At 40.5% G+C, this 288,358-nt stretch overlaps 2 protein-coding genes across 14 annotated transcripts in view; one reads left to right on the top strand and one right to left on the bottom strand.

Moving 5' to 3' along the window:
* AIG1 (androgen induced 1) overlaps window positions 1-120,628 on the bottom strand; it is a 131,016-nt gene extending 10,388 nt beyond the window's left edge. Inside the window, exons 1-4 of one of the 2 annotated variants that reach the window (XM_031504347.2) lie at window positions 120,304-120,628; window positions 83,218-83,373; window positions 72,101-72,202; window positions 2,954-3,069 (exon numbers count right to left, since the gene is read on the bottom strand). In XM_031504347.2, the coding sequence (XP_031360207.1) occupies window positions 2,954-3,069; window positions 72,101-72,202; window positions 83,218-83,373; window positions 120,304-120,444 (515 nt within the window). In that variant the 5' untranslated portion in view covers window positions 120,445-120,628. Of the gene's footprint in view, window positions 1-2,953; window positions 3,070-72,100; window positions 72,203-83,217; window positions 83,374-119,907; window positions 120,154-120,303 lie in introns of those variants that run through there. The other variant, XM_031504348.2, reaches the window with a different exon arrangement.
* A 25,917-nt stretch (window positions 120,629-146,545) lies between these two features.
* On the top strand, window positions 146,546-282,962 carry HIVEP2 (HIVEP zinc finger 2). Of its 12 annotated transcripts, XM_021553148.2 has the most exons (12): window positions 146,546-146,978; window positions 178,241-178,346; window positions 207,318-207,379; window positions 208,467-208,528; window positions 230,791-230,888; window positions 256,591-256,635; window positions 257,906-263,525; window positions 264,276-264,430; window positions 269,480-269,655; window positions 272,247-272,348; window positions 272,858-273,768; window positions 280,413-282,962. In XM_021553148.2, exons 7-12 carry the CDS (start codon window positions 258,117-258,119, stop codon window positions 281,229-281,231), a joined length of 7,572 nt encoding a protein of 2,523 aa, XP_021408823.2. In that variant the 5' UTR covers window positions 146,546-146,978; window positions 178,241-178,346; window positions 207,318-207,379; window positions 208,467-208,528; window positions 230,791-230,888; window positions 256,591-256,635; window positions 257,906-258,116; the 3' UTR covers window positions 281,232-282,962. The 12 variants fall into 12 exon arrangements, with proteins under 12 accessions (XP_021408823.2, XP_021408825.2, XP_021408824.2 ...); XM_021553150.2 differs by lacking the exon at window positions 208,467-208,528; XM_021553149.2 differs by lacking the exons at window positions 207,318-207,379; window positions 208,467-208,528 and adding an exon at window positions 184,874-184,938.
* The last annotated feature ends 5,396 nt before the right edge of the window (window positions 282,963-288,358 follow it).

Below are 288,358 nucleotides of genomic sequence, written 5' to 3'. Positions count from 1 at the left end.
ACAATTCAATACAAACTGTGACCTTTTCAAGCCATGCTAAATAAAGCCAATAGGCTTTTCCCATCTTATCCCATGGCCTTGATCCTGAAAGTCCATGTATGGTCTGCAACATGCAATGCAAGTCTGTGGATGCTCTGCCTGGGCACAGTTCCTTGCGAGCTCCCTCTCACAGAGAGTGCATGAGCTAAGCGTGCCTACTCATAAACTCTTTGGCTGAAGGGAGAGAATGCAAAAAAATAGAAAAAAAAACAGAAAAAGCTTTTACTCTTCAAGAAAGGATATTTCTCAGAAAACAAGTCTCTGAATCATGCTCAGGAGATATCAAGTTATTTAGCTATGTTCTTCCAATTTCAGTGATGCTATTCAGAATTGTTTGCCAGATTTCTTATTTACCAATTATACATTAAAAAGCACCTGCTATTCTTCCACTTCTTTCATACATGACAGATTCAGTCACAGACAAAATAAAACAAGCTTTCCTCTACTTGGAGTTGAAAAAAGCATTCACAGAATCAAACCTAAACAACATCCTCCTGTATGTTCCTTTCCTGGAAAAAGTGTAACACAATACATAAAACATGTAGGATGGTAAGAAAGTTTCAGTTGAGATGGGAAGAGAATTCAAAATTCAAGAACAAAACATAGAGAACATCTGATTAGCAACTGTCTTCACTTTATTCTGAGAGTTGCATAAAAACACTTCTGCTGAGGGAAAAATGGAATAGGCAAAAGAACAAATTCTCAAGTGGCAGATCCCTAAATTCATAAAATACATAAACCACAAACTAAACCTCAGAATGGGACCCATCATCAACCCTAGGTAAAAAGGAAGGAAGTTCCACCAGGCTGTATGGAACTAGGTCATTTGCAGGTATAGTTTCATTTTAATACACTATTTTAACCTTGAGGGTGCTGCCAACAAGGACAACAAATCCAAATTCAGCAATTCCAGGCCTTTTGAGTGATTAAGGTCTCTACTGTAATGTGGTCACTTGGCAACAGGAAGACAATGGATTTCAGGTGTGAAAAGAAGGCACACCCTGAATAAGAGGGATGACAAATACCTCACTTTTCATACTTTCTGGTAGATTTTTCCAACCTGTGAATTCAATATATCATATTGATGTAATGGGACCAAGATTTGGCTTGCAGCCTTAAGCACATCTTGGATAGAGTCTTCAATAGCACCTGCAGGCTGAAGACATGCAGAACTTGCAAGTGATGACACAGCATAGCTTTTGTCTGCCTCCACTAACCTGCAAAGGCCTCCTTCCATAACAGTAGAAGGAGAAATGGGTTGTATGTGCATAATTTAGCAGGATGAACTTTTAAGATTGCCTCATCTCATTTAAAGAGAAATTACAGCTTGGAAGAAGGTGAAGAAGAAGAGCAGCCCTGTTTTGAAAATAATATATGTGTAGGCAAATACAATAAACAGCAAAAGCAGAGGTAGATGCCATAGTCTGTGCCTGGGTAATTATTAATGCAGTAATTATTTAATGCAGAATCTGCTTCTCCTGCTTTACTTGTCCTAGGATTTTATTTAACCTTGTAGCTGCAGGATACAGATGCACTGTAGTAGGTAGGATCAAACTAGATGAGCATCACACTGATACTGTAACAGATTCTTAAAAGATTTTAAGACACATCTAGTTTTGTTTCACTTGTAAAGCTGGATTGTTTAAATTTTAAATTCTTATTAAATACTATTGCATGTTTCTACTTAGATGATTTTTAGAAAACAGGAATTGCTAGAGCAGGTCAAGCCATAGATACCTGCCAATCTGTCTCCAGGCACCATTAGAGGAAGGTCAAGAACTATCACAGTTAAGCATTACTATATATGGGTTAAGAACATAATTACTTTTTTCTGAAGGAGTAATCATATGCCTTTTTGCATGAGGCTGTCCTTATCTTATGATTACAAATATTATTATTTTTTAAGAAGGGTATGAATGTTTATAAAAGCAAATGGCAGAATGTGGCTGTTGTCCTGGGACACAACATCCCACTTCAGCTGCATTAATAGCATTGTATGATCACTGAGTGTTGTGTGGATATGTACAAATAATAACCTGCCTTTCACTGGATCAAAGGGACAATTTGCATTGTTGAAGCAGTTGTGATAGTATTGCCTTGAGACCATGTTACTCTCACATTAGTTTTACCAACCTTGGTTGGTGAAATTTTGGAAAATACCTTCTTAGCTGAGAGAAGAATGTTGTGAAGTAAAAAGAAATAATATGAAATGGGGGTCATGAAATGCAGAGAAGATAAAGGATAGATGGCATCAAAGGAGAAATAGAAATAAAACAAAGGTTTAATGAAAAATAAATACTAGGATGACCAAAATATACTAACTCTATCGTGTAAGTCAGGTGCTTGATTAGAAACTGCCTTAAGAAAGACTTAATGTAATGTAGTATAAGAAAAATTATTTCCGTTTTAGTTTAATTTCTCACCAACATTTGCATTTCTTAAAACAACCTTTAGAGTGTTTGTATTACTGACTTATTCTGTAATCAGTTTTACAGAAAGAATTTATGAACCAGTAAAGAAAAAAGACAGTGCTCTATCTTTTCTGCTGCTGCTTAAACACTGATGCAGGAAATCATTTGCCTAGTCTCAACTTTATTTGATAGAACAAAACCCCCAAGCAATAAAACTAAGGTCCAAGAAAAACATTTAGCTTGAAAAAAGGTTGAAAAATGTACCCTTGGAAAAGACCACTGCTTACATGGGATTGTTCAACAAATTCCTGTTGTGTGAGGTTTGGCATATACTTTCTAAAAATATAAGCATCTGGGGAAACCAGACAAAGCCCAGGTCTTGGACCAAACGAGGCATGCAGCGTGAATCTGTTAGTGATTATATCCATAATGAAATATGTGCCCAAATTTAGCAGTACAAAACCCCCAATACAATGTGAAAACACAGCATGTACAGCCCTTACCATAAAATATAGCCAACAGCGAAGGTGCACACTGCAGCCAGTCCACAGCTCCTGCTGGGATACTGATGATGTGTTGTTCTCATCTCGATTAATACAAAAGGCAAAACTGTTGTGTGCTGGAAAAAAAAAACAACAAAATAATGGGGAAAAGCAGGTGATACAAATGTTTCTTTATATTTTCATTTCAATTCTACAATAAGAAACTTAAATCACAGGCACCTGAAGACAATTCTTGATGGTTAGAAAGACAAAGTAAGGTAACAATAAAATTGATCAATAACGCAACCAGTATCATCTCTGTAATGTCCAATTGTTTAAGAGAGCAGAGGAAAACTGAGTAATGAGAATGTGCTTTTGTTCAGGATACAAGGCAGATACTCAGTGAGTAAAAAGTAAATGTGTCGTGAAGGGACACAGGTTCCAGCCCCAGTCTGGCCCTGCAGTTACTCTGTGATCTCTGCCATGTCAGTTCAGTTATTTTGACCATTGTAGTTGAAAGGGAATGCAACTGGTTTTCAGAGACTAAGTACAAACAATGCCAAGTGAATGAATATAAATTGAGGTATTTAAGGCTTCTTAGGATAAGGTTTAAATGTATCTCAATGTGGGGACTTGAAAACAGGGGACATATTTTTAAATGATAGCATCAATACCTCCATCTGCAAGACAGAAGCAATTATATTCAGAAAGGTGTTGTGAATCTTAATTTTTTAGTTACACAAAATAGTTTTAGATTCCCAAAGGAATCATATGAAAGCCAAAGCTGTAAAAAACATTTTCAGCCACTTGTCTTTATTTAGCTGTTCAACTCCTTATTTTCCCATACATATTTCCTACACTGCCCCTTCTGAGAAGGCCTGTTCATCCAATTAATGTCAGCAGCATGAAAAACTGCATCCAGCCTGCCCCAAAACTCAATGTCTACATTTCAGAGTGCTAGAAGGCATGAAAATATACATAAGCAAAGAACAAATGTGCCAGGAAATAAACCCCATAATTTCTGAATATACAGCTCACTTAAGACCAGCATTAGTGGTGACTGCAGAAACATATGCTGCCTTGCCTCTATGGGGCCAATTTTTTGCTGGCATCTAAAGGAAATTATTTCAATTGAGAGCTTAGCTCTAGGGCTTGGTAAGACTGACTGTGAACTCTTCTGCCCTCTCCACAAGAAGGCCTGGAGGTGTAAGGATTTCAAGGGCAGCCTAAGTCCTAATGCAGGTTCAGCCCTTCCCCACGTACTTGATCACCAACTGGAAGGGAAAGTTACGGCATACACTGGCCACATTCTGCCATCATGTAGTTCTGGAGATGCTGGAGGGTAGGATTCCTAAGTTTGCAGTAATTACAATGTAAACCCACACTGATGTTTACCTGCGTGCAGATAGGAGAGGCATGGAGTAGAAATACCTTTGTGTGGATTACAGGTTCAACTGAGAAGAAACACAGTGGGGTTTAAGCCTTTAAAAACTGCAAAGAAGAATGGTTTGAATGGAAAATTTTAAGATAATGGAAATGCTCCTGCTGAGAGATGTAACATAATTGAATTGGATATCTGCTCTGATTTTCAAGGCATTGGTAATTAATAACTAGCATTTGGAGAATGTCAGGTGGATAATACAGCAGTTAGGGGAGCTTTCAATTTCTTTATCTTTTAACAACTTGTTCCACCCTCATCCCTTTAAACAGTACAAATCAGCATCAAGGGAATGCAGAGATTTTACAGCAGTGTGGTCTGCCATAAAGGTGCCCACCATTAGATTAGAGGTCTATGAGCTACAGAGGACTTTCAGAATCCATGATCAGGGACTGACACCAAAGCAAGCCCTGAAGATTCACCTGCACGTCTTGTGTCTGTATGGAAAAGGTCTCCAGGAAGAGAGAGATCAGTGCCTCACTCTGCAGAGCCCCCAAAGCATCTGCAGCTGTGCAGATGTCTCCTGCCCTGCCCCCATAACTTATTCAGAGAAAAAAAAACAGAAGAAAACAGCTATTAGTACCAAACTCCGTCCTTGATACAATGCATTATTGTAATCCTGTCACTTGGTTTTAACTCTACACTCTATGGATGATTTTTACAGAGTTTGTGAGCTCGGTTTCTCCATGTATATGTTTACTGCTTTCAATACTGCTTGTTGATGAGTTCCTCATTGATGATAACAACTCAACAGCTTGCCAATTAAAAAGTAGTTAAAATAATTTCAGCAATCAAGCCTTAATCTTGAACACTCTTCTCCTTTCCCTCCTCCCAATTCTTGTGGTTATATAATAAAATAGATTATTGTTTTCCTACATTCTCACTTCTGCTCTCTTCTTAAGGTAAGGGTGGAGGGAAAATCAGATAATGAGCTGTGCCACTAAAAATTTTGTGCACAAAATCCTGTTAAGAATACAGTGGAATTAAAAGTCTAAGGAGAAAATCAGAGATATGTAACTTTAATCTCAGTCTGTTAGAGTGAATGTCAATGCTGCATGCAAGCACTGCAGTATTACAAATTTGGAGTATGAACTTTGGTTTAAAATGCTTTTGTGAAAGTGCCACTCTAAAAAGCTGCTTCAGATCCTTTACCAAACCACAACCATGATAAAATTTCCTTCTCTACATTTCAGCTCCTCCAAAAAACTTGATTTAAAAACCATGAAATTCTATAATCTGTCTTACCTTCTGTCTAACAGTGTCAATTAAAACTCTAGACTGAAGCATAGTGGAGATGATCAGGGGTCAAATGTGCTTGCAGTGGGATCCATCAGGGCTGGGTATTCTGCAGGGGGCCTAAGATTTCATATCCTCTAATGTTTTTGCTGCCTGATTTCTGAATAAACAGGCCAGTGGGAATCTGAGGCTTAGAGAGAAAATAGCATTGATATTTCCCTGACCTGCCTAAAGATCACGCTGTGCCGATCAAACATACCTGACTGGTAGCTCTGGGAGTGATCCCTTTTACTTACTGGCACACAAGGGGACAAAACCACATTTCTCACCTTGTTTGCCAAAGTATCTCCTGGGGTTTGCTTACTTCAGAGAAGACTGAGGAATGAAGAAGTTCAAACAACAAGGAGGTTTAAACAGTAATGATGATTAGCTGCTCTAACAGCTTTCCAGCAGTTGCCATTTTGCACCGTTAAGTTTTCAAGAAAAACTTAAGAAAAAAAAATTAGAGTATAATGACTAGTATAATATTATAATAGTAGTAAACTATGCTTTCACTACTAAGTAATGCTATATTGATAAGACACTTTTAATATGGACTAAGTAGTTACAAGCAAAACCGTATTTTTATCTGGACATCCTATTCTTCTCCACTGAGACCGGCTGCCCCTGTGAGATGCCTGTATGACTGTGCTGACACAACACATTTGTGCTGAGCACTGCTGTGGCCACACAAGAGAGCACCATTCCCACTGTCCCAGGAAGGCAACCCCTTCTTCACATGTTCCCCGTGGTGATTGCAGGCTCAGGGTAGTCCCCAGGCCCCAGCTTGGCCCAGGCAGCCGTGGGAGAGATATCAAAACCTGAATCATTAGTAGTAGCACTTAAACTGAGCTTTTTCAGGGCTTAGTAACTGCATCTACTTGCAACAAAATTCATCTTGTCAGCTTCTCCACCTGTGACTGTGGTGCTATCTGCAAGGTTTCCTCGCAGCCACAAATCCTTTTTTTCTCTGGAGTGCCAAGACAGCAGCCCTCAGACCCATTACTTACTCTTCTCTGAACTATTCATCTGCCAAGACCACTCTGTGGGCTGAAGACTTGACCATAAGCCCCCTTTCCTCAGCCACATCACTGTCCTGCTCAGACCCCTCACTACCTGCCCCTGTTGCTGTAAAGACAGCTTTGATAAATCTTTTTGCTAGGAAGTGCTGGTCTTAGCAGAGTAAAAAGCTGCAACTTCCACTTATTCTGTGTCTGTCCAAGGACCCATCACCTACAAGTGGTGAAGAAATGTGTTTTGCCAAATCTCCAACTGCTAGAAAACAGGGAAATCAGCATAATGCACAGAGCCTGGATGGAATGTGCAGGAAGGTTATCATATGGAGAATCTGATCCACAAGACACTCTGGAGACTAACTCCAAAGAAGCAACCTCTGAGTGAAGCTGAATTAGCCCACACTATAAAGAAAGCCATCCTGGATCATGCAGGTGGAATAATTCCTAGAGCCACTGTCACAGCTTCCTGAGAGAAACTCTGCTCATTAATAACTTTTTAAAAGATATTACAAAAATATGTACCACCCCCCCACATGGAGGGTGCCTAATGACATTGGAGACCAGAAAATCACATTACAAATATGCACCACAGCTGTAGTGCTGGCTTGAAGCTGATCTTTGATGGAGGACTGTGCTTCCTCGTTGTAGGTATGTTCTACAACAGTTACTTGGAAAAAAATATTTTATGCAAATTAGGTACATTAACAATGTGTTCTGTAACAGTCTTTAGGCAATTAAGTGTTCATTCTCAAAAGCCTGATTATATATTTTATCTTCCAAACAGTAAGTGCTGCCTTTTTTAACACTGGTTCCGACAGGACCTTACTTGGCCTTTTCTCTCTCCCTTAACTGTGTTTTAAATGGAATCTTAAAACTTTTCAAAAGGTGCTAAATTAACTGCTTTATGTATTGTATCATCAGCATAAACATGGTAGTGATGCCTTCCCAAGTAATCTTCCTGATCTGGAGTGACTGTCCAGAACTACCTTTATGACAAGGAGCTCAGTCTACAGAGGCATCTCAGATACCCAGGTAGCTCACAGTTCTGTAGGAATGGTTAAACTGAAGATTACAAAAATTGTGATTATAATTCACTTCAACCAACAGACTGTGACTCATTACTCAATTTGATCAGACTGAAAACTACAAGGTATAGGACATTTTAGCCAAGTGGAAATAATGTGCACCTCTGAGGCCTGCATCATGACATTCAGCCCATAAGAGCAAAACTCCAGTGACAAGAAAGGAGCCTTGCAGTTTTGATGTCCACCAACATTTTAACTGATGGACTGGGAGCCTCCTTGCTGGTGTGCCTGCAACAATGAGGCTGCAGATAGGTTTTCACCCCCAGAACTTGTACAGCCCAGGACCTGGAGGGCTACATCTGCCACCCAAAGCTGTATCTACATCAAAGCCTCTGCCCTGGCAAGGGCAGCTGCTAGGGAAACTACCCTGCAGCACACTGCCACTGTGCCTGAGACTTAAGCTGGGGTAAATTTGGCAGTGCTCCTCTACTTTGCACCCTTCTGTGCAAACTGCTGTGTTTTCTGGCTGCCTCTGCTTTCTTTTAAAATTTGTCTATAAAATATAGTTTCCATCAGCAAGATTTTACCCTTCCCCTTCTTCTTGTGAACTCACAAGATTATGATATTAAACAGCTGCTCCCTGTCAGAATGAGAGGAACAGTCTGTCTGCCACTCTTTCTTCCCTCTCAGGGGTTTGTACAGCACCTTGAGAAAAAGGTTTCACAGAAACCAACAGCAAACTGACCTACTCCTATTCCTCTAAATTTAAAACAACTACTAGTGTGTTCATCCTGAAAACCAATACTAATAGGCCTAAAAATACCTACAGTTGTTGTCAGTGCCATTTGTAGAGTAACAGTAGCAATAAAGCTCATTTTTCTTCATGCTCCTAGCAGAATACCATGGAAAACCAGATCAGGAACTAGTAAAATAGGGGCAATGGTTATGATTTACACCTTGAGAAACTTCTGAGAAAGGAACAGCTGGCAAGAGAGTATTTATGTGTCATCTGAAGGATGATACTTTCTACTAAGGCAGCCTAATCCATAAAGAGAGCAGCAGGATATCAGAGATGGGTGCATAATAAATTGGAATCTCTGAGTGAGTCTGAGCCCTTATGAGACTGAAAGTGCTGGTAGCACTTTTCCTCTTACAAATGAGAAATTATGACTATTAAATGAGACATGCTGGTGCACAGGATGCACTCCAAGGCAGCCACAGACGGTTCACTAATTGTTATGGTAGGTTGGGGGGAGGAAGAAGTATTATATGATCTAAACAAAGACCAATACCTTATAATGCCACAAAACACACAAGAGCCAAAGATAATAATTTTCAATCAATATGAGAGTGAGGAGTTCTTTGAAAAGAAAGTTAATACTTCCTCTTTAATGTTACATCCTCTTTTCCTTTTTTTCTGTAGAAAAACACAGTGGACATGGCATTCCTGACTTAAGAGGATTTGTATCACTTTATCCATGCATACCTGATGTTGACAGCTTTGTTCTTATTTCTTCAGACACATGTGGTATATACTATATATTGAAATAGCAGTGCCAATCTGATCTCACTCTATGACTGTACTAGTGTCAGGGAGGTTATATATAGGTGCTTATCTATAGAATTTCCACAGTGCCAGTCGCTAAAGCACTTCAGCCCCTCAGAAGCGTTACTAAACATACCCTCATGGCAGTCATGATCTGTAGCAGCAGGATATCCTATCCTCATTTTGAAGAAGGGCAAAATGGAGATGACATGCCTCACTCAAGGTCACATAGGGTAGCCATGGAGGAATGAAGAACCACATCACATTCCTCAGTTCCATTCTTGGCTTGTTAGCCTAAGATGAGCAAACATGTATAGAGAAATAACAAAAAATTTCATATGAAAGCCAAACTAATCCTTCAAGTTTACAGCTCTGAGACATCTTGGCCCTTTCAGCATGTATCATCTGTCACCCTGATTGACCCCCTGTCCTGGTTCCCCTCTGCTTTTGGAGGTTTCTTCAATTCCCTCCCTCTGAGCTGTCTGTCTCTCTTCCACCTCAGCTCCTGCTGCCCCAGGCTGCTTTCTTGCAGCTCCCATCCTTAATGCATTAACATGACACACAAAATCATCTTGGTCCTTTAGACTTGAAACAAGATGAGGATAGGGACCAGACATGGTACATACAGTACAGCAAAATTGTGTAAAACTAGTGCTGTGTTGCCAAATGGAGCAGCATTGCTATGTGTTTAATTTTCTTTAACTTTGTTTAATTCAACATAACTACTTTTAATGCTTTTCATGTATGCAGATATCATTAAACACATGCCAAGTGCAATGTCACATCAATCAACTATATCCTTTTGCTGGGATCCCTTAGCCAGGCTTTCTTGTTCATTCTATGCCATGACCATACTCCCCAGTCTGCTCCTGCCAGCAGGCACTGCTTGACCCTTAGCATATTTTTAAAATACAAGACAATCAACAAAGTCCTGGTTCTGTGCACTCAGCCATAGCTGAGCAAACCCTCCAGACCCTAATTTACTTTGAACCTCAAGTCTGTATTTTTGCTATGAAATCCTTAGAAAAAACATGCTACTAACAACTTGGAATATACAGACAGATATATCCAGTGCAAGGAGCACTCATTAATCTCAGTGTTATGCAAAGTCATTTTTCTACATATTTTTCTCAGTTTATTTGCCAGTTGAACCACCTGCCCTAGAATTTCTCAAGCTATTATTTGCAAAAAGGTTTATCTAGGCAAAGAAATATATTGTTGTCTCTTAAAATTATCCTTAAAATCAATGTTTATACACACACACACACACACACACACACACACACACACACACACACACACAGACTTTTACATAGGTTACCAAGATTTAATTTGCATGAATGAATATTTGACTGTTTTTGCAGGTCATGCTGAAAAAGTGCTTGTAAAGTCATTAAGCCTCATGAATTCATAGCAAAAAAAATCACTAAAAGGAACCTGAAGATGTATTTTACCAGTGGTTTAAATGAGATTACTCATATGGAAAATAGTATTCCTCTCCCTGAAAAGTGAACTCTTTCCATAGTAAAAGGCCTCAGAAGGGAAAAAATAATTTGTATCAATATGTTTTCTAAATCTCTTTAACTAACTTGAAAAGTTTATCAGTACATAAAATACTCTATATTAAATTCCAACATCTGGCAATCTCCCAGAACTAGTACTAAGGCTTTCACAGAGGGATATTTTTGGCTTCATGATAGCCAAAGTATCCTTTTTCCAACCTGAAAACATTGGATTCTGAATCTGTCACTGGTCCAGGATCAAATATTGCTTGTCCTGGGCTTTGGGCCAGTATATCTGGGGAAAGAAATTTCACATTTGGGAAAATAAAAAAAAAACCCATTATTTCTCGGTTTCTTTTTCAAGTGGTGACTCTTTGATGCTATTCGGAAATCTAAAACCTTGGAAGTGGTTACTGAGGGACAGGATTTATTGGGTGTTGTGTAGGTGAGGTAGCCAAAGGTCAAACTTTGGTCTATCACATGGTGATTGCAACTATCTGCAATGTGGTTCAAACAATTTATCTCACAGATATCGTTATTATCTTTATTTCATTATTTCTTTATATTGTACATGTAAACCCCTTTAACAAATAGTTCTAGAGGATGTAACCTCCTAAGCTTTTTTGTTGTAGTACAGAAAGCAGTAGCAGACTAAGGTGAGAATAGTCTTACTGCTGCACCCAACACTCCATCTGTCCAGTTTTACTGGACATGCATTGCCCTGAGTCTTCTAAACAGCACATACTCCACTGCAAGGCAGAGGTGCGTGCCTGTGCAACAGGCAAGAGCGCGGGGCGAAGCTGTGTGACAGCAGCTGCACCCAACAGACAGTGACAAGCCATGGCCAGGCACCAAGGCAGCTGCTGGTCTCACACTCTGTGCTCAGGATGCAGAAGGCCAAGGCTGGTTTAGTGGCATCACCAGATTCCTAAGACTAGGACTGACTGAGGCACTAGCATGTGTTAGAGGCACTAGGGTAGAGGGGGTACGTGGTGGGGATGTAGAGAAGCCAAGAAGCATGGGCTAGGTTTGTGCATTGGTTGAAAGGCAGATGGAGTAGTAGGTATGAAAAACTTATTGAGGGTGAGAACGAGTTTGTGCAAGAAGGCAGGGGAAGGACAGAGATGCAGGCAGCTCTGCTTGTGGGTCTCCTAAAGCTTCTTCTCCTCTGCAATGAAGGCACATGAGCAAACAAGCCTGGGGAACATCCTGAATGAACACCTGCCATGAAAACACAGTGACATTCCCTACTTGTTTTACCCACTGTATGACACACTTTATTTAGGAGAGTCATTATGCTTCAAATGCAATTAGCTGTAAATGCAATTGTTCATCTTAAAACACCTGTTATTTTGATCGATAGTAAAAGCCTACACACCATAGTAAAGACAACAATGTCGGGCACAAAGACATTACAAAATCTATAGCCTGACCCTTTAAAACCCAACTTGAACCATCAGATTTGACTTATGAGCCTAGTAACAATAGTGCTTCATGCAAAAAGCATTAGGTTAAGGCTGGATCAGGCTAAGTTGCTGAACACACCCTGGCATAATTAATCAAGAATATTTCAAAAACAGATCGCCTCCAAGAGGTTATTGATCTCCTGTCATGACACGTTTTCCTCATGAGGTGCTACAATGCTATGTATCTGAGATGTGCTGGCATGTATTTTTCAGTGACTAAGCCTTGATCTATCTTCCTGGATTCCTGCCACTGGTGCACTGACATCTGCAACTACTCATGTTTGACAGTCTCATGCATGAGCTATGTGGCTTCCAACTTGGATGGGATTAGTATAGGAGACTCAGAATACTTCAAATGTAATTGAAAGCAGATAAATACAAGGGTCTCAAGAGGGTGGCATGCTTTTTACAAACGAAATCACATTAAATCATGTGTATAAATGCTTGGACTAAGAACGATCTCAGTGCTAACCAGTATAGTATGCAAGAAAGTCTTAGTCCTCGCTCTTAAATATGCATGAACCTTGATAACGTCACTTCTTTCTAAAATCCAAATACAGTGCATGGCTGAAGTGCAGCTTAGACAAGCATGAAAAAGTACACATTTGGGGAGAAGGGCAGGCGAAGAGGAACATATTCAGAGACTGACAGGTGCTCTGCCTTTCACCCATGCCTGCACTAAGGCATTCCAATCTTCTGTGAACCACCCCTGCCAACAGATGAGAGCTGAAAACAACATACATCATGTAACTAAAGGTTATACTGTTATAGTGTCAAATATCAGTGATGTCTTCTTTTAGAGCAAAATCCAACCTTGTTTCTTACACAGAACACATTTCTATTTATCTGTTTTTTCTCAGAAAATGTGGACATTGATATCGTAATCTGCAAATGTATTATGTACGTATTTACTGAATACTATAAAATAGAGGATGTAAATAAAACTGAGGTTAACACTGCTGTAAAGAGTTTATCTTTCACATTTCATTACTTTTTTAGACTCTGAACTCTGTAAATGTAAGTAATCTTGCTTTAACACAGAGCTTGATAAGAAAAAACAAAAAAACCTTTCAGTGGGAAATGGCCTTTCTTGCTGTCAAACACCTTTTTGAAGATTACAGTGACGGGCAATATACAAGCATCACAAAAGGACAGTGATACTGAACATATATAGTATCAAAGGGCTCCAATATGATCAGGTTGCAGTGGAGCTGTGACATCCATAGTATTAAACCTATGGACTTCTCTGGGTTCTCTTGAAGACTCTGGCCTGATTTTTTCCCTTCAGTTTAATGTTGGTGTATGCTTGTCTCTGCTTCCCTCACTTACAGCTCTGTCCCAAGCCAGACTGATCTCATTGAGCTGTCAGTGACCTGCATGGCATTTCTATTTTAAACGCTAAAAAGGAAGGAGAACTGGAAAAAAAATGTGATTCTTCTTAGCACATAGTAGCATTTTTCCTAGCCAAGCAGAGGAGCAGAACAACAGCAGTCACCATGTGTAAGGACAGTTGCTGGACAGCAGTGTGTGCACAGCAGGGCTGCAAAGGGAATAGTTTAATGTCTCATACTCGGGAGAATGCTGAAGGAAGGAGGACTTCTTACTCTGCTTGGTATCACAGCTCCTATCATGGAATAAAGTCCTCAATAACTTCTGCTCCATCCTCCCAGATGAGGTCCAAGGTAGGTAAAGTGAAGTAACCCTTGGTTTCCTTCCAATGATGCTGATAAATGTGGCCTAAAAATGCATTACTTTCGAGATAATTGTAGTATTTTTAATTAATTAAATTAATTAATTTAATTAATGCATTTTTTTGGTACTAGATATTTCATCTGTATTCCTCTATTGCCACAGGAATTCCAGACAGAACTTCCTTTGCAGCACCTGCTCATAAAGCTGTGCTATCAGTCTTCTGTGAAGTTCTCTCATGTATGGTCTGAACTCTTCTGTGATGTGGGATGGATGCCAGCACTGGGACAGAGGTCATCCACACATGCAAATGGTTCATGAAAATTATTCTTTAAACACAAGAAACATATTTTTTCACTCTGAAGGTGATCAAACACAGAAAGTAGCTGCCCAGAGAGGTTGTGGAGTCTCCATCCTTGGTGGTATTCAAAGCCTGACTGGACACTATCCAAGGCCACTGTCTCCAGCTGACTGTGCTTGAACAGGGGGTTTGGACAAAACAATCTCCGTGGGTTCCTTCCCACCTCAGCAACCCTTTGATTCCATGACCCTAATGGCTTGGCTGTTATGGTCACTGGCCTTTACAGCCAGTCTTGTTAGCCCCTCAGTGTCTCTTGTCCATCTCCACTCCCTGGACAACACTGGGTCTGAAAGAATTTGCTGCATCAGAAAAGGAAGGAGAGATGAACCAATCTGACCTGCAGCATTTCTGCCCTCTGCCCTTCTGAAGTCTCTTGAGTATTTTATTTCTTGAAGACTCTTGGTATTTTCTTAATAGAAATTTAACTCACCATTTTTTAACTGGGGACCAGAGAGATGTCAGAAATCCCCAGTTCTACATGTTTGCCTCATTGTTAATGGTCATATTAGTGGTGTGTGAATGTGTGTTTGAAGCAGAAGATTATAGAAATGCCTTTGAGGTGGGAACGGACTAATCAGTCACTAGATGTATTTCATAATGTTAGCTATAACATTGTTCTTTTGCAGTATCCAAATGCAAGAATTGCAGCATAAACCCTTTTAAACAGGGAAGATCACTACAAAAGTGTAACTGAAGAATAACTGTGATCCCAAGTTACCTGAGACTACCTGATTGACCTTATACTGGGGAATGGTGTCTGTTGGGAATAGGAAAAGACACACTTAATTAGGAGCACTTGAACTGCATAGCACTGATATTTTCTACTGTGAAGAAGTGCTAAGGATAACCTCATTGCTAAGAGAAAGATTTGAGAACCATCTCAAGTACATGAGGCTGCAGTGCAGATGTGGGAGCCAGCATGGTGGGCTAGGTTGTACAGAGGAAGCTGGGTGAGACAAGGGAAACCTCTTCTAAACAGCAGGCTAGCTGAGAAAGGCTGCTTAGAGCCTCTCTCTCCAGAACTGGAGCTGCAGCCACCTCAGCTGTGCTGGCTGAAGACTGACTGGCTCAGATTTGGGTCTGTGCCAAGCCAAGCCAAGCCAAGCCAAGAAGGTATAAGGAGCCCATGGTGAAGACTGGAAGGATGGATGCTACTCTCCCAGAACTGAGGAGGACTGACTTAAGAGCATTGCAAAGGCAAGCCAAAAGAAGAGGAGACTTACCTAATACTGTTGGTTGATTGATTACGGGCTTCCCCAGGGCATTTATCACCCGCCTCCCCCCCAAAATAGACTGTATTTGCATTAAGGCCTTGGAGCCACTGCTACTAAGTAGTTAAGCACTGCTGCTCAGGGGTGCCCATGTGTATAATTCACTTCTGCAAGTTTCAAGGCAGGTCTTGTGCCATGTTATTTTCAGCAAGAACACCAAAGTGATTGAAGCCGGCCTGTGTGACTTGCAGCAGCTCTGGGCAGAGAGGGTATATAATGTACACACACCCAGCACTCTTGTTTCTCCTTTGCTGCTGCTGCTGCAGCATGTTCTTAACAGGTTACCAAACTTTGTACTGGCATTTCTGCAGAAGGGATCTGGCAGTAGAGTAATATTTGTATTTTAATTACTTGACCTATCCGACTGCCTTGTTGTGCAGGCTTCTTCAGCCCTATAACCCTTCTTAATGACCTTCACTATTAAACAAAATCAAAATAATAGGAAAAGCTTGCTGCTCTGCTCTACTGTCCATGGGCAGAGGAACTACCAAAAAAAGACTTAATATTACCTTATGGTCCTTACATAAAAAACTTTAAACAGCTATCTCTTACAAATTCTCCAGTGCATGAGACTGCCTTGTCATCTCAGGAATACCAATTACCACTTTGCCATTTTACTGCAAAACAAAGGAATGAAATAAACTAAAATTCCAAACTTTTTAGTGAACTGGGACAAGAAGTTGAATAAAAGATGCTTGACAAGCCTATGGGATCAGCTGTTAGGATTACCAGAGCATAATTCTTTGTAATGATCTTATTAATTAAAATAACTTCTGACTGTCAGCATGCTTTATAAAAATTCCAATTAACCCTTACAATATTTCTGTGAGACAGTGGGGAAGAAAAATAAAAGCACTTTATCAGTGAAGATATGCATACAGAGAAAGAAAAAGCATCTCGACTAAACCAAAGCAAAAGGCAAACAGTGATGGATTTTGAACTGGAATGCAGGAACTGGCAATTACTTCCACTGGGCTCAGTCCACTATAACACTCCTTTGTCAGAAGGTCAAAGGTGAGAAGCACACAGCTACTTAGTGCCATCAATGTACTGACCTCTTACATTCATGGCAGCAGAAGAAAATCATGTGGATAAAATCCAATAGTTTAGGCACCTAATCAAAGCCGATTATCTCAAAACTTTTAATTGAATGTGAGCTCATCTGCCTCTCTAAATGTCAATGTAAACAAGCTAGAGGGAACACAAAAAGGCCAGAGGAATATTTGGGCTGTTGCCTGTTAAATTTATTCTTGTTCTGACCCTTCTCTTCTAGTGAAAGCAGATTAAAAATGGGGGCTTAAACCAATGGACTTCAGCTTCAGGGCAACTTAGGTTCCATGAACCTGAGCCCAGGCTTAGCAGTATGCATCTCAGTGACTCATATGGCTGAGATTCAAGGATTCATGGCAAGTCTTCAGTTAGGCACATCTCATAAAGCAGAAAGGATACAGCTCCCTGACTAGGGAGCCACAAACATCATCACAGTATTTGTGAAGGAGTTGCTGTATGGTTTCCCATCTCCCCATCCCTGGAAAAGTCAACAACACCTTTAGGAATAACCACAAGTCTAAAGAAGCTAATAGAAACAGTATGTTTTAGAAACAGAACTGAGATTTTGTAACTATAAATTATTTACATACAGTGTGTAAGTGGCAGCACTAACACCTATGCCTTGATCCTTCAGGAAACCCCTACTCATCTTTTGTCTCTCCTGGAAGCTGATACACAAGCTCCTCTCTCAGGAAGAAGGACTGAAGGAGATCTCTACTGTAGTTCCCCCAGGGTACTTGACAGATGACGGACTGTTTTGGCCAAAAAGTGGAAAGGCTTTCTCACTCTGCATCTGGGAGAGGTCAACAGCCCTTTTGGCCAGTAAACCCTTTTCTTAGTGTTGAGAATTGTAGAAAATCAACTGCTTACAGCTATTTTTGTGGTGCAAGGGTTAATACAAAAATAGTTTATTTCTGTGGATTTTGCCATTTTTAAAAATTTTCAAGTAAAAACAACTCTACTTTTTCCACTCCAAAATCAAAAAATAATTGAAGTATTTATTTGAGTCAATCAGAAACACCTTTCTACATTAAGAAATACAGAAACATAGAATATCTTGAACTGGAAAGGACCCACAAAGAACACTGAAGTCCAACTCCTAACCCTGCACAGGACACCCCAAGAGTCACACCATGTTCCTAAGAGCCTTTTTCAAACACTCCTTGAACTCTTGGCTTAGTGCTGTGATCAGTTCCCTGGGGGGGCCTGTTCCAGTGTCCAACCACCCTCTGGGTGAAGAACCTTTTCCTAATATCCAACGTAAACCTGCCCTGACACAACTTCATGCCATTCTCTTGGGTCCTGTGACTGGTCACCACAGAGATCAGGGCCTTCTTCTCCTCTTCCCCTCACCAGGGAGCTGTAGAGAAATATGAGGTCTCCCTTCAGGATCCTCCTCCCCAGGCTGATCAAACCAAGTGACCTCAGCTACTCTTCATATGGCTTCCCCTCACTCCATCATCATGGGTGCTCCTGATTAGAAAGGTGTGAAGGCTGAAGGCAGCAATGTTGGTGCCCCGCCATAATTCCTTTGGCATGACTTTTCCAGCCCCTGTGTCCCCTGAGCTGAACTGGCTTTCTGAACTCTAACCCTAGTTCTAACAATAATGGAACCCTGGTGCTAAGGCAAAGGTCCATATCACCAGGGGTGACCCAGATTAGAAAGATGTGAAAGCAGAAATGCTGGTGCTCTGCAGTGATCCCTTTGGCATGATTTCTGCAGTCCCAGTGTCCCTGGACCTTTACGATTTCTGACTCTCTGAACCTTAGCACTAACTGTAATGGAATCTTGGTGCTGCTTCTGAGGTCTCCAGCACAACTGTTGCCCAGATTAGAAAACTGGGGAGGCAAAAAATGATGGTGCCATGCTGTGATTCCCTTGGCATGACTTTTCCAGCCCCAGTATCCACAAAGCAATAGGCTTTCTGTCTCTGTGAACTATAAATTTGTTTAATATGTGACCAGCCCTGGTGGAAATGTAATTAACCAATGATGTTGAAAAATGCCCCAACACATACTAGAGTTCCTTTAAGAAGAACAGATGCATGTAGTAGGAGTGAAATATAGTTGAAATTGGAGGAAGTATTTGGAAGATCTTGCTAAAAGTAATTTTTCATCAAGGCCATTAGCACTCTATTTGTCTCAGCATTCAGAAAGCTCCTTAATTTTGTTGGACTCATTGCTAATGCTGCTGCCTATGTTGGGATAGTAATAATCTCCCATTTAATAGGAAGCCACATTCTTTTATTTTGGGTGAGGATTTGTAAATGGCAGTCTATTCATTCATTTATCAATTCCAGATGTACTAAATAGTCCTTCAAACTGAAAGTGAGAAAACAAAAATTAGATTAATTCTAATATGGCAAAAGTCTTCAGTATCTGATACCATGCTTTCTGCCCTCTAAGGACTCCTAAATCACTTCAACTACTGTTTTGGTGCCTTGGTTGTATTGAGAGCAGGGAAACCTCCAGCCAACTTCATTTGTATGAGCCAGCACAAGCTGAAGTGTTCTTTCTCCTCCCACCTTTCACCTTTTCCTTTATAAAATCCCTTCTCTCCTTTCTACTTCCAGCTTCACATTGCCTGGATGCTGCTGAGCTTCTCCATTCTCTCTCCACCTGTGCTGAACAGTGAATATGGGTGTTAACAAAGTCTTTATCATTAGAAGACCTGTCTGGCTTTTGATAGGAAAGAAATTCCCGTCCTATCTTTCTTCTTTATGCTCTATTCTGGTATCACTCACAGGAGAAAGTGCTGCTTCATTCACAGCCACAGCAACAGGCAGTCTTTATGGAGACAGTGCATCTATGAAGTCCTCCAAGAACGATAGCCTATGGAGGCTGGAGAAAAAGTGTTATTGTTTAAGGATGTTCTAGTTTAAAATGTGGAATGGGAGAAAAGAAATGACCCACATCGTTGGTATTTTTAACACTGTGAAAATCTTTCAAGGACAGGGAAAGAAAAAAAAAGAAAAAAAGAAAGCAGTGGCAAAAACCAAGCCAACTGGACATCCAGAGCTCAGGGAACATAAGGAAGATAGGCAAGGTGCAGAAGTCACTAGAAACATCATAAATGCAAGTTCTTGCTATTAATGTGGCAAAAAATATTCATATTCTCTGTTTACTTCTCAGTGAGAGATGGGTAACTTACCTTGCATCTCAGGCAGATATATGCATGGCAAAAGCACAGATAGGCTGAACAGAGCAGATGGAGAACATGTGAGTCAAAGCACACTCTATAAACAGATATTACAGAAGTAGATAGGTAGAAGACTTTTTTATTAAGTGCTTTTAGCATTTCCTTAGAAACATATTCCTTTAGCATAAGTTTCTTTCTTGTAAGGAACCAAAAAATATTTGCTGTACTGATTGCTTTCATGCAGATAAAAGTTTTGGTAATCAGACCTACAGGATGGAAGCTCAGCACTGCTAATAATGTTTTTGGAGGATGGATGTATCTGCAGCTGGTTGACCTTGGTGGGACATCAGGTGTTCACCAAGCTGCTTTATCATTCCCCTTCCCATTGGGACAGGGGAGAGAAAAAAAGATGCAAAACAACCAGTAGGTTGAGATAAAGCATTTTACTAAAGCAAAAGTTTGCACGTGCATAAATAAAGGAGAAAAAAAGTTTAATCTCTACTTCCTATCGGCAAGTGATGTTCAGCCACTCCCTGGGATGCAGAGCTTCAGCACACACAAGGGTTGCTCTGGAAGGTGAACACTGTAAAATAACAAATGCCTCACATTCCTCCTCCCTCTCTTGGCTTTTATATCTGAGCTGACATCATATGGTATGGAATATCTCTTTGGGTAATTTGGTTCAGCTCGCCTGGTTGTGTCCCCTTCCAGGAACTTGCCCACTCCAGCCCCACAATGGGGGGGGTAAATGTTAAATAGACAGTGCTGATGCTGTGCCAGCACTGCTCAGGGAGATGCTTTGTATTTATAGAATTGCTTCAACTTTCAGCCTAAGACACCAGCAATTTTAAAGTCTCATGCACCTTCAAAATAACACGTTGTTTTCACCCGTCAGTATGTGTCTATGAGAACCTTAAAGAAGAACATGGATCTTCTTTAAATCCTGATGAAGTATTCTGGTTTCTTGAGGCACATTCACCTCTTTGAAATATTTTCAGAGAGAAATCTATTGTAAGTTCTTCCTAAAGCCTACATGCAACTACCCAGTAAGTATATGTCTCCTTGCAGGTCAATTATTTTCAAGGTTTCCACTCAAAGATGAAGTCCTGTAAGAGTCACTAATTTCCCTCCTCCCTCTTTGCCATGTTTGAATTCTGACATTTGCTTGCTGAAAGGATGAATGAAATCAAAAGCAATGCTGCTATATTTTATCTGCCTAAAGAATGACTAGCAAGGAGGCTTGCTTTATTTTCATCAAAGCCACATTGCCATAATATCATATGCATCTGCCCATGTCAGATAGCTCTGAAGAGTCCACACACAAATCAAAATGATATTTCCACTTCTATGTATCAAATAATGTCTTTCACAATTACTGGATTACCTAAAACCACTTAGATAACCTTGGTGCTGTTTAGACATACAGGAGAATTTAGCATAACCAGGGTTTCTTTCCAAATGGTATTTTTTAACACTTCCTCCTATGAATCCAAAACAACTTTTTGTTATTCATCTCACTAACCATTCATGGATGAATGACAATTACTGAATGTCTTAGAAACAACACCTTGAAAATGTCATTCAAATCAATTTTTCAGCAGCATGAGAGGCTAGGAGGTAATTCACACTTCTTTTATAATAATATTCTATAAGAGGTACTGTAGTCATCTGCCTTCCTGCCACCTCCTCCAGAAGTAAAAGATTATAAATTCACTCTGATTTAGTGCAGCCAAATGTACTAGGCAGAGAAAAACACTGCAGAGAATATGCAATTAAGACTGGTACATTATGAAAAAAGTTATCTCCATTGTTGCCCCAAAACTAACTTGTTCCTCCCAGTTGAGCAAAAGCATAGAAAAATTCTGCAAGGCAGCACTGGAAAATGTCTTTCCTTCTTTAAGAGCATTTATCCATGGACAGCAACTCCAGAAGCATCCAAGCCGGTTATCTTGAACTCTGCTTCTTTCTAATGAGAGATGCTCAGAACCCTGCTTTGTCCTCCTAACTATCAGCTGCATATTAAAATCCAGAGTTCCTCTTCCTAAAGTGTGCAATATCCCTTAGGGGCCCACTGAACCATGAATCCTCAAGTATCAAGATATCATTATTCCAGCATTTGCTCATATCCAACTCTGTCATGACTCTAAAACCACCAGCAATTCAAGCCCCAAAGCTGTGACAAAGGAGCTAGAGACCTGTCTAAAAGATTGTTTCATCCTTTCAAAGGGCCACTAAGGAATGAGGAGATGCCACCTAAGAAGTTCATACCACAGTATTTGTCACACATCCAACACTTGAGATCAGTTTCTGCTGTTGGCACAATGTCCCTAGACCCCTAAATCAAAGCAACAACAGACTTGAGCCACAGCTGAGGAATGTGTGAAGCAATGAAACCCAAACCATCTACTTTCAAAGTTTGACTATATTACTGAATCCAGATGTAAAAAAGCACCAGCACTGCTACTGCTAAGCTAATTTCCACAGTATATTCTACATACATACAAAGATTAAGCAGAGGAATCAAAAATAGAGGGAAATATTGCCTATTTCCCCTTATCAGATATGCAGATCAGGCATCTGCCTGTAAGCCAGTTCCTTTCAGGCAAAACCTCTGATAAATCTTACAGTTAAGAAGAGTGTGAATCCACTCTTTAGCATAACACTTGAACCCAAGCTCATTGCTTCTGATGACTTCATATGAAGGATGCTGGCACCACACAGTCAAGGACACTGCAGCTCAAACTCCTGTCAAGGTGGATGCTGCATAATCTCTCTTTCATTTGATGGACAGAACAGCATGTACCTGCCGTGAGTCTCAGCCTTACAGGGCTGCTGGAAAGGCAGCAATTATTCTGCTGCCTTCAGGGTCTTCACCAGTTCTCCTGGTCAAAACAGTTTATCAGTCTGCCAGTCTGACCAGTGCTAGTGCCTCATGCAGGGAATGATCCTTCTTCCTGTCCATCACATCTGGAAGCAACAAAGCTGACTTGCAGGCCAAAAAAAAAAACCAAAAAAAACCAAACCAAACCAAAACAAAACAAACCCCAAAAAACAACAACAAAAAACAACAACAACAAAAAAACCCAACCTGTTTCAATCCTTCTATTTTTCAGCATGTTCCAGAACAATTTCTGATCTCTTTCATGGGGTAAGAAATTTATCATACGCTCACGTGATGTAATATCCTCTTCCCCATAGTTCATCTGCAATCACTGCTGAGCATAATCACCTCTCTGTGCAGCACCTCCCACATGATGGAAGATAGAGAGAATGGACTTGTATGGGGCCTAGTTCCAAGGTTGCTGCAGTGTCAAACAGGCCCCTCAGGCAGATCAGGGGACTTTAGAGACTGCCCACCCTGAGAATAAAGATGTGATGTTTTGGTATAATTTTTGAAGTGACTTCTTCATGTTGTTTACAGGTTTGAACCTTTCCATTATCAAAGCAGCTGAAGATTTAGCCTCCCTGTGGTGCTCCCTAGCAGCACTGCAGCTTTTGAACTGATCACACGTTGTCTGTCTTGTCCCATTGGAGAACATTTCCTGTAAAAAGAATTTTTGGCACGGCTGCTTCATTCTCTGCCAGGAGCAGAAAGTCGATGCAGAGATTAGCAATCGATTTTCTAAGAAGTAGCCCACAAATCAGGTCTCCTCTCTCTGTTTGCCTTCACATTTCTGCTGGAGCCTCTATAATTAATTTAAACTGATACAAGCACTTCTCCTCCTCTCATTTTTGATGCGAGCTGTTTCAACAGACTGTGCAGTGAAGCTGCAGCAATTTCAAAGGCTTCCGCTCCCTGTGCAGAAGGGAGCAGCTGCAGGAATAGCTCTTTGAAGAGGAAATGGCACCCAATGGGACTGGCAGGCAGTTCCGAGCTGAGCTCAGAAAGCCCCCAAAGTCCTTGGGAGCATCTGAGGACATCAAAAGAGGAAAGGACTAGGCTGGGAGAAGCCTGAAGAATGACTTCCCCTCAACCCTGAAGCTTTTTTTCTGTGTAAGCAGCAGGGTCTGAGAGAAAGAGTCTTCCTCATATTTTGATCAGATGATCCTACTTATATTGAAAGACTGGAAGTAAGCACTGGACATGATTTCAGTCCTGGATTCATTAAACTGTAAATGTATAAATATGTGTATAAACACAAACATATAGATACAAACTCTGGACTCCCGTATATTGTTAAAAAAGCCATTATATTTCTATTAAAGTAAGTATGCAACCATATTTCAAAATTACTATAAAGCACTCACAGGGCTTCACGCATGTTTAACTGGTTAACTGATGAACTCATTGATGTGATTTATCTCACTGAAATGGTACTTTTTATGATTGCCAGTATACTCTGTTATTTACAGCATAGAACACACTTTCCTACTGTCCCATTTAAGTTATTTATAGCAAATTCAATAGACAAAACAAATAAACCTTTCTTTGATGTATATGAATTTGTGTACATACATATCTTCTCTGCCCTGAAGTGGGTAACATCACTGACTCACAGCTGATGGAGTTCATAACTGATGGAAATTTCTAGTGCTGATTTAACAGCTTCAGGTCTAACAGGACAGTATTCACTGAAGCCCTTTGGCCTGTGCAGCTCCTGAAGGAGTACTCCAGCTGAGGGGCAGTTCAAACAGCAGCCAGTTTTTAGTGGCATGCCCGCAAAAGCAGTGTTACACCAAATGCATGCTCTTTTATGAAAGCTGCATCCTTCTCTAAGTATTTATGTATAAATAAATGCCACTTTACTACACTGCTATTGCGCGTATCCAACATGTTGTCTAGAAAAAGAACTGACACAACACATCCTGTAAATGCCTCTTCCTTGTCAGATTGCACTAATTATACACTGCATCAAACTTCTCCATCTTTGTCCTCCTAAATGGCAAAATCTGACTTTCTCAATCAATTTCACACTGCTCTTCTCTCTTCACTTTTCAATTTTAATTTTGGAACAACTTAACTTCATGGACATACAAACCTGAGATAAGTGGTGCACAGAGCTACTGCACATATATTTATGCCCACACTTCTGCACATCCTTTGGCACAGATGTGGATAGCCTTTATCTGAGACCATATTGAGCTTGGCAGGACAGCCCTGCATCCTGCCAGGAACTGCCCTCAAACAGTTTTTCTCTAAACAATTTTTCTCTATAAACAGTTTTGCTCTGCTATTAACATTAGGCCTTATTGTTCTGATATCACCCAACAAATTATGACAAAACATTATATTGTGACTATTTTATTATACATTGCAATTAATTGGCTAGTGAACTCCATTAAAAATAATTCTCTTTTCCTTAGCGTATAGGCTGCTTTACTGAGCTATTAGATGATGTGGAAAAATGTAAGGAATTAAGTTAAGATCAGTGGAACAATTATTATTTCCACTTCTTTCTGAAGTGAAAGTTTTGTTGATACTCCTTGACACCTCAGATCTTAGTTATTTTCAATGTCTGACGGGGTCAGTTGTTGTGAGACAAAAACTCCACAGCCAGCTGTTTATACTTCTGACAGCAAAATTAGAATGCAGAACAGGAAATAAACTGAAATGGTCTCATACTTGAATGGAATATAAACATTCTGCTTAATTAGGTCACTAAGCATATGTTTGTTTATTTGGATATTTTCTCTCTGGCAGTTCATCTCTGGGTAACACAACTACCTCACTGGAGAGTGTGGAATTCCCATGGCAGATAACATGAGGTTGGCAATTTGGGGGTCAGAAAAATATGCTTATTAGCATACTCCCACATAATGGAGTTAGAGTGTGAACAATACTTGCTTCACTGCCTTCTGTGGGCTGGTGTTCACACAAAGGATAGCAGGCCATTAGGGTTATAGCTCTCCAAATTTCTGCCTAATCCTGATTTACCTTTTTGGCTGATTATAAAGCAGAGAATGGTATAGATGCTAGTGATGTCTATTTCATAGATATGGAAAATCTTCCCTTCTTGCAAACCAAAGGGCAATATTGCTGCCTACATTCATCTCCATCACTCTGTAATTTTCTTATATTTTATTTTGATAATTTTCTTCTTCTAATTCCATTTATGCACTACATTTCTTTGTTTTAAGACTACTTGGAACATGTACCTAGCCTCTTTGTCTTCAGAAGTACAAGCAGCTTTCTGGTAGTACATATAAAACCCAGCAATTTCTGTTTCTGTTTGCATTACAGGCCCAAGCCACAACTGAGACTAAATGAAATCCTTCAGAGATAGTCCCAGTATAGACAAGTCCACTCAAGCACTGTGGAGAGAGCAGATCCCCCCACTACCACCACCACCTCCTTTTATGGGCCTGTGTTGAAAGCAGGACAGGGCTTACAGAAAACCATGTGTGCTGCTCCCTCCAGAGCACAGTTCCAGGGCATGGTGCTTTATGGACAGGCGTGTTTTACACAATGAGGCAGTATTTTCTGGACGTAGCACCTCAGCAGTTGTTCCTCCACTATCAGTCTCACGTCAGTTCCTGGGATGAGTTCTCCTGATTTCTCGATAGAGGGTACTTGCACCTGGATGGGAATGATGGGGTGTTGGCAGGGACACAGCAGATCAGAGGAGAGGGGAGAAACCTTGCCAGCCTTTGTGTGTACAACTGCTGAGTCAGTTCAACAGAATCAGAAATCCCCACCCCCACAAACACAGGTGCAGATGGCCATGTAAAAGTAATCTGAATTTGGCTGCTGCCCAAATTCCACATTCCTTTTGGCTCCACTGAAGCTTTTTTCCCACATGACCTCATCTCCCATACCCTTACAGCAGACAGCAAGCAAGTAATGTGCAGTTTTCCCCAAAACATCCAGGAGTTTTTGCGGAAGTGGAAAGGAGATGGGAGTCTGATACGGGAAATTGGAAGAGTATATAGGCAAGCTGGGTCTGGGCCTTCGACCCTCAGACCTCCCACACAGCCACTGAAGTCTGAAATCCAGATCCTTGGAGCTACCAGGCTGCCTTTGTGTCCTTCCACTCCAGCAATAATGCACAGGCTGCAGGAAATCCTTCCATGCGAAGGACTCTGCCAGTGTACAGCTGCTCTGCGCAGAGGCTGGCAGTTCCTGCTTTGTCCCCCTCTAGGACAGGATTAGAGGGTATCAGGATGCTCTCGTGGGAGACTCAAGCTGCTGCAAGCCAGCTTCAGCTGGTCTGGCCCCTGCCCCTCTCCAGACACAGCTCCAAGCAGCTGAAGACTGACGTGCAGCTCCGTGAACAACTTCAGTGCCAGCTAGAGGGCTGAGGGCTAGTTCCCACACCCATCTCAATGCCTGAGTTAATACTGAGTACAGGTACAGCACATGGAGCTCACAGACTTAATGAAACACAACCACTGAACAATCAGAAAATTAAGTTTAACCTACATAAGCCTTATTGATCCTCTTAACAACTGTAGAAGCTTTACCTGAAAGTGACAACATTCATCTGCAAAAAAAGAGTAAACTCCTTATTTTAACTTAACTTATACAATTAGCAAATCCAAACATTTGCCATTTGCAAGGGAGACTAATAGAGCCAAAGCCAGTGGCAATAAAATACATGATATCTGACCAAAGACTGCTTCCACGCTGTGTTTCAGTTTCCAGAATGAAGCCACTTTGTGTGCATAGCTAACAAACTTTGTAAATTGTCTGATTTGATTTTGAGGGAGTCCTCAGTAATTTTTCAGAAAAAGTGAAAGAAAATTGGTAAAAGTAAAACAGAGACAAAGCCTGAAGTACTTCAGATAATGAAGGTTTTCAGAATTCACAAGCAGCTTCAAAAAGAAAACTGGACTAGAAATCATGATATAACTTCACTGTAGGGATCAGCGCTTCAGCTGCTACAATTGGTAAAGGAAAATCAAAATCTGTATCACTCAGATATGTATCATATTTCATGATGGATATCTAAGAACCACCCATTCCTTCATCTCATGTTTAGCATATCCCATGTGTTAGGGCAAAAAATAAAAACCTGAGCAGTAGGCATGAGAATGACAACACCATCAGGAGCCTCCTGCTGTTGGAGGCTTTATCGAGGGGAACTTTGACTGTCAGTTTGGCTGAGCTTCAAATCTGCCCTAAATATGGTGCAACTGGCTGAGAAGAGCTGGGACAACAGGGTGAGAACGCTTGCCACCAGAGAACTATCAACATAAGAGGGTGGCTACCTTCCTGTTTGCTGGGTTCTCACACAGACTGATCAGAAAGGGAACACTAATACAAACGTATTAGGTACAGCGTATGCAAGGCTCAAGCAAGGCTGCTAATGCAAGGCAGGGGCTGTGGCTGTGTGCAGAGGGGGCACGGAGCAGCACACAGGTGTTTGCACAGGCACCGTGAAGCTTGTGGTGGGAAGGAAAAAATGAATTGCAAAAGGAATTCTGTTGTTAACAAGTTGTTAGGAGGTGCTATGTGCCTATTTAAATCTGAATTATGTAAACAGTGGAAACAGAAAAGGAATGGTGAGCTAAGTTATGACTGCCCATTAAATTTCCTGGACTGGCAAGGGAAAAGTCCTGTCTGACATCTGAATATGCTGCAGGAAGCATTCTTGATGTTGAGTCTATGTCTTTAGCCTTCTTTAGGGCTATTGCTATATGTCATGGAGCTTCTCATGGTAGCCATGAAGATGCTTCACAAAAGTGGAAAGCTTTATTCTTTCTGTCAGTCTCAATCATGGTCACTGCAACTCCCCGTGGCTGCAAACTGCTCCACACAAGCTCTGGGTTAGGCTCTAGGCTGTAATCCTGCTGTGAACCTGGGAGAAGGGAGGTGTGTGGGAAGGAAGAAACAAGAACAGAAGGAAATGACACTGCAAAAGCTGACAACAGGATGGAAAAATGGAGATACACAAGGAACCTGTCCTTTTAAGAAATACAGAATAGAAAAATGTTAACATGACAACATACACGGAACAGCTACATAAAATACTATTAGCAGCTTTAGAGGTCTGCATGATCAGAGTAGCAAGGAAGAAGAAACATCCTGAATCTGAATCAGAGTATATATGAATTGAATCAGCTGTCCCCAAAACAGACAGCTAATTAATTTCTGGCTTTAAAAGCTGTAAGAGATCACTGATCATTTGAGCCTTTTTCAGCATAATTGAAAACAAGTAAGGAAAAACATAGCTTACAAATACCAGCAAGCCATGTTTGGGATGTTTTGTTTTTGTTAGAATTTGTTTTGGAAAGAGCATTTATGAAAATCCAAATACAGATTTGTGGCTCCATATGTATGGTAAGAAGAACATTTGGTTGCACTGTGGTCATCTCAGTGGTATTAATCTGCAGTCTTGTCATTCATTATTTATAACATCACTGTCTTTATGAAGTACCAGGTCACAATCACCATAAATCCCAGATACTTCACTTAAGTACTAAAATTTTAATCAGTCTTTAAGAGTGAAAAAGAAAGAGAAATTAAATCACCCAAACAGGCAGAATAGTCAGATTCTGTGGGAACATACAACAGGAGCAGAAGACCATGCAAACAAGAATTTTGGCTCTAATATGCTAAAGTGTGAATGAAAGGTCTTGTGCCATGCTTGTCAAAAGACCACATGCAACAGCTTGGCCATGTAGGCAATTACTATAACCTTCTGTGGACCTGTAAAGTATTCCAGAAGTGAACCAACATTACTGCTCTCAGCTGGTAAAATTCAGCCCTGCTCCCACTTCTACAAGTTGTAACAGTCCATACTGTTATTGCATGGCAAGAATTCAGGGCAAGGATCATCCTCTAGTATGTACTTTGTACAGTGCCAAGCACAAAGGGTGGAGGACTCTAGCTGTCACACAATATAAATAACAGTGATTAATCTTTCTGATGCCTCCCTATTAGCTTGATTACCTGGCTTGATTCACTTGAGGTCTGTAACAGCTTCCATGGGCTGTCAGAAATCTTATTTCCTCAAGCTGTTTTTGTTGGTGAACAAGACATCAACACACCTGCCTCCTGAGAGGATGGATTTGAGGCAGAGCACAATACAGTCTCCCCTCTTCATGCCTGAACTCAAGTTGTCCTGAGCTGCTTTTAAGGTGATCATGAAGAATGGGAATCCAGGCTCTGTATCTGCAGCCAAGAATAGCTTATCTGTAGCTCAGGTGAGACATGCTTTGGGGGAAACATAATCCCCCAAATTGTGTAACACCTTCTCACTCACCCCTGGGACTGGGGTTCTTTTTGCTCCCTGAGCACCCAGGGGCATGTGCAGGGAGCAGATCCTCTTGCCCCTACTCAGCACTATACCACGTCCTTGGCACACTTGCTGGTGCAGCAATTTTAGGGAAGCAGGTATTTTTAATTTCAATAAAGGCTTTTCTCTATTAATCAATCCTGTCCACATTCTCATCAAGATCCAGACTTTTGCTCCGTCTGGGACTCCAAATGTCCCAGACATTTGGAACAAGAAGCAAATATGTTCCAGCCGTATTTATCTATTGTTTGTTTTCACAATGACCCATGCCACCTCTTTTGTTTCTTTATAAGCCCTTGTCACAGCTTTATCAACACACTACCTATTTCTACCTGCCCTTTTTTATCATTTGCATTTAGGTATTTGTGCTTTTTTTATTCTAGTACTGGACTAGAATTTAGCAATTTTTAGCTTGGGGCCAGGGTCTTTCCAGGTTTTATTTTTTTAGGCTACAACCTAGCCATATGGTTATTCATCATGTTCCCCTGCAGCTCTTACTTCCAAGAGCTGATGATTGCACCGAAACAGCATCCTTGATCTACGAGGACTGTTCTTTTCAGTAGAATAAACAGGCTGGTGAGGAAAAAGTAAAAATACAAATAATTTGGATTATCTTAATACAGTCTTCATGTATGACTCTTTTACTGAAATGCTAACAAAGTCTCTACCTACCTTTGCAGGTCTAAGTTTTGAAAGAGTTGGTGTTTTTTCAGTAACCAGGATTTCATTGAATTAATCCTTCACACAAAGACAGGATTGCCTTCTAATTCCTACATCACTTCAGTGCATGCTTTTCTCCTCATCCCTTCCTGGCATTGTCCTTTAAACATACTTATGAAAAAATACTTGTGGAAAAATCACACTTGTCTTTGGCCTCCGCTATTTTCCTTCTCTTCTGTCCAAAACCCATGACCAAACCCCTCCTAATCACTGAGAAGGTTTCTAAAAAGAACAAATAATCAAAGAAAGACAGATACCTTTCCAAGAGCATCAAAAAATGTAATTGTAATACACAGTAATTACACACACACTATCAACCTCAGCATATTATTTAGCTGTGAGCTGTTTCAAATTCTTTCTTCTCACCCTTCAGCTAAAGCAGGGGGAAACCTATGAAACTAAATACTTGCTACTTCTAAAAGCAATGTCACATCTCCTCCTGTTGAAATATGATCAGTCACTCAAAATGCAACTCCAAACACCTGCTGAACATTGACAATGTGGGGTAGACATTACATCGTACGCTCTTGAAGAGTAGACTATAAATCTCTCCTACATAGCCACTGAGAAGCAATTCCCTGTCAGCAGGCTCAGAAGAGGAGACATGAAGATAACCTTTCCCTATCTATGTAGCCAAGGCTCCAAAGGCTGTAAATCTCCCCAGAGCAGCCACTACAGTGATGGTTCTGCATATTGTGCTTGAAGAATAGTGACATTTCATCAGCTGCCTACAAGAGATGCAGAATCAATGGAGAAGTATTTTACAGTTTTCCAAGGGCACACAGGGCCAGCAAAACACACTGCTATTGCATCTGCTAAAGCTTTTGCATTACCTACTCACATGTTATTAGGAATTTTTCCATGTGCTTGTAATGGACTTATCCTGACACCTCTGTCAGAGGTACCTTTGCAACTATCTTGCTATGCTGCAGAATCCCTGCTCAAATAAACAGGTCAGCAAATGCACACTTTAGCTTCTTGCTTTCCTGGGCTTGCAATGATGGCTTGCCATGATCTGCTTCCCATACTGGAAAATAGCAAAAGCCAAATGGCAGCATTTTATGCCATATGCAGTAAAAAAAAGGCCACCTGAATCAGGACTGATTATAACTGCTGCTTTGTTCTATGTCTGAAATATTCATTTCCTAAGTTGCTAAGCATAGGATAGACTTTTCCAAAGCTGATGTGTGAAGGGACCTCTGGAGATCTCCTAATCCAAGCTTGCTGTTCAGACAAGGTTTTACCAGAACAAATTACACAGAGCAGCATCCAGTTGAATTTTTATTATCAGTACAGATGGAGACTTCACATCCTCTCTGGGCAACCTGATCTAGTGTTCAGTAACCTTCACAGTAAAAAAGGTTTTTCTTATGTGATCTTAGCTCAATATACCATCTGAATATTTTTTTCTCCCCCCTCCAAGGAACTGCAAAGCTGCATACACATTTGAGGGAAACTGTCTGCAAAACAAAGTATGAGCAGGAAGGGTCGGTTCCCTGTCTTCCATATATCATTCTGAAGTTCTAAGACAAGAATTCCCACCATAGGTTGCTAATTTTGAAAAAGGGTATTTATTATCATATCTATATTCTAACTCACAGGCAATAGAAGTTAAGCAAACATCACGGAGTCAATCTACCTAGAAAGCCTACTTCACAGCAGTCACCTTTTTCTCTTTGCCAGTTTCCTGTTGTGGAAGAAGATATATACAATACTGATGATGCCACCTGTCTCTGAGTTTCTTGAGCAGGATGAAAATTATGTGTTTACTTTACACATTCCTTGGTACTTTAGTTCAGTACTTCAGTTCAGGACATTATACAATGTCTATGTTCTGCACATCTGAAGAGGAACCAGGGCTTTCAAACAGGTATTAGCCACCAGAGGCAGCCTTGCAGCCAACCACCAGGGTCAGTGGGATTTTTTACCAGCTTGTCCATCACATTTTCACCCTTATCCTCTGAAGATATTTTTGCAGCATGATTACTATTATCAGGACTGGATGAACAATCTTCTACACCCTATCTAGCATTTTTTTCCCTAATGGTGTTAACTTAAGGGGCTTGCTCCTCCATTTATGATACTTACCTACCCATTTGTGGGAACCCAGTGTATCCCTCTGGCTGCTCTGGAAGGCCTAGGACCCTGGCAGGGGTCAGGAACCCCCTGTACAGAGCCCCGAGAGACACTGTCTCTGATCTCTGTCCATGGAAAAGAATTTTCAATCTTACAAGATTAATTACAAGCTCTGGGTGTTTGATATAAGTAATAATTAAGTGTGGCATGGGTGCAAAAGTAGAATTTTAGGATTCTAGATAAGGGGTTCAAAAGGGGCAAGATGAAGGAAATTGGGTGTGTCTTGTCCTTTTTCTCCTTCTTCATGCCCTCCATGTTTCACTGTAGTGTTGGTATTTTTCTACTGGTTTAGGCTGGGACACACTGTTCAACATAGATGATAGATATTGGCACATTATTGTAAATACAGCACACATACTTTCTGGTATATAATGTTTGTAACATCCCACTGAGGGGAAGAGCCCCAGTGCTGCCCTGCAGGACAGACCTGTGGCAGGGCAGAAGAACATGTTAGAGATAAACAGAATAAACAACCTTGAAAACCAGCACAGACAAATTATGACTTCTTCTTGGGCAGGGGGGCTGAAAGACAGAGACTTTCTACAATCTCGGGATCATTTAAATATCACAGATTCTGACACCCACTATGGTCTTAGTTATGTTTCAAGGTCAAGTCAAATGAAACCAATCCAAAGAGGTGGGAAAGAAGTCTTCTGAAGTTTGGAAGCAAACCTCACAGCTATGTACAGGATTACTGCTAAAGATCTAACTGTGTGATCTGTACACATATAGGGTTATTTGTTTGAAGTTTTACTACTTGGGCCAACAGTATTCTCTGCACCCTAAAAAATACCTAAGTATGAAGGAAGCATAGGGACTAATGGGCTGACATGAACATAACCAATTGCCAAAGAGTACGTAAGGCCAGGCCATGGTCAGGGAGGGACTTTTTTTGGTAAAACCAAGAAGTAGACATGTTGGATAAGCCATACAGAACAGAAATATTTCTTTCGAAGTAAGTACAAAGCATAATACTGTTTGCAAAGGTTAAAGGCATCTGGGGAAGATAGGATTCTTTTCCCTAAAAGTCAGCTGAAGACAGCCTCATGTGTACCACAAAATTATTGCCTATTAATATGTATAAAATAACTCATCATTGAAAGATTAGGGCAGAGAAAGACTACTACATTTAAAGGAGCTTGATGCTAACCAGAACAACAAATGATGATACGAAGGATGACAGTGCTACATGTCATGTCAAATTTAGCTCCTGTAAACTAACATGATAATTAAAGGATATTCACATATAGTTTCCAGATGGAGGAGGGAAGAAAAGTCAGAAAAAAAATCTAGCTTAAGATGGTTTCAGGTGACTTTTTTTACGAAAGGGCACAATAGCCAGTTAACTCTGTGGTAAACAGAGAATGTAGTGTCTTGCAGGAATATTATCCCATCAAACAAACTTTACCAATATGCACAGACCTGGTGACAGATACTGTGACAGAATGAATATAAATAGAGAAAATTGCCCCATATTTCTACCACTTTTAAAAATTCTGAAAAATGCAACTGAGGGATGGACATAACTGAAGTAAAGCACAACATGCCAGTTTCTTAGTCTAAACAGCAGTTATTTCTGACTTCATGTGCTTTCACTGTTTACTGCTGCTTTTTGGTTAAGATTATGTTCCATACTGCTTTTCAAGTAGAGATTCCAAAAATTTCTAATTGCAATAGATACATTAATGGTGTATCTTAGTAAAATCAAAATTAAAAAAAAAATGAAAACATCTAGCAGTAGGTTATTAACATCTGAGGTACCAAACTCAGTTAAATAGCTGTACTTGTTAATCAATAGATACATGCTTTCATTACAGACAATTATACCTATGTCTGAATCTTAAAGCAGAACTTATTAAATACCTACAGCAATTGATATACAAAAATACCATTGTCAAAATATATTACCAATTAACATATGTATATGAGAAACAGTCTGACTTCCACAGCCTAAGTAAAGCATTCACTCCTTAAGCATGACAAAGGGGTCTTTAAGCACATCAAGCACTGGAAACGGGTATTAGGTAATAATTTCTGTCTTGGAGTATGGTTAGCAGCTTATTTCAGATAACACCTTTTCACTGATAAATACAACCGTACCATTACCCTCATTACAAAGTAGGAATGTAAAGGGAGGGAAAGACCTTTGCTGGAGCAGAAAACAGAAGTATGGGATTGAAACATTGTGGTGCCTGACCTTCTCTTAACAGGAGAGACATGTTTCAAGGCTGTCCATGTTGGGGCCAAGAACCCGTACTGAAGGTGAGAGCAAAACTGCTGTACTGAATTTAAAGGTGACAGTAAGGGCTCAGTTCTTCATCACACCCATGCTCTTGTCAGCATAAATGCAGAGTGAGTGCTGGCCTGAGAACATACCAACCCTTCACCTTTTGCACCACCTGGTCCTAACTAAAGCCACTGGTGTCAGTCTCCCAAAATATAATGCAGACTATGAGATGTGTCTACACAGACACTCCATGTAACCCCAACTCTGCACAGACGGTTTATGTTGGCAGAAAATTCCTTGACCAAAATAGGCTACAGTGACAAAAATACTTCTAGAAGTAAAACCACATCCACTTTGGTATAGAAAGGAAGCAACACTGGGCAACTTAAACCAACACTGCCATAGCATCAAGAGTTTCATAAAGAGCCATCTTTCACGTATGTTAGCTATCACATTTCTTCTAAATCAGTCTCAGACACAAATGATGGAAGGGGCTGGAAAATGGTGGCTGTAGAAGAAGAAGAGGACTTCATTATATTCGGTTGCAAGTGATTTCCTTGCTGCAGAAGAAATGACCCAGCAGCCTTGTCCATGTTCAGATTCTCCCGCTATTTGACCACTACAGGTAAAAATGTGAGATCAAACTGGAGAATGCCATTTACATTCTCTTTTTTTCTCAACAAACTTTAGCTTGGGGCACTAGGGAAAGAATAAATGAAATAAAGGAGTTATAAAAAGCACAATACTAACAGTAGCATTTTCTTAAAACTTGTTATGAGAAAAGGCAAAGGAGAGCATTGATTTTACACTCTTCTTCACATTCCTTTCCCACACACCCCGTCTCCATATACATGACACAGCAGAGCAACATCAGTGAGCTCCAGTTCCCTTCTGGCTGCCACACAGCCCTGTACTGACTCACTTGGAACTCTTGCAGCTTGGTGAATTCCTCGAGGCTCAGAGAGGCAATGCAAGTCCTTAACAAGCACTAGGTATAGGGCATTATAAAGGCAGTGGCTTAAATGTACTATACAGGTATGTTAAGTCACTTTTTTTTTTTTCAGAAGAACTGCAATATTATGATCTTTCCTTGTAGAATTGTATATATTTCTCCTTTTCAGATTCTTACACATTTTCAAAATCCTCTAATGCAGTTGATTTGAGGAAGAACTTGAAACGTGACAATTTTATCAATTAATTTTATCAATAATCAGGAGAAACTGAGAGACAAAGGTTTTTGTTCATTGTGTTTTGATTGGTTTCTCTGTGTGGTTTTGTTTTCACACACAATGGGAATAAAATAACTTATTTCTATAATTAGCCAGTATTTCTCTATCACATCAGAAAATATTTTGAAACCTGGATAAAAAGTGAGGGAGCAAATGACTGAAGGTGCTCCCCCCCACCCCCTGTGTGGGGGTTTCCTGTGCTTTTCCTTAAAAACCTGTATTTTTAAAGAGCTGGCAGAGCCTTGGCCCCACATCTTCCATTAATGTTGAGAAAAAAAGGTGCAGACAAACCTTTTAATGCAATTTTCTGAAAATCTCAACCCTTGATAAAACACTATGCCAAAACAAAAGTAGTAATAATGTGGTTGATGTAGTATGAATGGTTCAGTTGTTTAAGAATTAACTGATTCCATGCTTCCTGAGTATGGATAGTTTGGTTTCTGGGATAATAGCAATTTGGATAGTTATTTCATTATTTCATCTCAACTAGGTTTTTGAGGAAATGTTGGTTGATTTGCGGGTATGTTGTTCTTATTTACCAATGAAATACTATATTCAAATACAGCACAGAGTTTTTCCCATTTGTTTTATATAAAAATAATAACAATTCAGCTGTATCCCTGGAGGAGTAATTGACAAGATCCTTCTAAGGGTTACTTTATCTTCCTTTTTTGTTCATGCTTCTAGTTCGTCAGCAACTGAAATAGTAATTAACTTGGACTGTCATGTTTTCTGTACCATAAATAGAACTTTTATACAACCCTGAAAAGCCCTGTTTTCTTTAGGTTACACAACATCTTAAAAAAAGCAAGAGACTGAAAACCACTATACGCTGGATTTTAATGTTTTGAGTTCCGAGAGAAAGTCAGCTGCAGGACATCCATGTCTGTTTTTCAAGACTCAGGGTGAATGAAAAGTCAGCACTTTTCACAGGTTTTTTAAACAAGTGTATGGCAGTGCTCTTTGCTTTTTCACTGCCTATGGAAGTGGCAGTGTCTAGTCTTAAAAAAATTCCTAGTCTTAAAAACACCTTTGCTGGATCGTTGAGGACCCCACAAAGAATCTACTTTCTTAGGGGCTCAAAAAAGTTTTCAGATAAGTCATCCAAAAAGCCAACCCATGTGATTGCTACTTTTGAAGACAAATGTATAAACTATTAAATAAATAAAGAAAAAATCCTCCCTCCAAATCTCTACAGCTATTATTGTTGTGCCTTGCTGTTTCTTAGAAAGTTGAAATAGCAGATTTCTTATTATTTTAACAAGATAGGAAGAAGAGTAACATGACATCAATAGATATAAATGTGGTTTTAAGAGAAGTTTATTGTAGTTTAAGACTGTCAAAAATATCTTGTTTTATGAAAACATTTCTCCTTAGTTTCAGAAGGGTTGAATTATTATGCCTCATTATATCATATATTTTGCTGGGGGGAAATAACACTGAGAATAAGGAATCTGCCAGAAATATTGACCACAGTGTACTGCATTTAAGTACACTGTGAGATGTGATCTTATTTTGGGACATATCCTGTGCTATTTAGACTAAAACAACCATGTACCACTGTCAAAAAGACAATGGAATATAACTGAGGAGGCTCTTTTGCAAATGATCACATGAAGACAACATAAAAGCACAAACTTATTACTAGAGTTTTGCCACTATGGCCTTTCTTATACTTAATTTAATTTACTGCAATTTTTCTCTCTCCATGATTTTTCAAAACAGTGGGGTGAAACCTGTGAAAGAAACCTTATATTTTCTAGACTAGGAGATGTACAGCACACCACACTACAAAAACTCCAATCTGGTTCTAATAGTTTAATAATTCCTTCCCCAGGGGAAAACTAACACTCTAAAAATACCAAAACAGAAACAACACTCTGATCTAGTTTGGGTTAAAGATTTTTCTGTTCATTTTGAATGTAGAAGATCAGTTTAGGGAAGCCACCTTTTTATGAAGTAAATGTTTAATAAACTGTAAAGAACATTCCCTGCTGGCACTGCCTATACATATATACAGTTAAGACTTCAGTATCTACAATATGCTGTCCTCACTACTGGGGACCTGGCTGGCCTCTCCACTCCCATATCACAAGAAGCAGCTATGCAGCAAGTAATTTCATGAAGCTCTTTCTCATGACATTCTGGAAAATTATTCAACTAATGGCTTGGTGGGCAGGCCCAATTTTTTGCCTCATTGTCTGTGTTCTGACTCCAACTCTGTATAATATTTTGGAGAAAGTTCGCCTTCTTTGCACTGCGCCGAGTAAATATTTTGTCAGTTGTTAAGGATGAGCTACAAAGTAAGTCCCAGCAACATATCCAAATTCAGCAGCAGGATTTGGAACCATATTAGAACTTTTTCCAGATTGTGATTTGTAATATATTTCAGAAGCCAGAAGAAAACCAACCACTTGAACTATTACGGAAAGGCTGAATGAACCCTTTTCAGAGCTGTGAAAATGTTTTTCTCCACAGTTAAAAAAAAAATTTTAGATCATTAGTGCCAGGAGAAATGGCTGGGTAATGAGGGGGAAGTTTCCTTTCAGTGCAGCATATTCTCCAAGGAAGAATCAAACTGTGACACCAAACTGTCCATGTCAAAGACACATCCATTCCACCAGCAGGTGAGCAGAAAAACACTTAAAAGAGGCTGCCCTCCATCCTGCCTTCACAGTGGAGCTATAGAGAAGGAGGTATAAATGAAAACTAAACAAAGGCTTGCTCCAGGAACGTAATTTTTTGATCTCTGCTGAAGCCAGGCAATTAGTAGAAGTGATGATCACCAAAACTGAATTCCACTATTTACGTAAGCAAACATTCAGCTTATAAATTACTAAATAAAGAGAAGCAACATGAACACAACTATAGGGCTCAGCACACATCTATAAAAATGTCATGGTAACCACTTGTTTGTAATTCTAGTGTTATGTCTAACATAAAATGTCTATTGTAATAATCTGTGGGAAAAAAAAACCACAGATAGGTGCTGTTGTTTGGCCCAATTAAAAAGTAAAATAAAAAAAGCACCTTCCTTTCCAATACAACAGTCCTTCTTCATACAGTTTGGATTAAAATCATCTGTATCTTGAGGTTAGTATGCCAGAGATTCTGTCTCTCCTATACTATTATGATTGGTGCCAGAAAAATATCTTTTCTATCTGCAAGGCAAAGTAAAGAAAACCTAAACTGGTGAAAAGAATGAAAAGGATGAAGAGGGTCACAAGAAATGCAGAGATAAAGTGAGAAGACAGAATCTGAAAAGATGATGTTGTATATCTGAATGTTTATCTTGGGAAATTTCTGTCACTACCCCACCTACACAACACTAATATAAATGGAGAGCAGCCCCTTCCCTTCCCTTCCCTTCCCTTCCCTTCCCTTCCCTTCCCTTCCCTTCCCTTCCCTTCCCTTCCCTTCCCTTCCCTTCCCTTCCCTTCCCTTCCCTTCCCTTCCCTTCCCTTCCCTTCCCTTCCCTTCCCTTCCCTTCCCTTCCCTTCCCTTCCCTTCCCTTCCCTTCCCTTCCCTTCCCTGCTTCCTCTGCTTCTCCATTTTTGGTACTTTTTTTGAAGTAAAGACTTTATATAGGAGACATGAGTAGGCTTTTTATAGAGAAGAGAATACTTATTTAAGCAGGATTTTTTTTTTTTGGACAGCATTTACAATCAAGCCCAGCTAATGGTTCTAGTCCCTGACTGACCTCTGCTACTTCTGGCATGCTCACAGCAAGGAACACCAGTCCTTCAGGAAAAAACACGCCAAAAAGCTAGTAGAAGGCCAGAAGGATTTAATTTTTGTTTCAGCTACACTTTGCTATTGGCAGTAGCATCCAAAATGTCTCATTGAATCATGAGGAAATAAATTGAGGCATAAATTGATAACATCTACCAAGTTCAATTTTTAAAAGAGTAATTTTTGACTATATTTACTATTTGCACTGAGAAGAACTCCAGTTTTGTTTCTTTGGCACACTCATAAGCTACTATTTAGCTTCAGGGATATAACATCAGACATAAACACTGGTTTCCCCTCCTCAGACCAACATGTTGTCTATATTGGTTTAGCCCAGAAGTCCTTTATGTGGCATCCTCCCATTTGATTTTAGGACCTTCCTGCCACGCTCTTAGGCCAATGGCTCCTCTGTATCACCACTGTCCTCATCCCCATCTGCTGGGCTGGACATGTCCTCTGCACAGCTCTTCCCTGCCATACCCTGAGCCTTGTCTATCCTTTCCCTGCCATGTCACAGCTCTCTTTTCCCCGCTCCCTTGCCTGTGTTGTCCCCATGCTCTTCTCCCTCACTCGTTTTCCTTTCCTTTTCCTCCAGACAACTGCTCACGTATACGTTCTTTCTAATTTATCAGAAGTGAAGCAGCAGTGACACAACCAGCAGAGGAAGCCAAAACCAGGTGTTTGCTTGTGTCCTGCTTTTCTCATCCACCTTGTGCAATGGTGCCTGCCTGTGACTGGAGCTATGCAGCGTGGCCAAAGTGCAACCAGCCAAGCTTCAGAGAAACCGAGCCACTGGCCAGGCATGGAGGTGTGCGATGCACAGCTCTGTCAGCGCTGCTCAGAAAGGGGGAACAGAAGACTTCTAGGGCAAGACTAGAGAAAAACAGTTGTGTGCCTCTCAGCACATGCTGGTTTCTGGTATAAGAATAGCTTTTTGATCACCTTTCAAAAGCAGTTAAAACTACAGATAAATACAGGAAATAATAAGATTCTGAGCAGACATTCCTTTTTTTTTTACCCTTGTGTCCTTTTCTGGCTCAGTTTTACAACTCCACTACAGACCAACCAGAGACCAGAAAGTTAACAGAGACTGGAAGAACCACCTAGGCCTCATGGTACTTCAGGTCAGGACAAACCCCACTGGGTTCAGGGATAGAACAATGAAACAAGAGGATGAGACACATTTCTGAAAATGCTAACTCAAGTCACAGAATCATAGAATGGTTGGGGTTCAGAGGGATCTCTGGAGATCATGCAGTGAAATACACCTGCTAAAGCAGGTTCATGTACAGCAGGATGCACAGGATCATTTCCAGGCTGTTCTTGAACATCTCCAGAGAAACAGACTTCACAACTTCTCTGGGCAATGTGTCCAAGTGCTCTGTTGCCCTCAAAGTAACTCTATAACCTCCAAAGTGAAAGAGCTTTTCCTCACAATCAGATGGAATTTCCTGTATTTCAGTTTGTGTCTGCTGCCCCTTGTTTTGTTCCTGGACAGCACTGGCTGGTTCCATCATCTTGACATCCACCCTTAAGATACTTGTGTGCATTGATAAGATCCTTCCTCAATTATCTCTTCTCCAAGATAAACAGGCCCAGTTCCCTCAGTCTACTTTATAAAATAGATAATCCAGACACCTAATAAGCTTCACCATCTTCTGATGGATCAGGGAATGAAGTTCTAAGAATGTACTTAAATACTTAAAAAATTATAGCTCACTTATACATATTTATTTTCAGATAAAGTCAGCAATTATTCTTAAAAAGTAAGTACAGTCCAAATAAAAGTCATTGTTTCAACAGCAACAAAAAAAGTTATTGCTCTCCTCAGCAGCCTCTCTCCATAAGGTATCCTATGTGTTTAACAACTATAAAACTTCACTGAGGCCAAGTGAATGAGGGGATAGAGTCAGTAACTTAGTGAGTAGACAGCAGGTAACAGGATCAGGAAATAAGGTATATGCCAGCAGAAGAGTGTAACTATACAGACCCAGTCCTCTGACCTACTCGTTTTGGCACCTGACCCAGAGGAATGCACAGTGCAGTATGCTCACTACCTATGTCCAATTTCTGCTATGTACATGCACTGCCTGTCCCTTCAGTTCTGCCACATTTCTGAAAACTTGTCCTTTTCTTGGCACATGCCACGTTCAAGACACTTGGTTAGAAGCAATACACCACTTTTGGCGTATCTAGCAATTCAGACTGCAGTATTTACTTTTTTAAGCCCAGAAAATGTGACCAAGTTTCTGCAATTTTGTTTACTGCTGTGAAGAAATTCATACTGCATCTTGACAGCATGTAAGATGACATACGATGAGGAAAGGCCTTCATAAGGCAGGCAAATATCAAAAAACAATACAGTTCAACTCCAGAAAAAAATTTTGCTTAGAAAATTTAGTTATATGTAAAGTCTGTGAATGTATTTCCTAAGCAAACCACTGGACAATACCTCACTGCACCGAAAGGAATGGCCTAACTTGTATTGACATCAAAGGGGTAAGGAAAGATGCAAGACAACCTTTAGAAAACCTAACAGCTCCATTGTTTCTCTGTTTTCTGGGACAAGTTGAACCCTTCAGAAGCTCAACACAGAAATTTGCCCATGGCTCTTACACCTGTGAAGTATGTATTTCTTAATCTTTAATTTATAGGTGTCTTTCATATTGCCATCTTCTACCCAAAGACCTAGTCAAGTCTACTTCTCACAGTAATCTGGAAGGACTGGAGTGTTGTGATTCAAGCTTTAGCTATAGCTTTCATATAGATATGCTCTTGATATTGTTAGAAGATCGTATTTTGGAAGGCTGAGAAATAAAAGTTAAGTTAACAACGCCATGGACTTAAAAATTACTTCTATAGCTATTTTCTGCCTTTAATCTTCAAGAATTATACTGAATTTTCAAAATCTATGGAGGGAAACTTATGAATTTTCAATGCTTTTATTCCTTTCAAAGTATAATTTAATATTGTTTCCAAAATTATCTTCCACAGACTGCTACAACACCAGTTCATGTTGATCAGAATATCATCCCACTGGCTGATCTGATCTCACTAAGAAAGGAGGCTTATAAAAATGTTTTAAGACTAAACAGTACAACTAGTGGCAAGTTTCATTTGACTCACACTGTATGGAAGCTGAGGCCCAAATAGCTAATGTTCTTCTCTGCCAGATGCCCACGTTCTCAAATTTAAACAGATTTTATATTTACCAGTAATACTTACAGTAACCACCAAGTTCTACTAAAGAAGACATTTAATACATTGTATGACACCATAGGCTATATTTAATTTTCTCTTTAAAATGCATTAAGAAATATTTTGCAAAAAGTCAAATTCTTTATAAACAAAATGTAATCAGTATGGGTGTGTGTACCCAGATGTCTGTGTGTGAAAGAGATTTTGGAAAATAAAGGCTCTAATTTCTCTTTTCTGAAAGGCCCTAGATTTTACAAGGTCAGAACAGGAACTTTCAAATAAAGAAAAAACCCATGAATGCACAGAAGGAACACACATCTGTTATGCTGCCGTTCATACTGCAATCCAAAAACAACACAAAGAAAGGCATGCAAACATAACAATTTTGGTGTTCTAGTGGGATTTTAAATAACCAGTAAATTTTTGGTTAAGAGAAAACTAGAAAAGGTATGAAAACTCAGCATATTCCAGCTCTAGCTTCTATGTCTACATTGCTCTAAAGAGACTGCTGAAAAAAAAAGACAGAAACTTCTGACATTTCTATTCCTCCTTCAAGAGGGAAGCAGAGACTCTGTGAGTCTTCCTTGTCTCAGTTTGGAAGCTGTACAAGTGCACATTTATGTTTTAAGGCAGAATAGGGATGTACCAGAAGTCAGAAAATCCCTTTCCATGGGCTGTTATAAACAAAGCAGAGCCATGGGACAATGGTGAGGAGAAGTGGTCTCAGGTGGAAGCCCATGGTTTGAGAAGAGTCCAGGTTGCACCTGAGGTGTCCTAGAGCAATGACCAGGACTTGTGCAGGCTACATCTCCACTTGATCTCATCTAGAAGGAATCCTGGAAAATGTAATCCCAGTATCTGCTGGGATTTGCAGACATCCACAGAAAGGCATATTTGGAAAGAGCTCAAGATAGATGCAGCTTCCTTTCTAGTAACTTAGGAAAATGTGAAAGAAGATAAAGATCATGCTCATCTTCCCCAGAAGCAGGGAAAAAACCTCCTTGTTCTACTTGCAATGTCAAAGTCAAGGAGGCAGCCATTAATTTAACTACAGCAACACCTGGTACAGTTTTAGCCCAGTGACCAGGCCTTTTTATTTTGTTAAACCTACTAAAAGTAGTTTTACTTGCCTATTTAGAGTTCACCACTAGAACTCTAGGGAGTTCTCTGAGTTTGTTTGCAAAATAACTTGATAGGCAAAGCCTGTGGGGAAAATTGGCCTCTAACATATACGAAAAGCAAACAAGAGTAGTAATGAATTCAAAGGTTAATGTAGAGACAATGAAAAAATTAATTAGGGGAACACATTCCACTACCCATCCCTTCATTAAAATATAATGGCATAGCTGCACCCCAGCTCTGGGCACATCCTCAAGAGGGATGAGAATCAGATACTGCAAATAGCGTGAGATGCAATACATGGGAACATACATCAGCTCCTGGTGTCACCCAGGACAGGTGACACTTTCACCTGCTAGGCTGCAACAGCAATACCTTGCAGACTGCCTGCCTGCAAGGCAGGGGAGGCCCTGCTCATGGCTCTTTTACTTCCATCTGTGCATAGACCCCAGAACATTTCTCTGCAAGAGAAGGAAATTATTTTAAAACATGTGCATTGTTGTGTCCACTGTGGTATGGCTGAACTACAGACCCGTGTGCACATGCAAGACTTAGCCATTTCCCAACCCATCTTTATAGCTGGATTTTCTCACACTAGCTCCTGAAAAGCTTAAAAGCAGCTAAATTAATTTCCCAGCGCAGCTTAAATTCAGGCGATATTTCTGAAGTGACTCTCCAACCTTCTTTTTCCCCATTTGGGATTTAACAAACTCCACCCAAAATTCCACAACACATCTGGCAAACAAGTTATTGAGACTGGCTTATTTAACATCATCCCTTCTGTACTTCCCTGTTACCTCCATAAACTTCCTTGAAACTGTAAGATGCCATAAAAAGCTGTCTATGCAAATTAAAAAAAGAATAACATTCTGCCAATAAATTCCATAATATGATACCAAAACCAAACCTCAAGGTAATTCAGGTATCCCCAAAGCTAAGGCTGAAAAAAGCATCACACTTAAAATAGTCTCAAAATTGCATGTTGGGGTTAGAAAACGTCTTTCAAAACAATTTTTTTACAGGAAATGTTGTTTGGGTATAGCTGAAATTTTGTCATTTTGTTATTTTAAAAAATTTTCCATGCTTATAAACACTCTAAGAGATCCATCAGGCCACTTCAGTATGGCTGCACTGGTGGCATTCTGCCTTTTCTCAGCAGTTCTCCAGAACAACGTAGCCCTAGAAGAATTTAGTTTTCAAGCACCTGACACAACAGTTCTGGGCTGTGTATTTAGCTTCTGGCTTTCGTAACAGTTTTTCATTCTCTCAATCCAACCAATTTGGAGTGCAACCATGAAGTACACACATGAAGATGCACTTCAGGTTTACACTAACTCAGAGGAAATTATTTTGTGACTTACAGATTTAAAATGTACAAAATAATGGAGAAAACCTCATCCTACAACAACAACAATTAAAAGCAACCAACCAAAGGGAAAAAAAAAACAGAAGAGGACCACCATTATAATTTTTGCCTCCATTAATAATATAAAGAGTAAATACAATCTATAAATTTATGAAAAACTGGTGCATAATGGCTATGCAGACTGCTGGGTGTCTATAGAAGTGGTGTGTTTGGTTTTGTCAGATATGAGACCTATGAAAGCTCTACCTGTTCCACATTTATGAGTAAGTACAATATATTTTTTGTAAGCTCTATCATTCTATCCAAGAGAGAAACAGAGGCTAGCTTATTTCAGGCTGCATAAGAAAAAAAAAAGGAATAATTAATGCAAACTGACAGGTAAACTAAGGTGCAGAGTTTTCTGCATGCAGTTCCCCTCACGTGGGAGATGTTTTTAGCATGCAACAAGAATAATGGACTGGGAGAGCTTTAAAGTTAGTTTAAGGCAAAGGAACTGCATGCAGACATAAAGTGGCATCAACAAGTGACAAACTCACACCTTTCTTAACAGCCCCAGAAGCAACTGAAGCACTACAGCTGGTAGTTAGATCAACCACATGTAAACAGTTTACCATATGTAACTTATTTTCTCTGTCAGGCATTACTCCTAAAATAAACAACGCTGCTTCATTAAAGGTAGGTGGTGACCATCTTACATTATATGTGTACTGTATGTATTTGCTAGGGATGATCAAAATGACCTGTGAGGGGACACCAGACCCATGGATTCATGTAGATCACAGCACAATGACAGCTCAGGTGCCATCCATTAAAAGAGGGTACAGGAACAGAGGTAATAAGAGATATTGGTACCTGGGAGATTGTAGAACATCTCCTGAGATGACCCTTTCAAGGGTCTTAACCTGATCAGCTTCTCCAACAGGAGAAGAGATCTCTCCTCATATGGAGAACCATGATACACGATGAGGAATAAAAGACTCTTAACAGAGCAGTGGAAAGCATAACAAGCTAAAGCTGGTGTCTTGGTTCGACAAGACAGGAGTCTGTGAAAGAGGGCAAAGCCTCCTGTGCAATGGAGAACGGCAAACCCCCCTCCCTCTGAATTACGAGGATCTTTAAATTAAAAGGCTCTCAGGCAAAGATATGGGAGTGGGAGTAACAATTCTTTACTAGGAGAAAACTAGACAACAATTTAAAAAGGCAAATGCAATCGGTACAAACAAAACCAGTGAAAGGAAAAAAAAGTCCAGAACCTGCGGGGTGCCAGTATCAGTTCTACTGGGACAATTTGCTTCCCTTGCAGTGGCTGGTGAATTGTAGCTGCAGTGGTGATCTCTAGAAGGGTATAGTTTCCCTCTGAAGATCTGGTGGCAGTGGGGCCGGTCTTCCTCTGCGCCGGGGTTGCCTCTGAGCTCCGCTGCCGTCGCCTCTGCGCGCCGGCTGCTTCGCTGCGAGTGCCGCCGAAGAGAGAGAGAGCGAGAGCTGCTTTTCTGGGAATCCCGCGAAGAGAGCGAGAGAGAGCTGCTTTCCCCGGGAATCCCGCGCAGAGAGAGAGAGAGAGCTGCTTCTCTCGGAGTCCCGCGAAGAAGAGGGAGAGAGCTGCTTCTCTCGGAGTCCCGCGAAGAAAAGGGAGAGAGCTGCTTCTCCCCTCTGGGTGGGACCCCCTTCATTGAATCAGTCGAAGGTGTATACACAAACCATTGTCTCTGAGAGAGATAACAAAAACCTGTCCAACCGGTTCGCCTTCGACAGATGGCAAATGGAATACAAGCTTATCTTACAACCCAGGACATTATCCACCCCTTATTCTATTTCCATCTGCACACCATGAAATCTTACACCCAGTTCTCTCTTAAGACCAAGTTTCCCTGTGGTACACAGCGGGTCTCCCCATCTTCCTGCATTACCCACCAAGTGTAACCAGGTCCTTGAGCAAAGACAATCCCACGAATGGGTTGGTCTTTGCCTGAGGTGGGATTAATCCAAACAGTTTTCCCTAAAATACCTTTCATATGTACTACAGGGACCTTATCTCCATCTACGGCGTGTAAGGGTTCTGACTGAGCAGGGCCAGCTCGACTGACAGACCCCCGGGTGTTGACCATCCAGGTTGCTTTTGCCAGGTTAATTTCCCAGTTTCTAAATGTTCCCCCACCAAGTGCCTTCAGGGTAGTCTTAAGGAGTCCGTTGCACCGTTCAACTTTGCCGGCAGCTGGAGCATGATAGGGAATATGATATATCCATTCGATACCATGTTCTCTGGCCCAGGTGTTGATAAGGCTGTTCTTGAAATGGGTGCCGTTGTCAGACTCAATTCTCTCAGGGGTGCCGTGTCTCCACAGGACTTGCTTTTCCAAGCCTAAGATGGTGTTCCGGGCAGTGGCATGAGGTACAGGGAAAGTCTCCAGCCATCCAGTGGTGGCTTCCACCATGGTCAGCACGTAGCGCTTGCCTTGGCGTGTCTGGGGCAGTGTGATGTAGTCAATCTGCCAGGCCTCCCCATACTTGTACTTGGACCACCGCCCACCATACCATAGGGGCTTCACTCTCTTGGCCTGTTTGATGGCAGCACACGTCTCACAGTCATGGATAACCTGGGAAACACTGTCCATGGTTAGATCCACCCCTCGGTCTCGTGCCCACTTGTAGGTGGCATCTCTGCCCTGATGACCTGAGGCATCATGAGCCCATCGAGCCAGGAACAACTCCCCCTTATGGTGCCAATCTAAGTCTATCTTTGACACCTCTATTTTTGCTGCCTGATCTACCTGCTCGTTGTTTCGGTGCTCCTCATTAGCCCGACTTTTGGGGACATGGGCATCTACATGACGGACTTTCACCGTCAGCTTTTCCACCCGAGAGGCAATGTCTTTCCATATATCAGCAGCCCAGATTGGCTTTCCTCTACGTTGCCAGTTGGCCTTCCTCCACCTTCCCAGCCAGCCCCACAGAGCATTGGCTACCATCCATGAATCAGTATAAAGGTAGAGCTTTGGCCACTTCTCCCTTTCAGCAATGTCCAGAGCCAGCTGAACGGCCTTGAGTTCGGCGAGTTGGCTCGATCCACCTTCTCCTTCGGTAGCTTGTGCAACTTGGCGTGTGGGGCTCCATACGGCTGCTTTCCACTTCCGGTTCATCCCTACAATGCGACAGGAACCGTCAGTGAAAAGAGCGTAGCAGGTCTCCTCTGCTGGTAGTTGGTTGTATGGTGGAGCTTCTTCAGCCCTTGTCACTTGTACCTGCTCCTCATCATCAGTGAGACCAAAGTTTTCACCTTCTGGCCAGTTCGTAATTATCTCCAAAATCCCAGGGCGATTCAGGTTTCCAATACGGGCGCGTTGAGTGATGAGGGCAATCCATTTGCTCCATGTTGCGTCAGTGGCATGGTGGGTAGTAGGAACCTTTCCTTTAAACATCCACCCCAGCACCGGTAGTCGGGGTGCCAGGAGGAGTTGTGTTTCTGTGCCAATTACCTCCGAGGCGGCTTGAACTCCTTCAAAGGCAGCCAAGATTTCCTTCTCTGTGGGAGTGTAGTTGGCTTCAGACCCTCTGTAACTTCGGCTCCAGAATCCCAGTGGTCGGCCTCGAGTCTCCCCAGGCACTTTCTGCCAAAGGCTCCAGGACAACCCATGGTTCCCGGCTGCAGAGTAGAGCACATTCTTGACCTCTGGTCCCGTTCTGACTGGGCCAAGGGCTACAGCATGAGCGATCTCCTGCTTGATCTGGGTGAAGGCTTGTTGCTGCTCAGGGCCCCAGTGGAAATCATTCTTCTTTCGGGTAACCAGATAAAGAGGGCTCACAATCTGGCTATACTCAGGAATGTGCATTCTCCAGAAACCTATGGCACCCAGGAAAGCTTGTGTTTCCTTTTTGCTGGTTGGTGGGGACATAGCTGTGATCTTGTTGATGACCTCAGTGGGAATCTGGCGCCGTCCATCTTGCCATTTCACTCCCAGGAACTGGATCTCTCGGGCAGGTCCCTTGACTTTGCTCTTCTTGATGGCAAAGCCAGCTTCTAGTAGTATCTGGATGATCCTCTCACCTTTCTCAAACACTTCTGCCGCTGTGCTCCCCCACACAATGATGTCATCAATGTATTGCAGGTGTTCTGGAGCCTCACCCTTTTCCAGTGCAGCCTGGATCAGTCCATGGCAGATGGTGGGGCTGTGTTTCCACCCCTGGGGCAGTCGGTTCCAGGTGTACTGCACGCCCCTCCAGGTGAAAGCAAACTGAGGCCTGCATTCTGCTGCCAGAGGAATGGAGAAAAACGCATTAGCAATATCAATGGTGGCATACCACTTTGCTGCCTTGGTCTCCAGCTCGTACTGGAGTTCCAGCATGTCCGGCACAGCAGCGCTCAGCGGTGGAGTCACTTCATTTAAGCCACGATAGTCCACAGTCAATCTCCATTCTTTGTCAGATTTGCGCACAGGCCAGATGGGGCTGTTGAAGGGTGAGTGGGTTTTGCTGACCACCCCTTGGCTCTCCAGCTCCCGAATCATTTTGTGGATGGGGATCACGGCATCTCGATCCGTCCGATACTGCCGGCGGTGCACTGTCGAGGTCGCAATTGGCACGCGTTGTTCTTCCACCCTTAGGAGTCCTACTGCAGAGGGGTTTTCTGACAGTCCAGGCAAGGTGTTCAATTGCTTAATGTCTTCTGCCTCTACAGCAGCTATTCCAAAAGCCCACCTGAGTCCCTTTGGGTCTTTGTAATATCCGTTCCGGAGGAAGTCTATGCCTAGGATACACGGAGCATCTGGGCCAGTCACTATAGGGTGTTTCTTCCACTCCTTCCCAGTCAGGCTCACCTCAGCTTCCACCAGAGTCAATTGTTGTGATCCCCCTGTCACACCAGCAATGGAAACAGGCTCTGCCCCCACATGTCCCGATGGTATCAGAGTACACTGTGCACCAGTATCAACTAAAGCATCATATTTTTGTGGCTCTGATGTGCCAGGCCATCGGATCCACACTGTCCAGAAGATCCGGTTTTCCCGTGCCTCTCCCTGGCTAGAGACAGGGCCCCTCTAACACTGGTTATCATTCCTTCCCTGGGCATACATACTAGAGGTCCCTTCAAGGGGGTCTGACAGATCGTACCCACAAGCTTGGTCACGGGAGGTTGAGGCTACCTTCACTTTGGTGGAACTCCCCCGGTTAGAGTTTCCCTCCTTGAGTTGACGGACCCGTGCTGCCAGGACAGAAGTGGGTTTCCCATCCCACCTCCCCATGTCTTCCCCATGGTCACGCAGGAAGAACCACAGATTAGCCCTTGGGGTGTACCCTCTCTCTCTAGCTGGGGATTGTTGGGTGCTGATTCTGGGGCCTGTGACTCTCACGGGTGCTGTATTAACCTTCCTTATCTCCTCCCTCATCTCCTCTTTAAACTCCTTAATCACAGCTGAGATATGAGCCTGCATTGGGCCATTAATCATACTCTCATAATTCCTAAGTTTGTTGGCAACAGAACCTATTGTCTCCCGGTGGGTGTCAGCATTGATCGTTGCAATGAAGGTGGCGTATTGAGATGGCCCAAGATTTGCCAGACTCCACAGCATTTGTCCCGTACACCTGACCTTGTCAGGATCATTATTGTGTCGTCCATCCCTCCCAAAGAGTACCTCCAATACTGCCACTTCTCTCAGCTGTTGGATCCCTTCCTCGAGGGTCTTCCAGCGCATTCTATGATGGTGCTCTTGCATTCTCTCTCTGTGGATAAACCTCTCCCTGACACTCATTAAGAGCCGCTCCCAGAGAGAAAGGGACCCTGGTTCCCTTACAAAAACCTGATTTATACCTGAGTCCTGGGTCAAGGGTCCCAAGTTCCTTGCCTCACCACCGTCCAGCTGCACGCCTGTACCCATAAGATCCCAAACCCGGAGTAGCCAGGTAGCATAAGCCTCACGCCCTCGTCGCACAATGTCTTTATGCAGATTACGAAGACTTTCGTACGTCAGGGACTCGGTGATGATAGCAATCTCTGGCTCCCCTGTGGGTTGTGAGGTTCCTCCATTCCTGTCCCTATCTGCAGGGTGCTCTGCTTTCACCTTAGACTTCCTTGTTTCTACCGGGGCCACTGCTGCTGACCGTGACTGCCTTTGTGGTTCAGCTGGAACCTGGACAGTTGTAACATCTGTGGGTTCCACAGCTGTACTATTAGACTGTCCCTCCTCAAGGCAAAGGGCCGGTTTCTCACCAGCTGGGGAAATGCACTCCTTCAGCATCTCTCGTATCTCCTTAACCAGAACCCTCACCCAATCTGGGCGGTTCATTTCTGAGGTGGGGTGTGGGGCAGGGTCAGGCTCTGGAGCAGCAGCATCTCGAGTCTGTGGTGTAGGTGTGAGGGTAGTTATCCAGGTTAATCTTCCCTTATCTCTGAATGCTAAATATAACAGGACTATCAGCAACACCACCCATTGTATGGTATCATTAGCACTTATAAAGGATCTTAACCCTTTGAGAACTGGTGGAGCAGACCCAAAAAGATGGTTAAAAGGTTGAGAGAAAGTTTGCCCAGGTGCTATTTCCTCGCAGTAGGTACCGTTATTAAAGTAACCCCAAAAACATACAGTTAACGTGTGATAGCTATGAATCCATGTACCTGCCTTCCAGAGGAAATTAAAGATCCATGAATTCCTCACCCAATTAACCCAGAAGCCAAACTTGATAACAGACACCGTAGCCTTAGTTATAGGACCCATTTTTAGATAAGGGTCTGCAAATGGGAAAAGTATAGCTACGATCACATGCCACCCAAACCAAGGTAAACTAGACCACATGGTGATGCTGAAGATGTTTTTACACACAACAAAACCAAATTACTTAAGAACTGTTAATCCTTTTTCCCTCTCAATGCCCTCGGGCCTCACGTTGATGCGCCAAATTCTGTCTTGGTTCGACAAGACAGGAGTCTGTGAAAGAGGGCAAAGCCTCCTGTGCAATGGAGAACGGCAAACCCCCCTCCCTCTGAATTACGAGGATCTTTAAATTAAAAGGCTCTCAGGCAAAGATATGGGAGTGGGAGTAACAATTCTTTACTAGGAGAAAACTAGACAACAATTTAAAAAGGCAAATGCAATCGGTACAAACAAAACCAGTGAAAGGAAAAAAAAGTCCAGAACCTGCGGGGTGCCAGTATCAGTTCTACTGGGACAATTTGCTTCCCTTGCAGTGGCTGGTGAATTGTAGCTGCAGTGGTGATCTCTAGAAGGGTATAGTTTCCCTCTGAAGATCTGGTGGCAGTGGGGCCGGTCTTCCTCTGCGCCGGGGTTGCCTCTGAGCTCCGCTGCCGTCGCCTCTGCGCGCCGGCTGCTTCGCTGCGAGTGCCGCCGAAGAGAGAGAGAGCGAGAGCTGCTTTTCTGGGAATCCCGCGAAGAGAGCGAGAGAGAGCTGCTTTCCCCGGGAATCCCGCGCAGAGAGAGAGAGAGAGCTGCTTCTCTCGGAGTCCCGCGAAGAAGAGGGAGAGAGCTGCTTCTCTCGGAGTCCCGCGAAGAAAAGGGAGAGAGCTGCTTCTCCCCTCTGGGTGGGACCCCCTTCATTGAATCAGTCGAAGGTGTATACACAAACCATTGTCTCTGAGAGAGATAACAAAAACCTGTCCAACCGGTTCGCCTTCGACAGATGGCAAATGGAATACAAGCTTATCTTACAACCCAGGACAGCTGGACAAGTTGAAAATTTGGAAAAGAATTAGCAGTGACAGTGAATAATGACAGGAGCAAGCTGCTAAGGAAAATAGAAGATTGCTATATTTTCAGATCATGACCAAATGCCTTTCTGGAAGACAGACTTCAGCCAAATTTAAATTACTGGGCTCACTACAGGTGCAAGTGAAATGTTATGGCTTGTGTTAAGCAGGAGGTCAGACAAAAACACCTAATATTCTTTTCAGACCTTACATGCCATGGATGTCTGAGTTTGTCTATACTTATTTTGTTGGTAGGTGAGGACTTGCTCTCTTTCTGAGTCTGGATGAATCCTGTCCAAAAACGAATTAGGAGTGTGTAGCTGTGGTTAGCATAATGCACAACCAACCTAATAACTTGCTCCTGACTGGGTATCAGCCAGCTCACAACACAGAATCAAGTTGCATCTGTCTGCAAAATACAATCTAGACACACCTACCCCTAAGTCTGACAAGCCAGACAACCTGGTGCATTTTTACAGATAAGGAAACAGGAGGCACATTTGTGCCATGCCCTGGAGTGTGGTGCAAGGATTTCTGAGATAGCACCCATGGTGTTCATGCTGGATCTGGCCGCAGTACAGCCATCTCAGCCACCAAAAATGCCTGGCCAAGGGGAGGCTAGTTTGGATACAGTGCCTTCAAGACCAAGAGCTGTACCCCATGGGGACAGGCCAGGTCACAGCAAACCCCAGTGATTACCCTGCCACAGGGTAGGTGGGTATTAGGTCCTCTTGCTGCATGTGGTACTCAGAGGCAAATTGTGTCATGGATTCTCTTCTTCTGGTGAAAGAATGAGGGCTCAAGATCGGCTCATTGGTCATAACTGGAGTTTACATACTCTTAAAAGACAACCTGCATTCCCTTCCATCCTCAGCACCTGCTTGGTGACTTGTCTCTTTTTCTCAGTGTAAAACAAATGAGAACAACTCCAAGTGCAAAACAAATAATGTAGTCACACTGTTTTCTATGCTTGGCATCTAAAGAGTAGAAAAATGAATAAGGTGCTAAGAATGCACTAGACATGAAAAGAGGGCAAATAAAGTAATAATGGTGATAATATCATTGCCACCACATGATGTATTTTCTGTTTGTCTTTACAGAAAATACAGTGAGCAACATACTGAAAAACCTTGGTTTCTCAGCACAGAGCTCTACACTGACATGTACAACACAGCTTGAGGAAAGAAGACAGAACATGGTCGTGAGGGAAGAATGTTGTCCTAAAGGACTTATGCCATAGGATTGAATCCTGTGAAAAAGTACTGAAGTAAGAGGGCAAACCAAAAGTGAAATTCCGATATTTACTCTGCCCTCCTCTTTAGGGTATCAGATACTCAGTTTACATGATTGTTTGATAATCTCAGGTTTTATTGAATAAAAAAGGTTTTCCAGTCCTTCATGGTGTGAAGAAGAGCTTCAAACTGAGTCTATAAGGATTAACCTATCAAGATAAAATTCACAAACTTGCATATTTCTGGGCCTCTGCTATTTTTACCCCTGACCATTCAGACCTTAATGTTTGCAATCTTACAACTCAAAACTACTGACACCTGGTGAAGAGCCCCAAAATAATGATACCAGTATAGGATGCTCAAGATTAATCTATATATTTCATGGAAGTATGTAAAGAAATGCTCAAGTAGGACTGGTGCATGAGCAGTACAAGCACATATGATGAATTCCACAAGATAGCTCCTGAAAGCATCCTGAGTCACTGGTTTTGTGGGAGGATAGTTCCTTGAAAGAATAATGTCCATCTGGAGGGGCAGAGTAATTGGAAAGAGGCACTGGGGATAGGATTTAAACAGTATCACAGCTACTGGATATCAACTATAAAACCCGGTAAACATTTCAAAAACACTTAATAATTGCAAACCAGAAAACTTTAGCATTATAACAGTGTCCTTAAAGTTGAGATTTTCTGCAATCCTAGAACCTTAAAAGTTGAAAACTCCTCTCTATTGTGTACCAGTATGATTTCCACAAACACATCAGTTGCTGTACTAGGAACAAAAACAGGATGGGTATTAGACATTGGAAACACTCCATCTGTGTTTACCACAAGGGTAGTTTTTCCCATGGATCATAAGAAGGGCAGATGGGCATTCCCTAGAGGCAAACAGAGATGTTTTCAGAACATTGTGCAACAGGAATACTCCCTGACAACGTGTCTATAATATTATGTTCTAAATACAACTTTCTGTACTGCATCTTAGGCTGTTTGGTGGTGGACATATTTTTCTGTCCATTCATGTTCCCTGAACTTGTGTGGAGACCAGCTGAGATAAACAGCTTTTTAAAAGCAGGACATCTCATTTAGCCACAAAGATGTTCCTTACAAGTCAATAGGTCCATAAAATTTTCTGAAAAACTATCCGTGTATCATCATTACCCAGTTTCTCAATCAGCAAGGTGGAAAAGGTTATGATGAAAGAAATGCACTTAGTCACAGAGTATCTTGTGAGCAGACAGATTCCAGCCCACTCCTTGTCCCAGCATCCAGTTTCCTTACAGAGCCTCTATGCGGCCAGTTTGATAAAGATGTGAAAAATGAGACAGTGTCAAATGTCCTCCAAGGCTTCCCTGCAGACAGACTTGCAAAGTAAAGGAAAGAAGATTCTGCATTCATTTCAGTCCCATGAGACTCCACTCAACACATAGCTCATCTAAATGCCACCCCAGGAGGCGTTTCCCCAAGCACTAACAATAGGTAAACATTGATCCCTACCTCAAGGAGTGTGCTAGAGAGCTCAGCTTAGTTCTCCCCGGGTAGCTCACCAGCTCCTTTTCTGCACCTCTATTGGCACAGCAGGTAAATGCCCTGCCATGAAGATAGCAAGTGGAAGAAGATTGCTGACTCTTATGGTCTGAGCAGCTACCTTCCCTTTGCATCTCCATGAATTCCAGCTGCCATAGCCCTCCTCACTGAGAAAGTTTTTCTGTGCTACTGACGGTCCTTTCCATTTCACATCTGGAGATTGTTAACTGTGTCCTATGGGGCCTGAGTTTTAGCAGTAAAAACACTCCAATGAATTCTAGTAAAACTGATTTATTTATATTAACTGGACACTGGATACCCAGATAATACTGTATAAAATCATAGAATATCCTGAGATAGAAGGAACCCATGGGGAACTCTATTTCCCTTCCTTTTCACATTGACATTTCACCTTTACCTGTCTTTTGAAATCAATAGTATGGAAGCCTCACATTTTAGTGGTTGAATGTTCAGAACTGAAAAAGTCAGAAGATGAAAATAATTTAAGTATGACATGTCCTCTGTTTAGGAGAACTTAAGTACATATGAGGGGTGGAAGTTCCAGCTAAAACTCAAACTTGACACTGTAAGGCTGTGACTTTCCCTCAGCTTATAGCAAACTCTCTTTCTTCAAAGTCGTAATTTTCTGCCATGGAAAGAATTATATTAGCAGACACTGAGCACATTGCTTCAAATCTTTGAAGGACAAAACACTGCAAGAGGGAAAAAGATACATATACATATATATACATTATGCAGCTACATAAAATAAGAGATAAATAAAGTGGGGGGTATGCTGACTAGAGCTGTAAAAATGATTTTAGGTTGCTAACATGGAGGAAAAATTACCTAAGTGTTGGATATAAAATTAACTACCTTTCCAGAACGTTATTAATTTGATATCAAAGACTTATTTGGTGCAAGTACATTTCTGCACAAATATCTTTGTTTAACATTCGAGCCATTCTTTGGTGAAAGCCAGAAGGCTAACTTAAATGTTCTTCAAAAGTAAACTACCATAAATAACTAAAGAAACCAAAATATTATTTTAAAAATCACCACTAACAGGGAGAACCAGTTGAATAACTGCAGCATGTTTTCCACTCCCTTCAAACAGGAAGAACTCTCTTGCATTAGATCACCAATATGCCTAAGTTGTGTGGCAGAGAAATAATTGTTAGAACTGAGAATGTGAGAATGAAGAAGATGATGTTTTACATCAAATGATGGTTTACATCAGTCAAATACTTGTTCTGTTATTTTACTTTCTCAGTTTAACTTAGTTTGGAGCCCATCACTGCAAATATACCAGCTATCAGATCTTTTGCTGTCCTCAGTGCTACCTGTGTTGCATGAGGTGGCAGAAGACATAACATGCCCCAAGGCCATCACCTGAGGCTTTCTACCACCACTGCTGCTGCTGCTGCTGCTGCTATGGTAGTGGAGCACGCTCTCACTCAGGCTCTCCCAGAGAGCATGTATCATTTTGGGATCCATGTCATGGGTAAAGGTGGTGTAGTGGAGGATGCAGAAAGCTGTGCTTGGGTGCCTTGTATCTAATTTATGTACGGGTGAATGAAGGCATGAAGTGTTAAGAGAATGCTGCAGACCACATGAGGCTGCAGCCGTGCTGTGGTGCAACAAACTTAAACAATGCCTTTGCTCCAAACAACGACTGGCTCCTGGGGAAAGCATTTATTGCCCAGAATTCAGCATCAGGAAAATGAAAGAGAACAGGCTTTATTTGTACTGTAAATCATGTACAGGACCAGAACATTCCATTGTAGTCAGAAGAAAATTTAATGCTTGTGTGATATCTGACAAAGAGGCGATGTTTCTTTTGTAACTGAGACAAGTTGTATCTTTGAGATAAGGGAAACAATTAGCATTTTTGAAGAGTCTTGATATTCTCACTTCAGAAGGAAAAGGTATTGAAATCATAAGATGATGCAGAGGGTTCAGTACTGGAAGAAACTAGGTTTGAAGAATTTGAAGGCACCACAATTGAGCCTTCTGGCTTGTAGGCCAGCGCAGGAAAGCTGATGCAAGAGCTCTGGCAGGGAGTGAATGCCTGCCAAATTCCTACTAATTGGTAATAAGGATAGCTGAAGAAATTGGTCTCTGAAAGGAAAAATAAAGCTTGAAACTTCAGACCAACTTCTTCAGGAGCAAACTACTGCTAAAGAGAGTAGTAGATCCATGTGTGTGGATAGATATAGGCTAATGCCTATAAATAACTCCAAGCTGGCAGCGCTACGGCAGGAACAGAAGCCAGACTGTGGTAACAGCCGGCTTCACTATAGAAATTTTCATCTTAATGCCATCTTCCTTCTTCCTGTAGGAGATGCATTAAAAACAGGCCTGGATAGTATTTTAAAACTCTATCAGGCTTTTAACAAGGTTTCATAAGGTTACATGAGCAATTTTTAAATTTTGTTTTAGAAATTCAGTTCAATTTCTATGCAACACTTATTAAAATCCTAGGTTTCACTGTTTACATGAAAATGCCAAGGAATATGACCCTGTGTCATATTACCCCTGTGACATCCTGAAATATAACTTTTACATTTAGTCTACTAAGTGTTCTCTACAAAATTAGCAATAGTGGTAAGGAACCTTATACCGAAAGACTTCAGATAAATTTGCCAGATTAAAGAAGCAAACATCCTTTACTCCTTTTGCTGCTGTTAATTTAAACTGATAGGCAATTTTAATCCTCCAGAATTAATGTCACACCTCTCAATTACGAAAAGAATATATAAGCCTAAATAAACTGTCCTTAATATTCTTGTAAAGTTTAATTCATTTGTTTGCAAAGTGATCTGAGATATCTGGAGTACTATTTTCTTTTCCTAGCATAGGTTAGAATATGGTTGGGAATTCTGCTGCAGTAATACACGAGACTAGTTCCCATGAATGTAACGGAAACACTAGATTCTCAAATATATTTTATCTGCATGGAGTGTCTTGAGTTATACTTACAAAAATAAGAGGAAAATCATTGTACTTTTCTACCCTTCTGAGGTTGCTAGGGTTCACATTTCTTGCAAGAGTAAATGAGTAGTCATGCTATTCTGACATGTACTGACAGGAACTGGCAGGTCTGTGTCACCTGTGGAGGGACCAAGCAGGGGCTAGTTCTTTTAAAATGCTGTGCAGCTAAAACACTATCAGAAAATTTTCAATACCAAGGAATTTTACATATTTCTATTTATGTTTTGAAATTGCAGTCACAGAATGTTCAGATTTGCCCTGTTCTGCTTACCTATGTATAGGTGGGATCTTCCATGAACAAGTCAACTTGATAAAATACACTTTCAGATTCACCACAGAATTTTCTTCCTGACACTATAAAACTTACCAAGAGGCTGTACAGTATTATATTACATGGTAATGGTATTTCCAGAAAAAAAAAGGAATTGCACATGAATAAGGCAATGAAAGTATGCAGGTAACCATGGCTACTGTTGTGAACTAAATAACATTTTTTATACAGCTGTGAATATTTGTATTACTGCCAGCGAAGCTGTAGAGTTCAGATTTGAGACAGAAGTGGTAAACACTGAATTCTTGCCTGAAGAAAGGTACTTCCCAAAGTGGATCCAGGCCTTCTACATTGTTCTGCTATTCATTCTCGTGTAACTTTGTCTAGTAAACATACACATTATTACCCCAGTCAAAATAATCAAAATGCAACTCTTCTTGGCCACTTCTTACACTTCATTGTCAGTGACACACTTTTGCACAAGCTATTTTCTGTCTTAGGGGCATTTTTATTTCCTCTTACCCACAATTACAACTATTGACATAACTCCTGAAATAGCTTTGACTCCATAAATGAGTTTCATACTTTTGAAAGATGTTTAAAAATGTGCAATTTCTCAGCTTTCCTTGGTCAGTGTAAACACCCATCCTCCCCCTTCTGCCCCCTGTCCACCACTTTGGTCTCAACGGCATTCCCGAACAACAAAAGAAAAAAAACATTTCCAAAATTATAGGGCAAAGGCACATGAGAGGGAGCTCTTCTCCCTTGACGTATTTTCAGTTTCCAAATTCATCCTTCTTAAATCATCCTTCTGTTTACATATCAACATCTCTCCTCAAATCAATCATCATCTGAGCAGGAATGGAAACCTAAGGGATTTTCCTCCTTACAGAGAAAAGGTACGCCCAAAATCAAATTATTTGGAATAAGTTGTCAATAGTTACTATACTAAAGGAAAACATAAACACAAAAGCAGTTGGTGAGGTGAACCTGTACTTCCAGTGATATAAACAAAATGAAAATAATGAAACGCCTATTGTAACTAAGTGAAGCAGGACTTAGAGCAACATCTCCCTATTCAAAAATTGAGTCACTTGTTCCTTCCAATAGAGCATAAGTTTGAAACCCAAGTGAATGCTCACTCAGACTATGAATTTGTCGTCTTTGCCTGCTTTGTAGAGAGTGAATAATTTCTTAACAAAAGTACTGACTAATGAAGCAAACACAGATCCACTTTGCAGTTCAATCTTTAATAAACTGCCTGTAGCTTCAGGCAAGCCACAAATTCCATGGGTTTGTTTCTCCTCTGTAATACAGGGAAAATACTAACTCTCTTCTGCCAGTCTTTACCTGTCCATTCATTTAGGCTGAGAGAAATTTAAGGACTAAACATCTTTTGTCTGTATCAAAAGAGATCTACTTAGAATTATAGATATTATTTAAAACTGCACTTCTACCAATATAATTATTAGTAGCTGAATGGCACTATATATTAAGTTTTCTCTCTATGTATGGCGTGTGTGAGGGGGTGTGTGTGCATATATATGCATATACACACACTATATATATATATACATGCATGATAAATATATTACTAAAGATTTGCTGTATGTAGTAATCCTACCAAACTAATGTCATGGAGAATAAAACTATGGGAAGCTCAATAGTACAGTAGCACACCTGGGAGATCTAAAGACCCACAAATTCTGGTGACAGTAGAGGCACCAAGTGTGCAAAGCGGGACATTCTTGTGGTTTCTGCATGCGTGAAAATGCTGGAAAAAAAGAGAACTGTTCTGTAAAAACAGTGGTCACAAGAAACCAAATGAAATTCAATTTCTGCATGTTGGTCTAAAATAAACTATGGATGCCATTTTCAATATACACTGGGCACTTTAAACTTTTCTCTCAAGCTGTTTCTCAGTGAAGTACAGTACTCACAATTATCACCTCCACATTCTATGGCTCTCTCCAGCTGACTACTATTAGTACCTCTTTATTTCAGCATTTGGTTTCCCCTACTTTGTTTTCTGTCTTCTCCTTAACAACCTATAAGGCTATCACTTTTTCTTTAGCTTCTTACACTTGATTTTCTTTCTCCTTCAAATTCCCTCTTCTTCTCCATCTTTCATTATTCTGTTTCAGGAGCAGAGACCAAAATACCATCCACCTTTGTCTCTGATCTAAGAATATGTATATTCATCTCTTAACATGATTTGCAGCTGCATGAATTTTTGAACAACTTGCAGCCAACAAAAATAAGTTTGTTAATGGAGACATCAGTAAATCTGTGTGTTAGTAAAAAGACACTTTTAATGGATGTTTCCTTAATAGAAAATTATATAATTCCCCATTATTTTAAAAACTGCCCTAAAATTTGAAGTTCAACAGACTGATGTGCATATTTCCTCTTTCCCACAAATAGTTCACAAAAAAAAGCTACATTACATATTGCATTTGCAAAAGAAGCCACAAAAATGTGCATTGCAGTGACTCAGCAAGTTGGAACCTGTATACTGGCTTTATAGAAAGCTGGTAAAGCTCAAAGTAACAGAATAAAAAGCTAAAAGCGCCAAGAAACACATAAAATTTCTTCCTGTTGGAAATAAACTGAAATATGTGATCTGACCATTACAGTATATTTGACTTTCTATAGCATGATTCACATCAGCCTAGAATTTTTATGATATACAGGAAGCACTAAATTTGTACATCACCATGGTTAATGTTATTACTTGTAGTAGAGACCACTTCTGCAGCAGAAAGGACAATACCGACTCCCTTAGTTGTATTTGCATTCATGAACCTCAGAGGAATCTGCAGCAGGCAATCTCTCCACCTTAACTGAATGAATGGGATGCTGAGGCACATGAATGGGAAATCCCTCAGAGGCCTCAGCATGCCCCAGCATGGTGAGGAGCAGAGGGCAGGCACAAGCAGTCTGGTCTGGCACAGCAGCCCAGCCCCGCCTGGGACACTTCACAGCCAGAATCAGAGACACAGTACCATAAACCCTCTGACAGACAGCAGTGTTTTTCCAGCTACCACCACAAAGCCCCACAAAACACAGGCACTAGCTAATAAAGACATAAAAAATACTTTTGATCAAACACTATATATTTTTCCTCATACTGTTTAGTAAAGCAGATCTAGGAATAAAAATAGAAATATAAAAATGGGGTTTAAAAGCAGCACTTCAAATTTGCAGCATTCCTTGCTTTGAAGAGAATGCAAGCTGTGAAGAGTTGAAGGGTATCAGTTAATAATGCAATGGAAATGAAAGAGCAAATCACGTATTGGCCGCTGGTCTGTCTTTTGCCACTTTGAGACACTTCACACCATCTGCTATTTCTCCATGCTAAGAGTTGTTTCCTGCTCAGATAACTCTGGTGTCAGAGGGAAGGAAAGGGTCACCTCAGTCAGACTTGTGGACTCTGACAGAAACAAGACACCTCTGAAAGGCTATGGCTTTTCCTGAGTACGGCACCAGGATGGAACTTTGGTGCGTTATGTAAAGGTCCGAAGGTAGAAGGGACAATTGCAGAACTGCATGACTAATGGCAGTGGCTTTCACATCTGTCAAAAACATTTGCCGTGTTACCTCCAGTGACTAAAAATGTACATGGTTTTTACTTCTTTGTATCTATGTGGGGAATTTTAAAATATGAGAATTGAACATAACATGTTATGTTCAAGTTTAGTCTTCCACAAACAGAGGTCCCAAGGTTGTCCCCAAATTCTTGATTTCTGCCTATCAGCATGTATAAAACATTACTGCTGTGGCACTATTTCAACATATTAATCATCTGAATATGAAATTACTTCTGCAGAAATGCTGTCTGTTTCCAAATACAAAGACACGTAGAAGATGGCATTTAACAAAGAAAAAAGCTACTTCTAAAAAGTGGTAATTTTTTACAAAAATAATGTCAAAATATTTCCTTGTATTAGTTGAATTAGTTTTCCTGAAGCAATAATGATCTCTGGATACAGGGAGAAGCAATATTTTTTATTCCATCAACTTCAAGGGCTGGAAAAAGCATATAAGCTTTTGGGCTCAGATTCCCTTTCCCAGGTCTGCTGATTTTTCTGGTATTGTGTCCATGTGAAATAACCCACTTTCCAACAATGATAAATAGGTAAAAATCTGGTCACTGAGTTAGTACATATGCCTTCAATTGAAGGAAAATCTGTCTGCCAAGCTTCAATCAAGTAGATCATAGGTCTGTGAAAAAAAGAGTCTAAAAGCATGGAATTCAGTTGCTATAGTGGCACATTAAACAAATAAATGAGATACCATGGAATGCTGCAAAATATTTGTGGTCTGATTAAATCATATTTGCCACATGTGTGAACACTAACAGCACAGTTTAGTAAAGTGGGTACAATATAGTACAGTCCCAGTTTTACTGTATGCAAAGTCTAATTCTTATCTGGGTGCTAATGGTAACTAGTGTGTCCAAGGGTACATAACAGTGCATTTTACTGTAATCATAAGGCAAAACATAGTCCCTTAAATACATATCAAACTATTATGCCTTCAAAGACATATTTGCATCCTTCCTTGTGTTTGTGAGACTTGCTAAGGAGACAAAGCTCTTCATCATGATAGCCTCCAGGATGCTTTCATATGGAGTGTTTGTTTGGAGTACATAACTTGTAGCTGGCAGCTGACTTATTAAACCTTCATCAATATAACCCATCCTCCTCCAATACTTTTATTTTTTCCACTGAAATGTTCTCTTTTCTTAATAAAAGACTTTGAATATACCCATTATTAACCATAACAATCTATCCCGTAATGTTTGACTCTACTATCTGCCTATGCTATCAGGAAAAAAACTCAGGAAGAAACAAGAAATCTATTCTGTTAAAAGATAAACAAGTGTTTGATTTAGCAGAGAGAAGAAATCACATATTTTTTAATTGAAAATTCATACTACTTATTAATGCATTGTGCATTGATTTTAAAGTCGACCATTTATTTACATTTATAACCTGTAACTATATATCTGATAAATGGTGCAGTAGCACCTGAAAATGTACATCTTAGGCATTACGGAAGAGTTGTGCACAGCTCCAGCAGTGTCTACAGCAACCAATATAAGCTACACAAAAAGTCAATGTTAAAACAAAACCAACATTCCTAGTATTGTCAGAATTTTGTGACAGAACCAAATGCATGTCCTTCCCACATCATTTGCTGGTGTAACAACAAACCTAGCAGTCCAGGGCCAAACTCTGCTTCTAGGAAACACAGCTCAGTACTCCACACTCAGAGAAAGGCTAAGGCTCCCTTCATGTGTCCTTTTGGGGCTTTTCTTTGCTTTGTGATCATAGTAATCAGTCTAACAGACAATTGTATGAGCAACTTCAGCTGAAAATCTGGCTTTAAGCTTTCATTATCAGTATTATTACTATCAGCATCATTACTACTTCCAAAGTTACACCTAGCTTTGGCTGTTAAAGCAGGGCAGTTTGAAATACAGAGAGAACACCTCCTTACCTCTGGTATTTCAAACATGTGACCTTCCAGCTCACCTGCAGCCCTCAGCAAACTCTATCTGTTTTAATATGCAATGCATTTCACACTTCATAGCTGATATGGAAAAATAAGGGTCTTCTAAACAAAGGACTCCCATTTTGAGAGTCAAACAGATGATCAAGATTATGTACAATCTTGTCAGATAAAAATATAGACAGATGCAAAGACATCAGTGTCATTCTACAGATGCCACACAGGAAATTTTATCTGAACACAGGCTTCATACTCTTGCATGGTTGCGGATGGTTTTAATCTTAAACATTTTCCAAGGTTTTGAAGTTTCTGGCATGCCACTGTGCAAATATTACTTTACTGACCTGTAAACCTACATCCAACGGCAACAAAAACAATTCTCTGCCTCACAGCAGCACCCATAAGCCATTTCCTTGCTCTCAACTCCTCAAACTAATACATCTCAGGGAAGTCTACCAAGTTAAGAGATGGAAGAAAATATACTCTTCATTTCATCTTTCTTACTGTTTATTTCCTTGCTTCTCTCTTCCTCCTCCTCCTCCTTGAAGTCCTCTTTAGCATTTTGAGTCTCTTCCAACTTGTCTAGATTATTTTGTGGCTCCTTTTTAATTCACTTACCTCATCTGTTATTTTTCTTTTTTTTTTCCCTAGGTAGGAGTTGGAACAGCATCAGCTGTCTATTTAATTAATCTTTTTCCTCCTGCCTGTCTTTTCCTCTCATTCAACCATCTTTCAACCTCCCTTTCTGTGCTTTCTTACTGGCTCTCTCCCCTTCTCGCTTCCTTTGGTTGTAACTCTGCAACTTGGTGCTGACACTAGATGCTCTCATGCTCTCTGCTAGCAGACTGAGTTACGTGACCTTGTCAACAGAAGGTGGTTAAACTTCTTGAAAAAGATTTCATCTGGGGATTTCAACTCTCAGGCCTTTCATTTTCAATGTTCACACCCAGAGCAGGGCTTGCAGGTTTTGCTGTTATTAAGTACTCCAAGGTGTTTTAGAAAAGGTTCCTTGTTACTGAAGTTTAGGGATGTTTATATCAGGAGGAGCCTCTGTGTGGGTTTTCTCCAGATTAGTGGAAATAGAAAACAATCGGAAAAATTCAGCATCTGTGTCCCGTTAAAAAGCTGTCTTCACTTTACCCTGATGAGTGTTCTCTGGCAGATATGTAACATGGTTAAAGCCAGCTTCCCACTTCACAAAAACTGCTGTGCTGTTACTGTGTTAGGTAAAGGGGTTTTCCTAATGCCCCCAGAGAGTGCCATTTAGAAAATGAGGACTTCTTCACCCTAGCAGCCCCTCTCAATTTTCAGGTGCTATACTATCACAGGTTTTGACATACCACCGATTTCCAAGCCCTTCACATAAGTAAGAGAAAATAAAAGAAAATCTTTTAAGCTGCTGCTGTTTTTTTTCCGTAGAGCAGGGAGATAATTGATACCATGGTAGTTACGCTCCAGTGGTGGAACTGGCAGATAATGAGGAGAGATAGCAGATAGAGCCACATTACTGCAGCATGAACATGCAAAAAGTGTACAAATTCAACAACATTATTTTCATGGGTTTTGCAAATATCCTGAGTCCCCAGGCAACCAGCTTCAATTGCTATTCTCTCCATCAGATGTTTAAATAATAGTTGTCTAGGAGTGGTTAGTCTGTTGGAAATTAAATTAAAATTTTCCCTGATTTTTATCAGAAAACCTTGAAACTTATGTAGAAAGTGGAAACGCCTTCCTGGAGCACTGAAAATTTTATTCATACCTAACATATGAAAATATTGTAAATAAATTAAGAAGAGCACTTGAATTGTAATATCCTTGAAACACATTTATTGGATCTAGAAAATAAATCCCAGGAAAATGTAAATATCTTTTAGGCAGAAGCATGAAGTATTATGAAGGTGCACTACAATTCACATGCAGAGCCCATCCAGGGGATGTGGAAAGCATCCCCAGGGAGTAAAATACACTGTTTCAAGCTAACAATTGATGAAAAAGATTTTTAGGTCTACACAGAGAGAAACACCTTGATGAAAAACAGAGTATCTCCTTGTTCATACATCAGAGTGACCACTGTGTACCACCTGACCAGTGAATAATGGAGAGATGAGTTTGTCAAATAACTCACTATTTTTGGACATTACAATCTTTATGTTCAGGTTACTATGGATTTTGATTTTTGCATGCCTTTTCTGTTGTTCTTATTAAATCGTCAACGAAAAAATATTTACACCAGAAAAAACAACTTTCATAAAATTATTTGGATTGGAAGGGACCCTAAAGATCACCTAGTTCAAACCACCCCGCCAAAGGAAGGAACCCCTTCCATTAGATCAGATTGCTCAGAGTTCCATCCAACCCGGCCTTGAACACTTGAAGGGACAAGATAGTCACAGCTTCTCTGAACAACCTGTTCCAGAGCATCACCACCCTCACCGGAAAGAACTTCTTCCTAATGTCTAATTAACTAACCTGCCCTCTTTCAGTTTGAAGCCATTCCTCCTTGTCCTGTCACTATGTATCCTTGTAAAAAGTCCCTTCAGCTGTCTTGAAAGACCATTTCAGGTACTGAAAGATTGGAATAAAGTTACCCTGGAGCCATCACTTCTCCAGGCTAACCAATGTCAATTCTCTTATCCTTTCTTCATAGAAGAGGTGTTACATCTTTCCAACCACTTTTGTGGCCCTCCTCTCGACTCACTCCAATAGGATTGTGCCCTTTCCACCAATAAAACAAAAAGACACACAAGCCATGGGCACTAGGCCTAGGGCAAGGCTGCTAGGACAAACAATTGGAGAGGTGGCTGGTGTGACTTTTTACCACTCTCTGGTGGGCTTAACTTTTCAGCTGAGTAGTCAGCGATAAGAAAAGAGAGACAACTTGTGAAACAGAGATACATCTCTTGGACAGGTTCCTTCCTCTTCCTTCTTTTCTCCTTCTTCCAACTGCCATTTGTCCCAGTTTTTGTGCATTCTCTTGAATACCAGAACAGAGGCTAAGTCTTTCTAGAAATGCCTTTGTTTCCCATTTCTTAAAAGCAGCTTAAAAAAGAACAGAGTACAAAACTGGAAGAGCTTATATAGACTGCAGTGGCACAGAACCCAGACAATAATAATTTTTCCAACTCCACAGATGCAGAGCATATTTCTCTTCCCCCCTTCCTGACCTCTCTAGTGTCTTCATATGAAGACATTACTTTGTTTCCGACCTCCAGAGCATTTCAACTCCTCAGTAAGTCATTTCTATCTCTGTATTTTGCTTCTCTTCCCGCAAACAAAAGATGATTCATATTTTTAAAACAAATTTGAGACAGTGTCTGCAAAAACCAAAGAAGGACTCTCGTTGAAATGGTATGCTAACTTGGACAGATACTGCAGGCAGTCCTGCCATGTAACCTGGCTCAAAATCAGCAATGCTTAAGCTTAAATTAATTCAGTCTACGTATCTGTTTATGTGGGCATTGGTTAGAATAGGGGCAACCTCTAGTTTTACAGCCTGTGCTAATATTGAATAGAATATAGTTTCTGAAAACACCATGCATCAACCTGGCCAGCCCCATCACATAAAGTTGCAAGTAATGAGCTGATAAAAATGCTACTACGACACATCCGTTTTACACACTAAGGGCTAGTCTTCAATTAAGAATTCCTCATACTCATAAAGATCAGATAGCCAGTCATCAGAAAATGGAAAAGAGTATTTCCCATGGAAGATAAGGCTTTGGAATTATGAGTTGATAAGGTTCCAAACTGCAAGACAGTCTCCAGAAAACAAATGACATCTTTGATGAAAGAGTTCAGCAATTTGGCAACTGAAATTATAGCCCACAAAGATGAATTAATCTGCATAACTAATAAATCCAGGAAGTGCACTTGACACTTCAGAAACAGACCTGGGCTGAGACACAGCCCTACTCTCCAACAACTCTCTTTAGACAGATAGTTATATCTGCAGACAGAAGCTTAGCTTCAGCTACTCAAATGTGCTCCTTTGGATAATAAACAGAGATTAAATCCTTGTGTTGGTCAAATCAGCAGCAACCCTGCTATTGATTTCCATGGTCATTTATCCAGTCATAGTGATACCATTGGTTATGGATAAATGAACTGACTATGATGATGCAATATATCAGTTTTATAGCACAGTACAACTCTGTTGGTGATAACTTTCACAGGTGTATGAATCTGCACATATGAGGTACTATCTGGTACCATAATGCACCACTTTATAAACAGATTTTCCCAAATACATTATTTGGGAAATAATTGTAGGAATTATATTTGTAACTATTACAGGGTGTGGGTGTATATATATATATATATATATATATATGTAATAGAAAGATGTTATTGAAACTATATACAATTTTATGCTGAATAGGTTTTACATAGCAACAAGCCTCTCCTCCTTTTCTATGAAAATTTATAAAAATATTAAAATTGAATTGGTAATGAGACTGCATATTTCCAAGGTCCATTTCCCTCATGCTTCCCATTTCTAGCAAGGAAGTTCCTCTGTAATTCTGATTTTTTTAATGTTGAAAAAGTGTTGCTATGAAGGACTGGTACTCTGAGTATTAAGAAGACATTACAGTGTGTTCCAGAAAATACAGGTTTAGATATAGATGGTGTTGTAACTATAAAAAAAGGATAGGAAAGGAGTAAAAAAAAAAGGAGAACTAATTACTATAAGCTTAAAAAGCAGCAGGCACTGCAGCCCAAAACACTTTTTCCTGGGTTAAGGCACTGAACAGGACAAGCTCTTCAAACCATTTCTTCACAGAGCCTTAAAGACAGTTACCTAAAAATGCTTCTAAATTATGAATACTCTCAAATATTTTAATACATGCCCATATTACTAATGGAAATATGACTGCTGTTATTACAGCTAGATTTAATGACTTTTCACTCCTTTTCTATGTATGGATTTTAGAGGTTGATGCTGACACTTGAGCAAGTTTTTACAGCTGATCATAATACAGTAGAAAGTTTTTTTATTTTGTGCAAAACCTTTTTAAAGGTGTTGGGTTTTTTTGTTTGTTTTTTTCTTTGGTCCTAAAAATATTTTGGGGAAACTGCTGTGAAAAAATTCTGGATAGAGTGTTCACAGGTTAAGTAATGTTTGAAGTCAGATCCTTAGGAGCTGTACCAGATATATCGTGGGAAGCTCACACAAAAGTGGGATTAATCAGCAATGTGACAAAAGCTAAACAACCCACCTCTCACTGACAGCTGAGAGTCTCTTGTGTGAGTTTTGTTGTGCAAGGTTCGGCACCAGCATGGCCACCCTTGCTTTTAGAATAGTTACCATTCCATGTGCACAACTGCTGTCAAAATGTGTAGAAATACATGGGAATAAATATTTATCTAAGTATAAAGCAATAGTCAGGGATCGTGACTTTCCTAAATTGCATTCCCAGAGGTCCTACCCTTTCACCAAGTGGGCCTCTATCATAGTCTCTAAAATTTGCCACGTCAAAATTTTAACTACTACTAAGTGAAATGCAAGCATTCTCAAGGTAGTTTAATAACCCTCTCATACTTTGATGAGCAATGCATCAGAATTAATTAGCATGAAAGCTGGAGAGGATAAAATGATGGATATAACATCAGAAAGAATGTACTAAATGTGGTGAAAAGCCCCAGAGCCATAAAATTCCCTTGTGATCTAACTGAAGAACACTTGGATAAATGGAGACTGACACAGAAACCAATTCCTTTACAAAAGTCTTTCAAAAATGCTTTCTACAATATTTTAAGTTGGAAAAAAGAAGTCTAAAATATTCGGACACAATACATTTCAGCAAACTCTATGATGCCCAAAAATCTCAAACAAAAGACCTCTTCACATATTTCATTAAGTATACATTTCTACAAAGCAACATGAGCTTGAAAAGCCTTTTAGTTACGGCACAGAGTAGACTTCCTGAATACCTACGGCCATTTGCTGCCAACTGCTTCACAATGTACATTCACGAGAAATGTTATGGGTTAGGCACTTCCAGGATATGGAATGTCACCTGAAAGAAATATCATCAGAGCTGGGACTGATCTGTTGTGGGGAAAAAATCAAGATGCACATGGTTTAGGAGTGTTTGCAAGTTTTCAGTTTATAACCTCAAAGTTCAAGGGAGGACAGCTGGAACAAACATAGCAGGATTCATCAGACTCTTTCCTCAGCACATATAATATCATGCTGTTCCTTTCAAAACATCATAAAACAGTACAGTATCTAGCAGAAGCTGATGCTCCTCTTGTCAGTAACAACTCTGATACTGGTCCTTTGACACAAAATCTGGGGAACAAATAAACAGCAGTGTCATCTCCTGCACTCCACAGCAGACCAAAATTTATCAAGCACAGGAATGCTGGAAAAATCTTGATCTGCCATGGGGATAAAGTGCACACACGCTGTCGTCTACTGATGAACAGTAGTGCCAAATGGTTTGCAACATCTTGATGAGGAAAACAAAGTAATAATGAAATATTTTGCACAGATGCAACTAGAGAAGCAAATATGACACTTTTCAGCTCCAAATGCTGCATCAACAGTGGAAAGCACCTGATGGCAAATTGTGGCCTTAACTTTCCCTTGGCATTTAAATATGTGGTTAAGAGAAAGAATGTCTGACTTGACATAGCAAAGAGGGATTAAAAGGTCAGATTTCTTCTCAAGAAACTAACTTTATGATTACCAATGCATCAATTTTAAAGCTTTGCATTGATACATATAATTCCACATTATTAAAAATATTCAGTCAGGTTCTGCTACATATGTACAAGGTGTGCTTGAGTTATTTTTCTAAAAACACACAAGTCCAAAAAATAGAGGTTCTTCTAAAAAGGATTTTACCCAAAAGGTTTTCATAATGAATTATTCTTTGGTAGACTGGTAAAGAAACATTAAAATAAGTGTTTCTGTCACCTTAGAGCAAGATTTGTGAAATTCAGAACTTCTGTTTTATGGAACAGTCTCTTCCTCATGACCATGGTGACATTTCTCTGGGAAAGCTAACTTATACAGGAAAGAGCTGACCCCCACAACAAGCCTGGGATGTAGGACACCTAAGTTCAAATCTCCAGTTTCAACCTAATAAGGATTCAAATATGACTCCAGGAGTCAAGGAAGGTAAAATATTACTATTCCTTGAAAATCACGTTCCTTAATCACTTCTGAGCGGATTAGCACCAAGAGTATGCAGAATCAGTGTCTTACACTTTTGTTTATGCAAATAAGTGTTTACATTACTTTACTCACCATTCCGTGATTAAGCCATGCTGGTATAAAATTATCAAGCAGCTTTGGGTAAACCAGTTCCCTGTCATAGATATAGATGCTCCAAAACATCGTCACAACAAACTAAGGAAAAAAAAAAGACAAGACATTTTAAAATATATGCTTCTGAAAAAATTAGTTGCATTCTTTAGACAGCAAAATGGGTCTCTTAGCAAAGGATTTAGGAATAGACATGGGCATTATTCTTTGACCAAATACCATTATAATCAACAGTTTGAATCTGGATTACCCTTTGCATTCACTGAGGTTAGAACTTTTCTTCTCTTTTTTTTTTTTTTCCCTTAAATTTTAGCCAGAAAAAAAAAAATCTAATTTTTTGACTTACGTGCCTGTGGCCAAATTACAAGTGAATATTAGACTTTAGTAGCAGATGTGGCACATAAATAATGTTTCTACAAAAACAGGATAGAAAACAAATGGAAAATCAACTAAAATATCACTTGGAGTTTATGCAACATATCAATGTGAAACATTCACTCCAAAACAGAAGCCTTTAAATTCATATTTGTGCTTTTCTGTGTCAGCCATCAAGGCAGCTTTAAAAAAAAAACCAGGGAACCTTTAATGACTCTCCACACACTTCACGGACTAGGATCCACAGAAAAGAGGTCTAGTATCCTGCTTATTTGTCAATATGAAATTTGGCTTGGTTCTTCTCAAAGACTCTTTACTAGTGGCCCAGAAAAAGACCATTATTTCCTGTAGACTGAGATCAGGACAAATGGATCAGATAAAGTTACAGAAGGCTAAATTTTTACCAAAGTGTTCACATATTCTTTCAAGTTATCCTGATGTCTAAAAAGCAAAGACAATACAAACCCACAAAAACATACAGAAGTAATAGTTTTAGCTTACCTTAGCTGTGGCAAGTAAGAAATTTTCTAATTAAAACACCATTGCTTTCTTACCTTGAATTTGAGTCAGAGTTTTCTAGTAATAAAAAAGGCTTATTGTTCATAGCAGTAAAACCCAATACCTGGGCCAGGAGCTTTTCAATGACCATTTACAGAGGATCTCTAAAAAGTAATGCTAAATCCAAGTTTAAAGTTTGAGAACCAAAAGATAGAACTTTCAGTGAGATAGAAGGGAAGTATTCCATTACATCCAAACTGATGTGGGTCATGATCTTACAGCTCATTTATAGGATCAGCGAAAGAAATATTGGGTGAGCACAGCACATCCTGCAAACTACTAGTATAATAGTGTATAATAGTGTAGGCATATGTTATTTCATTAGCTTCTGACTTTAGGAATCTAAAATTGAGGTTTGCAGTTTATCAATTGGCACCTTGTTCTAACCACAGACATGCAGACTTTGGCCAGCCAGTTAGGTGAATGACCTAAACCAGTACACTGTTCCCTCAGTGTGCATACAGTACATAGTTTCTTGGTTTCCAGCACAGTTGTCCATCTGTTACAACAGCTATCGGTGCCTGCTCAGAATAAGCTTGGACTATTTGACTGGTGCATAGAGGCCAGGAAAAAAAAAATAGGTTATGATGGACAGTCCAAAAAATATTGCCAGTGTAAAGTACCCTACAAGAAATCACTCTTCTGGGGCAGTCTTGGCATTGGCACAGCGCAGCTCTTTACACACCTGCTGACACTTAAGTGCCAAGATATGAATAGCTGAACAGCAGGAAAAATGGAAGCAAAGTATCCTCTTCTCTATAGGCTTCCTAGAAGTCATGTATTATCACAGTGGGTCTCTGAGAACCTGCTAAGATCAACTGGGGCATAAAAACATCTTCTCAGGCATATAAAGACCAAGATTGATAATGCTTTTTTCCAAGGAAGTCTCAAAACAAGAAAAATCAACCAGGATTAGGTTGAACTCTATTACACTGAAAACAACAGAGCTAGTATGTTTTGACCTGAGATTTTTGTGTATAGCAGAATAAAGCAATAGACTTTGTCAAGGAGGTAAAGACAAGAAAAGAGGGGACGTGCCATCTGTCCCTTAACCAAAGTCAGCCAATGGATGGAACAGGATCAGCCTAGCTGGTTGCAACCATCTGGAGCTACAGACGGCAAATGCTGCTTAGCAAAGCACTATCACAAGGCAGACATAAGGTAAAGGAAGTGCGCAAAACCAAACGTTACAGAACTAACCTGTCCCACAGGATGACTTGATATAAGACTTAACACAACACCCTGGGGAAGAGTCTTTCCAGTGTGTGAATGGTTCACCTTACTCTTTTCTACAATTAGTTCATTTGGATAAAATGAACTATAAAAATTAACTATTTTGATATAAAGGAATTATAATGAGGGATTGTGACACAGTTACTTTGGCTGCTTCTGAATTTGTTTACTTTGATTAATGAGCAACTGTTGGTACTTTTAAATCCCCTCTACTATGCTTACATTTTGCCACTGGCAGACTTTTTATTTGGGCTGGGCTTTGCTAAGATCTCACATGATCACGTAGTGCCAGACCATGACACAATTGAGCTGCTTCTGTACACTGCCTCTTGTAAAGTCCTGGACCTGCAGGATGAGCTTCTTATGCTTTCTTAATACCCAAGGCAGCACACAAGATAAACGAGACAACATTCCCAGGAGGTTAAACAACAAACTTTCATTCACAAACTTTAGAAAATAAGAGTACTTGGCAAATTTTAATGCAATGTTCAATCAAAATCAAGCATTTCACAAGGCACTGGCTTAGAGAACTTCAAACCATCCAACTCTGAGTTACCCAGATTTTGAGAAGAAGAAATGGGGGGAGGAAGAGAGAAAGATTAAAACACAATGCTTGAATTCCAGTGTGATCTCAGCTACTGTGGAATCCTAAGAGGGGGCTGTGATCACATGTGCCTATGCAACTGCTTTTATCTGCCCTGATTCCTTGGGGCATTCCCCCTTTGGTGGGACTTTTGCTGTTCCAATGGCTAATAGCCACTGGGGCTGGACTAGAGGCTTCAGGGGGGTGGGAGATGGAGCAGTGCACCATCCCACCTATGCAAGACATGCCCTGCCCCAGTCCCTTTTGTTGTTTTAAGTAGAGGACCCTGAGGCTCAAAACAATGACTGGAACCAAAACAATGGGAAATGGGATCTTCTTCTCCCATGGTGGCAGTAGTGGGACTCCAACCTAGCAGAGAGAGGGAGAAAAAAAAGAGAGGAAAAAGAAGAAACACACAAGAAATCATAGAGCAGACAATTGCTACTTCAATAATCAAAAATAGAAGTCCAGTCAGTATAGGGATTCTACCCTATGCAAGCCATCATTCCTCACCCTGTGAGTTCCAGAGGTGGCAAGAAATATGCAAATCAGGATCTAGGGGGAAGAGTTAATGAAACCAGTCTTTCACCTGCAGTGATTGGAATAGTTCAGCAGACTGGTTGGTAATTTTCTTTACTTTTGCTTGTGCTGCCTAAAACAGCATTTTCCTATTGGTGAGGTTCAGCGTTTCACATATTCCTTGCCCATGTAGCAACAATTTATCCAGGATTAGACAGTCTAATAAAATCATTATTTATGCTTACTGGACTTGCAAGCTGAGCTCCAAAATGGCCTAATGAGTCCAATTTAAGATTCTCTATTTCAATGCAATGTGATTGCACACCTCACCAAAAAATACAAACCTTAAGGATAAGACAAATTTTCAACAGTTAGGCTGCCTTATATTTTGAAGCTGATAATCTTAGAAGTCCAGGTATCATTGTAACCCAAACACATTTCTTGTATTACTACCCTTATCCCTTCCACCAGGTGGTTTCAGGGGGGTCCCCAGGGCCCATATTACAGTCAATTATCATATTACAATGCTAGAGATCCAAATGCCAGGATAAGGGGGAATATCAGGGTGCACCATGGGAAAACTTATACCAAGTCAAAGTTCTGCTACTTAGTAGTCTGGTTACCGCAGGGGGATTAAAAGTATAACAAACACTTGAGCCGTTCCTATCTATTTGGCATACTCTTCTAGGGTCCTGGGCTCAAACCAAATACCTTCCTAACTTACTAAACCCTTCACTGGTTTCCAAACCTGAAATCCTTTCTTCTGACATCTTGACCACTTAGGACTTCTTTGCTTACAGCTGGAGAAAACTTTCCAGTTGCTGCCTTAGTCTCTGTCAATCCCCTTCTCTCCAAGATCATGCTTCATACATTGCTTTCCACTACTACATGTGGTTCCTCTGGCATCAAACTACACTTCTTTCTCAATATGAAGTAATTTTATACCATATTCTGAGGAGGTAGGAAGGAGTATACAAATCTGACTTCATAATCATATGAAATCCTGTCTGAGCTTCCAAGCTAAATTCAGGAAGGAATCTTTTCCACCTGCTGTGGCAACAAGAGAGGAGACAAAAACAGCCTAAAACAATGCTTGTGACATTTATAATCATACTGCAAAACTACTGAGGCAAAACAGATATGAATATAAATATCACAAAACATATTAAAATAAAAACATATACAAACAATCACTGCAGCAAAGAATTGTGTAAATCTTCAGTCCTGTTGCCACTTCAAGTTCTCACAACCACATCTTTGCATGGAATGCTTGTGGAAGGAAAGAGAAAAGAAAACCCAGTCCTACTTCACCCACTTTTTAAAAGAAGAATCTGCTGTTAATTTTGTGTTCTCTGCCATGGGCATCTGTGGTTACTCATGCATGCATGTTCTCCAATAGCTGAGAGGCCTACCAGTACTGGCTGGCCAGGAAAACGTATGGGGTTCCGGGGATCATCAGTCCATTTGTTTCTGGACGGCGTGGTAGGTGTCATGGGACAAAATGCTCTAAGTCATAGACATCCACTTACTCTCCATAGGTCACTGACTTTGGTCACAGTGTCCCACAGGTAATGAGACACCTTTGGATCACGAGGTCTCAAAAACCATTTTAGGAGACTGTTTGCCCTTTCTACTATTCCATTGGCTTGTGGATGTGGTGTAGGGGGTGTGGACCACTCACAGTACCACTTCAGTTTTCGCCCATTCCTGGACTATTCCTGCTGTGAAGTGACTGCTGTTATCTGATCACATTGATTTTGGTTTAGGAAGGAAACTGCATCATAATTTTTAATCCTTTCACAGTACTTTTCCCCTACTTTACCATGCCACTGCTTTAGCCTGCACCTAACTTGATGCTATTTGAATGCCTATCAGCACATATTATTTTGCGTCTGATTTGCTAAAAGGACCAAAGCAGTCTACTTGCCAAATTTCTCACAACCGCTTTCCCATCCTTAGGTGCAGGGGGTGCTTCTCCAGTCTAGATGCAGCACTGGCTGCAGACAGAAATGACTGTTTCACAAGCTCTTCGGGTGACAGGCCATCCTCTCCTTACCACCTCTCTTAACAGGTCTTTCAACCCAGAGTGGCCATACTTCATATGCAGCCATTCCAATAAATATCTCAATTTCTCTTCTTGTTCTGCTTCCCTTTTCTCAGCTAAGACAGCCAACTGAGTGATGGAGTCTACTTAGTCATTTAAGATGTGGGCTGGATGATCCCACTTCTGATGGGCTTCTACCCATTCAACTGACACCATTTTGGATCTTGCACTTTCCAGAATTTCTCCCCATTTCTCTTTTTGTCATACCAGCAGTCTTTATACCTGTGTGTGCTGGTGGCTAATAGCCAGTCTGGGTCTGGATTAGAGGCTTCAGGGGGTGTGGTATGGAGCAGTGCATCATCCCACTTACACAAGACTTGCCCTGCCCCTCTTCCTCCCTTCCTTTAGTTGTTCTGAGCCAGTGCTCATTTTCTCCAGCCTCTCACACCTACGTAAGCCTCAAAGAGAACTCCAGCTCTTGTGATCATGTTGCCTTCCTTGTGGCATAATTCATCACTCTTGTGGAGACAGACATTGTACTATACTCAAATGCCAGGCTGAACAGGCTCAATACTTTATTTTCCTTTGTTGCTAAGGCAAAATGGCACAAATATTACCCTTCCATTTCCTCTGTAGACACACTCAATATTCTGAATTCAAGGAAGCAGAAATTGTTCAAGGCACCAGAAATTGTTTTTTACATTTCTTTGCACAGCAGCCTCCTAAAATAGATTTACAAAGATAGTACTGGGTTAAACACAAAATTAAGCAACATATAGAACAGAAAAGTCCCTCATTTGTGGCTTAAACTATCTAGAATCTGTAATGATTCTATCTGTCTGTAATGATTAGCTATCTAGTGTCCAGTCATTACAGACCAAAAGAAACCTCAGATTTGCCAGAAGACCTTGGAACCTGAAAATGTAGAATAGCTCACTTATTACAGACATCTGAAAGACTGCTGAACAAATACAGAGCAGCAGAAAAAAAAAAATAAGGCTGAAAACAAACTGCTGCCTTCCCACTTAAGGAGGTATTCCTTGAGTGTTTGTCCTCTGTCTCTGAAGCTTCAGGGGACACAAGCACAGCATGTGGCCGTGTCAAAGGAAAAGTTTTAAAGGACAAGTTGGGAAATGGATGGTTATTCAAAAGAGAAATCAAGTGGCTTTGTCAAAACACTACAAATGGAAGCAAAGAGAAACTAAGAAAGTAAAGCCAACAAAAATAATTATACAATTTGCACTTTTACATGAGTCCAACCAAGAAATGTTATGCAAACGAAGAATGAACCCAGTGGAACTTTATTTTCCTACACTATGTGTTTTTGGTTTTGGCTGGGCTGTGCAGTTCAGTCACTTCCTGGATGATAATGAAAAAGAAAAAAAACCCCAACCCTTGTGACCCTGACACAATTTGTTATAAGTACAATTAAAGGTAAGCTTTCTGCCTATCTCCCAAGACACTTGTGGTTAACTGTGAATATAAATATGTTGTTTGTGAACTTCTTTGACAGTTAGAGGTATTACATCTAGAAGAAAAGTGCTGCTAAAGGCAGACCACAGTAGCTACAACTTGGCATAGATGGGATTTAGAGCTAGCACAATACACCACAGGGATTTGAAAAGCACCAGTGACAAGAATCACAAGGAGTGAGGGGAAAAAACCCCAGGGAAAACCCCTCTCAGAGAACAGTTCTCAGGGGGCAATTGTACCACTACTCGCTAATTATCCCATCATAAATCATCCTGTCACAACAGATGAAGGTAAAAATCAAGAAGAGATTTTTGCATAGTTGAGTCAATTATGGAAATAAAATTATGCCATAGTCTGGTCAAGTAACCAGGTAACTAGGAAACTGCAGCAAATGCCTACACATCTTTTCTTGGCTTAAGATCGTAGATCAGCATAACTGATGATCTACAGAAGGGTGATCAGCTTTCCTTTTGACTCTACTAGTACAGAGAGACATGAAATAAGAAAACATGACTGATTTTATCACTTTTGTATCACAGGTTTTTAAACCCATAAAAATATAACAGAAAAAAATGAGGTAATTCTGGTCAGTTTAGACTCAGATTCAAACATAGCTATTGATGCCACATGATATAAAATGTCTGTGGTAGAGTTTGTGATTTTCTAGGCAGCAATCTCTCTTTTAATATGTAACAAGATCAATTTTTGTTCTTCATATTTTTATTAAACACAGTCTTAAACAACCAGAAATGCCTGATTTATCTCTTCTTCCTTTTGTTCAGTACAAATTACAAGAAACATATTGATAAAACCAAAACACTAATTAACCACAGAATCGTAGAAACTTAATGATCTATGTCAAACAAACTGAAAAAAAGTAGGTATAAGCTAAACCACTGGTGTAATGTCTGACTTTAAGCATGTCTCACATCACTTTAGTAGTGTAAATTACTCTCAATATGTATCTCCTTTACACAGATAAAGGGATGGCAAGTACAAGTAATTATAGATGAAAATTAGTAATGAACTTCTAAAATGCCTATGCAAGCAATTTTCTTCAATGGATGTTTCCTAATCTCTTCGGCATTTGAACTGCAGGCTTATAACAAAAGAAAAAAGGCTAGGAAGTGTTGCCCAGAGACTTTTTGTGGCATAAGGGTTTACTGCACAGAAAATTAAAGTGTTCATTTCTGATTTGGTTCTCTGAAGAATCATGCTAAAAAGAGCAACAACAGGCAAATAGTAGGCATTATGTCCTTAGAAGAGGTCCATGTTTATTTCTTAACTCTCCTGTGAAATATATTGGCAATTCAGTTTTAGCAGAGCCCCTGAAGATGCCCAATGAAAATCACAAAACTGGAGAGATGTGATTTGGATTTGTTTGCAAGATTTCATTTGTTGTGAAGCCACAAAAGGAGATTATTTACCCTTTGGCTGTTTTCCCCCTCCTCTGGAAGGTGGGAAGAAGCTGGTGGTCAGACTTCCCAGATGGTTTGCATGTTTAGTTTTTTAGGAAGTCTTAAAAATGAAGAACTTTGTTACATTTTTTTTTTCTCACATCATTGTTTAACTTGGGAGTGAATACCCCTTTTCTCATCTGTTTTTCAGAACAAGTCATCTCAAGGGCTCCAGTAAGCATGAAATACAGAAAAAAATGTGGTGAATTGCTCTTGAAAAGCTGCAGTTATTAGGCTTTGAAATGTTCCCCTAGTATTTGCATTATTGCCTAAACATGCCCTGTGTAAAACACTGAGCAATAAAAATAATTTAGATGTTAAGGTAACTGACAAGTACTTAAGCATGACCACTACTATTACATTAGAAACTCAACAAAGATTTTATTCACATCTGCCCAATTTTTGTATGTGAAGATTCCCTTGTGTCACTACTGGAAACCACTGAGAAGCTCCACAGAGTGCTAGGCGGGTGAGTCTGAAGGAAAGAAAGTTTGCATTTACAATTCTTTTCTTCCTCTCTCTCTCTATTTTTTTTTTTTTTTTTCTGGAGTGAGGAAGCTGTTAAAAGAATATGAGAAACAAGGGAACTTTTAACTTTTTTTTTCCGGAGACACTCCGGTGTTTAATAACTTCCTTCTAATGAGAACCTCCATCATAGCAAACTTTCAATATTTTCTTCCACATAAATAGCTCTTCAGACAACAACATCTGCGTTCAATGTTTGCTCCTTTTGGGCCCTGCACTCTTCTATCTGTAATCTCACCAAAGCAGAGCCTGCAGTGCCTAGCAGTCTCTCAGGCACTGGCCAGGCTTCAGGAAGGAGATGAGACCAGTGTAAAGTTATGAGCTGCTGCTGTTTGTCTCTCAGTAGCCAGGAGAAGAAATGACAACAAAAACAACCTTTTTAGGATTTCTTAGTAAGAGGTAAAGTTTTAAACAATTGTTCCCCCTTGTCACACAAAGGTCACCCTTGGAAATGGAGCATATCTGTACAATAAGCACAGCCATTCCTTACTATGTTTGTTTAAGACATAAGTTGCTCTTGTATGAAACCCTTGGGAAAGCAGCTATCTCCAGGTATGTGACAGATCTCTTGGGAACTGCTAATTTGTCAATGTTGCCACAACACCTGTAGTGCAGGCAGTGGCTAACTAGGAGTCTTTGTGTACTGAGAAACATCGCCTGAAAAGAAATCCTAAGAACTGCCAAGACAAAGAGAAGCTGAAATTCTCCCAGATCTTGAGAAATGTCAAGGTCAGGAGCATTGCAGGAGTGGAGGAGCACACTGACAACAGTATGAGCTAAAACAATGGCAGGAAAGAATCCCTGAATCCTGAAAGGTGTGAGAGACCCAGGGAGGGTATGCTTTGATGCACATGAAGTACACTTCTAGAGTGAAAAAGGCACTTAAAATATTTAAAGACAAATAGTGTGAAGTTGTTCTCCTTTTTCTTCTACTTCTATTATCAACACAGTAGAAAAAGCATCTGTTATTAATCTGTATCACAACTACCTCTAACTCCCTATCCCCTTAAAAACACAAATGCAACATAAATCTCTGCACCCATAAAATGCTTATTTGCAAACTTGTCCATGCACAGGTAAGACCTGTATTACCTGATGCAGTTTCCTCTACCATTGCTGGAAAACTGCAGTCTGCTATCCCAACATGAATTGTGGCAGCTCCCAAAAGGCAGCCCAGCAAGTATAATAAGGGAGTCTACCAGCTTGGTTTTTATTAAAGAAGTACCTGCAGTGTTTCACATATGCTTTGCCTTTTGTAACTTTGCAAAAGCATTCTGTATTTCTTCATGTATTGTGAAATTCCACATAAATGGTGAAATGAAATTCTAATGAAGCATCACTGAATATATGAAATTATAAGTGATAGATTGATATGTTAGCTGCTGTTAACTGACAGAAAGTGATCAGCTGTTGTGAAAGTACAGCTTTAAAGACCTTATACAGCTTTCTAATAGTCCATGAAAAATATCTGCTTCCAGTGAATTTATTTTGAACTACTGTGCAATGAAATAAGAAAACGAGAATTAATGTTTGATCCTGAATTCCAAAAAAAGCAGTAACTGTAACAAAATGTTCACACATTTTTGCATTTCAACCTAAGCTTGGAACTAGACTGACACAGATGACACTTCCATGAAAATCTCATAAAATTTTGGATTTTTAGCAGCTTTATTAGCTATGTAAAGATATTGACCACCTCTTGCCATTGAAAGTGGTGTGCAATGTCCCAGTGGAGCAAGACCTGATCCAAAGAATATTCTTCTTTTGAAAAAAGACATGTCAACCCCACATTTTCACATACCTTCCGTGTCCTTTTTAACATTACTAACAAAAACCCTTTTTTTCTACCTCAATTATTCTGCCAGCTCTGATCTCCTGTGGCATTAACAAGGAGCAACCTGGACTTTTGCTACTCTTCTTGCCCATGCCAAAATGTCTTACAGCCCAGATTTCCTCAGGTCATTATGGTGTAAAACATGCCACAGTCAGCACCTTCACTACTCCTGATGATGCCATGTGGAGCAGAAAAATTCTAAATTGAATCTCAAGATGCTGCTTGTACAATATACATATAAAATTACTTGTACAATCAAATTCTTATTGTAACATGATTTTTTTATAATGAACCAAAAATTATTTCAGCAACCCATTGTATATTCAGCTCCCTTACACCTGTGAAAAACAAAAGAGTAGTAAAATCATCTCTCCCATTTTTCCCTTTCTGTGTAGTATTTTGTATAGTGATGGAAAAATCTTTCAGGAAAAAAACATTCAGTAAGTAACACTGTTCACCCAGTTTGCAAAGACATGTGCAGATTAACACTGTACTTACCACTCCCACAGGGAAAGCTAGAACAGCCATCATCCAGTCACGGAGGGAAATGAGTTTTCTCAGCTGCCTCTCTTGCTCTTGACTGTCATTCCCTCTAGTGAGAAGACTGGACAGGTCAGTCAAGACGCAGATCCCAAAGAAGACAGCCTGGATAACCTGCACGGACGGGAAATACACTCTTGAATGCATCTTAATCTTTCTGTATTCATTCTCCCATTTCTTCTTCTCTTGAACAGAGAAGACTAGCCCTTTGGCAGAGAACAGGTCAGACACAGGGTGAGGAATATTGCCACAGAATGCATGGGGAATACTGCCACAGAATTTACCTGGGGAGTGGGAATACATCAGCCCCTTAAATATGGGTTGAGTTTATTCACATAAAAGCCACGTGTGCTTCAAAGTCCTGCATGCACCTTGCTCCTAATCTATAGAGGAAATCCATGTGAGTGTAAGGACCATTCCAGAGGTGGCTTTCCACCCTCACCTCAGATATGTGCTACCTGCTGAGGACTGAACTGCAGCCACCCCTTCCTGTGTCACTCCATACAGCTCATCACCAAAGCAATTGCCTCTGAGGCAGAAAAGTGAGGAATGCTCCCTGTGAGAAGGAGGGAAAGTGAAACACCTAACCCCCGCAACCCCCTGAGGTCACCAGGCTAGCCCAGATCTGCAAGGCCTTGGGGGGAAGTGTATCAGGAGCTGGGCAAAAATTCCAAAACAGGCTCCAACCCCCGATGTGGTCCAAGATGTTTATCTCATAGGAGGAAGAGGGGAAAAGAGAGAACAAGGAAGGGACAGAGCCTTATCTAGGCTCAGCACAGGAGGGACTACTTGGCTCCCAGCCAACTGAGTCAGGAAAGGAAGGAAGGGTTAAACTAACAGGTCACATCTACAGGGGTCTCTGGGGAGGGAAAAACCATTCCCCAGAGCAATACAACAGGAAAGAAACATAAATGTTTCCTTCCCTTGTTACAGGAGGTCTCTCTTGGAGATTCTGTCTGTCCCAGACCCTCCACCTAAAGGTAAAGGAAGTGCCTGAGACTCCCTGACAGACACATCACATGGCCCAGGCACCAGCAAATCTATCTCTACTTCATCCTAGGTAGTGAATGATAGAACGAGAAAGCTGCAGGAATTAATCACTTTCTTCTCCTGGTGGCAGACTGTAATTTACTTAACTTTTCCTTTTTTGCATTTACGTATTTGTGTGCAATATAAGATTATCTGTTATATTAAATCATTAGTTTAATCACCTGAATACACTGATTAGGTTCAAACTTGACTCGATCTTAATGTACCCACTGAGTTTTTCTCCCTTAATTAGCTTAGTAAAACTGTAATAAGTTAGCCCAGGAATGCTCTTGCCTGAGGACTTGCACATCCTTTCCAGTACAGTTCAGAGGAAGTGCACACAGCTTATTTACTCCACAAACTGGAAGCCCAGGTTACAAACCCACACACATCAGGTAATCTGAAGTAAAAAATTAACAAAACATGGGCTTGGTTCCCAGATTACACAGTGATTAGTCAAAAAACATAAACACATATATGCTTAGAATTCATACTTGATGTATTTCAAAGCAAACATGGAGTCCGAGTTTAGAAGTCTTACTGTAAACCTAAGTGTTCCACTGACTAGGAGTCTCTGACCAAGCAGAAGACTACCCATAAGAAATAAGAATACACCCAGATGCTGCAAAATACATTTTATTATCTGCATACATCTTTGCAGAATTTACACAATAATAAGGCAAGACAGGCAGGCAGGAAGGAAGGATGGACAGAGAGAAATACCAAACATATGTTGGCCACCAGGAAGAAATCCAGATATTATGGATACATCCAATATTGGATAGATTAAAGTACACTTCCTTCCTCAGCCATCTTTATATGACCCAAACACTTGTAAATTCTGTCTGTAAAACTGCGAATGACAAACATTCTTAAATAGCCCCCCTGGATCTGCTTGCAATTCTGTTGCCATTGCTTTCTCCTCTCCAGGCTGTAGCTACATAGAATTTGCTTGATAAATAGATGAAGCAACATTACAAAACATTCCCTGAAGCCATGATATGTGACAGACTACTAGTGCTAGAGCTGTATATTGCGCTAGAAAAAGGTATTACTATTTTAAATGACTGCTTGGAAAAGTTACAATTTTCTACATAACTTTTGAAAAGCCTTTTAAATGTAAGTTGGGGTTTCTTGGAGCTACTAAGAACTCCTAATGCACTGTTTTATATTATTTGTTTGAAACAAGCACTTAGTAGGAAAAAAATCTTCCCATACTCAGCCCTGTTTTCCACCAAACAGATGGCCTCTTTGGAGAGCTGAAACAGAAGAACTAATTATGCATTTGCTTGACTTTTGAGGAGTTATGATACCATCTACTATTCACTCAAGAGTGTGAATGCCAAACAAGACAGGGATGGGAAAAAAAGTATACCTAACGGTAATGAGATCAATCTGAGTGTTAAAAAGTTTAGGCTGAGTACCAGGAAATATTTCCTAACAGTTAGCTCCATCAGACCATGAAATAGTTTCTCAGAGGAAGTGGTGGAAGCCTCATGGCTTGAGTCACTCAAACCGATATTGGACAAAACACTCAATAATGTACTGCAGGGAACAGTATTATGCTGGCAGGGCTTGGAAGAGTGACTAATGAATTGTTTGCAGCTCTAACTACAATTCCCTGAAATGGTCCCTCTCCAAAGAAACACAGACTCAAACAATCACACGCCCACTTTCCAAGGGAATTGAGATTGTACATCCACTAATCAATCACAAACTGAGCAACTTCTCTCCCTATTATCCTGTTATGAACACAGAACTTCAAGAGAAATTTTAATGATACCATTGGGAATGAAATCCCAGTAAGGAGTGACAATTCCTGAAGGGAAATATCCAAATATTTCAGAGGGTAGGTATGAAGCAGGCTACTCTACAAAAACATTAACAAATAAAAATTCATATAGGAAAGAGAAAATTACATCTTTATTGAGAACATTCAGAGCCAATGAAAAAACTGTACAGCATTCAAAGAGGAACAGTTACAGCTTAGTCATACAAATAATGTACATACATTCAATCCATTCATTCTACTTCCTTTCCCTTCTAGAATGCACAAGAAAACTCTTCTGACACCTATCAACACTTGGGGTTAGAATTCGGACCTCCAGATCTGCATGAGTCTCAGCAACATTAATTAAACAGAATCAGTAATGATTTACATCCTTTGTAGGTCTGCCATAGGAAAAGCACAGCATGCAGCTACTGGTGGTTTTTTGTATGAAACAAAGTTTTTAAGTCCGTCCTCCTCGGTGTGAACGCTGTTTAACAGATGTGAAAAATTCACAGCAAGGAAATAGAAACTCCTTCTAAACAATGTTCTCCAAGGTGCACTGGTGCTACCTCAGATTTAGGATCGCATTTTCAAGAGAGACCTTATTTTGAAAATTTGCAGGTGGTAAACCTATACATGAAACATCCTTAAGCTGTTAAACAGCTGACTTTTATTTTCCCTGGGAAATGTAAGCAATTTAGAGGAATTCAGTATTTCAGAGGAAATACTTTGCAGTTTTGCTTCTAACTAGAGCTTGAAGGAAAAGAGTGATTTAGAAAACAACAAATTTGACAGAAAATAGACAGAGCTTCCCTATACTATGTAACAGTATAGATAGATAGTACAGATATAATCAGAAACTTATAAGCTGAGAATGCAATCCCAAGAAAATAACTGAACAGGTATAAAATACTTACTGTTGATCCTTTTTCTCCTAGAAGTCTAAAGGGGCCACTGCCACTAGAGTTGATCCTACAGTACCTTTAAATTATGATTATGTAATGACAAGTAATAACAATGGCCATCTAAAGGATGTCATCAAACAAAAGTCAGAGCAGAGCAAACACTTGTTAAGTTGCTGCAGGAGAAAAACAGCTATAAACTTAAGATGAAACCAAGCAGCACAGAAATCTTCTCACAGAGATTTGTTGAATTACATAGAATAATCTAATTGGATGTGTCTGTCCACCACAAGAAAATAAAACCTTGCTTCAGTAGGACAGTTTTTTCACAAGGACTGCAGCTAAGGACCTCCTCGTACTACTCCTAACTTGACTTCTTAAGAGTCAAACAGAAAACCTATTTCCTCATAAATCTATTGCCAGGGCATGGAAATTGCCTTCTCAACCATGCCATGAAGTTCCATGGTGTGGACAAGATCTCTTGAGATTATGAAAATTCTGTTACTAGTCTTACCAAGGCAGAAAATCCACCATTAAATTCACTGAATCTGGAATTTCATTTTCTTTCAAATTCACTCTCATAATCACAAGCATTCCTTAGAACTCAGGACAGGCAGAACTGGAAAAGCCTTTGCAAGCGTTAATACTATTCAAAGGTAATTTTTCCTCTACCTACCTGAGGGTATGAAAAATATCCTGTTATCAATGTTATGAAAAATTGTCCTCAAGTTATCATTTTCAAGATTAACACCACTTACTTCACGTGGCCCTCTATCAAATAAGGCTTCAGTCTAGTCTGGCAAATAGACAGCACTGCCAAAATAAAATATGGGAGTAATATGCACAAAATCCACAAGAAATAACAAAAAAGCACTAAGTAACCACACATAACCCACATGATAGGGTGACTAATTTACAGAAGGGTGTCAGGGAAGCCTCACTGATCCATGGGGGCAGGGAGTGACAGAGGGGTAGTCAGGGCCCATCCCCAGCCAGGAGCAGGGCAGTCAGTGTGGCAAGGGGCCAGTCCCAGTCTCAGGGCATCTGGTACACCCTGGGGACAGGCCACCAGCTCGAAGGTGGGGGGGGACAGACATAACCTGACCCATCAAACCACTTAGGCTTAAGACACGTTTTCCCCAAGAAGATGGAAGCTCTACCAACATGCAAAATCAAATTGCTGAAAGTTGTAATTTCTCTTGTATTTCAGATTTTACAATCTGTCATATAAAGATCACAGTCTGATTTTCCTCTTCAAACAATAGAAAATTATTTATAACCTTGGAATACCTACTACTGCTCATTGTTACCTTAGCTTTAATTTCTCCAGCCTCTCGACATCATTACTTGCTGTAACAAATAAATGTACTATACTTCAGCAGTTAAGATGACTGTTTCAAGTGGTGCTGTGTATTGGTCTGTTTGCAGGCACCTGTGGACAGCCTGCATCCTGTAACAACAGCTCAGTTATCTGTAGTAGCAACATACCGAGGAAGTCTGGGATGAGAAATGGAGAGTAACAAGGTTTTTTTAATAGAAAATGCTTCTAATTAAGTCATGGGTTGTAGCTGCTTAATAAATATGTTACTGTTCTTGATTGCATGGAACTACTGATTGTTCTTTCCCATTGCCATTCCACCACTACTCAGGCACACTGCTTTTTCTTCTCGCTTCTCCTCTCCTTGATCTTTATTACTTATGATAGCAAGCAGAAGCTGGACAACATTACAGCATATAATCTTTGTATCAGAGAAGCGACAGACTTCAGATAAGAAAAAGGTAGATCTTTGTGTTTACAGACAAATGAAAGAGAGGCATAAAGAAAAAAGTGCAAGAACCAAGAGCCTTTTAAATACTAAAACACAGCATAATACATCTAACCACTAAACCTACAATTAATTAGGGTGCAAGAACCATGAGAAATCACTGTGTGCTACTCAGAATCATTATTTCTGTGCATGGAGTAGGGAATAATACTTGTATTTCAAACGTCAGAAGTAAAAAAGAAGCATCGCCCCATTGACAGTAAGCTGAGGCAAAAAGGCAAAGCTCATACTGCATCTTTTTCCACACCAGCTGCAACTGCCATGGTTGTTTTAGGTTGCTTTGTTTCTTAAGCAAGTTTCAACGTCATAGGTCACTTCAACACAGAAAAGCTTGAGCCCCTGGCCCATCAAAAGTCAGTAGTCTCAGAACACAAATACATCATATAGAGAAAAAAAGTATCAGAAAAGGCAATGAAAACAGAGTAAGCCAAAGGAACAGTTAATGCAAATGCCATCTATTTTACTTTGAGTTGTTTACTGGTTAGGAACCTTGAAATAAGCATTTCTCCTATCCCTCCTTTCTCTTTTACTTACACAAATTAGAATTAAAAACAACACTAGTAAAACAGGACACTTCTATCAGAAGAGACATTAGAATCTCAGTAACTGGATAAAGCAACAACCTTTTAAATGTCCAGCTGTCCTTATCCAAGCTAATGACTCATGTCTCCCTTTGCAGCCTTCAGTGGGGGGACAGCCCTTCTACACAGCATGTTGCACATGAAGACTAGTCCTTAGTAGGAAATTTAACTTCATTTTCATGGTTTAGTCATATGATATGAATCAGCTTATAAAACATGCCTAATCCCTTATCACATGATGTAAGTCCAGGGACTCCTTTAAATATAATTCTTTACATTCTACATAACCCCCTGTGATCTCTTTCTTTGAAGCCCACCAGCATTGTCCAAATATAACCAAGGATGGGGTTTTAAACCACTGAGATTATATAGATATATGAAATAATATAATCTAGTAGGAAATTAATATGCATGAAAGAAAAAATTGTTTGACTCTTGTGTCACCCTGATTCTTAAGACTTCCTAAAGCCTTCTGAGTTTACATTCCTTTGGAGAACTTTCCCATACAATTTCTGTAAACAACATATTGTTTACATTCTTTTATGAGGGTGGAGAACACTTGATGTACTAGTGGTTTGTCCAATGTCTTTGGAGAGGTGGCCCATTCACTCTCCAATCCAATGTCACCCTTGGGAAGGTATAAAAGACAGATAATAAACATTCCTTTTTTACCTTGCAAGCAGCAAGTGGCTCGCGTCGTGCTTTCACGTGTCCTACAGCGACACTCTTGGGTCTAGCTTTTACAGGTACTACACTGTTCAATTCCTAGTGCTTAAGGACTTATTATGAAGGTGTGGAATGGGGACCAAGCTGTGTAAGATAATACAATCTTGTGTTTCCATGACAAGAGATGCCTTTTAAAATTATGCCTGTTGGAATAAAAGATGTGTTTTAATCTGGACAGACAAAAAAACAACTCAACAGGCTCTTCCTTTATTTTTTCATCTTCCCTTCACTTCACCCAGGAAAATCCCTTACTCTGTTACTCTTACTGGAAAGGTTAACTTTCAGACCATTCTGTTTTAGCATGATTCTTGACTGTCTTGTAATGATTTCCAAAAATATGCAGAACAGTTCTTGGAGAGATAATGTATTTGTGCACATAGTTTTTAAAGCAGTTTTTACAATAATTTAAGTACTTCTGTAAGGACAATATTCCTTACTACAGTAAGCTAAACTGAAATTTGGTACACTAGCAAAAATATTTGGAAATGCTTATATTCTTTAACATCAACAGAAATTGTTGATGTTAAATTGTTATTCTTTTTACATGGGTGCAATGTCCCCAGCAAAAAAAAAAAAAAAAAAAATCCATAGTGGACAACTGAGGAATTCATTTTAAAGTGCTACTCTACCTCAGCTGAGTTGCATCGATGACATTTCTAACATGATCTCAGCATGACAGAGTGTATGCCATCTGGCTCAGAAGTGCTAACAGCCTGGAATCCACTGCCACATATTAAATGAAGAGATGGAATGGACAAATGTATAATGTACTAAAAAAATTTTGCAATTATATCAGCTGTGTCATTTCTCTCCAACACCATGTCAGTCTTCTTCTTAGATGTTCATGTATTTTACTTCTTATATGTTCATATATCTTACTTTGATCTTGGTTAATACACACAAAGAAGCATGAAGCTTATTGTTGCAGTACTTAAGAAATTATTATTCTATTTTTATCTTTATCTTTTTAATTGTTTTTACTAAACTAATTTTTAATAATCCCCAGCTTCTTCCTTGCTCTCTTATATTGTGTATAGAAAAGCTGCCATTACTACTTATTGTCTCCTGCTTATAAGACAGTGTAATTGCATTAAATTTATATAACCCATTCAGCAAACATGTATAATACAGTTTATTCAGAATAGATTATGATTTTATTAAATTATATATTTTATGTTTTTCTTTGGTAAAGCTTAATCTTATTACGATTATACACTGCTCAGAAGGTTATGTCATTATTTTGGCTTAAATGATCATTTACACATTTTAGCATGATTGGTACACTCTCTGCAGCAATGCTCTTGCAGTCAAGGCAGGAAAAGCAGCCCCCTAGACAATGTTTGGGATAGCTAGATAAGAAGGTAAGACCTGTTCTACAGCTGTCTATGCTAAAATGAGCTTTAGGATAGGGTTTCCCATGGCTGGAAAGCCCCTAGCAGTTTGTAAGTTAATTACCCAAAAAAGAAACTACATTTTATTAAGTGCAAAACTTTATTTAAAAAATTGTTTGCTTAAAACCCCAGAAACTTCTGCATTGCACTAACTTTTTTATGTTTAGAAATACAGTTTGAATACCACTACAGGGAAGCAATTTTGACTGATCAAAGAGTAAGTGATTTTGCTTTTAATTTCTTCGCTTCTTAACTAATAAGGTAAGAGCTGCCTTCTAAATTGCTGAATTCAGACAAGGCCATTACAAATGTACCTCAGCAACATAGGGACAGAGCTAGAAATGCAAATGAAAAAGTCACTACAATCTTCTGAGACACAGCAACCTCAGTGCTGTCCTAGCATGGCTTAGGAAATAAAAGATGTTGAAGGTCTTTTTCCTTTTTCTTGAGCACTGTGAAAATAGTAATGAATGACTCCACACACCAGTCTTGAAAGACAGGCTTTCACATGATATGCATCTAAGTTGGGCAATTCTCCTTCTCTCCAGGGAAGGTATGGGAAGGAGACACTGAGGGCTTTATCCTACTTTGTCATTCATCCAACAATACACAAATAAATCAGCTGCAAACCCATATTGTGAAAAACAGCTCAAATCTCTGATCAGGCTCATCTTCAGCTTCTGCTTAAACTCTTCTTCCTTTGTCCACTGCTGCAGCAGCTGAAGTATAATTTATGATAGGTAAAGTACATTCATAAATGAAGTTATTACTAAGATAAGGATTTTCTGCAATTTAGACCACAGCAAAGGATGCTGCTATTCAAGCTCCACTTGAAAAAAAAGACAGGACATTATTTTGTACATTAATTATAAAGCACGTGGTTCAATGAAAGGTGATTTAACACCGTCCTCATAAACAAGACTATTCTTTACACAGCACTTCAAGCAAGACACTGTTCTAAAGAGTTGCATTTTGGGAGAACAAAAAAAATCTCATTATCTCATATCTCTAAAGAAACCATGGGAAACCCCCTGATATAAACTAACTGCATTCAAATTAAAAATACAAGTAGGGGTTAAGCGTTCACTAGGTGTGTGGCATTCCAACCACAGATGATAACACTTCTCCTCTTTCATTGTCTTTCTCATGAATCAATCTCAGAGGAAATGAAGGATTTGTTTCCTGATTGTTGTTGGTGAAAGTAAGGCAGGGGGAAATGAGCTGGCCTAGGCAGCAAGGCACCCCAGGGGTAAACTCAGGTGTCCTGACCCCTAGGCAGCTCTCCAGGCATTGTATCAAGGTTATTTTCCACACACCTACACTCACTCCTGTAGAAATAGCCATTTCCAATGCACACACATTTCATTCCCTCCAAATGCAGTCATACTACTGTATGTATGTACTAATAGTGTAAATACAAATATTTCTCCTCTAATGCAGCTCAACAGTGATCAGAGTTTTCAAAGACCTTCTTTAGTACTGTGTCTTTAATAGTTAAAATACTATAATTCTGACCAGCTGATGCATTTCTGCCAATAAACTAGAGTTATCAAGGTCTCTAATACCTTTGGAGATCTTCTTCTCCATTATACCACTCCCATCTTCACTGCTCTTACATCATATTTCATACAGAAAATATTGATTTTGAACAACACCAGTGGTAAATATATATATTTAATTTTCCCCTTGTTTTGCTCTGTATGAGTAAGTTTGATGTGCTGCAACTTTAATGTGGTGTACACTTGGCTTCTCAGCATCCCTGTAGGACAGGTCACAGAGTAGAAGAAGCACAACCACCTCATCTGCTACCTGGAGACTGTCTTTGGAGAGAGTGGTCTGAAAAAGAAAACAGCATGGAACCATATCTTGCCTTACATGCTCATAAACATAGACACAGCTCAAACCTGTTCCACTCTTTCTTACAGTAATCAACTTTAACTGTTTCTTGAGTTTCTAAACTAAGCTTCTAGACATATCTGTTTACTGTACTTCTGGTTTACTCACTACTTTTCATTTCATTTGCAAAAGAAAAAAGATATTAACTATATGTAAGTTTAAATTTACATCCCTTACATACGATGGGAAGCCAATTCATGACAACTACCTGATATCAAACCAGGTTCCAAACCCATGAGATGTAGATATTCTCCATCAGCAATGAACATGCTTTTCAGTCTGTAAGCACTACAAGCTCAATGACAGGCAGCCCTTTCTTCTTGAAGAAACAGAAGGCTCAAACAACATCTGTTGCAGCAGGTAAGAAAATAGCAGATTATTGTCAGCCTGGGGCTATATACAAGTCACGAACGGGACGGGACTGCTGTGGCATGTGTCTCGAGCTGTTTATTTTTTAGCATCAGGCTCATTACAGGGCTATGACAATGGGAAGATGCCAGCAGCTCACATCCAGGCAACAGACCAAGAACTTAATGTTACAACTTACTTTATAAACTTTTTGACCAGTCACACAAAGCAAAAGCATATTGACAGTAGTTCTATCCAATCACTATAAGCACACGTACCTTTGGTTAAAACAATGCTTGCTTATTTCAAATACAATACTTGCTTGTAAGCCTCAAGATACAATGCACAGAGCTCCATTATTAAGCTTAGACCTTCCTAATATCTCATCAGATATACTTTTCTGCAACTTAGGAATTTATTCTACCCAAGCGTTAATACACAGACTATTGTTCTATTTGTCCTTTCTTTCTACATCTTGTATACTTTTTCTGCTGACAAATCTAATAGCTACTGCTTAGCTCTAATCACCATCCTGCTGTCTCTGAGGCCTGCCTTTTGCAATGTGCCCCAAACCCTCTGATTTTAAGGAATCCCACAGCAGATCGCCCTAGTTAAGAGACCTTTGCTGAAGTGCAGTTCTGGTGACAATGAGCATGGTGTTTTTGATTTTCCACAGCAGGAAAAGCACCTTGTAGTAGCTTATAAACATGGCAGCCTGGCATGGAAAAAACAAAAAGCATCTGTGCCTACCAAAGAACACAGCCTACTAGTCAGACGAGCAGGACACACTAGGAAATGCCCAAGTATCAACTGGCCTCTGCAAAACCTCTTGGTCCTCCCAACACTCCTGCCTGCATGCACCAGGTGGGTACTCCGAATTCCCCAGCAGCTGTAATTGTAAAGCAGCCAGGGACAAGGGCTGTGCCCTTGCACATGCTGGGCCTGCTGAGTCACCCCCAGGAACTCCCTGGGCAGACCCGGGAACTCCCCAGCCAGTTTCTGTACAGATGAGATAACTGATTGATGGCTACTGGAACCCGCCCCGGGCAGTCCCAGCTCCACCAGAGGTCTGAGGCATCCATAGAAGAACTCCACAGGCAGTCCCAGGACATGGTAACAAGATAATCAACTGCATGTCAGGGACTGGCGAGGCAGGGACTTCCCAGCAGCCTTGGGAACAAGCCAGGCGGGTCCTGCTTTGCTCATATGAAGTAAATGGTGAACTAATGGACGCTATTTATCATTTCATTAAACTGGACAACTTTTTGCACACAGATGAGATGATTTTAACTAGAAACTCATCAAGCATACACTGGAGTGTTGACAAGAGGCCTCAGGCCAGATGGGGCAAACCAGAGTTTGGGGGGGCTCTCATCCAAATGAGCTGAAAATGTTGCTACAAGGATACTTGTGATGGAGACTCCTATAATCCCTGAACCTGGTCAGAAACTGGCCTTACTGTCACAAGAGGAAGACAAGATTGTTAGCTAACAGGTAAACCAATGTGTGCGTAACACAAACCAGAACAGTCTCTTAAGAAAATGAGTCTACCACCACATATACTGGCCACAATTAAATGCCACACAGATTTAAAACATTATCCTAGAGTATGAGAACATTGGTCCAAGTAAATGTATCTGATGCAATTTCTGATTTTATGTAAGGTACCTCTAATTCCAACTTGCAGAATACATACTCTTTTCCCAAAATACTTGGTAAACAAATACTTTATGGTATTCTGTCCTGTTCTTCACAATACAAAAAAAAAAGCTGGTTACCCAGATAACGTTTAAAAACATTGGAGACTTTTAGGCCATGCCCATTTTTTTATAATCCAGCAGTAGCCCATTGCAGTACCAGGCCCAGACACCCCTGCAACAGAACAAAAACCTCTCCAGTCCAGGACACCTGAAACCACTCAAGAAGAAACTTCCCACCAGAGTCCCAGAGCAGAGCTGCTGAGCAGCCCCCACCAGCATGCCCAGCTTGAGACATTCACTTCTGACTAACAGCGAGACTGGGTCACGTTCAACCTCTAGCTTTGAATCAGCCAAGAATCCTGGCTCAGAGGCATGTTACAAATTTTATATAAAGCCTGACTGGGGCATGGGACCCTTCCACCCCCATGTCATGAAATCAAGGCCAACTACTAAACGCAGAGCTGAGCTGAGTCCACCGGGACTTTGAGCACCACCACAAGGGGTTGTTATGTTTACACTCAGGAAAACTGGGTTTGGATTATGCCAGAACCCACCAGGGGGTTCAGGTGCAGCACTGCACAGGGTTTTTAAGAGACCTGGCTAAAGTGGAAACCACAGCTCTCAGACAAAACTAATTTCCAAGGAGCAGACCATAAAGTGAAATGAAATTAAAGCAAAAATGAACTGGATATAGTCAAGTAAAGTATGTCTGGAATTCCAAGCTCTCCTGCAAGGCACATACATGCAGAATTTAAGTGACCTCAGTCAATTTCTTATGTGAGATGAGCACTCACAGCTTGAAGCCCAAGAAGAAAGAGTTCAGCTTTAAGAGTTCAGCATTTAACTTTTGGGACTGCTTACTGTAACATATGGTGTAAGGAAGAGAAAAATTCTTGGTATCAACTTTTATTCAGTATCAGAGTATATTACTTGCTAACAGATGCACCTTTTACACCCATTTCAACACAAACTGAGCTTAAAGAATAATTCCTGTCTTCAAGAAGATATATGTCAAAGAGTATTATGCCCACATTTCCTGGTATGTTGTGCTAGTGTAAGAGAGAGCCCACAGATGTCTTAGGAGCTTACACAGTTTCCAGCCCTGTGCCTGTATTTCACTATAAAAACTATCTGCTATAATATTTTATCTGGAGCAGGAAATAGGAATCAGAAACAAGGACTATCTCCTCCTGTCCCATCCTTCTCCACACAACATGCAAACTGGACAACCACTATTTTAAGTACAGCTCTTTGTGAATGTTGTCTACCATCTTGCCACTAAAGTAATTGTTTTCTTGGTGCAAAAACCAATATATTTTATAAGTCTCACTGCAGAGCTCATAAATATCACATTTCTTCACGCATTATTGATACCTCAAGGAAAACACATGCTGGAGATGTTTTTCAAGTTCCAGTTAACTCAATCAGTTTACTTTGTTCTTCCCACTCCACTGAAGGAAAGAAGCATGTGTGAACTCTGGCCATATCCAAAGTTTGCTGTCAAGATCAGCCATTTTACTTCTTCATTTCTATTTATACACACATTTAGGTATTACAAGAGCCAGACTATTTATCCATGAAGACTGTCAAAACAGATAATGTATTGTGTCTCACTGAATTACAAACTGGATGGGTGCCTAGCCTATTGACTGCAAAAGTCCACTGCATTACAGCTCTGGCAATGTCTTCTATCTACTTCAAAAAGGTTTTTAAAAGAAAACAACTGTGAAATAACTGTATGGATCATACAAATTATATTTTTTTTACTCCTTCTGCTGGTTACCTGCAATTAATGGTTACTAGTTCTGATACCAACTCAGGAAGAGTAATACTTTACTAGAAAATCTAACTGATGACCTTCAGTATGAGATACCACTCAGCAGTAATCTCCCACAGTATCCACACAGATGTGGGTTAACTTACTCTGCTGGAATTAGTGCTCTGATAAATTGTTTTCCTATGTGTTTAGGGAGCACATCTGCAGCCACAGTATGATCAAAATTAGTATTACATCTCAAGGAACTGAGTCCTTAGTATAGTAGCAGTTACAATACAGTGATAATTGTTATGAGAACCATGACATTTTGTTTGACTCACTGCAGGCATTGCTTGTATCTGCTTCCAAAATATCCAAAATAGATAACTAAAAAACAAAGGTAATAACACCTACAAGTACGGCAAATTGAATATAGGTAGGCAAACATCTTCTTTTGAGTGGAAAACACTGAAACAAAACAATAAACCAGGAAATGCACATTGACTCAAAGTTAGAATACCACAGCTTGCCTTTACATGAAATTGTATTATCTTTCAGAGGAAAATACAATTTAAATACTGGTTTGACTTATAAAATGCTTGACATTCAATCATCAACTTGCATACAGTGAAGTAAAAGTACATTGTGCCTTCCTGCAAAGGGTTTTCTTTTCAAGAACCAGGGTTTATCCAGCTATGAACATAATCAAAACATGTACTTCATCTAAAAGCAAAATATTATATAGTATTGCAATAAAGTAGTATTATAATTAACATAAAACCATTACTTCAGGATTTTACTGTCTATAATTGTAACACCTGTATCAATGCCAAGGTCAGCACATTAATCCATAGTCAATTTGAAAAATAAGCACAAAATATCTACAGCAGAAATGGTCATATTTTAAGCAAGTGTTTATTGACCTTGTATGGTAAACGGATAACTATCATATCATGAGGTCCATATTTGAAATGTATTTAGCTGAAAAAAATTAATCAATCTGCATATCACAGTATTATTACGGCATTATGATTGCTTCTCTACACAAATTTTCCTACCCTTATTTTGGTTTTTTTGCCACTACCACAGGTTTTCAGACTGAAATGAAGAAAATATTAGACAGATTCTTGCCTCTCTGAACAACTCAAGAAATCAGACAAGGAACCTGAAAGGATCTCATGTTCTTCAGTTCTAGGTTTGCTTCCCCTTAATAGCACTCAGTCAATTAGAAATTGTTTTGCTGCTAAATACAGTGACAGCCAGCTTCAGATAAGACTTTCTCTTTGGTATTATCAGACCATTACCATATTTTGAAAAAACTTGAAACTGATAAAAGAGATGATCTGTTTATTTCTTATCCAGATCTTATTTAAATTATTCTAAATGTCATATGGAAAGGGTGCTTTACATGGAACTGTCACAAACCAGCCTAAACATAATGTGTATCAATGCACATTACTCAGCAGTGTAAACTGAGCAAACATACATATATTGTAATATTTCTATTGAGATATGACTTTTTAAAAACCCACAGAAAATCATGAAGCAGAGACCAATAAATTGCCAACTATCTTTAATAAAATCTCAAAAACAACTAAGTCTCCTTTCCCAATTTTAATTTCTTTACTCTTATTAATGGTAATCTTTTTAAAGAACTAATAAAAGATATTTTTTCATATATAATACTTTCATAGATCATCATATGTATTTAGATCAAAAAGAGGAGTAAGATTTACAACAGAGATGTTCCCTATCAGTGTTATTTCATAAGAAGGCAAAATAGTACATCTGTTAATTTTACTGTTGCATAACAGCAGAGGAGGAGCAACCAAGAGCAAAGCAGACAAATTCACAGCAAATTACTGGTTTGTAACCCAAACCAGCGCTTTAAATTCAGCTTGAAAAAAAATACAGGAAACACTACTGTAGCTGGACAAAACAAAACAAAACAAAAAGCAATTTCCTTGTGCTAAGATATACTTAGTAAGCAGACTGCTACATTTGCACTACTTGCCATTTTTGGATAAAGCCTCTGGTGAAGAAAACTGCAGAGAAATAAGGCCTAAGGCATTGATGCCATGTGAGCATTACAAAAACATGACACTGAACACAACCACGTAGTCAACCACAAGCAGAAAAAAGGACTCCAGAGTTCAGGAATGTAACCAGAATTGTAAGGGCCAAAACCAAGTAACAAAATGGCAATCACTTCCCCTAAAAAATGAAATATTGGTTATTGCTATACTCCTTATTTTTTGTTATACTAGAAAACAGTAACTAAAATAATGCATTTATTTTATTTCTGTTAGATAAGTATCATGACTGGTGATAGGCTGCTAAAATATCTCCAAGCAGAATTCTGAATAATTCTGTACTAAATAAATGATCTTAACTTCAGATGTGTTGCAAATGCAAAGAAAAGCTTAAAACAACACATTATGTATTAAATGACATACTAAAGAAATTATATGTTTTCTGTAGTAAGTAAAAGCAGATTTAGTGTTTCTTTTCACTATGCTCTGCAAGATTTTAGAGGTACTATCCTCCCACACCTCATTGTTATTCGCAGGTGAGTAGGAGGAAAACCAGTTTTCCTACTTTCTAACTCCCAGCTGGTTTCTCACTGAATTGATTTCTCTTAATTCTGTGTGAATGAAATAGTTGCTGAACTAACCTAATGAATAACAAGAAATACTTTCTCTGTATCTGCAGAGGAGAGCAGCCATTGTCAAAAAAGCAACTAATACTGAAGGAAATTCTGGTCCTCAATGAGGACCTTCAAATAGTTCTGCGGTGTGGTGCCTGTTAAAAACTTCAATAGCACAGTCTCCATCTAGATTTAACAAGAACTATTGAAAAATCTGGATGTGTATATGCTTATATAAGTACCTGAAAATATGCTGTAGTAGGATATGTGACGGATTATGAGCGTGTTACACTATCACACATCCAGCAAACAGGATCATCACCAGTGAGATCCTTAGCAGACAATATGATTGAGCACTTCTGTACAACACAACAGAAAGAGATGGATGTGTAACTGTAGAAGAGTGGAGGTTTCCAACTTACAAGTCAGAACTTGGGTGGATGAAGTCCTAGGAAACCTGGGTCAGTGTTGAGCATGATCTGACTAAGGGATTGGACTAGATGACCTCATGGCTTACCTTCCATCATAAGTGATCCTATGATTACATTATGTCTGGGGCATCATGTAAGGAAAGTGTTTGGTTGCATCAAGGATTGTGAAATCTCTTTATTGTTTGTGAAATTCATATATCTCTTGAATTACTCCAGCTGATCACAAAATTTTAAACACTTCTGAACTATTTTCACAATCTACTGAAGGAATTTTCCTATGGTTATTAAAGGTTTAAGCTTCACATGAGGATTCTGGTGAACTGACACTGCTCCAATAGTACTTGGTCTTGTGTAAGTGTCTCCCTGTTGATAAGACTTCAAACATGTCACTCAGAGGGCAAAAAAAGTCAGGTGACATAGACCAACTAAAGATTTGAGTGTAAAATTGTATACTAGACTATCATTAACTAGAAGGTACTCAGTAGTACCTAGTTGCTATTTTATATGCTTATATAGAAATAATCAAAAAAATTCAAACCCTATCCAAGTTGTCAGATGTAAATCTGGAAATCATACTGCAATTGCAACATCTGCACTGGACAGGTTCGACTCACCCATTAGAATAAAACAGAGGTATCTGTGCATGTTTAGGCATGTACATTACTGATTCTTTTATTGCCATTTTCTGTCTAAACAGGTCAGGAAGATTTTACATACACACTTACATACCAGAACTGTCTTTTAAGTCTACAGTGACTGTTCAAAACCTGTTTCTATCTCCATGAAACTGAAAGACATTGAAACAAATAGCTTAGTCTTTTCTATGTGGTTTTACAGTCCACTGTTTTTCAGTCATACAAAGAATTCTTACTCATACCTTGTCAAACTTCTGGTTTACATTAAAGGGATGCCAACTTTGGTGAGGTCCTCATTATGGATCCTGGATCCACATTGCTGGTGTCAGCAGCAAACTAACACCAATTCAGCTTTTAACCAAGATGCACAATGTTGATAAAAAAAGTTATCACTTCAGTATCAGCCAGGCAAGTTGCATATGAAATGAAGCACTAATGTAATTTCTTGAAAAAGCTTATTAAAGTTTTGCAGGTAGTCTTTCCAACAGCTAATGGTATGTTATGAAAGGGCTTATCAACTGGGAGAATAATTTAAGGATTTGAATTCTTATAGGTGTGTGCAATATAGACAAGACAATAACAAACTAGGATGAAATTCTCTTTTCATCAACTGAACTTAGTTGACTCTTCTGGCAGTTAAAATATGAGAGGCAAGACATAGATGTAACCAAAGTTATTTTCTCCATTGCTGGTAACAATTGAACTGAAAATTTCAGTTTATCTTGGGATATTGTAGTCTTCGAGTTTAATACCTTGGACATGTACACTCCTTAAAATGAGTCTGACATTCTCCACCATTGATCCTGAAAACTAGAGCTAGAGCCTTGAACCTTAATGCCTGTTTAGGGCACCACAATCACATTTATTTCAACCTGCAGAGATAAATTCACCTAAAAGAGAGAACAAGAACAAAGAGACTGTGATAGGATGACTGTTGCTACCTTTCCCCCTAAAACAAGTTCAGTTCTATATAGCCTAAATAAACTCCACAAATAAGATTCAACCATTCTCATTATATGCCTTGTTGGGGGGTGGGGGGCGTGTCCTTCCCCTTTATTTGGCCCTCTATTACACCCTGAATGGATCTCACACATATGTAGTGTTCTCTGAACTTTCTATTTGTGCTGTATACAGTGGGATAAAGTAAATTTCCTTCAGAGTAGCTAATATGGGACTGTGTTTTAAATTAGCACTGAAAGGGGTTGAAAATTATTGCTGAGCAGTGCTTGCACCAAGTCCAGGCTTTTTCTGCCTCTCACACTGCCCCACCAGTGAGGAAGCTGGGGGTGTACAAGAAGTTGGGAGGAGACACAGCCGGGAGAGATACCAAGAGACCAAAGGGATATTCCATAGCATATGGTATCATGTTCCTTATATAAAGCAGTGGGAAAAAGAAGGAAGAGGTGACTGGAGTGATGGCATTTGTCTTCCAGAGTAACCATGATATGTATGTGACAGAGCCCTGCTTTCCTGAAGATGGCTGAACACCTGCCTGCCCAAGAAAAGTGGCAAACAAACTAGTTTTGCTTTGCTTGTGTGCATAGCTTTTGGTTTTCCTGTTGAATTTATCTCAACCCACGGGTTTTCTCACTTTTACTCTCCTGATTCTCACCCCCATCCCACCACAGGGGGATGAGCGAGGGCTGTGTGTTGTGCTCTATTGCTGGCTGGGGTTAAATCATGACAATACTCTACTACTGCTGGTGGTTACTGAACTTAAACTGCAGCAAAGTTTCTAAGTATTTGGAGCATGAAAGCATAGAAAAAGTCTACATGAATGACTTTCAGATAAGCTGCACTGAAGGGCAGTAATTGATTCCTCTACATTTTGTCCAGTAAAATTAAGCTGCTGTTCTGTTTTTCTTTTATTAATTTTTTCCTTGATGTTTAGAACATTTGATAAACTATCCTCCACATTAAGACAAGAAGTATTCACTACGGTAGTTAAGAAATACTGTATTAGTGATTTATTTGACGAAATTGTGAAGAAGTATTACAGCTAGTATTTCAGGAGAGACTCTACAACCATTTAACATTTACAGGTAAGACTTTAAACTGATAAGGAAACCTACCAGAATTCATAGCCCAAAGCACAAAGCAGTGAGAAATCATATTTTACCTAAAGATGTCATCCAGAGAAATAACAATAGCTACTTTTGTTGTCAGTTTTATAGATGAACTGAAGCCCAGAGAATTTACTCCCCGTGATGACATCTTAAAGCTCAGGACATTCTGGAAGAAGTCAAAACCCTTGACTGACCAAGACTCATTAAATAATCCTCTTGACCTTGATAGAAGTCAGTTGGCAGAAATTCTTCACTATTTGATTATCTCCCTCTCCTATAGACATCTTTTGAATTCTCATACTTAAATATAGACATGCACACTTCTAAATAAACACCACTTACATCTGTCTCTTGCTGATAAAGCAATGTGCAGATGATAATTCTATAATGGAAAAAATATTTTCAGTTACAGACCTTGACAAGGAGCTCAAAAATTTAAATGAGTGCTTCAGTTTGCCTGCTTACCAGATTAAACAGGTATTTCTAAATGGTATCTGCTTCATGGAATAAAGAAAATTAGACTGACTCTAGATAAAGGCTATGTATTGAACTTTCCATTTCTTCTATGTCTACATACAAAGTGAAGACAAGATGCAAGCACTACCAGATGATAATGATGTGTACTTGTATTGCTAAGGTGTACATGGCAACACAAGGTGCAAACTAGAGGCCTTAAAACTGGATGAAGAATGCACAGAAATTCTAGCAGTAAGAAAGTTACATACTCATTGGGAAAAGCGTAGAAAAATAAAATGAGCCTAATTTTCAAAGCAAAATTGTTAGACGCAAATTTGGGCTATGATTAAGAGAATATAAACACCTAAAATCCTTCTGTGCCATGATTGTTTACTACTAATTAAGCAGATAATTTTTTCACACTCCATTTGCAGCAGCATCTTCTGTTTGAAGTGTTGTGAAGATGTTGTGTTTGTCCAACACAAACACTTGTAAATTTCACTTTTTGATGGTTCTACACTTTGATCAATTCAGTGCTTTTCATGACTTCAAGAAAACTGGATTTTAGAGACTTATGCAATTTCCTGAGAACTGGCCATATGAAACATATGATGACCTCTAACTTTGGCTCTTTACACTGTTGTCCATGTCACAGTTGAGGTGAGAAAAATCAAGCTGTGGAAAAGTCATAGCAAGGATAAATACCAATGCTGCTTCCTTTTGTGGCTGTGGTTCTTTATAAAATACTTGGACATACCTCATGAAAGGCAAAGGTCTGAAGCACAGTTTATTCACCAACAAGAAAATGAAGAGGGAAGGAAGGATGCTTATAATAGAAGTCTGATAGTTGTAAGCTTAAAGCTCAGATCAGATTAATGACTTGGGACGTAGACTTTCAACTGATAAAAATTTGGAGATCACTGTCATATGATTACAGATTAAAATGGCAGCCACTCTCAAGATCTGGGGTATCTGGAAGCCATCCACTACATTAACTGGCATTCTGCAGAGGCAGATACACCTTATCTGAGTGTAAGAGCAAAGGCTCTTCGGACAGCACAGGACAAACCAAGCACTAGCACAAAGTAAAGCACCTGACGCTAAAACTGACTCTGATTATAGAAGTTATTGCAGGTCATACCTTCTTGATATTCTTCTAACAGAAAACTCAGATCTTCAGACTTTCTTTTTAGATAATTTGCTTTAAGTCAGAGAGCTTTTTGGGCCACATAGCTCAAAGAGATACTTGGAAATTATTCAGAGAATACTAATTTCAAGCTCTGGGATGGGAACACAAAAAAATGTATACATAATAAAACATGCTCAGAAAATATTCTTGTGAGAAAAAGAAAAAAACATGAACCCTTATTCTCCCCACAGAAAAGTGTTAATTAATGAGATGACTGAAAGCCATAAACAAAAATCTAAAGACAACATAAAACCCAAAGGAGGTTGTGAATTAACACTAGTTGACACTATCCACTTCACTACATAAATGCAATACTTTTTGTTGTCTATGGCACAACTGCCTCTCTTTTATAATTTTAACTACATATAGTTTCTCTTATGAATCACTAATCCTTTTGGCTAGGGTTGGCACTGCTTTTTGTCCTAAAAAGAGGAGGTCCACTCCACAGTTATGAAAGCTGGGTCTCCTTACGGGCTGCTCCAGCTCAGCACCAGAGGTTGCCTTTCTAAGCAGGGAGAGAAGGGCAGGCACCAAGGAAGCAAGCAGCAGGCTGCCTGTAGTCAGGGCTTGGCTGACAGACCTCAGCAATCTGTCCCCGACTGCCTCTGTTTCCCCATGAGGAAGAGGGCGAGCTGCACACCACTGCCTTCAGCCAGGTCTCACCTGCAGCCACCCCGAGCATCACTGCCAGCCAATGACTACGGCAACAACAAACACAGCCCCGACACCCAAATGCCAGTCATACATAGGCTTAACCATTTACATAACCATGGACTATGAAATACACTAATAAATAAGGGCATACATGAAATTCAAGATCAGAAAGGCTGACAGGACAATGCATTCCTCTCCAAAGCATGCACACAGCTGCCTCAGCCCAGATCCATTTCAAGATGGAACCTTCAGGCAGAGGGCCCAGTTCAAGAAATCAGGGACTTGATCCATGGGGATCCAGGACTATCAAATACGGATGATAAGTCTTTGCAGCCTCTCTCACTGCAAATCACTGATCCTTTATGAATTTTAAAACAAGTAATGAATATTGGGAGAAAAAAATTGTCCAGCACAGTGAAGCAATAATCCATGGACGTGAAACACATTCTGCATTTCTCTCCTCATTCAACTCCGCAGCTACAAGAAGACAGTAGCACAGTAAACAAGCCTCCTCCTCCTCAACACACTTCAACTCATTCTTCCCACACACAGCTGCCACTATCATGCATATTTCAAAGCCTCCATCTGGGCTTGACAACTGTACCTTCCTTTCTTCCAGCCAACAGAAATACACGTCCTACTCAAACAGGCATGGATGATACTGCGCTGTTTATTTCAAAAAAGAAGCTGTTCCACAAGTAGGTCATGTGGGTGGAAGCCTCCATGCTAACCTACATGTTCTCTGTGTAGGTTAGAGCTACCCTACATTCATTTTTCCATCTTTCCAACTAGAAATTGTCTTCAGGCAGCATGCGAGGGCTCATGGTACTTGTCCAGGCTGCTGAATGCCTGGTTCTTCTGCATAAACACCTACTGTTCACACAGGGATTAACTTCACAGTATACACCCAGCAGGTTAAACATTTCCCAGAGATTCTTCATTTATGCCACATATGCTACACAGTGCAGGTACACCTCCTTCTGTCCAGAAATATGTCCATAATTCCAACAGCTGTTGCAGACTGAGGATGTCCTGACGTCAGCATGCACACAGGCAGATAGATCTCCAGTCCATGGCCCTCATCTTTTTTCTCTTAAGGTCAACCTGCCCTGCTGGAGCTATGCCTCTTCAAGTGCTGCTGCAGCAATCACCCACACTGCACCCACAGCAGCAGCCTACGTTCTACCCTTTAAATAGCTGTGTCTCTTCCTTCTCCCTCATCAGCAGCCTGTACTCAGATCACCCTTCCTGTTCCATCAAATGCACTCGCCTACATCCAGCATGTAAACATGCACCCTGCCTCTCCTGCCTCTTGCTCTGCAGTGGCTGGGTAGGCATAGGCTGAAGACAGTACCTCTTGCAACACCAAGAAGGGCCAAAGCTATCCCAGGCTGTGGTTCTTATCATGGACAGCAGAAGAAGGTAGGGCCAAAGTGGAGTTAGGTTGCTCCTAATCCACCAAGGGGAAGTACTGGGTTTATTCACACCCAATGGCAATGTCCACACATTTCCCATATCTTAGTGAATAGCAGCAGCAGCACCAAGTGAGTCACCAGGTGAGACAGGGCAGGCTGGAGCTGATGCTTAACAGCCTGGGCAGAGCAGGTTAAATAGCCTCCAGCCCCACCCTGCAAAAAAAACGGAAGGCTCAATAGGGGTAATCTGTGGGCAGCCTCTGCCCCACATCATCTCCTGAACCACCTGAGATTAACAATGTTTTGCATACAGATTACACAACTAAGGTAATTCCTAAAGGATTTTAATGACTATATGTCCAGCCAATTTCAGTGTCTTGTCTGCTGTGTTTGCGTTTGATTCAAATCAGACTTCTCTGCACAGAGATGTGAGGCTTAGTTAGCAAATATTTCTTAAGTGCTTTGAGATCTTGTAATAAAAGGTACAATGGCACTACAAAGTAATTTTAGTAAGACGCTTGCTATCAGAAGATGTTATTTTTTTTTTTTTGGAAGATCTCTATGTGTGTACTGCTTCTTTCTTGGAATAAGGAGAACAAAGGAGATGGTACACATGTAAGCATCCCTAAAGGGAACAGACAAGATTGATCACTTAGAATGGTCAATTAGCTGTTTATATGATTTACCTGTGCTTTCTTTTGGTAAAACCACCAAGGAGAAAAACTGCAAAACAAACTCAGTGGAAAGATACTTTCCACCCAGCATACTCATTCATTTCAGGTCATATGGAAAAAGATGTGACCTAGATCTTCTGCCATTCTGCAGGCACTACCTGTCTTCCTACTTTAACAGCATTTCCAACAAACTGAGATATGGCCTTAATTTTCCTTAAGCTGATCATACAGGTTTAAAATTTTTTCTTTGATATTTATCATAGTGCTTCGGAGGTCACCCAAGCATTTTATGCAGACTGCTGGTACACTTAATCATTTCAGTGTCTTCCTGCAGTAAATCAGAAGACATTATATTAATAAAAGATGGGTCTGTTCCAGGTCTGATTCAGAATGCTGAATCCCCACCTACCTGGTTTAGAAAGAGTTCTTTAAAAAGGTCAGTTTACTCTACGGAATTCTGAATATCAAGGATATGTCTTCTCTCACACAAGATATATACGCTTGAGACCAGCACGAAGACACTGGAGTGATTCAGAATGAGTGCTCAAGGCTGTCTATACCACAGCCTAGCCAAAGAGACCTTGTCTGAAAATACACCACTGAGACACAGGCACACCATGCAAATAAGTATCTCATAAAACATGTTTGCCTCCATCACTACAGTTCTTTTTCTGGCAAATACTGCTCGGTCATATTCACTTAGCACAAGAAACAAGGCTGGCAAAATAAAAGTCTGCAAGGGAAAGACTGGCCAGAAGAGAACTTATCTTGTACCATATTATTATTATTTGGTTTTGTCTTCAAAATACTTACTAATCCTTGTAATCAGGTTATACATACTTCAAATAAATAAAAAATAAAAAGAGAAGGGTTAAACAGTTGTTATTTTCTGGGCTTGGATTTATCACATCCTCTTCTGACTCTCAAATTTAGGTTTGCATTGACTATTCCACACAGCACAGGTGCAATTCCTATGAAATAAGGTAATAGTTATGATTAAGTCACAACTTTCAGTGTTATAGTTCTCTTGTGACTTCAATCTGTCCCTTGCTAAGGGAAATTTAACACATTTTCAATTAACACCACTGACAAAATATTTCTGAATAACAATTTCTCACTACAATGGCTGATTCCTTTGTAATGTTGTTTTGTCCGAGTATTTTAATTAAGACAATCAAATGTCTTGTTTTTACTTGATCAGTTCAACTGCTCTGAAACCATTATTTTGAAATACTTTTTCTAAATCTTTTTCCTTACAAGAAATTGTGAAATTGGTTTTTTCTTCCCATCTGAAACAAATACATAATTTCTAAATTTACAGACCAGAAGAGGCGTTAAAATAATAATAAAAAAAAAACAGAAAAAAGCATCCTCCAATATTTTATGTCTTATCTTACAATGTGTTGAAAAATCACATATTTCTAAGTTGCATACATATGTGGATGCTTTGTATCTCCCAGAACTCAGAGTCTGAACTCAACTCCTGTGCAAACTAGGCAGAACACATGTGAATAATAGAGAGAGAATAATACCTTCTCATCATCTGTCAAAGTAACATCAAAATACCCCTGTAGATCAAGATCTTTGCTACCTTCCCATTACCTGTCGAAGTAATATCAAATATCCCTATGGATCGGGACCTTTGCGAGATGCACTGACTTCCTGGGACATTTTCTCACAAAACAGTTGTGAACAATGGTTCCAGGGATGTGCCACACAGGTAGGGCCTGTGGTAGGGCTGAACTCTCTGACAGAAGTGGTATTGAGACCAAAGTGCTCCCATCATAATACAGCACCCTGACTGTTCACATGAAAAAAAAAAAAAAAAAAAAAAAAAAAGAAGAAGCTGCTTCTATTAACTGCTGAAAAGCTAAGCAATGTTCAAAACCATTTTTGTTCATTTCACTGAAAGTAGTAGATTTCAAACCTCACAATGATTTATAAAGGACAGGTTTTCTTATTAGGAAATATAAAATACAATTTAAACAATTTTGGCATCTCATTTAAAACAAGTACATTACAAAAAAATCAAAGATAGAAAATGTCAGAATAAATACTGATGGCCGATTTTGTACATAATTTTGCTTTTCATGTTAAATGTCAGTTTATATCAAGGACCTGCTTCTGAATTGGAAATTTTATCATTAAAAAATTGAATGGCAAACTACCAAGAAATGACAAGATATTAACACCATAATAAACATTAGGATCATGAGCCATTATGCTTAACACTTACAGGCTTTTTTTTTCCTGTAAACAGGATGCTTAAAAACTTGTTCAAATACAGAAAGCAAAGCTAAGAGTCTTATGTAACAGCATAATTTCCAAACTGGTTTATTTAAGGCCACACCATGCCAAGATCAAGTTTTTCTAATGGAAGATGGCTTATTTTTTATTGGTTTGGGTCTATACAAGATGCTTTAAAAACACAGGAAAATGAATGACACTGAGTAGGTCTGTTATTTGGGAAGGACAAGGTGAGAACACAGAAAAATACATGAATGCACTGGAAGGAAAGACATTCATGTGTGAATGGCAGGGAAGGTGTGTAAGGAGTATGTGGGTAAGAACAGCAGCACTTGGCAGGAAAACACAGGCTTCTGGAAAAGCACTGGGTGTGCAACTGGAACTGCAATACAGAGCTGAAACATCAAGGAGACTGCTGGGTTAGAAAATACTAGAACAGGGGAATAGATATCGAACAGGGCGATTCCTGTAAGACAAAAAAAAAGGCAGAAAATAGACTGATAGCTGACAGCAACTCTAACTGAGGAGCCTGACTGAGCAATGAGGAGCACAAATGGATCAGGGCAATGGGACAGCACTTTCACTGACAAAGCCAGCAGTAGATGAAAAGAGTAATCCCTTGCATAACCTCAAGAACATTCATATTTTGCTTTTATGTTGCAGGTTGAATTTTAAAATCGAGACGTTCAGATCCCACTGGTCCAAATCTTCAAAGTAATAAGAGGTCCCTCTACCCCTTCCTAAAATGCATTGTCATAAAATACATCTCATCATTTGAACTCAGCCTTGTAATTAATAGGGAACAAACCATCTTTGAAGTATTTTAGTAGTATTTGGTAATAATTGTAAGTAGCTTCTGCCCCAAACCATGAAAAAAGAAAATAAAACTTAGCCTGAAATGCAATGTAACTTAAAAGCATATAATAGAATCTATGGAAAACCTGAGGTGTCTAGCTTCTGAAATTAAACTGGCAATGAGTCAAGGAGATTTGTTCGCTAATCTTCTATAATAACACATTAGAATTAGAAAGATCGTTAGCTGCTTAATAAATGCAGGAATATCCCTTTCTAGCCATGGTAGGTCATGAGACAGCTGACCCAAAAGCTGTCTACTCTCTCCTGTCCTCTACAGTCAACACTGAAAAACTTGAAAAGCATCTTGAACCGCTGTAATCTTTGACCCATTATTCATTAATTGCTGACCTAAACTGACTTCAATAGTAGCAGACCAATTTACTGAGATGTGCACAGCATATGAAGAGGCTATGGAACAGAGTAGCTCTTACAAACTTTGTATTTTGTTACAGTAGCTCCTATGAACTTTGTATTTTGGAAGTTTGGTATTTTCAAATTATGTGCAGCATAGGTAAATAACTATTATATCAAATGTACACAAAGATGTGTATTCACACCTAAACACACCGAATCCCTTCCAGTCTCCTGAACGTCCAGTTTAAAAGTACAGTGCTATGCAGTTCCACACAGCAGAGGTTTCCACTGTGACTCATGCATTCTTGGGACTCACTTCCTGGGACCTACTGGAATGCAGACAATTGTGTTTACTGCACAGTCTTTGGAACATAGATAGAACAAGTAAACCCAAGTTAAGAAAGTTTTCACAGCATGGAGTCTCCATTTGTTTGTAAGCCTAAGTGAACAGCAAATGGGGACCTCTGCATCTGTCAGTGCATATGGCTTCTAACTAGGGACAAGCTTTGCAAGCACCCTGCGCTGAGCACAGCATGCTAAACCAAACACGTATGCGCAGGGAAGTGGTACTGTGGCACCAGTGCCCCCAGCCAGGGGGACTATGTGGGGAGACTGTGTGGGTGTGTGGGAAGAAGAAATGACAGAGAGGAAAAGGAAAGGAGGGAAGTCTGAGGAAGCTAACACATGCTGGTTTAACCAAGAAATACCAGCCAACCTGCATCTCCACCCCTTGCCCTCCCTCACTTTGGTCTCATAGCTGGCAGTCAAATAACTAAATACCAGCTTGTCACAACACAACACTGGTCAGCATGGGGCACTCTGTCACCTATGCGCCCCAGGTACAAAGTGCTGTCATGATTCCTTTTCTCTCTCACTTCCCCACTTTCTTTCTTAACAAGCTGAGCCTGAGCAAGCAGTGGCCGTGAACAACTTATGTCTTCCCTATGGGCAAGGGCCCCACTGCCGTGCCTCAGGATCAGCCACTTGCCCCAGCATCAGCTGTCTGAAATGCTTCCACCACTTTCAGGCGCAAGCATGTTAAGCACCTTGCAGGAAAAACATCCCTTTTGTGTTCTTGGCATTTCACCAATTCATATAGCAGCAGTTCAAGTCAGTAGTTTCTTTTTCTTCCTTTTGCATCTGATTGAGTACGTTTAGGAACATATGCCACCTGTACTTTGCATGTGGAGCTCCCACTCCTGCTGAATTCTAATAATAATATCAATAATAATAAATAATGATTTATTACTTATGTGCTGTGAGGACCAGAAGGCTTCAACACACATTATAAAATATACACAAATATAGGGAAGAGAAAAGTAAATTTGCCCTCAGGTTGACAAACCCCTAGCTTTAAAAAAATATACAAATACAGACAGCACTGCCTGAAACCAAAAATGAGACAATCAATCCCTAATAGATTAAAATTTAAATTCTCAGCTAGGTCTCTCCCTGCACAAGGAGCTCAAACAGTCTGAAGAGTCTAGCAGCATTTGGTAGAGTTAAGATTCAGCCTCTCAAATTGTTTAAGTTGGACCAATTAATTGCAAAAATCCACTACCCCTTGTGTGTTGGTTTACAAGTAAGGAAGGAATTAGTGAGGGATTTTACATCCTGCTCTCCTACACGTTCTAGTCTACTTAACCAGAACAACAAATATTCAGCTAGGAAAAATGCAGCAGTACTAGTTTTGTTTTTAGCTACACTGCAGAGTCCTCATGCACTTTAAAACAACTAACCTGACAGACAACTGCAGCAAAAATACCTCTGAACCATGTCAGCTACAAACAGATTAAAGTGGAAATTATTATATATTCCAATTATACAATTGCACCTTTTGGCATATTTGATTGGAAAACCTATTGTAAACTGGATGCTTGTATGGGCAGTGGCAAGACAGGATATTCAGGGAATGCAACTAGAAGCATCCAAATGGTACGCTGAAACTCTCAAGGGAAAATTGGGATTTAGCTATGTTGCCAGAGGAAGCCCTCATACAAATGAAAATCAGGTTCTTATTTTCCCCTAGTATTTCACATAAGATTAGCCTGTTTTCAACCAACAGAATCCCTACATTTTGCAGCATAAATGCAATTTTGCAGTATTAAAAAAAAAAACCAAAAACTTAATCACAGTTCTAATTGGGAGAGGGGCTTTTTTTAAGTCTTACCAAAACATACTCATAAATTTTAACTTAGAGTTTCTTCCTGTCTGAAAAGTCTGGAAGTTTTATTTAAGCTTCCAACAGAATTTTTTTTTTCTTCAGAGTTGGGTTAACTTTTCCATCCACTAAAGTTAAACACAGCTTTTTCAGTGGTAGCATATTTAATATACTGAGTTGCAAAAAATCTTGCATTATACATAGTAAGAGTAATAGAACAAAGCCGGCAAAGCTTTGAAGACTAATAACAAATTCAGAGCCCTGGAAAATACAGTATGGGGAAAATGTAATTATACAAATAAATGCTGGCAAATAAGGCAAAATTTGAAAAAGCTTTCATTGGAAGGATTAAAGCTTTCCATATTCACCCACTTAAACAGCTGGTCTACAAAATAAGTAAATTGTCAAGTTTTTTACCTTATAAGCCATATTTATCCATATATACATACATATAGTGGAACATCAAGATGAGAAGACTAGATTCAAATACTTTAAGAAAATCCCAAAAACCTACACTGGAAGGAGTTTGATGTTTTGCATGAGTGTTTTGCAAGCAGTAACTCCACCTTTATTTCAAACACAGAAATATCCAATGTGAACTTTCTTATACAACAATATTTATTTCACTCTTGAATTCTGCAGAAAACATATGAGCATACTAACCTGTCACTGGTGGTGATCTTTTTTACATTTACTGCCTGGAATTGCATTAGCAATTAGAGCTCCAAATGACAAGAAATTCTCCACCCACACTGAGCTCCTCCCACTATCAGAGACTATATTAAAATAGCACAATTAGAAAAAATATTTCCTAAATACTGCATTAGGATATGCAGACCCTCACAAAACCTATTATTAGATATGGAAGACTGCAGCATAGAAAATACTTCAACTAATAGAAGGAATCGAAGATACTTTTTATTGGTTTGTTTAGGTAAATACACACTCAGCATAATCCTTCACAAGGAATTTCATCTATTGCGTTCAATAGACTGTAGAATTGCCTATTTTTTCTTAATTACATTCTACCATTTTACTTCAAATCTTCAAACCTGTATCTGTGGAATGTGAAGGTTTTGTGATTTCACAAAGGTTTTTTTTTTTACTTACAGGTCAAATTCAGATTTGTTGTACAGTAGCATATTAGCACATACTCTTTTTCAGCCTAAGGCCAAAGCAAGAAATTACTCACATGGATATCTACCCTACAAGTCCTTGTACATCTTAAGGTTCATGTAACTGCAAAGAATCAACCATTATTTGATTTTTATTGCAAATGTATTTAATTTAGAACACTAAGTTTGTAATTTTCTATACTAGTTAAGGGTGTTATTTGATAGGTTATATAGATCTTTACTAAAACTTAAGAAGGTCAATCTTCCAGAATCTATTTCTTGTATTAACTTACATGGCTGCATTAACATAACACAAATATAAAGTCAAAAATACATTGATTAAATATTTTTTAAATACTTATATTCACAATGGATTAGGACAGCTCAGAACCAAATTTACTTCATCGAAGAACACTAATGTAGAACACTAGATGTGTTGTCCTTGTTTAAAGCAATTGTTTAAAACAATTTTGCCATATGAAGGCATATAAGATTATTTTAATTAACCTTACCACGATAATAAAATTTTAAAGAAAATAATTCAACTGTTACACAACTTAAGTAAATAGGATGTTTTTCAAAGGGCAACCAATAGACTACTAAACCAACTTCTTGAAGTTTCAGCATTTGAAACTGTTCTGGCAAAACTCTACAGACTGTACAAGATGGCACTGCTGCATAACACTTATCTACTCTAAGTTCTAAAATAATATTACTGACATTAGTTAAATCTATCATCATGGAAAGTTATCCCAATTTTTCCTCTCTTCTATTCTCCTGCGTTAGGCTGCCAACCCTATTGCCAACACAAATAGTTCAAGATAGCCATAACTTCCATGAGAATTCCCAAATTAAATGTACATCATACTTAAGTACAATTGTAAAATAAAGGCAGACTAATGCAATGTGAAAACAGAACACTCCAGCGTTGTGCTCAAATTCCACTCAATTTGTAATTGCACTACCAACAGCAAATGGAAAACGGCTCTATGAATAAAGAAGGGCGACACTATTACATTTTTATTACTGCATCAACAGCACTATACATTACTCTTCCCCAGACATGTTTACAGCCCACGAGTGAAAAAAATGCTCTGAAACACTTAAAATTCTCTCCTACCTATACTGTTACCTTTTCTTTCAACTACCTTAAATATCATTAGGAAACGTCATCTTGCTATTCCTTAAAACACAATCTTTTCTATGTAAACTGATAAATTCTCCATTGACTGTATTGTCTGCTATAGTAACACCACAGAGATGTTTAGATATGATGAAGAATTACTACTGGAAATAATACATAGTAATATTTAACACTTCTGGAATCTTTTCACTCAAAAGCCATAAAACTCTTGCATATCAGGCTCACTTTACAGATTATGAAAAAGGAAATCATAAGGTGAAATTTATTTTACTAAGGGAAATCCTCTAAAAGGGTCATAGTTATGTTCCATACAGTGTGGAATCAGTTTTCACTTTTGTCCTCTGCTTGTGGCAGTTAGCAATGAAACTTGCTCTATTTCAAATAATACACCAATAGTATAGTTTTTTATTCCTTAATTCTGAAACTTTTGGTCTCTAGTATTTTCTGGTCCTTTTATTTCCTATCAGCTCGACTAAATCCAAATTGGGGAAAAACCACGAAAAAGTTTTAGCTGTGCTTTGTTAAACTGATCTTTTTTGGTTGTCTAGTAACCATATCTCATATGATTTAATAACTAATACACTAAATAAATAAATTTTAAATCTAACAACTTGAATCTCTAGTCCTGTTGATAACATGGCCCTCTTAAAGTTTTCCAAGACAAGGATATAAGTTCTGATCACTTATTTGAACTTAATAAAACTAAATCTAAAGGTGTTTTCTGTAAAAAAAATGCAACATTTACTGGGAAAAAATATGGGCTGGGAACAGAGCACATTCCTATTTTTTGCAGAACTCAATCTGCTAGGCAATGTATAAAAAGTTCACACAGCATCCTGCTATTTCTTTCAAGAGAATAATAAATGTGTAGCATCAGGCAGATATATATGAACAAAATCTGTTCCACTCTAGCTTTGGCTGCCCTGAATCAAATCATAGGAATACCCAGGTTAACATTCTGATATTTGAATTTGGACCATTAATTTTATGATGATTAAGCATAAAACATAACATTTGAGACTGCTTCAAAATATCTAGCCTTGCTTTTTGTCTCTAACTACCCTGTGTTGCCTATCAGGGAGACCTTATAATTATATAAAATACAAAACTAAAAAAAACATAAATTTGTTCCTATATGTGCACTCGTATCTTGGTTTACTCTACTTTCTTTGAGGAGTAAGTTTTCCAGAGAAACTGCACAATGAAAATTAGAAGGTATTTAGACCATCCCTTACTAAGGAGGTACATACTTACAACTCTAAGTTACTTTTCTGCTAATTAGTACACACACTCAAAACCAAAAAGCAGATTCGGTCTTCTTCTGGCAACCCACAGGCTCTCCACTTTATTCCAGAAGACAAATTCTTTTTAATTTTGCCTCCTCTCCCAACAACAGTAAGAGATCCAAGAGAAACTGAAGAATAAAATTCAATAGTAACTTTTAAACAAGTTGGTGCAATGGATTCCTCAATAAATGTGTATTTATAAAGGCAAGTGTGTAATTGCAGTTTATGCAGGATGACCAGGTACTATTATTTTTAATCCAGCTACTTCAAGTACCTACAAAACCGTGTAAGGAACATTTCTGGGGGATTTATGTAAGATGACAAACTTGTTGCAAAGAATATTTGCTGGCATCATTTCCGGCCTAACTTAAATTTCAGCTATGAGGCTCAACAATGTATTTATGGGATGCAGCACAGGACAGTGTTGTCCTGCAGCATTCTACTATTAAAGCACAAAATCGTGAATCTAAGTTAAACAAAGGCAGCTATAGAAGAAATTTTAGGCCCCTTTCTTGAAATATCCCATCTGAATCCAATTCTTTGCTGTTTTCACAGGAACTAACTTCAGGGCTTGGTTTGTGTTTTGAGTTTAAATGAAAGCAATATGTAGTTTTGAACTAGCCTGAATAGTCAGTTCCATAATTCCATCTGCTGGGCCCACTGACTGGTTTTGGCAGCAATTCTTTACCTCTTCATACCTTGGTTTTCCACTCTATACATGACAAAGAAGACACCACTGTCTTTTCTGTGTGGGCTTTGGAATACACAGGTACTAGGCAGGTATCTTTACCATCTTTTGAATAAGCAGGGTAAGTATCTACCACCTCTGTATACCAAGAAGAAAGGCTGAAGTGGAGATATAACTATTAGTAACAACAGACATGAGCATCTTGAATGTAATGTCAAAACATATTGCCTGTGCAATATGTTTTCTTCATAAACCAGAAAAATATTCCACTGTTACAGGTGTTTTAGGGAACGCTGCCACCAGATTTGCAACTGCAAAAAAAAGTAAGTCATCAGAATGAGAGCAGTTAAAAGTCATTGGTTCCTTCCTAATTCAAGGACAGAAGAGATTAGGAATGAACATTGGCATCCAAAACACTACTTAGATATGAACATCCAAAATACTTTGAATGGACATCGACATTACATTTGTATTAAAAGACTTCCTCATAATGCTCAACTTCCGTGAACAGTGTGAGGGCTCAAAGTCTACTGTTCAAATCACTGCATACACTTATAATGTTTTACTGTTCCATGTTTTAGAGTCCAAACGACTAGATTTTCATAATTCAGTTCAAAGGTATAATATCTGCAGATAACTGTAAATCATTTCTCACAGCACCTCTACAAAACTGTCTACTTAAAACTCCAAGAGATTTATGGATGCTGAGACTGGAATGAACATCCCTTTGCAAATGGACAGATGGAAAAAAATCCAAACTACTTTTCAGATTAAAGTAATAAACAGAAGCATGCAGAAGTTCTTTTGAGAAAAGTCAGTTTATTACTTTTCAGATTAAAGTAATAAACTGACTTTTCTCAAAAACTGGTAGCAGTTTTTGGAAGCAGAGAACTTCTACGTGCTTCTGTGATGTCAAAGATGAAATTCTGTTTGTGGAGGTACAATCTGTAGCAAGAACACACGTCTGCCAAGACTCTGGCATTGATGATATTTTGTCTAGACAGCCTTTGAATGTGACTGACACAGGAACAGTGCACATGGCTGAGCAAACTGAAACTTATGGAAGAGCTTTTCAAGACTTAGTCAAGATACAGGATTTTGGAAACGTGCCTAACATCCTCCAACCATGCCTCCTGGTATTCTCCTCAGGAATCTAACTGGTTTTCCTTTGTCAAGTCTCCTAGTCATCCCATGGAACAGAAAGATGGATTTGCTTACATAAGATGCTGGCAGGGCCATTTGTACATAAAGAAGTATCATCAGCAAGTGGAGAGCTCTGCATACTGGCTAGCACTGAGAAAAGCATTCAAGCCATTGAATTGTGTGTTATTTTGAAGGTCTGAACACTGTAAGAATTTGCTAAATCTTTTTTTAACTACTGGGCTTGACTATGAGAAACATATGACAACTATTAGCTAAAGGACAGAAATAACTAGCTGCAGTTGATACCTATTCTAGCTGTTTTAAAAAACACTATGTATCTACCATGACCTTTTGAGCCCTGACAGATGTCACCCGAACCATATACATACTTTGATGGAAAAGTCCACGTGAACTCGCCATCGACAAGGATATAATTTTTGGAAAACTATGACTATCATTTACAGTTAAATTTCCACTGTACGACAACCCTGGTTGACAGTCCTCAAGCAACTGTCAGGGCTAGGAGAAAAGAGAAAAAGGTGAAGGAGACTCAAAGAGATTATCACCTTTTAGATTTGGCTGGTTCACTTCCAGTTCAACTGTCACTGAAGTCAACAGCTACCCCCGTAACTTACTGGGCTTTTATTTTAACTTCTATTAACCAGTATTATAGACAGTACTGTTCAGCAACCCAAAAAGTAAAAAACACAGATTCCAGTTTGTCCTCCAGAGAAACAACAAGCCTTAAGACACTAATTTAGAGTTGCAGCAAAAGCACTAGCTACTGCTGTGGATCCTCAAATCTCCAGCAAATTTTTGCACCTACAAAAAAAATTATCCTAAGTGAAAAATACAGTAGATGCTTCTTCTCTGCAAATAAAATACGGACCTCAGTGAACCTTAACTCAATCCTGATACAGAAATTTGTTCACTTGACCTGCTTGGCTATGAGTGTTTCAGTCTTTGGCCTACAAGCCCACAAATTCAACCTGTTGAGTCAGCACCATGCATGTAGGCAATAGCAGCAGTACTTGTGAATCTACAATGAAGTTCTGAGTGAGGTGTTATTGCTGGGAGGCACTGAAATACCTGCATTTGGGGACTTTTCGGTGAGTTGGAGCTGGAAAAATTTCTCACCTTGTTACACCGTGGATACAAAGAAAAAAAAGTATTTTGATCTAGGTACTAGGTGTAAGTTGGCTATCATATTTCTGAACCAGAAAGGAAGTTTCTCCTCCCATCTCCTCTCTTCCTCCCGCCCCCTCTCCTCCCACCTGCACTAAGGGAACACTTGTTGTGGGGGCAGCAGGCTTAGGAAGTTTAGATTAGAAATAGCCCTGACTAGCACCTGGTGCTCTCCAGCAGGCCAGCATGCTGGTGACTTACAGATCTGGACCCTTATGAAGAAATATGATGAAATGACATGTCTTTTATTTAATACACTCCTTTATGGATTTGCAACCAAAACTAACTGGATCTGGCAAGTTGGAGTTGCCTGGCTCTTTTTGCATCACTGACACACTTGCACCTGTCACGGATGGATTCCTCAGAAGGGCCAAAAGGAGCAAGACATATATTTTATTTTGACAGCACACGGGAGCCAGATGCTGGGCCAGCAGGTTCTGGTGTTCACTGTCGGCCATTAGAAAAGGCGAAACACATCACCAGCACTGGGACGGGTGACAGGCTGTCAGGCGCACCTTCCCCAGGGCCGCTCACACGCAGCAGCCGCTCGGCTTTGTCCGTGCCTCTCTCCGTTCGAACCACCCGGCTCCGCGGTGTCCGGCTGGCTCCTCTCACGGCCGGCCCTGCAGCCCCGACATGTCGCCGCCCCGCTTTAAGGTCACCGCATGGCGAAGCCGTCGAGCGCCGGGGGCCGCGATGCACCCGGGCCGCGGCCGCTCCACGGGCAGCCCGAGGGAGGGGGCAGGGCCACGGCCGCCGCCGGGGGCACTTACCAGGTCTATGAAGGTCAGAAATTTCCAGCTGCCTCCATAGGTCTGATGCGCGGGCATGTCAATGGCCTTGTAATTGCACAGGATGGAGCAATAGGACAGGAGGATGGCGGCGCGCAGCACCTGGCAGGGCACCAGCGCCATGTTTGCGGCGCGGGGTGCGCCTCCGTGTGCCTGTGTCCGTGTCCGTGTCCGTGTCCCAGTGCCCCGTGTGTGTGTGTCCGTGTGTCCCGATGTGTGTCCGTGTGTCCCGGTGTGTGCGCGCCGTGCGGGCGGGACTCCGAGCGCCCCCGCGGCCCGGCCGGGGCGGAGCGCAGGGCCCGCGCGGTGCGGCGGCGGCGGCGGCAGCCGGGCGGGCTCGGCGCGCTCCCGAGCCTCAGCTCCGCGTCCCGGGCGGGCCGGAGGAGGCCGGGCCGTTCGCGGGGGAGCGGAGGGACGCCGGTGTGAGCGCGAGTTAATTGCAGAGCCCGGCTGCGCGCCGGTTCCCAAGCGCGAGCTGCGGTGAGTCAGCAGCTCCGCGCTGCCCGGGCCCGGCTCGCAGGAACGCGCGGCCGCTGTGTGCCCCCGGGCGGGCCCGCGCCCGCGCCGCCACGGCCGGAGCCCTGCCTGCCGCTCCAGGGCCGCCCCTCGGGTGTCCCTGCTCCACGTGTGCCCATACCGCTGGGCAGAGCATTTGTTGTGCCCTCTGCGTTCCTGACGCACCTATGCGTTTCTCAGTGTTTCCACTCGTCCCACACAGACGTTTGCTAGAAGCGGGCTCTCCAATGCTTACAAGCCGCCTCCCCATCTCACAGGACTGAAATGAAGTACCAGCATTGTAAGTCACGGTGCTCTGAGACATCATCACACCAAAGGGCTGGAGCATGTCTCTTAAAAGGAACGGTTCAGGGACATGGCCCTCTTCAGCCTCGAGAAGTGAGGACTGAGAGGGGACCTCATCAATGTCTGGGAGTATCTTAACGGAGGGTGTCGAGGATAATTCAGGCTCTGCTCAGTAGTACCCAGCAGTAAGACAAGACAGACAGAAACTGATGCACAGGAAGTTCCGCCTGAATATGAGGAGGGAATTCTTTACTGTGTGAGTGACTGTGCACTGGAACAGGTTGCCCAGAGAGGTTGTGGAGTCTCCCTGACTAGAGATGTTTGAGAACCATCTGGCACAATCCTGTGCCATGGTGCTCTAGGATAACCCTGCTTGAGCAGGGAGGTTGGACCAGATGACCACTGTGGTCCCTTCTAACCTGACCCGTTCTGTGATTCTGTGATTCTGTCCTGTCAGCAGAGGTTTGATCACCACAGGGATCCTTGGTTCTAGGAGAAATGAAGGGAGGAGCTCATGTTTTGGACTCCTACATCTTAAAAAAAAAAAAAGCTCTTAAGATGCTTTATTGCAGGGTAAATATTAAATTGCTCCATCATCTGGAAAAGTTATTTTAAAGGGGAAAAAACCCTTTAAAATAAGACCAATGGTGTCTGGGCTTGGATAGACAAATCACTTCCATTAAATATAATTTCCATAGATCTGTCTTATGAAATAAATATTTGAACAATAAGGTACTTTATCATAGTGAAGCTACTGGAAGGCAAAAAGAATCAATGATTGTGCAATGCATTTTCTGCTTCTATTCCACTAAGTAAAGTCAAAGCCTTCTCATCTGATATCAACTGTGCTCAAGTTCTGCAAAAATGAAGGGCTTGTAGGAAAACACATGCTAGCAGCTATCCTCAATTAATTCAGCACTTTTCAGGGTCTCTGCTTATGCAGAGGAGTTGTATGTCATATATATGTATGTATAAAGAATCCTCTAGAAGCATGAATTTAGCACCAGATGCTTTAGATAATCTTATCCATCAGTTCACAGACCCAGCAAGCACATTGGGCAATCACATCCTTGTTTCTGGCATGTGTTTTAGTCTTTCAGGCTAAAAGTCTTGCAGTCTCCCTGAAGCCTCAAGGTGCAGTGTAAGAGTCATCTGAGTGTAATTTAATGGTCTGGAGTACAACAGAAGACCAGACTAGTGGCATTATCAGTGTGACCCAACATAAGGGAGTCTGTAAAGCAGCATTCTTGCTAGTGAGGATCTGATATCTGTTCTGTATGCATGCAGGAGGTTTCACTTCTTTCGATCTGTGAATATTCATTTGTGGCTGAGGTGCATTAAGTCATTAAGTGAAATCCTGGAGCACATCTTCTGTTTTGAGTTTATTCAAAAGGAGTCCAGTTTGCTTTCTTAAACTATGTCAAGTTGCAAAAACTCTCAAAGGAAAGTTACGCTATGCAGAACTCTACTGTGTTGTGATCAGGCTCTTGACAACAAGAGTTTGGGGCTGTCTAAGCCTTAGGCAGTCCATCCCCTACTTCCCTCTTGCACCACCTCCTTCAATATATAGGAATGCGCTCCTTTGGTCACCTCTCTGTCAATAATAAGGCACTGCAGACACTAACACTTACTGAACATTACATGACAGGCACCTTTAGCAGTTTGGATTTTAGTTGTGTGTAGGTTAAACAGTCTCCAAGTTTACAGCATTTTCAAAATCTTTTTAAAACTGAAAAGCTATCCAGGCATTTTAGAGACCCATTTGAACGTTCTTCAGTTTTACTCTCCCCTCTTCAATAGACATCTCAGCAAGGCTCACAGAAAATCTTAGCCTCATTAGGAAAGCTTTCACTTAGCCTTGTAAGTCAAGGTGAAAATCTAAATGAGGCAGAATGTTGTACATTATAACACTCTTGTGCACCATTTTTTTTCTTTTAACGAAGAAAATCTCAAGGCAGGCTAACTGTCATGCCAGGCCCAGCCGGGCTTCTTCCTAGTAAAAAATTCATCTTTATTATGCATTTCTAATTCCTACTGTTGAAAGGAAGCATAAATATGTCACGGGTGGGTTCTTTGAGCCTGTGTCCTTTCTAAAGGAGTATCTGTTGGCTCTCTGTACAGTAGTTTCATAAGGACTAGATTAGATTGGAGGCTGCCATTAGCCTGTATGTGCTGCTATGGATTTCATACTCTGTTTATTGAAAGACAAGCATCAAAGTCTTTTGTGACTGTTGTTGAAGTTGGTCTGCAATGGATTTTATTTTCCTTTGGGCATGTTCTTAAATATTTTTCAGCAGAGTAGAATTCAGAATTTTACTACTTTAACCTTTACATTGCTGTATGAATGAAACTTTTTTGTACTTTAGTAAAATGTTTACATTTCAGGTTTTAGATTAAATGCTTAAATCATAGTTAGGTAGACTTTAACCATATAAAGTCAGATATTCAGGGCTACCCTGTTATTTTTTAGATCCCAACGATTAAATCCTTGATTGTATGTAAATTGTAAAAAGACTCAATTTTCACAAGCCACATACTGTAAATTTTCTTGAAAGTGGGATTTTGACACAGGTCATAGTTGTCATTCAGTTGAGATGAGAGATGGCATTAGAAAGGAGAAAGTTCAGAGCACTGGTGTGTCTGGGATGGGAGATGTTAGTAAGGGCTGTCTACTACAGGAGAGGAAGCAAGAGGTCTAAAAATCTGTCAGAGAACTGAGTGGAAAATAATAATAAAGGGTGGGGGTGCATTTTATCCAATTATATAAAATGAGTAGCATGGTGTTCTTGCTACTTGGCACCTTGACAGAATAAAGCATAACATCTTGAAGTCCAAGTTTTGATCATTTCTAGGCAGGCTAGCAGATAAGAATGTTGAAGAAATTTTTGGTGAATTGATTTTTTTTTTTTTTTTTCTGTGGGGGGAGTTTGTTTTGGTTTTTTGTTTTACTTGCTTTTTTTTTTTTAATGGCTTTGGGTTTTGTTTGTTTTCCACTTTTTTAAACAAATGACATTTGAATTTCTGAACAGCATTTTATTTTGTGAATATCAGAAGATATTGATTAATTATCTGTGAGAGAGATTTTGCGATCCACAATGTGCCTTTCCTTAATTGCTTTAAATGCAGATTAGTTGTCTACAAGGAATTATGCCACAAACACTTCCCTCCAAAGCAATGATGATGATGATGTTGATGTTGATGATGATGATGATGATGATGATGATGATAATAATATAGTGGTACTTGTAGGAAATTTGTAATACTGCCTCAACATAATGTGCTCATGGCAATGCCCCTAATATTGCAATTTCTAATATCTGAGTCATAGAGTACAAACTGTGCTAAGGTAAGTACTTGGATGTGTGGGAGTGTGACTCTCACATAAGCAGACATGCAAAAACTAAGTTTTCTTGTGAGGAATAAGTTACTGAAACAATGCAAGTTAAAAATCATCAGGATATTGTTGAAAAACCTTCTCAGTGCCTAAAAGAGGAGTTTTTAGAAATGCTCTCAGTTAATATGTATGTGTTTAATATGTAGCTCTTCTGTCGAATAAAGTACCACTTGGGTAGGAAATGACCTCATGTATCAGGGGAGGATTCAACTCAAAATGTTTGGTAAAGACAGATGTTTTAACTAGGCCTATTGTTAAAAGTACTAATAAGATTTAGGCAATTTTTTATTTCTCCATTTACTTTGAATAGGTATAAAATACCTATATAATAAAGATTGAAGGATGGAGTAAGAAAGATAATAAAAATTAAAAGATTGCATTCATACCTGGTAAAAAGAGTAAAGTTTTTAGATTTATGCAACTACTTCATTTTCCAATGACTGATTATTGCCAATTTACTTTCACATTTAGGTTTAAGAATAACTGTGAAGTTACTAATTTGGCATATTTTGTACTGCAAATCTATATATATATTTAACAGTGGGGAAAAAAGCTGGAGCAAAGATGACCATGAGATTAGTAAAACAAAGCTTGAGGCACGTGGAAATTGAGTTTTCCTCTCTGCAAGTTGAACTTGGCTTTATCCTAAAAAACATGAACTTTCTTGCTATAAAGATGAATTAAGTAAGAAAAACCTCACTATGTTCATCTTCCCTCTTAAATTATAGTGCCCCAAAGGGATGATTTTATAAAGAAAAGCCAAATTGTACAGATCAGGAATTTTGAATATATAAGTGATGCAGGGACTGTGTAAGCAGATTAGTTTTTCTCCACATTTGGATCAAATAGTTTCTGTGTAACAAAGCTGTTTCTTGGTCATGATTTAATATCTCAATTTCATGTACTTTTTGTTGAGTACATCAGACAGTGTTAGGGCAGAAAGGGAAGGCAGGTACCAGGCCCTGAGGCACAGAAGTGTGCTGCTGACTGGAAGTATTCCACCTGCCCACAGATCATATGGCCCTCTGTAAACCAGAGCAAATATTCTTCTGCTGTAGCATGCAGTCTCACAGAAGTATATGGCTTTTGGGAAGCGGTTTAGGAACATACAGTGCACAGTTATAAATTATCTGCTGTCCTGTTTTAAGAGCTTATCCTGTACACTACATCTAGCTATTGTCAAGTTCTTGGAATGAGCTGGATATTAGCACCATGCTCTAACCAAGTGAGCTAATCTTGGGGTCAAAAGAGTCACAGAATATTTTGAGTTGGAAGGGACCACAAGGATCATCAAGTCCATCTCTTAAGTAAATGGCCCATACAGGGGTTGAAACCACAACCTTTGTGTTAATTAACTTTGGTGAATATACATTGTTGTTTAGGAATATCAGTGAACAGTAAAACACCAGAACTGTTTGCCATGGGGAAATATGAGTCAGCTTCTTATTCATTAAAAATGTACAAATGAAGACAAACCAATTTTCCACAAATAATTGTAAAGCCAGAAAAATTAACCCTGTGTGGAGCTGCATACTAAAGATCTGCCTTCTCTTTTTTTGATAGAAGACAATACTGGCACAAGGATTTTTACTAGTTACCATTGAAACACATGAAATCCCATCTGAACATAAGAAAATGCTGTTTACTCTCGGATTGGGTGCACATAGGAACAGGTTGCTTAGATAGACTGTGGATTCTACATCTGTGGCAGTATTCAAAACCCATCTAGACATGGTCCTGGGCAAACTGGTGTAGTTGACCCCACTTGAGCAGGGATATTCAACAATATATTCTCAAAAGGTCCCTTCCAACCTCAACAGGTTGATGTGATGTGTTAGTATAAGTGGAGATACATTTGCATTTACACTTAGTGACTAACGCATGGCTCACCAAGCCTGCCTGAACTTTTTAGATTAAAAGTTTTAATTTGTAATTTTAACAACTAATTTAAATTGCTAACTTTAATAATTAATTAAAATTCTTAGGTTTAATAATTAACAGTAAATTAAATTGTTGATTGTTAAAACAATTTCTCTGATGGCTTTAATCCCCTAAGTACATCACCATGCTACCTCCTCTGAATACCTGGGCGAAGGAGTTAGTAAGATAAGAAGGAATGGGAGTGGTGCTGCACACACGCTGCTTGCATTAAAAAAAGTTATATAATTGCTAAGTTGTGCTGGAGACTTTACATGCATGTTTTATTAATTGAATTGGAACAAATCTCTACCCTGAAATTGCCCATCGGAAGTTGTAGACTTATTTGTTTGCGCCATGTATGTACCCCAAATTCTTATTCATAATTCTGGACTAGTAAAACTTTATGTCTTGTGTCCTGACTGAAAGTTCAACTCAGCTATTCCTTAATTTATTTTGAAATTATAAATATGTAAGTGTACTTCACTCAGTTACATCCTGGACTTCTGAGGAAATATGAAATACTGAAAAATACATAATTTTCTTAAACAAACAAACCTCATAGGCAGTACTGGAAAATAGACTAAACCTAAAATGTATTTTATTGTGAATTACTAATTTTTCTGCTTCAGCTGCAGTAAGATTTATCTGATCATGGGAGAGCAGTAATACACATCTAATACAACAGCCGGGACAGAGAGAGTGTGTTTCATTCAGTAGCAGAGAAACAGCAGTGGCTAGTAAGGACAGGAGTGACTGAATACCCATCTCAAAGATTTGGCATGGCCAGATTTTTTAGCTAGTTTTGCTTTGATGCTTTTGCAGAAGCTTGTAGTGTGTTTGGGCTGCCAAGCAAACCTGGAGGTGCCTCCCATCATCTGCTAGCCCCCTGCAGGGAATGCTGATCGTTGCCAATTCCTCCTCTCTTGGTAGGAATGACTCTCAGCAGAATGCCACACTTCTGGCTTTTTGCTATCTGCCAGACAATACAGCAGCAACCAAGCTCTCTCTGTCACCAGCTGGAAGCTCTTTTTCTAGCTAATTTTTTATTCTAGTGCTCATCCTCAAAATGTCTTTCACACAACTTGTGGAAACTTGTGTCATTTTCAGTGTGTGTCCTTCCCATTGATACAATCTGCTGCTGAAAGCTCACATTTCTCTGGGCTAACAATGGCAGGGGGTCTCCATCTTATTGTGATGATGTTGTATTACAGATGGCTCCATAGGATTGTTTTCCTGGATGCTGATGCTTTCGGTTTGTTTTGTTTTGTTTTGTTTTTCTTGTCTTTGTATCAAAAACATTTAATATTCTGGAAAATAAGAATATGATCAAAAAATCTTCGGGTAAGGTATCTTCATGCCATCCTTTTTCTTCCCCTGCCTTTTTAGTTCAGTCCATGGCTATGCTGATGGATTAAACTCCTTTCCTGATCACTAATTTACACTCTTTCAGCCTGCTTTCAAATCTTGTTCTCGACACACAAAACCACTGTGGAAATGGTAGACAGAAAACTATTCCTGTAATTTCCTTACTTATTAATCTGCCATGTGTCTGTATCTCCATAACTAAAAACCTCTCTTAAAATGAGCTTGAAAAAGAAATCCACAATAGAAGCCTCAAAATGTAAGTAAAAAGGGAAGGAAACACACATATTTATGTGACACAAAAAGCTAATTGCAAACTGGGTTTAGGGAAACAAGCATGAATAACTTTCTCCACTGTTTGTTTAGCTTTGTATGTTTTTATAGTCTGATGGTCATTTGAGATTAATTGAAGAGGATGGAAAGATAATGTGTGTTAAAGGAGAAAAAGAAGAGAGAAACAGGAGGTTGAGACCAACCTGCAGAAAGAAACCAGTTACGCCCTACTGCATATTTGAGCTCTTAGATTAATCATCCCAAATGCAAATGGGAATAAATGAACACACTGAAATTACTTCAGACTTTCTTACAAATACCTTTCTTCATGTTATGATTATTGCTACCCATGTGCTAAAATAAAAATAAAAATTAAAACAGTTTAAAATATTCAAGCTAAATCATGGGAATTTCTCTGCAAGTGAATGAGATAATCATAATTCTTGTTTTCCTGGATGACAGCAGTGTTGCACAATTTTCCTAACCACTGCAGAGGACACACTGGAAAAATGGGTGTTTGCAAAGAAAAACTAGTACTTAATATCCATGGGAAATGTTTGGCTTCCAGAGCTCCTGCCCATGAATCTCAGATTCACTAACTGAATGGACTAGCCACAAGTCACTGCCTTTTTTTTTTTTTTTTTCTGTTTATAGAAGGAACACAATTGTGTCCATGTCACATATGCATCATGAAGAGACAGCAGTTTAAGCAGATGTGGAGCAGCATTACTATAAGTCTTAGCAGTATAGTTACTAGTGAATAAAGTGCAATTGAATGAACCAGAAGAGGCTGAATTAAGATGTCTTTGGTGGAAGTAACCCTGGAGACTGTAAATATGGTTATTACGATACCTTTGCAAGCTTTTAGGTAGCTGTTTGGAGTCTATTAACTGGTAAATCTTACTAGTTAAGCTAGCAATATACAATTGCTAGGGATAATTGAAAATACAATCTTTTTACAAAAATACTAGTGTGAATGAGGGTGGAAGAAATCCTGTTTATGAACATTTTGCAAAAAATATAATCTATTCTCAAGCATCTTCAAGCTTTGAATGAACTTATGCAGCCACTGGCCTAGCAGCTTTATAATTTATGAGCAGCCCAGATGGTACACTATAATTCAGAACACAATCTAAATCTTTGTAAGACTCCATTTAATTTTGGCTGATTTAGATTAATCACAAAACTGTCCTCTATGTTTTCTTAACATACGCAATTCAAGGTTTGAGAGAGTTTTTTATTTTGGTTTTGTTTGTTTGTTTGTTGGTGGCATCTTAACATAACATATATCCTTCTTATCAGAGTAAATGATCTCAAGGATATTTCCAGAAATGATTGGAGATGGGAATTTTTAAAATTTCAGACATTTCTGAAATGTCAGCTGGGGAAATTTTATGTTTGTCACTTTGTCACAGAAAACATATCCATTGTCCTCATAAGGGATTCACTGCAGTACAACGGTTTGGTGCTTAAGAAAGAACTGACTGGCTATGATGGATTCACATGGAAGAAGTACACAGGTTTCTTTCAGGGCCAGCATATCTAGTTTAAATCCTTTTCAACTGCAAGATGTAATGATTTGTCTCTTGAGAATTCCTGGTCTGTGGTGAGGATGGAGTGCAATGCAGATGAATGCAAATAGCTAATATTTAGCAGTAGTATAAATTTTAAGTGGTTACCTAAGTCTCTAGGAACGAAATTTTCTTAATGTAGAAGTCATCTTTTTAAGATGATTAATACAGTGGGAACACCTAAGGGCTTCTTTTTCACTTATTTGATATCATTCTTCTATACTTCATTAATAAATTAGCATGCCTAAAAAACCTTGTGCTCCTTTTATTAGAATTAAAGTCTAAAGTCTCCTGATTCAACTAACCATCTAAATTTTTTGTCCAATTTTAAAACTGTCAGTGGGTCTCAGGTGAAAATTCGATGCTTCTTCTTCTGGATATAATGATCAACTTCCACTGATAATGATACATGATCAAGCCTGAGCTCACGAAACTGACTTACTCATGGCCAGTGTTCTGGTATCATTAAAACATTAAAACCAATGCATAGAGTGAGGTTTCTATGCCACAACTGGAACATAGTACATGGTGAGTAACAGAATTATTTTCTTAGTGTGAGCAGTTATTCTTGGTTTTCACTAATGTGCCAATAAGTTGAAAAGGAAAAGAAATAAATGAGCAGAATATTAAAGCAAAACAAAAAGCATCTCAGAATGAAAAGTATGCATGCAAATGAAGGTATCTGATAGTGGCAGATAGTGATTGCATCTTAAGTCCTCTACCTTTTTTCCATATTTTTCATTATTCTTTAAACTCTAAGTACTCTTAAATTAATGGATCAAATAATTTTCGTAAAAACAAAACAAAACCCACTGTTAATAGTTCGAGCAGATATACCATGTAGAGTTTGTTACCATTTGCTAATTTTCAATTCACTTATTGAGATCATATCTCATTTTTTAATTTTCAGTAATCAGTGTCATTCTAGTTATGAAAGCACCTCTGCAGTCTAGACAGTACAAACTCATTTATGTGATAAATAATGGATAAATACTGAGTGTGCCATTAGCCGTTAATGCAGTAGATTGATTCCCTGCAGCACACACTCTCCATCCTTGTTTTAGCACTTATGCCACCTGTCTCTTGCACTTACTGTATGATGCTTCAATAATGTGAATGGGGTTCCCTGATCATTCTTAATTTAGCTCATTTTGTCATCTCATAAGTAGGTTGGCATTGCTCTGACAGATGTGCAAATCAAAAGGTGCCTCACTACCGCCTTTATGATTGCTGTCATTGCCCTTTCCAATGTTTTTAGCACAATGCAGATTGCACAAGGGTAACTGGATAGAATCAGTAGACCTGTTTTCTTTCCACAAATTACCATTTTAACATATCACAACGGTTTTGGCTATGGGGCTGAGACAAAGACAGTTTACTTCAAGTCCCTGCTCCCATTTCCTTCAGCTATAGAAACATGGATCCAAATGGAATTAAATCAAATAGACAGATATCCGAAAGTCACCAGCGCAGGTTGGCATTCAGCCAAGATTTTGAAGGAACTCAAATGTGAAATTGCAGAACTGCTGGCCAAGTTGTCTCACAAATCTACAGAAATAGCCACTATGCCAGACAGACAGTGAAACTTCCACTTACAGGTGGAAATTTGTGATTGTAATTCATCAGTACATAAGGAAGATTATGCACTTATCAACAGTTTACATTTAGATTTGTTTTCAAATATGTGTCTATAGTTTACATATAGATTTGTTACAAATATATGTCTATAGTACAGTGAAATAAAATTCTTCCGTTATAGGTTCTATCAATCTAATTAATGATTTATTTGTCCTTACATAATGCCTTTGTTTTTACTTTGGTGCTCCTAAGAGCCTTCTTGATAGCCCATTGCATTTAATCTTTGTATGGCTAATACAATATTCAAGTGCTGCTCTCCTGTTTTGCATGGTTCCCTCAGTTCCTAGTGTTCAAAGTGAAAGGTCTGTGCTGCAAGTGGATAGCAAATTGCCATCAGACTTGGTCTGTAAGGGAATATGTAAATAACTTAAATGTGAAAAACCTTTTTTATGTGTACTGAAACACTATACTGTGGGAAAGATGGATGAGAGAACAGAGAAAGAACGGACACAAGAAACTGAAAGGCTAACATTTTTTCCCAAATAATCCAGGAGTTAAAGAAATCATGAAGTACATAAGAAAGTTTATTTTAGTTCTGCCCAGTAGCAGAACAGACTATAATCTGCAACTTCCACTTCTTGTTCTCTCTTACATCTTAGAGGATATGCTTGAGGGGGGAAGGATTCTAATTATTGTTGGTGACTATATATTTTGCTTAAATAATAGAATACTTTACCTTGGAGATTAATGTTCAGGTTTCATCTCTGAAGCAGGACTGAGAGTTTATTGTGACTTTAGCTGCTGACAGTTTATCTTATGCAAAGGAAAATGTGTTATCTGTAGAAAATTTGACTGTTCTATAGCTTAGCCTTTAAGGCACTCATGAGATGATGATGAGGGAGCAAGTTTGATTCTACTCTTTGCCTCATGTCATGTTAGTCATGCTCATCACTTGCATTAAGCCAGGCAGCAAAGATTTGGGTTTCCATTAATAATAATTTTCTTCCTTTGTTAAGAAGAGTTCCCCAGACATGGCCAGGACAATTGATAGTTGACACTATCTTTTCCCTTGGTAACAAAAACCTCCTTCTCCAGAGAAAATTTCTCATGAAAATAGAGACTGGATAAACTGGAAAATATGCCACATCAAGGCTGTTGACAGCACCAAGAGCAAAACTTCTGTCTGTTCAGATGAGCCAGAAGGTCCCTGGTCTGGTTGCAGCAAAGTTCTCTTGCAAAAGATGTTTGCTCACCATCAGGTCGGTCCTGTGTCCAGCTGGCTGTGTCTGCCCCAGCCTAGATTGCTCCTCCATCAACTGTCCCGCATGCCTGGCTGAAAGCCTGGCTTCCTCCAGAGCAGCTCCTCTTCTATGGGAGTCTGGGCTTGGGGTGAGCCTCAGAGTTAGTCACAGGAGCCAAGATCCTGCCTGCAATAAATCAGGAGAAAGCCAGTGGTCCCACTGTCCCCTCAGCTTTCTCTCTTTCAGGAGGGAAGAGATGCAGCTTACAGGATTCCTGCTTAGCCTCACAAAAACCTCACTGAAGGAAACCAGGGAACATATTTAGCTTTGCTGCATAGATCATAAAGCTTATTTAAATAATGTAATTCAGTTGCTCACTGAATATGCTTTTGCTTTAAAAGAAGACTAAAAGAGGAACAGTAAATGAAGTAGGCATGTCTCTGACTTTATAGATGCATAAACTGCTTTGACTGTAGTGAAAAGAGCCCAAAAAGATCAGAATGCAAGCCCGTTCAGTTTAACCTACAGAAACTGTTTCCTCAAAGGACTATCAGAAAAGGATTCACTTCTGTTTAATCTATTAATTTTGTGGGAGAAAGCTACATCACTTATTTTCAAACTGAATTTATTTATCCATGCATGAAGGAAAAACAGTGAGCCTGAGAGATGCCCTGTGATTTAAAATTCAGTAGATTTCGCTTCTGATTCCATTAGGTTATTTTCTTCTTGAATTTCAAAGACTTGTAAGCAACTGAGTCATGCTACGTTGGAAAATCACACAAAACAATATGACTTTGAGAAGAATGATTGTTATGGCTGAGCCTTGGAAAAAGGAGTAAGAAGCCAGCTTAAAATACCAGTCGTATCTTATTGTCAGCTTTATAACACTGAGCTACATTCACTCTACTTTTCTTGACAGGTTTTTGCATTCAGGACAGCAAAGTTGTTTCGGACTGAAAAACAACAACAACTATTCATGTCCTTCAAATAACACATCCCATGTATCTTCACTGTCAACTAATCTGATTCATGTATATAAGTTATTGCCCTGTCAATTTGTCAGAAAAGACCCAGTCATATATTTTCTTACTTCAGGTGAAAATCACAACAGCCTCAAGAAAAAACTTGTGCTGAGTACTAAGATGTGACAGATAATAGACAAATGGAAGCAACAGGAAAACAAAAGCAACATAGTCCTCTTCTTCCTATGCCAGCCCATCAGACTCCTGAGATCCTGTGAACTTGGGTGTTTGTTCTGGTTCCTTGCCCATAATCCCACCAATGGAGTAAGTTACTGGATATAGACTGGAGATCAGTTAAATTTGATGCTGATCCTACCATATTCATTTCCAATGGCATAAAAAAAGTTCAAAGCAGTGACAAAAAATCTACCGTCAGTGGGATTCAAACAATTTATCCCACATTTGTCCTTGTGAAAGCATAGCTCTACTGCATGAGGAAGAACTCTGGGAAATAATTTTTTTAATCTGTATATATCAAAATATATATGGGGTGAAATCACTGACAATGACAGCAATTGCTTAACATCTGACTTCTGATAAATAGAATCAAGTTCTTGATTCTACTTGCTGTCCTCTATACCAACCCCATCAAACTGTTTGGTGGAAACGCATTGTATCCACACAGAAAGCACCAGAGAGGTCTGCTCTTGCTGATTTTCTTGCCTACCAGTGCATAATGAAGTAATCTTTCACCTTCAGCTTCCCATCTATAAGAGGTCTGGTTTGTTGCTTATACAGGAGGCTGGGGAGAATAAATGTTTTAGAAGCACACACATGCTGCAGCAAGAGTAACTGCAGTAAAGAGACAGCCACTATTGGCAAAGCCTTTGGGAGAGCCTAGAGTTCCTTTTAAGTGACCCCTGTATTTTACCATGCATTACATATACATATACGTAATATTTAGCATATGTAGCATTTACAAGAAATAGCAGGTTTTTAAAATAAATATTAAAATAGTTTTAAAATAATTTTAAAATAGTCGGACAAATAAAATTAATGGACAAAAACCCATACCCACGTCATTAACAAGAAAAGTTATGTGTTTCTGTTAAAGAGTTAAAACTCCCTACCTCTCTTCTTAAAATACTTCTTAGCAAATCTGTGACTTTATTCTGTCACTTCTAAATAGCTAAAGTATTTTTTGAGGAGCAGTATTAATCCTAGTCTGTCCCAACAGACTAGCACACTGAGTGTGCTGTGCTCAGCCAGTGCTAACAGGACTCCAGCTCCATGGGAACAATGAGAACACGTTAGTCTTGTCATCTGGAATATCCATTTAGCATCCTGGGGTTTTTTCAAGTATTTTAAGTTTTGTCTTCATTGCTGTTTCCTTTAACGTAAGTCCTGTAAAATCTGAAGGAAAAAATACAGTCAGGTTTCATATTGATCAGGGATTATCTGACTGATGGAATTGTGATATGGTAGGAAATTACTTTTATCCCCTAAAGAGACAAAAAAATATTGATCACAGAGCCTATGAAACCATTCTAACTATTCTAAAATGTTTAGCTGTTATACATGTTATGAAAGTCAGTTTATCAGAGTTATAAATGACAGTACAGCCCACTAAAAGTCAGATTAATGCCTAACAGTCCCAAAAGCATTCCATCAAGGAGTACAGTCATTTGGGTAGATTGCTTTAGTCAGTTTATTACTAACCTGATTGGACACTCAAGATACTTATAATGGATTTAATTTGGTAATAATAAATTATTGCTTATGTTAATGGTGCTATCCAGATTAATAGGTTTTAAATGGTTAGAGCTGTTTTATTGTCTCATCCTGACTAACAAACTAGTCTATATCTGCACTGTACATGGAATGATGGAGACCAATAACTTGAACAGTATCATACTGTGGTATCAGTATCGGACATCAGAACATTTTTTTCTTTATACATTGAAAGGTAAAGTTGAATTTTATGGAAGATTATGAATGATGAATATGTGCAAGAGAAACTGTAAATAGCTGACAGAACACTGGGAAATTGGTTTAAGTGCCTCACCACTCCTCACTCAAACCATCTGTCAGGCATTTTTCCAGTAAAAAAAAACAAAAACAAAACAAAACAAAACAAAAAAACCCACAATTTTTAGAAATGTTTGTTCTGAAAATGCAAATTAATACTTTTTAATTTCTTTCAAATCATGTAGAAGGATATATATCTTACAACATGTCAGCATGGAGATATGGTGCCTATTTAACCACTTCAGAAAAAGGTTGCCAAGGCCCAGGCAGGCCATCCAAGATGATTTTGAATTCTCTGTTAGCTTTGCTAAAAGAGGAGTGGAGTGGCTGAGGACACATAGAGTATGGTTTGACACATGTCTTCAGCTTGTTTCCAGTTCAGCTGCATGTGCAGGAAAAGCCCTCTCCCTACCTGCTCGTTTACTCCAGCCCCCATTGCAAGTGCATTGCTGATGCTGCTGACAGTGCAGCTCCCACAAGTTCTAGCGTCAGGAGAGGAGAGGTGGTGGAACAACACAGCTAGGGACATCGGGAAGGGGAGGTTCACATCTCTCAGTGGCACCACAGATTTATGTCTCTTTAAGCAGCCTGTGAAACTTCACTGCAGAGCTCCAGCTCAGCAAGATGCTCAAATATGTGCCTAACTTGAGGCATACAGGCTATTGGTAAGAAGATACTGAAGCATATGCTTTATTTTTAAACATATTATTAAGAGCTTCCTGAATTGAGATAATTTCCTTCTCAGTATTTCTCTTCCCATCCAGCATAACTTTATTTTTTCACTTCCTGCCAATACGTACTTCATTTCCCTCTGCACATTGCCAGCCAGCCCTCAACTTGCTGGTTGGCATCTTTTCGTTCTCTTAGGTAGAGTGTGTGCATGTGGTGCTGCACTATTTTGGGAAGGCATTAAAGATACAGGGCAATAAAGATACAAATCCTCAGGGATGGGCCCTGGTTCATTGACTACTATAGCTATAGCTTTGTTGTCTTCTGTGTTGTGCAAGTCCTTTAGAAAATGAAAGAGAACCTAATTAAAAAATCTAAACATCTTTAAATAAGTTTGGATTCAGATTTCCATATCAACCTGTTCTGTTATTAGAACTAGGGTATGGAGGAAAAATCTAGTTCTGCACCGTTTTTCATTGCTGTCTTGTCTCCTGTGGCCTTGGAGATACAGATAAGGGTTGTGGGGTTTTTTGCATTTTTTATAATGCTTTTATTAAAAAAGCTTGTGAATACTGCAATATAAGTCAGCTAGTAAGTCTGAGACATTGTTAGCAAAGATCCCAAACTGTAGACAATTTGAGTTCACCAGCTACCTGATTTGTTGGCCCCAAATATTTCTTTAACCAGAAGATTATATTCATTATTTCACTAACAGCATTTCACTGAAGCAAAACTTGAAACTTTCTGTTTTCTCATTACTTACAAGTTTGTCAGGCATTCCACAAACCTTCTTCTTCAGTTGTGGGATCTTGAACAGTGCAGAGTATATAGGTAATATCTTGTTGTATTAATGTAAATGGCTAATACCCAGCAATCTCTGAAGTTTTGTGGGGATTATAATAGATGACCCACACTAAAGACGACTGGCCATTCTGTTAGGTTGATTTCAGTGATTCCCCCCCCTCCCCCCCCCATAAGATCTCTTGCTTCTCGTTGTATCTGGCTGCTAGAATATTTTTACATTGTATCTTTTGACCAAAATTACACTTCAGAACTTCTGTTGCCTACTATCATCAACTATTTTTAGCCATATTTTGGTTTGTACACAGAATCTGAAGATGCAATTTTGATCTTCTGAAAGAAAATTATTTTACCTAAATTATTTAACAGACCTTTACACCTAGCTGCAGCAGAGAAGTTTGTTTTTAATTTGTTATATGTCTGTGAGTGCCTATTGCTGATAACACACAGGCTTATCTGTTGCCAACTTTTCTGCAGTTTCAGAAGTTTCTGGATTGTTGAAATATAATTATAGTTTAAGTGAAGACTAGAACATAACTTTGAATTTGTTCTTTTATTAATTGCTACAATCCAGAGACTTTGAGCCAGGAACACTGCTGGCCATGCTGTAAGCCCAGGAATGAATCTCTTTTTACACATGTTGATATCCACAAACAGACTTTTCCCAGGCTTCATGCTAGTTCCTTGCCAAAATATTGTAATTGCACTGGCAATTTCCATTCTTAGTTTTTAGGTAGATATGCTTCTTAAACATTATGACAATGTTCTTATAGAGCAAGAACACAATTTGATTTTTCCCCCTCCCCGCCCCAGCAGTGATTACACATACTGAGATTACAACTGAAATTAACAAATGACATCCAGTGAATGTAACCTGTTTGAATTTAATAGTGTCCCCCTGCTTGAAAAATCCAAAAATTTTCAAAACATAAGAAAACCATGTACTTGCATACTCATAGTCAGCTAGGGATGGGGCCAAATTGTATGTCTTCTTCTAGAGGTGTGCAAGAAATGTCTATGTCTATGAGTAAGGATGGAGAATTGTGAAGGATTGTGAAACCTAGGACACCTAAGCATTTGCTTAACTTTAAGCCCAAGAGAGCATCACTGATATTCACTAGGTTTATTCTTGCACTTGACTTCAGACTTCTCTGTACTATACTGACTATGCAATTTTACCCAGCTCCCATTGATCAGAATCATTGTACAGTCCTTAGTAGGTCTTAAGTGATATTAGACATTCCATTAGAAAAACATTGTCTCCATTACCATTTACAATTTGAACATTTTAAAACTATCATTAAAATACATAGCTTTAGAACATACTTTATATATATATATATATAGCAGATGGCTACTTACTGGCAACTGGTCATGTATTAATTTTCAGAGACTTGTTTCCTGAATATGATTAATGACTCACATCTCCTTCATATCTTTTTATTTCAGATGAATGCTGTATGGATTCTGAAATGTGAGACATATGCTGAACACCTAATTGGGCTGCCAATGGCTCAAAAATATTTTAAGTTCAGAAACTCAGGTAATACAAAGTTTGCTGCCTGGGTATTTCACATTTACAAACCTGTGATATTCAGGAAATAGAGCTTATATTGTTATTTTAGCTATTAGAATTGGCTACATTATGACAAATCAGTAATTTGTTTGAGATCTTTAATACATTTTGGCTTTTAATGCAGAAAATACAACATGCTCTGCAATGTGTCTTCCATTATGAAGAAGAAAAATAATTCAAGGATGAACTGAAATTTTCATTGAATGTTTCTTCATACAGTCTTTGAAACTGAAAATAATTTTAAAATCCCAAAAGTTGTCAAACATTTGCAGAAAGAGAGGCCAGCTGTGACTGGAAAAAGCATCCCGAAACAACCCACTATAAACTAGTAGGAAGATAAGACCTGCCATTGTTTCAGCCAGATGAGAACTCCATGTAATTTGTTGTCCTCAAAGTGTGGCAGTTACACCACTTAGGGAAAGAATTTCCTCTTTTTGTCTCCTATAGTTTTTCCATGATACACTCACTTCTGCCAGTCAATGAGTTGTTTAGGGACTTACCCTTAAGCATCTGCACATATATAAGCTTTTTTAATTGCCAGTAATAGACTACTTCACACCTAATGAGGCAAATCTTTTTTCAAGATATACACAGTCTGGCACCCCACAGCATTCTTCTGCCTCAGATCTACACTTTTGCTATGTGCTTTTGTTAAGTGGGGGGTTTTGCCTGTTTTAAATCTGCTAAACCTCATGATTTTCTTGATGGTGGAAGGGGAGGGCACCATGTTATTTTTCAGAATGTGCATTAGCAGAAGAGTATTTGGTGTGTGCCACCTGGATCTATACAGGTGTAACACTTTTTTATCCCTTTTGTTTCTGAATTACTCCTGGTAACAGTGCTTTCATTGGTCACTGGGCCGATAGTTTTGCTGGACTGTCTGCAATGTCTTGCAGAACTTTTTAAACTGATAGTAGGTATAGACATGATGCTGAGTCTAGAGTTAGATTTCTCCCTGTTTTGTGCTTGCTGACAATGAATTTTATTTTCCTTCTATGTCCTACACATGTGAAACCTTGAATAGTACAGTTTCAGGTATTATAGAGATTTTAATGTACTGTATGACAAGTTGGTTAAGACTGAGAAAACTGGTAGAAACACTTCAAACTTTTATTTTACAAATCCCCAAACTGTTAATCCATTACGATATTTATTCTAAATCATATTATTTTTATTTCTTACATTCCAGCAGAAGTTTTGATGACGTTCTTACTGAGAATTATTGAGAACAATATTTCTCAGGAACAAATCAGTCCAATACAGAAGTGTGAGAAACTTTAAAGGCATATATTATCTGTTCATTTCAGTGAATCACAATTTTAGAGGTTTTGATCATCTACTGTAATGCACATAACAGAATTTATATTGCTGACTTCAAAGCGAAAGGCTCTGATGAACCTCAATGCTTTTTTAGTTAAGCAGTTTCATAGATATTTATAAAAGAAATTGATCTTAAATTATTTATTTATTATCCACTATTACAACACTTGAAACAACACTGACATCTGTTTCAACTTTTTTGGTAGCCAAAATATTGCATTACTGTGCATGAATAACTCAGTGGCATGAGACTCAGGTAACCAAAGGACACTCTCTAGGTGTGTCAAACATCAAATTATGACAACAGCTGTGTAAAGTTTGCTTTGAGCTTGTTCAACTAAATGATTATTTGAACAAGTGCACCCACCATCAGGAGCAACTACTTCCTAGCAGTGAAGCTGTTCACTCATTTGTTAAAAATGCCCAACACCTAAACTGCAAATACCATGTATGTCAGTACTGCCAACTCATCTGTGTGTTTTACTAATTATTTACAAATCTATTATTTTCTTACATTTCTAGAGATAATTCTTGATATTTATCTCAATTCTGACAAAAAGTGGCTATTTAGGAGTAACTGCTTTCAGATAGATGAGTTACCAAATTATGCTACTTACACATTAATTGGATGGAATCAGCCTGGACTACATTTGCTCTTGTCCATATTCATGACCTTTCAGTTGTTGAGTTTACAAACTTTCATAAACCAAAAACTAATATCTAATTCAAGTCAGTAGTGTTAAGGCCTGGAAAGTTCAGAAATGGGAAAGAACTTTAGAAAATCCAAGACATATAGAAAGCAGCTGTTGTCCTTCAGTAGGTGGCACACTTCCCTCAGTCAGTTGTGCAGGGAAGTATTTGCAGGATGCTTGGGGCGCTTGCCTATGGAAAGATTCCAGTGATGCAAAACCAGGAAGGCAACCAATGTGGTTAGGAAGGTTCCCATGACATGTGCCAGAGGATTTATGGAGATAGGATAATATGGTGAAATTCTAGATAGCTGCAACTTAGTTAATGCAATTTTTTTTTTATCCAAAGTGCCCCTGCCATTTTGAGAGATCTTCTTTACTCTGTTTTCAAGTTGTCACTACTCGCTGTTAAGAGTGGTCTGCCCCTCTGCTCTCTCCAGCTCATACATGAAATTCTCTATGCATGAAGCACTGGAGGTTTCTTTGAATTGGAAGGTGATGCAAAAGAGTTGCCTGTTTGAGAAGAATGCTAAATGAAAGGCTATCAGAGCTAATGGGAATATAAATAGGTAAGCTTTTAGAAAATTAAGTCACTTAATAGTTCAGGTTATATATAACTCAGAAGTTGCTAAATCATGCCATGTTTTTGGCAGGCTCTTACTTCAGTTGTTCCTGTAAAAAATGGGGCAGGGTGAGGGGGAGAACTAAGTCCAGTATACAAAATCTGCAGGAGCTAATACTTTATATTTAAAGATAAATAATCAGGGCTTGGTAACATGTTCCACTTGTCAGCAAGGCAAAATATTTTTTCCAAATGCCTGAAAGTCTTTCAAAAACTTAATTTGGTTGTGATGTTAAGAAGGACAAGCAAAGAGAACCTGTCTATAGAACTTACAAGCTTTATCTCACATGAGAAGTGCACATAATCCCTTGCCTGAGTTTGGAGTCAGCAGTATAGATTTTCCTATTCAGCTAGTCAATTAGCTATGAAAAAAAATTAAAATGAGTAAAAGTAATCAAATTTTATTTAAAAAAAAACATTTTCTCAGGATTCATGTGCTTTAAAAAAATGTTCCCATGAAAGGGCATAATTTCAGAAAATTCTGCCTTTTTTTCATTTTTTTACCCTCTTCCAAGGTCAGGTGATGACATGTTATTATCAAGTTGTTGATGCACACAGCATGTTAGTTCTGCATCTGGAAATACTTTATGTGGAGAAAATAACTTTTTTTTTTTTTTTTAAGGAAATCTCAAGATAGCAGAAAAATATTTTTCCTTCAGGAAATACAGCCATTTGTTCATTACCAGGCAAACAGGACTCCCCTTCCTTTGGGCTCTCTGCCAGAGTTATTTACACACAGGCTTGTTCAAGCTAACCACCTTGGCTTCTAGCTCCTTCACACCATTTGATACTGTATGAGATTGGAGCTGCTGTGGATAAAGAAGTGCTTCACTGTGACTCCTTTGTGTTCTGTGGAGGAGTCATGGGCACACTCCCCTATGAGGAAAGATTACCCTTGTTTACGTAGGAGAGTAGACAAACAAGATACAGCAGCCTGGATTCAAGGAACACATAGGAAAAGATGTTGAGAGGGTGAACTGGCAGTGTCTTTTTCTCTTTTCTCAATTGATAAGATGGCACTTGAGTAAAAGGAAAGCAATGTGTACAAATTACAAAGTGGAATGCTGTGGCTGGAAATGCATTCTATGTTATTAAATGATTAAATGATATGTGAAACTCATAGCTGCTAGTTATCTCTGAGAAGAACTTTAGATGGTCAGTAGAAGGTAGCTACCTCTTAAAGTAAAAAATCAGTCACCCAAATTAGTACTGCTCTTCAAATGGATTTTATGACATATTTGACATCCTAAGTAAAGTCAGAAGCAAATACAGCTCTTTTAGTATCCTCCCCAACTCTTCTGGTCCATCTTGGTTTCCCTTCTCACCCTCCTTGCTGGCCCCAGAGGCTCTCCATGCGTCCTTGGGAAGGCCTAGTGGCTGGGACCCCCACCCTCACAGGCCTTTCATCACCCAGCTCAGGACCCTTCTCTCTCTGATGAGCAGAGAAAAAGCAGGTGCTCCAAAGAGGAGAGCAGAAGCAGGAGTATACCCACCTCTTCCAGCTTTGGAAAGCCAGCCCTGAATATCTTGCATACTTTTCTACTAAGTGCAAAGAGCACTGAGTGTAATGAGGGCACTAGAAAAGGCAGTGGTGTAGGCAATGGCAGCAAGAGACATTGCAGTCCAGGCAGTTGGAAAAATGAGCGAAGGAATATGGGAGGAAGTTCCTGTAAGGACAGTGTGTTTTAAACATCATTGATAGGAAACTTCTAGTATTTATTTATGAGGAAAGCCATTCACAGGTAGTTTCCCATAGATTTTCTAACTTAATCAGACCGTAAGAAATAGGATCTAAACAGCAAAATAAAACCATTAATTTTATTTTGCACTCCTACCCTCTGAGACTTTCAGAAAATTGGATCCATTTGGTCCATTTTGTTTTACACTGCTCACGGTGAAATCAGTGAATAGGTATCAATGCCTTATATAAAGGAATTGTCTGTTTTGCTGCATTTCTATTTGTAGCAACTTTGTGAAGAATAGTTATGAGCTTGTGGGTACAGGTTTGGGGACAAAGTTATTTTTTTCTTAAGAAAGGATGAATTACTTTAAAATCATTAGCTATTTTAGAAATTAATGGTTAACATTTCAATTCAACCACACTATTATAGAAAAATTATGTAATGCTTTCTACTATCTAATTTGAGAACAGCACAGTTTACAAAACTGATGGATTCTGTGTGCTCTGAGATTAAACCAGATTTTCAGAATAATGTATAGTGTTTAATAATCTGTGAACATCATTACTGACTATTATCATTGTATATTGTGTATATATAAATGTTTGCTGTGAGCTGCAGCTGTGAAGGCCAAGGTGCTTTCCAAGCAGTAAGAATTACTTTTTGATGAATCTGCAAAATCTATATTTGAATAACAGCTGTAAATCTTACATCTGACAGCTCCCTTAGTTCTCTTTGTTAGAGTGATAGTTTTATTAAAAGCTGTGTGTAAACATAGAAAAAAAATCTAGAGGGAAATTATAGGATGGTATGAAGCAAGGACATCGTTATTAAATGATGTTGTTGCCACAAGTAGGCAAGAGAAAGTGATTCAGATGTCTGATGCCTCTCTGTGGAGTCACTGGCAGGAGTCTGGGAGGAAAACTACCCTGGTGTCCTAGCTGCAGTCCCCCTGTAGGATAGTGTTCCTGCCTTGGGAGGGGAAAGGGGCATTGGTTGGGGATGAAAATCAGGCTATACTCAGTTACATCCACTCCCCTACAACTCTGCACAAATGGGGAGAGGGCTAAAGGAACCCTGTGAGGAACTCCTTGCCTCTGGCTGGGGAGGTCTCCTCCAACCTAAGGACCCTTGCAGCTGCAAGTTGTGCAGCTTGTCAAAACCTGCTCTGGGGCTTGAGCCAAATGAATTTTGTAGAATAGTGAGGGTCTCTGAGCACAGGTATAGCTTCACTCTCTCCCCTGGAAGCACCAAAGTGCTGAAGAGTTGTAGCTCTAGCACATGCCTTGTAGAGCCACAGTGAAGGAAATGGCTGTGGCTCAGATGGTGCAATTCTAAGAGAATGTGGGAAAGCACACATATATAGCTTCTTGAGGTAACCAACATAATTAGAAAAAGACCCTTATTTTGAAAAGCATTATGGAGAAAAATTTTTTACTTTGCTTTGAGACTGGCTGTAAATAAACTCCTATTTTGAACACTGAACCTTGTTGCAGTACCTTCTGAGCTTCTGAAGTCTTGTGAGAGGGAGGAGAGAGGATGACAATGCTGGGCATATACAAAAAAGTCAAAGGTGCTGGTCAGGAGTCTGCAGCCTCCCAGCAGGGAAGATAACTGGCAGCCATCATTTGGGGGCAGAGAAAAATGCTGCTGTTGTAGAAAACAGCAGATGGGAAAACCTCAATTTGAAACAAATCCTAAGCACTTCCATTTCCCATTGACTTATTCTAACATGACATCAAATAAAGATCACAAGCCCAAAGTCAATATGTTTGCTCAGACAGAATAATTCCAGTCAAACAATACTCAGTGTCAGGAATGACGGTATCACACCAAAATCAGGAAAACAAAGACAGACATGCTCATGGACCTAACAAGGAGCAAACCCCTCTTTGTCCAGCCATTTCAGTATTGAACATGCTTGTAGGAGCAAGTCTTATTTGTAAAAGAAGTCATAATTTATAATGAAATAATGGTCACATGATCTTGTACCTATATAACTTGAGGGAAACCCCAAGAAATCCCTAGACTCTCCTTCCTGCACCTCCTGGACTGAAGCACTAGGAACCTGACTCAGAGATCACCAAAATTAACTGGGGCCAAAGACCACAGTAGAATGAGAAGATTTTATATATAGATTCTATGCTTTTCTATGTCCCTGTATGGCCAGCTCTGAGCACTAAATTGTTATTAGTCCCTAAAAGATTCGGGAACAACTTAAAATTCTTAGCTATTAAAATTATGAAATAATGGTTTTATTTACTCTGGCATAAGAACCATTGCTTTCAGGATTTATGTATAAACTTTTTCCTTTCCATCCATGTGACTGATTTTTTTCTTGATGCCAGTCGAAAGAAAAATCTCAGATGCCAAGTATGACTTTCGATGTCACCGTTACAGTGCTGCGAGTTGGCATCACTTCGAATCAACTTCCAGTAGCCTGTAAACGCGGCTGAACGGATTCCTTAAAAGAAAATTAGCTCTAAAATGTAAGTGAAGACCTGCTGTCAAAAACCCAGCCGATGCCACGGCAAAGCCAAACTAGGCGAGGCCAGGCAAGGGACCCCCGCACTGCCGGAGCGGCCGGGAGAGGGAACCAGCCGGTTGAGCTTCACACTCCGAGCAGCCGTGGCAAATCTCAGGAACACGAACGCTGTTCCCCGGAATCGCGCTCAGCCTTTACTAACTCGAAGACAGTGCGAGCGGCAGAACCCGGAGCGTGTGTCGGCGAAGGTTCCGAAAACCCCTGGGGGGTTCCCGACCACCGCGGAAGGGCGGTGGGACGTCTCAAGGAAGCAGGAGCTCCGCCTCGCCCGGCCGGGAGGATATTTCCCCTGCAGCGCCTCTCTGCTCCGGGGCCGGGGCTGCTCCGGGAGAGCGGCCCCGCTACCGGCCCCGGCCCGGCCGCACCCCGCCCCGGGCGCTGCGGGCCCCCATTGGCCGCGGGCAGCCCCGTGAGCGGCGGCGGAGGGTGCGAGCCCCGTTACCCGGCGCGGCGCGGCGGCCGCCCGCGTCCCCCGCCCGCCCTCCCGGCGGCGCGGCTTGCTCCCGGGGCCGGCGCTGCGCTCCGCTCGGCCGCGGCGCTGGCGGCGGGCGGGTGTTGCAATAAATGCATATGTCTGCGGCACAGCCCGGGGCGGCGCGGCGGGCTCCCTGCCCTCCGGGACGGCGGCGAGCCCGGCCGGGCCGCCCTGATGCGCGCCCCTCCTGCAGGGCCACGTGCTGAGGGGTGAGCGAGGGTCGGGGTGGTCCCCGCCCGGGGCAGACCCGGGCTCGGCTGTGAAGCCGGGGGCCGGCGGCCGGCACGGGGAGCCCCGGCGGTGTATTGTTCTCCTTGACAGATAACGTGATCTCGGCCAGGCGAGAGCGAGGGGGTGGAGGGGCCGGGGGAGGGAGCGAAAGGAAGCGGAGGGAGGGGAGGGGGCAGGAGGATCCCGCGTCCTCGGAGGAAATTCTCAGGCCGGGAGGACGCGCGGCTTGCGCACGGCAAGTCGGGACTGGCTCTCCTGGGAGTTCCCTCGGCGGGAGGGGGAGGGGAGCGGCGATCTCCGCCGGCGGGGAGAGGCCGCGGCTTCGCCCTGCGAGGCCCTGCCTCCTCGGTGCGCGCCCTCCCCGGCGCGGAGCTCCCGCGGCTCCCGCCCCGCGCAGCTCCCAGGGCGGCAGCGCCCAGCACCGCGCCCGGGAGCGCTCCCGCCGCCGCGCGGGGGGACCCGGTGACGTCACGGGCGGCGCGCTCCCCGCGCTCGCTCCGCGCTCGCCCGGTAACTTCTGTTCTGGGAAGTGGTGCCAGGAATAGCCCGGCGGAGCCGCCTGCAGCGCGGAGCGCTCCCTCCCGCCGCGGCCAGGGCGGGCTGCGGCTCCCGGGCCTCCGCCTCTCCCCCGTGCAACACCAGCCCCTCCGCCACTGTCAGGGAGATGGTGATGAGCCTTTCCAAAAAGAGGGAGAGGAATGACCTGCCTTAAGATAAACGCGTGAAGCGGGCGCCCCTTGGCCGCTGGAATATCTCTGTCTGTCTTTATATATAAAGAAGCACCGCGAGCCGCCTCACTCCGGGCGAGCCCTTAGCAAAGGAGCAACACGAGCGCCCGGCGGGATCAGCAGCAGCAGCAGCAGCAACAACAACAAGGGCACCGGGAGGGCTTCCCTCCTTCCTTCTCGGTGATTTCCCAGGTGAGCAGCACCGGCTGCTGCGGGCAGCCCCCTCCTTCCTGCCCGCCGCTCATTCCCTGTCACCGGCACCAGCTGACAGCCGCGCCGGGGCGGCGGGGCTCGGGTGCGGGGCGCCGCGGGGCTGGGGTCGGGCGCGGCAGGCAGGGCGCTCAGCGGAGCGGGGGGTCTGCGGCCGGCGCTCCGAGTGCCGCCCGGGGCTGCGGGGGTAAATGGAGGGCAAGGCGGCGGGAGGGCGCCGGCGGGGGAAGCCGGCGGGGCTGTAAAACCGCCGGACCGGTAAGTCACCTCTGTGGCGGCTCCGGGCGCTGGCAGGCACCGGCACCGTCCCCGGGGCACCACGGCCGGCGGCCCTTCCCGCTGACCCGGCCAGGAGGGGGACACGGCGGGGACAGGCCTTTGTCGGTGACACGCCGTTAGGAAATGTGGGGAATACCCGGCTTGTAAGTGTATGCAGATGAGGAGAAGGCTGCCTTGCGTAATCCCCTCCTGCGGCGGGGAATGGGCATGGTCACCGCCGGGGAGAGGCGCCCGCGGGGGGGCCGGCCCGACGGGGCACTCACCGCGGCCTCCGGCGCCCCGGGAGCGGATGGGGGGGCACCAAGGCGGGGGGGGCCCGGGGCCACCCGGCGCGGCGGAGGGCAGGGCGCTGGAGGTGGCGGAGGGAGGGGATGTGCCGCGGCTGCCAGCGCGGCCCCGCGGGGGTGCCGGACACGGGGGAAGTGCGTGTGTGTGCGGGGACACCCGGCACCGCGCCGGGTGCGTGTGCGAGAGTGCGTGTGCGCGCTGCGCCGCGGTGACTGTTCCCTGAAGTGGGTGGGACGTTGGCCCGTTCCGGGAATGTTCCATGACGTGTAAACGCCACAGGAAGGGGGTTAACGAGGGGCTCGGCCGGGGCCGCCGCCGGGTCCCTCCCTTTCTCCCTCCCTCCGTCCCCCCGCCCGCCGGCGGGGCTGCCGCGGGGGCCGGCGGGGGCACGATCCCTTATGTAATGCGGGGTACGTGTGCGGCCGGCGGGGATTATGTAAGCGGCACATCCGCGCCTGTCGCATAGGATATCGCATAGGATACACCACCGAGCTCCCGCCGGGAGGCGGGCAGGGGCGGCGAGCTGCCCCGCCGTGTCCCCGCCGTGTCCCCGCCGTGTCCCCGCCGTGTCCCCGCCGTGTCCCCGCCGTCGGGGTCAAGCGGCGCGGGGGAGGCGGGGGAAAGCCCCGGGTTATCCCGGGTCATGCCCCGCAGCCCGCCCCGACCTTCCTGCCGGGGGCTGGCGCGCCGCACGGCCTTCCCCTCGTGAGAGGGAGCCCGGGTCGGAGGGGACGGACGGCGGCGATGGCCGGGCTCCGGGGCTGGGTGTCCCCAGGAGCTCCGGCCCGCGGGTGGGGAAGCCGCTGGGAGGCCCCGCCGGCCCAGCACGCGTGGCCCGGGGTCCCGGCCGGCCGCCGGCCAGCACATCTTGTCTCCGTGGGCAGGCGGCCGGGGCTCGCCCCAGGACAAAGATAAACCTTCTCAGAGCTTAATTTCCCGGAAAAGGGTTCTGTTTTTCTTATTAGTTGGCACTAATGGTCAAACTTTTTTTTTTTTTTTTTTGTTTATGATAGTTGCAGAAATGAAACTTCTGCTGAAACACTAAAGAGTTGGGGGATTTTAGGCAATAATTCTTAAAAATATTTTTAAACTAAAGTAGTCGAAATACTAATGAGTTTCAGCAGAAATTTAGCTACAGAGTTTCTCTTGTTTCATTTTAAAGTGAAGCCTACTTTAATATTAAATCTGTCTGGGTTTGTACATTATTAAATAATAGAGGGGGCACTAAACGTTTTATGCTGGCTTAGTCAAGTGTGTCACTTTTTCTTTATTTTTTTCTTCTAATGAATTTATACTGAGAGCTGTTACGAAAGAAGAAAACAAAGTGGTCAGGGTGGCAAGAGAGAAGCATTGCTGGCTAGGTCCCTTATTTTTCTGCTTCCCGGAGCTGCGGGTGCAGGCGTGTGTTCGTGCAGCTCCCAGCGCAAGGGGGCTCCGGTCATCATCATCAGGCGTTCTGGGGACACCGGGTAATTAGAGTAATTACTAGATTAAAGGAACTACTGGTCTAACGAGGTATAAATTCAGTGGGCCCAGTTTTAAGTTCTGTTGTTATTGTGGATTACCACTGACTACCAGAGGAATTTGATCCTCAGGTTATCAGGAAACGGTGTGGAATCCTCAATATTTTGGTAGTGAAGATGATATACAGACATGCTAAAAAAGTGCATCTGTTTTTCAAAGATAGGAGAGTTTCTGCCTGTTAGATTTGCAGCACGTGGGCATATTTAGATAGATGCAGTGTGTCCTGGGGTTTATATTTACTCTTAGATGTTAAATCTTTCTTGATCCTTCCACTCAGGAGATATTTCTGAAACTTCAGGTATGGATTATCTGAAACTTTCTTCATAATTTTTTTTTTGCTTTGTCTCATTTCTCAAAAAAATTAAGTGTTGTAGAATAGGCTGAGAGGGTTTTTTCATGTGAGTTTTAAGAAGTTACTACTGTCATCTGCAAGTGTATTGAAGATTACTGTGGTCTTTAGCTGTGCAAAGATGGCAGTGATACATTAAAAAATCAGTGTGTCATTTATTTTCTTGATTGCACAATCCACATTTTTAATGTTTTGTAGTCTGTTGTGTGGATTTTATTTTCCAATGCAGTTCTACACGTCCTGACTGAGGTGACTTCTTAAAATCTCACTGCTATGGATTAGGATAGAATCAAGCCGCACTTGTCTCAAAGCACGAATGTAGAGGACTTTTAATTGTGTATCTGAGTCCAATTGTGTGGCAACAGTGCAGAATGCTTCTTTATAAAGGCAGATTATTTGATTCTCAAGTGACTAGATTGCTTCATATGTGAGATCTGTTTACAAACCTTCTTGTTACTATGAAGACAAAACAGAGAGCCATATGCATTCATGTGGTCCTTGCTGAATAATGGTACATGTGTCTACTTGAGTGTTTGGCAGTATATCATGTTTAGTTTATGTGGTGGCACCCTACAAGGCTATTCTTTTTTGACTTTTAACTATTTCTAATACCATTGGCTGTACTCAGTTGCGTGAGCAAATTTATGACCCTGGTCTGCATGTTTGTAACTAAGCTGGACGGTTTTAAAGCAGGACATTTATTGTTGAGCATTTTGCCAAACTTCTTTGCTTACTCATTTGTTTAGGTACTTAAAAAAAAAAATAAAGGTGAATTGGATTTAAACGGAAGTGAAAGTAATGAGTACCATTTTGTATGTCCCTCTGCTCATCATTTTTGGTCAACAGCAGGGGAGCAGTTTCTGTTACTGCTTTTGTAATTTAACCATATTGGGTAAGGTAGTGGGAATATAGGAGCTGTGTGCCCAGCAGAAGTGGTTTACTTAGTGAAGTACTGCAATACTTACCCATCAGAGAGAAGAATGCTTGCAATTTAAGAGTATTCCTGTATACAAGTCATAGTAATGTATAAGTCACAGTAATGTGACTTGGATTATGAAATACGGCTTGCCATCCTTCAAATTTGAGTGTGGTGGGGTTTATAATATGCTGTGGTTGGTTATATTGATAGTTATCTGTACAGCTCAGCAAGTACTACCTGCTTGTAGTTGATTCTGCCTAAGGATTGCAGGTAAATTGCCAGAGCTGAGTACTGACTTCCTCTGTCTTGGGTCCCGTCACAAATCAGGCCCATGAAAAGTTGGTTCTTCATGTCAGTGGTCTTCAAACAGGGTAAAAAGAAAATATTTTTATCCATTTTACCTCAGACTGTCAGTAGGTGGTTTTAAATTATTGGTCCTCCAAGCAGCAGGAATGCATAATTATTATTATTCTTACGGGTTAAAGGCTTCAGGAAGAGTTAAGTGTTAATACTTTTGGGAGTTGAACAGGAGTGTTGAGTGCAGAGGCTGCATACCTTTGTTATTTGAAAAAGGTCTGATAAGTTATGAGGAAACTGCTTTAAAAATTCTTTTTTTTTAAAGAGGCAGTTTGTTTTTTTTTAAGATTTCTTAAACAGCATCTCTGAAGAAGTATGTTACAGATTAAATATTTTTTAAGTTATTTGGCTTTCTTCTGTAGTTTAACCATTTGAGTTTTTTTTTTTTTTGGTTGGTTGGGTGTTTTGTTTTTTGTTTTTTTTTTTTTTTCCCTTCAGTAGAATATCTAGCAGTTGCTAAAAAGTGAAGAAACAGCATGGGGAAGTGTAAGCTAGATGGAAAATAGAGAATAGCATTTTTCACATATTCAGTCAGTAATTTGGGAAGCTACATTTAAATAAAGCAGCACAGAATTATGATAGAACAATGAAAGTTTAAAGCTGGTTGTACCATTCTGATAGGAAATAGCAGCTTTGTACAGCCTTGTTTCTCTTCTGAGTGCTTAAAAAAATTATAAGATTTTGCAATGACTCCCCTATTTCAGCAGAAGATATTAAAAAGCAGTTCATTGTGGCCATATTTTAAATTCTCGAGTGAAATTAGGACTTGTGAAAATACTGGTCTGACAGCCTGAGAGAAAAAACCCACTGTAAATAGAAATATTAGAAGTTTTTCCATGACAACCTAATAGCAAGCCCCTGTTTAGACTTCAAGAAATCATTAATGAAATTAAAGAATATGTTAATGTCTGGGAAAATCTGGGGTTTTAAATTTTTTTTTTTTTTTTTTTTTTTTTTTTTTTTTTTTTTTTTTTTACTAAAATAGCAAGAGTGAGGTACCATGGACATCTTATTTCACCATTCTGCTTTGTTCATAGATTAAACAATTGGCTTTACCCTCCCTACTCATTTGTAGTAGATTGTCCCCAGTAAGGTTTGTCCCTGAGTCTCTTTCCCAAAGCTAAGATCATGGAAAAGGTGCAGGAGGATATAGATAGGGGGAACAATCTTACACAGTGTTTCAAAATCCCCAGTGTAGAATAAGAAGACATTAAAGTACCATATGCAATTGTCTGTCTGCATATGGCTCTCTGTTTTGTCTTCATAGTAACAAAAACTTTATAGTCAGCCTTCTTTATTGTCTTGTGATTAAATTCTTGCCATCATTGATACGGTCTAAACCTAAAAGCTTCTTCTTGCTCTGAGGAAGTATTGTGGATTTTGGATACTTGTTTTCATTCGTCTTTCAGGCACGTTCTGTACATCCGCAAAATGGTCACTCTGTTCTCTGTATGCCAGGGTAACAGCAATGGGGTGTGGACCACTGGTTTTGGTCACAGTGTTGCTTATGTTTCCGTATTTCCTTGTTCTGCCTTGGATGTATCTCTTTTATTGTTTTTTAAACCTGGGTATGGCCTTTTACTTGAATAAGCAAAAACGTGTGCATGCTTTTTTCCCCCTTCACTTTCTCTGGATGGGAGTTTCAGGGCATACCTACCCAAAAATGTACCGCTTGAGTGGTTTTCTTAAATAATACAGTGCATAAATATGGATTTAATTATCTGTTGTAAATTCCCCTGGTACATGATTATACTGATATGACCAGTTTGTATAGTGATAATATCCCCTTTTTCTGCATTTGTTTATGCACGTTCTATCGCTGTCAGTGTAAACTTGGTCTCAGCAGAAAAGTTCTTTCTAAATATGACATGGTAACCACAAGTAATGTAATAATGTAGTAGGTAATGAGTTTATGGCCACTTCATGTACACATGGGTTTGTTTTGTTGCACCTCAGTTTGTGTTTTACAGAAAATTATTTTCTTGTTCTGATTTTTTTCCTGTTAGTTGATAGTTCTGCCCTAATACAGTTAGAGTCTGAAAAATGCAACTCGTACAACAAATTTGATCCTGCACACTCCAAAAAGAACAGTAAAAAAATACATTTGTTCTTAAATGTGGAGGTTCACTTAATTGCAGCTTAAGTAAATAGCTATAAACTGCTGCAGCTCCGGCTAAAACATTTTGATTTATGTTAGTTGCAAAAAAGTGGGGGGGGAAGAGGATGTGCAGTATTTTTTGAAAGGCATAGCTTAATTGCTGTTATGTCATACAGGAGAAATTCAAGGTTTGACTGCTACAGAGAGTTGCTTTCTCAGGTAGCAGTTTATTGGAAATTCCATACAAAGAAAAGCAGTTAGGTAATTTGCATGTACAGTTCAGTTTAACAGAGCAGTGAAAAGTAGAGGATTGAAGAGGAATTGAAATTAGTGTCAGGTGACATTTTAAAAGTAATCAATTAGGTAGAATTTGACCCTCTTCATAAGAAAATACTCATTAAAAAATGAAGCATAAAAATTCCAAGTTGTTTTCTGTAATTTATGATGAGGTTTAGACTTTTATGGCTACAAAGAATAGTATTGCTAAGGAAATGCAAAAAGCTAAAGGAAAATTCCAACTGCACCGTGTAAAATATGATAAAACATCACAGGATTTTTTGAAATAATATTATTTATTGAGCAGGTTTTCCATAGACCAACATCTGTGCTTAGGTAGAAAAGAGCTCTAAGTTTAAAGCATCTAATGGTACAGGATCAGGGTTATAAAAATTAGTCTTATTAGACAGTGGGGTATTGTTACATGTCTGTATGGTTTTTTTGTCATTTTTGTTTGTTTAAGTAAGATAAAAGTTCCAGTTAACTGTATTTATGTATTTTGTGTTTGTGGCTTGCATTAAAGCAAAGCATGTGTAGTGTGCAGGAAAGAATAGTATGAAATAATAACTGAGGTTACTGTTCCTTGACAACAAGACATGACACTATTTAGTTAGAGTAAAAACTATTCTAGTTTAGACCAAAATCAATATTCAACAGAGACGTAAGTTGCTGGCATCTATTACCAGTCTTCAGAGGTCAGTGTAGTTCATTTTGTGTGTAGTGTGCTTACAAAAGTTCTAGAAGTATGTGGAGTTTTATGTTGACTGTCTCTCAAAGACAGCTAAAATAAACAGTTCAGTTAGCTGAAAAATAATATCCTTATTAGCTCTTAACTGTTGTCAATTTTACTGAGGACTGGATGTGATTTTCTCTCTTTCTTCACAAGCATCAGCAATGAAAGAGATGCCCTAGAGCATCGTGCAGGCCACTGGTTCACTGACACGTCTGCATGCTGACAGTGTTCAACTGAGTCCTGTGTGACACCTGTGAAACAGATTCATTTTGAGAGTTGAATTTCTAAAATGCTTTGTTAATGTTTTAGAAAAGAAAACAAATCCTATTCATGATCTTCTGTAACAATAGAAATGGACAAATTTTTACTTTTTCCCATTTAAAATCAATTACATTTATGAATGCAATTTCTGAAACTGTTTCTGAAAAGCCTTTAAAGTGTATTTGTCTGAAGTAAAATAGTTCTTTAGTGAAAAAGGCGTTTATCTTTGGCAGGACTTTCATAGACTCCTACAGCCAGATTCCCTGACCTGTGTAGGTCGATAAAAGTTTCTACAGTTTGGTAAAAAGAGGATTAAACTATCAACTATGAGAGTATAAAGTTGGGCATCTTCCTGCTGTCTTGATATGATAATCTGTTTTGGTCACCAGGTGAGGCTATAATACTAGGCTCTTTGAGCAAAGAGATTTTGCTTTAAAATCTCTTCAAAGCTCTGTGAATTTAATTTCTTCCAACATTCTTAGTAAATTTGTGTAAAACAAAACTTTCCATCTGTTCCATTATTTTATGCTTGGTCGTACAAGAGTAACAAAATCCCTTTAAAAGTTAGTGAATATTTTCACAGAGCTGCTTGGCTAGAATATTTGATTTCTTAAGGTTTAAATAATGGATAAGCTACATGTATTTAATTTGTGAGGTACAGCTGAATTTTGATACAGGCTTAGCAAGATGTTACTGATACATCTGAAGAAATTTGTGTTAAGTGTAATGGTAGGAGTAGTTTTTATAATACGCTTAGGAGGAAATGGTGTTAGTGAAATACAAACTGACAGAAAGGTATTTGTTTTAGAGTGATACCAAATACAGTGTTGCTACCTCTGCAGTTGGTTTTTATGGTGGAAAATGTTTGGATTAAGAGGACAGTGAAGTTGGTCCAGTCGGGTTTGATATGTCATATATTTTTAATCTCTGATTTACCTAATTACTAATTAAACACACAAATTGTGCTCATCTTTGACCTAATTCATTGTAGTGAGTAATGTTAATTATTGGTGAAGAACTTTATAGTCAGCCATGCATAAGTAAACCTACTACATGATTTAGAGTAATCAGTAGGGGAATTTTGAGTCAACTGTTTTTTTCTAAACATGTGAGGTTGTAAATTGGAGCTGATATACAGTAGCATGACAGCACCTTTCTTGGGTCTGACAGGACTTTGGTCTGTGAAATGTGGGGAGGCAAAAGTACAACATACAATACATTCATTTTCTCTGCTTTGCTTTTTAGCTCAGCTCATATAGTTGTTCAGTGATTCTATTAAATTAGTGATCTCTTAATAGGAAAAATTCAACGACTCTTTATTTTACCTTTATGAACAGGCATGAAGGAGAGGTTAGAAAGTAATAGAGAAGGGAATGGAAACATATCAGGTCTTCCAAATTCTTCTTTTGGAGTAAGAAGGACAGGATGTGTTTACATGTCAGTTGGAAATGCTTGTTTTGCTTCTGGGTTGTACAGATTTCCTCATGCAGGGGTGATAGACACAAACCCTCCATGGTGGGAGGCTGGACTGGACACATTCACTTGTAAAAGATGAGTGCACAGGAAGAACCTTTGCTTTAGTTTTGGTGTATGTCCTCTGTGTGATGCTTTATAGTAGTGTGTCTGGGGTCTTTGCTCATTCTTCTGTAGGAACAGTGAAGTTACTTGCAGTAGATGTACCCTGACTTCCCTTGCTCCCCAGATCGCCCTGTGCATAGCAGGAAAAAGAAAGACACATGGGATGATGGAGTTCCCTTCTGCACACCTCTTCAAAACTTCAGTATAGCTTGTTTTCCACAAATAGAGTAAATATGAGAGAAACCTTTCAATTTTCTTTCTTTCTCCCTCACAACCTTATTAATTACAGAAGAAAACAGGGATGTTAAATACACAATTTTGGATGTATGCTTATTGAGGATGAGGCTTTGAGGGGAAGATCAATAAGATGGGAATGGGAAGTTTGAATGTGACTGACGATAGATTATAATTGCCTGCAAGAAGTTAATTTTATCAGATTAAGTGTTCCTCTAACCTACAGAATTCTAGTAATATTGTTTTTAGAATCCCTGTCCAGTCTCGAGTCATACGAGCATGTGTTGCTGAGTAACTCAGATTTTATGGAAGGCACATTCAAGGATACAGTGGTAACATCCTCTAACTTCCAACTTTGACGTCTCCACAGGTGGAGTGCACACAGAATATGATGCTTTTTATCTTGCTCAGTGCTTGAAGGTATTTATTTTTACATTTGCTTATGCATGGTTTTGATTTAATTTCTTTGCAGTATAATTTAATCCCAGTCAATAGTTCGACCCACTTAACTACCAAGCAGGGGAATAAATGAAGCTAATTTTGACTCTCTTTTTCTCAGTCAAGTGGGTTGTCTGGTGAGCCAAAAGTGTAATAAATACATTTGATGGCTGTTTACCAATTCACACACTACAAAACAGAGAGCTGTGTTTCAATTTCCTTGCCTAATTCAGACAGTGTCAAATGCAGGTGATGGGGTTGTACTTGTCTTCATCTCAGCCAAAAATGCATTTTTTTGGCTCCTGCTTTGAGACTTTCCTATAAAAATGAACATATTACAGCAGAAAATGGAGAGAGTTTGCCACACTGTGTGAAGAAATATTTAAGAATGCATGTCTAAGTATATACATTTAGACTCATGTATGTATAGGTGATCATAGCTTTTACCTCTAGTCATATCCTGTCTCCTTCATAGAACAATACACCTGGAATAATCTCATGAGATCTTATGGTTGGAGGTCTGGCTTGTTTGTTACTGGGAGGAAGATTTGTCCTGGATTCCATGTAGTTTCAACTTCTGCTGTTGGTTGACTATCAAAGAAAATATTGTAAATAAATAAATTTATTTGAATTATTTATGACTGTTAGCATTTATTTCACAAATGTCTATATACAGATGCATGCACAGCCACATTTTTTTGAAAATGTAAAAAAATCTTAGTTTTCAGTGAGGAACTGCCGTGGTTTCACTTTGGTGAGTATCAGAGTCTACCCAGGGTGTCTTTCTAAAATGTTATCCACTCTTGCTGGTGCTTTGCTGTTAGGAGCATGCAGCAGGATCAGTAAGTGAGCATGGCCCCATTTAGCTGTTTGTGACTGACTTAGTCAAGGTCATGTCTTGTTGGACCCCATAAAGGTGCAGAAGCACTTTGAGTTCCTTTTACATCCCCGTGTTTCTGAAGGACGTAGTCACATCCCTGTGTCTGCTCAGGAGGTGGGAGGGTCATTGCCCAGGCCCTGCCATCGCTGGTGCCTGATGCTTGCCTTGAGCATGATGCTCACTGAGCCTTGCAGCTCTGGTGGGGTGCCCACCTCCACACTGCGGCTGAATTGGTGCTGCCAGCACTCACGCTTGTAGGAGAGTGGCCACAAGGTCAATCCATGAGCAGACTACCTGTGCAAATAGATGGTGGAAATCAAAGCTGTCCTAAAAAGCACTTGTATCATGCCAACATGGATCTTGTTGCTGGAGCTTCACTTTCTCAGGAGCCAACACAAAACTGTCTTGCCCTCATCTCATGGTTTTCTAATCAATGCCCCATATCTGCGAAGATGATATCAAACTCTGCCTGGCACAGGTTGTGACACCATTGAACTGCCTTGTCTCTTGTGAATATAATGAAAATTCTGTCATTTTGGATTGTGTCCTGACTAATAAAAGTGCAGAATGTGAAGTTACTGATTTTGATTTTTTTTCATGAGGCCAGGATTTTGCCATCAGCTGTAGATAGGACTTGTACTGCTGAAGTAGTGCTCCTCGTGACTGTCCCGGCCTATAAATGGAAACCTTCAGCATGCAAGGTTTGCTTTTCATTGAATATAGTAACACTAGGTGAGACTTTATGAAAAACTGTCTACATGGAAACAGCCTCTGGATACTTCAGGCAGAGAAGACTTACAACGAAAGGCACTCTCAGCAGAAATTATCTTTACATTGCCAGATGGTATAAGATATTTAAGAAAAAAAAAAGATATATTATGTACCCTAGGGTGCTTTCATTGTGATTTGAATATAAAGTGCATGGAGTTGAAGGTGAAAGTGTTGCCAGTGACTGGCTTAGACCTGTGGTTTCAGCTTTTTTGCAGTTATTATGTGTAGTTGTAACCCAGCTGAAAAAGAAACTTGCTTGGAGACAGGGCTGTATTTTGTCCTGTGTGCTTCTTTCCCCAGTGCAATCCCATTATCTGTTTTTGGAATGATTAAGGTGTGAGAAACTTGCATTTAATTTCAGTTTGTGTATGATGATCTGTTTTTTTTGTTGTTTTTTTTTTTTTTAATGAGGTCAGATGCCTGCTTATTTCAAGTGGCATAATTCCAAAGGTTTTTTGCTTTTTTTGTCTGTTTCTGGTATGGTTCAGCATAAAAAGAAAGATAAAACACTATATGCAAAAGGTTTGCATGGATCTAGTGCGATGTTTCATTTGGTGTATTTCACGTGCCCTGTGTATCTGCTTGTCCATCTGTAGCCCAGGAGCACCAAACTGAATTAGTTTATCCTGATAATGGAGTTTTTCTTTGCACTTCCCCATTTTTGGATGTAATTTAAAATAAAATCTTGTGCCTCATCTGATGGGTGGATTAGAGGGGAGATGAGGTGCCTTTTTTTTTTTTTTAACAATAAAAACAAGAAAGGAATAGGAAAAAGCCTAGTTCAACGAAAGCTTATGGCATGATTCTAGAATGCATAACCCTGGGCAAAAAGGGCCAGTTATTGGAGTAGTTCTTGAGTAACCTAATTGTTTGATAAGGATCCTTGCCTGTTTAAGTTGTTGGTTGTTGGAAATATTCCACTTCTAAATTTGTGCCTTATTGCATACCCTAAGGTATGTGTACAACCTACTGTAATTGCACAGTTTATTATTTTATTAATGAGAGCTGTGATAATGTGTTGGCTCACAAATTCCCTCCAGTCTGGGTACGGTCTCCTAATTGCCCAGGGTTCTGGGGTTGGTGACAGGGAACACAAGCAGATTCTCTAGAAGCATGGTTTACAAAACTCAGACCTTGCCCTAAAGCCTGTGTTTGGTGTGATAATGCAAACAAAGTCTGGAAAGGCCGGATACATTTTTTAACACGCGCATAATGAATAACAATAGAAGCGGCAGAAGGAAATTCTTACTACATAATCCCGAGTACCTGAGACTTTGCCAGCTGGAAGGAGAGGGCTGCACACCTTACTTGGCCTTCTTAACCATAACAGAGCACCCTTAGCACTTCTTTGATCTGGGTCTCTCCTGCCCGCCTCTTTGCCCAAGTGGCTGGAAGACACTCGCTTTATTTGCTGTAAGGCACACAACAGTGAGCAAGCACCTGGCATGCAGCAGCAGCTCCTGCTTTTCATGTGCCTCAGGGGCAGCAGGCGTACTAGGGTGCCTGTTCCCATGTTCTGGAAGCTATTTCTGTTTGCTGATCCTAGATCCGCTGTACAAGAGAAGGGAGCAGCAGCAGTGGAGGTGTGGTCTGTGGAGCAGACGGGGAAATCCAGTTTACTGTGTCTGTAACTCCGGAGACAAAACTTTCCCGTAAAAACCCATAGCAAAACACCACATCCTCAAACAGCTAGCGCTTGCTCCGCAGCATGGCCCAGCTTTTCTGGTACGCCATGAACCTCTGACCCTGGGTTTGCAACATTCGGGGAGCTCTGTGAAGACCTTGTGGCAGCTCGGGTAACCCCAGCCCACAGCATGGGGGGGTGGCGATTCCCACTGAGCGTATCACAGGCTGCCTCCTTACTGTGGTGGCTGGTACAGTTTTCCACAGCTTCTGAAACTGCTCATTACAGAACTTGGCTCTTCTACAAGGGCTTTTCTTAGCTGTAGCCCCTGTGGCTTGATGCAGCATGCTTTTCTGGAGGAACAGATGGTATATTGCGTAGAAAGTTACTGTATTTTTGTATCACTGGTTTGTATTTATTTATGTTGCTCTTCATCTTCCTCTCCGTTTTTAAAGGTGTACGTATAGATATAGGCCAAGTGCAGAACTTGGAATCAGTACTGGGTTTGTCTTGGGTATATTCATCTTTATATTTGTGTAGGAGTGCAGTGATTTTGCACTGATCTCTGAAGTTTTAGGGAACAGATTTTCATCACTTGGATGGAAATTAGTTCAAAATACTGCAAGGGAAAAAAAAGCATTTTCCCCTTAGAAGTAAGAAGACCTTTAAAAGAAAAAGTCAATATTTTCTTAAACAAGCTTTGTACTCACTGAAGTACCGTTTAGTTTTTAAGTCAGTAGATGTATTTTCTGTATCTAATCTTCTTTTTATAATTACCATCATCTGGTCAATTTGACTGAAAATGCTATTCCCATAAGAAAAATATTTATTATAAATATTATTGTTGCCTAGGATCTTGTTGAATTAATGGGATACAGAAGCAGTCAAGTTGATTTGATATTTTTAAGATTTTTTAAGTGTTCTCTTTGTTTCCATGAAAGCAATTTAAATGAGTATTTTAGCAATTGCTTTTAGTTTCTGGAAATTAGGTTACTTATTGTTGAAAACTTCTGAAACATGGGTTTCAGATCTGCTTTGTTTTCATTAGATATTTGAAATAAAATATAAATACTTGGTACCACAGTATAAGGGTTTGCCTTTTCCCCCACTTAGCTTCCAGGACCTAATGTATTTTGCCCAAAGAATCTCCATAAGCCATTGCTTATAAAAGATAGTTACAACCACAGGGTTTTGCTACCACTTTAGCCGAAGCACTTAATATATTAACTTCTAATGTGAATGTATATATAACGATATATTTAGATGTCTACATATTGTTTTGTATCTATACACTCATATGTGCACAAGTGTAAATGTGTATAGACACACCACAAATACAAATACACGCCCACACTTTGTCTCTACGGACACTCACACACTTTTGTACTATATGGGATCATCCCATTTCAAGTTTAATGTTTTCATCCTAAACCAAATCCTTACCATATAATTGGAACATTCCTCTTGGCAATGTAGCATTTTCCGAGTAGCTTCTGAATGGGAGGGAGGCTGCTTGTCCCTACACCTGAAGATCCTCTCGGGTACCTGGCAGGAGAGACTGGTGCTGGTGGCAGTGTCCTGCTGGGGCAGGAGAGCATGGCATGGGGCAGCTGAGTGCAGTAAATGAGCAGACAAAATGGTGGGGAATACTTTGGGAATTTCTAGTTGCTGCCACTGCATTGGTGATTGGATTGTGCCCTTCAGCAAGGGGCAGACTCTCCTGCATTCTGTACTGCTGTATTTAGGCTGAACACCAGGTTACAGTAAAAAAAAGGCCTCCCTGCCCCCACTTCTGTTTTTTTGCCACACGTATTTTGAAGATAAATAATGACCTGCTATCAGGTATTTTGACAGCTTGGACTTTGTCATCTTTGTTTGCCTTGTTTTCTTTTTAAAATTGGTGCAGGATATTTTAATTATCAGCTTATAAGATTGTTTGAGAGAATTCCCTTAGTGATATGACAATTCAACAAAAAAAAAAATTTCAAGATAATGGCTTTTCTACTTGCACTTCTCTTCAAATGGAAGTGAAGGAATTATAAATACTTTGTACATAATTTGAATTTCCAAGTGATACACTATAGTGTCTTTATTAAAAGTGTTGCATGGATGGGTTGTAAAGCGTAAAAGTGTAACTGAGTTTGTGGGAATCAGTAAAGGTGTTAGATACTTCATAAGTAGGCAACTTTAAGAGTTATTTTCCACATGTATTTGTTCCTACCACAACCAGTATCTGTTCTGGAGTGGAAAGGGAAATGTTTTCATCAGCCTAGCCAGGGCACTGTCAGTGAGACCAGGTCACAGTTTGCATCTGTCTCTTTGCTGTAAGTTTCAACCTTTTAATGAATAAAACTCAGTACAACAGATACAGCCCCTTAAAAAATATTAGGTTCATATTTGGATATTGCAGAGATCATATTCCACTTTCTCACCTCAAACCTGGCAGAGATGGCTTAATACTCTTTGTCAACTAATGGGACAGTAAGATGTAATTACATGAAGATTAACTCTCAGGGCATGGGTGGGTGTGTGACTCCCCTGCTGCTCCTTGTTATATTCTGTGTTCTTTAGCAGACACGGTATTGCAAGAGGCAGCCATAGGTGTGTGGCAAAAGCCTGTTGCGATATGGCACAGTGGTGCCTGGTGGTTACACAGTCTGGCCCTGTGCTGCTGCTGTGCCACATGCCAGCTGTCTCAGTATGGTCAGAAGTACAAATTGTTGGTGCATTTCCTTCATTCTTGGACATGGGTCTAAAAATAGTGGGCCAAGTTTGTTCTGAGTGCGGTACCAAGTGGTTGGATTTCAGAAAGTCGAATGGCTTTTGTATGTGGTGTTTAGGATGCTGTGCACAGTGGGAACTTTCTTACAGTACTTTTGAAGGGTCACCCTGTTTTTTCTTCTCTCAGGAAATTGTCACTGCTTCACCCACTGCTCTGTATAATATGGGCTGGATTCTGTTCCAGCAACCACATTTTTAAGGGCGAGATTCTGATCACTTTACTCTGACTGGGCTAATCCAAACTGTCTTCACTGCAGCTTGATGCCTGTGTATTGCAAATCACTGTCAACACCAAAGACTAATTTCTCTGCTTATTTTTTTTATATTGAAAATATTTTTTTACTTTATACTGATTATTAGTGCCAAGTTGACAACCTTCAGGATTAGGTTTTCAAGCTAATGTCAGAACAAGAAGCAGTAGAGGTTTTTTTCATGCTATCTGGTAATGTATCCTAGAGATGAGTTACCTTTCAAAAATTTACCTCTAAAGGAAAGGGTAGAAAACAACCAAGCCAGTTTGTATCTTTGTAATGGATTTCAAAATATATCCAAAATATTTAGTTTAAAAATAGTTAAAATACTATATCTGACCTTATTTTAGTAAAATGATCGGTTTTGGTTAGCTAGTCCTATGAAAGATATAGTATATCCAAGATACAGTCTGGTGACTCCCTGGTTTCAGCTCTATTATGCTGAATTACTAGGGCCAAAAACTGGCTTCAGTACCCAGTGTGGCCACAGGGTGGTTATTGCAGAAATAAGACAAAAATACTTTCTTCAGCTAGTGATGATGGTATGAGAATTCAGAAGAGCATTTTCCAAACTGTTTCAATGAGGTTTGTTAAGTACCTCTATTTGAAAAACAAGTTCTATCAAGTGGAGCACTGCTACCCAATCTGTCACATTCAATGTATGCCGGGACATGCTCATTGTGGAATGACTGCCTTTATCACTGTGTTTTAAGACGTTCAGAGACTATCAAAAATGGGTCTAGAATGTGTCTCATGAGTGAGAGTGTACTGTAAGTCTGTGCATCCCTCTGCCCCAGGAGAGGATCAGCTATAACCAAAGCATTTCCTACAGGTAGTTCAGACTGCACTTTAAAGCTTCCAGTGGTTGGTGGAGACTCTGAAACCTCCTGAAATCCTGACAAGAATCTCATTTGGATTCTTGTCAATGCTTTCCATTTGAAAAGTCTTTCTAATATTTGTCTTAAGACAGTAGTAATGGTGAGTGGGACTGCAGTCTGGATTCCCCCTGTGCTTGCCAGCTATACTGATTTTCTTACATTTAGATGGACAGCCTGGCTGACAATCAGTTACCAAATGTTTGACATCCACATGCCACTATCCAACTCCTGTATCCTCACTGTTTTCCTTAAGGTGGGACCTTACCTGCTTCAGAAAGAGAGAGGCAAATTTGAAAAGAAGCCTCTGTATTCACTCTGCCAGGATGTTGGCCTTATCTGACAAGGGAATCCTGGAGTTTTACCCACTAGTTGTGCCTCTGATGCATTTACAAAACATGTTTTACTTCATGGGATCCAAAGCAATGTAAGGCTTGATTTCCAGATGCTTGCAAAAGTATGCTGCAAAAAAAACAAACAAACCAACTTAGTTCATTTTGATATTTCATTCTACTTCTATATTGCAGTAATATTCTTACACAAGCTGTACAAGAACAACAAGAGCAGCACGGCTCCTGAGCAAATATTGTTTCTAGTCACATACGATACTTTGCAGCTGACTGCTTAGCTGTTTTGCTATGCAAGTGCAGAGAACACTGTTAGCAATAAAGCCACTGCTGGTTTCTCCTCCCAAACCTCCCTCCTTGCGGTGCATTGGAAATGACTGAACTTTGGCCCTCAATCTGCTGACACCCTGAGGGAGCATAAGTGTAATGACGTCTTTGCTTGTTTCAGCTGCACAACAGGAAACGCTCGTGGCCTCCCCTTCTTCCTGCTCTGAGAAAGTGCTGCTGCCTTTTTTTTTTTTTTTTTTTTTTTCTTCTTTTTTTTTTTTTTTTTTTTTTTTTTTTTTCCTCCCTCCCTTCCCCTGCAGTCGAATGGGCTGAGACCTAGTTTCAGGTCTGGGCTTGGCAGCCAGCTGGTGCTTGCACAGGCCCCCACTGCTGCTGCCTCCTCCCCGGGGCAGCCAGTCGCCTCCCTATTGCTCTGCTGGGGTGGTGATGCCAGAAATATGAGCTTTGTAATTTTCTTTTAATTTTTCCTTTTTTTTTAACCTACTGGAGAAGTGACTGGGAAGAGAATACAGTTATGTGGCAATGGCTTGCTCCACGGAGCGTGTCACTGGACACAGCTGAGCTGCAAAGACCAGGATGGTCAGGTGATGATTTGCCTTGGGGGGGACCATATCACCACCTTAATGCAGAGGACACACTGTCAGGTGGGCTTTGAGGGATCCTGGAATATGGTCCCAGTAGTGCTAAATAATGCTGAATATACTGGGCCTGAACAGATTTCTTTGCCTTGCTGCAGTACAGAGGCTGGCTTCTTGCAGAGCATTGACAGGAAGCCTGTTTAACCCTCTCTGGCTGCTGCTTTTACACTTCATTACCAAAAGCGGGATATGAGTAAAAATGGTTATTTGCAAAACACAAGCATATTACTGCTAACTCAGGGAGGAGGATTTTATCTCAGCATAGTCATCCAGAACATTAAAGCAATGCAGTGTTTTTGTGAGTGAAATTGACTGATTCAGTATTCAGCTGTTATTCTTTAATGATTGGGGAGGGGAGTGGGTCACTTTTAAAAAATAAAACACACAACGCACTAGGGAGTTCACATATAGTGGCGTGAGAGGCGGCACTGAGTATTCTAGAGTACAGGATCCTGAATTTGAAAGATTTTATTAACTTTGAATGTAAACAGTACTGCTGCAGTGGCTTATTCATTTGTTTAAAGTTGCATAGGCATATTATTTAAGGAGCAGCTTTTGTCTGCATTCTGTAATAAGCAACTTCTGGATTTACCTCATTAATCTTTCGTACTACCTAGCTGCATAACTGTTGTTTTTAACAAGCTGGAGTTATGTAACATGAGTCATGCCTGGTGAGATGCTTGCTAGCAGGAAAAAGCAAGATAGGCAAAGAAGTAATGGCATGTAACCTTTTGCAGAATAGGATATGACTGGGTTTTGAGATGACACACTGTGTGTTGGTACTCCCAGCTGTACAGAAAAGGTCCAGCTATTCATTAGGAGGTTGTGTCTTGAAACAAAATCTTGGGATGGGAATGTTTAAGAGACAGAAGAGTGAATTTGCTCAAGCATGAGTAGTTCTTGGAGGGTTTTGTATATGTGCACACCAAATTCCCCCCACCTTCTTTTTCCTCTGGGATAATAAATGAGGAATTTCCCTTAAATGGGCCTTATTTCACGCGTAAAAGAAAATATCTTGATGAGCTGTGATTGCCCGTGTAAAGTGTTATATAAATATTTTTCCTTCCTTTTTAAAATATGTCCTTATAGTATCATTAGGCATGTGTGCAACACAACAGTCTTCTGTCTCAAGAGATTTTACAAACAGTTTATAGAAGGAGAGGCAAGTAATTCTATGAATGCATTAGAATAAGAGCAATTGATTTTAAGTTAATTTTTCCTTTAATAATATTTCCTTGACGATTTTCTCTGCTGTTACTTAGGCTTCATCTTCAAAGTCATGCTGAGTTGTTGAGCCTGGCATGACTTCTTGCTTTAGTGGCATGTATACAGATGTTAAATAATAATATCAGGAGATAAAGGTGTGAGAATATAAGGTCTTTAGGTAAGGAGTAGGAATAGTGACTATTTTGGAAAGGAATGGTTTTGTGCTCCTGAGTTCCCTTTCAAACTGTCATGCTCTCATTTTGACAAAATAATTATGTATTTTTCCTTTGTTTTATCTATAAATGAAACATCTGTAAACTGTGGCATAGGTTTATAAACTCCCTTACTTTTGAACTATTGTTATTAACAGCAGATGGCCAGAAATGATTGCTGATATGGATGGTCTCCTGCACTGCCATGCACATGAACACAGTGGCTGATGGTGCCTTGGCACAGATGGCAGCTGAGATGCTACAGTGACAAGCAGCCTCTGTAAGCTGCTGCTGTAGCCAGCACAGTGCTGATAGCCTCAGCCCGGAGACAAAGGGATGAGCAAGCACAGACGGAAATGAGTATTTTCTCACACTGGAGGCCATCCAGGTCATGGCCAAGGGATGTCAAAAAGGCACTACAAGGAAGTGAACCATGTTGCTCTTGGTATGTCCTTATTTTCCAAACAAATGCAGGATTTCTCTTGGACTGTCAGTGCAACATCCTTCAGAAGAAACTTGCTTTTTTATGAAAACTTAAAAAAAAAATCAATCTTCTGGAGAATTTTCATTCATTGTACTGAATTTACTTAGTTTTGTATAGTCACATTACTGTTAGAGAAGCAGAAGCTTAGAGCTGGGAATCTGAACAGTGGCACATGAGGCCACCGAGACTTTGTAGGTAGAGAAAGACATTTTTCTGAACCTGCATGAAGGAAACCAAAATTGGAGTTCATCAAATGCTGTTTCTGTCAACTCCAGTATTTATTACTTTAGACTCTGTAGTGGGTTTTGTCTGACTAATGGTTATGTCCTTTCTGTAACTCCATGATTTACTTGATACAGATGAACATTGTATAAAATTGTTGAAAGTTTTGGTGGTGCATTTTGCTTTTATGGCTGCTTGGGAGGGTTTGAGAGTCCTTTACTTGAATGTACTTTACTTTCCCTTACTCTTTTAGATGAGAAGTCCTTGTGGCTTTGTTGAGAGCCATGACTTGTAAAGCCAGGTGGGTCAGAGGGAGTATCACGCGGTGTTTTGGTAGGATCCATGAGACGAGCATGGCTGCAGGGGGAGTTGTTGTGGATGTCTGCTGCCTTATCTTGTCCTGTGCCTGCTGGCTTTTGCTGGGGGTCAGCCAGGGGTGGGCTGAGGGCTGATGGGGGGGTGAGCTGGCAGGTGAGCTGGGCTGTGCAGGCACAGGACGGTGCCATAGCAGATGAGCACAGCTGGGATCAGTGAGGAGTGAGGGTTGTTCACCATGTGCTGTGGGAGGTGGGGGCTGGCCTTGGTTTTGGTGCAATTTCTGCTGAAATCTGTGAGTGAGCAGAGTAGGGTAAGCATGTGGCTGCTGGATGGAAGAAAATAAATTGCCGCAAGTGGCACTGATGCACGGACAAGGAGGGGGTGTATTTCTATGCATGAGCAGACAGTGGCTTGCTCAGGAGTAAACTTTCACATTCTGGGGTCTTTGAATAGATCTTCAGAGGTTACTACTCCAGGTCATAAGGCTCTGCACAAAGTGATTTCTTGCCCTTCAGGTTGCTGTACATAATTTCATTTTTCTTGCTTTCGTGTATCTTGTTCTTTCAAACCCTTAAGTGTTGTCAGGTTATCAAGTTGTTTTCATGTTTTGGCAAAACTTGAAATAATTACCAACCCAGTTTCACCATTTTTGTTTGTTAAAAAAGGTGAAATTTAATTTACAGTAATTATTTAACCAAATGAGATGCTCAGCATGAAAATGACCAGGTGCAAATTAAGATGGAATAAGTAAAGGAAAAAAATATGCTGTGCATTATGTTTTTCATATTAAGCATTCTCTGTATTTCATTACCAGTCCATCTGCAAGAAGACTTTTCTTAGCAGATTGAAGCATTTAAAAAAAAACTCAAACAAATTTACAGTAAGTCTGATACAAATAAAGAATTAAGATGGGAAAGTTTTAAACAAATCTTCTCATTATTGCAGACTTATTTTCTTTTAACTCTAGTTGTACTGTGTTCCTTAGTATAGTGTCTGGAGCCATGCAAAGGCCGCCCTTTTGTGTTGCTGCAACACAACCTCTGCAGAGCTGCTGTGTGTGTAAAATTGGACCCTAGGTAATACTGAAATTTTTATAATATGGCCTAAGTGGGTGTGTGGTCTTAGCTCCTTGGCACAGTAATGGATTTGAGAGCATTTCCCTGGTTCTTGAGATTGTGCTTGTTGCAGTCCTGCTACAAGGGAGCTCCCTTGTGAACTCCCTCTGAGTTCACAAGAGGTTCAGCTAGTCTCTTGTGAACCTGCCACTGCTTTGGGAGAGACAGATCACAAGCCATGATGGTTTCACTCTGTGGGGCTGAGAAGCAAAACCTTTTGTTCAGTTTTACCCAAGGCTGGCCATGGGATTGTGTTGATTGCACCATCAGTCTCACCAAGGTGAATTCAACACCTGAGTGGTGTTGCCATGGTGCATGTTTCTTTGGAAGCACCAATACAACACCCTTCTCTATTGTAGAGAACAGGCTTCACCCTGCAAAAATATGTGTGCTATCTTTCTGTACCTTGGCAGGCCCTGGTTTTGAACCTTCCCAAACTTTGGAGATGTTTGTTGCAAGGTTTACTTCAAGAATTGAGCTGTTCTTTTGAGTGCATCATGCAAGATTTGGTTTATCTGCATGGAGCATGCTTCCTTGTGCAGTTGCTTTCCACAGTGCAGTGCTTGTAGATTAAAATCCTTTTTGTTGTGCTTGTGCCAGTTCAGTTCCTCCTGCACCAAGTCCGTTTTCATGGCATACTGCATGCAGTAAGGTGCCTCGTTGCAATAGTGAAAAATAATTTTTTTTGTTTCTGCTGACATGTCATTCGCATAGAAAACTAGAATAACACTCACTGCTTCAATGTATACTTTATTCCACCTGAAGAACTGCTTTAAATGCATGTGTTTGCACTTGGAATTTGAATGCTTTGCATCAAAACTAGAAATGGCAACATCATATGCATGGAGTAGACCTTTGAGTTTATGGTGGTGGCATGCTTTACTGTCTGTGACGTGTGATCACACAAGCTCAGCAGTACACAGCTGACTTGATGTATTTACTGTAATTCTCTACCCAAGGAAGTATGGTCTAGTGACTAGCAGGCTGGGTGGGGACTCAGTAGCCACAGCTTCAGTTCCTGGTTCTGTTACACAGTTCATGAGTTTGGGGCAAGATTCACACCACCTAACACTGGTTTTCATGTGAGTTATATTCATAAATATGAGGCACAGCAGTATCACTGTAGTGCAGTGTTCTCTTCAGGTCAGTTCCACTTCCTTATCTTACAGAGATGTCCTGTAGACAGGTGCTGTGTTCTGCCATTCATCCATAGGGAGCCAGTAGGGGTTTTGTGCTAAAACTGATTGTGGGGTTCGAACCTTATTTTTTTGTTGCTGTTTGTGTCTGTTTTTAAGGGACTGTTCTCAGAGTGACCAATAGTTGTGCCATTTACTATGGGCGCCTCTGCTCAAAATATTTATGGTATTAAACATAGAAGTAATTGCAAAAGTCAGGCTACATGTGGCTTTGGAGTCCAGTTCTATCTCCTTTACTTAAGAGGAAAAATAGCCTAACTAAGGTGCAGTCAGCAGTCAAGGCATGAGAGAAATTCAGCACAAATATCTGCCAGATCAATCTGGTGCTTCATTAGCAAAGCCCCTAAGAGAAACTTAAATTTCAGGCAGATTCCAAAGTTGCAGTGAAATCACTGGGTCCTACACATTCTCCTGAAGTCAAGTATATGGTTATATACTTTGTAAATAGGAATGACTTATTGAGCTGGAGCCAGTGAAGGGAATTTTGGGACTCCTGCTGTTCTGCTTACATTATTTCGCAGGAGAATTTAAGGGTGTAGAATGACACCAACTGGATTCACATAACAATCTGCTCCTGTTCCTGTGAACTCCAAATTATTTTCTTTCTCACATGCAAAGTTGTATTGAGAGCTGCATTTAAAAACCCATCTGTTGTCCATATTATATCAATATGAAGAAAAATTTTAGACTTCTAAAATATTCTGGTTATGTGTTCCATCCTGCTGTCATTTGTCTTTCAACTACAAGCCATTTCTTGTAGTTGTACTTACTTGTAGCTACTCAAATCTTTTTCCTCACACCAACAGATGAAACTCTGAATTACTAAACTGCAGAGTTGGAATCAGGATGCTACAAACTGGTAGTGGAAAGAAATGACCACTTTCAGAATATGATGCTTTTGATAGCCTAAAATAAATAAATCAGTATAATATTTGTTTTCTTATCAAGTATGGGAATGACTAATAAATTACTTCAAAAGGTATTTCATAATATTTTTCATTATACAGTATATTTGAAGTATCGTCAACATTTAGATGTGTTTTTATATAATTAATGACACAAATATGTGCAATAAAATACAGCCTTTTAATTTTATTTTATTTTTTTTTTTTTTTTAGTTTTTACAACAAAGTAAGATTATCATTTCAGTGCTACTGGTTACAATTTTATAATTCACCTGCTTCTGACCTGACTTTACTGTATTGCAGTGGCAGTAGCATGAATGTAATTATTAGGAGGCACTGCTTTGAGCGAGGACAGCAGTGAAGTTCATCGGTGGTGTTTATTTTGGTTTTGATGTTACATTTTGCTGAAACAGCCAATTGTGATAGTATTCTATTATTTCAGGTTTGGAATTTTGTCTTTGCAACTGTAATGTGTACTCAGGGGTATGTGTATTGTATGTGTATTTTCTTCTGCAACAGCTACCAGGCTTTCCTCTCACCATTTTAAAGCAGTATCATCTCACTGAGGGCTTCAGGATTGTTGAAATGCTGCACTGTGTCCTCCCTGGAAAACTCCAAGGCAGATACTTGGGCTCTGGGAACTTTGTAGGCTTTTCCCAGTGGGATACCGACCACAGATACAAACTGTCTATCTCATGCGGTTGGGTAGCTGGGCCAGTGTACTCCAGTGGGTGAAGTTGCTTCCTTTCCCACTTTTATGTAGCCGTATGGGTGCACCTGTAGTTGTGAACTTCAGCTTTTGACACCATTTTGCATCTCAGTACATCTGTGTTATCTGCAAGTTCTGCGCTGTCTGACTCAACATGGAAGATTTTTCCCTTAACATGAATGCTTACCTTCTCTCTCCTGTCTAAGCATAAGGTGGAATTGGAAGGACCTTCTGGCAATTGAGCAATTTTGAGACTGCTGCCTCTTTGTTGAATGTCTTTAGAGGAAATTATTAAGAGTAGACATATACACACAGGCACAACATCACACACGGTTTGTGATTGCAGGGGTTTTTTTTACATAGGAAACAAGGTTACAAAAGAGATGTTGGGAGGAAGGTTGAATTAATTTCTCTGAAAATACTTTCTGAATAGGAAGCTATGTGAAAATGGTAAAATATTAGAATTGTGTGATGTGATTTTTTTATTACCATGACTTTTATTGTCTACGCAGTAATATCTAAAGTCTTCTATGAAGATGTAGGCTTTCTTGTCTTTACATTTTCAAATGCACTGAATTTACAGCATAAATACCTGACAGATGAGGAGAGGAAAGAAATGTTATCACAGGGATCAAAGATGGAGGCAGACTGTGAGATGCCCTCTCTGGTCAGATAAGAAATCACCAGCGGCTAAGAACTCAGTCTGTTTCCCAAGTCCTACATCACTTAGCATCACAGAGGTAAATCTGTGTGCTTTGTGCACTGTGTTAAACCATATTAAACTTTCAGCAACCCTTTTTCCCCTGAAGCTTTTGACATATTTAGTTTATTACATGTATCTTTGCGTTGCAATTCAGTCCTAAACTTGTTTTATTCTTAAGTTTAAAGGTCCCATCTGACATAACGCACATTGATTTCGTGGATGATTTATGGAATAATGTCAGATGCCACTATTTAAAAAAATGTAACTGCCTTGCAAAAGTGAATGTCTTGTTTTCTTTGTTTAGTAACATATTCAAAACACTTGAAAGGAAGTTTTGGAATAGGGAGATTTCTACCCTGGGGGAGTAGTATCCTGTGCTTTCGTTAGGTCATGTCAGGCCATTGTTTTGCTTTTCTTATCATAAAGATCTTGTGTCTTTATTTGTGCTCAGCCATGGACTTGAGTTTCCTGGAAGAGAGTGAAATAATTAAGAAATAATGCTACAAAATCATATGTTCTCTGTAGCTGTGTTTGTTTAGTTGAAGTTCGGATCTGTAGCTATGTAGGTGTGTAGATACTTCCCAGTAATAAGTAGTATCTTGTATCTGTGGTGCTCTTTGTAGCTGAAAAGAAATAGGATTCTTCCATATGAAAAAAAAACATAAAGAAATTCAGAGTCACCTGTCAAAATGGCTAGTAAAACTGGGTCTTTTGACTGGTAAAACTGGGGTTTTCACCCATGACTGCCAGCTGAGACTCTTAGTGGCTTTTTCTCTGCTGGTGGATGACGCAGTGGCAGGGTATGGGAAAGGGCGTGTTTAATTTATTGCTGTAAATGCAGGCACTGGGGAGGATGGCTGGGTACACAGGGTGGTTTATCAGTAGAAGTCATTAAAGTGGGGTGATTAATGTGATGCCAGAGAAGGGCATGCAGTGTGTTGTGCTTGCACTTAAAATCTGTGAGCTGCCACACAAGGTCACGCAGCCTAAATACAGTCCTGGTGAGAGGAGTCGTGGGAGGAGGAAGGGCACTGCCAGCCTAAATTAAGATCTCATATTGCTGTGCCCTTTTGTCAGGGGATGGAAGAACACCTCCTAAATGACTTGCTAATGGGATGGATGAAGCTTGCTTGGTAAATCTGTCTTGCTTGGTAAATCTGGCTTGGTTCTGGTGTGACAGAGCTGAGATACTAGTATAAGTGATGTGAGCAGTAGCTTTCCTGGTCATACCCTGGGTTACATGTGCCTGCTTTGACAATAAGCAGAATTTCTAGCACTGACAGTGAGATGCCTTTCTCTAGAACTAAATTTACCAATATGAGGAGGCATGAGAAGGCAAGGCTTGTTACGTCCCATATTCATAGGACTTTTCCTTTGAAATGTGTTGTTCCATTTCCTCCATGTGTTCCTTGGGGAATCAATTTGGATTTAGTATGTATTTTACAATTGATTCTTCATTTGTCACTATGTGCTGCTAGATTTTTGCCATAGTTTGTGTTTACTTTTATTTGCTGTCAAACATCACCACTCTGCTTGCAGGCTGCACTGTGATGTGCAGGTTCTAGTACACGTAGAGAAGTCCTGGTAGCAGGGGTGCTGTGAGTAACCCCATGAAACACACAGCAGCAGCCAACTGATAGTCAGCCTGCCCGTTTAGTGCAGAAACTGCCCCCTGCACAGACCTCGTTCTTCCAACAGGGACCAACATGCTCGTTAATAAACAAACAAACAAAAATTTCACCTAGGGTATCATAGTCTTTCCTGGGAGAAGCTCTGACAGAGAAACTGGAGGAGAAGCTCCTGGCAGAGCTTATACACTGAGGTTCTCTTGTTTATGTAAGTGGCAACAGCAGAAGGAGGATGAAGATGCACAGCCATATGAATAAATGTGCAGAATCTGAAACTTGCACTTCTGGCTTGTCTATCACATACCATCCTTTTATAGTGTGAGATGAAATGTCCAGCACCAAGTTTCAGCTGCCCTCAGCAGATATGCCATTACCTTCTGTCTCAGTGCATGGCTATAATCTCATCCTGAAAAATAAGATTTTACCTTCCACTTACCCTTCTGGAGACAGCTTGTCAGAGCAACATGGTACTGCAAACTTATCCTGCTTAATGTCAGCTAATTAAATTCATTTTTGAATATAGTACTAAGCCAATTTAATTCTGTCTTTCAGAGCCTGCAGAGACAGTTGTGACTTTCAGATGGGTTTCTGTCTCTGATTAGTGATCAAATCTCTTTGTGCTTTTCTAGACTGACTCTGTCTGTCTTTTTCTGCGTGTCTCACCAGTACTTGGGATGTTATATCTCAGTAGGATATGGGGTGGAATGGGTTGTTTTTCCCTGTGCTTTCATATCTGCAGCATCTTCTGTCTCATTTGTCAGCATTCTCTGTTTAAAGACTTTTGATCTCTGAAATGAGTTTCATTACTGTGGCTGGAATAGAAATAGAAATTACTGTGAAATTCTCCTGGTGTTAGGTCTTGATTTTAGAGATTGTTTTTCAAAAGTGTTGATCTTTGGAGAGATGGGCATTGGAGTGACCTTCTAACTCTGAGCTCATATACCCGCCTCTGGATGATCATTCACATCACAGTCCAAGTCACAGTCCAAGTGCAATAGCCTCCAGTAATGTTTACTGTCTGTCACTCTCAATATATTTTGATCACAAACATTCATGAAAATAAGGGGCAGAATTAAAAAAAAAAAGATTAATCTAAAAGGGAGAAAGGTCAAAGTCATAGAGTGACAAAGTGATAAAGAATAATGTGCCTGATTAATTAAGTAGTGCTGGTAGAATATATCATGTCTGGGACAGTCTAACAAGTATTTCGTAATTTTAGAGGGTTTCTCTACAGGTTATCAAAGAAAGTCAAAGAAAAAGTAAGTTGTCTGGAGATCTCCATGCTTCATTTTCTGTACGCCCCTCATTCCTTTTATGCAGCTTGGTGCCAGGGACTGCTTCCAATTTCCCGTTTCTGAATTCCCCAATGCTTTTGGGCAGCAGATTGCTGTGCATCACTGTGGAACCCCCTACTGCAGTTTACTCCCTGCCTGCAGCTGCATCTTCTTTCTCTCATTCTCTTCCTGCTTGCCCTCCCACTTGTTGATGTGACCTATTTGTGTTCGCACAGATGTTACAAAGGCAGAACTGAATAGTCACTATCAGCAGTGTAATTCCCTGTTACTGAGAAACTACTGCTCCTGTTTTCCTCCCAGAGTGCAGCTGCAGTGTGTGTGGAGATGTGGATTAGGGAAAAGCCTGTGTCATTGTCAAGCACTGTGCCTCTTCTGTATGGAGAAGAGGGCTTCAGTCTGCATGGATGTCAGTCTGATACATTTTACTGTCACTTCATCCTTTCATCCATCCATCCATCCATACATCCATCCATCCATCCATCCATCCAATTTTGTGTTGCATAGTAAAGCATACAAGTGCAGTTTGTGTCTGTAATGCAGCTTCTGATGGCAGAGAGAGCAAAATACCAACTTTCTCACCTTTACTGAAATTATGCTGAAGTTGTAAAACAGAAAACAGGTGCCAGGAAAGTAATACTTGAGCCTTAGATTTATTGAGAGGAAAGGACAGAAAATGTTTTTTCAGATCATTGATTACATATTTTTATTTAACTTTAAACTCTATTTTTCTCAAAGGTTAATACGTGGTATATTTTTTGAAATTAGAAGCTATCATTTTTAATGAAATTAATAATAAAATAAATTCTATGTATCTGGAGAGTTTCTGAGGCTTGATACCCCTCCTGACCTGGATTTAGCAAAGAGTTCGATGGTTGTATATAATCAATCTAAGCATTTGGTTTACCTGCGTTGTTTATTTCTTAAGTCCTCATTCATTCTTCAAATTAGCATGGGGAGAAAGAATTGCTAAAAACTTGGTACGTCATAGAGCACAACAATAGTTTTATAGGGACTTTCTAAATACCTGTGGTTGTTAGGCCTCTGTAGCTCTGTTGGTGTAACTTTGCTGTGTGCATTGATATAAATATTTATATAAATAAATATATACATATAAATATATAAATAAAAAAGATTGCGTATTTGCGTCTTCAGTGATGTACTTTGTTGTAAGAAAGGAGTAACTTTGGGGCAAGGGAGTAACTTATCTATAGCTTAGTATGCATAAGTGCAGTTTTAGGATAGTCTTAAGACATGTAGACTCAGATTTAAGAAGTGATGGCACATAGGTGGAATTAAGTTGGAAACAAAAAATTAATTTCAGCTTCCATTAATTTTTCTAACTGTGCCTAGTATTGTATTTCCTTAAAACATTGATTGTGAAAATGAAGGTTTTAATTGATAGCACTAGAGATTATCACTGTCTAGCTATAGAAAATAAACAGTTTGGATAAGAACTGTATTCATTTTCTTACCAGTCTCTCATTCTGTAGAGACTATATTGATTTGTATGTTTAGTTCCCAGCCTTTCTCCCACTGAGGGTCCCCAATGGATTTCTGTCAACATTATTTCCGTAATTGCTAGAACCATGTACTTAAATACCTTCCATATAATTTCCATTTTCATTTCATTTCACAGTGGATTCCATGCTTCTGCTTCACCTAGAAACACTTTGCTTTTGCCTTTAAGAAGCTTTTCTAGGGCTTGCAATTTTTAGGTGAATTTTTGGGACTTTGGTGCTTGTTTCTCACCACAGGTAAGGAATTAGGAGGCCTCTGACAGAAAGATATTTGTAAAAGATCTTGAAAGTTGTCAGGGTCATGAGTAATTACATCATTTCTTAGCTGTTGCTCGTTAGTGCCTCTGGCTCCACTGGAAGTGGTTTGTTTTAAGCAGTTTTGGCTTTCTTCTACACAGTCTCTGAGATCCCTCCCAACTTGACTATGAGCAGAGAGACAGCAGGCTCTGAAATGAGGCATAACTGGTGGCCTTGAAAATCTGGAATTGGCTAAGCAAGAGGATAAAGACTCAGTGAAGAAATCTGAGCAAAAGGGAATCAAATGGAGAATTACAAACTGATTTCCTACGGACACTAGAGAGCAGGAAGCCAAAGGTAGCTGGTGACAGCTATCAACTTGAGTTAGGTTTGAACTGATTCACTAGAGATGATAGACTGCATTTCACTTCACACTTCCATGTGTGCTGTATATTTCTGTTCATGATGTAGCTATCTGGTGATCATTCTTTTCAATTCATATGGTGATTTAGAACTTTAAAACGAAAGTATTCGTGAGAGTTTTCATTTTCTAACACTACTGTTAACAGACATAAAGAAAAAGAAAGAAAAATGTTTTAAATTATTCATCTGAAAAGTCCTGGTCGTTTGCAAGGTAAATGATCAGGTGCAGTCATTAGGGACAGATTATTAAGTGACTCCAAATTCATCTGCAAGCAGAAGAATGTGTTGCATGTCTTACTATGTTTTTCTGTTGAAAGCAGTTGGCCGTCTATCCTTCTGTGGGGGGTATATAATGAATGATTTCTCTGGGAAGGAGGATTATTTTTAAGGCTTCAACAGGTTGAGAAATTTTGCTTTTGTAGGTAATTTTTGGGAGAATTATTGGGAAAGAAAATTTCAGTAGTTCCATAGAACAGATCTATCTGAGACTCAGATAGATCTCTGCACCATCTGCCAGCCAGCGCTGCCTCAGGGCAGTCACTGCTCCTCTGTTTCCTCTCTGCTGCTGGGTCCCATGCTGTGGCTCAGCAGCTCACCTCAGCATATGGAATTTAAGTGTGCCCGCAAATAGATGCACTACTCTGTGTTAATACTGTTTCAGAGAAGGCAAACTTTAGGTATTGCATTGTAGCATCATACCCATGGGCAGCATACTGCCCTTCACCTATAATTTTTTGTTGTTGTTTTGGACCCATGTTCTTTGCAACTTAGTCTTTACATGGTTTTACACTTGTTATTGGACACCAAGTGCAGAATATAGGAGACACTGACTTGCTTAGGTGGCAGCAAATGAAGGTGTACATGATACTAGCGAACTGTGAGATGTGGAGGCTGCTCACTGAAGTGTAATAAAGGCAAGAGCCAAGCCACTTTGGAGGCATGAAGAGTCAAAGAAGCATTAGAGTACTTGAAAAAATATAAATTATGCCTAGAATCTGAATTCTTGAAAATTCTTTGTTATTTACCAGGCTTTCTTCTTGAAAACCACTTACTCTAGGATGAGATGCAGCTTGTAGAGCCTGAAATATGCTCTGGAACAATTTGGCTACAGCAGGGCACTTTTGCTTGCCATTGTGAATGGCAAAATGTTTTCTGTGAGCCTGGAAAAAGCACAGACCCTGTGAATGCACAGGATGAATGTGTGAAATGCATGAATGTATTGGCAGAGCTTGCTGTAAACCTTTGAATATGAGGAACTTAGTGTCTGGATTTGTTATATTTTCAGGTGGGACCCTCTTCTGACATGTGATCTACCGAGAGCTACTTTGAGTCCTACGATGACAATGTTATCACTGCCACATCTCTGGGAACCAGTTATTCACAGGTACACGGTATGTGAAAGTCTGCAGCTTACATTAACCATTGCTTGTTGGAGCAGCACAGAAACAATAACAAGAAGGTGCTAAAAGTCATTGAAGTAAATGTTAAGCCACATGTACAAACAGTTACATGGAGCTGTTCCAGCAGATGTTTATCTGCTAGGCCTGGCCTGTATGTAGAATAGTGAACCGTGTTAACTTGAACATGTATTTATTCACAGATGTTGGTAGAAGCATTCTACCGGTGTTTCATTTGGACAAGATTATACTGGTACAGTGATGATATGTAGATATACAGATGATTATTCTCTCTGTCTAGAAGGAGGGAGTGGTAGCAATAGCATGAAGGGTTCTGGACTTTAACTATATTGTTCTGTACTTTTAACTGCATTGCTGCACTACTTTTTTTGCATTTAGGAAAGGTCTTTAATTGTTTTCTTCCTTCATTCCAATTTCAATTTCTGGTCAGTCTAAATTAGATTAATTTCACACACCAGTGAGTTCCTAAAGAAGTGTAAATTAACTCCATTTTACCAAACTCAACCAGATGATGGCAGTTATTCCCTTGATGTTCATCTTTACATCACCCACCATCTTTGACCAAGATTTCAATAGGAAGTAAATTCATATTTGAGTGTGTTTTCCTCACCCTGTATAAGGAAATGGAGACTGAGATCCACATCTGGTGAAGGGAGGCTATTCAGTTTATGGCCTAAAAGGTGAAAAATCTAAGGTCACTGACAGCTGACATGCTTTTCTTTTCTATATTTTTAACACACATTCAGGCTCTGTAAGACTGTGGCAAAATGGTTTTATGAGAGTGATTAAATTGTTGGTTTAGGTTCTAAAGCAGTTCAGAGCACGCAATGTAGCTTTTAGCATGGAACATCTTCATCTGACTTATGGCTCCAGTGCAACTTCCATCAAAACTGGCTGAAAAAATTTCTTCATGCTGATGGGAGTGGAAGAGCACTGTATTTAACACCTTCTGTTAAAGTAATATTCCCTGCTTGGATTTTTTTAAAAATTTCTTAGCCATTTCTTAGAGATTAAGTATTAAAGATACAAATGTAAAACAGAATTACAAGGAAATGGGTAGACTAAATAATGAGACGAGAACTCAATTATTAAAATGCTTGTTATATGTGATTAAGGAGAGATGACTGTTTGCTCTGAAAGTATATATCTGGGTTTAATGCACTGTATTTTATGTGTAATTTTGAAGACACTGTCAGAAATACGTATGATCTACTGCTACAGCAGTGATGTGAGAGAGGGAAAGCAAGACAGAAGTCTTATGGGGAGCAAGAAGAGAAAGATTGTTCTTCATTGATCAGTGCAGGGTGTTTTGGGAAAGCAGTTTACAACTTGGGTAGCCTGTGTGTTGGTTGGTGAAGGTTTCCACATCTGGCTGGTCAGTTCAAAGAGAAGCTCTCTGAAGTGACATTGACCACTGAAGTGAGAGGGCATTGCACCTGCTTCTGCTCGCAGGGCTTCTAGTATGCCTTTTTAGCCACTCTCAGCAGCCTCTCCAAACACTGTTAACATGACCCTTTGCAGACTGTATTTGTTCAGATGTCTCTTCTGTTGTCCATACCCAAGCACCTTTTCAGGAAGGATACAGGAGTAAGAATTTCTGTTGCTCATGTTTCTTGTGAGTTGGTTCATTTTCAAACATTCAGAATAATTTGTTGGTATGTGTTTTTGTAAATAAGTTGTTTTGGTGTGTGCGTAAGCATTGGTAATGGAAAACTGGTTTGAAGAAGGTGAGTTTCTTGTCCTGCAGGGGCAGAGGTCTGGAAAGGACCCAGCAGACCATCTGGTCTGCTTTCCTGCCATCACAGGTATCTCATAATGAAAAGCATGAATGCTCTTGGTTGACATTTTCACTTTTCTGTGGAATGTGATTTTTGGGGACCTCTCAGAGTGCCAAGGGCAGGTGGTGGGGAGAGGCATCTGTCAGAGTGGTGACTGCTTGCAGATCTCCATGTTCCCCAGCACAAAGAGCGAGCAGCCATCTCACAGCTGTGCTTTTAATGAGCTGTAGGGCAAGGGAGACTGTGTCTCACACCTCGTGAAGATTCTGATACGCTGCAATAACCTTCATGGATTTGCCATCTACACACATCAAAATGAAATCGGTGAACACAGGAGTCAGAAGGAAGTGAAGGTTTTAATGCTTATTTTTCCTTTTGGGTGTTATTTTGGTTCTCCTCTTTTGCTGGTTCTCATATAGCATTGCAAACATTTCAGGAAGCTAATCTGCAGAAAGCACAGCTCATAAAAGATTGACCTGCCAGAGGACGAAGCTCTGCTTATTACAGAAAAGCTTCTGAGACAGTGACAGCTGAAAAGATTACACACTTCCCCAGGAAATTAAATTTGATGTAATATAGTGAAAGAATGACAAAATGGAAAGGGTATATATAACATATTTGTGATTATTAAGCAATAGAAAAATGAAAACTTGAGATCCAATAAAGTGCATGTAATTTAGATATGGATAGAAAATTCCCAATATTTTTTTAAACTTTGGCCTTCCACTTTGATTTGCCTTTTCTCAGTGTTCTTATTTCAATGTGGAAAATCATTTACTTCTTAAAATCATAGAATAGCTTCAGTTGGAAAGGGCTTTTAAAGACCATCTAGTTCCAACAACCCTGCCATAGACAGGGACACTTTCCACTAGACCAGGTTGCTCAGAGCACCATCCAGCCTGGCCTGGAACACTTCAAGGGATGGGATACCCGCATCTGCTTTGAGCAACTAGTTCCAATGTCTTGTAAAATTATGTTAACTTTTAGGCACATTAGATTATAAAACATTTAAATCAAGTTTCAGGGCAGTCCTATGGTATGCAGGTCAATTACATTCTTCAGCAGAAGGTGCCTATGTGACACCAGACTGGGAGAGGCAAGAGCTTCCTTCTTTGCTTTGTCCTTTTCCCTTGCCAAAAGCAGGGGAAGCTTTTCTTCCCTCATGCTTGTTGCTGAGGTGTGGCATGGTGCTCCATGGTCTGTGGAAGTCCTAGGTCTGTTCCAGCTGCTACCTGCAGAGTGGCAGGTACCAGGGGGGCCCACTGGGGCTGTTCAGGTGACATACATGATTGGTACTGAGGCACACCAAGGCACAGGGCAGGTGATGTATCTCCTTTTCCTCTCTTCCTAGGGGTCAGTGTAGGTGCCACAGTGAACCTGACTCTCTTCTGGCCAGGCTCTTCACAGCAACACATAGGTTTTCTTTCAGAGGGGTTGGTAATATCCTTAATAATTTTACACCTTAATAATTTTTCCTTTAAGATCTGATTACCTGCAGTTGGAAAGAATAACCAGGACTCTGGCAGGTTTAACTTTATTAACCATCATAAATCCTTTCCTTTTTGACTCTAATCAGTCTCTGGAGTCCTTTTAATTCTCTTGACATTGCTCTGGCCTTTCATCACAGCTCAATATACATTTTCCTGTAACTAGAAAAGTGATGGTGAGAGCCTTCTGTAAACTCATGGTAATGGACACAGCGATGGGGACATGTGACTGTCAGATGTGTGCTGACGATGGAAGGAGGAGAGGGAGCTTATGCTGCCAGCACAGCTCTGCCTCTGTGGAGGGCAGAAGGGGGTACCCAGAAACACAGGCACTCACAGCGTCTCGTGTGCACCCGCTAGCACCTGGGGACAGGGAATCAGCTGCCTTGCTCTGGCCTGGACAGAGACACAGAGACAGCAATGCTTTTGTGCCTTATTTTGGCAAGTGGGCGCCAGAAGCCAGCCCTGCCTCAGAAAGCCCCTCTGTGAGCAGCCCCCAGCCCATTCCCTGGGGCAGCGAGTGGCCGGAGCCTGCCAGCAGCCAGAAATGGGGGAGCCGGGGCGGCACAGGGACCGGTCAGACTGCACGGGTGGAGGTGCTGGGTGAATGGGGCTTTTCTGAGCTGGGGACAATGCTAAAAGGAAGGAGTGTTACCAGGTGGTCGAGGGGCAGGCACCAAAGCAACAAATGCTGCCTTCATAAAGTCGCTACCTGGGTTATTGCCTCTCTGTCTTGCCTGCGCACAAAATCCTGTGGAAGCCAAGAGGGGAATTCCCCTGTCGGTAGTCTGTCTGTCTCTCTGCTGTCCAGGAATTCATGGGAAGGAGAAGGCATCCCAAGAATCTGCCCCAGTGTGCAAGGACAGTAAATTCCCTCTTGTTTTTCCATATACACAAGTCAGCAAGTTTCTTCAGCAAATGCTGTAATTTTAAGCTTAATACTATGCAAATATTTAACTTGGGACAAAAAAAGCCTCAAGCTGGCTTCAGACCATGGACTGGCTTCCAGTTGTTTCTGCAGGTACAGATCCAATGTTTATATACATGAATGGCTATTTGTTTATTTGTTTATTTATTTACTATGGTAATTTTTTTTATAATGAACTTGGATATTTTTGTACTCTGCTTTTGCTTTGAACATAAAAATCTATGTAATTTCAATTTGTGTACAGGCATTTTCAGAAGCTTTGGCTGAGATCTGGTGAAGATAATCACTGTAGGCTGAAACTTTAGGATGACACAGAATTGTACTGACTTTATTTTTTCTCTAACTGAAGTGCCCAAAGCTGTGCTCACCACTGATATCCCACCAGCCTAGGTTATTAAAGAAAGGTGTTGAAAGATTTGGTCCCCACTGCAGGATCTTTATAGTGTAATTTGTTTACTCAGACAAATGTGTACAAAAGAATATTCAGGAGCATCAAGAACATTAGCAGCACATAGGTTTATTAGGCTTAAAAAGTCTGCTTAAATGCCACCTTGAAAGCTAATACTTTTCTGTAAACTTTTCTGTATCCATGCATATTTCATACATTTATGGTTTCTGCAGCCCTTGTCTCGGCTGCTGCAGGCCAGATAGCAGACTGCTATTAAAGAGGGAAAGACCATAGTCTTGTGGCCCTTCTATAATGTGCTCAGCGTGTGAGCTATTGAGTTCATGAAGACGAGAATAGCTATGTCAAATGTGCTTCATTTGCATGTGGCAAGATAGAAAAAGCCAACTCTGTGTGAAGACGGGCAGGCAAGAAAGACATTGAATGCCTTAAATACTAAGGGAGTTAATGCTATGCAGTGATTTTGCTTCTGTTATAGGAAGTGTAAGAACAGTATGCTTCCAAAGCATAAATACGGCATAAGTACATCGCCATCCAAACTGCAAAGGTTTCAGTTCCATGGCAACACGGAGGGCCCAACTGTGCTGAAGGTGGATGTATTAATGCATTCAGAGTGACGGGTTGGGACTGAGCTGGGCAAAAATAAAATGCACCTAAATTTTTCCCATTAACTTATTTATATATAAATAAAAGCCTTTGTTCTTAGAAAATCAAAGTGACACGAATATACCTGCTCCCCCCCCGCCCCAATTCTCTGTGATTCTTCTTTACATACATTTTTCTCAGGCAAAAAGCAAATGAAGAAGCTGGGTTTATTCAGGGTTTTTTATAAGCCTTTAAGTGCAGCAGCACTTGAATGTTGCAAGAAAATTATATTAATCCCTGAGATGGTTGTATATCCCTAGAGAGAAAGACTTGGGATGGGGGCGGAGGGACATATTGTTTCCAAGATGTACTGCTTTACAGAGCAGAGTGAAGCAGTGGGTGGTTGGTTGGTTTTTGTTTGTTTGGTGGGTTTTTTTATTATTGTTATTATTTTCCTTGATCCTTTTGATCTGCCCTCTTTCTGCCTTTCTCGACATCTACTTCCAGTTTCCCCTACCTCCGCTGGCTAAGAAGCAGGAAACAAGACTTAGCTCTGTTTCCTGACATCCAAAGAAATATAAAAGTACAAAGAAATGGTGTATTTTGTTTTCCCGGCTGACTTGGATTCACAGACCTGCACTAGAAAGGCACCTGCTCCCAGAGAGGGTCAGGAGTCACCCTCTAGAAGAACTGGGCAATTGTCCAGGGGCTAGCTGAGAGCTGATCATTACGTGAATTTTGTTTGATCTGCTTGGTTGACTGCAGGAATGTAGGATGGGTGATTGTGATAAATAGATTTTGCTCAGGGTGAAGAACTACCTCAGGCTGATCCTGCCAGCTGTGCTGATGGGTGGATGAATTGTAGATTTGCAGGGTTTAAAGTCAGACTGGGCAGTAGGAGAACCTCCAGATGTTGATATTTGTGAGGCTAACAGCAGTGCTAATCTGGTATGGTACAGCTGACAGAAGTGGCAAGTTAAACTGGATTTACAGCTGCTCTGTATTGCTAAAACAGGCAAGGCAGCCCGAACATACAAGTGCATCTAGCCTAGAAATTTCAGCAAGGTTTCCTGTCTAACTGGGGGATGAATATGGCTCTGCAGCTGGAAGTTGCTGTGCAAGAAGAAAGCAGTTGACCAACTTCCAACTGTGGTTATACTGTGCAAGGGGAGAGGAGAAATAAAATTAACCTCTCTTTTAATCTGTATTCTTTTCTTCCTTTTTTTGTAAATTTGGTTTGGGGTTTTTGTTTATTTGTTGTTAAATACCAGTAGGAATACAGTTTTTCTTAAAAACAAGTCTTGCTTCCATTGCAGTGGGAACCCTGAGTATGAGATTCTGCTTGGAGGAAATTTCACCCTCTTCAGGAGACCAGTGCTAGGTGGGTAAATCTTTTCTAAGGGAATAAATAGCACTGAAGTGATCCTGTCTCAGCATTCCACAAAGGGGTGGATTTCACCCTCCAGGCAGTAGAGCTGCAAAGTAAGAAGGTATCATTTTAAAATGTTCTCTTTCTTAGGGAGAGTAACACGGGTAAGACCAGGTCCCTTGCTAATGCTGCACTTGACATCCTCACAATTTTGCTGTTATTGTTGTGGCTTCTGATTTCTGCACAGCCCCCCAACACAAGGAGCAAATGTAGCTCATTAAATACTGGCATATGCTCCCCAAATTATGTCGCACCTTCATTTTCTTGAGTTTTGACAAAAGAACTGTGTATGCAACCCTAAAATGAAGAGGAGGAATAACTCCAGCCAACAATATAGCAAGTGAGACAAAGGATTCCTTTGTGGGTGTCCCTACCTGATATAACCCTGCAAACAGCCCAGCTGCTATTTGGCAGCACCTTGCCAGGGGAGTGCCTCAGTCAGCTTGGCAGGAAGGATGAGGAGAAAGCACCAAGAGGAACATCCAAGAAAGAAGAAAAGGAGGGGAGAAATCAAGGATGGGAAGAGTAAGGAAACAGAGCAAAGGCAGAAGGATGATCAGAGGAAAAACGGGGCTGGGAAGAGCACAGGAAAGAAAGAGATCCACCTCTGGTGCCTAGAGGGAGAAGCTGGGTTTCAGATGTAATGTAGACAAAACCAAACCAAACAAAAAGCAGAGCAAGAAAATGAAAATACACAGAGTGGGATAAGAATTCAGATTGGCATGAAGAGGAGAAAATACATAAAACACATAAAATACATGGATGAGTTTCATACCATGGTCCAGCCTATTTTAAATAGTAGTTGCTAAGTTTGTAGCGCCAAGAGCTTGTGACCTTCTTCTTATTGAAGTTTTGGGGGCTGGTGAGGAGCAGTAGGGCCATACTGGGAGGCTGCTGCAGGCACCAGAAAGGATGGTTTGAGACAGATCTTTTATGTACATCATTTCTGGAAGCCTAAAGCCAGTATGAATGTTCCCAAGGAAAATTGCTCATCCTCTATCTGAAGACTTACAGTCATAAAAATGTGCCTGCTTCTCTCAGAAGGTGTCTGAGGAAGGGCTGTTGCCATGCAGGCAGGGGTAAGGGCTCCCTCTGGATCCCTCTTCCAGTTGTTCAAGCTATCTAGGCTACCAGAAGTAAAGAGCTGAATGGAAATTTTATTTCTGGCTGTGGAAAAGAAGCTTCTGAATGAATTCTGCATCAAATAATGAATGTCTTTTTTCCTCCTCCTCTCCACCTACCTTGTTCCTAAACATTAACATTTCATGTCAGTTGAGCTAAGTTCGGTGTCAGACTCAGAGGATCCTTCTGAAAAACACACCCCTGTTTTGTGGCAAGCCAGAGAAGATGAGAGGCTTGTGGTGTTTTTCCTTCTCAAGCTTTGCTCTGCTGGGAAAAACAGCTAAGGCTGTATGAAACTGTCTTCTTCCCACTCTCCTAAACTTCACTCCTAAAAATGCTGCTCTCTCAACAGCTTTGCTACTTCTCTGAAGGAGGCATGGCTTGGCCCACTTAGAGCCATCGCTTGCCAGGGGATGTTTTCTGAGATTGTGGTGACTTCCATCTTGATACAAGGCTGAAGAAGATTGCTGTGGGACAACTCATTGACATCACTAGCTGTGTCATTGGAAAATGATTACTTAAGCGCAAAAGGGAAGAAAGAGATCAGAAATTATGAGATTTAAACCCTATCCAAAGCTCCAAACCTCCAAATAATTTCTGCCATTTCTGCTTCTGCTTTTCTAAAGACTTAAGTGGTGTTTGCTTCATATTTTTAAGCTTTTCTTGAGAACCACCAAGGTGAGAAACATCCTCTCTCTGAAACAGTTTGTTTTGTGGGCAGTGGTACCAGTGTGTGCCAGGCTGAGGCTCAACCCTGGCTGACCACCACAGTGGCCATGCAACTTCCAAAGGCTGAGCTGGGGCATCAGTCTAGATTTCTTCCTCAGAGCCAGCTACCAATTTTCTCCAGACTTTTTGGAATGTCATTACTGAAATGCAAGAAGATAACAAATGTCTGCAAAGGTGGAGAAATGTTCATTCAAAACAGTGGGTTTGTTGTACAGGAAGAGGAATGGTTCTCTGGGCACTTGTCTCTGAGATACTCTGCAGTATGTGGTAGTATTTCATGGTAAAAACATGGGGACAGGAGAGACCTAGAGACCTTAATAATTTTTCCTGTTACAGAGAAAGCAAGTGGTAAAAGGCACAAGAAGGAGATGTTGGTGAAAACAGTCCTTTTGACAGTGAGCACTGCCTTGCTGCTTTTGGCAGAGTGAGGAGGGATGTTCCTGTATCTCACTGTAGTGATGCAGAGATATGCTGATACTTGCTTATTTTAATCAGGGCTGAAAAGCAGAGACAAAAAAATTTCATGTGGCTTTGGAGTGCTTTAATCCTCCTGAAATCAAAGTTGGTGTGATGTGGAAATTATGATGGCTGATGTTAGTGTAACCCCAAATCTCTCAGGTTGTACCTGACTTAACTTCTAAGTTAGAGGAACACATCCTTCCCACTGATGCCATGTGAACAGGACAAACGTTTCTGCACATCAGGAGTAGTTTTTTTCCCCCCTCTCTCACCTTGGTGTCCAGTCTAGCAATTAGGAATCAAATTTAACCCTCAGTGTTTGTTTCAGGCCCTCTGAGTCTTTAATTCTTTGCCAGCAGCAAAATAATTATTTTTGATAGGCATGCTAGTTGTTTTTTAATTTGTTTATAATCAGTTTTCTAGGAGGTTGCTTTGATGTGGGAGGAACTGAATTCTTTGGGTGCAAATATTTGCTCTTGGCTCTCTTAGTCATTAAGAGATCTTTTCCACATTAAGGTGCCTTTACTTTTAAGGCCAAATGTCAAGCATCTGCTTGATACCAGAAACATGAAATAGTGACTGCCTAAAGAAGAACCATTTGCTGAGCTGCAGTATGTGAGGGCAGGAGGGACCAAGACCAGCCCAAGCCTTTTCCAGCTTCCTGGGGAGAGGCCAAGCAACCTCTGGGCCCCTCTGGCTGCCCACACCAGCCCCAGGACCTGAGACCCCACAGGTGCTGGTTTCAGCTATTGACCTACATCCCTGCTGAAGTGGCTTCATGCTAAAATATGTCACTGTTCTTTTCCAAAAAGAGCATGTCTCTTTTTTCTTGGGCTTTTTTCTTTTAAATAAATTCCCTTGCCACCTTTTTGTATTTTCCAACTGCAGCTCTTTTAAGGCTCCCTGCCTCTGCAGTTTTTGCCTTTGTATAGGTTATTTTTGGAAACTGGGGAACCAGGAGGAGGGAGGAAATTTAGGGGAGTTAACTGCGGTAGAAGAAGAAAGCTCTTTCCCTTGGTGTGCTCTTTCTTCCCTGTCCATTCTTCTCATGACCTCTGTGGTCTGACCCCTGTTGCTTTGCTCATTCCAGGGCAAGCTGTAGCTGACCCTCTTTGTGCCCAGAGAGCAGCTCCTTCCCACGCGGTTCTGCTTTGCAAAGCTGTGCTTGCTTCTTCTTCCCTGCAGTGGCTGCTGCTTCTCTGCTGCTTTTCTGGGTCAGCCAGTTGGCCAAAAAGTGGGTAGGTGGTCGAACAGAATTTTGGGAGCTGTGAAATGCTGGAGGCCCTTGGGAAGTTATGTGCCTTCTAGGGTAAAGTGTATGCAGAGAAGAATGTGTTCCCTTCATTCTTTCCTCAGGGGAGCAGCCCCATCAAGGTGGTTGGCTTTTTCTTGAAATGCTAATCAGTTTTTTATATTAGAAATGTCACATGCTGATTGCCAAAATTTGCAAGAAAAAAAAACAAATTCTTTGAAAGACTGGGGAATAGCAACTGAAACCTGACCTAGCAGAAAGACCGGGAGGTTACGTTTTGGATCTGGTGCATGGGGCAGGCAGTGGTGAGCACAGACCCCCCCCAGAGTGCCTAAACTCTTCCGAACAGGAACAATAAATTCACCACAAAAATGTACGAAGAAATTTTCTGTGAAGGAGCAACCAAGGACTCTTTTTCCTGTCTAGGTTTTCTAAAATTACTAATGCATAGAAAGTCATTGACCGTACTGTAAGTCAGGCTGCCCTTTTGCTGAGACAGTATCTGGATAATTGAGATGCTTGTGATTACCCAGGAAAACTTGCTGATGTTTACACTGCTGTCAGGTATTGAAGTTACACCATAATATTTATTGTGGTATCTTGCAATAGGTTTTAAAATAGATTGACATCACAGCACAAAGTGGGAATTTTCCTAATTTTTTCTGTGGTTATGAAAATGCCTAAATAGCAGTGTAGCACAGTAAATGTTAAACATTAAAAGCAGGGTTTATGTATACTGATAAGAGGACATTGGTAGAGAAGGAAGTAACTTGAATTTGATAGGAGTATGGTAGAAATCAAAGCAGGGGATGGTGATAGACTCAGAACATTAACATGTTTGGATTTGGGTCAGCATCATACCAAGAGTTGGTATTGAGAAAGACTTTGACCCTAAATTAATAAATTTTTTAAAAGATGATTCTGTGTGAGAAGCTGCACAACTGATGCAAAAAGCCAGCAAATGTGAAGAGAATGAAATAAAAAGAACATGAAGTACTTAAAATGCATGGAAATGGAGGCAATTTTACTATCATGCTATTGCAGAGATCAATTAAACAGTGCAGAATGGTTAGGCAAAATGTTTGCTGTAGGGAAGTAGCCGTTTTCCGTAGATTTTAGGAACAAGTACTGGCATGCTGCCGACAGTGATTTATTTTCACCCAGCCCTTGTGCTTGTGTCTGGCACTCAATGAAATCTTCCAGGGTAAATTATTTATTTAATTAGGAATGGCCACAGTTGCGCTGAGAAACTGGCAGCAGCACATCAGCAGGAAGTCTGTTAGAGATTGCATCTAGTTTCTTACAGATAGGCTGCTTATATATGCTTTAATTAATTAATATAATAAATAATTGTATGTTGGCATTTTGGTTAATTAGCAACAGTTCCCAGTCTGTCTGCAGTGAGTGTACTGCTATGCATTGTAGAAGTCTAATTTCTTGATTAAATAACCCAGAGGCTTGTGTAACAGGCTAAGACATCAGATTGTTGCTAACTGAACTTTTGAACTTTTCATAGGAAAAGGAGATGACAGTAAGAGGAGTCATATTAATCAGTCCATAAACTGGAGCAGCCCAAAAACTTTCATTTCAGTAGGCATTCCCATAAGAGCAAGGAGAGCGCTATCTCCCCTCTTCTTCTGCCAAGTTGGCAAGACAATGCTTTTTTCATAGTTTAACATATTCCAGAGATAAGAGATAATAGCTGGTGGTTTGAGAGAGTCCAGGAAGAGAGGAATTGGGTATAACTAACAAGTGAAACTGTCTTTTGAGGAGAATCCCTGAAAAGTCTTTATGAGATGTCATAGTTTTGTTTTTGTTTTTGGTTGGTTTTTGTTTGGTTTTTTTTTTTTTTTGGTGTTGTTTAAAAAATATAAAAGATTAAGAAATGTGATTTGGTAATTGTACTTTTTTTAATAAATTGAATTTTTAAGAATGCTTTATGGGTTTGATCCTTGCGTTCTTTCCTTGATTGTTGAGCAATATGAAAAAAACCTCTCAAGAGGGAAAGAAACTACCTGTTTTAGAGGAAACTACTAATGGATTTAATCTGTGCAGTTTGCCAGAAAGGGAAAAAATGGAGAAAGGTTTTGAAAAATATCCCAAATGGGCATTTCTGAAGCATCAGGCATACTTGGGCTTCAATGAGCCTAGTAAACAAATCAGCGCAGAGCTAAATACACCTTCTGGGGTGATCTCCCCTCTTGGCAGGTACTGGTGGCAGCGACCAGCCAAGCTGGGTCTCTCTCCTTTGCATAGCATGGTTTGGACATTCTCCTTTCTTCCCCCTGCAGTTCTTTCAAGGCCCTGCTGGCTCTCTGATGGTCCCTGCTGAAGTTGTCTGCTTCAATGTCTGAAGTGCCTCCCAACTTTGAGAAGTCAGCTTTTCTTTTCCTTGGCCTAGATTCTCAGTGGGCAGGTGGTTGGAGATTAAGGAAAGGTTTCCCACTGTCCTGGCTGTGGTTTCGTGACCCTGAGGGGCTGCTCCTTCTGCCTGCCCTCTGCAGCCCACCCTGGGTTGATTTGGACAGCTGAGCAGGTAGTGAGCTGTTGGATAGCCAGGGATTTCTGGTGGGTGAGCACCTTGGATTGGCTCCCTATGGGCACAGGCAAACTAGAGCTCGCAGGAGCAAATAGCTGGCATTGAGAGGAAGAAGCAAAGTGGCATCCTCCCCTCTTGGGTGGCAGCTTACTACTGCACTGACCTCACTGAAGCATGAAACTTCATCCTCAAGGGCAGGTCAGATTGTGTGCATGTGAGGTCGTTAACACTTAAATACGATCTTGGGTTATCACAGTGCTCAGGGATGGAGAAAGTGAAGACAGGGGTGTTTCCTATGCTGCCCTTTCCCAGTCCCCAGTTTTGGTGACCCCTAGTCACTCTCTCTGTATTTCCCTTTCCAGATGGGGTTCAAAGTGGGTATACATTCTAAATTAATTTTTTATTGGCAGTACCTGTGGATGAAGATTGTTTTTACTGATTTGCAATCAAACATCAAAGTGAAAAAGATGTCATTTCAGAATAGGCTCTTTGCAGTCATTGTTTCTGTTTTTGCTTTACAGTATTTCTGTCGTACTCCTAGTGTTGTGCACTGGAATTACATAGTCACAGAATGGTTTGAATTGAAAGGGATCTTTAAAGATTATTGAATCCCAACCCCCCTGCCATGGGCAGAGGCACATTCCGCTAAACCAGATTGCCCAGACACAGCACAGACACCCATCCAATCTGGCCTTGAACACTTCCAGGGCATCCACATCTGGGAAATCTATTCCTGTGCTTCACCATCCTCACAATAAAGATTTTTTTCTCTATGTCTAAGCTAAACCTACCCTCTTTCAGTCCAAAACTGTTACCCCTTGTCCTATCACCTCACACCCTGGTAAGAAGTCCCTCTCTTATAGGTCCCCTGTAGGTACTGGAAGGTTGCTGTAAGGTCTCCCCAGAGCTTGCTTTCTTCTTCAGGCTGAATATCCCCAAGTTTCATAGCCTGGCTTCATAGGAGACGTGCTTCAGCTTTCTAATCATTGTGGCCCTTTCTGGATCCTCTCCAACAGGTCTGGATTTGACTTGTCATTGTCACCAGATCTGCATATGTTATCTAGGTGGGGTCTCACAGGAGCCCAGTAAAGGGACAGAATTAAGTCCTTTGACCTGCTGGTCACACTGCTTTTGATGCAGCTCAGGATGCAGTTGCCTTTTTGTGCTCCAGGTGCACATTGCTGGGTCATATCTAATTTTTCCACTAACAGTGTAGTGGGTTTGTGTAGCAAGGTTTTAGTACCAGGGAACTACTACTACTACTTGTGGCTTCTGTGAGAAGCTACCAGAAGCTTCTCTGTGTTTAATGAAGCCAATGTCAGCTGGCTCCAAGATGGACGTGCCCCTGGCCAAGACTGGGACCATCAGCAACAGAGGTGACACCTCTGGAATAACAGATTTAAGAAGGAAAAAAAAAAGTTGCTGCACAACAGCAATTGCATCCAGAGAAGAGCAGGGTGAGAACATGTGAGAGCAACAACTCTGCAGACACCAAGGCCTGTGAAGGGAGGGGCAGGAGGTGCTTTAGGCACCAGAGCAGATTCCTCTGCAGCCTGGGGTGCAGACCATGGTAAGGCAGCTGTGTCCCTGCAGCCTACAGAGGATCAGACACCCACCTGCAGCTCGTAGAGGACCCCACACTGGAGCATTGGGATGCCTGAAGGAGGCTGTGACCCCCTGAGGAGGAAGGAGTGGCAGTGAACACAACATTTTCCACTCCTCTGCGCTACTAGCAGAGAGGAGGTAGAGGAAGTCTGGAGTGAAGTTAAGCTTGGCAAGAAGGGAAGGGTGAGGGGAAATTTAGGTTTGGTTTTATTTCTCATTATTCTACTCTGCATTTTTTTGGCAAGACATTAAACTTCTTTGCCCACATCAAGTCTGTTTTGTCTGTAATGGTAAGTGGTGAGTGATCTCATCCTCATCTCTTTTGTTGTGTTTGTTTTCCCCTGTCCATTTGAGGAAGGGAGTAACAGAGCAGCTGTGGTGGACTTTCAAGTCAACCCACCACACAGTACCTCCAAGCCCTCAAGAGGGTTGCTCTCAAACCATTCACTCCCTGTCTGTCCCGATACTAGGGTTGCCCCAAACTGTGTGCAGGTCCTTGGCCATGTTGAATTTAATGAGGTTCACAGTGGCCCACTTCTCAAGCCTGTTAAGGTCCCTAGAGATGGCATCCCTTCCACCAAGACTGTCAATTGCACCGCTGAGCTTGGTGTCCCCTGCCAACTTGCTAAGGGTGTACTCAATTCCACTATATCATTAGTTGTGACATTGAACAGAAGTAGTCCCGGTAAGGTTCCACAAGGAACGCTACTTGATGCAGATCCATTTGGACATTGAGAAGTTGTCTGCAACTCTCTGGCTATGGCCACCCAGCCAGTTCCCTTTGTATTGAATGGTCCAGCCATCAAATCCTTATCTCCCCAGTGTAGAGAGACAGAGATGTTGTGTGAGACTGTATCATGGACCTTAAAGAAGGCAAGATAATGACATCAGTTTCTCTCTCCTTCCTTATCCACCAGTGTAGTAACTATAGAATAATATATAGAATAAATCTGTCATGTTTTGATGATTAATGTTATTTGATCCCTTCAAGTCAAGTGGCATACATATGATGTGAACAAACCACTGAGAGTACTATTGTTTTTTATCAATATATTGTAGAAATACTTTAAAGGAATTTTGGTAAAGAATAGATCTTAAAGTATTTTTAGTTATTATCTTGGAATAGGGTTGTACACAGACAAGGCTATTGCTACCAAATGCTAGTTTCTTATTTCAAGAAAACTCAGTTTCAGGCGCCCAGGCAATAGCTTTCTTTAGTTTTATGGTTTGGTTTACTTTAGAACTTTGATATAAACTCTGTAATTTACTGTTAACTATGCTACCTACCACCATCATCCTTTGTTACCATCTTAGATTTCTTCAGGGATACTTGAATGCAAAGAGAGGTATCAGAGTCCTACTTCCAAATAAAGAAAAATCAATATGTAATCTCAGACGCCTGTGCTTCTATAATACTTTAATTTTTTTTTATTTATAATCAATATTACCTGTTTTACCAATGCTAGCAGTGAGAGAAAGGCACTGATGGGCAGACAGACTGAGAATAGCATGAACTATATTTATGTTTCTGACATCAGTGTCCTGGTTTATCTAATGTTGTGTGATATGGCGACTAAATGCACCATACTATCCCATCCTCACTGAGCCAATATTTTCTAATATTGCCCCTTGTTTAAAAAATCATAGAAATTTCAAATAAAAATTTGCTAATGTGAGGTGTTCTCTTCCTGTCTGTTTGGAAATCTCAGTCTCTTTTCATAAACAATATTCCTACATTACATTAATGTTTATTCAAAACTGGATGCTCCTGGGCCAGTAAGGGATAATTCATCAGCTTCCTACTTCAAACACAGCATTTTTAAAACTTTCATGAAGTTTTGTGATAACAGGGCATCTCTACACTCTTTAAGACTTACTTAAATGGGTATACTTAGTTACCACTGTAACCATGATTCCTGTTCTGTCCTTCACCTGTTTTCATTATATTTTCTCTGTATTGAAATGCAACATGGTTTTTTTTACTGTAAAAAGCAAAAGCTGCTCCTGCCAGATCCTAATTTTTCTACCATATCTCCTTTTATCCTGGAGACGCAACCTCCACTGCCCATCTGTAACATTACCACATCTGTGCCTATTCTCTTGAAGGGTTTTCTGGGTTCTTTTATGTTTCAAGAAATCAGTCTTTTGAAAAGTCTGTTGCCTTCCAGAAAAGAAGTTGGCACAAACCAGCCTTGTTCTAGGTCTCCTACGTGAGAACTGGCAGAACCAACAGCTGGTTGAAAAAAAAAAATTCTAAACAAAAAAAACCAACAGAAAAACCCCAAGCAAGCCAAAAAATGAAATGTGCCAAAAATTTCACTTTTCAAATGGTGTAAAATGCATATTTTATGTGAACAAAGGGTTTTGACTGTTCCATGTTCAAATAAGCCCTTCATCTTTTAATTGATGTAGAGATTTGGATTACAACCGCTTAATGAGTATTGACTGAGTCTGTAGCATCCTTTCCCTAGAGATGTATATGAAAGGAGCATTAGCTGGAATGTTGTAGTAAGGTGCTAGAGAAATGGAGCCCTAGGACCGTTCCAAAATGCCTAGCCATTGTGATTAACCCATTCTGTCTTCCAATAGGCAGATGGCACATGGGAAGTTAGCTTTATAAAGATAGCTGGAAATTGCAGGATCAGCCTGATGCTTCCCACACATTTAAGCAGTTTCTGCTTTACAATTGCTGTTCAAACACAGAAATACACAGTATGTGCTGCAAAATCCTTTTTCCCAATCAAGGTTCAAATGGACCTTTTGAGGATTATGAAGGCAATCCTAGAAGTTAGTCTGTGTCACAGTATTTATTTTGAGCTTCAAATCCTGATCTCCCTTCTATGTTTAATGTGATTAATGGTTAATAGGGCCATCCAGAGTTCTCCACAGAGGTTTATGCCTTTAATTAAATGCACAGAGACAGCCAGCTCCAGCCAACCTCTGCCCCTTTTAGCTGGACAAGGAGGAAGAGAACAGAACTTTAACCCTGCTTTCCACACAGACTCCTGTTCTCTTGCATCCTTTGGGCAGCCAGTGGCTGCTGGTGGGGCTTAGAGCAGATGCACTCACTCAAAGGTGCCAAAGAGCTGTTCTGGCAGCTGCCAGGCAGCTGCCTGCCACCTCAGGCTCAGCATTTCCTGAGACAGCCCTTCCTCAGCAGGGGTTTTCCTCCAGCCAGGAGAGATCTCTTTGGGATTTGGACACTTTTGTTGACATCACCTGTCACACTGGAGATGGTGTTCAAAGTATGTGTTAGCATCCCTGCCTGGTTGGCTTTCCCAGCTTTGGAGATGTGCTCCTGCTGCGTCCCTGCTGGACAGGGACATGCAGCTATAAGGTGATGAGGCCCTGTACCTCAGTGGTACCTCAGCCTCCAGGAGAGGAGCTGGAGGAAGAGGGGATGGGAACAGGGAGGGTGGAATGGGGCGTCTGTCCCTTTGACAGACATCAGAGTGAAAGGAGAGGAAAGCTCTCCCTGCTCGCCGAGTCTTGTGTGATGGCAAAAGGGAGGTCCTGGGCTCTGAGCTGTGAAATGGATTCATCACCTACTAACTTCAGAATGTGTGGCAGGACATAATGAAAGGCTTACAAGCTTTTTGAAGGCTTCTGATGGAGGGCAATTGCACTACTTCTGAATGGGTGAAGGGCTTCCTGTGTTTCATACAAAATTGCAGGTTGTATTTTCCCATGGAATGTCCAGACTTGCTACAAAGTATATTTAGGTGCTTCACCGGTTCTTGATAAGGTGGTATTGAACGCAGTTATATCTCTCCTGTTTTTCACAGCATTTATGATATTTAAAGAGCTCCTACAGTTGAGAGCCCTAAGGGATTTGAGTGTTTTGATTCCTATATCTTCTGTAGGAAGTGGCTCATTTTATTCCAGGGCACTGCATTTTGGGGGTACCAGTGAAAGACCCAGGAATGTCAAGAGAAAAGAGAAACTGCTGCTCAGTGTCTGCATGAAATTGGTGAGGAAAATCAGCTAGAGGGCACCAATATTTCTTCTTTGGGCTGTTAAATTAGGCCATGTGGACTAGCAGGATATGGATGCATAAGAGAAACATGAGGACTTTATGAAACAGTTGTGCTAAAAATGATTTTTGGTGTTACTTTTAATAATGTTATCACAGATGAAGAAAGTGAGGTAGAAGTTCATAACCTGAGACAATTCCTTCTCCTGCTTTGCAGGGTAAACACTATAAGCCCTTGAGTATTTGTTTGTCTAGGTAATGCTTTCCAAAAGTATGTCAATGAAATAGGCATCAGAGCCATAAAATATTTTCCTATATTTAGATTCTAAATGTGCAATAAAAAGTCAGTAAATTTTAGACTCCTGAGCACCAGAATTGCTTTCAAAAAGGGGGGTTGGATGTTAGAATAAAATATTATTTTATTAAAGATTTTAATATTGCCGTAAATGCACAGTCAGTGTTTCATGATCAGCAGTGTTAGTAGGCTCAGCTATAGCCTACTAAGTTTTTTTGCTGTCTGAGCATGAGAAGGATCCCGAAACTGTTGAAGGGGGCAGGAATATTGTAGGATTATCAGTTGATTGGTTAATTTAGAGGATTATGTTTTTAATGCCAAAAAATCCAGCTGCACAGAATTGCAGAATAATTTAGGCTCAAAGGGATTTCTGGGGATCCTCTTTCTAGCCCCTGCTCAAAGCGGGTGCACTGTACTTGGTTTTGCATGTTGCAATAACTTACCTTTAAATGGTTTTGATTTGTGCAAGAAAGCTTAACTATTTCTGTGTTTTTCTTTTTGTGCAGTACAGAGCCAAATACTAAAGAAGGATAAAAATTAAGGCAAAAGTTGATCCAGATAGCATTTAAGCAGCACCAAAATATCCCATACCGTTTTGCATATATTGTTTTGGTTTTTTATCATAAAGAAACATTGCTCTAGGCTGGCATGAGGGGCTTAGTTGAAACATTTGTGAATTAATTTTAAATTGTTCTTTTCATTGCTGGCTAATATGCAGGAGGAATTGGTAAATATTGAGAGCAAAGGCTATACAGGATTTTTTAGCCAGTGGTTCTGTTTAGACTTAGTCACTATAACGCGGTGTTAAAATTTACAAAACAGCTTGTAATTGCAGTAGCTTATTTAAACCAGCTATTTGTGGTTATGTCTGCTGAGGAAACTTAAACTTCAATGTTCCCCAGCCATCTAATAGCAGCAAATTGACTGCGGGTCTCTTGAAGGAATATCTAAATGTAGGCTGTTGAATAATCCCTTTGGGGGCCCTGTAACTATTTTTGTGCCTGGATATGCGTCATCAGTGGGTATTTTCTCTGGTGACTAGCTTACATCAGTAGGTCTCCTACCATACGCTCTATCAGCGAGTGACTTATGATTGATGGGAGTCACGGCTGCTGTTTAGCTTTTATCTGTGACCTCAAATAATGGACAACAGGAATTTCCAGGCTGTTAAATTCCTTGAATGACTGAAGGCACGGGATGGCTCTGCTGATAAATGCAGGTAGTACCCAGATCCTGGGTGTTCAGCGGGGGCTGGGGCGGGGAGGAAGGAGAGGGGGGTTCCTCGGCGGCGAGGCGGTGAATCCGGCGCCGCCGCGGAGCCGCGAGTTGCGCGTCCCCGGGGGCCGGGAAGCGGCCGCGCCGGAGGAGCGCCGGGCGGCCGCGATGCTCCCGCTCTCCCGGCTCTCCAGCCATCCGTGCCCGCCGGTGGCACTGGCGGTGCCATGTGTTCAGCCGGCTGATCTTTATGGCCAGCTTTCCCGTTCGTTTGAAACCAGGAAGACGCGCAGTTTGCAGCTCTGTGGAGGGAAACACTGTGGAATTTTCAGCTGCAGTCTGGTTGGTTTTTAACCCTTTTTGTAACCATCATCAGCGAGTGGATTTATTGGCATGCTTCACCCAGGTGCTGCCTGGGCTAAAGCTGAAGGTGCAAGTAGGCTGCGTGGTCTCAAGGTTCAGTTGCACCTGCCACAGTGACCCACTGAGCACGCAGTCGTAGCTCATTTCCTGGCGTTCGGTACTTCATTTTAAGGAATTAAGGACTACAGATACTGAGTTATCTCCTCTTTTTATGACCATTCTGCCTTTCTGTCTGACATGCGAAATGGTGCTGCAAGACAGCTACAAGATTTTCTGTGTTACCTGTGATGAATTTAGCAGCTTGAGTCAGCCCTACAGTGAGGCACTTTGTCATTTCTTCTTCTTTCCCTCCTGTTCTTCTTGTCTCAATCCCTTTGATAAAGCTATGATAGGAAACAAGAGATTGGTTGTCTGTGAACTTGTGCAAAGAAATCTCTCAAGCCGTTCTCCTGGTAACCAGGGAGTAAAAATGACAACTATAGATGCTCTCAGTGTGATTGAGGATTAAAAAAAAATCCTTAATGCTGTTTATCGTGCGACATTGTTTGGCTGAGGGAGGATAGCAGCTGGATCCAAATTCCTTCTCACCACTTCTTCCTGTTGGCAGGTGGCCTTCCGCACAGGCTGGGCTAGCGAACTCTCATGCGGGTCTTACTTGTTTGAGTGCCTGCTATTGTTTTTCATTCAGGTGACAGCGGATTGAGTTGTGTGCGAGATTTTGAGACTTGAAAAGTTTCAGAGGGAAAACAGGAGCTTTGTTTGAACTCGCCTGTGTGTTCCCTCCTCCGCATGTACTAGCCCAGAGGTCGTAGTTAATGAATGAAACCAGGCTTCCTGCAGAAGCCAGTTAACCCCTGTCTGTGCCTTTGTTGACACAGCGCTTACAGGTGTGCGCTGCCGTGGCATGCATGCCCTCGCTCTCAGCAGTACAGGCTGTGTGTACCTCTCTTGTCCCTTCAGACAGGTGCCTGGTCCAACACACGGACTGGTTCTGAAGTGAGTTTCCTCATCTGCTCTGGCTAGTTGAGTGCTGGTTAAGAATTGCATTCTGCAGAAGCAGTAGGAAGACAAGCGGCAATTAAAAAAAGGCTTGGAAAATCAAGACGGGGAGAGGAGGGAATGGAAAGGTCTTCATTGAACTGTGATTTAGAAGTATATACTCTCCTTTTATTTTTGGGTTTATATTTTTTCAGTCACTTCAGTAAGATTTTGGGATTCATGACAAACTGGTTATATAATTCAAAATCTGTAAAAGATTGAGCACAAAAATGTTTGATGAATCTTGAGTAATTTGCATTAAAAATCAGTGCATTTTCCTAGGGTGTGCTTTGCAAATATAAAGCTTGCTAACTGGTTGATGCTACTATATGTGTCATTTACCTCAGCTTTCTAGGAATCAAAATGCCTGGCTGCACAGTAATATCTTTTCACTAATATTGACCTCATTTGCCCCCATTGTTAAGGGGTATCATGTTTTAGGGTAGTGATAGTATTTTGGGGTAGCTTTCATTTACAGTATTTGTGCAAAAGCTCAGCATTACCACCTTTCCAGAAAGACTCTTCAAACCTTCAGAACATTTCCAGAAAGGGTTGCTGTTTTCTAAGAAAAAGTGTTGGCGAGTTGCCTGCCGTTTCCTGATGCTTGGCACTGAGGCCAAGGCAGAGGGATGAAATCCAAACTGGCATGTGGCAGGGTGTGTAGGTACCTCCCTGTGTGCTGTGACAGAGATGTCGTGCTGGGGACAAACTTAATTTAGGTGCTGGCCCTGCAGTGAAGTCACGCCCCGTGGATGCCTGGGTCTGTATGCCTGTACCCTGTTGCCTTCACTAAGTGCAGGCACCAAGTTCTGCTGGCACAGCTTGAATTGAAGAATGATGACCACAGTAGCTAAAGCCTTGTTTTTCCAGAAGAGCCTTCATTTATTCAACATCTGACTTTAAAATCTTGAAAGTCACCCTGCACCATGGCTAACCAGATAGTGATCTGTTTAGTTAAAATAATAGGTGTTGTAAGCAAGGGATACTGTACATTCACTGAAAGTCAGAGTATTCACTGCTGCATCTTGTAATATCTCCATCAGCAAACTCTCCTCCTCCAGCAAAGTGTGTTGGTGTTTCAGTGTGCAACTAGTTCCCAGTGGGCACAGGACTGTAATTACCATACCTGGAAGGCGAAAACGGAGACTAGATCTGACACAGGAATATTGGGGCTTCAGTCTGAAATCTGTTTTAAGATTAAATGCAATTCTATTCTCTTCCTCCTCTCCCACCTGATAAATCTATGACTGTACACTCTGTACAGCTGATGTAGTGTTGGGTATTTGTTGAGGGTCATGAGTTGGTATTTAATAGTCTTGTATCATTTTTACACAAAGTATTCTCAGAGTTTAAAACCTCTGGAGTGTAAAGAGGTGCTCTAGAATAGAAAGAAGAGAAAAAAATTAGAAAGCTCACCTTGCCATGGCCCACTGTTTTAATGGCACTATTTTGTTTGAAGAGTGACTGTATGGAGCAGGCAGTGCTGTTCATTCATTAGTAAAACCATAAACACAAATAAATATACGTTATTAGTGTGAGCTGGCTATACTCTGTAAAAATACTCTGAAATACGAGGCAAAGTGTGATTTGACATTTTCAGGGGACATGGTATATTTTGTTTGTTTTCATTCAAAATCATCTCTTATAGTCATAAATACTTCATCTCTCAAAGTGATCTTTGTGTTTCTGTAAAGTCCAATTGAAATCAGTGAACTAATTCACAGATGCTTGGAAACTGCTGTTTTGGTCAGTTTTTGTGAGCAATAGCTTGTATAGTTTCATTGGTTTGTTTTGGGTTTTACTCCTTCAGATATCGTGGAATAAATAAAGGTTAGCCATCACTTCATTTAGGCATTACTTTTCTGTAGGGAAAAATACAGAGTTACTCCTAAACATTGCTCATATTTGTAGTGATAGCGTAACAAAAGTGAAGAGGAAGAAAAATAATGCAGTAAAATGATATAAGAAAAATGCAGTGTAAAGAAAAGAAAAGTTGGAACAGTGAAAAAAGTTATTTCATTTTTGTGAATATAATTTTTTTAAATCCACTTGGTCCAGTGAATAAAGAGCCTTCCATCTTTTTGGTATTACTATATACAGTAATGTACTGTATAGAGTAATGTGAGTGAATGGAGTCAGATACACTTCAGCTCTTCCTGAGTGTTCTGTGCTTGACAACCTTGGTCCTGAGACATTTAGTTATCAGCTCAGTCCTCCCTGCAAGTGGCCAGTGACTTTAATAAGATTGCTGGATATCCAGGACTAGGTTGTCAGTAACTTCATAGATTTATAAATGTTACCCTGGCATCAAACATTTAATTTGAATGAAATCCACCTGTTTGTTGGCACATGGGCAGAAGACAGAAGGAATATACTGCTGAAGGCTGTGTACTGCAGCAGACAGGAAGGTCCCTCCGTTATGTCAGTAGTTTGGCACCAACTCCTCTAAACTGTGGCAAAGTCTTTTCTTGGTCTCTTTTTCTGTTTCTACATGGAGCAGTAGTTTTTGTAGCAATTTTTGCTCTTGGAAGTATTTCTCTTTAGTGTCACAAAGTAAGCATTTTTCCTGCAGGACCTCAAACAGCTCAACAAGTGGTGAGCTGCCAGTGACTCAGCCCAGTGTCCCTGTCCTTCTGCTTGCAGCCACCAGCACTCCCTACCAGCTGCCTGTTCTCACATGAAAAGACAGATATGAATCTTGAGACAAGAGTGGGTAATAGACAGGGTTATCCAGGATAAAGAGGTCCTGTACTACATAGAGACAGTGAGGGAAGAAGCTTCCTTCTAAGCCAAGTTACATTTTTTCTGAGTCACATCCTGGCCTTTTGGACATCCTGACTTGCAAACTTGCTGTAAAGGAGGCAAGAAAGAGATACCACACACTGACTTCCCCAGGAGCCTTCATGATATCAGGACACCTGATGGTACAGTGGCACTTAAAAAATGGCACTGTCATGAAGGATTTACATGATACTGCAATAGCTAATAACACAAGGGCAGTACAAGGTACTTATTCCAGATTGCTGAGGAGTTTGCCAAGTGTCTGTTGTTTCATGACATTTTTGTCCCTCTGCAGACAGGCCTTTAGCATTGAGGAGTTTTCCAAAAACTCAACCAGTCTTTCTCAAGCACAATTGCCAGTTGCTACCCTGCTAGTTAAAAATAGTAACAACTAAGTTAAAAATTAATTTCCTTACCATTTATTCATTTTGCTTTTATAAACTTGTTCCAACATCCTCAAGGATAGACTCTTCTTCTTGCACACTTATTTATCCTTTTGATTTGGGAAGTGAATGAATGTTTGAGGATTGCTCTGTGTGCTGCTTGGGACCATCTTTGTTCAGGGACAGAGGAGATACAAAATCAGTCTCCTTTGTTTGGGAGGTAGGATAACAATCTGCGGTGTGAAAATCCTTTCTCTCCTTCAAGGAATTCTATTTCTTTATACAAAGGCTAGCCAGATATCCTAATCTGGAAGTCTGCAATTTGGGAATGAAAAAGGGGTTATTACAACTAAGAAACAGAAAACTCATTAAACTGTCTTTCACTAATATGTAGGGAAAAGTGATAGTAACCAAATTTTCTCGGTATAACCAAATAATGGAGCATCACATTGAATAAAGAAAATAGGAGCCTTTTGAGGCTACTTTGCTGCTAGCTCTCCATTCTCCATAAAGCTCAGAGCCATGCACTGATGAAATACAGCCTGTCTTTAGAAGCGAGGTAGTGATTTTCCACCCTCTTCACACTAGACCAGGAGCTCAGGTCTCATGCAAGCAGAAGCTTGCCACTGGTTACAGAGGGAGCAAGACTGCATATCACAAGGTCAGTTGCTCTTTTTAGTTTAGCATTTTATATCCTGATTGCTATTAACTTAGATATCAGTGGTAAATCTGATACAGGGGCACCAGAGCCAAGATCACCTAGAAGGGAATGTCTCAAAGAGGTATGAAATAGTAAAATGATGCAAATGAGCAAAAGGAGAATTAGTTTGACTACTAGGAAAAAAATCATTATGGTGAAAGCCTATTTTCTTGATGGAAACTAGAGGACCTGATTAGTTTGAGCAACTCAAAAGTGAACTGGACAAAATGCTGAAAAACATACTAATAGATTTTTCTTACGTAGCTACAATATGACCTAATAGACTTCGCTAATTTCCTTTTTGGTCTAATTTCTGAGATTCTAAGACCACTTTTTTAAAATGGCAGTTTTCTTGCCTTCTCACTGCAAACCTTTTTTCTGAAGTTTTTCATCAGTTTTACCACAGAGGGAGGCATTTGCAGTAATCCTGCATGGTGGTATTTTGAAGACTCCAAACATTTCTCATGGCCATATCTTGCCATTGCTCCATTGTAAAATTCTCAGAATACTTGATGGGAGTTTTGCATTAAATTGTAAGGTATTTATATCCAGCTGCTCTTTAGAGGCCCAAGTCATATCCATGCTCTATTCCCATGGTAGCCTTCTTCCAGTTCTTTAAAGATACAATTTGGTTTTACAGGAAATAATAGTCATGCTTACCGCACTGTAACTAAAATATTCAGACACATGAATCTTTTTCTTGACTTCCTATAAAAATGTCATTTGTAGCTGTATTTTGTTTGTTCTGGTGTGACTGTAGTATAAACAAGAGTTTATTAAAACATTAGCTCTAAGTTACAGTTCTTTTTTGAGAGTGCCAGGTCTTACAAAAAGTATTACTGAAACTGCAGGGCAAAAACCACATATTAACAGAAAAATGAATAATGAGTCTGTTTTCCTATGGATTTTTAAAAAAGTACAGCTTGTAGTAGAACTAAATGTACTATTTCCTCCACTTCAGTCAGGAAGCTCTCATAGGCTTTTGACAGTGCCGCCAAAAAATTAATGCTTCAGCTGTTTAACAGATATCAAAAGCCAGTTTGACAATTGTAATCTCTTCCAGGAATTCCCTTTTCCATTTTCCTTCCCTATAAAAACAGATAACAAGATGCTTATATAGTAGAAATGGAAAGTCAGAGCTATTTTACAAAGTGTCATGCATTTCTTCCAGCCTTAGGAGATGAGGCATGACATCTCCACAACAGGGTAGGAAATGCAGGCACTCGCTTGTGTAAGTAGCATTTGCTTCAAGGATTAGCTGCTTGCCAAGATAGCACAGATTTAAATGATTCCTAAGCCATTTCTGAGTTTTTATGTAACATGGCAGTGACAGGAGAACTGTGGAGATGTCTGGGTAGGGGCTCAAAGCAGCGACCAAGGAAAGACAAAACCAAAGGAAGCAGAGAAATATGCTGCATGTGCCAGCATCAGCTGACACGGCAGAACTGAAGGCAAGGGAAAGCAGCAACAGCCAGACTTCTCTTGAATTTCTGTCCTCACTTTTAACATGCACCAAGATGAGACAAACTGAAAGGAGATGCCGCTTGAACTTTTGTTCTGAAGCATCTCAAAAAGCCACTGAAACATAGACTCAAAGGTCAGAAGTGTTCCGTTTTCTGGAACAAATTCCCAGGACAGCTGTTAATACTACTCTGTCTTTTAAGGCTAATCTTTAATAGTATTCAGTGATACATATTAAGAAATATATAGTATTACGGTGGCTCTGGTGAGGAACGGTTTGTTCTTCTCTAACGACAGAAAGGAGATTCTGTGTTAGGAAGAGTGAAATAATTAAAGAGGTTGCCAATAAAAAAAGCCACTGTGTTTGCAAAGGGTGCCCTTGTGTTCAGCAAATGCCAATTAGAGAACTGTCACTTTATGTGTACCATGGGTTATTACTGCACAAACAGTTGTACAATTACGTACTGGGTCAGAAGAGCAAGTTACCTTCACCTCAAAGCCATTATTTTAAAGCAAACACAAATACCAGGTATACAAACATCAGGCGCTGTGGCAGTAAAGTAATGGCTCTTTGAAAATGCAGGCTAAAGAAAAGAGTCCATGTAACAAACCTTGGCATTGTGGAAGGTAATTTTTACTATGTCTACACTATGTAGATTAAAAATGTCATCTTTATATAATGGAGAAGCATCCACTTCCTTCCACCACTTGAAATACAATTTATATATGGTTGTTCTGATGTTTGGAAATAAAAAGAGATTATACAGAATATGCATTTCTTTCAGTTACCTTCTTTGAAGCTGAAATATTTGTAGTCCATATGCCCTTGTAGATGAGTTTGTGCACTTCTTCTGTTATGCTACCAATGGTCTGATGTCACCATCATCTGATGCACTCTGCTCTCAGCTCTTGTGTGGCTGTGACTGACTTTAGTAAATGGAATAAAAAACAGTTCTGCAGGTGAGCTTGTGCGAGACATGTCCTTGGGTGTTTATTACTTGCACTTATTTGTAGGTGTTCTGCTTGGTATTTTATTTTGCATATTTTGCCTGAAGCTCCATTGGATTCAAATCTAAATAGGCAGAATGAGCTGGGGATGCTATGGCCATCCTGGGCACACACAGGATAGTTGTGCTGTATGTGGATTCATAAGTTTTGCTCTAAGGCTATCAAGTTTGCCTTCTTTTCTAATGTGGTTGCCATCTGTACTTGTTCTGGCTTCTCTCTGGGTCGTAAGAAAGAACACAGTTCAGCAGAGATTGTGTTACCATCAGTGGCCTGAACCTTTGTGCTCGCTTGACCTCATACCTCTAGGAAGCTCAGCTGGCAAACATAGCACAGACCTTTGTGGCAACACCCTCTGGGAGCGTGGGCAGCTGCTAAGGTTACCCTGCTTCCATATATGCCGAGGTATTTTCATTGACATGCTCTTTTCACGGGTTTAAAATCACTGTGGCTTTAAAGTACCAGCTTTCCCTAAAGCAGGAGCACTGCGCTCACCCGAGGACCTGCTCAAACCCAGCATCTGCTGGGGCAGGACGGGGTGGCAGAAGTTAAATGGAGAGCGTTAGTTTGAAAAATGTTATGAGGTCACCATCCTTTTAAATTGGTTTACACAGATGGCTGTCTGGTTTGTTGCTTTGTCCTTGCTTAATAGTAACTGTTTATGGAAAAACGAATTGCTTTGCAGAAGGAGGTCCAAAAGCTCATGCTGTTGTTTCCCTCACTGGAGATCTTCATGTTTTTATGGGCATACAAAGATTTGGCCTGAAATGGAGATTAATTAGGAAGCATAGTGAATAATTTACTGTTTGACTTATTGCTAAGCTCTGTAGTCACTGGGTTAGAAATGATTTCCCAAACTGCAGGAGATAAGAGGTTATTCCTGGTTTCACAATGTCCATATTGTTAGGGCTTTCTGCTGTGTGTACTCTGACATCAGCTGATACCTACGCAAGCCGGGTCCAGCTTCTCATCCAAACCACTTCCTGGGGTTTTCTCGGGTAATGGCAGTGATTCAGAAGACACCACAGTGCCTCAGAAAGCCATTTTTTACACATTGCACCCAGACTATGAGACCATGAAGAAACGAAGTTCTTAGGAAAGAGTTTTGTTCTTAGAAATCAAAAACATTTTTAGTTTGTTCTGCATTCAGATTTAGATGTACATTGCTTATCTTGTGTCCTACTGACCTGTTCACAGACTCACTTTCTGTTTTGTGGAAGATGTAGGAATGTGATGTACACATATGCATGAGGCAGAAGCCTGAGGCCAGTCTCCAGGCAGAGATGCTGATTTTGCATCCAAAATTGTTCCTACCTGGAAAATACTTATTAAAAAAAACCCAATGAAGTCATAGACAGGATTTTTTTTTTAACAAATCAAATCTAAATAATGGTGCTCTGCACTTTTGCAGGACTGTCTACTTAAGAAGCTGAGAGTGAGTTAGGAACATTGATGAAGCCTCTATTCTGTGAGGTGGGTATGTGTGTTTTATTACAGTTTCAAAAAAGCATAAAAAATTCAAACCATTTGCCAGAGTCCAGCCACAGAACTATTTAAGAGCTGGAAATATAGTCCAGAAATTTTCTGCCATGGAATATGTTCCAATCAACAATTACAAGCAAGGTCTTTTGCCCTTCTCTGAAGGAAGTGATGAGTTTTTGCATTCTGTTAGTGGTTCAAGTGGCTCTTTTGATTTTTGATTTCTGACTAATGGAATAAGTGACTCTCACAGATACTTGCGCTTCTCTGCTCTTGTGATGGCCTTGGATCAAAGTTTGGGGAGATAAGTTTGTAATAGGGGAGCCAGTGGATATCAAGCGTGTCCACTGGATCCAGGCCAAACATAATCTGGGGCTCAGAAATGTTCTGTGTGTTTCATTACTTTTTCATCTTTTAGCATTCTGTCATGGTTAGATGCACCAGCAGTATTTTAATAAATCCCCTTCTGTATTCAGACTTGCAGCTCAGGTTTGCAGGCCCATGGGGGCTGGATGATTTGAATAAGTCTGAGAAGTGAAACTGAACATTTGTAGATGCAGCAATCACAGGCAGCCAATCTAGTGAATCTTGTAATTTTGATAACCTTCGTTATTACAAGATGCTGCATGCACAACCATCAGCTCTCCTTGCCCTCTGCATGAGCAGCTCAGATGTGGACCCTCAATGCTTCCTTGTGCTTGAGCATCCCCATTCCTGGGGAGTTTGTCTTAGGCAGTGACCTGGAGAATCTCTCTCTTGGGTTCTTGGTTATTTGCACCACTTTCCTTTTGACATGATGAGGTAAACCCTGTTGAGTGGGATTCTACCTCCTGCTTCATGCAGTTGGGATCCTGGATTTGCTGTGGCAAGAAGTAAGTTGGGATTGGAATTTTCTTTAAATCGGTGTTCATTTTTAAAAGCCGAATTTGGAATAAATCACTTTAACAATAAGTACCAAAATATGTATCGATAAGATATGAATTTATGCATACCAGCATTTATCTCTTTTGTATCTATTCACAAATACATACCAAAAATTGACTCTAGCTCCATATGGCTCCCAATCTCTTCCCTCCTCCAGCTGTCAGCCTCTCCTCACCTGGATGACTAAATGGGAGCAGAGTGCTGGGCCATGAATTGAAGGTGGGTGTAGCAGAAGAGTTCTACTGAATGTGTTTTCTCTGGGACATCACTGTGGCTCCTCAAGTGCCTCTCCATTTGGATGGAAAATGCATTAAAAAGGTGATGCAGTTTGGTGCCAATTTTAGTTTCACACTCTGAGAAAGGAATGAAAATACTCCGAGAGTGAGTTACTTCTGTGCTGATTTGCTTTCTGGGCAGCAGTGGTTGTGTAAAAGTTATTATTGTTTTAGAAGCTTTTCAGTACACATCATGGCTATAAATTAAAATAATTCATTTTTTAATCTGAAATTTTCACTTGACTGAAGTAGAGATGTCAGGCCTGCTTGTAATCGGTTCAACAGGGCTACAAGGAAGTTGAGATACCTCCACTCCAAGACCTTCAATTTTCTGAACATGAGCACCATTTATTTTGCTCATTTTTGAAGTGTTTAAATTCAAAACCTATGATGATACATTGTTTGACTGAAATTATGCAAATCCATTGCCACAATGTAAAATGATGTGGTCTTTGGGAGGGAAAACATGCACTTCTTCTGCCCTAACGCATCTGGAGGTGAAAGGCGCAGGTTTCCCGTGCCGCTGCAGCATGGGTGGTGGGATGGCACAGCTCGCTGCCTCACTGCCCACATGGCACTGCTCACCTCAGCGTTTTGGTGTCAACCAACTCCTCAAAGCCTCCAAAATGGGAAAGTTACCATTCAATACTAAATGTTGCTGCCATTAAACAACAATCCCAAAGTTACAGGGTTACCTTGGCTCCTGGTGCTGGGTGGGCAGGAACCCAAGTGGGCTTCTTCTGTTGCTGATGTTTTTCATAAGGGAGCTGAAATGATTTGGAGTATTTTTTCCAAGATTGCTTTCTGCTGCTTCCTTTAGAAACCAAACATGAGCCCACAGCTTTCTGTCCTGTTAGAGCATTAAGTTTTGTTGTCAAATTCAAAGCAGTTAGATGAAGTTTTAAAGATATCTAGAGGAATAAAAAGACAAAGAAACAGCTAAGGAGGAACAGAAGATAAAAGTGGTTGAAAAAATATTTAGATGGCAGAAGGTTCTGAAAAACTTCTATCTCTCCTCTAATGCGGACAAAATCTTGACAACTCTTAAGCAGTAAGACATCTTCCTTCAAAACATTTTAAATGTTGCTTCAGTTTTATTTTGCATATTTTTATGTCATAAAGATATTCCAACTCATCTTGTATATCTTGTTAAATTGTAATTCTCTGAGTAACAAAATACTGTCAAACTTTAGTATTGAAGTATCTTGTTATATCACAAGGCCTGTTATTTTCATTTATCTTCATTTAAACCAGGGACAACATTTTTTTATTTTATTGAACTGTTTCATTTCTATCAAATCAGTACGTTTTTCTTTCAGGGAACCCAGTATGAAAAGTTTGGATGAGTTACAGTTTTAGAATTTTTTTTCAATTCTTACTATTCAGTTTCCCTTTTTAAAATAAGTAAAACGTGCCTTCTTTTATTGTTTATAAGCCCCACAAATCCCTAGAATTACATATTTTTGAAAGCATAGGATTTCATCACAGATAGGACTGACTTTCCATTTCTGTGAGAATGTTTACAGTTGAATGGTCTCAGGAAAAAAACTGAAGCTTTCTACTTGTATGTTTTATGAATGTACAACTTGCACACACTCTGAGCTGTGAACCAAAAAGCTTCAGATTGAGCCAGCAGAGAGGAAGGAATTTGTCTGCTATACAGCAAAAGGAAGTATTTGCTGTGTTATTGAAGCACATGGCCTTTTGCCGTCTTTGATAAAGTATTTAAGGGTTGTGCACCCAAAGTCTGCTGCCCTCTTGACCCATCATTCATCACTGGCTGTAGATGAGGTAGATGAGATGCAGCTCCCTAGGAGAGCCATTGTTTCAGCCCTGCACAGTTCCTCAGAGAACGGAAGCTGCAGACAAAGCGGCTCCCTGTGATTCACCGCGCTGCTCAGCCTCCTGGTGTTTTTTCTTTTACCTGTACCTTGTCAGGTCCTGCTCTGTGCTGGCCAAGGTGGACAGGCAGCTACAGGATGAAGCTGTGGGATTGATCAGCTTTCCACTCAGCTTCACTGGGTGCAAATGAGATGAGCGTCTGGGATTTTTTTTTCTGTATTGAAAAGGAGAAGCAGATACAATTATCACAGCATTTGCCTTGGCAATGCATTCAAATTTATTCCCCTTTTGACTATTCAACACTGTTGATAGATGATGCTTAAAACGTGGAATTGCCCATAATTTTTCTAGCACACTGTGAATTGCCCAGTCTATTTTTTTTTCCCTCTCTGTAAGCAGTTCTGGTTACAGAGATGCCAGCATCCCCAGTAAGTATGCTAAGAATGCAGAGTTATACTTTGTACTGCTAAATTAACAGACAGGAATAGTCACACCAAACCAGATTCAGCTTCCAGATGGGATAGCGTCTCCTCTAGACCAAATTTTAATGAATTTTTTACATGAGAATTTTTCACCAATGTAGCATACTGTGTGATGTAAAACAAATGCTATCATCTCTCTCTGTTGGTGATAGGCAACTTGTAGAAAATACAGCTTTCTTTGTAATGACCAGCCAGGGCTTGGGAATGTCTGGACATTTAGGAAGGCTAGCTAAGTAGGTTAATTGTTCTTTTATTATCTTAAACTATTTAAATTTAAAAAGATAATTTTTAGTTTATCAAATTTTTTTGAGCACTAGTTTGAAGGATCTGATTCTTACTTGATTTGTTATATACACAATCCTCTTAGCTTTTACATTCCTGTAAGTGACAGGTGAATGAGTCCTAGGTGGCATAACAACAATATCAGAAGAGTTAACTTGGGTTGTTGTAGGATGTGGTGTAAAATATTCTCAGACATTTCTGTCTCCTGACTAGGAAGGGTCTGTTCATGAGATGATGGAATCCATGTTCTTTGGCAGTTTGCCTGTGCCAGCTGGAATATTGTAGGGATTGGCCCCCTGCAAATATTAGCAATGACTGTGTTATGATTAAGTGATGCAGAAGTTTTATGATTTGTTTAAAAGAAGAGAAAGGGTCTTCCACTTACTGTGAATGCTTGACCTAAGAGATGCTGCAATACACAGCCTGATTTATCCTTGGAACTTCTTTATGTTTCTGTCATGAAGTCAAGTGAGATGTGCAAATGCTGGAAGGAAAAGTTAAAAGCTGTGTACATGGGCATTTGGACAGAAATATACAGTTTTCTGTACTTGTACCAGACACTTTAAATACCCTACTTCCCAGTCACTGCAGCTGCTCAGCCACTGAGGAGATACTTTAGATGTCATTACTTTATGCTGTTCTGCAGTTCATGGTATTTCTAATTTTGAATGCACTGTATTACCCTATTTCTGTTTATAAATCTTTTAAGTGTGCACATTAAAAAAGTAATTAAATTGTCATTATAATTTATAGTATGCCTGAAGTCAATCACCTAATTAAATGGAAAAAGCAGAGAGGTAGTAGGTTCATAAGCATTTATTAAGTACTACAGTATTAATTATGCAGGACTTTTGAACCAAGCAAAAGAGGAAGGAATGGAAACACCAATCTAAAAAGGCTTTCCATTGCTGCCCTTCTCAATTTAATAATGTGAGATATAGCCCAACCCCCAGTTGGCAGGACAACACTAATGCTTTCTTTTTGTTAATTTTTAATGAAATTATGATGGGAGTTTTTTATGGCAACCTCTTGCAGCATTTTCCTGTAATATTTTGAAAGCATAATTTGTCCCCATGCAAGGGCCTATAAATGAGTAGAATTGAAGATACATTTAGAGTTACGGTTTGGGGTGGATTGTGCAGGAGCAGACTCTTGGTTGTCACTCCTCAGCATCTCAGGCAGCGAGTGGAGCCTGTGTTGGTCCCAGTGACTTGAGGGCCACTGGAAGTAGGGGCTGAGCCCAAAAGGGCAGGCTGTGAGTGCCACTAGGAGAGGGCAGGGATATGTAGGGACAGTGGGGACATCACAAGGTTTGCACTTTCTTTGAAGCCATTCTCTCACCTCCAGCTGCAAATCTGTGTCACTTGTCTGACCGTGCAGGGCATGTAATGCTGGCTCACCCTGCGGGGCTGGGGTCAGGAGGAGGCTCTGTAAGCCTAAGAAATCAAGTGCATTTTATTAGTGAGCTTGTGAGACAGGACTGTCTCACTGTGGCTGCTTTGTACTTTGCTTCATTAGATGAACTGCCTGGAGCAGGCAGATGAACTAGATGGAGCAGAAGCCCTAAAGTCAGGATTTCTTCTCTTGTACTAGTTTGTTAAAAAATTAAAAACTCTGGTAACACACACACTGAAATAAATTTGCCTGCATTCCATGTTGTTCCCAGGAGTTTCATTTCATCTTCAGTGACGCTTACACATGAACATTAGTCCTGGAAACCTCTCTTTTAAATAGCAGGGGGATCTAATCCATCAGCCCAGGCCCTGACCCCTGGCTGCACTAAGCACACTGCAGGCTTTAGAGGAGAGAGATACTGAGCAGGCAGAGGCAGCTCCTGTGAGCACTGCAGCGGTCCATGATGTCCTGCTGATCCATCGGCCTGCAGTGAACAAAGCCCAGCTGGTTCTTGGGAATACCAGTGCAGGCAAACATCAGTAACAAACCAGGACAAGACCCAGTAAGGGGTCTGACAGAATCCACAGTATGCTTTGCAACTCAATTGGATATTGATGGTGAGGGATACAGTGGAATCCTTGGAAAGGAACACTTATGTTTATTTACTGCAAGAACTTGTAGCGACACAAGCTGGTTTACTAGAGATGGGACCTTTAAAAGACCTTTAGATCACAGCTCTTTAAAAGAAAAGATGACCAAAAAGCCCACTACTGTATAAATGGACAGGTGGAGACTACCCTGTCATTACCTACTTGCCCTGTCATTGTCAAATTGATTTAACACATTCAGGACCTAAGTTCACAGTATCAGTTTATCTTGCAGTACATTAAATAGGAAGTTGTTGGCAAAACTTAATCACAACATAAGGGCAGCGTCTGAAAGTTGGACCCAACTTACCGTAAAACTGGAGAACCAGGTCAATAGCTCTTTTTCTGAAAGAAATTGAGATTATGTGATTTGAATATAAATTCCTGATGAAAACCATTTGTTTTCACAGCCTTTAATAGGATGAACTAAACTGACAGCAAAAATGACAAAAAAAAAAAAAAAAAAGAAAGAGGGTAGACTGAACTATCATAAGATTTACTTTGTATAGGTACTATATGTTTTATACAAAAAAACATTGAGTCTGTTTGGCCATAAGCACTGCAGGATTGTGTACCATCTTCTTCAGCATAAGGATGAAGAAGGTTGTACACTAAGGCCAGGTCCTGCAGCTGAAGTTGCAGCATCCCTTTTCCTTGTCCCACACACACCCTGAGTTACAGGCTTGCATGTCTTCCTGGAGGGGGACCTGCGGTTACTGCTCTTGAACTGTTTATTGCTGTAATTAATATTTCAAACAGATATAACTGGGATTCCTTTTTCAACACAGTGTTTTACCTTATATGGAGAAAATTAAATTATTGACAGCGCTTCATCTCAGAACTCATAATAACCCTATAATGAGCACAGTCATTATGCTTCAGGTAAGCTCTGCAGAAGTATTATATAAGGAATGTAACTTGACAGTTTTCTGGGGGAAATAATTATATGTAAGATATATATAATATATATATCTCAAAGGTAGTTGCCTAACCAAGGCCTCAGATGACATAATACAAGTTGGGTTATATAATTCATTTTATGGTCAATAAGCCTGTTTTCTGAGCTGCGTGTTGGAAAACATAATGCTTGTCTGTTTGTATCAGAGTTTACAGCTCTCTCTTTAATATTGAAATTGCTCGTGCCATGCTATTGTAATCTGTTTTCTGCTTCTCGTGCGGATACTAGGCAAAGGCAATCCCAAGCAGTGGTGTCTTCTCTTTGTTGAAACAGTGAAAAACTAGGAAACCCAAACCTTCCATGTATTGATTCTGAAAACAAGTTGGATGGATCTAATATTGCAGCCCTTTGAAGTAACAGTGGAGCAGAGCTGTTCAGATGTGCTCTGCCAATTTTTGTGTCTAAACAGAAGAAAATAAGTCCCCTCTTCATGTGTGTTTAGCACTTTAGGCATGCATTTTCATTGGGAAAATGGACTTGTTTTATGTTACAGGCAGATAATTGATTTTAAGTCCCAGATCTCATGATATAATGATACGCCAAATGAATGCTGTATTTTAAATCCACAGTTGTGGAAATTGTGTTTTCTCAGGTATCTAAACCAGCACAGGTGTTCCTTCACAAATGGAGAGCTTGACCACCCCAGTCTCTCTTTATGGGACACTCATACATCACTCAGAGGGATCTGTGTTAGGCAAGGCACTGGCATGAGGCGGTCATGAGCATCTCCTGTGCTTCTGGACCTCCTCTTTTTTGGGAGCACGGGTGTGTCACATATCTCAGGTGAAAGGTGTTACTTAAAAATCAAAGGATATGGGCCATGATTGCAGACCAGGCATATCAGAAGTAGCTTTTAAGTTCCTGTTACTGGAATTTAGTATGGCCTCGACAGCCTCCAGATGTTCTGTGCAAATGTTCAGGTAATCTTGGTGTTGATGTGGCTTCATTCCGACCAATCCCTAATGGAGGTGACATAAGTTTATGGAGGGAGGCAACACTCTTGATTGGTGTTTAGGTGGAAGTTCTCTGGAATTACAGGGCACATCCTGAAGAGGAGTGGTATTAAATTCCAGCTATTTAATTAATGTGAGCATTGATTGTGTATGTGGGATTATCTTCAGGTATCTCTTGGGAGAACAATATTAAATTTGAAAGAGCAAATGCCACTAGAAAGCAGGGAGTTGTGCAATGACATATTTTTAACTTCAAGCCTCATAAATTAAATTCCTAACTAGACTTGGTGCAAATATTTAAAATCCTCTTCAGTCCACAAAATCAAAGAGCCAAAAGGCAACCTCAGTTCACAGGACTTCTCAGGAAGATGGAAAGCCCAAAGTCAAGCTGAAAGTGCATTTGAGAGAAGAAATCTATGTACATTGTGTCTGGAGAGAGCCTAAGTGAAAGCTTTAGGTGCACATATGTATCTGCAAGGATTGGAATGAACAAGGCAAGATCTTTTCATATGTTGCTGAAGAAAAATTGGGGTGAAATACTGTGGTTAAACTACAGCAGGGACTGTTCAATACAGGAAAAAGGTTACTGCTATATAACATGTAGGTCAGTGGAGTAAACTGCCATGGAAAGGTGTGGGGTCAGTCACAGCTAGACTAGATAAATTACTATTGTAGGTGACCTAGGATAACCCATTTAGAGGTGGCTTCCATCCCAAAATGTGATTTTTGTTCTCTTCAGATTCAACTCTTGTTAAACTGACTTGTTCTTCTAGTTGGTTTGTGAATTATTACAGCTCTATTGACAAAAAAGCCCTCTGCACTAAGAACAGCATGTAAGATAAAAATATAACCAATATTGCTTTGCATTTATTGCAGATGTAAAATGCCAAATAATTTTTACATAAATTATGTATTACAATACATAATACAGTGTGTTTGTGGATAATCTCTGGAAATTTGTATTAAAAATAAAATGTCTTATAAATATTTAGGCTATATTTAAAACACTTGGTTTTTTTTTTTCCTTAGAATAATACTTTTTTCACAGGAATTTCTCAATTTTTTAAAGATAGGATATATCTAGCATTTTAGATAATAATCTCATGCAGAAGGTGAGATTATTATCTAAAATACCACATGAGTTACATCTGTCCTGCTACAAATTTCTGTTGTGATGCAGGTTTCCAGGGAAGGGCTTAGAGGACTTAAAGATCAGTAAGCTTGTGCATGCGTGTGTTGGTATGTATGTGCATACCCTTAAGTAATAGTGTGCTAGTCTTACCCAACAGTTACTGTAGTCAGTGGAATTTTTAATTGAAGACACCTTTCCTCTAAGTCAGGTTATGTTTTCTTTCATGACACTACTTTGTTCAAAATCAGGCTCTGGTGTTAATTAAAATCGGTGCATGGACAAAGATTGACTTTCATCCACAGGAGCAACATGATGTATAGTTAATCACACCTGGCACAGAAGAGCATTTCTCTTTGGTCTCAATCCAGGCTCCATTGACTTTTACGATATTTGGATTAAGTTTTATAATCATGTTGCTGTGATGATCTGCAAACCCACTGAGGGTGCTCATTGCCAGGACTAGTTGTTATGAAATGGTATGAAAAGCATTGGAACATAGGTGCCAAAACCTGCTTCTGCAGTTCAAGTTAAGAATTTCTTTGACTTGTCTGAATAAAAGAAATTAAGTAGCCCCAGCAAAGTTAATTCTAACTTCATTTACTTATCCTCTTTTAATCACATTTGAAACTGCTGTAGTATTGGTGTATTAGTAAGCAATCCTTAGAGAAGTGGTGAGCAGTGTCCTAAGGTCATGCAAGGTTCATCAGGCTCTGCCTGGAGTCTCTTCCTGGGATCTTGTTATTCTGCTTTTCTCCCATGAAGTAGTCTCAACAGAAAAAACCAGCTTCTTATCTTTGAGTGCTTGCTCCTCTAACAAGAAGCAGTAAGCAGTGTAAGAAGTTTATGGTGGTCACAAATGTTCTAGAACAGTGCAATAATGGTTTGAGACATAATTGACTAAATTTTAATATATCTGTTGTAACTGCCTGAATAAAAAATGATGGTATTAATTTCTGGAAATGCTCAAGTGGGAATCTGAGTAATTCTTTGGAGATGTTAAATTCAGTAGGGATTGGTTTTATCCTTTTTCTCCTACCTTATAACTTTTCTTAACCATTCCTTGTATCTGAATTTCTGAGTGATCCCTATGGTTTGTTGTGTCTTTTATTCTTCATGAGAAGCCTTTAGCTTGTTTACTTATGTTTCTTAATAGTGGCACTATGTTTTCCTGGTAGAAACAATTTTTGGGCCTTATGTGTTGATTCTGTTATCCAAAAGCATTTTTTAAGTCCCATGCACTTTTCTTGTTTCCTTTCCTAGGGCCGTTTTTCCTTAGTTGGAACTTCTACAGTCAGAGTGGCCTCTTAGCATTTTTCTGGTTTTACTCATTTTTGAGGTGGAGCCCTTACATAAAATCAAACCTTGAGGGTTTAAGAGTATGAGTGTTGGTGAAATTGCCACACATATACTCCTTAGTCTTTGCTTGCAGCTGCACCAAAGCTCATCTGAATGCAGCAGAGAAAGCAAAGGTAGCCTAAAAACCTGTTTTTCCATTTCTTTGTTTCCTGGGGCAACCAGGCCTTGATGATACCATATGTTAATATGAAACATCCTCAGAAACCAGGTTTAGCTAATCCCTGCCAGTCTCTTTAAATCAGCCAGTCTCTTTCTGCCATTTAGTGTTATGGTATCTGTTTAAACTGGCAGTTTTGGGAACACAGGCATCAAATTTAGTGGAGGTTCTCCTTATCTGCATTATCATTTGTGTTTCAAATGTCAGTAATTTTTTTCTTAAAATATACTGCTTTTTAATGAGTTTTCTGGGTATAGTAAATATAAGCAATTTAGAGAAGGATGGGTTTAGTACACTGGTGTCTGCATTTTATTCTTTCTTGTCTTGACTATCACAAAATTATATTCAAGAAGGGTACTTTGTCTACAACAACATTTATGAGCTCTGAAAAATTCAGGATAAAACCTGCATGTCTGCCCTGAAGAAATGAATCTTCTGTCAAGTACCACATCATAGATAATTTTTATTTAGGGCTTTAAGTTCAGTAGCATGTCTGGTAAGCTTATTTCTTCAGCTATTACTTTAGTATTACAGCAAATTAAACTTTCCATCTTGCCTTTCTATAAGTCTTTATCTATGCTTCAGATCTCAGACACTGGACAGGAATTGCAAGGGACTGCACAGGTTAAAGATGACCCTCTGCCCATGGATCATCATTGCTTACAGGCTGGAGATTACTGCCCCACCACTCTACTTGTCAGAATAGCTGTGGGAGTGCTCTGGTTCTTACTCCAGGCAAAGCCATCTGGGTTGGCTTTGGTTGAAGGTCAGTGGAGGGCTCAAACTGAATGAGATTGAAATGTGAGCCTTCAGCCAGCATGGAACAAGTAGGGACAGAGGGACCTTCAGCTTCCATAGCTAGAGCAAGACGTGCTGTCATAGCTCTTAGCCAACAACATTTTCCTTTAAATGAGACGTGCTGGGATAGCTTGGATAGCTACAAGCTTTTTGTATCATGTTTTCCTACATGACGTTGAGGAAAAAGTCTTGAAACTCTTATGGAAAAATATATGAGAACTGTCCTTGCAGGAGCTTTCCACTGGCCTCCAAAACCTAGCCTTTTAGCCTTTTATCTGAGATTATTCTCCAGGCTGTTGATTACATTTTTCAGAGCTGCAGTGTTCTCAGTGATGATTGCGTCAGGACTATCAGTTGTTATTTCCAGGTCCTCAATTTTCTTTTCAACCTCCTGCTGTTTTAATCCCAAACCTTCAGGCTTCCTGTCTATGGAAACCATAGTAGCCTGGATTAAGTCCAGCCTTCCAGAAATAGGAAGTTTTGTATGTTTTATAAAAAAAATTAGGTAATACTGGGTGGCCAATGACTGCAGCTGTAGACATCATCAAACCAAAGGCAGGTTAGCAGGTAAGCCCCTTTAATAGCCTGAAAATGGTGTATGATCAAAGGCTGCCAGATCCTTTGCTGGTCCTAATTTCTTCAAAGGCATGTTAAAGTCACTTACGAAAATCACAGACAACAATCTTAAAATCTTAAATCACTTAAATGATTGTGACTACCATACCATATAGCACACCTGGAAAATAACTTTTCACATAGCTCCTAAAAGCTAAATAAAATTATTTTTTAAATACATCTTAAATCAGTTGTTTTTATCATCTTGGTGAAATTGGTTGTTTTCTTAAACTGCCCACATAGTATCTGGCACTTTTTGGCATAATTTTCCCCCATGTCTCTGCACATCATGGTCCTCCCTTCTCCATCCTGAGAGAACCTTCTCCATCCTGCAGCAGGCAGCAGCATCAAGCTCCCCCCTCTCCGTGGCTCTTGGGAAGGGTGTTTAGCCCAGGTTCAGCCTCACTGTTGGGAGCAGGGCCAGGTGGGTGAGCCTTCTGCAGAACAGGGGTGGAGCAGGAGCTGGAGTCAGTCACGGGAGTGCTGGAAACTTCTTTTGCTTGTGGAAGTACCATAACCTTTCTGATAAGGGCATGTGTAGTGAGACATTTTATCTCTGCATTTCTGCAGAAGTGCACGAGAAGGTAAGATTTCCAGTAGGGGCAGAAGCCAGTATTGAGGCCTTTACAAAGGACTTCTTACTCCAGTCAAATGAAGAACATGCCTGTTTTACAGGTTTTTGCTGTCTGCTGTCTTGGGCAAAGGTGTAAAGAGGCTGATCCTTGACTTGATCTCTAGCACAAACAGAAGTTCTCACTGTGGATACACTTAGAACAAACCTTTATTTTACTGAAACACTTTTAGTATGTTGGATGAGGGAAGATGGACCTCAGGAAAAAGCTGTGCCAGCAAATAATATAACTTTGCTGGTACGAATGAAGGCTGTGCTGGGAACACAGTCAGTACAGTGTGCTCAGAGAGCTGCACCAGCAGAGCTATCCTATTCTGAACACAGCCTTGTCTTCTGTTCCAGTTTGTCATGCATGATTTATCTTTCTGTCACCTCTTCAGAACCCTAGGCACCTCTCAGCATAAAAAGAAATTAAAATGCAATACAGATGAGTCTGCTCTGTATTGGAGTCTTGACCTTTAATATATCAGGTTTTCATATTGCAGCTTTTCCAGCAAATAGGCTGTTCTACAAGAACAGAGGTGCTTTAGTGATCTGCAGAGGTCCTACCTTAGCCATGCTTCAGTTTTATTTGCTCCCACCTACCAGCTGCCTAAAATGCCTTTGAGAGGAGATAAGGTTTTCAGATTGCCTGCTAGATCATAACCATGAAATCCAGCAGTCCAGCAAGGCAAAAAAAATTATCATTACAAATCAGAGAAAACAGCCTGGCAAGCTGAGTGTTAGAAGGATTGCTTAATGTTTCATCCTGTTTTGCCAGTTTAGCTTTTATCAGCCTTTGGGGTTTATGTTTTTTCCCTTGGTATTCTCATTACATTTTCTTTCCCTTATTAAAGAAGGTGTTTGCACCTTACTCTGTGTCTGCAGATTCCTCGTGAACAGACTGGTACATTGCTCTGATAGCAGCTTTGCAGACAGACTCCTTAGATCAATAAACCATCTTAGCTGTTGAGTATACCAGATCTGAATTTTAAAGATTCACAGTCACACTTGAAATACCTGATGTAAATTTTAAGAGGCATCTGAAGAATTGCTGTACATTACAGTCATAAAGCTTAGCCAGTGTTACCTTTTGACCAGATCACTGTTTGATTTGGTTTCGGTCTCATGTTTTTCTCTGCAACTATTCTTGGTGTTGGTGTTCGTTTTTTTTTTCTCCAAGAGACAGACAACTATGTCTTCAGAGAAACAAAACAACTGTGTCAACAGATGGGAGAGAAAATACTGTGTCTGAAATAGTGCTAGGAATAAACCATGTTAAAAATAGGTAGTCTTGCCACAAGTGTTTCTTTGGCCAATGTGGAAATCCTTCTTTCTCATACTTGCATGTTATCAAAATTATACTAAAATCCTGCTAGAAAAGCTGCCAAATAAACCTACAAAAACATTGCTACAACAATAACTACCCTTTTCCTGCCTAATTTGTAAGAGTCGTGCTAGTAAAGGAGAAAGACTAAGGAAGTAGTGCTACCATGGGAGAGCTCTGAACGGTGCCAGGGACTGACCCCTGGCCAGCAGCAACCAAAATACTTGTGGCTATAGATTTTATTGATGTGACCTTCCTCTCCCCTCCCAACAGTACTAGCACAACACTAGACGGTTGTCAGAATTTTGCCCTTTCTTAGAAGTGTTTCTACATTCCTAGGCTTGGAGAAAAATAATTTTCCTGTCCCACAAAATATCTGGGGAAAACCCACAGCAGTTCAGCTGACAAGCTGGGGTTTTTAATAAGAAAACTCTTTTCCTTTCCAAAACTGGAAAGCAAACTGAACTACTCTTAAATGTGACTGTTACCAGCAGAATTACAGCTGCAGTTTCGACTTTGCATTTTTGCTTTCCATCTGCTGTCTCACTTATTTTTGCTGTTCGTCTCCTTGCTTTCAATGGTCTGTTCTGTGTCTCAGTTTATCTAATTTTTGTGGCTGACCAGCCAGTTTAGCATTATCACTGTCCTAATGGCTGTAAAGAGGGCAGAGAAGCCCTTCACTAAATGAGTTTTTTCCACAATGCCTCTGTGCTTTCTTTGGTCCATTTCTGTTCGTGTTTGGTGCTCCATGTTGTGTCATCTGGGAAGAGAGATGTTTGCATAATGTGTATTTTTCTGGAGTTGTTTAATTTCTGAAAACATTTATACAGTTGGCAGCACTTTTGGGGCAGGGACAGATTGCAATCTCAAATGCAGAACAAGTCATTGTGTTGACAGCAGCTGGAGGAGCGGAAGAACAGGTAGAGCCTGGCTCTCAGCACTCCACACTCCCTTCCCCACATTCCCCACAGCCTTTTTCTATGGGGACTTGCCTTCGAGCTTGGCAGAAAGCAGCCTCAGGCAGCAGAGCATAATTTAGGGCTGCCCCATGGTATTTGTAATTGATTCTGGTATCTGCAAAGGTAGATAAGGCTCCTTCATCTGGGGAGAAGGGCAGAGGCAGGCAAATGGTGCAGCCTCCTGCTGGGGCATAAATTCCCCATGACTGGTTACAGCCCTGCTCTTTGCAACAGGCCCTTCCTTTCCCACTTGTCTGCAGTCAAGGAATGCTTCTGGGGATCTGTGCTTGACTGTTAGATTAATGATGCCTGCAAAGACTGAAGGAAATGTAAAGGAAGAGAATAGGTTTCAGATGATGTTAGAGGCTGTCCTGTTACTTCAGTCCATCAAGGGAAGAGCTGCATTCTTTATCAAAGTAGTGTGTTTATTATCTTTCCTTGTTCCCATGTGAGGAAAATATAAATGAAGAGTCAAAGTGCCTATTATTTTTCACTCTTTTTTCCATAGATAATTTCCCAATTCACTCTATGTAAAGGCTCAGTGAGGCTCATGAGCAGTGTACGTACAGAATTTCCAAAGGTAGCTTCTTACCTCATTTTTTTTGTGTTGACTCCTGCCTCTGTGGTCCCTGCAATTCATGGGTAGTATATATATGCATATATATATATATCCACTCCAAGGATATGTCCCATGGCCTTTTTAAAATTTGTTTTTGCTTAACTGATCTATAGATGAGTTTAAAAGATTAGCACTTTACATGCATGAGTGACATTTTGATTAACAGCTGAATTCTACCTTCTTCCAGCCTGATGAGCTCCAAAGGAAAGGGAAGTTTTGTGCAACATCCTTACTCTGTAAAAACCGATATTCAAAAAGATGCACACTACTTACTCACTTTCAACTTGAGTGTTTGCTTTGCTTTGCTGAATTGACTTTACTGATTAGAGATGGAATTAAGTGACTTGCTTAAATTACTTGCTTAGCTGTGAATGAGGTTGCATAATTTCTCTGCCAGAGCTTTCCTCCCAAATCAGAGAGTAGGCTCAGGCCACAGAGACAGAGAGGTGATGCAGTTCTTCTTCATTGCAACTTCACTGCAGTTGTAACAGGCAGGATAAGTCAATGAAGAATTATGCCCTTTGTATTGTAAAATGACGTTTTGGTTTTTCACTACGGCCAGTTTCAAATTTTGGTTTGAATTGTGAATTGTGGTGAATTGTGGTCAAGTGAATATGGTTTCATGGGGCAGGTATAGCAAAATATTTTTGCATCAGCTATAGGAATGTATCTAAGAGTTCTTGTATAGCTGTGTCCAAGCTAACTGCTGCTGCACTGCCATGTTTTCAGACTCTTTCATTCTTTTGTTGGACGCAAAAATCATTAGAAAACATTCACTGGCAGCATTTAATAGCATATATTTAGAATGTGAAATAAAGAAGCCAGATATTAGTGGTGCACCATAATCTATTAGTAATTTGTTTAACTCCACTCCTCCACACATGCAAGAGAATAAAATAGAAGTTATTCAAATAAAATTGATTTAAAAAAAAATTCTTCACATTTATGATCATGCAGGGTTTTTTTTCTTTAAAACTCACCTATTTTTCTTTTTCTGAGAGTCAATAGTGATCGCAAAGTGTGAAAAATTGCAAACAAAACTAAGGAGAAGTTCAAGTTAGCTGTAGAGCCAAAAGTGTGATTCAGTAGCTGAAAATATCTCTGCGCTTCATGCATCAAACTCAAACACTGCTTTGGCAACACCCCCGGATTAGAAGCAGAGTTTGAGGTCATTCCTCCTCCAGCCTGCCATGTATGGATAGGGCTATGCTCATGAGAAATTACTGACTTAGTGAGCACACCCCAAGAGCAGACTGACATCAAAGCAGAGGGATCTTGCCTCACTGAGGAGAACCAAAGACTTCACTGCTGGCTTTCTCTTGGTAGCCTTAAGACCTGGAGCACCAGAGTCGAAGGACTGGGAGAGAGGACACTTGAAACAGGCCTTCTCTAAATGTGGCAATAACAAGGGATAGTGAGGTAGTTTCTCTGTAAAGAGGTCGCATGATGTCCAGCAGAAGTGTGTGCTCAGAGATGGTTTGCTGGCCCATTCAGATTTTCAAGACAAATGATCAGCCAGTGATGGTGTTACACTGGGGCTGCCAACCTGAAACAACAGGTGTGTAATACTGCGCTATACAAGCTGTCTCTGCAACTGTCCAAGACTGATCTCAGCTTATCTGGTCTAAATTCAGAGTGCCTTAAGTGAAGTCTATACTTTTAATTAACACCAGACTCACTGAGCTCTTAGTTTTATTTTATAAGGAACCTTAGTTTAGATTTTGCAGGTAACAACCAAAACTTTGTAAACAGACCCTAAGTCCTTAGATTCTTTTCCCTGCTGACAAAACTCTCTTGCTTACAGACATCCCACTTCCCTCCTGTTATCCTGTATGGCTGACCCATTTGCCAACCTTCCAGGGACAAGTTAGCTTTCACTTGCTGTGAGATTGTCCAGCACAATGGCTGTCACTCTGCCATGGGCTTGATGTTGCAATGGTCTTTTCATGGAGATGGAGATAGTTTTGACAGCTCAAATGATTGCCATGGTCTAGTGGGATACTTGCCATCTTGTAGCCTGCCTGCTTAGGGGGTTTAAGGGCTGCTTAGTGCCTTGGCCTCAGTTTCTTCACTGTGCACCTTGCTGCTTTGGTTTTCTCCAGTGCAAGTGTGTTGTAGCAGAGGAGTAATTCAAAGAGAGAATGGAAGCCAAGGCCACTCAGTGTAGGAGGTTCCTCGTGATGATTTTGCCAAAGTCTATTTTGCCAAAGAGCATGTTTGGATCCCATAGAGCATGAGCTTTACCTAGAATCCTATCTTGGGCTTGGCTGAGATCTGATGTTTTCATTTTCCCTGCCTACTCTCGGAGGATCGCCAGATGTACTCCCATCTTCCTGCCAGCTGCCTGCACAAGCACCCTCTTGGCAGCAGCAGGCTGGGCAAATGGGTTGAGCAATGTGTGTTTGAGGACACTGTGTTAATTGTCAGCTTGACCATTGTCTAAAGCATCAGGTTAGTGAGGGTGCTGGTCTCAGCTGGCGGTGTCTAAACTGTTATTTGCAGTCAGGTTATGGACCTATACTTAGGGGGATATGCTCTTGATAATTTAGCTCCTGGCTGAAGTTAAAAAAAAAATGTAGCCCAAAATCATAGTTTCAATGGCAGCAGCAAAATAAGCTCCTGTGCAGACTCGGCTCTGAAGGTAGAGGTGATAACATAGGGAGACTCCCAAGAAGAAATTAGGTTCTTGGTTTTAATAAAGTGAATTACCTATGTGTAAAGTAAACAAAATTCATAGATGATCCTTTTAGTTAAATTTTGTTTGGATTTCAGAACCAGAGAGACAATAAAACCAGCTCCACTAACATACATGCATTAGTAAATATATCTAGTTTTATTTCTATAATATGTACAGATATGCACATATGGGTATATACATATATTAATGTACATAAATACATATATATGCACATATATTTATGCACATACACATTTGAACAAATTGAAATTTTACAAATATTTCTTGGTGCTCTTTTCATTGAGATCTGCAAAATGGTGTTAGCAGGATACCAAAATGAAGAAAAGCTGTCTGTAAAAAAAATTTAAATGGGCCATCACACTCCGATTGATAAAATTGTGGAAAACAAAAGAAGAAAATATACTGAAAAATAATGCAGGCTTCAAATCTCTTGCTGTTTTAATAATGAAGACAAAAATGTTTACAGCATAGCAACATTTGATTCAAAAAATGAATTATATACCTTTTACTTTGGAAGTAGTTCAAGATTTGATCCATTAATTTTATCTAACTGGTTGTAGGCAAACATATTTCTGCAGTAACAGGAGCTGCCAGAATGACCTGGAATTAAGAGGGCAAAGGTAGAGTTGCTTTAAGTATTTAATTCATCTATTCAAAGATGATTTGTGTGCACACATTAAGAACACCAGTAAACTAATGGGAATAATTTTCTTCCACATTTTCCAAATTCAATTGCATATGGTATGATTGCATTTGGTCAAGGTATGAACATAATTTCACAGACTTGTCTACCAGATATTGTCTTCTGCTATTGATCATATGAAGTCAATTTAAAGTATGACATTACTTTTACCTTCCCCATGTCAGAAGACTTTTTTGCTTCTAGTGTTAGCTGCCATAACTATCAAATTGTGTGTATAATAAATTGTGTTTTGTTTAGAGAGTGATAACTGTGAAATATTGCCCATTTGGAGAAGAAGTGCTGCAATTGAGATTGATGCCTGGAACTTAATGTATCATAGCTGCAATCAAGCAAATTTCAGACTTCTTATCTCTGCCATAACAGATGATAATTCACAGACGGTTCTATGAACCTTCGTGTTTGAAAAGGAGAAAAGAAGCAAAAAGAGAAAAATGAGAAAACTAAAAAATTAAAATATTAGATAATCCACTCTGACTGGCTTCACATTCTCTACATATTACAGTACAGAAGTTTTTATAGTCAATTCATTGCATTAAGTAAGAAAACATATATGAAGAAAGAACTCATGTAAGATGGTTTGGAATAGGAGATTTGCATATAGTCCCACTGTTTTGTGTTACCAGCCATGAGTTTAAGTTGTTTGTTGATGCATTGCAGAAGTGTGCACATTTTTCTACCCATATTGCCTGGCTGTTCTTTAGTACAAATTATTCTGTATAATCCTAGAACCTGGCTGCAACTTAGTGGTACCTTACAGACCTGGTCAAAGTGAGACTTTAGGTAAATTCCCAAACCATGGTAAGTTACAGTCTGTGCTGGAATGCTATCTGCTGCAAGCCAGTTAAGGAGTAACATGGGTATGGCTGTATTTGCCCTTTGTACTCTTGAAGAAATGTCACCTCTTTACTGTTGCAGTTATCTCTGAGTAATTAGCAGTAAAATATTATCCAGTTGCTTTCCAAAAATTATAGTTTCTGATTAAAATACACATGAGATTTCTGACTTTTTTTGCTTTGGAAGGTGCACAGGAATCTCCCTGTCAACCCCCTACCCTCAACTGACCTTACAGTGTCAGTTTAACAAATATATAAGAAATTATATAAAGCAAAGATTTTGTTGTTGATCCATGACATGACTTAATTCTTATGGTCAGATGATGCTGATGTCTCTGTTACATTTTTGTGTCACCACTGAAGGTGTAGTTTTATGATTAGAAAATGGTTACAGGTGTTTCCAAGGCTGCTCGGAGTCTTTCAAAAGCAGATGGTGTAAGAGTCATTATCAGAGCACTTCTGCCTGTGTTTCCAGGTCCTGTGTAAAAGGCTATTCCCAGAGCATTTGAGAGGCAAAGTTCAAATTGAAAAAGCTCTTCCAAACAGTGAGACATGCTGTGATTTTCATACTGTCATTTCCCTTTTGATGAACTTGTCTATTCCTAGTCCCAGCAGCTGTCAAACAACTGCAGGAGAGATTAGGAGAGCCATGACCAGGTGTGACCAAATAGAATCACAGACTCGTTTAGGTTGGAAGTCCAGCTGTTAACCCAGCACTGCCAAGTCCATGACTAAGCCTCTTCCCCAAATGCCACATCTGCATGTCTTTTAAATATCTCCAGGGATAGTGACTCAACCACTGCCCTGGGCAGCCTGTTCCAAGGCTTGACAACTCTTTCTGCAAAGAAATTTTTCCTAATATCCAATATAAACCTCCTCTGATGCAACTTGAAGTAATTTCCTTTTGCCTAATAATTTGTTAGTTTTAAGAAGAGACCTAGCAATTTATAAATGCTAAAAAATGCTCAGCAGTGGTGGTTGCATTGCTGTCTCTTTGGTGGGCAGGCATTGGAGGCACGCTTGTTTTCTTCTGCAGCAAAGGAGCAAAGGATTGCTCAAATTTTTACTAATGCGGTGATAAAAACAAAAGTTCCTGGTTTTGCTATCCCAACAATAACTCTCAAGCTTTAATTAGGCAGCAAAATCCTGTTTGACGACACATGCATTTTTTTGGCTTGTTAGAGACTCTGTATGTTGGCTGTTCCTTCAGACCATGTCCTGTTTTCTAGACCCAGTGCTGCTGTGAGATTCTGTGTTAGTAAGGAGATGCCCTAGTACTGCCAGGACAAAACCCTGCTGTCCTTAATCAGATCTTGGTTTGGAGAATATTTTGCCTCCTTGTAAGTAATGATTAAGTTTCTTAAATACTCAGAAACTGATCCAGCCTGAATTGAATGCATCAGATGCTAGAGCATTCTTTGAGGAACCATGTTGAAGATAGAGAGGTTACCACAACAAGAGGGAAGACATTGGATCCAATTATTTTTGAGCTAAAATAAGTTAGGGCAAAATGGAATATAGTGTTCCTTGTGGATTTTAATTTAAACCTTCTCTATGAAGCTGGGGCAGCAGAAGTGTGATTTTTGTTCCATAAATGATGTCTCACTTACGGCTTTAGTTTCTTTTCTTGAAAGTCTCCTCTGCTTCTGCCAGGGTCCCATAGAGAGGATTGAGCGTAAATGAGAATAAAAACCTTTGTCTTTAGGTTGCAGATAGGATAAACAAGTTCATGATGCATATTAATTAGAAATAACTGTGCAATAACTTTGGCCTGTGAAAATACAGGGGGATCTGCTGTCGGGCTGGAAGGTATCCATGCCACTCCAGGGGGAGGATGCTACAATCCAGACTATACCTAGGTCCTACTGAAGCATGGGAGAATAAGGACTCATGACTTCTTTATTGCTTTGCTTTGCTTTTTTGGCTGGGACATTTTTCAGGTCAATTGTAAAAGTAGCAATTGAAATGCTGGCCCTACTACATACAGAGTTTTGCCCTTGAGTAGAGCTGTGCCAAGGTTTCACCAACAGATTAAAACCATATTGGGCCCTGTCTGTTCAGAGGTTCAAAAGTGGTTCCTGGCTTCACACTCAGATCATTTCCTAGAAAGCTGTAGATTGGTGTGATAAAGCGCCAGGGGCTACAGCCAGAGCATGTGTTATTTTATATACTCAGATGCCTGTATAGACTGCTGTGGATATGGCTGGTCAATAATACATTATCATTTACTATTTGTTTTTGTTTCTGGTAGCAAACATTTCAGGGAAAAACAGCGTAAGCGTGTCTGTTTTATTGCCAGCCACTTCCAGGCCTGCTTTACCTTTCAGTTTTTGGCACCCTATTTCACTAGCTCACATCTGTGCTCTGCTTGCAGGGGAAGCACCATGTGCTACCTACCCCACAGAGGACAGGTTCCCTGCTGGAAGCAGAGGGAAGTTTGCTTTGGCTTCAGGCTATGTTATGGTCAAGCCACGGGCACAAATCTGCAAGTTAGGTGGGCTAAGTTTGAGATTTTCCTGTCCAAGTCCTCTGACATGCTCCTCTGCCATGACCTGTGTAAGGCCTTGAGGAGCATGTACCATCTTCTGCTGTGGTGACCTGATCACCTGAGATGGTAGCCAGCCAGGGCCCACTGACACAGCCAAGGCAAAAGAGCGGGAGAAGAGGTGACACGAGCTGCACTTCTTGCTGGAACCCTGTGCACCCCTGGGCTGCTGCCCTGTGCAGGAGCACACCCACCTGGGATGCTCACACATGTTGCCTACCCATCACATCACCTGGCATCTCACATTTGGGTATTCAGGGTCACGGGGAAGCCTGAAAGAAAGTGCCCTGAGCAACGTGTGTGCTGTGGTTGTCTGTTGTTCACACCAGTCTTGGCAAAATCAGAACAGCCAGGCCCATTGCAGTACGTTGTTCACTGAATGCAAGAGCAGTGAAGGTTTGTTGCCTGTGTATTAACAAGGGGGGCATTTCAGTCAGCTCTGCTGTGTACAAACTAGACTTAAGTCTCCAGTTCCTGGTACCTTGTCTGTATGCCCCAGTTAGGGGTAAGCAAAGCAGTCTGTGGCTGTCTAACGTATTAATGAACATATCTCCTGGTGCTCTGTGCCTCGGATGCACGTACACTCCTGCACACATCCCTAATTTTGTATGCAGAAAGTACTTTGTGGTCTTTCCCAGAGTGCCATCGCATGTAAGGAGAAATGTAAGGATTACGTCTGTTTTTCACAGTGCATGCTGGTAACTTACTTTCTAAAACATACTTGCATCATATGGAAAAGGGAATTCCTAAACATGATCTCACTTTTAAAGCACAGTGCTAAATAGGAAAGAAGCAGGATGAAAGATAATCACATTGCTCTGGTTCAATAACAGGAAAGTATTTGCATTTAATTTAAAATTATGTGTTTTTAAGTTAGGATTTGGGCATGATGTTTTCAAAATTAGACAGAAGTCAGGCAGAACTCTTGCTATGATAAGGCCTAAATGTAAAGATACTACAAAGACAGTTCATGCTTTGTGTTTATCCTGCTTTTTGTATATATCACATTTGAAAATAAATTATTTTATGCGCCTACTGGCCTTGTATGTCTATTGCTTTCACTTTGACATGCATTAGTTGATGTGTATTCTAGCCCACAGTAAGCTGGAAACAACAGGAGAGCTACTGATTGCTGATGCCACGTTGCTCTGAAGGCAGCAAGAAGGACTGTGACAATCTCTGAAGTTCTTACATGTATTGATGTAGCCAACACCATAAAGCCAGGTTATAAAATCAAACAGCAGGTTGAATTGATCACAGTTGTTAAAAGTCTTTAATATATGTTTTCCAAATAGGTGGAAGAGAGAGTCAACAGCCATACTTGCTGGAGTAGTGAACCAAATTGCTTTGACTGGAACCATTACTCACTTGCACCTTTGATGGCAGCAGCCAGGTAGGAGAGTGAAGGACGGGTGGTTTTGTGTGAGCTGAGGGAGGGGGTCTGAGAGCACAGTTTTTAATTCTCAAAAGGCTTCATGTGGAAGTCACCCACATTTAAATCCTGATTATATGTCTTTTTGTTACAACTGAAGCCAGCTTTTGCCAAAATTAGAGGTATTTCTGTTTTGGGGCAGGATTTTGTTAATTTGGAAGTGATGTCTGCTTTGTCCACATATTTGGTTTTTCACTTTCCCTTCTGTTATGCAGTTCTTGTATCAAGTATCCAGGGACTCCATTTCTTGAACTAAACAAGCAGAAAAGTGTGCTTGTAAAAATACAAGATATGGTGGGTGAGGTTTTTATATCTGAAATGTCTGGGGATTTTTATTTACTAAAATATAAGTTGGTGATTTATGCTTGACAATCTTGCCATTTCAAGTGCACCATGGACAGTACTGTTCAAAGTTTAATTTTTCCACTGGGTCTTGAACACTTGGGCAGAAACTGCAGTTACTAAAGTGCTAATGTTGTTGTATGCAATAACACCTAAGCTTAAATTTAGTGGATCCCCAACAGAGGTCTTACTGTGGCATCAGATAGTTCAGAAGACAATTTATCTTGTCAAGAAAAGGCCCATTTTCAGCTACTGATTGCAGCACCATGTTTATTAGGGTTGGTAGTCCCAAGCTGGTCAGTTTTCATATTCACAGTCTCAAAAACTGTGCCTGTGTGTAGTATACAGTTACTTTTCTTGCTATAGGAGACCTGAAGCACTGAGAAACTGCTCTTCTCTCATCTTCTTTGTTCAGGCACATCCTTGATGGTCAAAGAATTGTTAGCCCTTAGAATTTAGAGAAGCTTGAAAGAGTAAAAGGTTACGGAAAGTTTGATCACTCTCTCACTCTCATTCATTGAGTTTCTTTTCTTTTTTTTTTTTTTTTTTTTTTAATTATCCAATATTTATCTTCAGCCATAGAAGCTAGGTGTATGAGGAAGACCCTGGAGATTCTCATGTGATATCATGAGCACAGGAGAAGGTGTTCAAAGAAAACACAGAATATATTTTGATATAACCCCACCAGATTTTTCAGAATTATGTAAATAGTGCTGGATCTGTGTTTCATTCTATATATTAATTCAGTGAAAGAAAGGGTTAAATTGAGAATGACAATCCCTTGACTCTTTGCTCAACCCTGAAACTGATCCCAAATATTCTGCAGTCCAGGATGCTGCTATATGGGATATCTCTTCTTATGGATCCCTCTCAAGGTCCCTGCAATGGGAGTCATGGGTATCTGCGTTGTTCTCTTTCCCCTGTGCAATCTCTGAGTGCAACCGAGATGTTTCTGCACAGCCTGGGATCAGAGCTGGGTGGGCGAGAGGGTGTGAACTGATGGCTGTCAGCAGGGCTGTTACCCCCGCCAGAGGTCCTGTGGAATTTCTGTTTAAAGTTCAGCAGGAAAATAAACTGTCCTCATGCACCCCTGAGCTCTGTTGCCAGTTTGGAAAGCATTAACAGCGTGTGAAATTTATAAGGAGGAGTAATGGAACACTGCTGGAGCATGGAAACCTGGCCATGTCCTGACTCACCAGGCAGGATTTAAGTGGAAAACTGAGAACTTTGGTACACAAGGGTATGGCAGCCATCCTCTAAAATGGGGTTTTAGCATACATCTTTTAGGTTTTGTTTTAGCATGTAACTTAATGGCATTGTGTGCATTGGACCCTTTTTGCTGTGGCTCTTGTACACTGAGACCTCTCCCCAATAATGTGTCAGCCAAATGATAGCACACTTCACTTTTTGTTTGGAACAATTAAATTTTAGAATAGATGCTCTCAATTAATGTAGTTTAAACCGGTGTTAGTGTAACTATGATGATATGTGCCACTACCTTGTGTGCTAAGGTTATTAAGGCAAGCACTTAATACTGATAGGGTAGTAAATACGCTGCGTGAGCTAATAAAAGGCTCCCATGTAGAAATTGAACCCTATTGCTGACTACTTTACAGGTGAAAGCTTGCAGTCTGATTCCACATCTAGGCACTGGGTGGTGGGAAGGTACATTTACCCCACGGACCAGAGTATGCAATGCTGCCAAACCAGTGGTCCCAGGCATCCTTCAGGGAATGTTTCCTTCAGCTGAGCTAGATTGCAAGCTGTGGTGTGGAGGACTAGCTGCTTTATTTTGGCTAGGAATCCTTTGAAGATACTGGTCCTGATTCTCTACTGCCTGAAACCTTTTGCTATTTATACCTGGGTAAAGTGAGTGCCGAGCGAGCATAAAATACCATTACGCTGGTGCTAAAGGAGCTGTTATCCACTTTGCCCAAATATAAATGACTAGGGAAAGGGTGAAGCAAGTTCAAGGTCTCTCTTTTTGTTGTGACATTGCCCCTAGATCCTGCTGCTCATTGCTGACAGTGTGAATAGAACGGGGCTGAATCTTCCTGTAGGTTTGAACTCAAGATGTGCAAACTCAGGTAAGTGAGAGCACTTGCTCCTGGTCCTGCTAGTAGCCAGAGGGAGGCAAAACACGTTTCTTCTTTCCCGTCCCGGAGGCGGCCGAGCAGGGTGTCTGGACAGCAAATCCATGCATCAATTCCCTGACAGGCTGTGCCGGGGGGGTGGGGATGAGACTCGAGAAGGTCCCGAGGAGGCAGCAATGGGCACTGCGCTCTCCAGCCTCACAGCTGCCGGGCACGAAGGGCCGCACTGGAGGCGGCGGGCGGGATGTGGAAGGAAAAGCCGCTGCCGGCGCTCGGCCCCGGGGCATTCCGGCATCCCTCTGCTGCCGGCGGGGCGGCGTTTGTCTTCTGCTCGTTTCAGAGCGCCCCCACCCCCAAAAACCGGAACCAACCCCCAGAGCCATAAAAATCAACGCTTTGCTTAATGAAATGGAACAGCTCCGTTCTCCCGCACACACAGTGTGTGGCCCTGCAGCCGCAGACGGCGGTGCGCTGGCATCCCGCCCGCTGGAAGGACGCGGTCCTCGAAACGCTCTGGCACCGCGGGCTGCTGCTTTCAACCTAGAGCAGAGGCAGATAAGGATATTGTGAAGGAGAAATTTGGCATTGCATATTATGAAACTGAATCCTTAAAGAACCTGCGTACTTTTGGCAGGATTTCATATCTCGTAAATAGAACCCGTATATATTCATGCGTATTTGAAGCAAAATACAGTGTACTGCTATTTCTGCCATCTAAGCAGATATCTTGGTAGAGTAATTTAAAAACATAGCTGTTTGGTTTCTTTTCGTAGCCAGCACTGCACCAATTAAATAAAATTCTGTGTTAGGCATCCTGCCCCGGGGACTCCCAAGTGTCCACATACCCGCTGAAGGCAATACAGAGTTCAGGAGTTGACCCAGCAGGGGTGAGGGCATCAGTGGCTGGCTCTCCCTGAGCAGAGCTGTGTGGGGATGCTGTGCTGCAAAGCATTCTGCTGTGTGAGAGATTCTTTTAAAAAGTAAGGCATGCAACTGGTCTTGAAATGCAGACAGCTGGGAGGATTCTTTATAAAACCTAGATAAATCTCTATATGTTTCATTTCTTTATAATTCTGCGAGTACCCTACTTTTTGCTAGGGATAGGGGGTCATAACAGCATGAGCACTTGAACCACTGAACCCCCCACTTGATGGCATTAATTTTATTTAACTTCCAAGATGTGTGTATACCTGTTTGCATCTATATTTTCCTCTGTCTGAAAATATCATAAGGTTATAGATTCGAGGCTTACAGCTTCAATTAAGACATGGAGTAAGTAATTGCAATTTTAAAATCTGCCAGTGACATATATGCAGAATTATTGTTACATATCATGCTATAGTAACCCTGAATAATTTCACAATATAAGCAGGACACTATACTACAATGTCAGTCTTTAAAAGTAATCCTATGAACCTGGCTGTATTCTAAACAAAATTTGAAGAATTTACAATTTTTAAAAATTACAGTCCAGTGCCCTGTGCAAATCCGTGTGAGTGGAGTCCCTTGCTCATTAACACTTTGCTAAAAATTTCTGAGACTGAAAAGTTTCAGACAGTTGGGAAGCTCAGATCCACACTAGCAGTTACCTCCAGATGGCCACACTTTCATTTGGTACTTAGCCTTCTAGCATCTCAGCATTTGCATGTTTGAGATGGTGATGTGTACTGTTCCACTTATTTTTGCCAGAAAATGTACAGGGCATTGTATGATAAGTTTTGACACATTGTATAGCTCAAAGAAGAGATGAGAGTGTGGGGAGAGAGAAGGGACAAGGGAAAGAGGAGGATAGGAAAAGAAAGGAATAAGAAAATGCAGCAAGAGTAGTTTGTGTCAGTGTAATGAATTCAGCCTGACTGGCAAATACAATCTGACTGCAAGTTGTGAATTTCATTGAATTTGATCCAAGAAAGACACAGCTGAGCAATCTGCAGGAAGCAATCTTTTCCTAGAAGTATGCAGCTCCAAACTGTACAAATTCTTCCACTGGTCGTAAAATGTCTGTCTGCCACTGAACCTGCAATCAGATACTTTTGAAGAGAAAGTGTTGTAACTGAAACAGTCAACTGCAGAATAACCAAAAATACCAGTAAATGTAGAGTTTTGAAAGAAGAAAACCTATATAATTTGAAGTTGGCCAATGAAGCCTTAGTGATAAGGACAGTTAATCATTCTGGTGCAGCTGTTTCCTGACATTTCTGCAAAATGTTGTGGAAAAATTAATGAAGGTTTGTACAGTAATGGTTTCGAGCTTGGCTAGTGGAAAATATGACAGTATTTCCATCGTCAATTAAGAACAAGCAAGGCCTTTTTTTTTCCGTAGGGGAAGTGGTATGCAGTTTGTACTGCACAGGAAACTGTAGACTTGAGAGCAGCTGTGTGATAGTAACAGGTATGCAGAGAATATGGAGAAGGGCCTGGGCCCTCTTATCACATGTGCTTCAGTGTAGTAGAAGTAGCTCTGTTATATATTGGAAATACGGGATACTTACACTATCAACCATGTGGGGTATTCCTTTGAGTGTCTGGCTCTGAAAATAAATGCCCGTCTTGTCACTTCAGGAACAAAGCTTGCATTAATAAGGCTTTCATTGCAATTTATCAGAATCAGAAAATACTAATTCCTTCAGGTGGAGAGACACAGAATTTTTTTGCCCATCTCTGAAATTCAAGCTACTTGCAATTCAGCCTCAGGTTGTCTGGTTGTCGTAGCCATGCAGCGTGCCTTGGTGAGCACATCTGGTTGCTGGGCTGCCGGGGTGAGGAGCAGCAGTGCAGCTGGGGGGAACTCGCTGGCCTCGTGTGCAGTACGGACAAGGGCTGTGTGTGCCAACTCGGTGTCATGCGTGTGTATGCGTGGTGCAGATAGCCAAGAAAACGTGTGGAAACATGAGCATGGCCAGAGGGTGCATTCCTGTTGCAGATCAGCATAGCTGAAGGTCACTGTAGCAGCTGAGCAGTGGCCTTTGTCCACTCCTTCACCTTGTAGCCCACAGCCCCTGGCAGGCAGCCAGCTGCTGAAAGCCTCCTCTACCCTGGGGCTCCTGCTCCTGCCAAAGCTCGACTGTGCCTGAGCTCCTCCAGCCCAACTCAGTTTTGGGGTATGCTGTATGCTGTATCCTCTCTGAGCTTGAATAGGCTGTATGGGGCAGAAGGTAGTTGGGAAGGAGTTTCACTCTTGAGAATAAATTACGAAGTCCAGTTCCATACAGCCAGTATAATTAACTTTTCTCCTCAAAGGGCTATAAATTTTATTCTGTGTTAAAAATTTATTAGTGTGAATGTCCAGGTCTGGTACAGAAACACTGTAAATGAGTGCAAATGTTTAGGTGAATCATTTAGATGCTCAGTACCTTTCTAGTGCCTTTCTGGACTGTGAGGTTTTGTACACACCTGCCTCCTGTAATAGCTTTTTTCTCCCTCTGACTTTCTGAGGTACTTTGAGCTCTACCATAAATATGAGTTCTAGCCTGTTTACACGGTATGATGATTCATGCTAAAGTGGTGGATAGAAGATGCATTATAATGAATGGTTTATGCTTTTCCTAATATCATTCTGTAAAGGCAACACTTACTCAGTGCTCCTCCTACAAATTTAGAAGACTTCTAGCAAGCTTGCTAAAAATGTTTGTCTTGTAATGGTAGCTGTAGGGTGTATAGTTCTTATTGACAGGTTTAAGCCAGTGTAAAACAGTTCATAATGACAGACTTGTATCCATGATTTGTGACTGTTCACATAAGCATATAGAAGTCAGCACCAAGTTCTCTCTCCCTGATACAGTCCACTGCGAGAAGAAGCTTCATTTAATATTCTCCCAAGCCTGCAATCCCTAGTGCAGGTAAATCTGTTGTTGGAGTCAGTGACAGCTTTACCAGTATCAGAGTTATCAGAGTATTAGAGACGCTCATATTAGAGCCTCTAGTTAGGCTTGATTTGGGACATTAAAAGGTTAATCCTGCAAGCAGCCCATCTGTAACCAGGTGCATGCTGCCACTGCAGTCAGTATGCTCTCATACCCGCAGTGGGACTGCTTGTGTGCTGCAGGGTGTGCTTGGGAGTAAGGGAAGAATGAGGGCTTTGCTTTTGCAGTTTATCTGATGTGGGAAATCTGAGGGTGCTGGGTCAAACATGAGCTGCTTTTAAACTTCTCAGCATGAGGGCTGTGCCTACAGCTGCTTAGGAATTTCCCATAAAAACAATTTGTCAATTGAAAGCGGAATTTCCACAAGAACAAGTTTTCCACTGGAAAATTTCCATATTGCTATTTTTATTTTTTTGTTTTCCCATGGAAATCTTCGTATTAAATACTTCCCTTTAAGTCACTTTACTCTGTGAAGAAGACATTTGTTTAGCTGATCTGGGCTAAAATGGTTTCAGTTGCCATTAAGTTGCCTGTTATATTTCTCATTTCATTATGAATGGCATTGCAAAAATTTTATGCTTAAGAAGTTCCTGTAGGCAGATCACCTTGACAGTCTTTGTGTCCCACACTGGGTTGTAGTCACTTGTGTGAAAAAGTCTACTCACTACTGAAAAAAACAATGTCGAAGTGAAACAAATGCTAAAATAGAGGCCCCAAACCCTGGGAAACTAGATGAGCCTTGTTAATTTGTGAGCTTATGTCTTTGCTGTTTAAATTCAGTTTCCCAAAATTTTGAGTATATTATACTGATTATTTTAAATGTTTGTGGGTGTTGTAAAACTCTTGGACTCCATTTGAGATTAATGGGGAATAAAAAGTATGTTTAAGTGATTGTAAAATTGACTAAGATCGCCGAATCAAGATGAAGGACTTCCACTTGTTTTAATTCCTGCCCTGGCAGCCCCTACTGAGGGCAGCGGGGTAATGGCTGAGACATTACTGGAGGTGGCTGCTGCTGAGTATATGGGAAGGGGGAAGAATGCTGCTGACACCAAGGAGTTCATTGTATCACACAGTGACCTCTTATGGATGAACATTAAAAAAGAATGAATACCACTTTTACATTTTTAAACTAACGGTTTGAATAGTACCAATATTTGTAGTAGGTGCTGGGTTCTCCTTATGTTGCTGTGTCTCCAGATTTCTGTGAGTCTTTGTCTTGCTGTCTCTCATCTGTTCTTCATTCTATTCTCATTGACACATGGAAAAAGTTCTAGTCACAGCACTAAAATGTTGGTTGTATTGCATGGCAACTAGCTGGCAGTTTTGGTGATTGTGACTGGTGGCATGCACAGAGTACTAGCCCCTGTTGTCCCCAAGGGAAATGTCCCCCAGGAGGAAATGGGCTGTACCAGAAAGTGTGACAGCCACTGCACCAGAGGAAGTTCACTGTCTATATGAGCCTGGAGGCAGGTGCAGATCTTTTCACCTGGTGCACACAGGAAGCAGCATGGCTGGTGTCTGACTTTCCTTTAGGCAGCCTTCCCTGTGCTTCTCAGAAAGGCATGGGAGTTGGGGTTAAATATTACAGTCTGACTTGTTACTTGATCACAGACTGAACAGGAGCTAAGTAACTTTAACCCATTAGGTCCATTTTAGGTATCTCTTCCACTGGATGAAGGGCAGTTGACTCTCAATCATATCTTCCAAATGAATGACTCAGAGTGAAATCCTGGGCTACCTTTACCTACAGAAAAGCATGGTGCCAGCACACATCTAAAGCATCCTCCACTGTCCCTTTTTCTGCCCCTCTCATAGGATTCTCTTGTGTTCCCATTCCCCCTTACTCTGACACTGGTTTGTTTTGACCCTCATATTTTTTGCTGGGTAGCCTGAATTAGATTTCTGAATGCTGACTGCTGAATCTGAAGCTTCTTCCTTCTGGGAGGATAGGACTGACAGCTTATGGAAAACTTGTTTGACTGTGAAATCAGGAAGGGTTTTGAGAGCTGCCTTGGTCATTTATCCTGCCAGCATTCCCATTCTTACCAGATGGTGCTGGGAATCCTTCCAGCTCCAAACCCTTTGGTGTCCCCACTGCTTAGCTTCCCCAGTGATGCTGAAGACAAAGGTGATCAATATGAATAGAATAGAATAGAATAGAATAGAATAGAATAGAATAGAATAGAATGAATGTTCTAAGGACTGGTCATTAATTCTTTATTTAAATATCTCAACAGTTGCCTTTAGGCAGTACCAACATAAGTTGCTGGCATTCAAGGAAACACCAAATAGGCCTTCTACGCTAACAGCAAAGACCTAATTGGACCAAAAAGCTGAACACAGTTTCAAAGAACACAATATATCTCCACCATTTCCACCTGTATGTTGTTCTTTGGGAAAAACAGTAAAGTCCACCTCACTTGTAGGCAGACTTTACTGTTTATCTGCCCCTATACTGCAGAAGGTTTTCTTCAAGTATAATTGAAACTGGAGTTTTCGTTCACCTGTTAGAATCTGAAGACTAAATGAAGGAATGATCACAGCAATTATTCACACTGTTTGGCAAGAAAAAAAACAATTGGCAAAACCTACATTTGTGACAATCATTTGTATTTCACGGTTGCATTGCAAACGCCTTGATTCTAAATATAAGATAGGCAGAAATTGTTCTGTTTAGTGTGTCCTAAAATTATCCAGCACAGAAATAGTTTAAGGAAGTGTAAAAATGAATTCTCAATTTCTCAAAAGGCAGCTTAAAGGGGAAGGCATGCTGATGTGGAAGTATTGAATAAATGCCATCTTGGTAACAATTTTACTAAATGTAGGGAAGAGTCATACACGTCATGTCCTTGTTATAAGATTCATGGAGAAAATACTCCCACTCAGATAGAAATTTGCTGTAAACAGCTTTCTTGATGTTAGAGTAGATGTACTTTTGAAGATGCAGTGGCTCTTAGAAGGAAAAGAGCATGTTGTGCAATAATCCGACCTTACATTGCATAGACACTTCCAGTTTTGGAATGTGAAATGTCTGAAACTGGGAGTGGGCGGACGAGAGGTGGAGCCAGTCAGGAGCCTGGGTGGCTGTGTTTCTGAGAAACTCTCTTCTGCTGGTGAGTACTGCTAATGCACCAAGCGCACGCCTAAAGCCCTGAATAGTGCTAAGCTGAACCACTAAACAGTATCAAGTTTCAAATGGACATGGAGCTATAGGGTGATATTTTGGAAGTTAATTGTATAAACCCTCATTGAAAACAAGGCTGAATTCTTTCAGACCTGAAACCACAGCCTCCCAAAATGCGTCAGAGACTCTTGATGCTGCAGCGAGGTCAGCTTCCCTCCCCCCATACCTGTGAGTCAGGACAATTCTATTATAGGAAGTTTTTATTGGAGGCTCTCAATGGAGAAGTAGACAACTTGCAGATGGTGAGGACACAGTGGGACAGGGTTTGGATTCTGTGCCTACATAAGTGGTGACCAACACAGGCGACTAACAGGTCAGAAGAGAATTTTTTCTGCAGAACAGTGGGACACTAAGGAAAGAATAGTATTTGAGCAAGAGGTAGGTTTGACTGATTTCACCTTCTGTTTAATTAAAACCTGGATTCAGAGTCCACTCAAGCTGGCATTGTATCGATTTCTCAAGGGGGACAAAGGCTAAGTCTCTTGTAGGCTTAATGCCCTCAGTGCTTGTCCTCAGTTCCTTCTGTATCTACTTTAGCTGAAAATCACAGAAAAATAATTTTAGAGCAGTTCAGTTCACTGTAGAAACAAAAAGAAAACCAAGGAGGAAACAGAATGTATTTGACAGGTGGGAATTTCAGAGGTGTTATCTTGATTTTCAGTCAAGGCAGACACATTTTTAAAATAGAAACTTCCTGTGGGGTAGTCATCCACTTACTCTTTCCTTTTCTATAAATCCAGACCTGCTTATGGGTGGATCAACACCACTGGGACTTAAAAATACCTGTGAGCAATGCTGCCCCATTTATATTAGCATGCCTATAACTTTTTCCTTGTTGTTTGCTATTGCTGTTATTACCTGGACTGCTCTAGCAGAGTGTTAGCACAGATGAAATTCTTGCAACAAGCAGTATTTTGACAACTTGGAGCTGTGGTTTTAGATGTGCTCTTCTTTTAATGATAGCAGATGCTCTGTGCTTCCTGGACTCCCTGCTACTGGAGAAGAAGTATCTTACAGCAGTCTGTGATTAAAAGTATTCCTCTAGAAATAATTTGCTCTATGAGGACTTCTATTACTTCTATGTGAAATTGCTAGCAGCAGGTAAGAGATCCTGGAAACCAGCTATAGTTATTTAATTCATAACTTGTCAGAAAAGAAGGTTTTGGTTTCCATTCCTGATGAGCACCTTGAGTGAAAAGCCGAGCATGCAAAGGGTTGACCTACCTGAGCCCTCAGCACAATGGGTAGCTCTGCATTTGAGTGATTTTCCTGAAAGCACCCCATGTGGAGTTTTTTAGCTTTATTGAAGGCTTGTGTTTACTGGTTTGATCCACTTTTCAATTCATTGGTGGAATATTACTATTAACTTTCCCACAAGCTGATGCAGACTGCATAAAAAGCGAGAAAAAGAAAAGATTCCGATTTGAATCCATGGGTGGTGCATTTTATAAGCAACTTCATCAATGCTTTGTTCCTAGAGATATAAACAGCAGTTTCTTTAAAAAATGAAAAACAACTGGATGCACTTCTGGTGTCCCTCTGACTGCCAAGCATTTATTAGTAAACACTCAGGTAAATGGACCTCTTTATACAGATGTGTCTGAGCCTGTATATAGACCTATTCACGTGTGGAGTTTGAGTTGGAGAAAATAAGGGGCTTTTGATAGATTTGTTGAGGCAGTTATCTGCCTGAGATTATGTTTGTGTTTTTCATTCAGAAAGTTTTGAGTCTAAAGATGGTTGTGATGGAAAAAGAGCTACCTAAAGCATAAAGCAAGGCCGTGGTTTATCTGAGCCTTATGATGAGGAGGGAGTGGAGAGGCAAACTTAAACAGAGCAGTGTGGTCTCCCAGAAGGGGTGTAGAACTGCACCAGGCAGAGAATGCTCCTGGACATTTTTATGGCAATAGCTGCCACATTCCCCTTTAGTGTGATTCAGAAAATTATTTCTCTGTTGTATGAGATGGAAGTAAGCTTCCTTTGTCTGCCTGGTCGCCTGCTGTCCAAACCTGCTCCTGACCAGTCAGCAGGAAAAGTGAGTGCCTTTGACTTCCACTGGCCTTTTTCTGGCCTTCCTCTGCCCTTTGCTCTTTCTGGCAAGGTCCTGTTGCAGTTAGACCTCAATATAGCAGCCTAAGTGCCAGCATCTTCCAGCTGTCATGTGAAACTGCAGTTTGGTTCACATCAGTTCTTTTCTTTCTCTAAGCAGTATATACAGAATATAAAAGTTCATATCCTATCTTATGACTAGATTTGGCATCCTTGAGCAGATCAAGGAGAAAAATTAATTGTTACCCTGAAGAAGGTTGTGAAGAAAAATATCAGAGTGATGGCTTTTTGCTTTTAAGTTTTGCTGATCAGAAATCAGAGGCTGAATTTTGGATCAAACATCCATAGTGATTTTGCAATCAAATGCTTCCAGCTTGTGAAGATGCAGACAGCAGCTCCTCCAGCTTGCTCTAATGAACCAGCACTCTTTGTTGATGCTAACAAAGCAATTAGGCTCCCTGTTACGCAGTTGCATCTGAGCAATTTGGTTTATTTTACTCAAGGAGACCTCACCAATCCACAATTAAAGTGACATTTTCATCTCTCACTTAGGGGTGAGAAAACACTTTTGAAGGCCTTTGTTCTTCTGATGAGCCTGGGAGAGGAACAAAATCAAACAAGGTTTTTTTGTGGCAGGAGTTGGGTCGTGACTGAGACAGTTGGCTAGTTCATTATAGCAAACACGTAGGTGGCCTTTCTCATGTTCTGAGATCCAAGAGAGGAGCTCTGACTTGACTGACATCTTTGAGGAGAGTGGAGTCAATCCTTTGCAGGAGGAGGGTCAGGTCAGCTGTGCCATATGCGGCACACACTGACAGTGAGCCCTTCCCTCTCAGCTGCTTTGAAGTCGCAATCTCTATCCTTTTGGCAAATCAGATCCAAGTGGTGAGATGGCACTGAGTTCGAGCAACTTAAAATGTCTGTAATTTTTTGCACCTGTTTGATTGTGGTATTTATAGCTCATTTTTACCAGTGCTTTCTTTTCAGTGTAGCAGTTGCCAGCAGACTTCCTTGCTGGTACTGGTTACACCCTGAAGGAAAGACTGGATGTAATCTGAAGGATCATTAGGGTGAGATCAGCTCTTGAAACCTGAGTCAAGTTAATGATGAAACCTGAGTTTTGTTAATAATACATTGTAATTATTACTCCCAGCAGGGCATATACTTAATATTTCTCATCTTTTTATCTTGAGAATACTAGTTACTGTGATCTTGCTTGGGTCTACAAGAGGAAGATACCTGGTCTCCACCACCAGATTTCCACTTGAGCTTTCCCAGGTAGAGTGATGTTTCTGCAGATGTCAGTGCCTTACACAAGCTGGGGTGCAGAGGAGGATACATGATCAAGAGATGAAACAGAAAACATTAATAATAAAGGACACCTAATTGGACATGCCCTTTTGCCCAGCAACAAGGACATATGTCAGTGTACAGAAGGCATTAGTCTCGTGGCAACCTGCTCCCTCCTCCTACAGGTCTTCTCGAGGACAAAATTGCATTATGAGCTGAGCCACTTGCCTGCTGCAATTGCCAATAAAGCATTAATCCTAACCCTTTGTAGACTGCAGCTATGCTTGCACCTCTAAGATGCTGGGCCAGATTGGAGAGGTGACAATAAATCATGGTGTGCCTTACATGTTGGTGAGTGGGAGGGGAGTGCACACTGGGGAAAACGACACCGTGCAGGGGCGGGAGGGAGAAGGCTGTGGCAGGAAAAGCAACCTGCAGCAGGATGTAGGATGATGTGAGATAGTGCAGACTCTTTCTACTTAAAGCTGTATTTCCTTACTGCCTCCCGTAGCTCCTGTTGCAGCCTCCCCTGCTGTCCTGTGCTGGTGCCCACTGCCTCCATTTGCCCATGGTGGAGAGGTGTGCTTTAAACAACTGTAGGCTTTCATTTTGTGGTAAATGCCACTGTGGGACTGCTGTTCCATCTGAAGTGCAGGGCATCACTGTATGCAGCCTCCCATCCCACCTGTGCCATCTGTTTGTGAAAGCGTGAGTTAGGGACTTGCTTTAGGACAAGGGGAAAGGGCCTTAAGTTGTACCAGGGGAGGCTTAGTTTGGGTATTAGGAAACCTTTCTTCATAGCACCTGAACAGGCTGCTCAGGGAAGTGGTGGAGTCACCATTCCTGGAAGCATTTACAGTCTTGTGCATGTGGCACTTAGGGATATAGTTTAGTGGTGGACTGTTAAGTTAATGGTTGTGCTCAATGATATTAAGGGTCTTTTCCAATATAAATGATCCCACAATGCTACATTTGGGAAAAGAAGGTTCCAACACCCATAGTTAAAACACTGGCCAAAGGAGAAAGCCTATGTCAGGAACTTACCAAAAAAGAAGATTTTGTTTCCCAGTTTTGGGATTTCTACAGAATTTTAGAAAATACAATGTAATAGTAAATGTTAAGTTTTCCTAAGTGTACAGTGAAGATGATTTTTCATTATTCTGATACACTTTTCTGCAGTTTTCTTAGTTTAATATTCTCCTATGTACGTTTCTTTAACTAGATGCAATCTTAAAAAGATAGGTAATATATTACTGTTGCTTAGACAGAATTTCTGTTCCAGATCTGAGTAGGGAGATAAGCTGTGAGGCTGTGATCACTGTATTTTTAACTTTATAACTTAAGATACCCAAAGTGGTTGAGGATATGTGGTCCTGTTTCCTATTAACTTTCTGGAAATGTATTGCCAGAACATGATCTTCAGTATTTAAGCCTACAAATAATTATTTTTATATCCATATTTCCTCTAATATAATAATATCTATGCTTCATTTCAGATGAAAATTAAATTGTCTGAAGAATAGTATCATCAACTGATTTGCCTTACATCATCATATTTATCTATTTTAGTAAAAAAATCAGTGATTATTAAATTTTCTGCTAAGGCAAAGAATGAAACGACAAAACTATGATGCTACACAAAGAGTGCTCTTGCATCAGTGGGAATTAATCACAGCATATCAAGACAAGAACATGGTCTCAATTTCCCACTGTAGTTAATGTTAAATATTTAATCTTAATAACTTCAATTACTTTTTGTTTAATGTTAAAATCAGAGGAAAATAAAAATTCTAATTTCAGAATAATCATTTGTATTGAATCTTGCATGTGAAGTTGTCAATATGTTACAGTGGGCTTTTTTTCTTGTTGTAAATGAGAGAAAAAGTCTGGTAAAAACCTGTGCATTTTTGTTTAGCCCAGCAGAATGATGGGCAGTATTTGGAGGCACACGGGAAGGCTGCCTAATAATGAAACAAAGCCCTCTTGTGTGTGTCAGCCAAACCAGTCATGATATCAAATAGAAAAAGCAAAATTGGGGGGGACACCATTTCCTTGCCCAGCTCATGCAGAGCAGCAGTCAGCATTAGGAATTTGGCATGAGTGTGGCTTCCAGGAGTGGTATCCCAGTCACAGGCTTTAAATAGTTGCAGATGTTCTGAAGGGGACCGGGGGGACCATCCCTGCCTTCCTTTTGGGAAGCAGGGAGCGAAGCACATGGCCTGCAAGAGCACAGAGCTTTCCTGGAAGGAGACTTGGCTGAACATCTCTGAACACCTCAGCTGAGTGGAGCTGTGGCTTGTCCTGTTGCAGTCAAACCCACGGGAGGCTCAGGGCTCCTGTCAGGAGGAGCAGTGGGATGGTCTGTGGGACAGCCCAACCAGGGATGGCTGGCTCCAGCAGTTGGCCAAGCCCTCCTGTTCTTGGCCAAGGGGTGACCTTTGGCTGCAGCCTGAAACAGCAGAAACTGATGTCTCCCTTCCTGGCAGGTCCTTCATGCCTGGGGTGGGTGCAGCAAGACTGGGCTGTGAGAGAGCCACTGTGTCCCACTGCTGCTGGCCGGGCACAGCCATGGGCCAGGGTGTGGGACCTGCCCGCTGCCTTCTTCTCCTGCTGCTCCCCAGAGTTTGCTGGTTCAGCTCTGGTTTTGCCTCTGAATCTATGATGGGTTGTTTATTGGGATGTCTTAGTAGAATGCTTCCGACTATTTGTTACGGGAGGTCAGGATGTAAAAGCCATGTGGAAGATCTGCCTGGTCTTCTCACCTTTACTCTTGTTACAATGTCAGTGAAAAGGGGATGATTTCAAAATCTGACTTTTACTCCCCTTGTGTTCTCAGGTTTCTGAATTTAGAAACAGGAACCTGTTTTGCATAAAGGTAAGATTGTGTTTTTAGCAAGAAAAGTTGGTGTTAGACAGACTAAATATACCCACACAGTCATACTCAGTGGGTAGTCCTGGCTATTTTTAGGCTTTATTTGTGCCTCTTTTTATTTGTTTTTTTTTTTTTAGTGACACCTCCACTGTACCTTCAGCTTGTAGAGGCACCACTTCCTGCACTGGTATGAAACTGGCAATTACAGCCAGCCTTGTCAGGTGTCATTTATCAGGCATTGCAGAGGGCTGGTTTCAGCAAAGGAAGAACAAAGCTTAATAAAAAGAGAGAGAGGCAGAAGCATTCTCTTAATAATTTGCCCTTTGCAACAGCAGACCCTTATCAGATCACCCACGCTCATCTGGCTGCTGACGCTGTACTTGCTTCATTAGTACAAGCTATTTTTACACCTTTTGTGACTTTTGAGGAACCGAGTGGGCCTGCTGGCTTGTAGTGATTCACCGTCTCCAGGCGAACAGGGTGTCCTCAAACCCTGTCGGTGGGGGGGAAGGGAAAAGTAGGAGGAAGAGTTCAATTGAATAAGCAAGTCGATTAAGTGGATTATTTATCTTATGTGGTCTGAGTGATAAAACATTGCAATGTGTCTTAAGGAAAATAGTCCTATTTTTTTTGGTTGGCAGTGCAACATTCCAGATTGTTAGGAGCTATCCCAAGGAACATTCAGTAATAATTAGTTCAAGTCTAGCTTAGCAAACGTGCATGCTTGCACATATGGTCTACATGATCATTTCCCTGTCTATAAAGGGAATGTTGAGGGCTAGACATGGGGGTGTTTGAGAGTTGAACTTGATTGTTAAAGGTCTCTTCCAGCTCAAAACATTGGGTTGCGTGTTGGTGATGCTTTCTTTTGTTTGTTGTGTACAATTGTCGTTGGTGTATCACAAGCACCTAAGGTACTTTTAGGCCAGACTGTTAGGTGATTTCTCTTCCACTTCTGATAATGGAAAGAAAAACTAAACTTGATGGAATGAGCTGGGCAGGATGCAGGAGAAGGAAAACCCTATATGAAGTTGTCTGGAGTTTTTTAAAGCTGAGCAACAGTTGCTTTCTCTTTTGATGGATCTTCAAGAGAGCGTGTCCTCTTAGAGCCTGTTGAGCTCTTGCCTGGTGGCTGAAATTAGGATTCTTTTCTGCCCTTACTTTAGCTTCTCATGGACAGGAGTAATTTGGTCTTCAATGGTTTCATATTGAAGACCTGTTTCCTTGGAGTAGTTTCAAAAGTTAGTGGTATATGAAACTTTAAGGTGCTGTGGTGATGCACCCTGATCTGACCTTGTCTGGTGAAAAGTCACATGAAATCCGAACAGTTTCTTTCTTGAAAAATGTTTTGGGTTTTATTATGTTGTGCTTGTTGAAATCTGTAACTTAGCTGTCAGCTTGGTCTGTGCCTTGAATAGCAACAGCTCTATAATAACAGAGGTTTTAAATGCAGTTTCAGGCATTTTGGTAGGCATTAATCTCTTCAGAAATGTTTGCTTGTGAGAGTGATGGCAATGTTAATAAACACAGTTGATTTGTGTTTTGTTGAAAGAAACTTAAGTGCAAGGAGTGAAATTTAATGTATAACTACAAAATTCAGCAAAAAGCATATGCATATTTGCTGAATTTTTAAGAGGTGTTCTGATACAATTGAATGTTATGCATACTGACTTTCAATGCTTCATACGGTAAAAAAGAACAAAGTACTGTAAATTACGACCAGAATTATTTTAAAGAGTTTTTAAATTTTTCTTTTCCTCTGCTGGCCATCCTGAGGATTGTAAAGAAAGAAGCATTCTTAAACATGCAGTCTAATTAATCTATCCTACATTACCACAATAGTGGTCAAAATCTTTAGGCAATGCTCTGTGACTGGATTTGCTACACCAAAATGCCTGTATTGAGTCATGAGTCAAAATGAAACATTTTGGCTGTTGTAACATCTATGAGATATTTAGGATTTGAGGCTTAATGGCTGATCTCAGCTGAACTCTTACAAAGTATTCAGGATGGAAGGAAATAAAACTACTATGAAGACCCATTCTACTTTGGGGGCAAAAAGTACAAAAAAAAAAATAGTAAGAACATACTGCTGATGTTTAGCCTGTGTCCATTTTTGTTTTGACATGTAATGACCACAGAGCTTAGTAAACAATGACAGATTTTAAAATAAACTTGTATAGTAATTGGTGTGAGTGAAGCTTAGGTACTATAAATGTCTTCATATATAATTCTTCCCAGGGTGGGAGTTTCAGTCTGAGGCAGTGCATTTGCTCATTCAAAAAGGTGTTTGAAAGATACTGATATTTTCATGTGAAATGAAAGTGGTTTCTTCTGACATGGTGTGAAAGAAGACATGACTGTTCATAAAATCTGCCATGGTTGCATAATTAGGATTGTGTAACTTTTTAACTTAAAAAAACCTCACTTCCCAGAAAATTCAGTTATATTTTCCTTCTGAGGTGAAAATGCTAGGCAGAGGCCTGATATTTGCCTAGTATTTCCTTTTGGCATGAGAAGAATAATTGCGTTGTACCTAAAAATGTTGCAATATTTACTCAAATTTTGATTTTTTTTTTTCCTGGGAAAACTTGGGAGAAAGCTGTATGATATCTTAACAGAGATTTACCAGCACAGCTGCGTTCTCCCTGGTGGCTGTCCATCTGCAATCCTTGTGTGAAAATGATGAGGCATTTCAGCCTTTGCATGTCTTCCAGTTAGGAAAATTCTTATATCTGACAACTTTTAAAAGTTTGAACTCTCTAGTGAAAATGTTCTTACCCTTCCTACTGTAGGTGATGTTTTCTAAGTTTGTAAATTACTACAAACCACATCCACATGGGAATCTTGCTCTTTGCGTACACTTTGTCCTTCCAAATTGCTGTTAAATTCATAGGTTACCTACATAGTTCTGTCCTTTATTAGGTGTGAAATTTTCCTTTCTGATTAACATGTTCCTTTGTGTTGAATTGAGAAATAAATCCTTTAATCTCAGTAATTTTCACCAGTTCTTCCAAATGCAAGACTTCCGTTGCATCTCAATGACGTCACACAGCATCATTGATTAGTGTCTGAGCTTTTGCTTTACAAGGTTTTTAGCCCTTTTTGGGCAGGGCCAAAGCTCCATTTCTTTTCCAAGTGGTGAAAAGCAATTCTACAAATGGTGATTAGAAACTCTTTGACACTTCTATGGTTTGGCACAGTATCCTTGTGTTTAACTGCTCTGGCTCAGAAGAAAGTGAGATAAAATTGAGTTTCTGCTGACCGAGAGTAGTCCAAGAATTAAGAGCTCATTTGTATCTCAGCACTGTTTTGGATACTCCTGAACAATGTTAATGTGTATTTAGTAAATACTGTTGCTTGCTACTTAATTCACCCTTGAGAGGCACTCATTCTTCTGCAGATAGCACCAATGGGATTTGGCATCATATAAACCTTGTTTCAGCCATCAAAATGGTGTTTGAAGAGGACCTTGGTGGGCAAGAAACAGTCAGTTTCTGACTTCCTTGCATGGGAGCTGTTCTCACTCTTATAAATCACCGTGTACTACAGTTCAAAAGAAGAAGGGGAGTGGAGGTGGGAGTATGGGCAAGGCAAAACAGTTGTGGTATTTTCGTTGCCTTCTGAAATTTTAATAATCCTGGAAGTACTGCCTGTCAGATCTGCCGTTGCTCTGCCAGTATATTTTAAGGTCCACATGGGAAATTATTGGTATTTTATTAAACTGTTTTCATTTTTTTAACTTGTTCCCCAAGGAAATAAGTACCAGTGTGAAATGATTAGCAGTTTGTATAGTTTTCTTGTTTAGCTTTGTATCTGAATAATCCCAATCCTTTGCTTTTGTATAGATACAGACTCAGGATGTCCATTTCAGAAGGCAGTCAGACATAACAAGTAGATTTTGTGTTATCCAACATGCTCTGTCAGACTCATGAAGTTCACAGCAAGATTAGGCAGCCAGAAACAAAATATTTACCTGATCCATTGAAAGCAGTGGGATCTGAGGGATCAATTTACTGCTAATTAGTTGACAAGATTGTTGGCTGTTTTGGCATCTATTTGATAGTAGGGTTTTGTTCAGTTCAATGAGAAGAATTGAGATTTGTTTTTAAATTCCTACTTATAAAGGAAGTATTTAAGATTAATATGGCTCTTGCATAGTTTTTTCTCTCTTTTTTCTTTTTTTTAATACTCATCCTGTGGAAATAAGTGTTCAACTAGTGACAACGTTAAAGCTTTTTTTATACATTTTTTTCCATCTGATAGTAATATGTACATTGTGTATGGTGCTGAAAAAGGAAATAGTGATATACCTTTAAGTGAGAAATTCTTGTAATTTTAGTTAAAAGGTCACTGTTAAAGCATTTCTGTTCTGGACTTCCTATATGGCTTCTTAAAATACACTCAATTTGAAGTTAAGGTTTTTTGTCAGTTCTGGTTTTCTACAGAGAGCAACAGTTTAAAATTATATTTGAGATACTTAACATACCAAAAACTGAGTGTTTTGCTGCAGCTGTACTCAAAGCATTTATGATACAAACCAGCATCTTGTAATGAAAATCACCTATGTTTTCTTACTACTGTGTAATTGAACATTTCTTGCAATATATGTTACAATTCTCTCTGTAGACATCTTAGAGGTGTTGGATTAGTTTATTTTCACCTTGTGGCAAATAACTTCAGGTATTTCATATGTAGGATGTAGGATGTAAAAACCTAAACCTAAGTTGTCTGATTCTGTTTGTTTTTGTGAGGAATAAATCTAGTATGATGTCCTTGGATTTGCAACTCATTGCTTCAGATTCCTACCAGGTTAATGTAGAGCAGAATTTGGCTCTTCTTCTTGTTGGAATAGTCTCCTTTCAGTCTCTCTGAGTCAAATCTTGTAATGAGAGGCTCTTGTTCCATTATTGATTTTTCTCCTAGTGTGTGCTTGACCTCTGACTCAGTAGGGTCACATTCAGAGTCTAGGTCTTCATCACAGCAATTACACATAGGCATTTATATGAAATGTCTGAACAGATCTAAGATCCTACAGTTCAGGTTATCAGGTGTTAGGGTACAACAGATTATATTATTTGATCATTTTCTTAGTTGGTGTCATTGTGCTTTTTAAGTATGTTCATCAACATACTCTCATAGTGATCTCAGGTAATATTTTGAATTATATGAAATAATTAAGATTAGGGTGATTTTGGTAAAAGCAAAAAATTAATTAAATACTCAGTACTACTACAGTTGTCTAAAATGTGTTGGATGCTAATTCTCAATGGCTGAGATTCTAGAACAGTTCTCAAAGTATAAGCTAGATACAGTTCAGGCACTGAAATAATAATTGCACAAATCAAAATGTCAGGTTTTTCACCACTTCTAGTTTGACATGCACAGAATCTGTCCCTTGAAACCAGCAACTACCAAGGACACAAATGTGCCCTCATGAGGACAAAAGCCTGAAGTAGTCATTTGGTCACAGTGAGGTTACAGTCTGCACTGGATGTATTTCTAACTGGATCCTCCCTGTGAGTCCCCTCAGTTCCTGACTTCTTGGGGAATCCATGTGAGCACAATACAGCAATGGAAAACAGATCCTGCCCTGTAGCTTGTCCTCAAGTAAACTCAGTCTAGTTTGTTAGATCATTGTGTACTGCATGCACTCACTGAGCAGTGTTTGGGTTTGTATTGGATGGTACTTTTAAATGACATTTTAAAAAGTATATTGTAATAATTAGTTCAGCTGCCTAAATTAAAAAAAAAAAAAAAAGCCATCAAAAAACGCCCCAAAAAAAAACCACCCCAAAAACTCAAAAATCCAACCAAACCCATAAGTATTAATCTAAATATTTCGGGCTTTTTCCAAAACTGTTGTTCTCTGGCTGATTTTGGAGAGTGACAATACATTCAATAAAGAGGGCAGGCACAACATCTGGGGGGGGAATCAAATAACAAATTAGACTAGTAGCTTCAAATCTGAAGAGGTAACACCAGTAGTTATAACATAGAAAGTGGTAGATTAAAATAGATGCATCTAACCTGTTTTAAAAGAGCTGCCTTCTTTGATTCACATGTGCAAAATGATGTCTTACTCCTGTTGCTCCTGCCAAACTGGAGCAAAAGCACAAGCATGCTCCCATTCCCCAGTAATTCAGACTTTGCCAAGTGTCAGTTGGTCATCTTTTTTTTCATTCCTGTGAAATGCCAAAACTATACACCCCAAGGACTGCATTCTTTCTGTTATGTTGCTGCATAACATCCTCAGCCCATGAATGAATATATGATCTTGGAGAGGAGGATGAACAAACGCTTATCTGTCTTCATACCAGTTAAACCCTTCAGTTCAGAGGTGCACACTGGATGCTGGTTGAGAGGTCTTCTTCAAACTTTGCCTATGCAGGAGAAACTATAAATCCATGTTTTACTAGGGATCTCAGTCTTTTTTAATTTTTCACTGGGATATCAACACCAAGCAGTTCTTTGGGGAATCTCATCAGTAGGTCAGAGGGACGCACGTAGGACAGCAGGCTGAAAGTATGCTGCCTTTCTTCCTGAAAGGCCTAGGCAATTTTCTTCTCAGTTGCAGGTGAAGAGTTCAGAGGTTGCCTCTCTTGTAAGGCTGCTGGGCTTATCCCAGACATAAACTAGACTTGCCTAATAAGGGTCTTGGCAGAGGTCTGTGCATGAATATAAGGATTTCATAGGAACCACTGCAGTTTGTCTGTGCTAACACTTGCCCTATAGAATACTAATTCTTCAGGGGCCAGTTACTGTGGTTTTAAGCCAGCTTTGTGCTGGCAGAGCTGGACAGAAAAAATTTAAAATAAGGCTGGATCTGACTCTTGGTCCTTACGTTAGAGTCAATATTTATTCTGTATGGTGCACTCAGGATTTAGCCTGGAAGACATAAGCTTCCAATTTGTTCACTTGCAAGAGCTGTAATATGAGCTACAAATTGAGAAGTAATAAAAGTAATATCTTGCCAAATTTTATTTTAAAGCTGTTGAGTGTAACCATTTTAATGGTCTGAAAAAAAAGAGGAAAAAAAAAAGGAATAATCTTGGAACTCTGCAGTCAATCAGATATACATTCCCTGCATACGGCTCACAAAGACACTCGTTAAAAAAGAAGCAATAGGATAATGTTCCTTTCTAGAAAGTTTTCAAAGTCTTGATTTAGTAGGTGCATCTGACATAAGTACAGCTCCTGGTTTCCAAGTAATCTTCTCATGTTCAAAGTTTTCATAGAAGTGAAATGACCTGTTTTGAAGCAGGCAGATAGCAGAGCTAATGTGACTTGAGGAGCTGGCTCTTGGGCCACATTCCTGCTAGGAAACCTTGCTTGGCCACCAGCCAGGAAAGGACTTTGCAGCTCCTGTCAAACAATGTGGTCCATGCAGCTCCCATACAGCTTCTGATCCGGGTAGGTGGGCTACTCTTACTCACTCCAGCAGAGCTGAGCTGTGCCAAAGGCACTGAAAAAATTGTGCCCTTTTATCATCCTTATTTACTTGGTTTTAAATAGGTAATACTTGAAATATACTGAGTTTCTGCCTATCAAATAGTATCTATTTGATGAAAAGCAATTTTTAAAAAATATTTACAATTTTTCCTAAAGGAGAAACATTAATCACTTGGAAAAATTGAAGTATTTTGTTTGTTTAAGATAGGCTGTGGATGCAGCCAGATGAGATAGAGTTTTGACTGGATAAAACAGACACAATGCCAACTAGCTTTGCAGTATCTTACATTTCTCCAGTTAGGCCAGTCTCCCATCAGGGAGAGGAAAAAAGAACAAGAGAAGTAATATTAAAGCCATCTTTGACACAGGATGCATGGCAGTTCAAACCAAACCAGAAATTATTATGTTCATTCTGGAAAGGGATTTATTTTTCCCGAAAGTGGCTCTTTATAATCCCTGTAATTAATAAGACATCAATAATCCCTGTAATTAGTCTCTACCTGTTCCATAGTGGAGGTTGAAAAACTGTATAGAATATTCTGAAGTTGCAGGACTGAAGAAGGGCTTTAACTCTGTAACAGAACAGAAAAGTTTTGGATGTATATTAGCATCATCTTTTGCTGAAATGAAGCCATTACTGTCGCATTGTTGGCAGATTTCTTCTATAAGGGTGCTCTCAGTGAAAGGAGTATGGAAAAAAAGGATACTCCCATCTTCTAGAAATTTCTCCTTCACCATTTTCAAAATTGCCTAATAAGGAGAAGAGTATTTTTCTTGGGAGATGGAAAATGCCTCTTTGCACTCTCAGTGAGGAGCACTGACTCTTGTCCCTGATTCTGCCTTCTCAAGCCACACATTTTCCTTTACATCTGTGCTCATATATTGGCATCATTAGCAACCTGGGATTCAGTGTAGCTCAGCTGCTGGAACTGCTGGGCCACTTAGCTGCCATTTCCTCATGAGCCCCTGCCGAGCTGCTCTGCAGCAACCACTTCTGGTATAGTGTAACTTGTGCACAAGGATTTCTTTTTCCATTTGTGCTGACACTTTTTATTATGAGGAAGTGGATTAGGAAATTTTAAAAAATATATATACTTGGATTGCATTTTTCTTTTTTATTTTAGAGAATCAGACAACAGACTTATTTAAAGAAGTCATTAGCACATCAAAGCTAAATGGCATTATGATCTAAAACATTCTGGTTTGCATTTGATAACTTCCTGTTATTTTGTACTGCAGGGGTTTTCTCTATAGTTAAAAAAATAGTTGACTACACCAACATTCCATCAGTTATTTCTGGCCTAACTACTGATATATTATTTGTACTACTAATGATTAATTCATAACAGGTGGCATGGTACTGATTCTATTTGTGTCAAGTTATCAGGCTTTGCTAATGTCCATTTGTTCTTGGAAAGTGTTATTAATTACAAAGAACTAAAAAATATTTTTCAATTTTTATTGATTTTTTTTTCCTCTATAGATGTTAGCTTTTTATATTTTTTTGGTGTCATTCAATGGAAAAAACATGAGTACTCTAGCTTCTTTTTGATAGTTGCTAATTGAGGATCATTACAATAGTCTGTATCCCCTACTCTGAAGCTTATGTTCCAGCTGGTTCTAAAGATCTGTTCTTTAGAGATGCTCTGACTTTTGACATAAATAAAAACAATAAAGAAATGCTGTCTTTGTTGCTTTTGTTGCCACAGTTGAACATATATCCTTTTTAATGAAACAAAAGCAGAAATCTGTTTTTGAAGAAAAGTTTGTTGAAAACTGAAAGGGAGAGGCCTCTTTTCATGGGAGAAATGGTCTTAAGGCAATGAGATGATGCTTAGGCTCCCTCTTCTCTGAGCTGGTCTTTTCAACAATACAGTGTAGCCTGCAGTGTGGTGAGTCAAGAGAGGTGGAGAGTCATGTCAGTTGCAGAAATCTTATAACCATGTATTCTGTAATTTTCTTCTGCAAATTTCTTCTCTGAGAAGGCAGCCATATATTCTGTAGTACTATCACACAGGTGTTAACTAATTTGGACATCTATTCCTGTTTCACTACATTTTCTTGTCCCTGAATGATGACACCCTGACCAGGAGTTTATGCTAGTCCCTGAAACATTTAATGAGAGGCCTGAAGTCTAAAAGTATTAGCTGAAGAGAGGCATTGAAAAGGGATTTGCCAAGGGGATTCAGGGATAATCCAGGCTTAACAAAGGCATAGGAATGAAGAGGTACATTGGCAGCTCTCTTTTCACTGATTCAGGAAGGTGAGACTTTATTAGTTTAGGCTTGCTGTTATTCATCTACACATTAGAAACCTAAGTCTTTTAAAACTATTCGTGCTTATAGACTTCAAATTACTCACACCATATTACTCAGACCTCTAAGACACAACATGAAATTTTCTACTGGATGGGTAAATTAAATTTTCAGACCTCTACTGTAAATAATAGAAGATTTTTGTCATCATCTATACCTAATATAAAAAATTTCTTATAATTGTATTTTTCCCCCCACAGGAAATTTGAAGACAGTCATGCCTATTAGATGTTTAGAAGATGCAGGTAATTACTTTATACTGAAAAAAAAATCTGAAGATCCTATTACCTGTGTGTTTTCTTGCACTTTGCCATTGTTTCTTTAAACCAAATTAGTTTTCTCCACTGTAGGAATGAAAAGTATTCCAGTATGTGTAATATTGATTTTTTTTTTACTCTTCTCTTTGCTATAGTTAAATCATGGCTCTCTTTATAATTCTCTCTATATTATCCAGAAAATGTCTTGTGTTTGGCTAACATGAAAATACAGAGTGAACATTTTACTTCAAATTCAAATGCTGTACTTTTCTATGGTAATCATACATCTGAGCTTTCGGTCTTTTTAATGGAAGTGTGGAAACCTATTGCTTTAAGCATTACAAATGCATGTATACCTGGATAGAATTGTTTCCACAGTGAAATCTAAAATGCAAAAGTCACATAAACACAGTCTCTAATACATCCTTTACATCTAGCAAGACATTCTCACTAGAATTTAACATAGTGATTTGGAAATGGAGTTGGGGGAAGGTACCAGTGGTGCTGTGTCTGAAACGCTTCTTTGATGTCTCTTTTTTGACTGTTTAAAAGTAATTTAGAACGGTGAACAACACCTTCCTATAAAAACAGTTAGCTGTTCTAAGGTAAGAAGTACCTCACTTCAGCAATTTTTTAGCAATATTCAGTATATACCCCAAGCTGACTAGTTAGAAACAAGCATCTCCATATGGAGGGCCTTATGCATGGACAGCCTCTACGTCAGAAGCACCTGTCATGATATGGAAATATTTCTTCTCTGATCAACCTACTTAGACTTGAGAGGAAGGCCAGGTGACTAAAGTATATGTCTGAACCCTTAGTGAGTAATACTGGATAAGGTAATTCTCACTCACAGTGTTAGGCTTCTATTTTCAGCAGTGATTTGCTGAAACAGCTTTGAAAATATGTGGTGGACTTTTTGAGATCAAGCCTTTAAACTGTCCCCTGAAAGCCTTCCAAAATGACTGCTTAATGACTGCAAAATGACTGCTTTTGGAAAGTGTAGGTCTCTATTTTCCAATCCTAGAGCTGCTGTTGAGTAGTGATTATGCTTGTGTGCAGTCTCTGGAGCCAGTCTTTACTGTGCCTGCTCACAAATGTGAGTTTTGTAAAATATACTTACCTTTGCTGAAGTCTCTCAGTAATTTCCATGTAAGGCTAGATGGAACTGCAACTGACTGCACCAATGCTGTTTAGTATGGCTGTACTAACTGGTGTGTGTGGGTTTGTGTTTTTTTAATTTTATATTTCTGTACAGATTGCTGTGTCACCATGGAAGAGATGAATAGAACTGTGCTCTAGGAGATCACAAGTATCTCTGGATCATTCTGCATCTCAGTATTTAATAAGAATGGAACACGTCCAAATGCTATAACAAGCCTTTGCAAATGTATAATAAACTGTTTAGGAAAGTTCATGCCATGAACAGAACTCTATAATACTATCATTAGTGTACAGACACAAATCTAATGCCTATAGACTACTGCGTGGAAAGTTCCAAAGAGAAAGAAAAGTCTGTGAACTTGCAACAGCCCTGGAAAAATGGGAGCAACAAGACTTTGAAAAGCACAGCTTTGGGCACACTCCATGTGTCTGCACAGCTTTCAAGTGAACTAGCACTTAAGACCTTGTGTAACAAAATGGACTCTGGGGACACAGCTATAGGGCAAAAAGCTACCTCAAGGTCTGGAGAAACTAAAGTACCAAGTAGATGGAGGCAAGAACATCCAGCTGTTATTAAGATGAGCACTTTTGGCAGTCAAGAAGTACAGCGGCAACCACAAATAGATCACGAGCAAGTAGGAAACACGGCATCAGCACAACTTTTTAGTTCTGGGAAACTGGTATCATCAAATGAAGCTGCACAGCAAGTCACAGAGAAGCAATATCCACAGCATCGTCCAAGCCCTTACTCATGTCAACATTCACTTTCCTTTCCACAGCATTCATTGCCACAAGGCTTCTTGCACAGCATAAAGCCACATCAGAGCTTGGAAGGCCCTCCGTGGCAGTTTCCTAGCCACTTGCAATCAGTTGCCTCAGAGGACTTGTTTCCTTTTCATATGCATAGCCATAGTGGAGGTTTCTCCAGGAAGAAGATTTCAAGTTTGAACCCTGCATACAGCCAATATTCACAGAAATCTTTAGAACAATCAGAAGATGCTCACAAAAAAGAGCACAAACCCAAAAAGCCTGGCAAGTACATTTGTCCTTACTGTAATCGGGCCTGTGCCAAACCTAGTGTACTTAAAAAGCATATTAGGTCTCATACTGGTGAGCGACCATACCCTTGTGTCCCTTGTGGTTTCTCCTTCAAGACAAAAAGCAACCTTTACAAACACAGGAAGTCACACGCCCATGCGATTAAGGCAGGGTTGGTACCTTTCACAGAGTCAGCAGTCTCTAAATTGGACCTCGATGCCAGTTACATCGATGTGGAAGCTGAAATACATTCAGATGGAGAGCAGAGCACAGACACGGATGAGGAGACCTCACTCCTAGTGGAAGGGTCTGACAAACTGAGCCCTGTCTCACAGCTCCCGCTGGACATTGCTAGCAGGAGTGGTTTTCACTCCTCGATGGAGGAGTCCTTGGTGGGGCCGATGAAAGTCCCCATTTTGATTATCCCTAAAAGTGGGATTCAGTTACCAAGTGAGAGTTCACCATATATTAGCTCTGATATGTTGCAAACCCCATCCTTAAGTACCAAGTCTGATGACTCTCATACAGTTAAACAGCGACTTGCACTAAGACTGTCCGAGAAAAAAGGACAAGATTCTGAGCAGTCATTAAACCTCCTGAGCCCACACAGTAAGGGAAGCACTGACTCTGGCTACTTTTCCCGCTCAGAAAGTGCTGAGCAGCAAATTAGCCCACCAAATACTAATGCAAAGTCTTACGAAGAAATAATTTTTGGGAAGTTCTATAGGATTAATCAAAGAACAGCACTAACTGTAGCCACAACAAATCAGGAACACAATTTAATGGGTAGAAAGGGCAAAACAGACCCATCACCTCTTTTAAATAACAGATTAGATATCAAGATGCTTGAGGAACATATTTCTCACCTGACTCCAAATAAAGAGGAACTCATTGACTCCAGTAATTTGAGCACTATTAAATCTACACAAGTTTATCCAGGCAGCAATACAGAATGTAGACAATCCCAGACCACATCATCCATCAAAAGTGAATCCAACTTGTACCAAGTCAGTCAGCAGGGTGATGTGCCTGTCCTTCTAGAACCCCCAGTAGATTCTTCTCCTCTTATTAGAAGTAACTCCATGCCAACCTCTTCTGCAAACAGCCTAAGTATTCCCCCATCTCTGAGAGGAAGCCATTCATTTGATGAGAAGATGACTGGCTCTGATGATGTATTTTATCCCGGGACAGTGGGAATATCCCACCAAAGAATGTTGAGAAGGCAGGCTGCCTTTGAACTGCCATCTGTACAGGAGGGACACTCCGATTCAGACTATCATGGAAGACAAGGGAAAAATATCATTATTACTTCGAGCAGACAGATAGCAGGTGACAAAGGGCCATCCTTAAAAGAGAAGAAAGCAGACAAGACCTTTTATGACTATGATGCCAGTGGAAAGCACTACAGAAAGTGGGAAGAATTTGAAGCTCAGAAGCAGAACTACAGGGACTCACCATCCTTAAGTGGGATGAACAAAGCGGGAGAGTTTTTTATTGATGCACTTGGACAATCTCAGTCAGTGCCATCCATGCTTGGAACAACTTTCGAAAACAGAAAGCGCAGGAAAGAGGAGAGTGTTGGAGATGAGGAAGACAGCCCTATGATTTGCAGCAGTACAACTGGCACCCCTGGGGGAATTCAGCCTTTGGACTTTGATCCCAAATCCCAAATTCAGGAAGTGCCAAGAAGTGGATTTGCCCTTCAAGGCCTGGAAAATGCTCCCCATTGCCATGTGGAACGTTTTGAAATGTGCAGGCCTTACTTGCAGTCTGGAAGTCCAGCAGCTTCTTTGGAAGACTCATCCCTTACTGCAGAGCAAGAAAAGACTGCAGAATCACTGGTTAGAAAGCCCCCAGGAAATGTCATCTCTGTCATTCAGCACACAAATTCATTGAGTAGGCCAAACTCATTTGAAAGGTCTGAATCTACAGAACATATTGCATGCCATCAAGAAAAGATGTATTCACCATCTGAAACATGCGAGAGTGAGATTTGTGAGTCCCCGATGAGCCCAGACCGAGCTCCACAAATGGAAAATGTTGACACCAGTAAGCCATCCCCATCCCAGCAGCCTCAGCCTTGTCATATCCAGCCCAGGTTGGTTCGCCAACACAACATACAGGTACCTGAAATTCGTGTCACGGAGGAGCCAGATAAGCCTGAAAAAGATAAAGAAGTGCAGAGTAAAGAGCAGGAGAGACCCACTGAAGAATTCCAGTGGCCCCAGAGAAGCGAAACTCTTTCTCAACTTCCAGCTGAAAAGCTACCACCCAAAAAGAAGCGTTTAAGACTGGCTGACATGGAGCACTCCTCTGGGGAATCCAGCTTTGAGTCTACAGGTACAAGTCTCTCTCGCAGCCCTAGCCAAGAAAGTAATTTGTCCCACAGTTCAAGTTTTTCAATGTCCTTTGAAAGAGAAGAGAATATGAAGTTCATCACACCTCCCAAACAAGATGAATTTGGAAAACAGTCTGAGTTTTTAACAGTTCCAGCAGGTGCTTACTCGCTTTCCGTCCCTGGGCATCACCATCAGAGGGAAATGAGACGCTGCTCATCTGAACAGATGCCCTGTCCTCATGCTGCTGAAATCCCAGAGATCCGAAGTAAATCCTTTGATTATGGGAACCTGTCTCATGCCTCTTCAGCTGGAACACCTACTGTGGCATTGTCTCCATCCCGAGAAAGGAAGAAATGCTTCTTGGTTCGCCAGGCTTCCTTCAGTGGTTTTCCAGAGATTTCTCAGACTGATCAGAGCACAGAACAAAGTATAAAGCAGGAGCAGATGGAACATTCACAGGTTGGTCTTCGCTCTTCCCAGCTTGTCTGGCATCACTCCCCTTCCTCTGTACTACAGCCCATTCAGGTAGATGACTCTGGAAAACAGGCTATTGGCTCTTGTGCTCAGCTTAGTAATAGCTCGTCCCACCTTGTCCAGCAACAGGCTCTTGTTGCAGACAGCCCAGAAATGTTAAGGACTCCCTTAATCCAACAAGCACCTTATATTCCTAACAAACATCCATCAGAGCAGCAGCAGCTATTTGCACATCAGGATAAAGTCCCATTTCCTCCTATTCATAGCACATTGTTTCAGTTCCCCTATCCAGCTGTCTGCATGGTTCACTTACCACCATCTCAGCAGCCTATCTTGTGGCAGTCCTGCACAGAACCTCTGCACTTCCAGCATCAATTTGTACAACAGCTGCAAAAATCTTATGTCAAACAGGCTTTCCAAATAGACGTACCTCCAAGTTATCACCTGGAACATGCACCTGAGCTTATTGGAAAGAAAGCAGCTGATTATGTGCACGCTAAAGAGCAAGCATACCAGCATTACTCAGGAACATCTGGATCGTATTCAAAAAATACTCTTGCTAAGTACCAGTCAGACCATGGCATTAAACCAACAGATACCTCCTCTGAGCGGCATCGTCAGACAGATTTTGACTCCCCAAGTGATGGGTCTGCACAGTCTTTGCCAGGAACAGTTGTTCCCGTCAGGATACAAACCCATGTGCCATCTTACGGTAGTGTCATGTACACAAGCATTTCCCAGATCCTTGGACAGAGCAACAGTCCTGCAATTGTAATATGTAAAGTTGATGAGACAGTTTCTCAAAGAACGTTGGCAACTAATGCAACCATGCAAGGAATTGGATTTAACATAGCTCAGATGTTGGGTCATCATGGAGGACTAGAAAAATATCCCTTGTGGAAAGTGCCGCAGACACTTCCGCTTGGATTGGAGCCACCAATTCCCTTGTGTTTGCCTTCCACTTCTGACATGGCTTCTACCTTGGGAGGAGGCAAACGAATGCTTTCCCCTGCCAGCAGCTTGGACCTCTTCATGGAGACCAAGCAGCAGAAACGAGTCAAAGAAGAAAAAATGTATGGGCAGATAGTTGAGGAACTAAGTGCAGTTGAGTTGACTAACTCCGATATAAAGAAAGATTTTCCAAGAATGCAGAAGCCTCAACTAGTAAGGCAGAGCTGTACTACTGAGTCAAAAGAAAGTCTGCCATCCATGTCATCCTCTTCATCACTATCATCCTCAACATCTCAAGATTTCCCACCTGTCAGCATGGCGGGAGCTGATGCGTTCCCACTGAGCAGAGAGAAACTTTCCAGTTTCGATTCTGCATCACCGGGACAGAAGTCCAGTGGCCCATCTGAAGGAAGAGACTCACCAGAAGAGTTGGATGTGGATGAAACAGCCTCAGATATGAGCATGAGTCCACAGAGGTCTTCATTGCCACCAGGAGAAATTCCAGCAGAAGACCAACTGAAACATCAAAAATTACCTCTTGGGATGTTAGTCCAGATGTCATCTAATACTGTTGGGAAAGTCACAGCCTCAACCATTCTCCTGACAGACGTATCAGATTTTCAACAGATCCTTCAGTTCCCAAGTCTGCGTACTACGACTACTGTGAGCTGGTGTTTCTTAAACTATACAAAACCCAATTACACTCAGCAACCAACCCTCAAAGCTTCTGTTTATGCTTCATGGTGTATAAGTTCATGTAATCCAAACCCATCTGGGCTAAGTACAAAGACCACTTTGGCACTTTTAAGGTCCAAGCAAAAAAACACCACGGAAATCTACACCCTGGCTGCTATGCACAGACCTGGAGCTGGTAAACTGACATCATCAAGTGCATGGAAGCAGTTTGCTCAGGTAAGTAAGAAATTTTAATAAAATTAAAGTCATGTATGTTTATAGGAGAAATTTCTAGTAAACTATAAAACACAAGTTAATTTTTTTTTTTTAAGAAAAGTTTCCTGGGAAATCAGTCAGTGACATCTTCCCAAGACAACTTTGGAGCCTCAGTTTATTCTTCTGCAAGCTATGCTACTGCTACTGTCTCTGTCTCTGTCTCCATTTTCAAAATTAGATGTAAAAAGTGAGGCTTTTAAAGCCCTCCATTCATGTGTGTCAGAGCCTGATACATTATCTCCTTTTATTTTGCCCTTTGTTTTTCCCGATAAACAGTGTCAGACACAAAGATTCGCATGGGTTTGTAAGAAAAGATTAAGACAAAATTGAGTAAGGAACTTCAGATCTATTTAATGTATTTTACATATTGACTCTTCCTCATGGATTAAGCATTTGCTAATGGTGCCATGGAAAATTCTGTAATGGCAATAAATTACCTTCTGAGGCTTTTCCATATCTATTTTCCATGATATTTTTTTTCCTGAGGAAAGATACAGTACTGCCTTTTCTGTCAAGATGCTTGTAAAAATTTGTCCATGTTGCCTCCTCTTTTATTCTCTGTCAAATTAAATGGGACAGATTAATTCATCCTATAGAGTTGGACCAAAACGAGAGTTTGGCTTTGACCTGGTATGTTAAAAGTATTTGAAATGAAGTGTGCGTTTATTGTATGCTCCAGAAGTAACACCCTTCCTTGACTTTGTTCTACAGATGAAACACGAGCCATTCTTCTTGTTTGGCAGCAAGCTTGAAAAGAAAGTAGTGGGGAATATTATAAAAGAAAGAGTAAAAGGAGACATTCATGGAGATAAAGACATTACATCCAAACAAACTGAGCCGATACGAATTAAAATCTTTGAAGGAGGGTAAGAAAATATAACTGGAAATTTCAAGCTCAGCCTGTCATTTTAAAGACATTTGAAAATGAATATGAATGAATTAGAATGTGAACAGTCTCCTGTATTCTTGCCATGTCCTGTAGCTCCCAAGTCTCTTCTTTTTTGTCTATTTGTCAGTCTTAAAACACACTGCAGGGTACCTGTATACTCACTTTAGCCTCTACTTTGCTATTAAGACAATTGTTTTCCATCTGTGTGAGAGCACTCACTAGAAATTGTTACTTTAATTCCTTAAGTCATAAGGAAGTGGATGAACTGTTAACATTTTGATATTTTCTGTGCCATTTCTTTGTATTTAATGACTTCCATGAGGATATGTTTCTATTTTTAGGCACGGTGTACTTCCACTCATTTGAATGGGTTGACAACATGTGCTTAGTCTTATTCTTCTAATATGGTATTATTTACCAAGGTTAGATTTTGGAGGTAAAATGTAAGAAACCAATGAAATCTATGGCTAAGCCATAGATCTGTCATGTACGGTTGATAAAATAAGGTTTAATTTTACTATGGCAATCTATCACTCAAGTGATAACAGAAACAAGAAAGAGGGGAAAGCCAATTAACATTGTTTTGAAGCTTAAGAAACTTGTTAAGTAAAGAAAATGAAATACAATGGAAAATACTGCTGAGTTTCTTTTACAGAATTCCTACACAGTGCAATTAGTTTGCCAGTTTTTAGTTGTGCATAGTCAGGTGGCTAAACAAGATATGGATTTCAGTCTTACCAAACTCAGATGGTCCCACAGCACTATTTTATTGGCGTAACTAAATAGGTCAGCAGGGAGATGTGAGAAATTGATACATCCATTTCCTTCTCCTGTCAGTTTCTACCCTTTAAAATCTCAACTGTCCTTCATTGATGTTGTGGTTTTGTCTACGATTGAATAATCTCTATAAAATTACTGTTGCCATTTCTCTGTAGTCTGCAACACTGAAGGAGTACAGCCTACATCTTGCTTGAAAGACTGAAAAAGTTATTTTGGAGATTTTTATAGTGTGCTGGCACAGACATCCTTATCCTGACTGTTCTCTGTAGTTGCACCTTGTCCTAGTACCTAAGCCATCTTAGGTACTAGGACAGGCTTTACAAGAGTGACCCAAATTCAGTGGTAAGCCTAAGTCTATAAGAAATTTAAAGAACTCTTACTTCAACTCACACCCACTTTGAAGTATAAAATTTGCCTGCTTCCCACTATGTACCATTGCTGAATTTGGATGACCCAGCTGAGGCTAGTCTGCCTTGATGTAAGGTACATGATGAGAGGTCAGAAGAATAAAAGTATGTTGAGAAAAGCAATTTAAAAGAGGATTCAGATGAGTGTGAGTTGCAGCAGAGCACTCTATAATGAACTTCTACTGTCTAATACTTACATCAAGAAATTTTATGTATTACTTGCACTACCTTAAGTTTTCCTGTACACCAATAAGGTTTATGAAACTATTTGAGTAAAATCATATAATTCACACTTCACTTAGAAATGTCTCCTAGTAATACTTTGCTATGTTTAGATACCCTTTGAGTAAAACAAAACATAAGAAACTTCGATGTGCACATTAATTTCTGGAGAGGAGAGAACAAATAGTCTCTGCAATGGACGGGGACTTCCTCAATAGAAACATATAAACTGCAAAACTGCAGCAAATTAGGTGATGCAGTGTCAGTAGGTCCACTCCTTACTCATGCATCATAACTTTATGGTACATTTTACAATAATTATTTGTGGAAGAGTAGATTTGTTCTTTCCATTCTAGAAATTCATTTGGCTATGTTTTAAATTGGTGTAATATACCTTAGATATTATTGTCATGTCTTGCACTGCTTTCTATCCTGGTTAGTGAATTTTTCCTTCTCTTCAAGCTATTGTCTATCACTTCTTAAAGCTAGTTTTTTATATGGGTGGGTTTCTATGCTTGCTTCTTCTTGGCTGTTTGTTGAATTATTTTGTTCTTCTCTCTTCAAGCACATCTTCATCTCCTCTCTGTACGTAGTGCAAAGAACTATATAGCAAATGTCTGTTATCTTCATGTCACATTTTCACCTCTGGACCAGACAAGCATGGATGGTCATATGTTGTTTCAGCAGGATATTTTCATTTTGGTTTTTGGTTTTCATGGGGAATGGGTTTCCTTAGGCTTTGTGATTGGTTTTGTTTCATAGGTGTGAAGAAGGTAATTAGCTGAGAAAGATGTGTGGTTGTCCACTTTTTGTTTGTGTGAAAGCCTGTCTACCTAGCAGGCAAGTGGAGCATTCATATGGCAGCTGGGCAAAAAGCAGATAGCTGGGGCTGGGGATAAGTAAGAAGGTGAAGGAGCAGAATCAGACTTGAGGCAAAAAGTAGATAATAGAATAATAGAGTTATTACAGTTGGAAAAGACCTCTAAAATCGAGTCCAGTGGTCAGCCAGTACCACCAGATGTCACAGCACATCACCACCTCACCGCAGAAAGCCCATCAACAGCATTTTGTAAGGATCATAGCAGAGGGGGTTTGGAAGGAAGAAACTAAGCACTGTGTTATTACCACTGGCAGGTGGCTTGGTTCAAGTAAAATTATCTGAATCACAAAATCTGCTTTCCATCATCTGACTGTAGATGTGACTGATGGGATATGAAGCTATATTTCTCAAAGAAAAGGATTAATTTCAAGTTCAGTCCATGCTGCAGTAGAGTTAGTTACTAGTGGTGTGCAAAAAAGAAGGGACAGGGCAAGCATGCCTCCTCAACTGACACCTAGTTTAACGACATTATCAGCTGACAGCAAGAATTCACAGTTTGCTTATGTTTGTACTTTCATATCTATCAGTAATAGACTCTAATTAAAGAACTCAAATAAAAAACCATTTTGGATAGAAATTGCAGGACTCTGAGACTTGTTAATGCTTTTTAACTCAAGAGTCCCATCCTAGTCAAACTCAGCAGTGGCCAAAGTCCTTACATGGATGTTACATAGTAGAAAGGGGGAAATTTCTCAAATCTTTGAGAGAGGCAGAAGTTAGCAGTTAGATCAAATACTCCTAAGGTCTGGAAGGTAATCACTATGACTCTGACTTCTGGATTTTTAGTTTTTGCACTAGCCCTTCTTTAAATGTTAAGTTTGTGTGTGTCATTTCTCTTAGAGTCATTGTTATGATGAAGCATACTTAAAGAGTCAAGGTCAGTTGTGGCCAAAAACCATCTATATGAATAATGAAGTGACACATGTTTTATCATTGTCTTTATGTTCAATGGGATCTGACAGGTGACAGTAGCCAGTGGAATGAAGTCAAGCAGAAGAGCAGAGATGGAGCAACAAAAAGCACAGCATTTAACTTACCAGTATCAGTCAGGGGTGGTACTGTAGACTCCATCCCAACAAAATCAGACTGTAAGGAGAGATGAAGAGAAGCTAAAATAGCAGGGTTTTTGTTTTTGTTTTTGGTTTTTTGGTTTTTTGTTTTTTTTTTTTTTTTTTTGTATGTGGGAGAAAGCTTGGAGGAAGTTGATGAAGAAGTGGATAGAGAGATGACTAGCAGTCATTGGCATGTGCATATGAAGGAGAACCTGGGAAATGGGGCATCCAGACAGCCAAGATCGCAAAAATATTGTTCAGAAAACCTGCTAGAGAGATGACTCAATATTACATTACATTAGATTATTCCAGTTTTGTCCCTGCTGCCAGGGACAATGAAGGATATATGAGAGGTTACAACTTTGTTAGAAATGAGGAAAAAAACAGAATTTAGGCATCCACATTTGAAAGAGGACCTGATGTGTTGAAAAGATAAGAAGATGGACTTGAGAACAGGACACTGTTTTATGTTTCTCTAAAATATTAACTTCAGAATTTATATTGCCCATGATATAGCTAAACATATGGGAAAGTGTTCATCTAAGAACAGCACACTTGAAAAACATTCCAGCTCTGTAACCCAAAAATAGCCATCCTTTTCTTGTAGCGTTTTCATCACTTTAACAGAATTTTTCACACAGTCCCTTTTTTATTTAAAGTACTAAATGTTAGTACCAACCATATTTTGTGAATTGTGCATCCATAGAATGACTAAAAGTACTTTGTGCTGCTTAGGAAGAGGGCAATGGAGGACACAGGACAGAAGAAATATTTTTTCTCGGAACTTGCACTTCCTGAATTTTACTTTGAATGAATGAGGATGGAATTCTTCCCCAAAGGAATGCCCAGCAGTCTTCAAACCTCAGAACAGCCTGAGAAGATTCCCTAGACTCCTTTAGATTTCAGTATTAACAATTTAGCATGATAATAAAGGCAATGTATAGCTTTACATAGATTTTCATCTTATTTATTTTTTAACTACACACTATGTGATCAGAAAAAATAGCATAGAAAGCTTATATAAGTCTGTGATAAGAAAATTTTAATTTATTTCATTGATTTCATTTCTTCAAAGTATATGTCTTCAACATATACCATTTTATTTCTAAAGCATCACATACCTGAGTGAAATCAATTCAGTGTCTCTTTAGGGATCAGTTTATCTTTGGGAATGTCAGGCATGTGTAATGTGAATGAATACATCCTTGCTCATCATCTTTGTTCCCTTTTTGCTTAATGGGAAGAAACGGGCATTTCCAGGATGTGATTTATCTGATCCCAAGGGATAAATACACTAAAATAGTTAAATGAACCGTGCTGCAAAACAGCACTGTTTTCAATGATGGTAAATGTCTGTGCTGTACAATACTACAGTGAGCTGAAATCCAACCTGCAGGCTTATATTTGGAGCTGTGTCTATAGGAATGGTTGTTCACTGGTTTCCTGACAAGGTGTTTATACTGTTTTCATACTGCAACCTGTTGGTCTCATATTGTTAAGTATATTGGGACCAGTACATTCTCTGAAAGCCAAATACTTTATGCGTTCCAGACTGAAAATTCAGTAGGTCCTTTGGACTTCTCTGAGTTTGCTTTAATGATGAGGATCAGATGCATAGAAGTGATGTTTGTACATGTAGCATACCTAAATTCTGTATGACTTAAATACTTGCTCTCTTCCAACAGGTATAAATCAAATGAGGACTATGTCTATGTCAGAGGTCGTGGCCGAGGAAAGTACATTTGTGAAGAATGTGGCATTCGCTGTAAAAAGCCAAGCATGCTCAAAAAACATATCCGCACTCACACTGATGTCCGGCCTTATGTATGCAAGCTGTGCAATTTTGCCTTCAAAACTAAAGGTACTTGACCTTTTTTGCTGAACTCCTGCCACTTCTGGAGCTATTTTGCCCTCAGGGATCCAATCATGCATTGTAATCAAGGAGAGTATTTTCTTCGGAATAAAATTGTTTGTTTATATATACAGGACTATATAAGAGAGTTTGTTCTCTTCTGTTTAATTGATCCAGGGATTTTGTAAGACTCTGAGACTCCTTGGATAGCTTCATAGAGACCTAGAGGCCCTTGGCTGATCCTTCTGTCTGCAGGGAAAATGTAGTAGCATAAGAACCACCCTGAAAAATAATACTCTGCCAACATTTTTGCATGAAGCAAATTTTAATTGCAGCAACACTTAAATGCTACCAGGAGACCATACTTCTTATGACATAATGTAGAAGCAGAGCATCAGCTGCTGAGGAATACATGCCTTCACAGGCTTTATAGTGGGTCAGTTTCAAGTTTATAAATAATACATGTCTCCTAGAGGGGCCAGTCCATCCACTGTGGCATTAATTATGAATAGAGATCTGATAGCTTCTGTTCACATGTATTTATCAGCACAGAAAAAAGCTTCCATTTGTCACCCTGTGGCCACAGATAATGGCATTCTTTGGAATTCAGATTCGTGATGCAACCATCTCCTTGAAAAAAAAACCCTTTCCTTGGTATAATTTCTTTGTAGCACAGCCTAAATGAGCCTTAGATTCTCAGTTTCTTAGCTTCCCTTTGGCAGACAAAAGAATGGATTCTGGTCCCAGTGCAGTGAAACTTAACTCAAAGTGGGAGAAAGAAAGCTGAAGGAAATTTTTCCCAAGATCACCATGCAGCTTCATGGCTGTTTTGAGGATTAAGAATTGTAATAGTTTCCATCACTCCAGCAATTCTTCTGTGCCAAAGATGGGAACAGCTGATGGATGGTAGTAGACCCATCAGCCTAATTTGAGAACTTTCATGGGCATTGGAGACAAAGACAAGGAGCTGCTTGTTTGTAGTCCCAGTAGATCATCTGGTGAGCTGTTCTCCTATCATTGCTTACATTTGACATTGCTGGAGGAATGGGTCTTGAGTAGGGACTTGAAGTACATGACAGTATTGTGGTTTTATAGCTGTGTTCAGAGAAGACATTCCAGGAAGAAGAGATGGCATGGAAAAAAAAAAAAAAAAAGAGAAATTGCTTGCTGTGGTGGCATTTCTGACAAAAAAGAAATACGGAGGAGGTGGCTTGGAATGGCACAGAAAGGGAATGAGTAGCAGGAGAGTAGGTTAGCCTTCGAAGTACAAGAAGTGTTTAACTGGTGCATTGCTGATTATAAGCAGCTGTCAGCCTCATAACTGCTGTTGCTACTTTGCTGAGAGCAGTAGGGGACAAACTTTCAGAGATACTTAGGTTTTCAGTTTTTCTGAGCATTTAGCCATCCAGAAACATCAATATCCAAGTTAGATTTTTCATGCAGTGCACAGGGTCAAGAAACTCCTAATGAGAAGGGAATTATTTAAACTAGCTGGAACTGAAAGTCAGAGAAGAGCCTGGCTTGTGAGTTTCTAAGCCCACCTTTGCTACCCAGCAGAGGAGTGCAGTGTTCCTGACCCAAGATGGCATGTGCCACAACACCATCTGGAGATGCTGGCTGGGGTCCTAGAAGCAGCATAAATGCACTTCCAGAGGGTTTTCCTTGAGCTAAGAAGCACCATGTCTTCTTAGTGGGTTGGGTTTACTTGTGCCATGCTTTCCCTTTTGGGTGTTGCAAATGAGGATGAAGTAGCAAATGGATTAGAGTGATATTCTCCAGCTTGTGCTTTGTGCTCAAGATTCTTTGTCATGAAATGTCTCTTGGGGCCAATCTCAACCCAGTTTTTTAATCTATGAAAAAACAGACCAAGACAGGCACTCCAGAAAGTCAATAGTCTAGTGTTAAATTGCTCCCTCAGGGGAATGGGAGATTTGCTTTCAAATCTCTGCTATGTCTGGTTTAGATCCATGTTCTAAATCTGGGAGCTGAACCTGAATTTCCCATATCCCAGATGGGTGCTGTGTAAGCACAGCTCCTCTCAGTTCAGAGACTGCAGCAAGATGGTAAACTTGTATAGAGAAGACTCCTATAACTGTCTTTTTTTTGGTGGGGTACTTTTGCTTCCAAATGCTTCAAATAGATGGAGCATCTGGAAACCATGAGCCGAGTATATGAGAGAGCCCTTACCTTGAAAGTGCCACTGTGTAAATGGGAGCGTGAGCTCTGAATGGCTGCTGTGCTGTGGACTTACTTCGATGTCTAGGCAGTCTGTACATATCATGAACAGTGAGTCCAGGAAGAGATAACATCCAAAAGTGAGTTTTGTAGGGGTGCCTAAATATCATGTGGAAAATTGGAGAGATGCCTATGTACCTCCCGGGCCCTGAATTCATTTGAATTTTTTATTTTCTAAAGATATAAAAACTCACTCTCATTAAAACAGGCTCTGAGGCCAGTGGTCTTGATGAGTCAGCCCTATCAGTTGTGTTTTCTACAGCTAAAACCCATTATCTGTGGCATAATGGAGCTAAGATACACTAAAACCTTACTTGAAGAGTGATAGTTGTTGTATGTTAATTACACTAATCTCTGATCCATAGGAAATCTGACAAAACATATGAAGTCTAAAGCACACATGAAAAAATGCTTGGAGCTTGGAGTATCAATGACATCTGTAGATGATACTGAAACTGAAGAAGCAGGTATGTCAAAATGATTTAATTTAGCTGGAATGGCCTCATTCCCACAAAAGTATGGAAAGTATGGGGTCTGCAAATGACTCACTGCACTTTAACACAGTGATGGGCATGGGAAAATACATGACGAGTATTTGGGGCATTTTTAATTGAGAGTTAACATTTTAATAAAAAGGAAGCAAAAAAAAATCCTATCTAATTGTCTGGGTTATACTTTTTTGCATGAAAAGGCACTAGAAATAAAAATATGGCCTGTTGTCATCTGTCTCATTCATGGCTCCCAGTAGTGAAGTTGCGAGGTAGTATAGGATGAATTTGCTTTCATACTTCAAGTATAGGAATTTAGATATTATTTTGAAAAAAAAAATGTTTTCAATCAATGAGGAATGGCTTTATGCAGCCGTCTCAGATGAACAGCATCCAGCAATGGCAATGAGAGTGCTGGGTGGGGGAATGGTTGGGGTGTGAGAGGTGGGGTATGTGCTAATCATTTGGGCTTGCTGTGGTTGTTTCAGAAAATATGGAGGACATGCAGCAGGAGGCAGAGAAGAGCAGCAACCTGGCAGGGCTGTCAGCAGAGCACCAGTTTTCTGATGCGGAGGAATCGGATGGCGAGGATGGCGATGACAATGATGATGATGATGAAGATGAGGATGATTTTGATGATACTCAGGGAGACTCGACACCAAAAACCAGATCAAGAAGCACCAGCCCGCAGCCCCCTCGGTTCTCCTCCCTGTCAGTGAACTCGGCTGGGGCATCGCAGGGGGCTTCCCCAGAGGGCTCCCTTTCGGTGGGACACTCTTCCCTCATCAGTTACTTGGTCACCTTACCTAGCATTCAGGTTACTCAGCTTATAACACCAAGCGACTCCTGTGACGACACACAAATGACAGAATATCAGAGGTTTTTCCAGAGTAAGAGTACGGATTCGGAGCCCGATAAAGACAGATTGGACATACCCAGCAGCATGGATGAGGATTGCACGCTTTCGTTAGATCCCAGTTCTTCTCCGAGGGACCTCTCACCTTCCAGTCGACAATCGTCACCTGGCTACGATTCTTCACCCTACAGAGATAACTCACCAAAGAGGTATTTAATGCCAAAAGGGGATTTGTCACCCAGAAGACATCTGTCACCCCGACGAGATATTTCACCCATGAGGCACCTTTCCCCACGGAAGGAGGCTGTGCTGAGGAGAGAGTTATCACCAAGACGGGACGTGTCACCAAGACGTCACCTATCGCCAAGGAGACCAATGTCACCAGGGAAAGATGTGTCTGTTCGAAGAGATTTGTCTCCCAGGCGAGAGAGGAGATACATGGCCTCTGTTAGAGCAGCATCTCCCCGGAGGGGCTTGTACCATAATCCAGCATTGTCCATGGGTCAATATTTACAGTCTGAATCTATTCCAGTGGGACATTCAGTAAGTATGAAAGAATATTTTCATTTCCCTTGTCAAAAACTGTGCTCTCTCTTACTGAACTTGAGCATTTCAAAAATCTTTGCAGCTTTGTAGAAGAAGAAGGCATAAACTTTGAGCCTTGGTGGGAAGTCCTGGAACAAATGCAAGAAATTTGGAATAGACAGAGACCAAGTCAGGATGCTGATTCATTTAGATGCACTAGAGTCAGCCTATGGGGAAAATATTCACTTGGCAGAACCCTGAGTAGCTCCATGAACTTCAGTGAAATTAGGCTGGTTTGCATTTCCTGCCTCCATATTAATTTTATATATATATATGTATAATTTTTAAATGGTCCACAAAGCTTATATGGTTTGTGAGGCTTGCTTCTGCACTGTAAAAAATCTTGTACTTCCTAGACTCTCAGATGAGATCCAGCCAAAATCAAGGCTTAGAGGCCTGTTCTTGTGGTATGGTGCCCATCACTGAGTATTGTTTAATGGAATATAAATGCAAAGATAATGGAACCTCTTAGAAAAGCAGAGTGCACACTGAAATCATGATCTGTGGCTTGAATTTAAAGGATATTATTGTGTAAGAGGAGCAGGCAGCTGTCTGCCCCGCAGAAAGTACTGCAACCGTCTGGGTGTAGATAAGCAAAACTTGCACAGCTGCTCTCTGTGCTCTTTCCTTTTGGTTAATCAGCTCTCAGAAACTGCCAGATTGGCACTTTTGACCAGCCCTAGCATTCACAAAGCACTTCCTCCACAAATAGATTACATCTTCAGGGTAAGGAATGGCCTTGCTAGGTGTGAATTTACATATTTATTTACTCTGCTTTTCTCATAGTGTTGCTGTTGTGGCTGCCCTCTCAATGCCTGCCTGTGTGTGGGTTCAACCTGGCCAAGCTGTGACAATCTCAGGTTACCCCAGAGCTCCTTGCTCCTGCTCTTCTGGCTGGCCTCTCCTACCTGCTTCCCCATTCCCAGTCTTCTTGGCTCTCCATATAGTCTTTGCAGTGTTCCTCTGTGGAGGAGAAAAATTGAACCCTGAACTCAAACAGTCAGCATTTCTCAGCTCTGGTGTGATTTTCTCTGTAGAGTCAGGCTGATGTGTTATCTGCTCCCAGGAAGGGAGTGAGGGATGCACCTGGGCAAAGATGGCTGGAACAGGGATGGAACAAAAAGAGCTGAGATGTGGCCAGCCTGGCAGATCCAAAGTGATTTCCCAGCAGTTTGGGAGTATAAGGGAAAGCTGCAGCTTGAGTGGCCATATTTATAGGAGAGAGCAACACAGATGCTTCTCCCACATCTTAGACATTGCCCCATGACCTGGTAAGTTGTTTGAGAGAGCACTGGGGAGGGGTGACTGATGAAATGAGAAAGGGCATGCTGAAACCCTGCTGCACTCCCACAGGAGTGATCACTGCTCAGCTGAGGGAGGATACAAATCCCACCAGCAGTTCTACTGACTACGTGAGGAAGCACAAGTGGGTGAAGAGTCACCAGTTTAACTAGTCATGATGTCTTAGTATCAAATGAATGGGATCTTATGGGATTCTACAGCTGACATTGTGCAGGGTGCCCCAGTCCCTCCTGTCCCACATGATACACACTGGCATCCTGTAGTAAAGATTTTACAGGGGTAATGATGCTAGCAAAAGTGTATGTTAACAATCATCCTTAGCCATCTGACAGTTCTTGTTGTAATATTTTTCTTAAGCATTATGCACACCTTCCAGCAAGGCATTTAGCACATTGTAAGGATTTTCTTAACATTTCTCACTCCTTCTTTTGAAAATTCCACCATTCCAGATGGACTTCTAATGCTTACCTTGTTTTTGAGGTAGAGTCAGGCATGTGGTAGTGAAAAGCACAATGTGAAAGATCAGTTGTCTTACAGAAAGCATCAGTAACTTGATGGCATGTTGAGTGTTTTTAGAGAGAAGGCCAGACCTCAGCAGAGTCACTACAACCTGAATACAGGAGGTATCACTGGAAGTGGAGCCCAAGCAAACTTAAATGAGAAAAATGACAAGTGAGGATAATTGCCCATTGCAACAAATGACTGCAAGGAAGGAAAGATGGATTCCTCATCTCTTGATGCCTTTGTGGAAAATGTACTTTAGCCAAACATTAGACAAATTAAGTGAAACACAAGTTATTATACTCAGTATGTGGGAAGACAAATAGCACCTGAGCTTGCTATAAATGAAAGCTGTCAGAGAAAAAAAAAGGAATAAAGGTTGTTTTTCACTTTTTAGAGTAGTGAAATCCAGCAAACCAGAGCATCATTAGCAGCTGCATTGGTGATGCTCATGCTGGCTTATAATCCTTAAAATACTTTAAGAGCTGCTTTGGGTTCCCAGTCCTTGGAGGAATAAGAGCAGTTTTGTGCTTCTAGTGCCTGCAGTTCCCAGAAGAATCCAGTTTTCTTTCTTCTCAACTGAAATTTATTTATTTGCTCTAGTTTCTTTGGTCAGTGCTGGTCTAGTTACTCTTCATTTTGCTTCCTGTTGAATGTCCATGCACTTTGGTGGTCTTGTGCTCAGGCATTGAAAGCACCACATAGAAAGCAATTAAAATTATTTGTTTAGGAAGTGGAAAAGGGCATGGTGAAAGTAAATATTTTTTTAGATTGTATAAAAATACAGGAAAATATTTTTTTTCTCCTTTGGCAATCAATAGCAGGATACACTCTTGCAATAGAATACTCTCTCTAAAGTAGCCTAAGTCTGTAGTATGTGCTGGGTCACACTTGGCTTTGACTAGTTAAATTGGTGTCTTTAAAATTAATGCCAGATATCTTCTGCTCTCTAAATACATTTGGGATCTTATCTTCTGTCAATGCCAGAGGTTTCTTTCCTTACTGAAGAGGCTGATGCCATTATCAAAGGGCTCATATTCTTCTTCCCAGTCATCCTCTGTCAGAAGATGTCTCATCTTTCCTGAGAGAAAGAGAAGGTCTAAGAAGGCTTAATTTGTTCACCCTGAGTGAATCTCATTTAGCATTTTAGTTTGGATCAGGCATATGTCTCTGTTGTCACATTTTTTGTGTTTTGACTCACAGTTTCAGCTCAGTCTTGGAGTAAGTGACCTGGATTGTTGTCAGATGGAATTAAACTGAAAATGTGCACCAGGAGGGCAGCAGGTGCACTTGAGCTGTGAGTGGCCATTGAAGTGATGGCAAAGAGGACCACATAGGGCTAATCTGAAGCAACTTTCCCTTCCAAACACACAACACTTGCATTGTGAATATGGGATTCAGCACAAACAGTTTTTACTCAATTCCTGCTTGTCCCAACCCTTAGTACACCCTGCTGCTTCCTAGTGCAGACCAGAACCTTTTCTTCTTCTTCTAGTCCCAGGATAGACACAACAAGATTGGGAAGGTGCCTTGCAGTGAGTGGTACAGACTGGTCTCTCAGAAATATTTTAGCTTCTAGGCAGTGGTGGATTTCGCTTCTGTTGCCATCTTGTTGCTCATCTCATTCATTTTGAAGTCTGAAGCCTGTCTTGATATATTCAGAAGGGCTGAAGGTAATTAGGCATCTCTATGACCACTTGAAAGTTGGTAGGACTTAAGGTCCTTTGATCATCCCAAACATGGATATTAAATCACTTCCCAAACACTCACTACTTTATCATCTTGAGTGAAATGCATTCTTGTACAGAGAGCCAGAAACTTCTGAATTCCAGGTGAACTGTAAGTAGGCTCACTGGTGCATCTGGGCTACTGTGGTGTGTTCCATGTAGGACTGCAAACTGAAATGATCCTGAAAGTGAGTGCCACACAGTTATAGTCACTTTATTGAGCATCATGTCCTTCAGAAAGTGCATTGGTAATATGCTCTGTTACTGATTTTCACTATAGAATTCGGTGTTTTGTGGTTTTAACTTTAAGAAACCTCAAGTACATTATGACATGCTAATCAAAGAGACTGTTTTCCACCCAACATGTTTTTGCAAGCTGTGGTCTGAGGCTGCCCAGAGGATGTCTGTGAAGGGTGCTTGGCTTTGAAATGTGACCTTCCTCTTAATCTCACACAGCCTGATTTGGGTGATGTACCAGATACAGGGTAAACCCTATCTCATCCCTGAGGCATTCTGGGGGACTTGTGAAGCTGGGTGTGGCTTTGCTCAGGGGTGTGATGTGGCAGTCTAGCTTTGTGACCAGGTCAGAGCATTTAGTGAAGAGCTGCTAGAGAATACTTGGAGTTGAAGAGAAATATGCTAAACTGTAACAAATGAGAATTAATAGGAAATTAACTGCATTTCCATAACCTGACAAAGAGAAGAGCTCAGCTCACAGGACTGGCAGCAACACATTCTGACTGCACTGCAAAAAGATGCCATGACTTTCTGCTCTGTGATCTAATACTTGCCCTGTCAACTGCAGAAAGTCTTTAGATTTTCAGGATGCTTGTTGAAAAGAGACAGGCTTTCTCTGGAAATGTGTGTGTCTGCCTGTAGGAATGAAAATGCTAGATATTGGTAAAGGAAATAAAAGCAGGGTAAGAGGTAGGAACAGTTACTAGTGATTGTAACTATTTATGTTACCTGCTTCCAAACTTACCTGCCAGGGCTAGAGAAAAATTATCCACTATATGCTTAGCCAGGCTTGGAAGGTATCCCAGTGACATGCACACACTTTTGCTGTCAGTGTTAAAATTGGGCATGTGAGAAATATATTGGATGATGCTGCAGATCTTGAAGCACACAGCAGTTTCTGTCATGTTAGCCACCTGTATCCAACAAAGACAGTCTCTTGCTATATTTCCTTATGAAACTCTGGCAGGGTAAAACATGAAACCAATTTCTCAATTAGAGATTCGTGTGTGACTGGGTTTATTCTTTAATGAGTTTTACTCTTTTTTTTGCTCAGTTTCCCTTAGCCCAAGTTCACATCAGATGTAATAAACGTCATGGTGTAGGAAAGGTCCAAAAGGACAGTATAACTGAGAAACTGGTTGACAGCCCAAGGATGGAAAAAAATAGGGGGCAAGCAGCTGTGCGGGGTTGAAGTTAGTGATAGGAAGGACTGACAGGGTAGATGAACTGTCTTGTGGCTTGGCAGTTGCAGTTTATTTTGTATAGTTTTCCCCATTCAGCAATATAATGTGCTGTCACTGTGCTTTCATGTGACAGTTTCTCTTTTATGAGACTCAAGTGTCTCACTTTCTGAATAGGAAAATTCCCAACATAGATTAGTCTCTGAATAATATCTCTGAAGTTTGACTCTGATTATTATGGGTCACCCTTTCCTGTCTCAACATTGATTTATATTAAACAGGACAAAGCATCTGAGCACAGTGAGATTGAGCCCTTGGGTAGCACAGAAACTGAATCTTTAATTGCCCCCTAAACCAGCTCCCTAGGATGAGATCAAGAGGTTGCTTAATGCCTTGAGAACTAGGATTTCCCAGCAGTGAAGTGCTGCCACTTCAATGCATTGGCATTTAGCAGCACAGTCCTCGGGCTGCCACACCAAGGCTGTGGTAGCAATACAGCTCTGGGGCAATTGATCCATGTTTGGTCAATTTACAGAGCAGAGATGAGTGTTTTCATTCATTTAATTTCATATGAGAGTCCCTGAGAGATGTGTGGCCAAATCCCACATATAATTATGAAAACGTCATCCTGCACTTCTGTCCTCATTACTTCTCTGGTCAGCAATAAACGATACTTAATCATCAGATTGACAACAAATTTTAAAACTTAGGAATGAAAATAAAAAGGAACCCAAAAGCCCAGGGCATGTTTAATAGTGAGTGGAGATGGAGCTGTTTATTCTTTCAAGGCAGGAACTAATGGGAAGGCAGTGAAAATGTCAATATTGCGAGATTGGCTTTTATTAGCTGTCACAAAATCCCCCATTCTTCTCAATCCCATTATGAGTGGGTGAGTCTCCCTGGGACAGAATCATCACTTTTAGTCACAGCTGATGCCTGTGCTTTTGTTATTATTTATTGTTTACACTGCAGATAAGCCAGAGGGGTGCTCCATTGTCTCAATGACTAAAAAAATGTGTGTCTTCATCACACAGAGACACTTGAACTTTCATGGAAATACCCATCTGCTTTCGCCAAGGATTGGGTAAAGTTCCCAGGGAGCAAGTGCCTTCTGTGGGGTTCAAAAGCAGATTTTTCAGAAGGCAGTAAATACATATATGCTGTCAGATATTCCCCGTTATGCCAAGCAGCAATGCTGAGCAGGGGATGTTCAGATGTGTCCTCAATTCTCTGCAGTAAAGTTTAAATAACAGCACAATTTTCCAAAAGAGAGGGTAAAATGGATTTCCTGGCCAAATTTCTCCTGGGGAATGAAAATCTATCTATCCCAAATTCTGCTAAAAGTTTCAGTTGAATATAATACCCTCCACTTCCTGACCTAAATTGCTGCATTGTGTTGCTGAATTCTCTTAACTAGCCACTGCCTTTTACCTCAGAGGCATGAGCCCTGTAGGGCTGAGCTAAGCAAAACATCCTCTGTTGTTTGGATATGCAATTAGTGGAGTTTTCCAAATGCTTTGGGATCCATCTGGATGGAAGGTGCTTCATGAATGGGAAGTTGTGTTAGACAGGAAAGCAGATAGGTGGTTTGGCAGCCAGATGAGAATTCTGATAGTAGCACTGCTGACATCTCTTTTTTTCCTTCTGGTTACAGAGGAGGGGGTTGTCTCAGGCACCTTACTTCAACATATATGGAGAAAAAGGAGGCATGGAGCACCGCAGGTCTAGCCTGTTCCCTGAAGGTCCGAGCGACTACGTCTTCAGTCATCTTCCACTACACTCCCAGCAACAGATCCGAGCACCTATCCCCATGATGCCTATTGGGGGCATCCAGATGGTCCATTCAGTCCCCGTGGCCCTTTCAGGTTTACATTCTCCGTCCGCTCTGGCCCTGCAGAGGGAGGTCTCTGAGGAGAAGCAAAGAGGAACTGCGGAAGCCCTGACAAAAGAATCGTACAGCATTTCTAAGCACCACGAGAAACGTACCTCTCCGCACAGCTTGCACCCCGCTGCTCCCCCCAGCGCCCCCTCCTCGCCGCTGCTGTTGCTGGCTCAGAGCACATCCGAGGACAGTGTGGTGGCTACCGAGAGGGAGCAGGAGGAGAACATACAGACTTGTACAAAAGCCATAGCCTCTCTGCGAATCGCCACAGAAGAAGCCGTTCTGCACGGGGCGGAGCAGCTGCAGAGGCCTTCTGAGCCTCACCAGAAACCTTTAGAAAGTGCACATTTTAGCATTAAACACTTTAGTGGATCTGAGCCGGGCCAGCCCTGTGCCTCAGCCACCCATCCTGACTTGCACGGTGGTGAACAGGACAGTTTTGGTACATCACAGACTGCGCCAGCCCATCCCACCTTTTACAGCAAGAGCTTTGTGGATGTCCAGCAGCTGGGCTTTCACAGCAGGAGCGACCCCACATCAAGCACACAGGAAAGGAAAGATCCGTCATCTGAGAAGAGCAAGCCGCATTGATCTGAGATGCATGGAGACTTTCACCCATACATTTACCCCACTTTTTTTTTTTCTAGAGATAGAAAAAGTATTCAAATTTGCAGCATGCCTGTTCTAAGTTACAGTAGTTTGCTATTATATATACTTTTGTTATATCAAAAGAATTAGCTAAAGTAACAAGACATCATGAGCCTGACCAAAACTAAATTTGAAATTCTTATTGGGTCTGGTACTTTTAAATTGTACAGATGTTTGTGCCTTTTCTTTACTTTGCTTATATTCTTATAAGCATTTTTTTAGCAGTAATTTGTACATATTTTAGAATTTGTGTATCTGCTTTGTAATAAATGTAATTTCTTTCCTTTTTTGGACACTTGGATCTAAATGATGTAAAACAGAACAGCATCAATATATGTGAGGTTGCACTAAAACATATTTTTATATGATTAAAACTGAACAGCTTTTATGTACAGCTCTGATTCTGTAATACTAATATTTATTTACTTTGTTTCATAAATTGTAAATTTTTTTCTTAATGTTGTGGATTGCTTTTCTATGTGAAGCATGGGATTTACTGTTGCGTAATTAGAACAAAATGTATATTGTAAAACAAGATATTTAAACTAGAGTATCTTATATTATTCTGCACTTATGCATTAGTTAAAAAAAAAGATAAAAGATGTATCAGTCAGTTCTTAACTCTTGTACCTTTTTTGTTTCTTGTTTGCCGGATTGACTATAACTTAAGTGCTGATTGTGATTTTAAACTGATAGTACCGTAAAGCATTAAAGTAAAACAATGTGCTATTGTGAGTTTTTTCAAAGCTTTATAAAACAGTTATAAATATATTAAAAGTATTTGGTCTTATGTGAACATGTTGATCGATATGCTCCTTAAAAAGCTATGGGAAAAACATTCCACCCCATGTAAATATGTGCATCACTGGTGCCATCTGTGTAGCTCACCGGGACCGGCAGGGTTTGCTATGCTGGTGCTTCCAGGAGCAGGGACGGGGCACTGCTGACTGCCAGAAGGCAGAGCCCAGCAGCGTCCTGACCCACTCCCTGGCCTCCAGCAGCAGGGTGGCAAGGCCCCTACGGCCGCCTGGGGCTGGGCAAGGAGCTGTCCTGCTGGCTGGACACACGGCGCCCTGCCGAGCCTGGCAGTCCCCTGCTCCTGAACACTGACCGAGGGGCGCAGGTGTCATGAAGAAGTGCTCTGGAGTGTCAGAGAGGGGTTTGGAGAGGAGAAAAAGGTCTTTCCTTGCACTTGAACTCCACTGCTGGCCACTCCCTACTGCAATACCTGTGCCAGCTTCGGGGGAGGCTCCCATTCTGTCCTGTTCTGTCCTGTCCTGTGGATGGAGGTGTGTGGCCCTGCCACCAAGGCAGCGAGCACCGCCACCCCGGCCTCTTCTGAAATGAGTTTCATGGGCAAGAAAGTCACAGTCTTCCAGTGTAGGGTCTCCACCTGGGCAAGGTTTGCTCCAGAGGGAAGGCAGCAGGAGCCCGGGCTTGTGTTTGAACACGTGTGGTGGGTTCCCACTACCACCAGCAGCATGCGTGCCTGCACGCACGCACACACACACACACTCAAACACACGCATGCACACGCACAGATGAAAGAAACCAACGACCTGGATTATATTTTGTGCTATTTAGTGGATTATAAATCTGTGAAAACAAGTTTGTATATTGAAAATACATCTAAGGAGTGTTCTTTAAAAAGAAATAAATATACAGTTACATGTATGAGGTGTCTAGTTTTCATGTGTTCTTTGAATTTTTCAAGTATTGGTGTTCCAGCATTCTGCACAAGAAGTACCCTTAAGAATGTGAGTGGTAGTGAAAAATGTGGACCATATATTGGCTTTGTCACATATTATCAAACTAAACCAGTTTATGTCTTTGCTAATACCGTGTGGGGGCAGAGCCACAGGTGGCATGTTGTAATTCAACATGATGGCATATGATTAGTCTAATACCATAATGGATGGTGACCACTTCTAAACATTAAAGCTTAGCTTCTCATACCCATTGCAATGTTCTGCCTTTAGTCCAGATCATTGTGGTAACCTTGCCACGATAAGCATGTGCCAGAAAACTGGCTCATCTCAGACTGGAGAGAGGAGAAACAGTATATGTAGTCGGAGATGAGCAGCCTGTTGGATCATGCTTCCATAAAAAAAGGAGAACTCAATTATACATTTTAAATAAACAAGCTCCATCTGATAAAAGCTTCTCTCCTCCTGGGCTTCATGTCTGTATTGAGAGCAAAATGCTCTGCACAATGATCAGCTAATCAGGTAATCATAGATATTTTATTAAAAGGGAACCAGGCAACCCCTGATGGTAAATGCTCTATTAACATTGCCTCTGTAAGCAACCCTCTTACTGTGGGAGTTACCTCTGACTTGTTTGATTATTTTAATTGATTTGCAGCTGCAATTTGCCATCCACCTTCTCAGCCTTGGGGCATTTTTTTTTTTTTATAATCAGTGAGCAAGTATCACTGAAATTACATGTGATATTTTTGGGTTACAATGGAGCAACGCTGAAGAGGTTTCAGGTACTTACATTCTTAATTGTATTTTCTTAATGACCTAATGTGTATACAGAGCTTTGAAAAAAACATATCCTCATACAAGGCATAGGCATAAATGATGACTTTTCATACTTTGTAAAGGGTGTGGAGGAGAAATGGCAAGCATCTGACAACATTTTCCCAGGCATGAGCAATTTTCAGAATCAACTGTGCAAGCACAGCAACGGGGACTGGGGGCAAATAATTCTGTGAGCGCTCTGCCTGCACTTCCCAGTGCAGCCCCCTCCAAGCTGCCTGCGGAGATGATGGTGTGGGGCTGTTCGTGCCCAGCTGTGATGAGCCTGCATCTTCAGCCTCCGTGCTGGGGGAATGCAGCTGCATGGCTCCCAGCCGGGAATGTCGGGCTCCGGGCAGGACTGGCGTTGCCTGTGTGAGGCAGCCCCTCTGAGGGCGATGGGGAGGGGATTCCTCCACAGTACTCAGTGCGGTGGATGCACGGAGGTCTCTTTGGACCAAAAAGTGTAACCCTGAGCTCACTGATATAAACGTTTTGTGTTTTTAAAGGGGGTGAAGAGATTTAACAGGGCACTCTAAAAGAAACTGCAGAACCGAACAAGGATCCTTATATACAATGTGCTAAAAAACTCTATGTCAGGAATATAATTACCTATTGTATTGTTCAAGGAGGTTATAATATTCTATGAAGATCCATATGTCTTTTCTGTAAAGCACAAGAGAAATACAGATGCTCTGGCAAGCTCTCTTTATTTTCTTCTCTCAGAATACTGTTGCTAGAGTCACTTCAGGACTTAATCGCGTCAGCAAGACAGAGGGTGTATCAGTCTCATATAACTGCCTGCACAATCCTCTCACAAAGCTTTAGATTCTGACTCAGGGTACTAACTCTATCACATGTTAAATACTTCTATGTGGACTTCCCCACTGCAGGACACCCTGCCAGCAGTGAATTATAATTAGCACCAATAAAGGGTATCATTAACTAAGGCAGGCCTAAGGGGAGTCAAGGGATTTAAGTGCAAAAATTTCAATTCAAGAATGCTCCAGTCAACTCCCATCTAACTCTAGAGGCACCTCAATTTACAAGGTGCCCTTCCCTGTTTGAAGCTGTTTCCTGCTTTTGGGCATGAGGTGAACTTCTCTTCTTGGAACTGCTTCACACCTCTGTCCCTCCCACATTGACCTGGACACTAGAAAGTATGTATTTCTTGCCCTAGATCCTCCAAGGGATCTACTGATCCCTTGGCCCTACTGAGTGGTCTTTGAAAATACCTGACATATGATGAAATATGCTTCCCTCTTGAATTATACTTTTGGCAAGTGCTGTCACCGCCTCTTACAGATTAGTGATTTGGTCCTCATTTATGGGTATCTAAAAAATCCCAAACCACCCCAAATCTGTGCTGGAACTGGCTAGATCAACATCTCAAATCTCCTAGGAGAGTGCCCTAAAATGCCCCACAATAAGTTATTTTTTCCAACTGAAGTTCTACCGTGAAACAAAATATTCAATATTCACTGGATCATCATTACTGTAGGCTGTTGTCCCCAAGAGGAAGAGCTGTTGGACGTGCCCTGCTCAGCAGGAAGAGAGCTGCCTGGAAAACTGGTGAGTAGAGTGGTGTGACAGAGACTTAGAATGACAGGGACTGAGTTCAAGCAGCTCCCTGCCTGAAGTCTTCTAAACAGCTTGGAGAGCACAGTTTCCAAGCACACTTTCTACTTAGCATCCAGCTCCTGTCTGAGGTGGCTGAGTTTCTTATGTCCAGTGGAGGTGGGCCAAAACTTAAAATTCTGGGCTTCACATTGAGGAACAAATGCCAAAATCTAGGTGTCACAATGCCTGAATCCTTTATTGGGTTTTGTCCTAAATAGCTCAGGGAGAATAAGCTTTATTGTGCTTTATTGATTTATTGTCCAGAAACAAATTAATGGGAGTTATCCTTTTAAGTCATTCAGCCACCCCTGAAAATCTCAATCGATATTCTCTAAAGAATGTCCTTAAAGTAAATCCAGGATATTCAATGCAAAACCTGCACAGCACATCATATATTTTAGTCTAATCACTATTTTGGTGTTTTGGCTTTTTTTCAGTTAAGATGCCTGCATAAAAAAATCAGCAGTCTGTGTACTAATTGAGTTTATTACAGTGACAATGTTCCTGTGCCCTTTTCTCAAATACAGATTACACACACTAAACACAGACCTTGAACATATGCTTACTGTAAGGTCAATTTAAGATGAAAATGCTGGATAGCTTGACTTGTTCTGCAATTATTCTTGGGGTCTTTACATATGCTACATATGTCACGTGTATTTGCAACTATCTTTAATATGCCTGCTTTTAACTGGAACCACTGATAGCACCAGGAACGTGGGAGACAGCTTTCATTGCAAAATGTTTGGCTTTTGCCCCTGTGATGATGCCTACATGAGATATAATGAGCTGATTTGTTGTGTGTACATAAGTCTTTTCCAAGTGATTGTGCTTGGTGACAAAAACTTTTTCTAAGAGTTTCTTTAATTTGTGAGTATAGAGGTGGCCTGTACATACGTGTGGGGCTTTAGTAGGCATATGATAGAAGTTAAGGAAATGTCTCTGTATTTTCATACAAGATAATCTTAAGTGGAGGCAGAACTGAATGAAACCCAACCTTGGGAGCAAAGACCCACAGGAATCCCCATAAAGGGATGAACATAAATGAATCCCCATAAAGAATGAACCACAAGAATCCCCAAAAAGGGCAAAGTGGCATTCAGGACTTCTGTCTCTCCATGCTGGCAGGTGTCTGCACAAGGTGCCTTGGTGTCATTTTCCCTGAACTTTAAGAAATATGGATGGTCTTCTATTGCACTGTGCATGGCTGTATATGCTGCAAAATCATGTCCTGCAGGCAAGGTTCTCACCCATGGCACATCAGGCAGCAGCACCTCTGCTGTAGGGCAGCCAAGGGACTCTGGGAGCCTAACACCTCCAAGTTCTGTCCAAGCATGCAAATAGCCTACAAGATCTGCTTGCAGGCTGGACTGCAGGCTGGTGGGAGCAGTGGTGGAAGAAAACAACAGCTTTCTGAAAACCAGAAAAATTTTCTGCTCTAGTGAGTTTCCTTGCTTTTCTGCATGCATGAATATTCATTTTGAAGCTGACATGTTGAGGTCAGCAGGAGGCTTAATAAAAAAATAAAAAGCCAAACAATATTACTCTATAAACTGCCTTTTTGGATACCTTCCTGATGAGTGACATCTCTGAACTGACAGGAGCGCTGCAAAGCGAAACAGCTGAGATGAATATGCATGGCAGCACACATGAGCACCCAGTGAGCTGGAGAAAGTGGCAGGAGGCAGATCCAGCTCCATACTGAAGAACAGCATTTCTTTTCCTCCATCTCCTGCCAGAATATAAGAAGAGGCTGACACCCTGCTATAGAAACTAATGGAGTTTCCACATTCATTTTAACAGCAGGAGGTGTAGTCTCTGAAGGCTTGTTTCCATGAGGTGATGAGAAATCTTGCTGCTAAAGTTGCAGAGGAATGTCAGAGTACTTGGCATTTTGCCATTTCAACCTCTTTCGTTCCCATCTGTTCCTGGAGAAGCAAAGGCCTTTGCCTGGTTCAGCTGTGCTCTGCCAGGGCTTTTGGGGTCAGCTTTGAGCCAGGGGAGGAGGTGGTCCCTGAATGTCCTTTTTTCTGGTATAAATACCCTGAATCCTCTGAGCATCTTAGCCTATTATCAGTAGTCTGCAAGGCAAAGGAAGGCTTGGGAAGAACCTGTGTGCTTATTCTTCCTGAACAGATATACACTTAAAATCTCTAAGGGTTACTTTGATAGAGTGACTCTTAGGAAAGCCAGGTTTTCTGAAGAGCTGGACTTTGACTGAGGCACTTAGATGAAGTGGTCAGAGTTTTCAGAAGTGCTGAGCATTTGTTATCAGTAGAGACTGCTGGTTTCTGGCCACATGTGAAAATCTGGCCCTTAAAAACTTAATGACTAACTTAATGATGCCTGGCACTTCACTTTCATTTGTTATTTTCCACAATCTTTCTTTCTACCACAACATCTTTATTTAGCCAGAAAAAAGGAGGAAAAAAAAAACAAATTAATGAAACAATGAGCCAATATTCATGACTGAAATACCCTGTTCCTTTTTACTGCCAAGAAAAATGTAAATGATAAAGCAGACCAGTTTTGTGACAAAGTTTTTCCCCTCCATTTCATATTTCTTGATGACATTTTAATACATGCGGCTGGCACAGCATGACATCTTGGACTAACTTTTAATCTTTCAGAATTTTTCCTTGGTCGTACAGAAGAGAGGGGGGGGTCTTTTAACTCTGGGGGGAAAAAAGTAAAAATCAGAAAATCAAAGGGATGGAGTACTGCAAGGAGCAGTCCTTCTCTGGCAGAAGATGAGCTAAAGAGTCTAATAGTTTTTTCCATCTGCATTTCCTGCAGCCCTACAGTGAGCAAAAGAGATTCAGATCCAGCTGATCTGTCAGGGTGGGGGGTGAAGGGAACTGGGTGATATTGTAAGCCAAGTCCCGCTGCCTAGTCCATCAATTAACACAGGCAGTAGGAAGAAGCTGA

Source organism: Lonchura striata, chromosome 3 (assembly GCF_046129695.1).
Source record: "Lonchura striata isolate bLonStr1 chromosome 3, bLonStr1.mat, whole genome shotgun sequence".
Classification (NCBI taxonomy): Eukaryota; Metazoa; Chordata; class Aves; order Passeriformes; family Estrildidae; genus Lonchura; species Lonchura striata.
This window is presented reverse-complemented; position numbering and strand designations above follow the sequence as displayed.

Coding starts and splice junctions, on each gene's coding strand:
- HIVEP2 (XM_021553152.2), top strand. CDS start 258,117: ATGCCTATAGACTACTGCGTGGAAAGTTCCAAAGAGAAAGAAAAGTCT. Junction 272,349..272,857: donor TACTGAAACTGAAGAAGCAG/GTATGTCAAAAT, acceptor TGGTTGTTTCAG/AAAATATGGAGGACATGCAG. Junction 273,769..280,412: donor CTATTCCAGTGGGACATTCA/GTAAGTATGAAA, acceptor TTCTGGTTACAG/AGGAGGGGGTTGTCTCAGGC.